Source organism: Miniopterus natalensis, chromosome 9 (assembly GCF_054644295.1).
Source record: "Miniopterus natalensis isolate mMinNat1 chromosome 9, mMinNat1.hap1, whole genome shotgun sequence".
Classification (NCBI taxonomy): Eukaryota; Metazoa; Chordata; class Mammalia; order Chiroptera; family Miniopteridae; genus Miniopterus; species Miniopterus natalensis.
This window is the reverse complement of record NC_142089.1, coordinates 47767321-48034583: the sequence shown is the minus strand read 5'-3', so window position 1 is coordinate 48034583 and position 267263 is coordinate 47767321. Positions and strand designations below refer to the sequence as shown.

The window sequence follows — 267263 nt, the reverse complement described above, 5'->3', positions numbered from 1 at the left end:
CAGTGCCCCTACTCACCAAGATATATTTATTATCTTCTAGGGAATTCTTTTGAAACAGGTTATAGTATTAGTCATATTCACTAACAGTATTTGTCTTTTGGATATATAATATGATAAAGACTACTGGTCTCTAAGAGCTTATATAATTTTATTTTACATTATCAAAATACATAACTATATAGTAAGTAAAGTGGTGGCAGTCCCAGACTCTCAGCTAAAGGTTGGCGAGTATGTTGACAGGTGTGGAATAAAAGAAAGGGTTTCTCTGAGGAGGATTTTCTTGGAAATACTTAACTGAGAAATAGGAACACTGCTGTCAAGGGACAGTAAGAGCCTACATGTGTTAAGAGTATGTGCACTGATTTATAAAACGAAGGTGATTAGCTTTTGGATTCTGAAGTCAATTTGCTTATATAGTTGACCCATGAGCAACATGGGTTTGAACTGTGTGGTTCTACTTATATATGGATCTTTTTCAGTAGATACTGTGAATGTATTTTCCTTATGATTTTTAAATAACATCTTCTTTTCTCTGGCTTATTTTATTAAAGGAATACAGTATATATTACATATAACATACAAGATATGTCAGTTCCTTGGGACAGCTTCCTGCCGCCAGCTCGTCCACACCTTGCCCTTCACCTGGCTGCCGTAGACAACCTTACCCCTCTTTTGCTGAGACTGAGGTGGTATAAGCTCCTTTGTCTTCCTTTTGTTGCCACTTCTTAATATTTGGTATCTTTTGTTTTTCTAGATTAGAGAAAGAAGCCCTTCTCTTTGCCCCTGACTTCCTCTCTCCCCATCCATGCATTCATTGAGTGTACTTTTCATGCCCTCTCACTTCCCTCTGTACATTTTGTTTTTTACAAGCAAAAGTTTATTTAGAAATTACAGAGGTAGAGGAAGGGAGCCAGCTGGGCTATGTGGGCTTAGGGGACAAGTTACAGAGGCAAAAGAAGGGCCCTTAGAACTTAAGAAAAAGAAAGGCAGAGAGAACGCACTGGGGGAAAGGAGTGGAGGGAAGGCATGGGTGTGGTCCAGAGAGAAAGAGAGCTCTCCCTGGGGAAAGAAGGGGGGAAGGCACAGGTGTGCAGTGTGCTCAAGACAGACAGACAGCATGCCGCTCTGCACATTTTGAAATCAAGTGTCCACACCATAAATCTCAAACTTTCCCTCTTCCCTAGCACATTCCCATGCCTTCAAATGTGCTAAATACTCCCTTACTGGGAAGGAGATGAGGGAAATGAATATTACCTAGACTAATCTGCCACACCTGTTTTTACTGACTTCTTTTTATGGACAAACTTCTTACTTGATTGGCCTACACTCCTTGTTTCCACCTCAATATTCACCTTCTTTTCTCTTCAAATCCGCTATCTGGCTTCTACTATTGCCACCCTGTTCAAACTTTTTTCCTCTTATATGGCTTATTAGCAAACATTACTATTTTCATAACAAACTTTGGAATATTATGTATACTTAATTATATCAGAAAGGCAATTTCCTTGGGTTTCGAAACTAATCCCCTAACTCTTAAAGGAAAGTAATTAGTTTGAATATACTTGTTACCATTTTGAAGGATTGTGGGTGAAGGGATTAGAAACTATTTCTCTAGGGGGGGAAAATGGGCTGTTGTCCAAAACTGTTGTAATAGCACAACCGCTACTAGTCACTACTAATGTTGAGGTTTTTTGGTGCATGGGAGGACACTCAGTTGAGCCACACCAGCCAGGCTTGATTCTACTTTTAATGAGAAGACTGCAAGTCACATAGCAAAAAGTACATATACAAAGATGTGAACAATGAAGGCCATTAATGCAATCAATTTACTATAGTCAAATTGCTTATATTTGAATACTGGCTCTGCCACTCACTAGCTCTGTGACCTCAGAAAGTTCTCTGACCTCAGTTTCCTCGTATGCAAAATGAGTACCTCCTTGAGTTGTCCTGATACCAAATGCTTTAAAGATACATAGTACATAGTAAATGCACAGTATCACTACTCCCCAATTTTTGGTGCAGATAACATGCCCTGCCAGCTGCATGGTCCTAAAGTGCTTTTCATTTCACCAATGGATACCAGACCATCCCTCTATATGGCTCAAAGTGCTAAGTAGATAATGACTTCAATAATTCATGTCTGAAGTGTATATGTTTGGCAAAATTATGGAGGCATAATTATTTATGAGAGCAACTATTCAGGTACAGATTTACCAGACAAGCCCTTTGGGTTTAAGTCCCTTCAGTTCTGTCTCTCACCGAGGTGAACTCCTGCTGCAGGACCTGTGGACACTGAAGTGTGACTGTTCATACAGGAGCAGGTGTAGTTCTCTAATTGTAAAGTCATGGTGCTATTGGAGATGATCTTTTGTAGCATAACAAAGCACCTAAAAACTTACTGGTTTAGCCCTGGCCAGTGTGGCTTGGCTGAACATTGTTCCATGCAGCAAAAGGTTGCTGGTTTCTCTTCCTCTCCCTTTCTCTCAAATCAATAAACACATTTTTAAAACTTACTGGTTTAAAACAATTTATTTGCACACTTTTGTGGGTTGTCTGGGTGGTAGTTCTGCTTCATGTTGTGTTGTCTGGAGTCATTCATGAGGTTGCATTGAACTGGCCAGTAGGTTGTGCTGGAAAGTCCAAGGTTTATAGCATAACTGGGCTTGGTGCTGGCTATTGGCTGCGGCACTACATTTATTCCCATCAAGGTCTCTCTCTCCAAGGTCCCATCCTTCAGAGACTCTCCATGTGGCTTCTCTCTCTAGGGTAGCCTGATATTCCTCACTGCATGCCGCTGGGTTCCAAAAGGTTGAAAGAAAATGCTACAGGTTTTTAAAGGGTTAGGGCTGGAACTGGTACAGTGTCACTTCTGCGATCTTTCATTGGGAGGGAACTGTGAGGGCTGGAAAGCAGGAGGAATAGTTCATTGGGAGACACCTATATAACCTACTACCACATTTGACCAGCCTGGTAAAGCAAGGGGAAGGAAGCAGGAGTGTGTCACACAGTATCTGGTTGCCCCACTTAATGACACAAGGATTGATCAATGGGTTCAGATGGTGAGAGCCTAATCCTTCCATTATAAAGTTACTGATCTTTTCAACTGATAGTTTTATCTACTAATGATTACTGCCTAAATCAATTATTTCATTACAGGTTGCAAAATGGCTATTTCCTAATTCTAGCATTCATTTTGAGGGACTTTTTCAGAATAATTTTTACTCTGTAAATGAACTGAAGAAAAGAGAAGAAAGTGGTTCTGGACTTGTGAGGTGGTTAAGTGTTGAAACTGGTACTAATGTGATGCTCCTGGAGTCAGCTAAGATCAGTGAGAGGCTAATATCTATGGACTGTATCAACTAAATGAATGGAGGATCATGACAGAATGGAGGATCATCTGAAAAATGTATAATTCATCATTTTAATGTTTATTATTTTTAAAAATGTCTTTATTGATTTTAGAGAGAGGAAGGGAGAGAGAGAGAAACATCAATGATGAGAGTCATTGATCAGCTGCCTCCTGCACACCCCTAACTGGGGATCGAGCCCAAACCCCAGGCATATGCCCTGACCTGGAATCAAACCTTGATCTCCTGGATCCTAGGTCAATGCTCAACCACTGAGCCGCGCCAACCGGGTTCATTCATCATGCTTCTGAATCTTCCCGTGTACTAAATCAGACATATAAGAGAGTTTCTTACCTGGGCTATGCTTTTCACCTCTTCCAAGCCTAGGGAACTGTCTTCAGTCTAGATTGAGAGTTGTAATAAATAAGAGAGTCCCACAAAATAGTCAAACCTACTATAAGGATGCTGTTGAGGACACTTCATTATATTACATGATCTTATTTTGAGAAACCATGAGAGAAATGTATCTTTTAGCACTAGGAGTAGTAATGCCTCCTCTGAGCAACTGGTTTGTTATCCCAAGTAGACTCCCACTGTCATAACTGATCTTGTTTTTCTTTGTTACAACATCTGCCAGAAAGCTTTAAGTAAGTGTACAGGACCTTAGAACATGCATTGTGCATTATTTTTCTTGCTTCTATTTTCCTTTTGCCTGAATTTTCCGATTTTATTATTTTAAATTCCATTTTACCTATTATACTATTTTTTCTAAGCCCCATAAGTGTTTTAGAAATAAGCAAGGTATTATTTTTAAAAATATGCCAAATATATTGATCTTTTTAGTGGTGTACAATGTCTTTCCTATCAGACAGTAAGCTCTAAAAGGATCTGTCTTGATCACCCCCAGGACTTAACACACTGTGTGGCACAAAATAGGTGTCCAGTAAATTTGTCTAATAAAGTAATATTGATGACTCCCTCTTTCAAAATTTCTCATTCCTGGTTTTTGTGGGTACAGTTCTATCCCAGTTTTCCTTTTACTGTTCTGGACCCTTGTTTCTCCTCTCTAGTTGTCACTTTTTCCCTTGCCTCCACATTTCAGAGTTTCTCAGGGTTTTGTTCTTCATTTTCAGCTCTTCTCACTCTTTGTGCAACCCTGGATAACCTAAACCCAAGGTTCCAGTTATTACTTGTGTTGTTGAAGACTCACAAATCTTTACCTCCAGCTTAGACCTAGAGCTTGCATCCCAGACATGTATATTCAACTGAGTCCTGGGCAGCTTCATTTGGATGTATGAGTTAATAGCATAGCCTAAACAAACACATTTCCCCCCCTAAACCTGCTCCCACTTTAGTTTTTCCTATGGTCACCTATGACACTTCCATCTCCCAGTCCCTCAGGCCAGGAACCCTAGACTCTTTTAATTTACCTACAAATTCTATCAGCTACTCAAATCTTGGAGATTCAATCCCCCAAATATCTGGACATATATTTAGACACAAGGACATTCAGCAAACCAAGCATTCCTAATAGATGAGAGTGGAATAGCCCAAATGCCCCAAATAGAAAAATGGTTAAGTAAATTATATAAGCATCTCTTGGGGTTCTTAACAACTATTTAATGACATGGAAAATATGAGAGAAATAGGATACCTTATTTCATCAGATTTTTACATACGTAGAAAAAGTGGTGGCTTCTTTCTGGTAGTTGTGTTAATAGTATGTAAGTTCCATCCTTGTAGGAGGCTTTGCATCAACTCCTCTGCCTGTGGAATGTTTATTTTAATTTTTATTGATTGACTTTGGAGAGAGTGGAAGGGAGGGAGAGACAGAGAGAGAAACATTGATTTGTTTTTCCACTTATTTACGCATTCCTTAGTTGCTTCTTATATGTGCTCTGACTAGGAATCAAACCCATAACCTCGGCGTATCGGGGAGATGCTCTAACCAACTGAGCTACCCGGCCAGGGCCTGTCTGTGAAGTGTTTTTCCCACCCTTTGCCTAACTCCTCAATGCATACTTGGGGTCTCATTTAGCCTGAATATTATTTAGTCAGGAAGGCCTCCCTTTTCTATCTAAAAACCTTAGACATGTACTTTTGGGCATAATGGACATGTTCCCATAGTAACTTACGCTTTTCTTTCATGGTACATATCAGTGTGAATCTATGCATCTGTGTTATTTCTTGAATGTCAGCCTCCCTCCCTGCACTACAGGCTCTGTAAGACTAGGGCCTATGCTTGCTTTGTTTACTGCTGTATCTCTAGCACCTAGTGCAGCTTCTGGCATATTTACTGAAAAAATAAATGAATGAACGACATCAGTGGTTTTCTGAGAATGTTTTGAGGCAGTGCCTTATGTGCCATGGTGAGGGACTGAGGGAAATGTCAGCTGTTGCCTATTCCCAGGTCCATTTTTTATTTGGGTTAAGTATTGGATTCTAGTATAAGATTGGGTCTGTAAAAGGAATACCAGTGCTTCAGAAAATATTGTACAAAACCCAGGATTAGATGATCTTAAGTCTCTTCCATCTTGAACAGTCTGTGAACCTAGATGAAAATAAGGAAGGCCAGATAGGGATATATTATACCTCAAGAGGGGCCTTCACTAAGGTTGGCAGTGGTTTTTTGCCAAGAGCAAGGAAGCTCCTTTGCCTCTCTTAGATAACTGAAGATCTTAGGGTCTCTTATCCCTTCCTATTCATCTAGGACCTACCCCCTTCTTTACCAGCTGGTCTTTTCCCCCCATCACTTTACGGCTTGCTGCAAATACCCTAGGTCCAGTCACTTGGGGCTACTTGTAATTACCCTCTCATATTCCTACATTCTCTCATTTCCTCAGCTGAGAATGGTCTTTTTTCTCTGATTTGCAAAGTCATGCTATAACTCAAATGTCAACCCTTATAAAAAGCCTTCCTGTTCCCACAATAGTTTATTTATACCTCTATATAGAACTTTCTGCAGTTCAATTTTGGGCAAGTTTATTAACCTCTCTAAGCCTATTTTCTCATCAGAAAAATGTGAATAGTGTCATAGGTTGGGTTCCCCAGGAAGCAGACTCTTCCTTGATTAGTGTGCAGATTAGGAAATGCTCTTGGGGTCATCACTGGTGAGAAGGAAGGGAAGAATCGGGCAGAGGGAGAAGCTGAGCTTCGATGCGGTCTTCATGGTATACCTCAGCTGCTGCAGGTTGTTCTGCAACTGAGCTACCCGGCCAGGGCCTGTCTGTGAAGTGTTTTTCCCACCCTTTGCCTAACTCCTCAATGCATATTCATATTTCCAGTGTCATTTAGCCTGAATATTATTTCATCAGGAAGGCCTCCCTTTTCTTTTTGTCTAAAAACCTTAGACATGTACTTTGAGCCATCAGAACTGTCCCAAGTTGGGATGCGAAGGCTGGACCTTGCAACAATCCTGAGACAGATACTATTTGTAGCCCTGAGTTGATTAATCATTGGATGTGGCCCTCTTGGAAGGGGGTGATGTTATGCAGTGCCAAAAGGGGGCTGACAGCTGGTGGCTGTGGGCAACACTCTTGGCTGCTGGGCTAAGTGCTTCATTCCTGAAGGGGATCTGAGAAGTACATTTCAGTGCCCACCACTAATGGTATCTATCTCAGAACTGTTGCAAGTCTAAACTAGGATAAGGTATAAAAAGTACAAAGCATATTGCCTGACACAGGACTCAAGAAGTTGCTATGGTTATTATAAATAGAACTTGGCTCTATAATCATATAGAGAAGGCAGGGAAGCTTTGTTTTGCTTATTTTTGTTTTTCTAGTGCACTAGGGCCTGGAACCAATTAGGTTGAATAAAGGCCTCTTGATGTATTAATATAAAAATATACCTGTCACCCTTTGTCTTGAAGCAGATGTCTTGAACTCTCAACCAAAACAAATACAAAAACCCATTGCAACCATTTAATACATTTTTGAGCAAAATAAAAAGAGGCACATATATCTACTTGCCTGAAAAAAAGTTCCAAAGCCATAAAAGACAAAAGCAATGCAGCAGTACTTGACAACTGCAGAAGAGCTTCAGTTAAAACGGCTTCTACCACCGGATTCTACATCTTTGGGATATAATCTTCAAACTACAGCCAGGGAAGGAGATTTAACTCAGCTTTTTCACAGCTCATAAATGGTAAGGTGGTCAATGGAACTAGCAACCCAAAGCACTTACCTCCAACAGTGTGTGTGTGTGTTGGGCTTTATTTTCCTGCATGCTCAATATAGTTTGTTCTGTTTTAATAGACTATTGAACACTGCTTTGTGCCAGACAGAGGTCTGGGGATATTGCAATGAGCAAAAGTGAGAAGTCCCTGCCTCTAGGGCTCTCTCGCTTGCTTGGTAGCAGGTGACCCACACATAAATTATAAACTCACGAAGAAATACAAGCTGATAAAGAGCGTGCAACAAGTGTGCTCTTGCGGTCGGCTAAGTCTCAGATGTTGACCTTTGAGAAGGGACCTGAAATATGCATTGAACATCCACGAGTTAAATCTGGGGGACGTGTTCTTGAGAGGGCACAGCAAGCGCCAAGTCCTGAAGCGGATTGAGCCTGCGTGTTGCAGGAACAGGCGGAAAGCCAGAGGCGAGCGCGAGGGCCGGGCAGTCGGAAACGGGGTCGGCAGAGCATGTATATCGCACCCAGGTATCTCCCCTGCCTGAGACCACACTGCTAAGGGAGCTGGGGTGTCCACGCCTCTGAGAGGCCACAGGGCAGGATGAACCGGATTTCCCACCGCGGAGCCACCGGGACGCCCTCCCTACGAGGGCAGGGTTAGCTCAGGCTCCGCCGGGGATGGACTGGGTCCTGCCCCCCGGCCAGCCCGCGCCCGGGGGCAGGGGCGGACCGCGGGGGCGGGTCTCCGCGGCCCCGGGCCCGCCGGCGCTGCACGGGCTGCAGTTACCAGCAGGCGGTGCCGTGAGCGCGCCTGCAGCCACCGCCGCCCGCCCGTCCCAGCGCCTCGGAGAAAGGAGGGGACCGGAAGGAGCCGCTGGTACTGCGGGAAGTGGCAAGCGCGGGAGGCGGGGACCCACCTGGAAGCGCCGCAGCCCCGCTGTCGAGCTTCCTGTGGCGGCGGCGGCCACCCAAGCTAGTGCTGTGGCGGGGGCGGAGAGCGGCCACGGCGGCGGCACCTCCCCGAGTGGCCCGCGGAGACCGGCCCCGCCAGAAAGGTGAGCAGGCGCTCAGGGCACGTGGCGAGGGCCAGGCGCGGGGGAGGGAGAATGGGAGAGGAGGAGGGAACCCGGGATACGTTCGGCTCCGGGACCCGGATTTGGAGTAGCGTGCTGGGAGGGGGTGGGCTGGAGGTGGAGGCGGCGGCGACGGCGGCGAAGCCCCCACGTGGGGCCGGGGTGCGCGCGCACGTGTGCGCGGACGAAAGGGGGGCGGGGAGGGCGACGGACGCGCGCTCGCTCGCTCGCGGCCCGCGTGACGGGCACGCCGAGAATCTGCTTGCACGTGACAGGCTGGCCGAAGTGGAGGGATGCTGTGTCTGTAGAATTGGTCATCAGAGGTTTTAGGGTTGTTTGCCACTTTTGCTTTATACTAAGAGAAATAGGATGGGAAATGTAACCCGGATAAGACTTTCTGCTCTTTTTTTGTTTTACACGTTCTTCAGGCCGTTAATGAAGCACTTTTTAACTTCCGAACTACTGATTTTCCTGTACCGCCATGTTGTTCTAGGGGAAACTCGCGAGATGCGAGTGGGTTTGTATCGCGAGATCTCTCGATTCTCGCGGGACCTTGTTGGCAGAGCAGTTGTCCTGGATGGCGGAGCCTTGGGTTCCGGGGGCCTGGGACCCGCAACTCTTTCTACAAGGCAAGTTGTTAGGGAGGGGCCGGGAGCGAGTGCCTCTTAGTTCTGGGAGACGTGCTGTGTCAGCTTCCTCTAGTCTTGAAGGGAATACATTGACCCCATTGAGGCGAGACGGTCTTCCTCCCCACCCCCCTGCGGGCGCTCCGCCACCTGCAGTGTGCATCCCTCAGCCGGGGCACCCTCTGCCCCGCGCAGTGCTAGTCCCACCCCCGTCCCAACTCACTGCAAGTCTGGAGCCGTGCTCGCGCGGACGTTACGATTCCATTGGATACTGTTACTCTTACTTTCAAAGGTTCTTGTTAGTTTTTCTCCTTGTTGCCATTTTCTGAAGAATTCCAGACCTGTTAATCATTCTGTCGCTTGTTTCTGCTGCGGTACCTTTCTCCACTGGCCATTCTCAGACGCTAAAAACAGAGCGCCTTTCATTTCTTCTCTCTGGGCATCGTTGACTCTTCATCACTTTATCTTACTTTGTATTTACAATAACTTTTGGCAGTATTTGGAGGGAACCTTTATGTCTCTGACAGTGCTCGATGTCAGAGTAAAATTGTTTTTAATCTTCTTTGTACGTACGTACCTTTTTACTCATAATTACTGATAAGCTTTTGATTACTGTTACGAGGTTGCCATCTTTGATATTCAGGGATGGCTGTTTTAGGTTACATATTTAAAGTTAATAGTGGGATGTTTTAAGTCAAAATTTTAATTGAAAGCAAACTTCTCTTCGTAAACTTGGTATCAGAGTTTGAGTTCAGTTTTTCTTAAATGAGTTAGACATCAAATTAATTTTTCTCCTCTAATGTCTCATCAAAGATGAATTACGGTAGACTTTTTTCATATTCTTAAGCATCCTTTGGATTTATTTAGTATTTTTAGTGGGGAGTTAATTACAAAACTAATCAGATAACTAGGTAATCTGTTCATATGTTTTTTTAAATTACAAAAGTGTTATTTGCCTCTACACTTAATACAGAGAAGTGTAGAGAGTAAAGGCTCCCAGTTGCACAACTCCCTGTTGCCTTCCCCAGTCTTAAATCTCTAACCACTCTTAGCGGTAGCTGTGTATTATTTCAGATATTTTTCATGTATTAATTTGCTTTCTTAGAGAAGAGACGGAAGTGGAGGGGTGTTTTAAGATACACCATCAAAACATTAGCAATCAGTACAATTTTTCCGACTCAGTTAAATTTTTTATTTAGTGATATATGCCTGTTGCCTTGACTCATGCATTCTTGCTTTAAAAAAAAGTAAATTGTTTTGTTTGTACAGATTTTTGGGTGGGGTAGTTTTGTGAAAATACCTGGAAAGCATTATTTTTGTGCTAGAGATTTAGTATGCGGGGAGCTTTGTAAAAATAAAGTTCACATAAAATAGGATTTAAAGAAATAAATATTTTATGACTTGGGGTTTATATACTTACATTTAATATTTGTCTTAAACATTTACCCTTATATTCATATGTTTATATTTTATAATGCTTATGTATTCTAAACTATAACCCAAGGATGTGTGTAGGAGTTTTCCAGAAGTTTTAAATATTATTAGCTCAATTAAAGTAATAGTTCTGACCATGAAATGTAGTGAGCTTAACAGGAGTGTGGTTGATATACCAGTAGTTAATATAAATACATGTATTCTCAAAAGTTGCTAAGCAGCATTTTGCAATTGTTGGTTTTTGTATTTTTCCTCTCAAACTTACCAGCATTATTATTTATTAGGCCTGTCACATAAAAAAAAAAAGGCTGCTCTTTTTGGGCAGTGTGGTTTTTCTGTTGTAGTAATTCAGGTAGGAATATTGGTTATCAGTAATAAAAGTTATATTTGAGAGGTGTGATTTGAGGCAAAAGGAAAAGGAGACATGAAAGTATATAGGTTGATACTGAAATGGAATTGGAGAAGTTGCAGAGCAAAGAGAGAATGGTAGGTTGACAGAGCCATGGTCCAAGAATAGGCAGGCTCACCATGGTTGTTGCAGGGTAGGTTGGGTTGACCAGAATTTGGAATCAGTATTTGAGGTAATTTTTTCCTCTTAAATAATTTTTTAAGACAATTTCCAGTCCTCCCTGAAAATTCCTTAATACCTATCACCTGTCATAAAAAGTCAGCAACTGAGATTGATAATTTAATTGAAATTATATTTAGGTATATAGCCCTCTTATTAAATAACATTTATTGAACACATTTTATTATTTTTTAAAGTAGAAAATTGTTGCCCTGGCCCAGTAGCTCAGTTGATTACAATGTCTTCCCAGTATGCCAATATTTCTGGTTCTGGTTCCATCAGTCAGGGCACATACAAGAATCAACCAGTGAATGCATAAATAAGTGGAACAACAAATCGATGTTTCTCTCTTTCCCTCTCCCCCTTCCTCTTTCTCTAAAAATTAATCAGTGAATAAAAAATAAAACTAGGAAATTGTGAAAATTACTATGGATTCAAAGGTCACAAATATAATGACCTTTGCAAAGGTATCTACAAAGTTTTGCTTGGTAATTGGGCCTTTGGTAGTTCTGTGCATCTGATCATCACAATAACATATGTTCCTTATGCTAACAACTTTGTTTTATTAACTGCTTTTGGTAGTGGATCTTGGGAATTGCCAGTCTTTTTTTTAAAAAAATATATCGGTTTCAGAGAGAGGAAGGGAGAGGGGGAGAGAGATAGAAACATCAATGACCAGGGAGTCATTGATTGGCTGCCTCCTGCAGGCCCTCAACTGGGGATCCAGCCTGAAACCTGGGCATATTCCCCGACCGGGAATTGAACCATGATCTCCTGGATGCTAGATTGATGCTCAACCTCTGAGCCACGCCCGGTCGGGCAAGGGAATTGCCAGTCTTTTACAGACTGGTACAAACTAAATTAAGGTATTGGGAAGAAATATACTGAGAAAAGCCAAGGAAGAAATGTGTCTTACATGATTTGAGTGTGCTTGAGTAAAACTTAACGAAGAAATTTTATTTTCCTTTTTGTTATTACTGTCATAGAAGTGATCTTTGACAGCTAATGAACTTCAGTTATCAGAAAATTAATAACTCATAATGTAATACTGATTTGTCCTCACTTGGGTTTTTTTAAGATCTGACACAATGCTAATTTCCACAGACCTTTAACTTTGTAAATATGTTACCTATTATATGAAGAATATAAATTGTATTTCTTACCTCTGCTTGAATTAGTGTCCAGGAGAGATTATAGTAAATTACTTGACCAGAAACTTCAATAAAAGTACCTTGCAGCCCTGTCCAGTGTGGCTCAGTTGGATGAGCATCATCCTTTGCACCAAAAGATTGCTGGTTTGATTCTCTGTCAGGGCACATGCCCAGGTTGTAGGTTTGGTCCCAGCTGGGGTGTTTATGGAGGCAACGGGTTGATCTTTCTCTCTCTTTATCTTTCTCTCTCTTTATCCCTTTCTCTCTCTACAATCAATCAAAAAATTTTTATTTTAAAAAGACGTTGCAGGTGCTTTTAAAAAAATCTCTGATTTCATATGAAAATTTAGTCTGGATTTAACTGCAAACAATATTTGTTGATTTTTATAGTAGTATTTAATATAGATGTGGTACACACTGTGGTGTAAATTTCTGTATACTCTGATAAACACTGTAATTATACTTTAAAAAACAGTATTAGTAAATATGTCCCAAAGTCTTAAGCCTTGACTTCTAAAACCATGGAATATGGACTTTGCTATTTTATTTGAACTTGTCCTCACCTTTCTGGGTTTTTTTTTCTTTTAGCTGTTCTTTCTCATTTATGTAGGTAATTTTTGTCTGGTCAGAGACAAGTGAGTTGAGTAACTTTCCCTGAGGAGACTTAAACTATGTATTCAGTTACTTTATTATTTTAATCATTTTTTGGAATTCCAGTATACTGGTTAGTTAGTAATTCAAGGACATTTTTGGAGCTAGTGATGCCAGCTAATTGAAACATCAGGGATCTTGAGACTTCAAAATAACTGTAACCAAGTATAATAATCCTATGGTCTTTATTCAGTAATTAAATTTTGCAGCCCTAACAGGGTTGGTTATCTGATTTTTTTAGCTCACAGATTATCCACAGAATTGGCCATTGGAGTTAGGCACACTGACAAGATGAAATGTCTGTCATCTTATTTCAAGGGAGAAGGAAGAAGAGCTATTAAAAAGAAGATGGAACTGTAGAAGTTAATAGTGTTGTAAGGCCATTACCTGGAGACATACAGTCTTATAATCATTAACTTCTGAATGGATTCCTATATTGTAGAGATGTGTATAGTATGTGGTGTGTCACAGTGCTGACCTCAATCATAAACTTTTATTCCATGTACTGTGTTTAAGGAAATAAGAAATTGGTGTCTTTTAAAAAGATTGTTATAAGAGTAAACATTTTCAAAGCTTTGTTAATGTGTTTCAGTTTTCTAGAAAATTCACTTACAGAACTCATCTGATGATACCAAATAAAAATGGTGCTATTGTGTATGGAATTTCCTTTGTTTAATTTTATTGCCTTTAGCTACTTATTTATTTCCTTATTTAATATTTCAAAGGATTACTTTCCAAATAAGGGTCTATTACATTTAATATTGGATATAAGTAGTAATCAGTTGTCTAAATACTATAGGACATTTGTTGATGAAGGAATTTTCAAAGCAGATAATTAGAATTAGTAACTGTCCTGTCTGCATTATTCAGTTATATAGTTTTGAACCCTGATATTGAGTCTGTATCCTCAGCACACTGAGTGTCCTGAGATGAGAAATGTTTCATATTGTAGTGGATTTTCTTTGTTTTTTTGCTTGCCTTTTTAGTCTCTTAATATGTGTTAATTTAGACCTTATAATTCCTTCAGTAGTAGAATGATGGTAGATAGTATTTGATTTAGGTATAAGGGGTGTGTGTGTTTTAATAATTTTAATGGGTGATTTGAGAATTTTAAATCTTGGGAATTAATATAACTATATTAACATTTTGATAGGTTTCTTCCATTATTTTAAATATATATGTTTTACATACTTATAGATCAAACATATTTAATTTCATGTCCAGCTTTTTAACCTAATGTTAGGAAACATTTTCCCTTTGAGTCTTCATAATTATCATATGAAGGGCTGTATGATGTTCCATATGTAGATGTATCATTTCCCCTAACTTTTTGCAATAACATGCATGTTTCCTATATATTGTATTACTGTCTAGCATGTTGCCAGAAATGATTTTTAGGTGCATTTTAAAGGCTCTTACAACGGATTGTGGTAATATTTATAAAAAGTATCCATTTATGTTTATATTGAAGTGGCTGTTGCTCTATACCTCAACATTGAATATTTTTTATAAGCACTTAGTAGGGTGTAACTCATACCACTCTTTTTCTGAGATTACTACTAAGGTGAAACATTACTTTATGCTTAATAGATGTATTTATTTTGTGAATTTTTAAGATAAACAATTTTAAAATTAATGTAAACAAGTCTTTTGACCTAATTTTGTACTACTAATCTTATGAAATTTCTCCTCCTCCAGAAATGTAATAAATAAACAATACTGATTTAATATTGTTTCTTTAGTTTTTCTAAATTAGATTTAAATAAATTTAAGTTTTTAACTTCATCTGGTATTGGTGTGAAGTGAGAATGTAAATGTTTTCCTCCAAATTGGTAATTGTCTTAACTCTATTAAATAATCCTTTATGTTCTTATTGCTTTATGTTTCATTTTTACATTTTAAATGTTTATATTTGATACTGTTTATTTTTATCTTAAACTTTAAAAAATATTAATACTGTTTTTTAGATGATTCTTTGACATGTTTAATATAACTTGCCCTGATCTCTTTTTATTGTTTGCTTTCTGATTGATTTTTAAGAGCACTTTATAAATTGAGGATAATAAAGCTCATTCTGTACAAAACAATGCTTTAGAATTTCTTTTCTTGTCAGCCACAATTTGAAATATTCTTCCCCATGCCCCAGAATTTAGTAGGGTTCGGTGAAGCAGGTTCTCCTTGAACAGGCAAAACGCTGTGAAGTTACTTATGAGTGCAGTTCTAGAGGCTATAAAGGGAAAAACTACTTTGGAAGACTTTGTAGAATTAGAGAAATAAACTTCTAAGATCAGCAATTTGGGATGTGTGTTTCCTGTATTAAATACAGTAATATACAAGTAGACATCTAATATATTTAATACAAAGTGCTAATTGGTAGCTCTAGGACTCAAGTTATGCAGTGACAATATCTTTCTTCAGCTGTTAAGAACAACATGGGAATGTGGTGCATTTACTGAAATTTAATAATGAATAAGAATTCCAGGGCATCCATGCCAAGAAGGGCATTTTTAATATTGAAAGTTCTTATTGTTTATGAAGGTATGGTGTGTTTTTTCTTTATGAAATAATTATTTAAGATCTTAATCATTCTGAAAAGTGACATATTTGTATTTATTTACATTTTAAAACTGTGGTGGCTCCAAAGTTATTTTAACATTTTCTGCTGTTTATAGATTAGTGTGATTGCATTAATGCTAGGAAGAAAAACCAGATTAACTTGGAGTGTGAAACCATAGTAAATATTTGAAAAGATGTGTGTCTTGTGCTAGGGGATCGCATAAAGAGAATTGCAGATGATGAACTTGATGTGGCGAAATTTCCGTCTACCTTGGCTTGGGATGAGATTTAAAGGGATTGGAACATAATTTATACCTTTTATTTCTACTGGAATTCAGATACCCCATAAAGGGATGAGTGAATTTGTGAAATGGCACTGAAATGGTCCAGGAAATAGCAGTTGCTAATTGTATTCTGGCACTAATTTACCCTCTTTACTAGTTTTTTATTTTTTGTTTTAATTGGTTAGAAGTTTAAGGAAACAGATTTGCAGTTTGTGTGCACTTTTCGTTAGAACATAGATTAATGTGCTTCAGAAATAAAGTGAAATAGTGCTTTATTTGGCTTGACTGTATTATAGAGGGAGATACCAAGATTTTTTCCTCCTGAAAAAGGTGTGTCTGTGAGATTTATCTACGGATAGCTTTTGAGGAACTCTGTAGTACTTCTCTACATTAACACTCTACTTCCCATCCAAACCTGTAATTCTTAATCTTAAACTGTCTCCAGTGAATATAATTTTTTAATGTTTTCGCGGTAATATCTTTTATTTCCTGAGGGAGAAATTTCCTTTTTCCCCTAACCCTACTTTTTAAAAAATGTAAATATGACTAAAGTATAATACACACAGAAAGTTCCCATAAGTGTACAGTTCAGTGAAATTTTCACAATGTGAACACACTTGTAGGAACAGAACATTATACAAACCCCAGAAACTGTCTTGTGCCCTATTCTGGTGATTAAAACTTTCCTTTCCCCCATGGGAAACCACTATATTGATGTCTGGTACCATAGGATAATTTTGTGTGCTTTTGAACTTTAATTTCCTTTGTAAACTTTATTGCACCTTTATCCTGTTTTGATATGAGTAACCTGAGAAATCCTAGAACACAATCTAATTTATACCTGGAGATTTTAGCACTTTGATTTTAGCACTTTTTGTCATGGCATTCAGTTTTTAAGTACCCCCAGAAGGGGTTGGTCATCAAAGAAAAGCCTTTGCTTTCAGATTGTGTGGTAGACCTGTTTGTGTTTTAATGTTATTTGGGCAAACTGTGTACTTTTATTTGCTGTCATTGATGGCCGGTCTACAACAGCACCTCAGCGTTTATTTTATTTTTCCACTTAAATTTTTTGTTTTGAATACTTTAGTACAGCATTCCTGACCAGCTAATGGCTTTTTGGACTTTTATCCTATGACTTGGCAGCTTTCTTTTCATTCTTTGAATTCCTTTCAAGCAGTGATTCATTCCCATTCTAATTTTTATGACAGACACCCTTTGGTATCCTGTATTGTTTCTTAGAGTGTTGTGAGTGCCCCATTCCCTAAGAAAAAAAATCCCAGTTTAAGCTTAAGCCATTTATTGTATATTTATGAGCAGTACAGAATTGTGGTATGCAGATTATAAAATCAAATTGTAGACTACTAAAAAGTTGAGAATCAGCTAAGAGCCTTACTTAGTATTTCCTTTCTGGCTGGCTTCAAGTTGTAAGTGCAACTTTCTTATCAGAAATCCTCCTTTAGTATTTTCTTTTCTATGCCTCCCATTTTACCTTCTTAATTTTAAAGAAGGGCACAGTGGAAGATTTATTACTATGTTCATGCATGTAATTTTTCTTTCAGATAATCCCATGGTTAGCCTGGAGGATAACTTAATTTTCTTTATAAATAAATTTTAGTTACTCTCAGTTGTTAATTTAGGGCCAGAATATTATAAATGGCCTGTAGCTGTTGAAATTAGCTATTTTGTTAATAATTTAAGATTAACACATACCTACATTTCAGACTAGTGATCTTGTATTTTCTGAGCTTTTGTGGAAATTAAATGTTAGGCAAAGTTTTTTACTTATTTCTTTAAAGAGATTTATTTTGGGGCCTAGAGATTATTTATTTACTTAAAATATATCTTTTTTCTTTTTTTCTTCTACTAATTTCAGAGAGAGGAAGGGGGAGAGAGAGACAGAAACATCAAGATGAGAGTCATTGACTTCTGCCTCCTGCACACCCCCTACTGGGGATCGAGGCCGAAACCCGGGCATGTGCCGGAATGGGGAATAATGGTCCATGCTCAACCGCTGAGCCTTGCCTGCTGGGCTTGCCTGGAGATTTTAAATGTCTGACTTTGGGGGAACATCGTGTTATAGGAGAACATTATCTCATGAAGAATGAAGTACAGAGTAATTGGCTTAGGTAATGGTTATAGAGTTACCACTAAATTTGAACAAATGCTGTTCTTACTTGGCTAATGAGTCAGGACATTTTCCAGTTGGATCTGAGCCACATATATAGGTAGGTACTTTTTTTTGAAAATTTCACCATGGAAATTCTGATTCATTTATAACTATAAGGCAGTGGTTCTCAAACTTTAGCATGCATCATAATCACTTGGAAGGTTTGTTGTTTTTTTAAAAATAATGGATGGCTGGGCTCCACCCCTAGAGTTTCAGATACTGTAGTTATGAGACCATACTTTGAGAACCAATACTAGGGTATAGTCAGGGCTCCTACACTTAAAGAAACACAAACACTTCACAAGTGGTTCTGATATACATCCTAGCTGAGAACCTTTGAGCAGTACTCAAAATATGGGCCATGGCCTGTGTTGCTTGGTTGGTTGGGCATTGTCCCATGAACCAAAAGGTTGCTGGTTGGATTCCTGGTCGAGGTGGGTCCTGAGGTTGTGGACTTGATTCCCAGTAGGAGGTGTGCAGGAGGCAGCCAATGGATGTCTCGAGCTCACATCAATGTTTCACTCTCTCCCTCTTCCTCTCTCAAAATCACTTTTTAAAATCTTAAAAAAAGGGGGTGTGTGCTGGGAATAGTGGCATAACATTACTTGGGAACTTGTTACAAATACAAATTCTCTCCAACTCTGGGATGGAACCCAGAGATCTATGTTTTATACTAGCCCTTCAGCCCTAGCCGGTTTTGCTCAGTGGTTAGAACGTTGGCCTGCCGGTTGAAGGGTCCTGGGCTCTATCTATTTTGGTCAAGGGCGCGTACCTTGGTTCCAGGCTCGTTCCTACATCACGAGTGCGGGAGGCAACCAATCCATGTGTCTTCCTCACATCGATATTTCTCCCCCCCCTCTGAAAAGCAGTGGAAAAAATATCCTCGGGTAAGGATAAAAAAATAAAATAAACTAACCCTCCAAGTAATTTGGATGTGTGCCGAAGTCTGAGAACCGTCCTTGTACCTTAAAAGTGCCCTTCCTTGGTACCTCTGTGGGCACTTATAGAAATGCAAATTTAAGGCCCCATCCAGATCTTCCCAAATAACAGAATCTTATTTTAACTAGTTTCCCAGGCAGTTTGTATATTGAAGATTGTGAAGGACTGCTCTAGATAATTTTAAAATTACTAAAAAAGTAATACTAATAAATCAAAATTTACTGAAAATTTTCTGTGTGAGACATACATAGAAATACTGTATTCATTATCATTTAGTTTTCACAACAACCTTGTAAAGATGGTTATTGTTACCCTCATTTGGCAAATGAGCAAGTTGAAGCAGAGAGGTTAAGTATCTTGCTCAGTGTTATACAGGTGCTAAATTCTGGGTTTGGGATATGAACCTAAGCATTCGGACTGTTTTTGGAGTTTGAGGTGTTATCATGGCCATTTTTGTATATTATTTGTGTCTTGTCTTGCTCAGCACCATGTTAAATATTCAATTTTAATGAAAAAAAAAATTTTTTTAAGCCTCACCCCAGGATATTTTTTCGATTGTTTTTCAGAGAAAGGGGAGGGAGAGGGGAGAAAGAGAAACAAACATCAATGTGAGAGACACATCGATTGGTTGTCTCCTGATAAGCCCCGACCTGGCTGGGGATCAAGCCTGCAACCGAGGTACTTGCCCTTGACCAGAGTCAAACCCACGACCCTTCAGCCCTCGGGCTGACGTTCTAACCACCGAGCCAAACCAGCTAGGGCTTTAAAAAATTTTTTGTATCACATTTTACAATTTTCTTCCAGATCCTATATTCAAGGACTGTTTTAGACATAAAAACAGAACTGGAAGTAGCTATGATTTGAATACTTTGAGCTTTAAAAACAGAAGTCTTTTAGATTTATTCATCGTGCTATTTATCCAAACCCTTATGTTCCCCTCATATATCTTGTTTTTATTTTATTTTACTTTATTTTTAAATTTATCTTTATTGTTGAAAGTATTGCAGATGTCTCCTTTTTTTCTCCATTGACCCCCCCCCATACATCGTTTGTTTTTTGTTTGTTTTTTTGCGTGTAATTTTAGTAAGGCATTTGTTGTTTTTTATTTATTGATTTTAGAGAGAGGAAGGGAGACAGAGAGACACATTGATCGGTTGCTTTCCTCACGTGCCTGGGCGGGATTGAACCTGAAACCTGGGTGTGTGCCCTGACTAAAATCTAACCCTACACCTTTTGGAGTGCGGGATGACCTCCAGCCAACTGAACTACACTGGCCAGGGCAAGACATTTCTTATAGTGTGTTAGATAAGGTTTTGCACAGTGGTATCAAATAAACAAACTGCATTTGTTTATTAAAGAGGACTACAATATAATTCAGTACCTGGATGCCCCAAAATGCTAAAATTACTTGAATTGGAGTTCAGTTCAAGTAAGATGTGCAGATTTGCAGAACAATAGATCTAAATGCTGGTGTTAATTTCAAGGTAGTAGTGTAAGGGAGGAGCATTCTTGTCACCGTATTAATTACAGAATTTTGAGGGTGGATTTCTGAGCCATATTCTTTTTGAGTGTATAATTCAGTGATTTTTAGTAAATTTACAGTGTTGTGTAACTGTCCCCACAGTCCAGTTTTAGAACATTTTCATCATTCCAAAAAGATTTCTTTTGCCTATTTTAAGTTATTCTCACTTCAGCCTATTGTAGGTTTTAAAAAAAAATCAGCCGGTGCATTTAGAAGTTCTTCAGTATACTACCATGCTATAGCTTAGTAGTAGAAACCTATTTATAAATCTAATTCATAAACCTTTTTTATTTTACCTATAAGAAACTGAAAATATATATTGTTCTAGCTCTTTATTTCTGTCCATTTAGATCAACTTACCTGATTTGTAGGCTTTAAAGTGATATGAATGGTGGTGTTTAGGCCTAGGAGACATTCTTTCATTCACTTAATTGGCTACTCACAATCTAATGTATGAAGAGAAAATGAGAAAATAATTGAGAGAAACTTGCTAATTATAGTTCCTTGTGATACTGACCACTGTAGAGTTCTTGTCTGTTTGGTGGTTGCTTGGTTTCTGGAAAACTACTGTAAGTATTTCTGTTGTCTTGATCTGAATAACTCACAGAATGACTTTTTAAAAAAAATTTGTTGACAGTATTACAGATGTCCCTCACCCCACCCCCCCGCCCCCGTTGCCCCTCTCCACCCAGCCCGAATGACTTTTTTTAAAAAGCCTTTTCTTCACATGGTGTGTTTTAAGAATTTTGAGGATGAATAGCACGGTTATGCTGAATTAGAAAGTGGGGCTTCCTGACTCTATGTTTCTCTAACCATGGGTTTTTATTGTATATAAGACTCTTTTAACAAAATAATACCTTTTTAAAAAAAAAAAATCTTTATAGATTTCAGAGAGAGGAAGGAAGAGGGAAAGAGAGAGAGAGAAACATCGATGATGAGAGAGTTGTTGATCGACTGCCTCCAGCACACCCCCGAGTGGGGATCCAGCCTGGGCATGTGCCCTGACCTAGAATGGAACCATGATCTCCTGGATCCTAGGTCAGTGCTCAACTGCTGAGCCACACCTGCCCGGGCACAAAATAATATCTTAAGAATATGTTTGGCATAATGTGATACCGTTTTGGTTTTAATTAGTGGATTAGTTAATACAAAAAGTCATGTGTCAGTAAGAATGGGGGGAGGCTAGAACTCTGAATGAGTTCGAGTTTGCAAAAAATGCTTAAGGACAGCAGAAAGGTCTAGTTTTAGCCAAATTCAAATCAAGATCAGTAAGAAAGAAAGAGACCCATTCATTGGGAAGGTAATATTAAAATAGGACTGCTCACATCCTATTTTACTTCTCTATGAGTTTCATAGTGGATGGAGGACAACCCTGTTTAAAGAGGAGATTTTCTTCCATGATAAGTTAACGTGATAAAGAATGTCTAGTTTCATGAAATAAATTTAGATCTGTAGTTCTTATGAGTTACTTAGAGCAATGACCCTTCATTGTTTTGGGTATAGTGGAGACCATTTATAATTTTTGGCAAAATAATATTGAGTAATTAAAGTAAAAAACTTGTCTTTAAGTTAAACTTACACATTTCATTCTTTTAATAATCTAGCGAGTTTAATATAAACTAAGAGTTTTATTTTCCTGGTTAGGGGTGGGAGGTGACACTTTGATATATTTTAGTTAATTCTAGTTGAACAGATTAAATCTTCCTTAAACTACCCTTCCCAGGTAAAATGCTTCTGTACTTATTTTCTTTTTCTGTAATAATCTTCTGATATACTTGAATGGCTTGCTCTCTCAATTTTCAGGTTCAGTTGTTACCTGTTCTAAAGAGGTTTTCCCTAGTGAAGGTGTTTTCAAGGGGCATCATTTACATAGACTTGTGTGTGAATGTGCTCACTTGTGTGACCCGCATTATGCCATCTAAAATAGTACCTCCTCCTTTCACTCTCCCCAGTGTATTTTTCTTTATAGTAATTATCATACCTGATACTTGTTTTTTGTCTCTTATTCAAATATTAAAGTTGAAAGTCTGTTTTGTTAATTGATTTGGTTCTCAGAGCTTGGAATGATGCCTTGTTCATGCTGGATCTCTCATTATTTGTTCAGTGAATGAGTTTACACTGTCAAGTACTTGAAACAAGGTTGGGCAGTAGGACAGTGCACTTTGAATGTTAGCTATTAGTATATCTACTATTACTGCTGCTTAACTTAATTGCAACCCTTATATTTATACATTCAATATACCAGACCTTATTTTATTGTTTAGCACTTCATATGCCTTATAGAGTAAATGTGGAATTTTAGCAAGCAGGACTTTCCTAAATACTTAAAACTCCTTTAAAGCTAATAAATGAAACTCGTAAATATAGTGAGTCACAATTTCTCTTTAAACATTCCAAATTTTGCTTATTAACCAATCCAAATACTCTCATAGCTTTACACTTAAAGTCACAAATCTAAAAGTCAGTTACTATCTTATATTTTAAAAATATTTTTATTGATTTCAGAGAGAGTAAGGGGGAGAGAGAAAGAGAAACATCAATGAGAGAAACATTGATCGGCTGCCTCCTGCACTGGATATTGAGCCTGCAACCTGGGCATGTGCCCTGACCGGGAATTGAACCTTCGACCTCCTGGTGCATGGATGAACTGAGCCACCACCTGGGCTCAGTTACTATCTTAAATTTAGAATCATGAGGCTGTCAGATTCTGTAATGTTAAAATTCTCTTAAATATTACAAGAACTTCAAAAAAATATGTATAGTTTTAAACTTAACATAGAAATATTAATATCATGGACTTGATATACTTAATTTCAGTAAGTTTTTTTTTAATCCTCACCCAAGGATATTTTTTCCATTGACTTTCAGAGAGCGTGGAAGGGAGGGAAGAAGGGGAGGAAGAAAGAGAGAAACAGAGAGAAACGTCAGTTGGTTGCCTCCCACACTGGGACCAGGAGAGAATTGAACCTGCAACCCAGGTACGTGCTCTTGACTGACCAGAATCAAACCTGAGCCCCTTCAGTGTGCAGGCTGACTGAGCAGCACTGGCCAACACTGACCTGGGCTTATAAGATTTTGATGGTGCTATCGGAGGGGTATCTTGGAAAGAGATATAAAAAGATAAAGGACTTGACTGATAAGTGTTTGAAATTAAAACCAGAAGTTAGACTTTGATAAGGCTGTCAGCTTAAAACTTTCTTTTAGTAGGGAAGCTTGATGACACATTGTTTTTTTCCTGAAGTCCTGTGTTCCTCAGTAAATAATTTTTTTATACTGTGAGAAATTGTGCCACACCGTTAAAACAATGGAATGAAGAGGCTTTTGGCAATAATTCCTGAGGGATATGTTTAGTCTGAAGTTCTTATAATCAAGTATTTGGTATTTGGCACCTGTGTGTTTTTCTGATAGATGTTGCTACCTCAATGTCACATTACTCTGGTTTTTCAAATAAAAATTTCCTTAGGTAAATTAAAGTACCTTAGTCAGAATCAGTATTTTTAACCATTTTGCAACCTTGAGCAGAATCTCAAAATGCCTTATTAGAGTTTCTAGCAAGTGTCTCTTAACCCTTTATTGATTTCTGTTATATAGGGTGGGGCAAAAGTAGGTTTATAGTTGTTCTTATGGAAAATAATACAATAATAAATAATACAAGAATAAACTGTATTTTGTGTACTCACAATTGTAAACCTACTTTTGCCTCACCCTGTATTTATGCCATCTTCAGGTTTGATTTTTTTTTTTAATGTGCAGGAATTAATAAAAGATATGAGACCCTCCCCATGCACATACCTCTAGTCATACTTTCTTCGAAAGGAAGTTTTTTTTAATCAAAATATTAGATTAAACTTTTTCATTTAAAAAGTTGATTAGGTTTATTAGAAAAAAACAATGCAATAAGTAGGTTAGCACAAGGCACATGTTCACAACTGAGCTTGAATAAGGCTACGCCCTGCCTTCTTTCAGCAATCATGTGGTCAACAGTGTTCTTTTCGTGGTTTATTTAGTGCCACTTTGGCATTTTGTGTTTTTTGGGGGGTGAGGTTTTGCTGTTTAAAATGACCCTAAAGTGTAGTGCTCCAGTGCTGTGTAGTGTTTCTAAGTGCAATAAGGTTGTGATGTATCTTATGGAGAACATATGTATTAGGTAAGTTTTATTCAAGTATGAGTCATAGTCCTGTTGGCAATGAGTTCAGTGTTAATAAATCAATATATATTAACAAAGATGTCTTTAAACAGAAACACATAAAACAAAATTATGTATTGATTGGCTGATGAAAGTGACTAGAGGCTTGCAGGAACTTAACCCTGCATTTCCCTTAGGAGAAATGGTTCTGTATGGGCTAATTCAGAGTTTGTGGCAACTTAATAGAACATAAGTACTGCAAATAACAAGATTCAACTATATGAGGTTTTTATGGTAGTTACAAGTTTTTGAAATACTGAAACTACCTTGGGAACTCCTTAACCTTCACTATCGATTCTTAGAGGTGGTGGAACATCCACTTAGAGGTGGATTATTAGTGTGCTAGTGAAAGTTTTTTGTCCTCCTAGAGGAAATGAAAGTAAAAATACAAGAACTTAAAGGGATTGCTATAGATTTGATAAGATTCAAGGTCTTTGCATTTTGATATTCAGCCCTTGACACTGATGTAAAAAAGTATTTCTAATGGGAGGACTCTGTCCTGAGAGGGGAATGCTAAAATGTCCTAACTCATGATGAATCTTTACCTTGGTTTGCCCCCTCTTGATTATATTATTTGTTCTTGAGACTTTTTTCCTAGTCTTAATTGTCATTCTTGATTGTTGTGTTGACCAAAACCATTGAGAATTTTTAGGACATATGGAACATGGCTTTTAGAAAGTGTGGAATAATCCTTTATAACCTGTGACTGGCTTTTAACGAAACTGACATTAAACAACACCCTTAAAGATAAAAATCACTGAACAAAATTGATGGAAATTTAGCCTTTTCTCTAAATTTTACTAATTGACAAATTCATAACTATTCTAAATACAGCATTGTGGAATTTGAATTTAAAATTATAATTGTAAGAATCGTAATTATTTGTAAGCATTTAAAAAATGCTATATGCAGTTCGGCAGCTATGAAAAATAGCTTTAGTGAGGAAAACTGCACATTGATCAAAGGAAAACATTTATAAATATTGAAGATAATAGAGGGATCTTTACATCAGACATTTCACATAGGCCTTGCTGAATTATAAATATTTAAGTTGCAAATGTCCATAAAGATAAATGGTTGTGCAGAGCTGAGATCATGTCTTAAGGATAGTAAGTGCATAGTACAAAACGTGCTTAATTAATATATCTTGAAATGAATCAGCCTTGCTAGTCCAGGAATTGTTTTTGAGCTAGTGAGGAATAACCAAGCTAGTTTGGACTTATGAATGATGTATAGATGCTTTCTCATCTCATTTCCTGTAAGTCATCAGTCAACTAGGGGAATTTTTTTGACTTATGAAATTGAAAAGTTCAGGTTGTTTATCTGACTTCAGATGAAACTAACTCAGAGTGTTTAAATGATGTTCTTTTAGGGCTGTTTCCTTCTGTTACTTGGCCACTGAGAGTTTCAGCCTTATTTTTTGCTACACTAGAGAGAATTCTAATTGTCTGTTAGGCTGCTTCATTAGCCATATAACAAATCTCACGGAGGCACTACGATTGGTGTTACTTGCAACATATGCGTGTTTGTTTGAACACTGTTCATTTTACAGCAATGGAGTGAAATGTCAAAAGCTGTCGTGTAGGAGGTACTTTGACTAAGAATACTTTAAAGGTATCCATTAGCTTTCCAAGTTCAAAAACTATACTGCATTAGAAGAGGGGGGAAAGCCTCAGTATAATTCTCCAAATTTTCTTTTAATACAATGGCTGTTTCTGTTTCCTCAAACTTGGCAGTAAAAAAACTTGACCCAGAAATTTGCAAGGTACTTGCCCCCTTCTGGGTCTTTTGACCTTTCCCCTAACTATGAAGTCATTACAGTTTTGTATTTTAACTGCAAGTAGGCTCCTTACAAAGAGAGGGTAAAATCAGAGTATTTTTCCCTTTCCAGAGGTGAAAGCTAAAGGTGCTCTGTAATGTAGCTGACTCAGCCAGACTCAAGGAGTCCAGTGGTTTGTAAACAAACAGTTAACTGTTCTTAACTGTATATTAAAAAAGCGTGTTTATTTCTGTAGTAGAAGCTCTGGCCTATTGAAAAAAATGAAAGAAACCTAGGAATGTAGGGATAGACGATATTTGAAAACCATGGAAATACATAAAGTTCAGTCTTTGAAAAATTCTGTAAACATAGCAATCAAAGGTGATTTGTCTATATGGTATAAACACTGCCACAGCATAAATTTGAAAGGCATCTGAGTATAATAGGGAAAAAAGTTTTAAGTTCCAACCCAAACTAAACCACTTACTAGTTATGTGACTTCGATCAATTGACTTCTGACGCTAATTCCTCATCTGTGAAATGGGGAAAAAGCCTTCGTACCACATAGAATTTTCCTGTGAATTAAATGAAAGAATTTAAGTACCCCCAATACATAATGTATAATCAATAGATGTGTATAATATTGATTGTTAACATTTACTGAATATGTCCAACACGCAGGGCACTATACTTTATGCATGTCATCTCATTTAAAACTCTCAGAAAAACTATAGAGGTGGGTATTATTTCCATTTTACAAAGGAGAAAACTGAGGCTTAAAAATTACTTTATCCAATACACAGCAAAATAAGTGGCAGAATAAAGAGTCTTAACCACTCTTCTGATATTATGTGCTTTACAGCAACAAAGAACTTTATCATACCTTCATAGTAATCTCAAAAAGTAGACAGGGTAGGCCTCATCTCCTTAGATTCACTTCTTTTATGTTTTTACTTTATTCAGTACTCCTTTCATCCACTAATGTGAAATGGAATTGTTAAATAATATTTAGAAATGACAGCCTGATAAGTCTTTGTCTTTTTAATATTTAGTCTTGTATATATCATAATATCAGTATTACTGCAACCTCAGTGGTTCCAAGTTATTGTATTTAATTAAAAATTAAAAAAAATTTATACACCAGTTCAGTATAATTTTCAAAAAAAATTTGTGATTAGTGTAGGGTTGGCAACTTTTAATTTTGTTAAAAAATGAGTAGAAAATTTACAGAAACTTCATTTCACATTAAAGAGAGGAGTGACATAAATTCAGAATAAAGGGATTCTTTAAATTTAGTAAATCTACCTTTACGGAAAATGAAGTATATTTTTTGTATTTTACTCACCTCACTGATTTTTGGGACCCAATAGGCTAAACACAGAGTTTGATTATGTTATTCTTTTAAGGTTTTTGTCCCATCTCTCTGATGGTTTTTGTCAGTTTCTTGAATTTTGTCTTTTTTCTTACCCTGGGACATGGATATTGGCTTCGTCAGAGTTTCTGTCCAAAAATATCTTCTATTCACTCTTGCGTTGGTTGAATTAATTTGCTTTCACAACTGAAGCTGTGATTCATATATTAGGCATCTGTGGACCATTCATGTTTTGAGAATTAGCCTGAAATGGGCCAATACAATCTTTTGCTAAAGGTTTTATTCTCTTAGATTTTTCTTTGAACTGATATTTGGGCATTCGTTTATATACTACTCACCTATGTAACCTAAGTCAGAGAAAGCAAGTTAAATGATGTTCCTCACCCTTGTGCTGTGACATTATTAAAGTGCACATTATGTACCAAAAAAAATATGAATGATTTGGCATGTGTATGGGTGGGTGATTTGAATGATCACGGAAAAGAAAATTTAAAAGTTTATTCTTAGGGTTTTGAACAATAGGGTATTTTATAGTGTTATTTATTTAGATAAGTAATTCAGATGGAGGAACCAGGTTTTGGTATTGGGGCTGAAGAGAAGAGGGTGTATTCAGTTTTGAACAAGTAGAATATGAGGTTTTTGTAGCATCCAACAGGCAGTTGGATCTATGGAACTGAAGCTCTGAGGGGAAATGTAGAAGCTGACGTAGATTTAGGAGCCCTCAGCATTTGAAGTCATTGTGCAAGGATAAAAGGAGGCAGTAACAGAATAGGGAGTATGGCAACCCTGAGGAGTACTTCCTGAGCAAAGGGGAGAGTAGTTTAAGAAATTTTGAACCTTCCTTTCTGCAGGAACCGCCATCTGCCAGTAATTAGCCAAAGTGACCAACACAAAGGGAAAGAGGAGAGGCACCCGCTATATGTTCTCTAGACCTTTTAGAAAACATGGAGTTGTTCCTTTGGCCACATACATGCGCATCTATAAGAAAGGCGATATTGTAGACATCAAGGGAATGGGCACTGTTCAAAAAGGAATGCCCCACAAATGTTACCATGGCAGAACTGGAAGAGTCTACAGTGTCACCCAGCATGCAGTGGGCATTGTTGTGAACAAACAAGTTAAGAGCAAGATTCTTGCCAAGAGAATTAATGTATGTATTGAGCATATTAAGCACTCTAAGAGCCGAGATAGCTTCCTGAAACATGTGAAGGAAAATGATCAGAAAAAGAAGGAAGCCAAAGAGAAAGGTACCTGGGTTCAACTGAAGCATCAGCCTGCTCCACCCAAGGAAGCACACTTTGTGAGAACCAATGGAAAGGAGCCTGAGCTGCTGGAACCCATTCCCTATGAATTCATGGCATGATAAGTATTAAAAAAGAAAAATCACAAAAAAACTCTGTACTGATGAAAATGTTTCTCTTAATTGGGTAGAAGTGTGCTATCCCTTCCCCCCTGCAAAATAATTAAAGAACACTGTGTGTCCTAAAAAAAGAAAAATTTTGATTTTATTTATTTTTCTCTTAAAGCCCCACATACAGCGTATTAGCGAATTCTGTTGGGCCTGCCTTCAATTTCTGTGTTGAAGTAGATAATTTCTTACCACTTCCACTGATACTGCACTATTATTTCTCTTATAGCAATAACAGCCTCTGAAACCACCCTCCATGTTTCTACTCTTGCTATCTACAGTCTGTACTGTACATAGCTGTCTGGATGGATGATCCTTTTAAATAAATGTTAGATCATGTTACTACCTTGATCAGAATTTGCCAATGGCTTTTATCTCAGAAAAATCCAAAGTCCTTACTGTGGCTTACCAGGCCCTACATAAGGTCATTAGAGACTTTCTTGCTGACCACGCCATCATTTTTCATTATCTTATCCTGCTTTATTTTTTGTAGCACTTCATCTGTTGAATTATTTACTCAAAATATAAGCTCTGTAGAAGCAGGAACTTTTCTTTACATTCTCAGTGCCAGGACCACAGTTGGTCCTAGTTAATATTTGTTGAATGACTGAAAACGAGTGACAATATTGGATGTTGTCACTTTTTTGCTTCAACTTTTATTTATTCTTGTATTCCCTTTGATCATATTTATTATTGTACTCTTGTTTTCTTCCCATTATACTCTTGAGTTCACATTTTACACAGTACCCAGAATGATCTTTTAAAAATATATATCATTTTTAAGGCCTGTGCTTAATGAGAATGTTTTGTTTTGCTGTTAAAATCTAATTACATACTCTTTAGAATTTTCTAAGATAGTCGTTTGGATCCTGTAAATGTGACTTTTGATATAATAGTTAATAAAGTTATATTGAAACAAAAAATGTATATCAGATTGTGTCATTCCTCTCTTTAAAATTCTTTAATAAACAATCCAAATTTAAATTTAAAAAGCAAATAAAAACAAAACAAAGATCAAATTCCTGCTATAATTTACAAAGCCCTTCATAGCCTGGCAGCTGTCTGCTTTCAGGCTTATTTCATGATGTTTTCTCCCTTGCCTACTAGGGTCCAGCCTCATTGACTTCATTCAGTTTCTTCTGATAGGCCAAGTCTTTTTCTATTTCAGTGCCTCCATAGATACTGTTGTTCTTTTCTCAAACCTTTTTTCCCTTACTGATTTATCCTCCATATTTACTGTAAATCTGAATAATGTCCCAATAATAATGTTTACTGAATGTTTTCTAGGTACCAGGGAAATGAATAAGAGAGGCCTTGCTGCCCTGGCTGGGTAGTTTAGTGCAGGTTTGGTCCCCAGTCAGGACACAAACAGGAAGCAACCAGTGAATGCATAAATAAGTGAAACGACAAATCAGTTTTTCTTTCTTTCCTCCCCGACCCCTCTCTCTCACTGAAATTAATTTTAAAAAAGAGATCTTGCTATAAAATAGTTTTGGTGAATGAAACAGACAAGTGAACCAATAGATGAGTATGGGAAACAGTCATTTTCAAACTGCCGGGTGCTAGTTGGAGAGTCAGTGGGCCAACTTACTGTTGTGTAGTCACTGTACCTTTGCCTTTAACTAACTAGATAGCTTCACTTCTGTTTCTCCAGCATATAATTTAAGAGTTCTTTCCTTAAAAAAAGTTTGAAAAACACCACATGTGCTCAGTAGTATGATAAGATCTATGTACAGAGTTCCCTGAGAACACATAGTTTCTTGGAGGAGGTAGTTGCATCTGATCTGTGATTTGAAGGGCAATATAAATGTTAGCTGAGCAAAGGAAGGAAGGAATAGATGCACGAGGCAGAGGTAATAGTTTTCATTCTTGGCTGTTTATCAGAATCATTCTTAGAACTCATAAAAAAATATATACCTCTATACTTTGTGATAATTCATCGATCTGTACACTAGTAGTTTGAACTTTTCTGTATATATACTTTAATAGAAAGTTAAAAATAGTATTTAAAAATGTAAAAAGGTTACCAAAAGAAAATATAGATGGACTGAATTCCAGACCTATTGAATCAGAAACTCCTGCTTTCTTTTTTTTTTCTTTTTTTAAAGTCATAGGTGATACTTAGCCATGGTTGAAAACCCTTGTGATAGGAGATTGCCGTTTAGATCAGGTTGGCTGCTGAGGAGAATATAGAGTAGAATTGGATAGAGATGGAATGACCAGATAAAAGGTGTACATCCCCATTAAGAAGCTTAGTTTAACCTGTATCACTGGAAGGGTGTTTTGTATTTGGGTTTATTTTGGAATATTATTGCTGAATGATTCACTGCACAATGATTTAAAGTATATAATTTGATGTTTTCATATAGGTATACACCGTGCAACCATCACTACTATCAAAATAATGAACATACTCATCACTCCTGAAAGTTTCTTCATGCCTTTTTGTAATCTCTTCTTACCATTGCCCCCTTTTTCCCCAAACCCTGGCAACCACTGATCTCCTTTTTGTCACTAAAGGGGATGTGGATTGCCATCAAGTGCCTTTTCTACATTTGTATAGAGGAGCTTAAGGTTTTGTTTTTTTAGTCTGTTAATATAGGTTGAATTGCATTGAACCAACCATGTGTACATGTAAAGCAGTTTTATATTTTGGGGATAAACATTATTTGATCATGATATGTTATCCATTTACATATTGTAATAGATTTGTTTAGAATCTTGTACCTATGTTCATAAAGAATATGGGTTTGTTTTGTTTTCTTGTAATGTCTCTGTCTGGTATTGGTATCAGAGTAATGCTTGCCTCAGAACGAGTTGAGAAGTATTCTTCACTATTCTGGAAGAGATTTAGTAGATTGGTATTTCTTCCTTAAATGTATAATACTTAGTGTAATCAGAATTCACTGGTGAAGCCTCCTGGATCTGGAGTTTTATTTGTTAGTAAGTTTTTAACTATAATTTTAATTTCTTTAGAGATATTTTATGTATCCGTTTCTCCTTGGGTGAGCTTTGGTAGTTAGTAATCTTCCAAGGAATATTCATTTTATTCATTTAAGTTATTTGATTTATTGACACAAAGCAATTTATATTCTCTTACCTTTTAAAATTGAGATGTAATATAAAAGATTGAGATATAATAAAACAACCCTTGATGACAACAGGTGCACCCGCCGCCTCCCACACCACATCAAAATTACAACTAAAATAAAGACCCACCATCACTCAGAGCCTCCTGAAATCTGGCTGAACAGAAGCCCTACAACCAAGGAACTGAAGAAGCACTGAGACCGGTAGGAGGGGCAGAGACGCGGGCGCGGGCCCACACCTGGTTCCACAGTTTAAACCCTGGAGGGACATCTCTGCGGGGGAGGTTTCCCAGAGGAGTGAGGGGTCCCAGCTGTACATCAGGCCCCCCAGCCCAGGGTTCCAGGGCCAGGAAGAGACGTCTCCACAACTCAGGCTGTGAAAACCAGCGGGGACTGTTGCTGAGGGACAGGGAAGCTGCGGGAGCCCCAGGCTTTCCTCTTAAAGGGCCCGCACACGGACTCACTCAGACGTGCTCCCTCTGAGCCCAGTGCTGGGCAGCAGCTGGAAAGGAACCTGGGACACTTGAGGAGAAACTAACCTGCCTGAAATCTGGACGAGAGGTGGAGTGGCAGCTTTCTCCCAGGCAGAAGAGCTGGCAGAGGCCATTGCTCCTTAGGCAAGTCCTCCCCGACAGAGCCTGCAGGCACGTGCCATATTTGAATCGCCAGTACCTGACTCACACCTTTGGCCCCACCCTGGTGATTCCTGGAGGCCCCTCCCCTCCCTACTTGCAAGCTCATCCAAGCCATTTCCAGTGGCTTTACTGTGCAAGTGGCCTTTTGAGCCTCATGCTTAGTACTATCCTAAAATCTCTCAAACAAGCAGCAGCGTGCCCCATACAGCTTGATAAGTGGCCCAGGCCTGGCACTAGTGGCAGCCTGCATTGGTTCATAGCTTGGCTTCTCCTGGACACCTTCAAGCCCAGCACAAGTAGCAGCCAACTGTGGTTTGCTGTGTAGCTCATGCTGGGTGGCCCTGGGCAAGGCACTGGCACAGGCTGACTTTGCACCTCCAGGGAGGCCCCAGAGACAGTGTACCTGGTGGTCAGACTCGAACATGCTGGATTACAACACTACCGCATCCACGAGTGACACACACAAGAGGCGCACTTGGTGAACACCAAAACTCCACTGAAGTAAATCCTGCTCCATAGGGGTGTCTCCAGCAGAGCAGCTCATTGGCTGTAGTTGCAGCTGGTCCTCACAGCTGATTGGTCTGGGGGGCAATTCCTCCCAGTGACGGCAACAGCAACCAAGTCTCAACTACAACAGGACAGTGCACACAGCCCACACAGGGGAGCACCTAGAAGGCCCAGCTCAGGTGACTGGGGAGGCTGAGCCACCAATTCCAGGAGACATAGCAGCTCTACCTAATACATAGAAACAAACACCTGGAAGCAGCCAAAATATGGAGACAAAGAAACATGTCACAAAGGAAAGAACAGAAGAAATCTTCTAGAAGAGGAACTAAATGAAATAGATCCAAGCAAGCTAACAGATACAGAGTTCAGAATTTTGTTTACAAGGATGTTTAAGCATACTATTAGGGAAATAACTGAGAAAATCGATAACATAATAAAGTACCAATTTGAAATGAGGGCTATAGGAACGGAAATGAAGAATATTTTTCAGGGAGTCAACAGTAGAGGACGCTGAGAATCAAATCAGCAATTTGGAACATGAGGAAACAAAAAAACACCTAACCAGAAAAGCAAAAAAAAAAAAAGAATACAGAAATATGAAGATAGTGTAAGGAGTCTCTGGGACAACTTCAAGCAGCCCAACATTCGTATTATTGGGGTGCCAGAAGGGGAAGAAAGAGACCAAGAAATTGAAAACCTATTTGGTAAAATGACAGGAAACTTCTGCTACCTGGGGAAAGAAATAGACTTACAAGTCCAGGAAGCACAGAGGGTCCCAAACAAGAGGAACCCAAAGAGGCCCACAGCAAGACACATCGTAATTAAAATGCCAAAGGTTAAAGACAAAGAGAGAATCTTAAAAGCAGCAAGAGAAAAGTAGTTACCTACAAGGAAGCCCCCATACGACTGCTCAACAGAAACTTTGCAGGCCAGAAGGGAGTGGCAAGACACATTGAAAGTGATGAAAAACATGGAACTACAACCAAGATTGCTCCACCCAGCAAAGCCATCATTTAGAATAGAAGGTCAGATAAAGAGCTTCACAGATAAGAAAAATCTAAAGGAGTTCATCACCACCAGACCAACACTACAGGAAAAGTTGAAGGGTCGTCTTTAAGAAGAAGCTAATGAACAAAAGAATCTGACGAATTAAATAAATTCAGAGACACTGACGCATGCAACAGATGATCATATTTCAGAGGGAAGGGGGGTGGAGGGTGGGAAGAGATTAACCAAAGAAGTTATATACATGTAAGCATAACCCATGGACACAGTTAATAATGGGGTGAAGGCGGGGGAGGGGGTGGGAGCAAGGTGGAGGGTGTCAACTGGGGGGGAAAATGGGACACCTGTAATACTTTCAACAATAAAGATAAATTTAAAAATTTTTTTTAAAAAACCATCCTTTTAGGTATACAATTCAGTGATTTTCAGTGTATTCACAAAATTGTGTAACCATCACCAGTATTTAATCGCAGAATACTTTTATCACTCTGAAAAGAAACCCCATACCTATTAGCAGTCACTTTCTACCATCTCCCCCCTCTTCTAATCTCTGCAATCGCTAATCTACTTTTTGCCTCTGAATTTGCCTGTTCTAGACATTCATATGTATGGAATCAAGTGACCTTTTGTGACTGGCTTCTTTCAGTTAGCATAATGTTTTTAAGGTTCATCCATGTTGTACCACGTATTAACACCTCACTCTTTTATGGCTGAATAACATTCCACTGTAAACCACATTTTGTTTATCCATTAGGCAGTTTATGGACATTTGGGTTGTTTCCACTTTTTGCCTATTGTGAATAGTGTTGCTATGAATATTTGTGAACTAATTTTTGTGTGAACATGTTTCCTTTTTCTTGGGCACAGGCATACCTGGGAGATATTGCGGGTTTGGTTCCAGACCACCGCAATAAAGTAAGTATCGCAATGAAGCAAGTTGTAATCTTTTTGCTGGTGGAGGGTCTTGCCTTTAATTTGAAAAAAAATGCAACATCTGTGAAGCATAATAAAGAGAAGCCCAATAAAACGAGGTGTACCTGTATATATCTAGGTGTGGAATTCCTGGGTCATATGGTAATTCTATGTTTAACTTACTGAGAAACTCCCACACTTTTCCAAAGCAGCTGCACTGTTTTATATTCCCACTAGCAATGTATGAGGGTACCAGTTTCTCCATATCCTTGCCAGCACTTATTTATCCTTTTGTGTATTCATCCTTCTGGATACAAAGTGGGTGTCTCATTGTGGTTTTGATTTGCAATTCCTTGTTAGCTGATGCTGTTGAGCATATTGTCATGTGTTTTTTGGCAATTTGTACATCACCTTTGTAGAACTATCTGTTCAAGTCCATTGCCTGGTTTTAAACTAGATTTTTTTTTAAGTTGTAAAGATTCATTCTTTTTTTTTTCTTCTACTTATTGAATGTATTGGGCTGACATTGGTTAATAAATTATATGTGTTTCAGGTGTACAATTCTATATAATACATCATCTTGTATTTTGTATAGTTTGTTCACCACCCCAAGTCAAGTCTCCTTCCATCACCATTTACCCCCATACCCTCTTCTACCTCCTCCACCCCCTTTTACTCTGGTAATCACCATTCTGTTGTCTGTGTCTATGAGTTTTTTTGTTCATTTGCTTTTGATTTTTGCTTAAGGTTCTTTATAGACAGATGACGTACAAATATTTTCTATGATTCAGTGTTACCATTTCATTATCTTTAAAAAAATATATATGTTTTTACTGATTTTAGAGCGAGAAGAAGGGAGAGATAAATAGATGGAGGGGAGAGAGGAGGAGGGAGAGAGAGGTTGAGAGAAACAGAGAAACGTTAATTGGTTGCCTCCTGTATGTGCCCCAATTGGGGATGGAACCAGCAACATTTTGGTATATGGGACAACAACCAACGGAGCCATCTGGCCAGGGCTGCCTTAGTTTTTTATACCTTTTTTGATTTCAGAGAGGGAGAGGGAGGGAAAGAGAGAGAGAGATAGAAACATCAGTGATGAGAGAGTCATTGATTGGCTGCTTCCCCCCACCCCACTAGGGATCGAGCCCGCAATCTGGGCATGTGCCCTGACCAGGAATCAAACTGTGATCTCCTGAATCCTAGGTCGATGCTCAACCACTGAGCCATGCCACTTTGTTTTTTAAAGATTTTTCTCTGGCTCTTAAAATCTTAGTTGATAGGTTTTTTTTTCAGTATCTTAAAGATAAACTTCAGAAGGGGAGGGGAATTGGTGGGCATCTGTAACACTCCAACAATGAAAATACGTATATTTTTAAAAATGATAAACTTCACTGATTTGTTTCCAGTGAGTAGTCTGCTGTCAATCTTATTTTTCTTCCTGTGTATACAATGTGTTATTTTTCTCTTATCTGCTTTTAAAATATTCTTTTTATTTTAATACCAGTTTAAAGCATTTTGTTTTCGATGTGACTTAGCCTTCATGTTTCATGTGTTTGACTTTATTTAGTCTCTTTGATTTGTGGGTTTATAATTTACATCAAATTTGAAGAATTTTGGGCCATTACTTTTTCAGACATTTTTTTTCTGCTTCTTTTGGGCACACCAGTTACCCATATACTAGGGTTTTGGGTGTTGTCCCATAGCTCATTCATGCTTTTTTTTTTCTCCCCAGTCTTGTTCTCTCTGTGTTACTTTGTATAGTTTCTGTTGCTATGTCTTTGTGTTGATTGGCATTTTCTTTGCAGTGTCTAATCTGCTGTTAATCCAACCAGCATTTTTCATTACTAGAAGAATCAGTTTTTTAAATATATATTTTTATTGATTTCAGAGAGAGGAAGAGAGAGGGAGAAAGAGAGAGAAACATCAGTAATGACAGAGTCATTGATTGGCTGCCTCCTGCATGCCCCTTGTTGGGGATCAAACCACAACCTGGGCATGTGCCCTCACCTGGAATCTAACCTCGATCCCCTGGATCATAGGTCGATGCTCAATTGCTGAGCCACGCTGGCCGGGCTGTTTGTTTTTTTAAAAAATATCTTTCATATTTCTACCTAACAGTTATAATAACTGATTGAATGTTCTTGTCTGGTCTGTCATGTATGGACCCTTTTCTCTTGCATGATTTTTCTCATGTGGGTGGTATTTTCCTGTCAGACATTGCCAATTTTACCTTTTTTGGTGCTGAGCATTTTTGTATTACTATAAATATTCTTGAGCTTTGTTCTGGGACACAGTTAAGTTCCTTGGAAATGGCTTTATTCTTTTGATACTTGCTTTTAATTTTGTTAGATGGAACTAAAACTATATTTAGTTTAGAGCTTATTTTGCCCCACTACTGAGGCAGTGACCTTCTGAGCACTGTACTTGATGTCCTATGAATTATGAGGTTTTTCTATTCTGTTTGGTAGGTGTTCCTGGCCCTGTGTGAGCCATGGGCAGTGATATGATAGACCTTGTGTGTGCCAGTTGTTAAAATATCAGGAAGTTTGTGAGCTGGTTTAATTCTTAAGATAATTAAGTCATACAAACTTATAATTAAATCAATTATATTAAGAGCAAAGGTAATAAATACTCAAAACTCATTACTTCCTACTTCTGTTATTCCACATTACTATTTTTGTGCTCTGGTGGTAATTTATGTTTACTGTATATCTATGCTAGAAATACTATACAATGTTTAATGTGGTATAATGTATCTCTTCCCAACTCTGCTTGCTCTCAGTGATATCACTTGATGGGTGGGAATATTGACAGCACAGACACTGGTGATCCTATAAACCAGGAACTATAGACCACTCAATGCCCCCAGTTGTTGCACATTTTCCGGCATACCCCTGGATATGGGTACCTTTCTCTGTCCTCCCTATGAGTGGTTTTCCAGTGGTTTAGTACCCAGCTCTAGACTTGAAGGGGATCTCTGCAGATATTTTGAGGTCTTCCCTCTCTCTACAGCTCCCACCTCTTTGGTACAGTGTTTTGGGGACCATAGCTACTTTGGTCTTCCCAGACTCCTCATTTCATCACCTTAACTCAGGGATACTGCTGTGCTTTGTCTGGGATAACCCTCCCTGCTCTGCAGCCTGGAAACTAAGCAGTAATCTGGGGCAATTAAAGGCTTTATTTATGTTTCTTATTCATTGATCACTGTCCTACTCTATCTGATGATAAAACACCTTTCCAATGTCTGATGAAAAGCAACTTTAATATATATGTCCAGATTTTAAGTTATTTCAGGTGGGAGCATAAATCTCATTTCTGTTAGTCTGCCTTAGCCAGAAGCAAAAGCCGCTTGGAAGGGTTTTAGATAGGAAAGTGACATAGTGTGCATTTTAGGCCAGTCTGTAGACCATGCACTCGCAAGGGACAAGACTTAAAGTAGAGTGACCAATTGCAAGGCACGTATATTAATTCAGGTGATGATGAGGCCTAAGGTTGGTCATGGTTGATGATGATACTAGGAAGGTGGGGAAGGATTTGAGAAATATGTAGGGGGAAGAATCTAGTTCAGAGTTTCTAAAAGGATGGATCATGAACCATTTACATCTGAATCACCAGTAGTATTTGATAAAATTACAATGCTGTTTCCTGCCCCAAGTTTATTGAATCTGAATTTCTAAGGATGAGGTTTAGAAATTTGTGTTTTAAACAAGCCTTAGGGTAATGCTTACAGCTAAAGTCTCAGAAGAAACTCATATAGTTTTTTCAAAATATGATCCTCATCTGGGCAGTCCCCAGTGGAACTGGGGATGATCTGAAGTGGTTAATTAAAAATAAAGGTTTACCCATGCATGTCCAGACCACTGAATCTGAATTTCTGGGGTAGTTGGTTTCAAGAATTTCTTAGGCACACTAAAGTTTGAAAACCAATAAACTAAAGTACTTCACAGACATCATCTCTTTTGAACCTCACTATAACCCTGAGAGGTAGTAGGTGGGTATTATATCTCTTGCTTTATAGATGAAGAAATGAAGTACAGAAGCACAAAGTGGTTTGCCTGTGGTAAAACAGTTATTATTGGGGACAGAAATCATACATCTTCCACCAAATCTGATTCTCTTTGTGCTATCTTTCTGTTGCCATTAAAATAGGTTATTTCTAAAATCTGTAGAAGGTATCCAAGACACTGGACCTGTGGTTCCAAACAATTTAGGAAGCCAGGAAAATGTGCTCTTTTTTGGTCATACTTTGTACCAAATAAAAATCTGGTGTGTCACTGGCCTGGGTCCCAGTCAGCTGAGTGATCCAGTTGTGCCTCCAGCCAAGACCTCACTAAAATGCCCTCTCAAATGGAACACCATGGAAACCATGATGTTCACCTTTCACAGATTTGCTGGGGATAAAGGCTACTTAACAAAGGAGGACCTGAGAGTACTCAGGGAAAAGGAGTTCCTTGGATTTTTGGAAAATCTGGCCATGGACAAAATAATGAAGGCCCTGGACCAGTGCCGAGTCGGCAGAGGGCTTCCCGAGCTTTTCCCCACTGATCGTTGGGTTCACCATCGTGTGCAATGACTGCTTTGTAGTACACATGAAGCAGAAGGTAAAGAAGTAGGCAGCACTGAGCAGTTACTTCCACCCTGATAAGAGTTCTCTCAGTGGCTTACTTAAGGAATCTCTGCACCACAGCGTTCCCCCCCTTCTAAGGATTTCATGATAAAATTGGGAACCTTAGAAAATGTGCAAATAAAATCCCACCCCCATTTGACAAGAGAAAGAAAAGGCAATTGAAGACAGATATATTTTTAATTTTTATATTGCTTGCATTCTCTTGCCCTCAGTAAACAAATTTCTGTTTTAGTTCCTAAAAAAAAAAATTGTTGGTTCAGCTCTCTATAGCAAGTACCTGTGATGAGCTTAATTGTCCGGGACAGATGTTTCTGTCTTTGATCATTGTCCCAAATGCTTTCTACAACTGACTTTGAATATCCTTTTTCTTTTAAACTTAGGACATAATGTAGTGCACATATTTGATATTTTCACTTAAAACAACTGAATTGGATACTAAATATTAGACTATAGTATAATCTTTTGAGTTTTTTTTCATGGTCTTATAAAAACAATTTCAGTGTCTTATAATTTAGGTTGCATTTAGCTTAGACTTCATAGTTTTATTTGTATAGTATGTTTTGTAGCTTGTAACTTCGCTCTATCACTACAACTGATAATATTTTCTAGTGAGAGTTTCTGTAGGCTTGAAGTGATTTCTTATGTGCCATGAATTTGAGGTCCTGTAATCTGTTTGACACAGTAGTACCAGTGTTAGCTTGCAAACAGTAGGAAAAGTAATTCTTTTCAGTCAAGATTGGTTTTTGGATTTGCTTTTGGAATTCTTGAATAGTCAATGAATTTTATTAGTATGTGAAAACAAGCAAAGCTCTGTGGCAAGGAATAAATAAGAGGCTTTAGGAATAGGATATAAATGGTTTGTTTCCCATTTTGTATGCTTTTTAAAACACAAAATAGTTATTTTTTTTAAACTTCTGGAAGTAAGTTACCATAGTTAAATAATTCAAATTTTAAAAATTGTTGTAGGTTTTCACAATGCAGAGTAGTTTATCTGCTCCAGAAAGCATATGGCGTTTGTGCAAAATGCGTAAGTTTGAAATGTATAGTGAATGAAATGAAGAATATAATGTAGGGAATATAAGAGGGTTTTTTTTTTTTTTTTAGCTTTCACACATTTTTTATTGTGACCCACAATAAGTAATTCATTTTACATAGTAACTCAGTACACGCATCTACGTAAAAAACAAAAATATCAAAATAACTTAAAAATTTCACAAACTGTTCTTACTATTATGTCCTAGGAATATAAGTGTTTTACTAGTTTAACTTCCTTATTACAAGAAAATTTATAGCAACTTTAAAATTTAGGAATACTAACTGCTAATCTTTTATGGTATTACTTAAAGTCTTTTTTAACATTTGAAAAAAATGAATAGAGAATTGTTTTAAATGTTTGAGGATAGATGCCAGTGTTTCTTAATCACTACTCTATTTTCTTCCTCCAATTTTAAAAAAAATTGAGATATATTTGATGTATTATATTAGTTTCTACTCTGTTGTTGATGAAAACTTTGGCAGATTGAAAAAAACTTCAGTAACACATTTTATCCACAAAATAGCATAAGGCTATCTGCATTTTCTTGATCTTCACTCTTCTTATTACATAGGAATTTGGAATGGTATATCGTAGTGAATCATTTTAGAATGCCATTCATAGGTTTCTTTCTTTGATATATATGAATAAGTGTATAATGCTTTTCTTCATTGTAAACACATCAGTGCGTTTTTCATACTTGTAATCTACAACCGTGTTTTCAAGAAGCTTACTTTTAAGGAATGTTTTTTTGTACAGTTACATCTTGGTTTATTTCTTTATTTTGTCACATTTATTTTCTATTTATTTCCAAAATAATGTTGACAAATTGGTCACAGAGGGATAATCTAACGAAAACCAAAATATTACTTTAAAAGACATTGCATATGTTAAAGCCACATTTAAGGGATCTTTTTTACTGCATTCGTAAGCATTATAGTTTATTCCCTAATATTGTAAAACACAAAATAGTACTTTTCTATTAATGTCTGAGAAATTACAGACTTTTGGAAAATTATATCTATGTTGGTAGTCAAAAGGAATCTAAGCAGCTCTCACATTTGTAAGAATTTAAATTTTGAAATATTTTATATGGGTACTCTGAGAAGTAGTTGTAAGAGTGTTATTTAGCAAATCATCAGTCATTGAAGAGAACACGTTTAGTAGCTAAATGTAAGGATTTTCTTAAAAATTTATTCGAAAATGCAATGTGCTGTGTGTTTAGAAATATCAGTTTTATCCACAAATCTGTAAGCAGTAACACATCCATAGTGACTATATTGTGGTTTCCCTTCACAGATATCAAGTTGTGCTAGTACAACCATATAAATAATTAATACCTGAAGTCTCAATGTAACATGGACATTAACAGTGCTGACAGATAAATGCAGACGCTTGGGAATCAAATACTAGGCGATTTAAAAAAGGTAAGAAAAATGTAATCTTAATTAAGGCCAAGCAGGCTGTAGTGTTAGAAGTAATTAACTAGTTTGTTTTTCATCGTATCAGGCTGTTTAAAAACACATCTGCATGATCCCATCTGTCTTAATGCTGGTAGAACTCAGCTGTAAATATCAGTTCTGTGAAAATAACAGTTGCAGATATCCTTGCCTGGTGAATGTCATAATGGATGATGTTCCTATAGCAAACACAATACAAAAAGGTAGTAATGTGGCTGACTAGAACTTGATAGAGTGCTAGATTGGGCGTATCAGTGTATACTCAAGACACATCTTTTATTGTGGATCCTCTTTGTCTCTGATGATTGCTATCACCACCATGTACTATAGAATGTAATGTTTTGCCATGTTTCTGAAAGGTTTCAGGGTTGGGTACAAAGCAGTTGACCAGTTGGAATCTTTGTTATAAGAAGAATGAGTTTTCAAGTTAAGGTTTACTTTTTATAGGACCATGGTTTCACTGTGTACCCTCATGTTAATTTCAAACTTTTTTTTTTTAAGGGCAGTATTAAGTTATGTTACTTAGACAGTTTTCCTGCCTTGTGCTTTTGAAGAATTTACAAGGCATATTTAGGAGAGGTTGCATTTATAGGTATTAGATATCAGTCGTTCACTTTCTAGCTGAATAAAATCATTGTCTGTTTTTACTAGGCAGTGACTCTAGTTTAAAAAGCTTAATAAATTACATCAATTTTAAAATTGTAATCCTTAATCGAAAGTAGTGCCATTTTTAGAATATCTAGTTTTAAGTTTATAATAAAGTGATAATTTACACCATAAACATTGCTAGTCTTTTCCCTGGTGTTTCTCCTTGTTTCCAAATGGGTATTCATAATAACTCATTTAGCCAGGATCTCTGAAAAGGATATCATAATACATTATTATAAAATAAACTGTAATTAACCAGACTGTCCAAGAAATGGAATTTAATTAAGGTAATTAAAGTATCTGGCCAACTGGGTACTAAAACCCATAAAATGCTTATTGTTTTTGTCCTTGTTGAAAATCCATATGCCAAAATAATAGAAATTTCCTTTTAGAAGAGACTTGTAGCACTTTAATAATCATCAAGGTTATCATGTAGATATAGAAAACTTGGTTGATTATTTGGTATACATAACCTAAATTATTTTTGTTGTTCAGTCCCCAGTTTTGCTTATGAAGGCGAAAATTTTGGAAGGCTTCTAGAATAAGAGTTTATAAATTCTGTGTAAGGACTTTTATCAAGGGCAGTCTTTGGTCACCTCCAAACAATATTGCCTGAGACTCTAGAAAAAGAACTGAGTCACATTTTGACTCAAACTAATATTGAGTTGTTGTAAGGATTTAGTATATGTCAAGCTTTTTTTGTTTTTTCTTGGTTTCTAAAAATCCTTTTCCAGTTTCTTAGTATCTCTGAAGCTACAAAGTTACCAAGAAGTACCAGTGATGTTACTGTGAACAGATGTTCTGTTACCTGCTATTTCCTCTTATTATAGGAGTGAATCTATTAGCATAAGTTAATTTACTTCTTTAATTCTTTTTTTTTATTATTTTAAAGAAAGGAATTTAGGAGGTTCTAGTATTCTCCATGGCTGAAGCTGAGAGTCTGAAACCCTGATGCTTAAGCTCTATTGTAGATCATAGCTCCGACTCCTTCAGGATATAAGGAAAAGGGATATTTCCACAATGATAGATCTTTGGTTGTACAGGTAAGTTATTTAGTTTTGCAGTAGTGAAGACATCTACAGTTTGATTTTTTTTTTTTAGGGGGTGGGAGCTTTGTATTTTTTTATACTTCTCTGCATGGACAATTGTACAGTTCATGGGAATGTGGAGCTATAGGGAATGGGATGGGGTGAAATATTTTCCCACTCTTTTCCCAACAGGGAAATAAATGAAGTGACTAACTACATTGGAATCTCTAGAGCATATTTGATACCCTAGGTATTTTTGATTCAAGGGCATTATGAAATTCCTTGACTTCTCTTTCTCTCTAATTGTCTCTTTAAATGTGTATTCATTTAGCTCTATCTATCTATCCTTCTATCTAATCAATCATATATCTGTCTCTCTTAATGGGGAGGAAACAGGAGATCTTTTTATACAAGACAATACATAATAGAATTACCAGGCTTCAGGAGAGGTGAATATTAAGAATCTTAAGTTGAATTGCATATGTGGTTCCCAGGTTTCGCTCTCCTACATTTAACCTTATAGATACTTTTAACCTGATAGAAATAGTGGTAATTGCTTGGCCTAAGAAATTTGTCTTAAAAGAATTGTGTGACAAGGATATTCTAAACCATTATTAAACAGTTCAAATTTATGTTCTAGATCAGTAATTTTCAACCTTTCTCATCTCGGCACACATAAACTAATTTCTAAAATTCTGTGGCACAACAAAAAGGATATTTTTTGCTGATCTGACAAAAAAATGGGTGTAATTTTGATTCATTGTTACTGGACAGCTATTGTTGTGCTGGCTGTTGTCATTTTTTTATTTGGCAGTCCGAGGGAAAAGAGGTCAGTGCCCCTGACTTTTAAAAATTCTCCCCTCCCCTCCCCTCCCCTCCCCTCCCCTCCCCTCCCCTCCCCTCCCCTCCCCTCCCCTCCCCTCCCCTCCCCTCCCCTCCCCTCCCCTCCCCATTACCATTTATCACCCCTACACCCTCTTCCACCTCTTCCCAGCGCCTCCCTGCAATCACCACACTGTTGTCTGTGTCCATGAGTTCTTTTTTTTTTTTTTTTTGCTCTACACCACCCCCCTCTAAAATCGCTGTTCTAGACAGATAGAAAAAGAATCCTATTTATGACACTTTCCAATTGCTCTTCCTCTTTTTGCTTTTTCACTTTGGCTTGTCTTCCTGGGATCAGGACCAGTTTGCTAAAAGTTGTTCATTTAATAAAACTAAATATTAGGATAATAAATATCAGCTAGAACATTGATCTTAATGGAGGATTGATTACCATTCCCTCAATCCCCAAAAATAAACTGCACTACTTTGGTAATTATAGCAGGCAGTGTCTTTGAAATATCATTTGGAGATTTCTTTTTCTTAAGTAAAGGTGATAGCTGGAGTGGTGTTGCATGAGGTGGACCATTTTGTTTAATGTTTGCTATTCCTTTCAGTTATTGGAAGGAATAACTGATGTGATCAGAGGGGCTCGAAATGTATTATCTGAAACATAGCTAATACTGTTTCAGAGAGTGTTTCAGATCCTATTAAATGTGAGGTAACGTAAGTGGGGGAGGCATGTGGAATTTGGGGTAGAATTTGGGGATTCATAGGAAAGGAAAGGCTGAAATTTGGTTGACTGCTGTTATCAAATAAGCCTTCCATATTCACTTGCCTCTATTCTAGAAAGTGCCACCGAATTGGTTGGTGGATAACATATAGAGAAAACTTCATTCTAGTTGCTAGATTGGATTTTGCTCATATGAATATGTTAACTAACAATTTTCTTTAATTCTAACACTACAGTGATTGAATTTCCAGTTCTAGTTGGGTGCTAGCTAAGGATTTCACCATGTGCCTCCTATTTAGTTAATTAGCAGGGGTCTTTTCTGAGATACTAGTTTGTAACTGAGTTTCTTTCTGTTCCCTTAGCAAGTTAAATTTTGTCAGGATATAATTTTGTGCTCCAGAGAAATTCTCTGAATTGCTTCAGTACTGTATTATGCAGCTAAAATAGGGAAAACAATTGCTTTAGTCTGTAATACTTTGCTAAGCATGGCAAAACAATGTTAGACTTGGTTGAGATAATCAGGACTTTTTTTTTGTTCCTTTTTGGTCATTGAATTTTGCACTCAGTTTATCAGATACCACATAAAGCCTGTGCAAAATAGAAAAGATAAGGAAAAGGTTAGAACAGAAGAAAATTCATCATAAGGAAGAGTGTTAAAATTTAATTTAACTTGCCCTGGCCGGTGTGGCTTGGTGGGTCGGGTGTCATCCCATGGACCAAAAGGTTGCCAGTTCAATTCCGATTCCTGTTCAGGGCACATGGCCAGGTTTTGGACTTGATCTCCCAGTGGCGGGGGATGCAGGAGGCAGTTGATGATGTTTTGCTCTTATATAAATGTTTCTCTCTCCCTCTCCCTCTCTGTCTAAAAATCAATTTTAAAAGTCTTAAAAAAAATAAGTAAATATTAAAATTTTTATTTAACTCTAATCTTCAGAATTTTAAGGAATTTATTACCTTAGGTACATGCAGTATGTTAATTTCAGGCAAGAGATTTTTATAGTCCTCTATTTGGTGCTTCTATTGCCAAAGAGATCTTGGCTTTATTTGTAAAATTTCTTATTATTGGGATCAAAGAAGGAATCAAAGGATATATTATAAATAGGTCTGATTTAGTTTGAAACTTGATGACACTGTTATTTCAATGTAATACTGCCTGGATGCAATAGTCTAAGGCACTGCTTCTCAAACCATCATGGGCATATAAATTACCTGGGAATCTAATTAATTGGTAGGTATGGGGCAGCGCCTGATGTTATGCATTTCTAACAAGCTTGCAGGAGATGCCCAGGATGTTGGTCCTCAGGTCACACATTGAGTTACAAGAGCTTGAGATAACAAAAAGATCTTTGTTATAAAACAGTGTCACTTTAAATATGGCTAAATAGCATGGTTTTGAGAACTGTAAAACTTGGGCCTTCATTGTAATTGTTGCATGGAATAAAGACATTTTTAGCAAAAGAAACAAAAAGGTTTAATCTTTCATATTAATCAGTGTTTTGATCACTGGAATGGTAAAGAAATAAAATAGTCCCTCACCGGTGGTGTTTTATCATGTTATGTATGTTTATAGTACTTCTGGGTACTAATAATAATAAGCTTATTTCATTAATAATGATAAGGCAGGGATTTTGCTCTCATTCAGATTGGTGTGGAAAGAAAAGAAGGTCTAGGAATGTTTGTTACTGGAATCATTTGAGTTTTATATGCCTTTAATTGTTATCACATTTTAAAAAGGAAAGGTTACCAGATTGTTTTTGTGTGTTGGTAAAATATTACTATTTCCAATATATTTGAGCTATAAATCATGAGTATAATCAAATTTGCATCAGCAGTATTTGCATTTGATTTTATAAGTCCAGTTAGTTTTCTTTTTATATTTACATAGGTATTTAATATTTAAAAATCAGTCACCTTCAAGTTTGAGAGCTTCAGATTTGGGTACATGAGACAAATAAATTTATATTAATATTTTTTAGTTTGTGCTCTTTTGAAACATCAAAAGTTTAACTTAATTTTTTTGTAATTAAAAGTGGGTATTTATGGATCATACAGTGTTTATTATATGTGAATAAAAATAATAGACTGTAATCTTAATATGATTTTAGCAAAAGAGAATTACATGTCAGCTTCCTCTAATGAATCCCAAAACAGTAAAAGTTTACTGTGAGGAATGTATTTCTAACTTCTGATTGGCGTCCCACACTTAACTGTTCATGTGATTGCTGTGGAATTCTCTAGAACAAGTTTTTATGCTTTAATCCCAGAGCTGGTTTTGTGATTGTTGTAAGATTTTTAAAAATTTGTTAATTAAAAATGTAAAAGTATGCCATACTCTGAAAGAAAACTAAATTCAACCAACTTACATATGTTACAGGGCAGGGTACTTTCTCACTCAGTTCATTTGCCAGCAGGCAGGAACAGCAAAGACAATTTCTTTTTATGTTTCTTTTCCTGTATGTGATAACATGTTTCTGTGTCTTCTGTGGTTCTTCATAACCTTTCCAACTGCTGGATAGTTCTAGTTGAGACAAAGGGCAAATTGTATTAGATTTGCGGGGGTAGGGGTAGAATGGCACTGGGGTTTATAGGAGAGGGAGGCTTTGGGAAGGGTGGCAGAGAGGAAGGGGAGTATTGGGAAACTTTGCACTACAGCTGTTGTTGGCTTCTTTCTTTGTCTACCCTACGCCACATTGGAAGTTAGACAGTGAAGTAGCAAAGTCTCCTGTGAAAGCTAAACAGAAGAGCAGAAGAATGGAGACTTGACATTTTAACAGCTCCTTTATTCTGCATGCCGAGAGAGCCTTTGGAAAATAACCACTAAACCCCTCAGAGTTTACTCAAATGGATCAGTGGGGGCATTTTTCAGTTTTCCTCACATATTTATTTTAGAAATAGAAACACCAAGCATTCATACCAGAAAATGTTCATCTCCCCAGTACACCTTAAAACTGGGGCATACACACATATATAGGAGTTCTAAGAAGGAAGGGATGGGGTTATAATGTGTACTCCTGATGTAAATATAGTATTTGCTTCAGGGGCTTCTTTCCCTTTTTCTTCTATCCTCTAGAATACTTTATTTCACTTGCTAATTTATGGTTCTACTTCTAGGAACTCAGGAGGCTTGGCTTGGCTCTGTTTTGCTCTTAGCCACTGCAAACTAAGATTGTGATTTCTATCAGTCTGCTTAATTACAAAAAATTCTACTGCAACCAAAATTTTTTGGATGCCACATAGTTTGTTATCAAAGGATTTGACCTGAAACTCCTTGTAGTAACAGTGAATTAAAAAGAGCAGCTCCTGCCTTTTTACCTCCCAGGAATATTTTGAGAAAACATGAGAAATGATTGGGATAGGTTTTTTGTGATAGCTATGGTATGAATTCAAGATTATTATTTTAGTAACCAAGATCGAATCCTGTCTTTGAGAGAGGTCTTTTCTGGGCCCTTTGTGCCTATGTATCTGAGAGGCAGATACATGGTGAGGCAGGTTAAGAGCTTGGTCTCTTGAGCCCTGCCCTGCCACTTAGCTGTGTGGCTTTGGACAGATAACTAAAAATGTGTGTGCTCAATCTCCTCATTTGTAGAGTAGAGATTTTTAATAGCACCTGTTCTAGTTGTTGTGAGGCTTAAGTGAGTTAATTTATATAAAGCATATAGAATGATTCCTGGAACATATTAACTGCCATATAATGAATGCTTAGCTGTTATTAATAGCATTTTTTGAAATGTTAATAAAATAAATTATATCAAGTAATTTATTAATATTGACTATACTTGGATTAAAAAGTTGTAGCTTTTTACTTTTGTTTTAGGTATATTAACTATTACCTTTTTCTCATTATTTTGTTTACATTTTTGAAGGTTTCCCAATGAGTGGATCATGATGACCGTATTGTAGGGACTTGCCATAGTATGGCTGCTTCCCGATCTACTCGTGTTACAAGATCAACAGTGGGGTTAAACGGCTTGGATGAATCTTTTTGTGGTAGAACTTTAAGGAATCGTAGCATTGCTCACCCTGAAGAAATCTCTTCTCATTCTCAAGTACGATCAAGATCACCAAAGAAGAGACCAGAGCCTGTGCAAATTCAGAAGGGAAATAATAGTGGGAGAACTACTGATTTAAAACAACAAAGTACTCGAGAATCATGGGTAAGCCCTAGGAAAAGAAGACTTTCTTCTTCAGAGAAAGATAATGTAGAAAGACAGGCTGTAGAAAATTGTGAGAAAAGGCAAACAGAACCTGTTTCACCAGTTTTAAAAAGAATTAAGCGTTGTCTTAGATCTGAAGCAGCAAACAGCTCAGAAGACGACTCACCTATAAAATCAGACAAGGAGTCAGTAGAACAGAGAAGTACAGTAGTGGACAATGATGCAGATTTTCAAGGGACTAAACGAGCTTGTCGATGTCTTATACTGGATGATTGTGAGAAAAGGGAAATTAAAAAGGTAAATGTCAGTGAGGAAGGGCCACTTAATTCTGCAGTAGTTGAAGAAATCACGGGCTATTTGGCTGTCAATGGTGTTGATGACAGTGATTCAGCTGGTATAAACTCTGATGACTGTCAGCCTGATGGGAACACTAAACAAAACAGCACTGGTTCCTACGAGTTGCAGGAAAAATCAGTAGCTGAAAATGGGGATTCGGACACCCACGCTTCAGTGTTCCTTGATAGTAGGAAGGAGGACAGTTATATAGACCATAGCGTGCCTTGCACGAACTCAGAAGTGCGGGTCAAGTTGGAGGACCACAAAACAGTAACTGCCTGCCTGCCTGTGGAACATGTTAGTCAGCTGACTACTGAGCCAGCTACAGGCCCATTTCCTGAAACTCAGTCATCTTTAAGGGATTCTGAGGAGGAAGTAGATGTGGTGGGAGATAGCAGTGCCTCAAGAGAGCAGTGTCATGAAAACACCAGTAACGCCCCGGACTCAAGACTTGAGAGTATGCCGGTCTCCGGAGAACTGGAACCATCCTCTGATGTAGACTGTGTTTCAGCTCAAACAATGTCTTTATCAGAACCTCAAGAACATCGGTATACTCTGAGAACTTCACCACGAAGGGCACCCCCTACCAGAAGCAGTCCCACTAAAAACGGTTCTCCTTGCAGAGAAAATGGACAGTTTGAGGAGAATAATCTGAGTCCCAGTGAAACACATGCAACTGCGAGTGATAATATACGTGAGTCTCCCACAAATCCTGGTGAAATTTCTCGGAATGGAAAAGGGCTCTGCTGTGACTCTGAAACTTACGGGACTGAAGGACAAAGTAAGCCACCCTCAGAGGCGGGACTCGGTGTTGGGAACTTGCCGTCTGCCAAAGAGAGTGCCAATCCGCACATTACAGACGAGGAAGATGATGATCCCGATGTTTATTACTTTGAATCAGATCATGTGGCACTGAAACACAACAAAGAGTATGTGTAAATATGGTAACCATGAATTCTGCTTTGTTTATTATTCCCCAAGTTCTCAGTATTCATAAATGTCTATTCATAACATTTTTACTACAGCTAAAAATTAATGCTTTAGCTGAGGTTTTAAGTTTAACATAATTTTCTCAACTCATTAAAAAACACACAAACCTCCAAAAAAGGAAAGACTTTAAAATTCAATTTTTATTTTCTCAACGGCAATATGATTTTTTAGTTTTGGTATTTCAATATGTCTCAATAAGACGAGATGTGGAAACTTGGTGTTTTTTGTTTTTTAGTAAGTTACATCATTTGATTTAATTTATAAAATGCCTTAGGTTATCGCAGTACACTTTGGTTTATAGTTATAGTGCACTATGAAGTGTCTATCCTAGGTAGTGTAGAACAATTAAGGAGTGCTTAGATGTCATCCAGATGAGGGAAATCTGGTGGACTACAAATCTGCTTTGATCTTAATTATTTATAGCTAATTTCCAGTTACAACTTTTGATTTAAAAATGTGCTTTATGCATTGTTTCTTATTTTTGTGACTTAGAGAAGTATATATTACTGTTAATACTATGACAGCTAGTTGTATGTTGTAATTAGCATATTAGCAAGAGTTAGTTTTCTCTTTGGTTGATATAAAGCATTTGAGACAGCTTTTTCCGGATCCTAAGTTATAAGGGGAGACTATATCTTAAAATAATATCAGTTCTTAACCTTTGTGATGAAGGTACTTTTTAAAATAAAGAATTCAGGGTCCAAATTTATCACAGTTTTGCTTAGAATAAAAGACAAATATATATGTTAATCATCTTTACTTTTACAGAGTAGGCTTTTGAATTAATATCACAATCAGATTATATAGGCTATGTAAAAATACTGATTTGGGGAACCTTTGTAATGTTTTTGCTGTGACAGTTGCCAGATCTTGGTATGTATCAGAACAAAGTATCAAATCCTGGTTGTGGACCATGATAATCTTTTGCCATGTGTTACAGATAATTCGTATATGTATATGATAATTTGGTGGCCTTTTAGCATAGGCCTTCTGAAAATTTTCTTCCTTTTTCTTTATAAGTAATATTTTAATACTGGGTTTAATAGAGACATCATTTTATCTGAGCATTTTATTATTTTGTGGAACTGTGTAGCATTTTCATATATTTGAAATATTTGAAGTACAATTTGAGATAGAAAAACAACTCAAAATTTGAGTTTTTACCTTTAGTATTATGTATCAGTTTTTAAAATTTTATTATTGATATCAGAGAGAGGAAAGGAGAGGGAGAGAGAAACATCAATGATGAGAGAGAACCATTGATTGGCTGTCTCCTGCATGCCCCCTACTGGGGATGGAGCCTGAAATCTGGGCATGTGCCCTCACTGGGAATCGAACAGTGACTTCCTGGTTCATGGGTTGACGCTGAACCACTGAGCCACACTGGCCAAGGAGTTTTTAAAAGTAGAGTTGTTTATCTACAAGTGCAAAAAAGCAGAGCATATGTCTTGGGGAAATTCCAAAAGCTCAAGAAATGTGCATTTTTACAAAATGGTAGTCTGTTAATTTTCTTTTCTTTTTATTAGTTCTTTGGCAAAAGAGGTGTTCTTTTAAGGTGTAGCTGGTTATTGATGATGAAAAATATTTTCCCATGAATTCATTAATATTACCTATGTTCTCCCTGCATGATTCTGACAGATGATGTTCCTATCTAACAGTTGTTAAAGAATCATGTTCCATATTCCTAACCCTTGAGAATAAGAGCAATACAGTTTCAGGGTTTTTTAGGTTATACAAAGTCCTTTGAATTTCCATAGCAGTTGCTTTATTAGGGCAGTGTTCTCACATTAATGCCTCATTGGGTGACTTTGGGCAAAAGGAAATCACTCCTTGCTTTTTTGCCTGTTCCAAATCTTTTGAAATAGCACCTTTTAACACTTCACCTTCAACTTTTTTCCCCCCAAAAGGAAACAAATTATGAGAAGTGAGGTGGAGAGGGAGCATCTTAATTAACATTTTGGTTAGAGATAGTTTAAGTTACCTTGGGAGAGGGTGTTTGATCATGTCAGATGTAATCTGTTCCAGTAAAGTCCCTATTTCTTTGCTTTTTGTCTAGAGCCAAGAGATGGTTGGATATAATGCTGTCTCTTTTTAACCCAAATTGTCATTGTTAAAAATAGCATCATGATACCTGTCTAAGTGCTTTCAAGTCTCAAATTTCTGGCAGTTTAAAAATGTTAAAAGGCACTTGAGGTAAAGGAAAAAAACAAAAAAGACACTTGGGGTAGATGGATTACTATTCTCCTGTGCACACAGATGTACATACACCCAATCAAATATTTTTCTTCTTCTTTCTCCTCATACTGGAAAATTTCTCCAGATAATTGCCTTTTGAAACTAGGAAATGAGCATTGCTTAGCCTACACATGAGTTTCTCTACAACTAGGGAATGAGTATTTCCTAGTAGCCCGTTTAAAAAATACATGTATGCTATTAATAGAAAACAATGAGCATGGCATAGTTCTTTGTCTGGAGCCAGGAGGACATAGCTCTTCTTTATTCCAGTTGCAACACTCCTCTAAATTAACATTGATTATTTAATCAGCAACCTTCTATCCTAGCATTCAGCCTGAAATTTATTCATCTTGTGTGTAAGGACATCATGTATAGGGTCATCTAGTCACTTGTAAATGTTTGTAAAGATACTGTGTGTAGAGTCTTATCCTTAGACTCGATTTATAGTAATTAGGCCCATACACCAGTGAAATGAATCTGCAGATGTTCTGGGCCCTTATACCCTGTTTCCTCTCTTCTACAGGACATAAATCTACAGTGTACTTTTATATATTTATTTTTCCAAATGGAAAACTCCACTGTGAGCAGGGGACTAATGAGTATCTTTTTCTTTGGCACGATTCCAGCTGTGGATTGTTTTACCAGATGTGTTTTCTCAAAGATTAGGGGATAGGGAATCAAAATAAATATACTTTATCTCAAATGCTTTGATCTCAAGGTTGATGAAATCTGTCATAGTGGATAATACCTAGTGACTCCCTTCTGGACCTCAATAGCCAGACTGACTGAGATCATGTACTTAACTGTGGGTTGCCCTTTCTGTTTGGGAATTGACCTTCTGCTGATTTTTGAATCAGAGGAACTAAAACTGATCTCTAACTTTTGAAGTTCTGACTCTAGGGAGAGCGGATGTGGAAGAGTTTATAGGTCCTGGGTTTTAACATCCAGAGCTTTTCTTCCAATTCAGAAGGCGATCACTGGAAAATAAATTTTCAGATGAAAATGCGATTTGGTCTGTTGCTTCTGAATTCTCATTGTACAAGAATATTTAAAAAAATATATATTTAAAGGGCCTTGGAAAGCTGCATTTAATGATGATGTAACCTTTCATGAACCAGGTAGAGGGCGAAAAGTCAGCTTTAGGGTTTCTAGATTCTTGAGGTCTTACAAAAGATTAACTCATTGATAACATTGCTAATGTTTATACTGATTTTTAAATTTCTAGATAAGGAAAGTGTAAGAGTAAGATAGATAGTGGTCATCTGAGAATATTGCTCATGTAGTCTTTAGGTAAGAATCTTATTTTCAAGCCACATTAAAGAATATTTACAAGAAATGCAGTTTCAGATTTGATGCTGAAAATGTTAATGCACTAGATAATTATGTCCTTCTGGTGAACTGTGCTTAAGATGAATCATTTGATACCTTCATCAGTTTCAGAAGTCTACAGAGAAAGTCCTCATCAGTTTTTTAGGTTTACTTCCTGTAAGACTACTTTTAATGTTTGCCAAAGTAGATTCAAGGAAAAGTAGATTCAAGAAAAGCCCAGGACTGTGGATGGATTTTGCTTAGAAAGCACTAAAGGAGTCATCCTGAATAGAATAATTTTACATTTGTACAGGTGCTTTGTAATTTACAAAGCAGTTTCATCTAGTTTCATATTTGATACAACAGTTTTGAAGTAGAGAACATAGGTGCATTATATAGTTTCCATTTCCTAACTCATGATTAAGGTTTTTAGGTGGTTTGTTTAAAGAATCGTGGTAAATTGTTAGTAGAAGTGGGACTAGAGCTTCTGCCTTCTAATTCATAGTCTGAATTACACGTGGTTAACTCATCCAACAAGGACCTATTCCATGAACTTTTGGGTTTCTAGGTTGAGATCTCTCATGGAGCAGATCTTGGGTACTCAGTTTTCAAAATGCTTTAGCCCTACTTTAAACTCTGTAATTGTCATCATAATTATCTGATTTTGTCTGTCAGAGAAGCAGCATTATAGGTAAGTAACCCTGTCTATTTATTGAGTGAAATACTTTCATGTTCACTGTAAAGAACATTTTGTTATTATGTCTGTGAAGAATAATTAGTATGTACAAACTGGGGAATAAAAACTACAGCTATAGCTTGACTTTAAATAGAGGATTTGGCTAATTTCCAAAAAATACTTATGGGAGGAGTTTAGAATGCAGTTAGGTATATTAAAGTCAGAGGTTACTAGGGAAAACTCATGGCTTGGTGTACTTTTTCAACTCATTGGAAAAGGCTGTGGAATATAATAGCCAGATTGGCCCCAGTAGTTTGGCACAATTAGTGGCAGGAGGGCGATAACTGTCCTAAGTATACAATTTTTGGTTGTAAGTGGAATAAGCCATTGACTAATCAAGATATTCACTGAATTCTTTGTTTTTTCCTTTGAATACCAACATTTTAAATTTCAACTATCAGTGTTTTCTAAAAGTGATTCTCTGTTGTAATCCACGTATATTTGTACTGAAGTATAATTTAACTTTTTCTTTTTGATTTAGGGTTATCTTTGCTGACAGGTTATATAGTGAGAATTTTCTTGCATCACTGCTAAAATAGGCCTGTTTTCACCTATGTTAAATGACTTGGGCGTCTCTGCTTTTTTAGTCTTATAATTGGGCTCTTTTTTATGTTATTTTGTAAGTTCCATGGCTTCCTATAATTCTCTTTTTTTTTTAGAAAAAATATGTCCTTATTGATTTCAGAGAGAGGAAGGGAGAAGGAAGGGGAGAGATAGAAAAGAAACATCAGTAATGAGGGAGTCATTGATTGGCTGCCTCCTGCAAGCCCCCTACTGGGGATCAAGCCCTCAACAAGACATGTGCCCTGACCCGGAATTGAACCCGGATCTCCTGGATCCTAGGTCAACGCTCAACCATTGAGCCACGCTGGCCAGGCTCTCTTTCTTCATTTTTGTTGGCTTTCATTAGTCACTTGTATTATCATGGTACTTTCCTCTAATACCTCATCCTTACCTTTTAAATGACTGCTTTTAGTTCTCTTTAAACTTGGAAATAAGAATAACCAAGCTTGTCAGAATTATGTCTCATGATTCTTGGGTGATGCACTGAGGAATTTCTCTTTGAATGCATAGATAAACATTAATGCATGGGATCTTTGTTTTAATTGAGTGGTTTTTTTATTTGCTTGCTTTCTGGTTTGGAGTCTGTGTCTTATGTAAATTACCAGATAATCTAAATTCTGAGTGGAGAAAGAATAGTTTTTTCATTATGTATGGTAATAAATACTCTTTATGTATGGTAATAAATTAGCAATAAACCCATCTAAAATTAACTTATTTGAGGCGTAATGGAAACTTTAGCTTCAGGAAATTTATTTCATAAATTTTATAATAGGCTCAAAATGTATTTTTACATATTTCTTAAGCAGACTAGTATACCACATCTACTATTTCTGTGATGATTCATGTCATCAGATATTATAATATATAGTAATTAATGGCAAGATCTGTTTTGTGACCTTTATACCTCTCTGTCCCCCCTTTCCTCCTATAGGGTCTGTTAACTCCTGTTTTATTTACATTTATTATGGAAAGCTGCTTCTACTTGTCTCTTTAATCTTGGATTTGTAAAGTGGTGAGAGGGGACTGAGCAATTTGTTCAGGGCTCTCTCAGTAGGCAGAATTCTCTATAGTGTTATGTTTTAGTTTCCACATGTCTAGTGATATTTATATGATTCTTGTTCCTTGTATAGCTCCTTGGTAGTTGTTCTTTGCTTGGTTTCTGACATGCAGCTTTCTACTCAGCTAAAGGCCCAAGGGGACCTCTATGCAGATTTCTGTGTTTTCTGTCTCTTCCTGTTTTGCTGCTTTCTCTGGTGCTCTGCCCCTCAAATTCCACCTACCTCAGCTTTCCCAAACTGTTTTCTTGTCTCTGCTCATCAAGGCCTGTTCCATAATATTGACAGTACCTCCATGCAGAAACTAAGTGTGATCGTAGGGCTCATCTCATTTGTTTGCCCTCTCTCACAGATTACAGTCTAGCACTGCCTGTTGTCCAATGTCTAATAACAGTTGTTTCTGTATTTTTTCCACTATTCTGGTTGTGTATGACAGGAGGGTATTTGGTATTAGTTATTCTGTCATGATTGGAAGCAAAAATCTCTGATTAGATTTTAATATGCATTAAGTGTGTTTTCTTTATGATACTCATCTCCAGTCTTCTGGTTAACAATATGAAAATTATATTTTTTTCTTTTTAAATTTTGAAAAATAATTTTTATTTTTCAATTACAGTTGGTACACAATATTGTATTAGTTTCAGGTGTACAACCCAGAGATTAGATATTTATATAACTTACAGAGTGATCACTGTGATAAATCTAGTATCTATTTAACACTTTACATAGCTACTACAATATTATTGACTATATTCCGAATGCTGTACTTTACATCCCCATGACTGTTCTGTAACTACCAATTTGTACTTCTTAATCTTTTCACTTGCCCTAGCTGGTTTGGCTTAGTGGTTAGAGTGTCGGCCCATTGACTGAAGGGTTGCAGGTTGTATTCCAGCCAAAGGCATGTGTAGGAGGCAACCAGGCAATGTGTCTCTCTCACATCAATGTTTCTCTCTTTTGGTTTCTCCCCCTCCCCCCCCCCAAAAAAAAAAGAAAAAGGAAAAAAAAGAAATCAATGGAAAAATATCCTCGGGTGAGGATTAACAAAAATACATACATACATACATAAATCTGTTCACCTTTTTTCTCCTCCAACTCCCTTCTCATCTGGCAACCATCAAAATGTTTTCTGTATTTGTGAGTCTGTTTCTGTTTTGCTTATTCATTCATTTTGTTTTTTAGATTCCACATATAAGTGAAATAATATGGCATTTGTCTTTGACTGACTTATTTCACTCAGCACAATGCCCTCTACGTCCATCCATGTTGTTCCAGATGACAAGATACTCTTTTTTTATGGCTGAGTCATATTGCATTTTATATATATACCTCCTCTTCTTTATCCATTCATTTATTGATAGACATTTAGGTTGTTTCCATGTCTTGGTTTTTGTAAATAGTGCTGCAGTGAATATATGGGTGTGTATGTCTTTTTGATGTAGAGTTTTTGGATATCTTTTGGTAAATATCCAGAAGTAGAATAACTTTATCCTTCATTGTCTCTTTTGATAACCTTTGTTTTCAAGTCTATTTTGTCTGGTATAAGCATTACTACCCCAGCTTTTTTTGTTTGTTTGTTTCCAGTTTCATGAAATACTGTTTTCCATTCCTTTACTTTCAGTCTGTGTGTCTTTCTATCTGAAGTGAGTCTCTTGTGTACATCATATGTAACGGTCTTGTTTTGTTATTCCTTCAGTCACCCGATGTCATTTGATTGGAGCATTTAATCCATCTGCATGTAAAGTAATTGTTGATAGATATGTATTTATTGTCATTTTATTATTCATATTTTTGATCATTTTTTAACTTCTTCTTAAAGAAGACCCTTTAACTTTCTTGTGATACTGGTTTGGTGGTAATGAACTCCTGTAACTTTTTCTTTCTGGGAAGCTCTTTATCTGTCCTTCTATTCTAAATGGTAGCTTTGTTGGGTAGAGTAATCTTGGTTCTAGGTCCCTGCTTTTCATCACTTTGAATATTTTGTGCCATTCCCTTCTGTTTTGCAAAGTTCCTGTTGAGAAATCAGTTGACAGTCTTATTGGAGCTCCCTTGGAGTTAACTTACTGCTTTTCTTTTGCTGTTTTTAAAATTCTCTCTTTGTCTTTATCCTTTTGCATTTTAATTATGATATATCTTGGTGTGGGCCTCTTTGGGTTCATCTTGTTTGGGACTCTCTGTGGTTCCTGGACTTGTATGTCTGTTTCCTTCACCAGGTTAGGGAAGCTTTCTGTTATTATTTTTTCAAACAGGTTTTCAATTTCATGCTCTCTTCTCCTTCCATTATCCCCATGATGTGAATGTTGGTATGTTTGAAGTTGTCCCAGAGGCTCTTTATCCTCTTTTTCTTTTTTTCTTTTTGCTCTTCTGATTTGGTGTTTTTTGCTTCCTCATATTCCAATCACTGTTTTGATTCTTGGCTTCATCAACTCTACTGTTGATTCCCTATAAATTATTCTTCATTTCAGTTAATGTTCCTTCATTTCTGACTAGTTCTTTTTTATGGTTTCCATGTCCTTTTTTATACGGTTGAAGTTCTCACTAAGTTCATTGAGCATCCTTATAACCAGTGTTTTGAAATCTGCATCTAGTAGATTGCTTGGCTTCATTTTGTTTAGTTCTTTTTTGAGAGTTTTGTTCTTTCATTTGGGACATGTTTCTTTGTCTCCCATTGTGAGAGCCTCCCTATGTTTGTTTCTGTGTAGTATTTAGAGCTGCTACATCTTCCTGGTTTGTTAGAGTGGCCTAATGCAGTAGGTGTCCTGTGGAGTCCAGTGACAGAGCCTCCTCGTTGTTGTGTACACCCTCTTGTAGTTGAGTTTTGGTTGCTGTTGGCACATCAATGGGAAGGATTTACCTCAGAGTAATCTGCTGCAAGGACTGGCCATGACCACCGTGAAGGATGCGACATGGGCTGACTCCATGGAGCAGGACTTATTCCATTCAACTGAGCCACACTGGCCAGGGTGTGAATATGCTTTTAAAATGATTATAAGTTTAATCCAGTTTCTTGTAAATGGTTTTTTTTTTCCATTAAAATTTAATGTAGAATTTTTTGCAGAAATTTATTTTCCCTGATACTGTAACTTTTTACCATTTGTATTAAGTTGGAGAACTTTGATTCAACTTTTTTTTGCTACTTTTCACATGTCCTACATTTTTCTTCCCCTTCATTTTTAAATGCATTTTTGACATATTTTAGCTAACAGTTCTCAGAGTATAAGAGCATAAGATTATTTTGTTATGTTTAAACTTTTAGTTGGAGGGAAAGGGTCATAGTAATGGTTTATTGGCAATGAGGCTAAGAATTGAGATTGAAAAAGATTACATCAAAACCTAAAGTATGTTCTTAATAAACATTTCAAAACATGGATGTGAAGAGTCAAGTTAAATGAAATGTGTAGTATTTTATGTCATAATTCAATTTTTAAGTCACTAATTAACATGTTTTTGTTTTTAAAATGCTATGTATTTAAATCTAGAATCTGAATATTTAAAGAAAATTTTATTCGTGAATTTTTTTACAAAGGTTGGACCAGATTTGAGGAATGCTCCAATCCCCTTCCATTACCATTTTTAGCTGGCAGCATGATTCTGAGGAAATATCTAACTTTTTTCATGGTTGTCACTTTTCTCATCTATAAAGAAAAGCTGATATGATTTGATTTCTGTAATTCTAATTTGAATTCTCTTCCTCTGCCCTTCCCTTACTTTTGGTACTGCTCAGGCTTCAGTTATTGACTTTCTATTTATTTTGCTGTTCTACTTGAGTGTTCTCACTGCTGTAGCTTTAATTACCATCCAAATACTGATAGATTTCCGTATGTGTATTTCCAACCAGATTGTTCTTGAGCTTCAGACCAGTTACCAAGATATTTCCATTTTCATGTCCCATGGTAAACTCAGTGGAACATGTCTAAAATTGAACTTACTTCACATGCACCCAATATTTGACACTATCTTTTTACTTAATTGATAGTGTCTTTCACTTGCCCTGTCTAGAAGAGTATGAATATTCTTTAGTTACTTTTTCACTACTCTATTCTCCTACCAGTGTTACTGATTTAACTTTATTTATTCTCAGTGTAACTTTTTAAAATTTAGGTCACTAACATCTCTTTTCTGGATTAGGGAGATGCTACCTTAATTGCTTTCTGTGGTGCTCATGTACCATTTCCCCATTGGACTCCTATACTGTAGATGGAGTAGATGTCCTTAGAATAAAATCTCTTTAAAAAGAAATATTGCATGATGTTTAAACATTCTCTTTTACTGTTTACCTTTCACTATGTATTCTAAACAGATTAAACCTTTAGTTCCTTGATTATTATGTTGTTCTACTCTAGACTTCCTTATATGTATAACTGTCTGCTCTAGTCCACCCTTGCACCCATTTCCCTGGTTATTGTCCTTCCTCTTTCTGCAAAAGGAGACGGCTGTCTCAATTTACACATCGTAATCTCTGAGAAGTCTTTCCTGTCCTTCCAAGACTGATTAATCGGTCCATATGTGCTCTGTCATAGCAAATTATACTTGTTTGTAACCATCTACAATAAATAGACTTAAAGCTCTTTGAGGGAACCATGTATTTCTAGTTGGTTGATGTGTCATTGGAGAAATGTCAAGCCATATTCTGCTTTAAAAATGTCAGAAAAATTTAGCATGCTTTTCATAGTAGAATTTTTTTAAACCATTGGTTTGACTTTTAAGATTCTGAATTAATGAGTTAGTATTAGTGATGATTTCCTGTTTCTACTTCTATAAAATTCTAGAGTTTTAGATTTTCAAGAGAAAAAAATGAATAAACTACATACTCATTCACATAGTTCACTAAACTCAGGAACTGGAGAGAGGTGGTGGTGGGGGGGTGTTGGGCATAGAAGGGTGTATTTCATGATCAGGGATGGTTGTCTTGAATACCTTACCTGGTAGTAAAATAATGTTTTTACATGGCTGTATAAAATGTGAGCTCCATTGTTAATACCAGACCCCAAAGAGAGAAGTTACTGTATTATAAAATAAATGTACAAGTGTGGTATGATCAGTATGTTTTATATGGTTTTAAATATATTTTCAAAATCTAGAGTAGAGTTCTGACATTAGGCTTTACAAAGCGTACAGAATGGTAAGAATTTGGTTGGGGATTGTCTTTATTGAATTTTGAAAGGCTTGAAAGAAGATATGTGTCGTTTATTTGTGTGTCTGTCCTATTTAAAGATTTTCAATAGAGGATATTACTCAGCTTTTTCTGTATGAACTTATATATTTGAGTAGATGCTAGAAATAATTTAAAAATGACATGTCCTATGTCTTTGAAATTATTGTGAAATGATTTTATACAGATAGCTTAACAGATACGTAGTTTGCCTATATTTGAAGTGTGTTGCCTATTAGAGTATTAGTTTATAACTAGAAATTACTAGCTTGTTTCTATTATATGAAACTTTAATGTATTTGTAATTCCAGAACAGATGAACTTTTTAGATGTTACAGTGATTGTTTCTTAGAATGGGTAATCCAAATCTCCGGAGTAGGGAAAACATGTGACTCTCGATCTGACTAGTGGTCAGGATTTTTTCTAGATGATTGTGCAACTTTTATTACATTGACCACAATGCAGTTACATTCATCTTTCTATTTTACGAGGGAAAACTCAAGAATTCTGTGTATAGATTTAGAAAAACAGTTACTGGGAAGAAGTCGAAAGGTCATCTTTAAGGTTTATTACCACAAGAAATCTGGAAGAAAAACAATCCCATTGTTTGAAGGAAATGTGAATTAAAAAATTTACTGGCACATTCTTTAAAAAATTCCCTATAAAAGCCTTTGTATGGTACTTCAAAAGGCATTCAGCTATTAAAATCCAGCTATTAAAATCTAGTAAGGGTCTTCTTTAGGCTATTTTAAGAACCTACAAGGGAAATAAAGTTGAGATAGAGCTTGTTTTGGTAAGAGCTTGTTGGTTGCAGAAATCAGAAACCCATTCAAAGTATGTCAAATAAAAAATAAAGGTTTATTTTAAGTAAATAGACAATCTTAGGCATATCCAAGGTCAGGAAATAAAGTCTAGCCAGTCTTCAAAAAATTGTAACCAGTCCCTATTTAATTACTTCTGCTTCTCTGTGTAGTGTAGACTGGTTTTTCTCTTTTTACTAATGTTTTGCACACTTTTCATTTTCCCTGATCAGTTCAGTTTGCAAAGGGCAGTGACTTCCCACTATGCTTATCCTGGTCCCAAATCTACATGACCTTTCTTCTCCAGAGTGTCTTCACACTCTGTAAAGACAACCTGGTTATTGGCTGTTCAGTGGATGGACTTGCCCTGGGTCAGGTTTCCATCCCTTTCAAAGTTATAAGTGGTTAAGGGTGGAGTTATTAGGGGGAGGGAGGGTAAGTAAAGTCTGTCTTTGCCTACATATTCTTTCCACAAGGATGTTTTCCAGAAAAGATGTGTTTGGGCTGTCAAAATATGCCTGTTACAGACCATTTCATGTTTTGGGTCAAATTGCATTCTTAACCAGTTAGTTGTCTGTAAAATGGGTAATGGCAACCCTTATACATTGCTAGTGGAAATGTAAAATAAAATGGTGCACCCATTGTGGAAACCCATTTGTCCGTTCCTTGATGTTAAACATAAAATTAACATATGATCCAGTAATTCTACTCAGAATTAAAAACAGGTACTCAAATAAAAACTTGTACACACAAGTTAATAGCAGCCCTCTTTGCAGTAGTTAAAAGGGTGGGAACAGTTGAAATCTCCATAAACTGATTGATTAATGGATGGATAAAACAAGGCATTAACATTACAGTGGAATACTATTCAGTCATAAAAAGGAATGAAGTACTTCTACAGGTTACAACATAGATGAATCATGAAAACATAATGCTAAATGAAAGACACCAGGCACAACATGTCAAATATGTGATTTTATGTATATGAAATATCCAGAGTAAGCAAATTTATAGAGACAGAAAGCAGATTGAAGGTTTCTAGGGGCTGCTTATACTGCATTGTGAGTGTACTAAATGCCGCTTAATTTTATTTTAAAATGGATAAATTGTGAATTTTAATACAATAAGAAGAATGCCAAAAAAGTGTGGGTGAGGTATATGCATACCAGAGATGCCTGAGATAATCCATTGGGAGATAGGAAGAAATGCCATTACGTGTGTTATTCTTCATTCTTAAGAATTTCTGGGGTTCTTTGTATATGTTTATGATGTATGTAACAAGTATAGTAAAACAATTTCTAAGTAAGTATACATATATAAGAAACACATGCCACAATTGTTAGGTTTTTTTTTTTTAACAGTAGAGGTGCTTGGTGTAAAAAATATGGAAATCTGTGTTTTAACAAGGAAAAGCCAATTACTGAGCAATCATTACTTTTTTGCTTTAGTATTTAGGGGGAGTTTCTAAAGATATTAGCAAATATCTTGAAGTAGGCAGGTTACAGAATCCTAATAATATATTTGGAGACTGGCATTCACATAGCAGTCTTGAAACTACCTTGGGTTAGTGATGTTATCATTGGACATTTTAAATATGACTTATTCCTAAGAACACCAAAGAGTTCTTGGGAATTAGAGATTTGTTAATATTCATATTGGGAAGCTGTGAAGCCAGTAGTACTAATGATAAGAAATATGAATACTGGGTATTTAAAGAAAAATCAGATATTAGTGCCTCACTTTGCTGGACCATCATTGCTCAAGGTGTGTTTTGAACATTTTGCAAAACATCCTCAGTAGCAATTCTTTTTAAAGGATATTTAATTTTTACTAAGATTCTTCGTCAGCCCTGCCTGGTGTGGCTCACTTGGTTGGAGCATTGTCCTGTGCATCGAAGAGTTGGGGGTTTGATTCCCAGGGCACATACCCAGGTTGCAGGTTCTATCCCTGGTCAGGGTGTATACAAAAGGCAACCGATCAATGTATCTCTCTCACATCGATTTCTCTCTCTCTGTCTCTCTACAATCTGGCAAAAAAAAAAAAAAATTCTTAAATTTGATATAGAAATATAACGTAGAGAAATATATATTCTTTGTGTCAAAAATAAAATTATAAATGAATAAACTGATGTTCTTTCATCTCTCACTAACCTGAACTAAATGGGACTCATAATCTTGGCTCTGGAAAAATTCAGAACAACTCTAGCCATTTTGCATCTATCATTTAACACAGTACGGAATGGAACAATTGTTAATTTAACTATCTTCTTGAATTTCTTGTGAATTTCTTGAAACTAGGGACTAAATTTGTTGTATGTAATGTAGTTTCTCCACATTGATATAATTGTTGCCATCCATGGTAAAGATTCAGAATATTTTATGGATTTTCCCCCCCCTTCTGTCTCATTTTTCTAATCATCATAGTAAGAAATTCTGTGAAATCGTACTGTTTATAGACCACCGTCATTGATTATATTTTGTAATTCTGCATCTGTGTAATTTTGACTGACCCCTGACTACCCCAACCAAGTTCATTTACTGTGGTGGTGGTATTGCCATTTTTTTGTTAAGTACACATAAGGCTTCCTTGAATTATTTGGCCTGATCATCAGTTGTAAAAGCAGAGAGAAAAAGAAGAGGGAGCAACTGGGGATGCACCTGTGGAGTCTGTGATGGCTCTGGATGCCTCTACCTTTGCTGCCATGCTGTGTAGTCTTCATTCCTGTGACCCTGCTCATTAATGCTGCTCTGAAGAATTAATGCTCTTTTTATGTTTGATTGGCGAATATTAGAAGTGGATTATAACTTTGGCCATGGTTAGAATCTGAAGTTATGTTTTGATTTGAAAATGATAAACATAAATATTGTGTTTGGAATTTTAAGCCAGTTTGGAACTTTAAGCCAGACACATGCTACGCGCTTCTCCTCCTCTTTCCTGTCATAATACTTCCTGTACCCACTTCTGATTTTTACAGCCAGTTATCCTTGTTCCCTTTACTTCTTTGCTACTTTAGGAAGAAGATACAGTAGTTAATAAGTCATTTAATTTAATGGATGACCAGGGTAGATCTAGGGTTCAATGGTGGAAGTCAACACCTAGGAGTGGAAGTGACAGCTATTATGCTAATTGTCCATGTAATTTAACCTGGCTTTTATTTTTCTCGTAGAAATTAGACGTACAGCAAAATTCTTTGTTTACTGTTATGATTTACTAAAGTGACTTATTCTAATACTGTACAGTTGGTATGATAATAGTTTCAGAGGCCGTTTTTAACCTTTTCAATTTATAGGTGTAAAAACGTAGATCAAAAAAGATGAGTATATTCAAGATTTCAAAGTTAGTGGCAGAGTTGCCACTTTTTCTGTGTGTCCTGACTCATGTCAGGTATTTTCTACTCTTGATTCCTTATAAAAATTTTAAATTATTATTACTGTTTTTGCATATCAGTCTTGAAGCTGTGCTAGTAAAATTTTACTACCCTAGTGAAGAAGCTATAAAACTCTTGTTTTTTTTTAAATGGATTTATTTTTTTAGTACAGTTTTGGGCTTACATAAAAATTAAGAAGTCCAGAGAATTTCCATATACCCTGTACCCATTTTTCTCTATTAACACCTTACAGTAATATATTTGTTAGAATTAATAAACATATAGTTATTAACTATATATATGTCCTAATTACCTAATATATGTAATATAATTAAGTCCACACTTACTTCACAGTTCCTTTGCTTTAACTCAATATCCTTTTTCTGTTCTGGAATCCCATCTAAGATACCACATTACATTTAGTTTTTACATCTCCTTAGGCTTCTTTTGGCTTTGGCAGTTTCTCAGACTTTCCTTGTTGATGGCCTGTGCAGTTTTGAGGGGCACTGCTCAGGTATTATATATAGATTTCTCTCTATTGGAATTTGATGCTTTCCTCATGATTAGAATGGAGTTGTAAGTTTTTGGGAGGAAGACCACAGAGGTACAGTGTCATTTTTATTGCATGATAACAAGGGTATATCTATTAATATGACTTATTGCTGTTGATATTGACCTTGATTGCCTGGCTGAGGTAGTAGTATCAGGTTTCTCCACTGTGAAGTGACTTTTTCCTTCCTTCTGTCCATAGTGTATTCTTGGGAAAGAAGTCACTGTGCACAGCCCACACTCAGGAACAGGGAATTATGTTCTCCCTCCTTGAGGGTGGAGTACCTACATAAATTATTTGGAGTTCTGTGTGGGAGATTTCTTTTTCTTTTTGTTCTTTCTTCAAATTCAGTTATCTATAGCGGTATGGACTCAAATACTTATTTTTATACCTTGGGTTATAATTTAGTATTGCTTTAGTTTTTGTTCAAATTGTTCTAGCTTTAGCCATTGGGAACCTTTCACTTGGCTCCTGTGTCAAGGTGGTGCATTTTTGTTGCGTTTGTTTGTTTTTTGAGCAATTTCTTTCAGGCTCATCTTGTATATTTCCTGCCCCTGTTCTAGAATCAACTGTCTCCCTAAGAAACTCTCACAAGAACAGTGAGAGAAACTAGTGTTTGGGTACTTTGCTCATTGCTGGGGATGGTATTGTTGCTTTTATTTAGCTGTCTCAGCTGACACAGCAAGAAAATACATCTGTGTATACTAACTTGTGTGTATATATACATATCTATAAATATTTCCATAAGTAATAATCTGAATCTTTACTAAGCTAAACATGAATTCATATTTTGACTCTACTGCTAACCCATTATATTACCGCATGGATCACTTAAGCATCCTTTCTTTGCTTATCTTGAAATTCCCACTCCAGCACTGGCAAACCTGGACATCCACCACCCATTTATTTAGTTGTTTAATTCCATTATATATGGATAGCAGTATTAGAATTGTTAACTCTTAGCCTTCTGGAAAATTACTATGTCAACTAGAAATAGTGCTTTATGTGTAGTTCCTGTTGCCTTTAGTCTTAGAGATGCTACTCATTTCCAAAGTTACCTAGGTCAGAACCTTTTCCTTCTACCCCTCTCAGTGAGGTGGTTTCATACATTTATAATACAGTTAAATCCTGTGTCACATTCCTTCCTAGGATGGGGGGAATGAAAAGCCTTCTAAATGATTTTTTAAAAATTTGCATACATTGAAGTTCATTCTTTATGCTTTAAAGTTTTATGGGTTTGACAAATGCATAATGTCATGCATCCAACATTATAGTATCATAGAATAATTTTGCTTGTATAAAAAAAATCCCCTTTGCATCATATATTCTACCCTCCTCCCTTTCCCCAAGTTCTGGGAACTACTGATCTTTTTACTATCTCTGTAATTTTACATTTACAAAATATCCTACAATTGGAATCATAACATATCTAGCCTTTTCAGACTGAATAAATACATTTTTTGAATGCTCTTTCCCAGTATTAGAAACTGTCTTGGAATGACCTTGATGGAAGTTTAGTCCAAACTTCTACCTAATATAACACCTCTGCACTATTCTTTGATGGTTGTTATTCAGTATGTATTTGAACTTACCTAGTGACAAAGAACTCACTACATTATGAAATCTTTCCTTGTATTGGGTCTGAGATTCCTTCCTAGAACTTATACTCAATGATGTGAATTTGACTTTGGGACAACTTGGAATGTATGCTGTTCCCTTTTCTATATGGCAGGCTCTCATGTCTTGAAGACAGTTCTAATATGCCCTCTTCTGCTAGCTACGTTCCTTTAACTTTTCTGTTTTTCAGAACTCTAGCTGGTTAACTTCTGGGTCCACTTCAGTGTTAAAGATGGCATCAGAATGTAATCTTAAACATCAGCTACCTAGCTTTCTATGGCATTTCCATTGCCATTTCAATCTCTTAAGTTTATCTTAACCAGTTGCAGCCATATTAGCCTTCAGATGCAAATGTTTCCTTATGTCACCATTCAGAACTTGCAGTAGCTCCCTATTGCATTAGAGTGGCACTTCTTTAGGCAGGATGTTTTAGAATAATCTGGAATTTATTTATTTTTTAATATAGATGTATAAGCTGTACTTCCTGGGGATACTGGAAGAGGAAAGTGATTTTACATTACATTTTTAAAAACTATTTTGATGTCAATGAGTATTCTACAAAAGAGAATGGTTTCATAAATTAACTGATTTAAGAGTTGGTGCTGATGTTATATATTTTTTATAAAAATTATTAACTTTACGTAGTGAGTCTAAAAAAAAGTGATTTTAGAGATGCTTATTTTATAGAAGAGGAAACTGAAGGGCTAATAGGCTAATCGATTTGATCTTGACTGCAGCTTGTCAGAATGGGACTAGAACCTCTATCTCTTGGTCTCATCAGATTTACAGGCCTTTTTAGTATCATTTAAAGACTTGCCTTCACATAGTATTTTCTCCATACTGTCACAACTTTTTCAACTTACATTGCACTTAAGCTGCCTCTGCTTTTCCATGCACTGTTTATTCTATTCTACCTGGTGTATCTAACCTCCTTTCACTGGTTGAAATACCACATATTTTTCAGGATTTAACTTGTTTTTTACTTTTATGTGAAATATGGTTTGGGTTTCCCTGGAATGATCACTTTGTCATAACATGCTATGTACTCATCATGATTAGATAAATTTTACATGTGTTTTTCTCTTACAGAATCTTAATCATTATCATTCTTGTAAATTTTAAGAATTGACTAGGAATTTTATAAGCTTTCTTCTCAGTATTTATGCAGCTACCAATATACACATGCATACCCTCTTACCTAAATTTCAATGATATTGAGGGTAGGGCTGCATATTGATTATACTTGTATTCTTTAGAATGGCTGAGAAAGTGGTATGTACAGGGAGTATGCTTGGTAAATGTTTGAATGTGTTCATACAAGTTCAAGCTAATGTTATGTATTTTTGAGCAGCCACTTTACATTTTAACCTCATAATTAAACTTCGGATCAGCAGGGAGGCTTACAATTCTTTGTGCCTGTTAAGGCAAATTCATGCCATCCTGTACTTGTCTGGTTGTTTTGTAGTTCAATCCAGATTTTTTGTTTATGGTGTTAAATTTCATCTTGTCTAGTATTCTAGCTTGCTTGTTATTTTTAATCCTGATTTTTTTCATCTACAGTATTTGCTATCCTCAGTTTCATGTCATCCATGAATTTGGTAAGTATGCCTTTCCCTCTTATGTGTCCATCTAAGTCTTAAGTTTTAAAAAAGATCGAGGCTGTATGTACCTTTAGCATACCTAAGGAACTCACAAGAACACACATACCATTAAAACAGTTCTGTATACAGTTTAACCACTGAAAAGTCATCCGTACAAGTAACTATTCAGCTCATATTTTCTTTTGTGGTTTTGGTTTGTTTTTATCTTTATGTCTCTTGAACCTTAATATGCTATGGGACAGTATTAAAATGGCTTTCCTCTCAAGGATTGCACAATGTAATAAATGAGACAAGATTTGCATTTTAAAAACTAGAGGGATAGGTGTACCTAAAAATTTCATTCAAGAAGTACACTGTTCAGTGAACTAGGGAACGACCAGTCCCTTTATAAAACCACAGCCATTCTATTCCAGGTAATTTCTTTTTGGAAGTAACCTCTGTGAGAAAAGCCATTAATGTGTCATGAGTAGACATGTGAAGTAGGAGAAACTTAATCCCTTAGATCTTTTTAAATACCTTCCCCTCTGAGAGTAATTACTTGGCATACTTCTCACTATGGGCAGAGCTCATAAACTCAGTTCTTAGATATAATTCTATATGAAGAAAACAGTGATTTAATGCTGTATTTATGTATACAATATAAAGTGAGTCCATTTTTAACTTGGGAAGAATGTATAATGAGTGACTAAAGTTGAACAAGTGCCTTACAGTTCTGAAATGTTTCACTTTGAAAAAAGCTTTTGGCATTCACTTATCTAGTCCATTCTCATTTTATGGCTGAGGAAGCTAAGACCCAAGGTTTAATGACTTGAATAAGGTCCCATTGTTAGTTGCTGATAGAGCTGGGATTTGAGCCAGGACTCCTGTGTGAATCTGAAATAATGTTCTAAAAGACGAGAAGTGATCTCTCTGTAACATTTACTTCCTCAAAAATTTTCCCTTAAAAAAAAAAAAAAGCGCTGTTTCATGCATGTGACATTAATGAAATATTTACATACAGGTATAGAGTAACTATGAAATCAAACAGCTTATAGGTTATGAAATACAATCCAGGTTATGAAATACAACGTTGACAGTACTCCAGTAGTGCTGGTAGATAGTTCCTCAGTTACACCCTCTTTGTCTTCTCACAGATAACCATGTCTCACTTGTTCAGCATTATTCTTGCTATTTTAAAAGGTTAAACCACCTATGTGTGTGTCCCTAAGTAAAGTTCAGTTCAGTTTTTGAGCAATACTGCTTGTTCTCTTTGTGGCACATTGTTTTCCTTACTCATTCATGTTGCTATAAATAGATGGATTTGTTCATTTTCCTTGCTGCCCAGTACTCCCTCGTGTGCCTGTGCCGCAGTTTATCCATTCTGCTTAGATGGACGTTTAGGTGGTTTCTGGGTTTTTGCTATGAATAAGGCTGTGAAAATACATGTTGCTGTGTATATTCAAGAGTTTCTTGTGGTTGCGTACCTACTATGGGATGTCTACATAGGTGTACCTTTCGGTCTTACTAGTTAATTGCCAACTGAGGTGTTCTAGCCTTCTCGGAGAGGGCCCTTTACTGCCCATTCCCTTATTCCCAGGGTGTGGCGCTTCAGGATCCCAGGCCAGAGCGTAGGCGGGCTTCCCAGGGCCTCTACCCTTGCTCAGTCAGTCCTAGGCTCCAGCTTTGACCTTCTGCCATGTCAAGCTATCAGAAGCATTGCTCTGCCTCTCAGCCACCTCTTCTAGATCAGTAAATTCCTTCAGGGCAAAAGTGCCCCCAAAAGTGTTTTAACTTTCTGGTTTCCACCTTCTCTTGGATCCTGACTTGGTAATAACTTATGATTCTCTTAGCTCTTTGATGCTTTTAAGAGCTTTTAAATATTTTTTTTCAGCCTGTCTTCAACGAAGGATTTGTTGTGAATTTGCCTCCTCTACTTTTTAGGAAGTTGAAATTTGTTCCTGTCGAGCTTTTCATTTTAATTATTTTTAAAATTTGAATTTGTTTCCTTTTCAAAGCTACATATGCAGTTTTTGTAATTTCCTGCATACTCAGTTTTTGTAGCTTCCTATTCCTTGTAGCTATTTTTAAGCATGTCTTTTATTCTTATTTATTCTTTATGTCTTGTTTTCTTGTGTGCATGGTAATTTTAAAATGTGAGCTGTTCATTTTCTTTGGAAAATTATTTATTGGTTATCTTTGAGGCCTACAATGGAGGACCAGAGAAAATTGCATTCGCCTCTGTAAGTGTCTTGGCAGGGGATGGAGGTGTTTGAACCAGTGCAGAAGCACTGCTTTAAACTACAGTCATGGCTTTAGTTCTTTCAGGCCACCCAGGGAGTAAGATTTGGGGCAGCAGATACATATGATGACTGTCTTATGGTAACAGCTTTTTATGGTTGAAATTTTTATCTTTTCCCTCAGTTCCAAAGCAGCTTTCCTGTGGGATGAAAATGAGAGGTAGGGTTGCAGCTTGATGGAATAGGGTCTCCTACTAGACTACCTACCTTGGTGGCTTTGTCTTCTGTACCATGGCCAAGTGAAATACACACAGTTGAGCTTAAGCCTGCGTGGTTCAGTACCTCCCCTCAAACCCAAAGCAGTTTTGTGCTCCATTTGACTATCCCAATTTATGCCTTCATTTAGATTTTTTCCTGTTAATAAAAAATCTCAGTGTATTACTGGTTCTTTCATACTTTTAAAATGGTCAAGTACATGTTTTTTTTTCTTGTTTTTAATTCAGTGTTTTTAGTTATTTTTAATACAGAGCTGAGCTTTATACCTGGAAAGACATATTATCAGAAGCTGAAATACTGGTGGTTCTCTTAACACAGAATATCATAAAAGGCTTTTTGATCACCCTCTAATGACTTCTTCATTTTCATAGAGACTGAGAGATCATGTGTGAATTATTGAATTTATAGATCTTATAGCTTCAGTGTTTGAAACCCTTCATGAAGAAAGAGGAAGTATCTATTATACAGTTCCTTTTTTGCCAAACATAATTTTTAAAAAATGTGTGTGCTACTCACATAAAAATAATTTCTGTTCAATCATGTACATACCTAAAGAACTCAGTATTTTGTAGAAAAGAGAAATATCACACTTGATTAAAATGATAGCATAGTTAGATTGAAGCATTTTCCCCATAAATTATTTTACACTGGTAAATTGCTAGGATGGAATTTGTTATAACAAACAAATCACTCGCCTGATTGTTATTTTTGAGAACCATTTCACTACATTGTTTTGTCCTGTTGAAAATGAAATCTAATGTATGTCTTGCTTTTCTTTCTCTTATTTCCTTCTGCTCACCAATGTGTACATGTGTGCATTTGTGCACATACGCACATAGGTGAAAACATACTGTTTAACTCATCTGGTTGTAAGTTTTTCTATATCTACTTCCCTTTTCTTACAGTGGAGTTAAACTAATGCATTTATTCTCATGTTACCTTATGTCCTCTAGTTTTTTTCAGTGTGTTTAATCAAGGTCAGTATTCATAGGATAATCAAGCTGCTCATTTCCAATAGCAAAACAGAATGAGTAGCTTCTTCATTATTCTGTTTTTATTTAGGAAAATTATAAAACTTGGAAAAGGTAAGAAGTACTGTGATGAGCATCTGTATGCCCTTCAGCTATATTCAGCAGTTGTTAACAGCTTAACATTTTGTAACATGTGTTCTCTTCTTTTTCCCTCATCCTCATCACCCCATATACTTTGAACCTTCTTTTTGTTGTCATTTAAAAGTATATTGTAGACTCATCACCCTTATACTTCAGTATATGTATCTCCTAAAAGCAAGGACATTCTCCTGCATAACCTTATTACACGTGAACAGTTTGGCATTGATACAATAAAATGATATAATTCACAATCTGAGTTTTTTCATCTCTCCCCCAAAATGTTTCCCCTCCCCTGGGAGAGGGGGAACTAGTTCAGGATTATGCATTACATTTGGTTGCCATGTCTCAGTATCCTTTAATCTGCAGGGCCTAGCAGATTTTTCTTAAAGGACCAGAGAGGAATACCTTAGGCTTTGGGGATCAATTCCATTTTGCAAATACTTTACGCTCTCATTGTAGCTTTATAAGACAGTATGTAAAGAAATGAGTATGGCTGTATTCTAGTAAAATTTTATTTGTAAAAATAGGCAAGCCATAGGTTGTAGATTCCTGATCTAGAATAACCTTTTTTTCCCCCCGTTAATGACCCTGTTTAATGACTGAAGAATCAGGCCAGTTTTTTTGCAAAATGTCCCTCAGCCTGGATTTAAAAAAATGTTTCCTTCATTTTTTTTTTAAAGGGTACAAATGCCATGTAACCATAGGAATTGTTTTTATAATAGAAATGGAAAACTGATTCCTTGAAAAAGCTTCTGGTTCAATTGAAAATAAAATCTTTCCCTCTCTCCCAGTGTGTGTAATAATACTGCCTAGAAATTGGACAATAAAATTAAACTTTGAGATTGCTAATTCCTTGGTATTCTCTTCCAGATACCAGGATTTTTACGTATAAACTTTTTCATGTAAATATTTTTAATATTCACAGAAGTGAATAAAAAATTCAGGAGGACTTGGATAATGAAAGGTAGTGAAAACAGACATAGACTTGATTATTTATATTTTAGCAAAATATAATTGTATAATATAAAAGCTAAAGTCTGTTGAAGGTTTTCATTTTTTGGTTAAATATTCTCAGAGTCTTTAACCATTCCACAAATCACATCTGCACAATAAAAGGCTAGTCTGATTTTTTGACGTTACTTAATTTGTGCCTTGGTTTCCTTATCTGTAAAATAAGGATGATGGTACCTTATAAATCTGTGAGGATTGAGTTATTACGCTTAAAATACAACGTCTGGAATACAGGGTGGGGCAAAAGTAGGTATACGGTTATGAGTACGAGAAACAGAACTTAATCTTGTATTATTATTTATTATAATTTTCTATATGAACAATTATAAACCTACTTTTGCCGTATCCTGTATGGTACACATTCAGTAAATGTGTTAAACACTGTTGTTTTTTCTTACTATATTGTTTCTCATCTGTCCTTATGTGTTCTTGAGCCTGTTTCTATTAAAGCAGAGCTGAATATAGTAGCAGGTATGATCTGATCAGCCCAGGAAGAGTATGGTGGCCACATTAATATAGACTGAAGTTGGAGTTTTCTTTTTAATTCATGGTGGATAATTTCAAATATACAAAAAGTAGACAGACTAGTATGATGGACTTTCCGTAATCACCCTCGAACTCCCAACAACATGACCAGTCCTGTCCCATTCATTCCCCCCCCCATTCATTTTTATCTAATTCCTTTTCTCCCTCTTTGGTGTAACTGTAACTCCCCTATTATACCTAAGCTCTGTGCCTCATTTACCTTGGTAATTACTAAAGCTTTTAGGATAGTGTCTTCTCTTAGTAAATAATTTCTGAATCAGTGAATAGGTGAATCTTGTCTTGACTGATGCCTGGATTAGCTTCCAGTAGTTTGCTTAGGAGTTAAAGTAGGTGAGCGGGTGGGATTCAAGATAGATTTTAATGTGTCACACTGTTATTTTTAGGTGTCACCCCAGTTTTTAATGATTCCTTCCATTTCTGTGTAGGGATGTGTATGGTAATCTTACTGGTAAAGTCTCTTGAGTACTCCAGGAAATAATTCAAATTAGCTGGGTCAGGAGACTTGACTTCACTGTTTTATTAGTATTCTCACTTATTCTGGACTTTTCAGTCTTTACCAGTGTTTATCTTAGGCCTTTCAACCTGATAATCATTTTATCTTGATTAAAGAGACGCAAAATAGGAATTGAAAAGTTACACTTTCTTTGTCATCTTTGTTGGAGTTATTTCTTTAAAGTCAGAATTATTGTGGAATAAGTTACGTATAGTAAAAATTGTTAAAATTTATTGGCTTCAGATAGAGGCCTTTCTTTCCAGTGGCAATAACTCACTGTAGCCCTTTTTTCAAGACTCCTCTTATTTTTTCCATAACTATTCTTATTCCTTATTGATGATCATTATGCTTTCAGCAGTTGCTGAAATTTAATACACTCCAATCAATTTTATATTGACAATACAGAAGTATGCAACTTTTATTTAAAATGGGCCAGTCATATATATATGTGATATAATATATAGAGACACTATAACAAGTCTGGTTATTCAACTAGCAGGGTAGCAGTTAGGTGAAATGTGACAATTAAGGATATGATAGTATAGGCTCTAATAGTGAAGTCGGCTCAGTGTTATCACCCTAAGATGGAGCCTGAGTGATCCTGCTTGGTAGAAACAAAACAACCAGCACAGGCAGGATTCGTATACTTCATACACCTCAAAGCAAACAGAAACTTAGTGAAAGTGAGTTTAGACTTAACCTCTGGAACTTACCCAGGAGTGACTTAGTACAGCCCTTGCTTTTTAACTCAGTTCTAATTTTTGAAGTTCTAAATGAAGTATCTCTAGCTTGAGAGGAGTCTCACTATTCAGTGCTAGCAGTTTTTAATCTTAATTATTAAACATTTCACCAAGGATTAGTTAACAGGGGACCTGAGAACAAGATTAAGATATATTTTAGTCAGGGAGCTGATAAAATGTTCTAATGTCATGTTGCAATTAGGCTATGTTTGTGAACCTCAAAATTGCATTTTCTTACCTCTGAAATTTCTGCTAGTTGGTTGACATCTGAACTTAAAAGATTCAGTATATTTTTGACTACACAATATCTGTCCATTCATTTGTTCATTCAAAAAGTATGTATTGCTGGGAAATGTGCTGCACACTGGGTAAACAAAACAGTAGACTTTTTAAGATGTGTTTGCCATGGTGGAGTTTACAGTCTGGTGGGAAACAGAATGACATTTATTTGAGGCCATAAAGAAAAATTGCTTCATTAATACTTTAAGGACTTAACCACTTATTTTGACATGAACTTGGAGTGACTTGTTGATTTTTTTTGCAAAATGTGTTTGAGCCTTCAGAGTTTTGGGTCAACGTGTTTACATTTGTGTATCTGTATGTGAAATTAGACCTTAGAGAGGCAAGACAATTTGAACTAGAAGGAGAGAAGGGGGAAGGGAGAAAATTAATTAGTATACATGTACCATAATGCAATTTCAGGATAATGACATGTAGTAAGTAGATCTGTGTGGGAAAAATTATTTGTTAGCTGTGCTAAATGGACTTTTGTAGGCAGGGAAGCCAAAGGAAATCTTCATGGCCTATCTTTAAAAATATTCAATACTTAAGAATCTACAGGAAAGTAAACTTCCTCTAGAATGGTATAATAAAGCAATTGAGAAGCTGGCACATAAGATCATGTTGAATTATGTGACAGTTTCCAGTAATCCTGGGCAAGAAAATGCACTTCACATTCCATATTCCAATAGAGTACAACAGAGGGCCTGAATTTGGTGATTCCTCCTAGTGCTAAAATCTTAATGGTTTTAATTTTTTATTTATTTAGCAGTTTCTTGATGACTGGATGTTGGAAAGTCAAGATACTTTCTTATTTTCTATACTTGTTCAGCTTCAAGAATTAAAAAATGGGGGAGGCCCTGGCCCAGTAGCTCAGTTGGTTAGAGCATTGTCCCCATACACTGAAGTTGCTGGTTCTGTCCTTGGTCAGGGTACATACAAGAATCAGCCAATGAATGCATAAATAAGTGGAGCAACAAGTCGATGTTCCTCTCTCTGTGTCTCTCCATCCTTCCTCTCTCTAAAAATCAATCAATAAAAAACAACAACACTTTAATGGGGGAATAAGGCTTTGCTTTTTCTAACTGATATTTTCTGACTAGGTACTTCGTAACTCAGGAAGACCTCATTTATTCCCAGTAATATGTTTTACTAAACTCTTTCAGGTAACTTTAAAAAGACTGTGTGACTTAATAGTAGATTATCGCTTGAACTCAGTTTTTCCTTATTATTGTTACTAGAGAGTTTTAGTGAGGTGTTTTTTTTTGTCTCTATAGTTATCAGAGACTATTACAGACGATTGCTGTACTCGAGGCTCAGCGTTCTCAAGCAGTCCAGGACCTTGAAAGTTTAAGCAGACACCAGAGAGAAGCACTAAAAAATCCTATTGGATTTGTGGAGAAACTCCAGAAGAAGGTATATATTGAGCACTCTATAAGATTTACTGAGATATATTTGATAATAACTAGGTTTTTTTATATGGTACATACTTTTAAAAATGTTTAATTCCCCCCCCCTTCTTTAATTAACCATACTACTGAAAGGGGGATACCGTCTTCCTTTACCCCCACCAAACGCATAAAATATATCCCAATGAAAATAGCCAGGAACTTTATTTGGATGTTCATATAGGAACTTGATGTCCTACCCCCTGGTCAATTTTATGATCCTTTCCTGTTACCTTCCCCACCTCAGAGTGCTTTCCCTCTCTGCTTTCCTGACTTCAGGATTAGTGAAGCTAAAAAAACAAACTTCAGGATTTATTAACTTTAGTTTTGAGTCACTTTTGTAACTGTCACCATAGTGAGATAGAATACAATGGTGATAAAAACACAAACTTTATATTAAATGTCTTTAAGCCCTAATCAGTTTGGCTCAGTGGTTAGAGCATCGGCCCTCAGACTGAGGACCTGGGTTCGATTCCCCCCAAGGGAATGTGCCTTAGTTGCAGACTCGATCCCCAGCCCCGGTTGGGGGGTGTGCAGGAGGCAACCAATTGATATGTCTCTCTCACATCAGTGTTTCTCTCCCCTCCTTCCACTCACGTTTTATAATAACTTTTTTAGTATATAAATATGGAGATAATCTAGATGTGCATTTATGCCATAGTATGTGTTTTGAATTAGGGACCTACTAATTGTTCAATAAGTTTTTAAGATATTAATCAGCATTATGTGAAAAGACTGAAACTGAAAAACTATGAAAAAGAATCCTCTTCTTCACCTTAGAAAAACAAAAACCTAGCCTGTATAGTATTACAACTTTAGTTTAGTTACTACTTGCCTGTTTCTAATGAATCACAAAAGTGATCTACCAGGTATAAAGGGAACAGCCCTGGGGACTTTTTTTCATTTAGATGTATTAATTTATTATTTGGATTTTTCTAGCTAAAATATTTACTTGGCAAACATTTCTTTCTCTCAGTGCTTTAAGTACACTGAATATCTTGATGGATGTAGAATCTATATATTGACTTGTTAAAACTTTAGAAGTTTCTAGAACTCCTCCCTGGTATAGTGGGCTCACTTAGGTGTTTATTGATTCAGCATTGTTATTAAACAATTTGCTGTTACAAGAAGATATAGTACTTACAATGATTCCTTAAAATGGATTTAACTAAAACAGATGGTGTTAGAAAGTAAATATTAATAAAACATTTATTAACCTTAATTTTATTTTATTCATGTTTATGGGTGGGCAGAACATAGAGTTAGACACATTTACTAGAATTCTGTGCATTTGGGGATTTGCTGGTTCTCCATTTTCAGGTTTAGTTTAGAACCGAATTTCTTTTCATTTTATCTCAGAAACGTGATATAGACCATCTTAAGAATTTTTTACAAAAAATGTACAGGTGTATATTAAATCCATGTACTTTAGTAATCATGAAAGACTTATGTTCCTTAGAAAGACATTTTTCTACTGGATTACTTTAGATGTTTGACTCTTGTTTTTCCATGTTTACTCATGTGTACTTAATTTGCCTGTTTTCTTTAGGTTTACCGTATTAAGTTGTTGACATGTGATCTGTTTGTTTTAGTGGACATCTAGAAACTCCTCATTAAAACTGAGGAAACTTGTAGTATATATTAGTGTATAGAATACAGGGAACATTTATGGCTTGCGGTAAGAGTATATATTATGAAAATAATTCATTGTTTTATGGATAAGTCATGAACATGGGGTACATTTAAAATAAACTCTGTGTTGCAAACACATTTCATATGCTGCTCTTTGACATAACCTTTCTTTGCTACTTATGTCTAAAGTCTGTTAGTGATAGTATACAATATGTCTATATAGTTCAGCTTCAGAGCTCTAAAAGTAGTGCTTAAGTCGATTCTTCCTTTCCTTGCTATCATCTTTATCATTTAATGTTTAGACTACATTATCTTAACTTCATTGGCTGTTGAATTTCAACAGTGACTAGAATGCCCAGTTGGTGATTATTTGGATTTGGAGTCGTCTGACGTTGTGCTATAGTTGATAATTTCTTGAATTAAATTTAGACTATTTTATTTTTTCCAGGCTGATATAGGGCTTCCATATCCACAGAGAGTTGTTCAGTTGCCCGAGATTGTATGGGACCAATATACCAATAGCCTTGGGAACTTTGAAAGAGAATTTAAAAATCGTAAAAGACATACTAGGAGAGTTAAGCTAGTTTTTGATAAAGGTAAGAAATGATATGATAAGAATTTGAGTAGAGAAATATCTGGTAAAGTCTTGCTTTAATAATCCTATACATGACCTTTTATTTAGTAGGTTTACCTGCTAGACCAAAAAGTCCTTCAGATCCTAAGAGGGATGGAGAGTCCCTTTCATACTCTATGTTGCCTTTGAGTGATGGTCCAGAAGGTTCAAACAGTCGTCCTCAAGTAAGCAGTATAAAGTATTGGAGTAGTAAATTTGAATTGTAGACAAAACATTTTAACATTTTGCTGATTTGTATTCTTAAAATCCAAGCAGTCTTTCACTGAAGATAGCAGGGACATGAACTTTGAAGTTAAGAGAAACCTGGATTACATTCCCAACTCTAACACTCCCTAGCTGTGGAACTTCAGATGTCATTTATATTAAGGTCTCCAAGCTGCAGTTTCCTCTTATTTATATAAAATACGATTGATATTACCTGTGTTGTAGAGTTGTTGTGAGGATTAAATGAGTATATGTGTAATATACCTAGTGCCATGGTTTTATTTCATAAAACCAAATGAAGTAAAGGATTGGGAAAACATTTTGCAAACAATAAAGAATTATGTACACATTTTAAAAATAAATTTGCTAAAATATTTTGAAATTAATAAAAAAAAGTCCCACAGTTTGTTATTTGGTTATATGAGAGGGTAGTCTTGTTACTATCTCTTTGACAAAAGCCCTGTTTTATATGCAGATGATAAGAGGACGTCTGTGTGATGATACCAAACCTGAAACCTTTAACCAGTTGTGGACTGTTGAAGAACAGGTAATAGATATTTCTAAATTGTGTAGATTTAAAAAAAGAGTCAAGATTAGAGTATTATGAATAAAGTGTATATTCTTGTATATAATCCCTCTTCACCATGAATTTAAAATATTTAACTTTATTTCTGTATACTTTTTGCACACTTGAATTTTGGATTTTGAGAATACATGAAATCCTGTTTGGGGGTGATTTTTAAAGAAGGAACCTGAGTTTTGGGAGGGAGATTGGAAAAGGTAGTGAAATGGATGGAATGAAGTTTTTATAGTGCAAGTTTGGGAGAGAAAAACTTGGGGCCAAATCAAGCTATGCCTCAGTGACTTCTTGTTTTTGTTGTGGAGGGGAGCTGACAAAGTCAGGTTGGATATTCTGTTGCATTTGGCTTGCTGCTAGGACTGTCTGTGGGTAAGGTTTGAGATACATTTCTGTCTCATAGGAGGAATAACCCTACAGCTGTAATGAGTTTAAGAATTTTTACATCAATCACCCAGATTATTCTGCATATTTAGGACTATGGGAGAATTTAGGAATAGGCCAGAATATTAAAGTCAAATATTTGAATGGAGGACCACACAAAGGAGGGAAAGTCTTTTTTTTTGTCTAAATCCAAATAAATTTACATGTTTTTGTCAAATTTAGTATGAGAGTGAGCCTAAACATAGTCTAGCAAGATCACCCAGATGTGTAAAATATTAATTGATTAATTTTTTGAGCTGTCTTTTTACTGAAATGAATATAAAATCTTTATAATGTCTTCTGTAGGTTTATTCTCTAATCCTATTTTCTCTGTGAAGTTCTTAAGTTGCGTATGGGAAAATTTTTCTGCATGAGGATTTCTAACCCCCAAAGTTAGGGAGGGAATATTATAATTTAAAATGTAATGTGAATGCATTTATTTAGAAACTCAGTATTAAACTTTCTTAAATGTGGTCTTGGATTTGACTTAGAAAAAGCTTGAACAGCTACTCCTGAAATACCCGCCTGAAGAAGTAGAATCTCGGCGCTGGCAGAAGATAGCAGATGAACTGGGCAATAGGACAGCAAAACAGGTAATTGAGGAGATGGCCCCATATTGTTGGTATGTTTTTGATATTTTTTTTTATTTACTAAGGATAATGCAGATGACACTGGATCTGCAGCATCATTTTTGTCTACAGAGTGCTTGCTACAGTATATAGGGTTTTAAAATTAGCATCGTGTATTTTTGTGTTAATATTTAGAAACACTTGAGATAATCCTACTTTGGATCACTACTAAATACTAAAAAATAAAAATGTAATGGACTTAGTGTCTGTTGAATGCTTACTGATGCACCAGTTATGTGCTTTTTGGTTAGACTGTGGTAATAGATTTGTGGCATGGCCTCAGTATTCCCTGCTCTCTCTCTAAAAAACTAGCAGTTTTCTCCTTCACATTCCCATCGATGTTAATAGATGTGTTTTTATGTTATAAGCATGAGTATTCACAGGTTGAAAATATTTATTTTGCTTTGGAATAAAACATTTTTTGATTGTAAGTGTCTTTGGTGGCAGTTTCAGATTATTTCTAGATTTATGTTAAATTTTAAATTGTTAGCATTCATTTAGATACACATATACATTTTTAATTTTTGAAAACTATTCAGGAATTACACACTTGTATGCTGATGGGAATGATCAGTAGAAAAGGAATAGTGATGACGTTAGGAAGAATAAATAACTGTAGAACATTTAACAGTGAATCTTAATTTGACAGTCCTTCAGGACCTCCTGTACCTGCTTTCGAGACTTAAATTTTAATAGAAAACATATACACTTAGATGAATAAATTTCAAACTGGTACAAAAACCCAAAAACATTCAGGTATTGCATGTCTTGGCATTATATTAAAAGGCTTGTCATGTTTCTTTAGGTTGCCAGCCGAGTGCAGAAGTATTTCATAAAACTAACTAAAGCTGGCATTCCAGTCCCAGGCAGAACACCAAACTTATATATATACTCCAAAAAGGTAAGAAGGCCCGGCCGGGCGTGGCTCAGCAGTTGAGCGTCAACCTAGGATCCAGGCGACTGGGGCTCGATTCCTGGTCAGGGCACATGCCCGGGTTGCAGGCTGCAGCCGATCAGTGACTCTCTCATCATTGATGTTTCTATCTCTCTCTCTCTCTCCCTCTCCTTTCCTCTCTCTGAAATCAATAAAGATATATTTAAAAACAACAACCAAAAAACCCCAAAAAAGGTAAGAAGAAAATAGATAAAAAATAAACTATAGATCTTAGATTAAACTCATCAGAATCAGAATTGCTATGTAAAAGTTTATATGTTTATTAGAACAGAGTTGTTTTATTTTTAAAGTTCGACTTACTCTAAGTGTTTTGTTCTATTGGACATAAACACAGGGCAGGATTCCATTATAGCTACTTAGTTTAATTGAGTGAGCTTTAATGATAATTGCTCATTATTTTCTTAGGAGTAGATTAGTTTATGTGAATGAGTGTTGCTCGAAAGATTTTAGATTGAATGTATATCAGAAAAACCTTTGTGATGTTACAGGTTTTAGTATGTTTGACTTTTTAATAAACACAGTCAGTTTCCATTCTTTAGATATGCTACTTAAATCCAAGAATAGAAATGTTTAAGATATTTCATTTAATCCTCACTGTTATTCTAGGTGTTTAAGTAATATTATCACCTTCACTTTACTGATAATAACACTAGTAGCTAGCTGTTATTCTCATGATTGAATGCTCTGGGCCAGGGCCACGTAATGTTGTACAACCTATTTATTTTTTATTTAAAAACAAATTTTTTTTTTTTTAAGTGGCTAGTTCAAATTGAGATGTGCTTTAAGTGTAACATACTCACCAAAGCCTTAGTACCAAAAACAATGAAAAATATTTGCTTATAATTGTTCTATTAATTACATGTTGAAATATATTTTGAACATATTGGGTTAAATAAAATACAACCTTTTTATAGACAAGAAAGCTAGGGCTTAAGATATGTTGAGTAAATTGTCTACTCACATAGCTATTAAGTCCGGGAACCATTGATCCTCTGATTCTGATCTCAAGCCATTTCCATTATTCTCTGCTTGTCCATAGTGAAAAAGCTTTCCTACATAGAACACTGCATCAGGTTGTAGCCATTTTGTGTGTGTGTGGTGTTGTGTTTTTTTTTTTGCTTTAATTGCAAAATATAAAGCACATAATAGCCTAATTTCATTTCTTTAGTAAATCATCCTGATACTTCCCCTCCTCCACCACTGCCTTCCTTCACATAAAGAGAAGCTAAGTGTATTATCTAATGCTGTCATCCTTTATTATTGAAGCTCTAAGTTTTGTTTTTATTTTTGCCAAGCTTTGGAATCTTGTTTTAATTTGTCAGTTTTAAATATCCTGGATTTTGTTTCTCCCTAAATATTAGCATTATCTGTATTAGATATGTAGAACTCATTCCTATAACTTTGGAGTGTTGGAACCTTGATAACCAACGTTCAGCTTAAAAGCTCTAATTTTTATGATTAACTTCTAAGTGTTGTGTCCCTTTTTTTTTTCACAGCTAAGACTACAGATGGTGATAACAAAAAGAGTACTAAGGAAATCTAAATGTGTTCCCTCCTTTGAGTGCAAAGAATTTTAAGTGAACAGACATTTTTACTGTAGAGATCTAGTCCAGCCATAGACACAGTGATTCTTTGCTGTGGTTAGACTTTGGATTTTGAAAAATGAAATAATGGTTCTTCATGTAGCTGAGGTTATTCTTTGTGGCTGGTGAAGAGAGGCATTCTGCACAGTGGTTTAGAGTGAGGGCTCTGGCATCACACCGGCCTATTTGTAATATTGGTTCTTCACCATCTAGCTGCAACACCTTGTGCAGCAGCTTAACCTCCCTGTGCCTCCATTTCTTCATCTTAAATAAGAGGCAGTAATAACTGCTTTATAGAAATGATGTCAGGATTCAATGAGATTGACATAGAGTAAGCAGTCAGTCAGTGTTAGGTATTATTTTCAGACATTCACCACGTCGTGGAAAATTTTCCTTTTACTTGATAGTTTTATATCTGGCTTAGGGTACTTCCTCTTCCCTGAATTTCTGTAAGAGGACTGTATGAGTTCAGTTAAGCATTTGAATGCCAAGAGTGTGATAAGAGCTGCGGATACAAATATAAACTAGATAATGAGCATGTGGTCCTGTTGTTTGGGTACTCCCGCTCCATGTCTGTTTTTTGTTTTTAAAGGCTAATTATGCTTTAAAAATCCAGATAACGTAGAAAAAGCAGTCATGTAAGAGTGTGATGAAAAATAGAGATGCAGTCCTTCTAATAGACTTGTAGGAAGTAACATTAATATTTTTATCTTCTTGATTCTTTTATTGATTTTTCACTGTTCCAATTAAAAATTTGTTTTCTCATTTAGTCTTCAACAAGTAGACGACAGCACCCCCTTAATAAGCATCTCTTTAAACCTTCCACTTTTATGACTTCCCACGAACCACCAGTGTATATGGATGAAGATGATGACCGATCTTGTTTTCATAGTCACATGAGCACTGCTATCGAGGAGGCATCAGTAAGTTACCTGTTTACACTATATGTGTATATTGTGTCTGTGCCTTGTACAGGTAGGATACAGAGTGAGAGCACCAGGATTTTCTCATTATTCCTACTCTTCGGAGAATGCCTGTTTCTTTTTTTTTAAATTAACAAATCTAATTTATGGGTCTTTTATTACAATGTGTTTAATTTTTTAATATATATAAATAAAACAGAAGAGCATAATAAACCCATATGTACCCACATACAACTTCAACGATTTCAATTTATGGCAATCTTGTTTTCATCTGTACTTCCTTACCATCCCAATTTTGCCACAAATTATTTTGGAGAAAGCCCTAGACATTACATAGTATCATTGTTTATGAAGATAATTCTTTATATAGTCAAATATACAGTCCACATTTCTCCAGTCATAAATTGCAATAGATTTACTCCTTCCCTCCCTCCTTCCCTCTCTCCTTTTACCCCTCTCACAATTTTTTGTTGTTGAAAAACTGGGTAATTTGTCTTATTGAATTTACCTCTGTATAGGTTTTATTGTTTGCATCTCCTCGTGTCATTTAACCTGTTCCTCTGTTCCCTGAATTCCCTGTAAATGGATAGGTCTATATAATTGATCAGACTCAGATTTGTTCATTTGTTAGGGTGGGCAGGACTACTTGAGTGTACTTTGATCAGTCTGGTCATCGCTCTCTTTGTTTTTTGTTTTTTTTGACATAGCCATTGTTGCCTAGATCTATTAATTCATTAGATATTATGAAATAGTAATATTCTTCATTTCTTTGATAGAATGTAAAGTAAACCCTCCTCATCAACTATTTAATTATTATTCATATAGAAAAAGGCAGCATAACTGCTGGGGGAGAGCAGGGAAGTGGAAAGATACACAATAAAACTGTTCACACTGCTTATCTGAGGGAGAAGGGCGTAGGGTAAGGTTAGAAGGAGCATTGCTAATTGTGTTTTAAAAAAATATGTATGGGTACCTTTACTCTTTGCTTATTATAGTGATCATTTATTACTTCAGTAATTTGGGGAAAATATGCTTTGAAATAAATCTAGTCCCAGCCACCAACATGAACACTTTACAGTTTTAGAACACTTAGACTGCTACTTGGTTCTTCCCTTTATTTTGTTTTTAAAATAATGAGTTTATTCTCTAATATCCTCCAAAAATGACTAATGAGTTTTTAAAATTTTATATTCTTAAGAACTGTTGACTTAAATGTATTTAATGTGTTTTAGTACATTGGTAGTTATAATCTATTCAAGTTGGATTTTGAATTCTTTTTGACAAGACTCCAGTAGTCTGTGATAGCTTCCTTATTGTCTGGTATGGGAAGAAAATTCCGGGCTGATTTTGTATATTTCCTGCCTCAGACCTAGTGTCAGTCTTGCTGTTACTTGCTGCTTGGTTGATCACTGTTTCTAGGGTGGCCAGAACTGGGAAATGTGTTCTGCTGTTGTTCAAAGAGAAAACACATCATAAGTTCATATTTTTATTTCAAATTCAACTTACGGACTATGGGAATTTTACTTTCCCTTATTGATCTTAAATATGTATCTCCTTTCTCTCATTTTGAAAGTGCCATTTATCAGTAATATCAACATAATAATAATCACTTTTTTCGTCTTGTCTTATACTGCTCGCAACAGTTTCTGAATATAATACTCATACTACCATTAATAATATGATTACTGAAAACAGATTTTTTTCCCCAAGTTCTTTTTTGCCTAAGGATATATATCACACTACAGAAGTAAACTCAAATTACACTTTTTAAAATCCTCTAAGAATAATTCCTTTCTGTTTCATCATCTGAGTGCTAATTTGGTTAATTCATTTCATTTCACTTTCTATTTATAGCTCTTTTTTTTATTGCTGTTAATAGTTTTCATTTTTTTATTCTGAAATTAATTTCCTCCATATTTAACATGATTCTCATCCCTTGCTTAAAGGACATAGAGATTAACACATATCTTTCTTAATACTCTGATTGTATATAATAATTGGAAAAGAAGATTTTAATGAAAAGTCAACAAATAAAACTAAGTCTCCTTTGTTCTGTTTCTAGATTAATCAAATACTGATAGTATACTTTGGTATCAAACTATTATAAAATGCCTGTTCTTTAAAAATACTTTTAACTTGTCTTTTGAAAACAGCTAATATCTGCCGTGTCTTAAGATATGCCATTTGTATGTAATTTTGTACTTTGTGAATATTAGAATTAATTATTTGAGAAATATTTATTTACACTTAACATGTGTCAGACTCTCCTAGAGTTCAACTAAATAGCTATAAACAAAATACCTATGACCTTTGCTCATAAATTTTAGTCTTGTGAGAAGACATAAATGTATAATCACATCAATAAATATAAATTTTAAAAAGTGCTTCAAAAATAGGTACTGGCATAATTATTTAAAAGGTACTTAATTTAGATTGGGAGTTTAAGTGGGAGACCTGAGGAAGTGACAGTCAAACTGACAATTGAAGGATGAATAAAATTTAACCAGGTGAGCAGTGGCAGGATTTTAAAAGAATTACATTTTGAGAACAATGGCAAAATATAATATAGTAGGTTTAACTTTTGTTTAGTTGATTTTATTTACTTTTACGTGGGCACCAGTTCAAATCATCCCGATTACTTTAAAATAGCTGTTCAAATGTGTAACAGCAGTCCTGTCTTATCCACAGGGGATATATTGCAAGACACCCCCTTTTCCCACAATGGGCTTCTGAAACCAGAGATAGTACCAAACCCTATAAATACTGTATTTTCTTGTATGTACATACAAGTGGTAAAGTTTAACTTACAAATTAGGCAATTTCACAGGTAGAAGATTTGTTCTTAGCATAAATCTTAGCAACCTTATCATATGGTTTTTGTCTTTCCTCATTAAGTTGAGAATTTTCACCTTTTTACTTCAAGAAAGTACTGTACAGCTTCTTTTTGGCATATCCAAATTGCCAGCATCACTACCCTCGAGACTTGGGGCCATTATTTAAGTAAAATAAGCATTACTTGAACACAAGCACTGCAATACTATGAGTCTGATACCTGAAACAGTTACTAAGTGGCTAACAGGCTGGTAGCACATACAGCTTGGATACGCTGGACAAAGGAGTAATTTATGTCCCAGGCAGGATGTATTGGGATGGTGTGAGATTTCATCATGATACTCAGAATGGTGCACAATTTAAAACTTAAAATTGCTGATTTCTAGACTTTTTCACTTAATATTTTCAGACTGCAGTTGATCATGGACAACTGAAAATGTATATACTTCTAGTTTTAAATGTACACCATTTTAGCCCCGTTGGAAATTAGTCATAATATTTTCCTTTTAAGTAAATTTAAAATAATTATAACTAGGAAATCTGTTTATAGGTGAGTAAATTTTTTAAAAAATTTTTAATTTTAATTGTGATAAATACACATAGCATAAAATTTACTATTTTACTAATTTTAAGTGTACAGTTCAGTAGTGTAAAGTACATTCATATTACCATGCAAGCTTCAAAACTCAGTTTGCAAAACTGAAACTCAACTTCCATTCTACTTCTATCTGTGAATTTGATTATTCTTGGTATTTCATATAAATGGAATCATACAGTTTTTGCCCTTCTGTGTCTGGCTTATATCACTTAGCATAATGTCTTCAAGGTTCATTTATCTTGTAACGTCATAATTTCCTTCCCTTTTAAGGCTGAATAATATTCCATTTTATACACACACACACTTACATGTGTATATGTATATGTACACCACATTTTGTTTATCCATTCAGCTCTCAGTGGACACTTAGATTGTTTCCACCTTTGGGCTCTTGTGAATACTGCTGTGAACATGGGTGTATAACTATCTATTCAAGTCCCTGTTTTTACTTCTTCTGGGTATATATCCAGAAGTAGAATTGCTGGATCATATGGTACATTCATGTTTAATTTTGGAGGAACCACCATACTGTTTTCCATAGTGGTTGTAATATTTTCACCAGTAGCGCCCAAGGGTTTTAATTTCTCTACATCCTTGCCAGTACTTGTTACTTTCTGGAATTTTTTTTTTTTTTTTTTTTGGTCTTTTGAGTAGCCACCTTAATGAGTGTGAGGCAATTTAACTTTATTTTATTTTTGTCTTTTGATAGTAGCCACAGTAATGAGTGTGAGGCAATTTAACTTTTATTAATCTTAGTATTGCCCGGCTGGACGTAGCTCAGCAGTTGAGCATCGACCTAGGATCCAGGCGATCGAGGTTCGATTCCTGGTCGGGGCACATGCCTAGGTTGCGGGCTAGGCGGCCGATCAGTGACTCTCTCATCATTGATGTTTCTCTCTCTCTCTCCCTCTCCTTTCCTCTCTCTGAAATCAATAAAGATATATTTAAAAAAAAAAATCTTAGTATTGACCAAATTTAACCCTTTGCGGTCGTTTGTCTGCTCTCAGCCACCATAGCAAGGAACCGTACGAATCTTAACTCTATTCATTCATGTATCAGTTCATAATTTCTCTGAAAGCTCTTAATTCCGATCAGTATGACACCCATGTCCAAATTTAATACGACCGCAAAGGGTTAATAATATCCTTAGACTTAAAATGCAAACTTAAAAATTTAGCAGAGTTTGTATTTGCTTAAAATATATTAATTAAATAAATTTTGTTACAAAATTTCTTACATTATTTATTTAGGTCACATATTTATTAGTGTTACAAATTTTTTAGATTACTTATGTTGTCTTACTAGATTTACTAGGTGACATAGGAGGGCAGTAGCTGTTAATATCTTTAATTGACGAGAATTTGAAGTGGATGAAAGATAGTGGGAGATAGGGTAGATGAAGTGCAAGATTGTAAAGAATCTTTTATCGAGCTAAGTACTTTGGATCTGATACTGTAGACAATGAGGAAGCCATTTGGGAGATTTTAAGTAATGGTAGGGGTAGAGAAGGGAGTGAGTACTATAGAAGACCATTTTGAGAGAGATACTATAAAGTGTTAAGTAGTGACAGAATTTGTTGGATTCGATATGAGACGTGAACAATTAAGGATCTTTTATGTAGGCTTTGGCTGCTGAGTATGTAAGGATTTAAAGAGTCAGACAAGTCCGTTTCAAATCATCAGACTCTGCAAATCTATTTGACCTTTATAATTTCTATAAAGGCCAGTTTCCTTGATGTAAAGCAAATATTGTAGTTTAATAATACCTAACATGGAAAGCAGGAAGGATGAAAGGGGTAAGAGTTGTCTGGTCCAAGATTGGGAATTGATAAAACATTGGTGGGGGGTGTCAGTGAACTGGATATACTTTTAGAAACACTGGAAATTAGTAACCATTGGATCAGTCATGAGGTAGCAAAGGAAAGAAATGGGTTCTGGATGACAGAACAAATAAATTGGGAGAATAGGAAGCATTGACTCACCTCTCAACCTCTTTGTAACTTATTTCATCCCCTTAAATAAGAGACAAAGGTACCACCTTGATCATTGAGAGTGCAGAGAAGAAGGCAGAGCAAAGCAGAGATTGGTTTGCTTGTTAAGAAAATGTCATATTTACCTAAGGAAGTATAAAATCTGTTCGATTGAAGAAGAGGAGCTTCCTGCTGGGAGAAGTAGATTATCAGGGGGCTTTCAAGTAGCCACGGACGTGTTGGGCTGGAGTGCGTTTGCATTGGTGGTTGACAGAGGTGGAGGTCATGCCGTGCGCCCCTGGTACTTGCATTATGAGGTAGCGTACTACAGTTCAGTATTACTGTTGCATTAAGCAGCCCTCCGAAAGTATTAGTCTGAAATACTGCTAATAGCAACACTAATGTTCTGTGAGGTATCTTAAAAGTGAAAAATCTTGATAGAAAATATTCTGTATAACTATTTCTTATACTTTGCTCATTTTAGTGATCAGACTAACATTTTTGTTCTGTGTATTGTTATGTCACTAGGATGAAGAAAGTATTCCTATTATGTATAGGAATTTACCTGAATATAAGGAACTTTTAGAGTTTAAAAAGTTAAAGAAGCAGAAACTTCAGCAAATGCAAGCTGAAAGTGGATTTGTACAACATGTGGGCTTCAAGGTAAATTCTACTTAATCTTATTATTCATTTAATTTTTGAAAGTATGATAAGAGATATTTAAGGTGCTTTTGGAGCTTTAAACACCGTAACTTCCAAGCATACAGGTAAAAGTTAGTAAATTTAGCTCTTGTCCATTTGTACAAAGCAGTGTGCCACAGTTATTAGCGAGAAGGCAAACATACAGGTTTCTAGACTTTGAGGTAAAATGTGAGATGAGAAGTTTTTATTTAGCCCTTTCTCTTTTTTACCTTCCAGCTTTGCTGAGATATAATTGACAAACAAAAGTTGTATAGAAGGTATAAAAAAATCACCTCATGTAATTGCCATTTTGGGGTAGTAGTGAGAACACACAAGATACACTCTCTTAGCAAATTTTTTTTTTTTTTAAATATATCTTTATTGATTTCAGAGAGAGGAAGGGAGAGAGATAGAAACATCAATGATGAGAGAGTCATTGATCGAGCCCGCAACCCGGGCATGTGCCCTGACCAGGAATCGAACCCCGATCGCCTGGATCCTAGGTCGACGCTCAACCTCTGAGCCATGCCCGGCTGGGCTGTCTTAGCAAATTTTAAGTACTACAATACTTGCAAATTATTACAAACTATAACCACCACACTGTACATTAGCTCTCCAGAACTTATTTATCTTATAATTGAAAGTTTGTACCCTTTGACCAACATCTCCCCACTTTTCCTGTTTCTATCCCCCAGCCCTGTTTTACTCTCTTCTCTGAGTCTGACTTTTTTTTGATTCACCTATCAGTGAGATCATACAGCATTTGTCTTTCACTGTCTGGTTTAATTCAATTTACATAATGTCCTCTAGGGCAGGATTTTCTTCTCTTTTATGGCTGAACAGTACTCCATTGTGTGTGTGTGTGTGTGTGTGTGTGTGTGTGTGTGAGAGAGAGAGAGAGAGAGAGAGAGAGAGAGAAGAGAGAGAGAGAGAGGCAGGCAGGCAGGCAGGCAGACATATTCTTCATCCATGCAACCCATGGAACTATTTCTCTTTTTGTTGCTGTTCATGAATCAGAAATTTCTTTTCCCTTTCAGATTCAGTAATCTTTGCTATTTTTCCAGAGGCTAGTAGAAATAAATTTGTTCATTCCACAAAAATTTGAAATACCCATTATGTTTCAGGCACTTGGCTAAGTGCTAGAGATTCAACAGTAGACAAGACAGACTCGGTTTCTGCCCTTACTCTGTTTTCATCTCAAGGAATTTAGAGAAGTTAAATAAGTAAAATAGTTGAGTACAACTTTGGTAATTTAGACAAAAGATGAGAACTTCCTGAATTTGCCTGGTGGCTGTGGAAATACAGACTGACAGATTGAGAACACTTTAGGCATTAGAATTGATGGTACTTGATGGGATTGCAGGAGGTAATAATGAGATCATGGACTATAGACTGGCTGGTAGAGGTACACATAAGAATACTGATGTATGTTGTGACTGATATATTGAAACTTAAAACAAACTTTTCATATCTCTGGTTTTCTGGCTTGGGCATTAGCAAGACTATATTAAATTATTTCTCATCTTGACCTTTCAGTGATACTGCTTTGCTTTCAGAGATTCTCCTAATTGACAGCTCTGGTTTTTCAAGAGGAAACTTTTCACTTCTCCTAACTTTGCTGCAAGACCCAGCTATGGCTGGTTGGCCAGTCTGTCAGCCATTCTAGTTGGCCTGATGATCAAAGAAACTAGAAATGAGAATTACTTTGATTTTTAAAATAGCACAGAACATACTGAGGGCTTCCACATGCCACCACACTGAGGATGACCCAGGTTTTCCTTTTCTTCATGATGGTCATTGGTCATGAGGAGGCTTCAGGATTGGAGAGGAACTCAGTAAAATAAAAGTTCAGAGAGGATTTTGTGTTCACTTGGTAACAATAGTCTTTTAAATAGTTTGTAACATATTTAGATAGTTTCAGCTATGGTGTTAAGGGGGTGGTTCTCAATTACAGTCAGTGTACACTGGTGTGAGGTTCCTTTCAAGTGAGTAATTACTCATCACACGGCCAAGTTTGTAGGTGATTTACTTAAAAATTTAAAAAATAAAACATATTAAAGTTAATTTCTTATAATGTCCCTCTTACCCACCTGTAGCTTGATCTTAAATGGATGGGATTTTAGCTAGGGCTGGAAATTATATCTCACTTTTATGTTAGACCACTGTCTAGCATGTGGGGAGAGAGGACAGGATGTCTGTGCACGTTTTCCAGCAGAAAAAAGGGTTTGAACAATATAGCTTAATGCCGCTTCTCTCTGAATGTTTGACAGTGTGATAACTGTGGCATAGAACCTATCCAGGGTGTTCGGTGGCATTGCCAGGACTGCCCCCCAGAAATGTCTTTGGATTTCTGTGACTCTTGTTCAGACTGGTAAGTGTTTTCTACATTGTAGATCCTCAATTTTGGCAAGTAAAGAGCTTCTCAGCAACTAGTGACTTTGATTTCCAGGCTACTTAGAAAATCACCACATCTATTGGATTGAACTCTCTTGTTCTAAGGTGATAAATAAATTTTCCTTAATCATTATATTCCTCAAGTAATTTTCCATTAGAGATTTTGATAGATTAATGGATTTAAACTGGTTGAGCTCTGAGGTAGTTTTGTAATATCTAGACCAAAATGCACCCATTGCCATGTAATAATGTGTTTGTGTGTGTGTGTTTGTGTTTTCTTTGCAGCCTACATGAAACAGAAATTCACAAAGAAGATCACCAGTTAGAACCTGTTTATAGGTCAGAGACATTTTTAGACAGAGACTACTGTGTGTCCCAGGGCACCAGTTATAATTACCTTGACCCAAACTACTTTCCAGCCAACAGATGACATGGGAGAAGAAAATCGTATACTAGCCTCTTCAACACACAGCAATGGTATCATTGTGAGTTATGTGCAGTTTGGAAAGGTTCTCGGCTTTCCCTGAATGACACTCACAGCATGACAGCTTCCTGAGTGTTCTCGTCCAGTCAGCTCTGCACCGTTGTGGCTCTAGATCACTGTCAGCAGCTGAACATTCCTGGTGAGCAAAGGGTTCCTCGGTCAGTCTCTCACCACCACCTTAAAGTCTCTTAGGTGGCGCTTAAATAGGTGAGATGGAAATGAGCACACATTGAAAAGTGAGTAAATTCCAAAGGTTTCAAAGAACTTGGTCATAAATACGATAACAAGAAGACAAAGTATTTATATTAAAACAGTTCAGTAGCTTTCAGTTTTGTGAAAATAGTCTTCAGCACAGAAACTGACTTCTTTAGACAAAGTTTTAACCAATGAAGGTGTTTGCTTCTAGAATATACACTTTAAAAGAACTCACTGTCCCAGTGGTGGCCCCTGACGGCCTTTAGTAAATTGGAGCTGCTTAACCATATTGATGTCTAATTTCTTTTAACCACAATGAACTGTCCTTATTACCAACACAAAGCACTACAGGAGGCAGCGGCCACATTGCTTCCTTAACCAGCTCATGGTGTGTGAATGTTATAAAATGGTCACTCAGATATATTTTTTAAATGTAATGTTATATAAGATGATCATGTGATGTGTACAAACTATGGTGAAAAGTGCCAGTGGTAGTAACTGTGTAAAGTCTCTAATTCACAACATTAATTCCTTTAAAATACACAGCCTCTGCCTCTGTATTTGGAGTTGTTGGTGCAACTCATCAAAGAAAACTGCCTAATATAAAGATCATATATATGGTAATAATTTCCCTCTTTTGTAGTCTGCACAAGATCCATAAAAGATTGTATTTTTATTACTATTTAAACAAGTGATTAAATTTAGTCTGCGCAGTGAGCAAGGGTTCACATGCATTCTTTTATACTGCTGGATTTTGTTGTGCATCATTTAAAACATTTTGTATGTTCTTATCTGTGTATACAGTATGTTCTTGAATAATGTTCATTTGTCAGGAGAACTGTGAGAAATAAACTATGTGGATACTGTCTGTTTATATTATAGAATGCTTGTTGTGACTTCCTTTGGTTAGATTTTTGATTTTTTTTTTTACCAGTGTTAAAACCAAAAAAAAATTTTTTTAAGAGCTTGCTTTACCTATCTGTCCTTTCCAAAGAGTAAGGACTGTATTATGGAAAAGAAGGTGAATGTGAGAAGCTCTGTAAGAGATGGTGCTATTTTCACTCTGTGTGCTGAAGCACTAAACTAGGTACAAGAGAACACATACTGTGGGTAAAGAGCAAGGCAGTTGTGTTCAGGTACGAAAACTAAACTGGTGGAAAATTTTACTCATCTTTTTATTGCAAATAAGCCCCCCTCCCCATGTATTTAATTTAAATAGGTGGTGTTTGAAAATCACTGTTCCCTGGATATTTTTATTGACTATTGGAAAAGACTATAAATATTCCAAGATTAAGTATTATAGTGACCCACTTTTGAGAGTCTCCTGTTTTTTCTAATTTTAAATCAGTGGAACATTATTTACCAGTCCTCTTTTAACACATTGTAGGGTACTAAAAACATACCCTGGATATTTTTAATTCAGAAAAGTAATATAATTTTAAATATAGAAATATGAGAATTTTAACATAATATATTAATTAAAGATTAGTGATGATGTTGATAAAATATATTGTATCTGAAAAGAAAGGAAATGGACTTGAGTTTAACTTCTCACCCTGGAATTATTAGTTGGGAGAAGAAGGGAGTCATTAGAATCCTGAGCATTTTGACATTGTGTTAAATGAAGATGCCAGAAGATCTATCTTCAACTTGTAGCAAGACAGTACCACTGGATGGTAACTTCTGTGTTTGTATAGAAATCCTACCAGTTAATTTTGGATAACCGTTCAGATCCATTAAAAAAATCTCATCAAGTATGAGGTATGCTTTAGAAGAGGGCTATGAACGATACAGTTGTTATGTAAACAGAACGGACAAAATAAATCTACTTAAATGTATTTTTCAAGGGCAAAGATTTTTGAGAATTTTGAGTAGCAAAGAGGATTATTTTCTGCTTGAGCAAATAGTCCTCATAGCTTTCAAAGGCCCTAAAGAGCAGCAGTAGTAGTGGTAATGTGGTGGTGGTGTTTTAACTTAAGGACTGCAGGAATAGGCATAGCTGTCGTTTGCAAATAGGCCTTCCATCTCCTACAAAGAAGTATTGACTATAAGAGACAACAGAGACCTACTAGTTAAAGCATTGCTTATTAAGTAGTATTCAGTAGGTCAGATGTAGTGTTTTCTGAAATAATGTACTCAAGTTATTTGATAAGAACTGAAGGAACTTTCAATGACACCTAAAACCACTGCTTCACGGTTTAGGCAGAGGAGTTGTTTTTGATTGGTGTGATGTGCACTAATCATAATAACAAACACTAATGTCATGCTTACTATGTGCCATGCAAGCATATAGTAATGGACTTCATTCTCACAATCCTATGAGGCAGGTTCATTTATTCTGTGTTCATACGAGGAAATCTAGCCACAGAGGTTAAATGACTTCCCCAAGGTCATGTAGTTAGTGAAGTGGCAGTGCTTGGACTTCAGCCTAGACAGATTGCTCCAGAGGCAGCGTCTGCCTCACTGCCCTGTTTACCGTGGTGTCAGGCCTCACTGAGGTGCTGCAGGTAGAGGTGTGCAGGGGCTGATTTTCAGTCCATTTTCTTGCTGTGGCCTGGTTCCTAGACTACACACCTGAGCACCTGTCCAGATTTATAGCACAGATTGGAGAAGCATTATCTGCAGGTGAGGGAAAAGCACTGAGATGGTTTGACACGGTGAATTAGAAAGACACACACACACATGTAATTTACATGTTCCAACTTGGCAGCAAACCTGTTGCGCTGAGGCTTTAGACAAAGTTGGGACTAAGACTTACGTCTCCTGCCTCAGGTAGAGTTTGTTTCCCTGCGTGTTTGCCGCCTCTCACTGAACCTAACAGTATGCCTTGTCCATTTTTGAACACAGCAACTTGCTCAAGTATGAGGAACATTTAAAAAAAATAGAGAAAATAGTACATCATGTGTAGTAACAATAAACATTTTGTGAAATGTCTGTTAGTTGTAAATATAACATGGCATGCTATATAAACTACTCTTTACTGTGGATAGCAGAATTGGAAGGCCATGGTTCTAGGTGCACTGTTTGGGACTGGGAGTCTCCAGATAACAAGCAGCTTTTTCACAAGTTTATGGAGGCATTGTCTTTTTTAGGCTGTAAAGTATTTTTTATTTCTTTAAAAAATATATATTTTTTTATTGATTTGAGAGAGCAAGGGAGGGGGAGAGAGAGAGAGAGAGAGAAACATCAATGTGAGAGAGGAGCATCAATCGGCTGCCTCCTGCACACCCCCTCCCGGGGATGGAGCCTGCAACCTGGGCATGTGCCCTATTGGGAATTGAACCAGTGACCTTTCGGTGCACGGGATGACACCCAGCTGAACCACACCGGCCAGGGCTGTTTTTATTTCTTACCTGGATGAAAAATATGCTTCTGTTTAATGATCCCAGAAAAGTCTGTCCGTCTCCCCCCCCCCCAATTCATGCAGCTCATTAAGTGGGGTTTTTAGTGGTGTCACATTTAGCTCCATGAAGACAGAGCCCATCCATGTCTATTTCTAGGGCCTGGTTCTTAGATTCTCAGTATTTTTTGGTAGTGTGACCAATGTTTTAGTGAGTTACATTTTTCCTCTGGGAAGGTCGGAGACACTCCCTGTGCCTGAGCGTGCCTGTGGGACCAGTGGAGGGCCTGCCTCAGGTCTCCTTGCAGGGCTCTGAGGGGACTGAAGAGTCGTGTCCTGTCTTATCTGGAGGATGTGATCACCCTGGTGGCTGAGAAGACTGGTTCTCTCTGGGAGCTCGGTCAGGCGTGTACCTTCATTCTCAGTCGTGGCTTCAGACTGACACAACAGAAGGAAGGGGCACTAGAGCGGGCCTAGTCCCAGTTGTGGAAGTGAGGCAACTAAGTAACTGTTGACAAAGAACCACCTTTCATTGAGCACTGGGAACTAGTGAATGATCTGCATGTATTCTTAAGCTGTTTAGGCCTCCCAGCACCTCTGTGAGGTTGCTCACTCTCGCTCTCCGCTGTGCAGATGAGAGAACTAAAGTTTAGAGGGTAAATGTTAGCTTTCAGTAACTGCCGTCTGCGGCACTGAGGACAAAGCCTTGCCGTTATGGACCTTATTAGTCTAATGCAGACAAGCAATAAAAAATATGTAGCTTTAGGCAGCGATAAATGCTGTGAAGGAAAATAATGCTTGAAGAAAAGTGGTAGAAGAATGGGGACCATTCTGTCCTTTTAGATGGAGTCACGGAAAAGCACCTCAGTGACGAGTAGACTTGAACCAGAGACCTGAGTGGAGTGAGGGACTCAGCCCTGCAGACACTGGAGGAACAGGCAGGAGGACCAGTGAAGAGCTGGCCTGTTCAGGCAGTATTAAGTGGGCTGTTGTAGAGTTAGCCAGGCGAGCAGGAGAGTGGCAACTGACAGGGTGAGGGAACAGGGCCAGATTAGGTGAGGCCTGGCGTGTAGACCGTTGTAAAGGCGTGTGGATCATGCCCTGATGTCTTCTACGAACACACAAGCTCTTCTACTAGGCAGAGACCTCGAAGGCCCCTTCCTGCTTTAAAAATCCTATGACTGTTGTGATGTCATTTCAAGCCATTCAGATAAGGAATGTGTTTTAGCAGCTCCAGAGAAGACTTGATTTGTACCTCTGGATACTCTTCAGGGGCAAAGTCACTTACCCCTGGTGACTTTTTTAAAGTAGTTGGCTTAGTTGGCTGCCGTGCTATCTCACTTCACTCACCCAGGCTGCCAAAGCTGTGGTGGGCATGGACTGTGTTTGCCAACATGTGGTATGTGTTTAAAGAATGTTAATCCTTACAAAGAGTCATTCTGTTTTCTGGCACAACTGATAATTTTCGTCCTGTAACTGTCTTTTTCTAATTTGCTCCAATACTCCTTGTGCTCCCCTATCGAGTGTGTGACAACTGGGGTAGTAATAAAGTACTTGACAACTGTGTGAGTGGTAGGAACATGCCCCGTTTTGTTAATAGAGGTGTAATTGTAACCAAAGAAATTTAATTTCTTCTTTAGCAAACACTGACATTTCTGTTTGAGAATGACTGCTAGAGAAAAAGGAAATAACGAAAATTACCATGTGTCATGAGTATCCTGAGAGTTCTCTCTGTAATAGCTCAGAACTGATCGATGGCCAAAATTGAAACCATATGAACATATCATAAATCTCAACTATTACCGTGTTTCTTCAAATTCTGTTTGGAATACAGCTTCAAAATGCTTTCCAGGATGATGTGAGTTACAAATAAATAGAAAACGAGTTATCCTGTGTTCCATTTACTTTATTTGTACATTATACATTTCAAGGAAAAGAACAAAGACTTTAAAAATACAGTTTTGTCCCAGAAATGATTCCTTGTGTGCATAACCATTGAAGAAGAAAAAAAATCATGCAAACTGAAACTGTGGTCTTTTTGTAGAGACCGACTAGAGGAAGATGCAGTTATTCCAGTAGAATACATAAGCAGCTCTGATTCTGGCAGCTGATAGCACAAAAGAGAACCCAAATGTCACTGGCTTGATGTGAGGAAACAGTTTTACATTTGGGTGTGATAAGGTTTGCAAACCCCCAGAGAAGGCCCCTTATGAAACAAGTGTAGCACTGGGATCTGTTGAACATTGTGTATTGACATGCTTCTCCCACTCACATGGTTTTATTACTATTACTGTAATTCTTACTTGTTTGGCAACAGTATTAAGGAAACAGGTAATCATTTAAAATCAAAACTGTAAGCTGACATTAGTCCAGTGAATGAAATAATAAACCTCATGCTTTTAAATTACGTTTGGTCGTTGGTATTAATGCACAATTGCCAAAACGCACCATCAGGTACATAAGATGTCAGGCCATTCCCTCCAGTTCGTTTTCGTAGCCATTATGACAGTATTCCAAGTAGCCAGTTTCATAAAAACAAATAGAAACGTGTTCTTGGTGACTAGTCTGGGTTTTGCTGTATAGGAAAAGCTATACAGTTTCACACTTTTTCTTAGCCATGTTTTTCAAATTGAACCAGATTTCTAATCAGTACTGGGCATTGTCAGCCTAGTCTCTCTGGCTCTGAGCTACTAGGAGATAAGACTTGAAACAGAGAGGCTGTTACCAGAGGAGATGCCCTGCCCCCCCCCCCCCCCCCATTAAGGGCCTTCATCAGGCAACAGCGTAAGAATCTTGGGGAGAGGAAGGAAGATGTGATGGGGAAGTTAGGGACGCTAACGAACTCCCCGTTCGACGGGAGGGGAACTGAACGGTCAGACTCGCGCCAGCCCCGAGGGCTGACAGACGCGCTGCGCTGCCGTCCGGGCCCGACAGCGCTGGGGGCTGCCTGCGACAGGAAGGCGCGCGCTGCGGGCAGGCAGCTGCCCGAATGAGGAAGGGGCTGGGCGACACCAAGCACACCATGCACGGTTTCCACACGCCGCACAGGTCAGGCTGGGAAGCAAACAGCAACGTCAGGATTTGAAAGGGACACAAAAAGTTTAACCTGAAACACACTGTTATGGTATAAACCTTTTAATATTTCTGTCTCCACTCTCCTTAACATACATGCATTTTGTCTTCAGAAAATAGAGTCAATAGCTGTGCAAAGTCGAAGAAAAACTTCCTCTGGTGTCCCCTCTGCATTTATCTATAAAAGGAAAAAAAAAAAAATTAGTCTTAAGAAATGTTTGTAAATAAGACCGTTTTTAATAATAAAAATGTATCTGCTTACATAACTTGCTGTACAAAATTTTATAAGACACCAAAAACGGAGTGAGCAGATCGAACACTAGGTGCCTAAATTAAAACGAGGTCCTACTGCACACCTATCAGAATGGCCAAAATCCGAAACACTGATGCCACCAAACGCTGGGGAGGATGTGGAGCAGCAGGAACGCGCATGCTTTCCTGACGGGACGCTGCCAAGGGATATACAGCCACTTGGGCAGTTTCTTACACAATTAAACATGCTTACCATACGATCCAGCAACTGTACCCCCTGGTATTTACCCAAAGGAGCTGAGTACATGTCCACAAAAAAGCTTGCACATGAATGTTTATAAGAGCTGTGTTCATAACCGCCAACGCTTGGAAGCAGCCAAGATGTCCTGCATTAGTTGGACAAACATCCAGACAGAATATTTAGTGCTCAAAAGAAACGAGCTATCAAGCCATGGGAAGGTATTACTAAAGGAAAGAATCCGAAAAGGCTACATACTATACGACATTCTGGAAAAGGGAAGGCTACGGAGACAGTTAAAAGAGCAGCGGCTGTGGGGAGAGAAACGGCTTTTTGTGATTGTGGTATGTTGATGTGGGCTCATTGATTGCAACAAATGTACTGCTCTTGTGGGGGAGGTTGTGGGGGAGGTTGTGCATGTTTGGGGACAGGGATATATGAAAGCTCTGCTCATTTTTGCTGTGAACCTAAAACTGCTCTGAAAAATAAAGTCTTGAAAAACAACAGCGACAAAAACTAGGTGCCCTGTTGAGGCCAAGCATTGTGAAGGGTCATGGAAAGACTTTGCAGTTAGTTAAAGAGGAATAAAGCAGAGGTGGTGGGCTGTGGACCAAAATGAGGGGGAGGCTGCAAAGGAAAAACTGGGACCCCAACCTGCTGGTGTGTGAGGGGCACAGTCCACTTGGAGACCAACAGACCAGGGAGTGCAAGGAGCCAAGCACAGGAGTAGGGAGGGAGCTGATTTCCTGGGCGTGAAGGCGGCACTGCCCCTTCCGCTCTCCAGATCTCATCCCATGGCAACCACTGAGGCTTGTCTCATCACACATGTAACATCCACAGAAAGTAGGGGCTTAGGGATCCACCGAAGACTCATGGGCAAAGAGGAGGGGGTAGCGAGCTTGCTTAGTGCAGCTTTAGGCTTCATCTCCAGAGGTTCTCATTGGGTAGGTTTGGGCTGGGCCTTCTAAACGGCATCTTTAACAAATTCCCCAGACGCCATTGGTGTGGGTCATCCTTGACCACACTCGGAGAAACAAGGAATAGTTTCCTTCCATTTCACAACACTAGGGATTTCCCCGATTCCAGTGGTAGCAAGAATTCTCAAACAAAACAAAAAAACACATTTGGATATCCCAGGAAATAGATACAACAATGTCTACAGAAGCACCGTGCTATTCGCCCCAAACTGGGAAAACTGCAGGAGTCCATTGGCAGCGGAAGGGAAGGGTAAGTGGTGGCATAAACTCCTGCCTTAAGGGGGGGGCAGGGGGGAGAGGAGGCCGCCTGAGCAACGGAAGGAGGCGGTCACAGAACTGGGGCCTGACACCTGTGGGCACTGAAGGAGAAAGAATCCAGAGGGACCCCTGGTTTCGGGCTTGAGCGCCAGGTGGGTCCTCCAAAGGGGGGAGGGGATACAGGAGAAGCAGCAAGTTTCGGGGGGAGCAGGTGAGCAGTGAAGTTTTAGACAGGTTAAGGCGCCTGAGGAAACCAGGTAGAGAGGTCCTAAACACATCTGATTTAAAGTCTTAGCTCTATTTATAAAATAAAATGTATCTTTAAGTAAAAACAAAACTGTGGCATCGTCCTAGAATACTACAGTAATGAAAAAAAACACCTAGAGCTACATTCAACAAACATGGGTTAATCAGACAAAGGCGAGGGAAAGAAACAAGTCTCCAAAGCTTATGTATACTGTATGGTTCAATTTATACAAAGTTAGACAAGCAGAGCTCAGCTGTACTGCTAAGGGACCCATACACAGGTGGTACAATCATAGAGAGCAAGGAAATGGTTATCAGAAAAGTGGGATTGGGGTTACTTTTTGGGAAGAGGAAGGAAGATGTGATCAGGACACGTGGGGCAGCTTCTGTAATTCTCTATTTGACCTTTGTGGTGACTACGCGGTGTCCATTTACTCTTCAAACTGTACATATCACTTGTACGCATTCCTGTAAGTGGTATTTCTCACAATAAGGAAAAAAATTAAAATTGCAACTTAAAAATATTTGCCCGCCTACCCCCATAAAAGTCATCTTGATCCTTATAGGAGAACCCAGCCTCCGTCTCCCTGGCTAGAGGGCGCGTCTGGGGGACCGGCCCAGCCCCTCGCGGCCTTGCCCCTCGCTCTGCCTCGCCTGCCCGTTCCTCCCCACCAGCAAACATCTCCTGGGCGTAAACAACGTATTAGGCGCTGGGCATCACCTGGTTGCAGAGGACACAAGGGGCCCGCTCTGGAGGAGCTCGCAGCTCACGGGCACAGACCAGCAGGGAACAGGAATTGACAGATTATGACGCAAGCCCAGGGCCCGGGGACAGAGGCCCCTTAGGCAGCTGCCAGGGGAGCTTCCTGAAGAAAGTAACCACAGTCATCCTTTAAAGGCATGAACTTTACCTCCACTAAAGCATAAGTGCTTTTTATTTACTTAAAAAAAAAAAAAAATCACTCCTGCCCTCACTTCACTGCTGCCCTTGTTTGCTAGCTCCTCCCGCCCCCCGTGGAGCCCATTTCCTGACCCACAGTCTGGACTTGATTTAAGGATGTGGGATTCTTATAAAAGCCCCGCACCTTGCCCGGCCGGCGTGGCTCGGCGGTTGAGTGTTGACCTATGAACCAGGGGGTCACGGTTTGATTCCCCGTCAGGGCACATGCCTGGGTTGCGGGCTCGATCCCCAGTAGGGGGCGTGCAGGAGGCAGCCGATCAGTGACTCTCTCATCATTGATATTTCTCTCTCTCTCTCTCTGAAATCAATAGAAATATATTTTAAAAAACAAAATGAAAAACCCGGCACCTTGGTTTCAGAAGCAAGGGCTAATAAGCGCAAGCGCCTGAAGGGCGAAACTATTTGCTGAGGGCCAGGAGGCGGAAGGCTCTTAGCTGGACCATTTCCCGCTTCTATTTCCATCCAAAACCAAACTACTCATTTTGCTTTGTGGCTTACATACGGGAGTTATTTATTTAATGAAAGAAAAGAAGCTTCTCATTGCCACTCGGCCAGAGTCACGTGCTGTGGTGGGGGCCTCGTGGAGCCCAAGGACCTGAGGAGATTTAAAGACAAAATCGAACAGGCTTTCTAGGTGGAAGAAGCAGCCTTTGACTCGAGCGAGTGGGGAATCTGTGAAGCTATCTGGGATCCTCAGTCCCAAGAGGTACAGTTCAGAGAATAAAATTCTAGAGGCAACTTAAAAAAAAGTTACAGAAAGGGCATGTGTGTGTGTGGGGAAGGTATGGAATGGATTTTTATGATTCAAAAGAGCCCAGCTGAACTGGGTGGGACCAAAGCCTTGTGTCTACGCTCCAGACTTCTTCCTCGGTTCTCCGCAGGTTACCTGGACATTTCCTGAATCTCAATGTGAATTCTCCCTGCTTATCTAATTCCCACAGGCAGAATATTTTAGGAGAACAGTAAGTGGCTTTTCTACTTTCATATATAACTGTAACTCTAAGGAAATGGAAAAAAAACCCCAACTTACTTAAAGTGCTTTCTAAGTTATAGGAACTATGCACACTGCTTACGTCAGCTAATTTAAACCAGCTACCCAGGTGCTAGTGTCAACATCTTAGTGCACAGATAAGAATGCTGTGCAATTAGCATATTGTTTTGTGTGAAGGGGGCTTAAAACTTGAAAACTTACAGTAAGTTTTTGCTCCATGGTCAATGCTTATAGTATTAATCTATAGCAACACTTTTTTGCCATGAACAGGAAAAGTCAGTCTCACAATGTGCTTTTCCTCAAAAATCTCCAGTCCTGAATCAGCAAAGTCAGAATGTATGAGGTTTCAGTGTATTTAGCTGAAAACTAGGTGAGTGGATTTGCTTCTAAGAACTGGCCCTTCCTGGTCTGAGACTTGATAGAAAATCCTGCAGCAAGGGATGTCCTGGTTGGTATACAGAAAGGATTTTTCTTCAAATAGCTAAAAGCAAATGATCAGGAAATAGGATTAAGTTTGAGTGTCCACATGACTTCCGAGGACGAGCTGTGAGTGGTGGAGCCCGCTGCCAGGTCAGGAGAGTGGTCCCACCCCCCGCGGTGGGAATTGCACGTTTTGGCTCCCTTCTCTCTCCCTTCCTCTCTCCCCCTTCCTCTCTCGTTCTATGAATTTGAGACTGTAAAACAGTTGGCTGGTTTGCACGCTGCCCAGATCTAGTTGTGTTTTTCCTGGATTTTCCCACACTGCTCAAAACACTGCTTGAGTTTTAGTCTTGCTTTTCTGTACTGGCGCCTTAGGGCTTGTGGATCAAGCCTGAGCTGTCCCAGAGTGGTTGGCGACGACTGCGTGTGCCACCTTCTTCCTCTCATCTCCCACTGGCAAAGCGCAGCCTCACCCCACGGGGATCCCTCACTGCCAGGGGAAAGCAGCGCTGGCCCAGCCCAGGCCAATGCCCTTAAAATGCAGCTCCTGGGCACCAGCAGGGCACAGTCGTTAGCTGCATTTTTCAAAAGTCTGGGTTATGTGAAGACTGCTCTTGGGCCATTTTATATGTTTAGTCAGGCCACATAGTTTTCCTTAGTCTCAGGCCATTCGTGCCTTTGCTTTAGAGAGACTGAAGGTCAGTCAAGCTTTAGCAACAACAGGAGGGGGGTTATAACCTGCACATTCGCGGCCTCCCTGTGCACAGGACGTCCCCAAGTAGCAGCCGTTTAGTTAGTGTCGCATGGCACTCTCTTCCTTTCTCTTCCTCCCGATCTGTCTGCAGTTTAAATCTCACGACCTGATCTTTTCACAGACATGAAAAATCCATCCTTTCTCGAAGTGACCTTCCTAAAACATACCTGATCAGTCATGCCCCTATGTAAATGGTCCCCTCTGTTATCTGCACACTTAGTGCAAACCTCTAGGATGGGCACCCAAAAGATGAACTGTCAGAGAGATTCTGACTATTTGGATTGTTACCTATTGCCAATGGAAGTCGATTCCATTATGTGTTCCTGACTTAGAAAATGACCAGAAGGCAGGACTCTGCCTTTCTGCTACATGGCCATGACTTTCAAAGGCAAGAGCCATTCTCCTTATGCCACACCAGGACAATTTTTTTGATAGCTAATTTAAGGCTGTATTACCAAAAGAACTGAGGAGAGAGGGAGCTGCAGCCCAAGCAACCCACTGTGGTGCAGGAGGGGCAGGCAGGACGTGTCCTGGGAGGAAGCACATCGAGGGCAATAGGGATCCCTGCTCAGCACCCCTCAGCCCTGAAGTCTCACATTAGGTGCAAGCTTCCCAGGCACTGGGAGCAGAGCGGGAGCTGTACACACCAGGGTGCCGTCCAGTGAAGATCTGGGTGTGAGCAGTCCTGGGCCCCCTCAGTACTCACTCTGGATAACTCATCAGTAATGAGATTAAAGATAATCAGCACATCCCGTGGGTCGGGAGGACTCCCCTTCATCTCCACCAGAGCTGGATGATGTGGTGGATTATAGTTTCCAAAGGTGGCCGCAACAGCACCTCCCGCCCCACATGCTCTTCTGAATGTGGCCCTGCCATTCACCCATCAAGAGATGGAGGGTAATCCCCTTACCCTTGAACCTGGCGTTAGTGCCGTTCTTGTACCCAGAAGAATGCAGTAGAAGCCATGCTGTGTGATTCCGGGGCCGGGTCAGGAGACTTGCAGCTCCTGCCTTGCTCTCTTGGGACATTCACTCACTGGCGGCTCTCCCCTGGGCGACACCTCAGGACCCAGGAGCAGTGCTTGACAAGCACAAGCCTTTCTAGAGAGGCCACGTGTATGGCTCTGGCTGGCAGTTCCAGCTAAACAGTTGGGAGCCCGGGACCAGACACTCGAATGAGGACAGACTGGGGTGTGGAGACGGCGGCTTTCCCTGTTGTGGCCCCTGGTTGTTTGAGGCAAATCAGCTGAGGCCCAGACACCAGGGAGCAGGGAGAAGCCATCCCCACTGCACTTTCCCCAAATTCCTGGTGCACAGGAGCCACAAGTATCAAATAATGGTTGTTTTAAGCCACTAAATTTTGGGTGGTTTGTTACACAGCAGAAGATAGCCAGAACAGAAGATAAGGAGGCTTAAGATGAACTGATGCTTTTGAGGGGGAAAAAAAAACCTTACAGAAAAGGCAAAGGCACACTATTCCAGCGACTCAGGAGGTAAGAAGACCTCAGAAAACCATAAAAATCTTTAAATAAAAATTTTTGAATACTTAACAAAAGATACAGGGGTGGGCAAAAGTAGGTTTATAATTGTATGTGTGTTTATTCTTGTATTATTATTTATTTATTATTTATTTATTATGTATTATTTTCCATACAAACTGCTGTAAAACCTACTTTTGCCCACCCCTGTATTTATTGAGTACCCCCCTCCTTATGCCAGGCACTGTGCAACACAGTTCATAGAGCTGTGAACAAGACAGACATAAAAAATTTTTTCTGCCCAGCCAGTGTGACTCAGCAGTTGAGCATCGACCTAGGATCCAGGAGATCTCGGTTCGATTCCCAGTGAGGGCACAGGCCCGGGCTGTGGGCTCGATCCCCAGTCGGGGGCGTGCAGGAGGCAGCCGATCAATGACTCTCTCATCACTGATGTTTCTATCTCTCTCTCCCTGTCTCTGAAATTAATAAAAATATATACTTAAAAAAATTATTTTCCATTGGTAGCTAAAGAAAAGTAAAGAAATAACCATAACAAAGCATGATAAATTCAAAGATGGAGAAAGGAACAATGCTATGAGACCACACAGAAGGGACCATTACACAGCTGCTGGTTAAACAGTGCACAGACATGGTAAGCTTAGACAGGAAGAAGGCACAGTAGCCACGACCTAAGAGCAGAAAGTCAGGACCACTGTGCTGCTGTATTGAGAGCGTTTCAACAGCAAAGCCGAGGCAGCATCCAGGCGGGCAGAGAAGTGCCGCAGCTGATTAGCGATGTCTGCCCTGAGTGCAGGGGGGGGGGGGGTGGACTGGGGAGAAGTCTGTTCTGACTCAGGCAGAGGCAGAGCAAAGCTGGCTCTGGGAGAGGGGGGGAAACAGCTGCAAACTCAGGGGATCCGCTGGCATCACACGTGCCTCTATCCCTTGGTTTATGTTGAAAGAAGTTCTAACATTATTGTATGACATCAGCATAATAAGGGCATAAAGAATACGGCAGTGGCTGTATACATTCTGCTTTGCTCTTTAAATTATCTTTGTTTGAAATTTCATTGCACTTTTTTTTGTGTGGCTTCCTCGTGGCCAAAAGGGCTGTCATTAGGCCGGGTGTTAGCTGATGGATTCACCATGAGCATAACTGCACCACACTGAGGCCCGAGGGAGGTGCTTGTGGAAGGCAGTCTTTTTCTGGGCTGGCCCAGAGTGTGGCTCTAATCCCTACATAATCTCACTGAGCTACTGATTTGTCCCATTTGTATCTTGAATTTCATTCACCAGCCCCACCTAGTTTGTTAAACAAAACTCCTTTAATAATCCAAGAGCCCACAGAGATGGTAAACAGCATGGTTTTGGGCTCAGTAAATCAATGGGACAGGAAGTGCTAACAATCCAGAGTATCACAGGAACAAGACACAAATTGTCACTTGGAATCCAGGGGGAGATTAAGCTGTTGCAAGAAGACTGGACTGGAGCCCAGAAGCCAGAAAGCACGAAGGGACAGAGGCGTTCCCCTTCTCTACCCAAACACAAGCCATGCTTCTCCAGCCCCCCTCTGTAGCCCAAGCTGCTGGCAAAGCCCACGGGCCACCTGCAAACAATTCTCACCTCCCTGGGCCCCACACTCTGCCCTCCCTGTCTCTATACTGGGTGGGGAGGAAGGTTTTTGTTTGTTTTTTTAATCTCTGCAGCTGCATTGGTAGAGGACTGGCCTGGGCAGAGGCAATGGGGACAGAGCAGCCTCCTCAAGAGCTCCTCTGGGGGTCCTGAGGGCTGTAGCCCACGCTGCTCTGGAGTCAGGGATGGTGCAGTTTTAAATATTTGTGAAGTGGATCATAATTGTTACCTCATCACGGACCCAGCTGCCAGCAACTCCAAAATGCAGCGGGAGCTGAAGAAATGAGCCAAATGGAACTGGAAACTTCCTTTCCCACTAACTTAGATATTTCTAAGGATTCCAGAACTCAGATGTATCTGAGAACTCAACCCTGTATCCATGTGCCCATCATTTGTGAGTGTGTAGACTTAGGTTGGACTAATGCAAGAGAAAGAGCACACGGATTTTCTGACTCTGAAAGCGGTTAAACTCTGAATTCTTTAGAGGTTTTCTCACCTCTATAAATCTTCAAAGTGGGAAAAATTCCCTTCTATCTGAATAATTTCTGTATGTGTTCCAGGCTGCACGAAGTGTGGCAATCACTAATCTTGGACAGGCCTTTGCAACTCTGAAATCTTTTTTTAAAAAATGTCTTTACTGATTTCAGAGAGAGGAAGGGAGGGGGGGAGAGGGAGAGAAACATCAATCATGAGAGTCATTGATTGGCTGCCTCCTGCACACCCCCAACTGGGGGTCAAGCCCCTAACCCAGGCATGTGCCCTGACTGGGAATCAAACCAACATCTCCTAGATCCTAGGTTGATGCTCAACCACTGAACCAAGCCGGCTGGGCAACCCTGAATTCTTAAGCCCCTGCTCTTATAAAATTCACTTTTTGTTTGCTTGTTTTTAAAGACCCAAGTCTTTGTTTCATATGGCAACAAGAGGTTACACAAAGCACAGCAAAGCGTTTCAGTGTGCACACAAAATCCTATTGGCAGTAGCGGCCTGGAGAGCTGCTCCAACAAACGTTCTGAGGCCACATTTGGGTACTGCAGAGAAGAGTGCGATGATGGATTAGCAATGTCTGCCACAGGCACGGAAGCTGGGGATTATGGCTCTCACACCACGTATTTGACATCACTGCAATAAATCAAGGAACACCTTTCAGATTTCTATGCCCAGGGCTAAGTTTCTTAGATGCTGGAAAATGGACCACTAACAGGTTTAGAAAGTGGGAATTCATTATCAAACATTTTCCCCCAAGGTATCAGTAGTGTAGCTGCCTCAGAGACAAGTTCGCTCCATATGAGTTGATGTCTCCCATGACCTCACTGCGAATAGCAGAAAGTGAATGTTCACTCTCCCTGTTCTGCTTTGGGGCCTCAGGATTTTGTTCCTGGAACGTTATTCTAGCCTTCCAGTGGTCTCCTAGCCTTACCTTCTTGGGATCTGTTCTTTACAAGGCTGATAGAATGAGCTTTCTAAATGAAAACTCTGATTATGTCTGTCCCCTTCAGTAGTTCCCATCATCCACAGGACAATTATTTACTCCTCATAAGGTTCATCTTGATCCGGTCCTTGTTTGCCTGCCCAGCCCTTCTCTTGTCCCTCTTTTCCTTGGCACTCTGTATCACAGCCAACCTGAGTTTCTGTCCCTTTTTCACTGGGGGACCCTTCCATGTGGAGTGCCCTGCTCCCCTCTTTTCACTGGGGGGTCCTTCCATGTGGAGTGCCCTGCTCCCCTCACATCTTCCCCCACCTCAGGGATCAACTTCGTTGACCTTCCTCAATGCCTTTCCTTTCCCCTTACACTGGGCTCAAGGGCCCTTGGAAATAATTCAGTGCTAGTTTTGACCCCAAAACAGTTTGGGGTTTGTCTCATAACATGGGTTTGTCTATAGCCCCTATTAAAACTCTAAGCTCTAGCAGGCAAGAACCACTTCTTACTATCTGTATCCAAACCACTAGGCCGATGGACGCCCACAGGAGGAGCTTGATACATGTTTATTAAACTAGTGAATGAATGGGGGTTGGGTAGTTCCCCCCATTAATGGTGACTTAGCATGGATTATCGCTCATTAAGTGCACACGACCCATTTCCCCACAGCACCTTCACTGTTTTACCCAAGTACCTGCTCTCTTGGCCCCATATACTGCTTCTTTCAATGATAGTTACTGAAAGAAACTGAGGCAACAGAGACAAGTGCCAGTTATGAACTGTGCACAGATCTAGAAATTCAAAGTTGTTGAATCTTAGACCTAGAAGAAACCTTTTAGATAACCCTGTTCAGCTGAGGTCAAGAAGGCAGCACTTACGTCTCATTCATGCCTTCCCCCCCCTTCGTTCCTCCTTCTTTCTGTTTTGGAAAAGGGAGCTGATTTCAACAATTGTAATGGCATCTGTGAAAATTAAGTATGACCAGATTTCATGGTCCATATGATGACAACTATTTAATTTTGATTGATACAAAAGTGAAGAGAGTAAGGGACCTATATTTTGGCCTAAATTGTGCAGCTTTATGCAGCTCTAATTCCCAGATCCCTTAACCAAAAACGTCCTGTTGTGTTTGTTTTCCTCTTTTCTTAAAGAAAGCTGGGGGGAACTGGCTCATTTGGAGGGGGGAAAGGGAACGATTCACCTTATGTAGCTGTGTTTTTGTCTCATAGTAGGCGATCACGGGGATGGATGCGCGGTAGTAGGCCTCAAGGCGCTTGGCGATGGTGGCGGTGTTGTCTGCGCACCGGCCGCTCTGGCTCCTCTGGAGAAGGCGGTTGGTCATGGTGTCTGCCGAGCAGTCCATGCAGATCACCAAGTGTGGGTCTCCAATCTGGGGCGGGGAGCGGGGAGAGCACAACACGGTCAGAAACTCCACTCTGTGATGTTCTGGAAAGGCCTGGGGCCCCTAGTTCTTCCCTTTCCTAGCCTTCTGGTTCCTTCCACTGTCCTACAGCTACACTGTGGCAGAGCTGGGACTGGACTTCATGGCTCCTCACTTCCAGGTCAGTGGTTTTCAGAGCTATCTCTTGCCCTCAGCCTTTGTCATCTCCTGCAATGCAGGGATGATACAGAATAAGATCCAATGCAGTCGCAATCTGTTCTCCACACTAAAGGAAGGTGTGTGTGTATGTGTGTGGAGTTTCCTCATGGAAGCCTTCTCTGACCTACTGAGGCAGAGCTAATCCCTTCCTCCGTGGCCCCATTATCGCACACCAGTAGCAGAGTGTGGCTGTGTCCATATTGTGGGGGGGTTAGTGCAGCATAATGGCTGAGCACGCCAAGGTTGGAGTCAGGCTGCCGAGGGTCAAATCCTGGTGTGGTGACCTGTCTCCAAGATGGTCCTCACCAATTCCTTGCCTCCATGTACTTTAAGTTCTTTCCCCATTGAGACACAGAGCCTGACCTCCTTGAATCTCAGCTGACCTGTAACTGTTCTGACCAACAAACATAGTGGAAATGATGCAGCATGTTTTTAGAAGCAAGATCATAAGCAATTTTGCAGTTTCTGCCTGGTCAACTGCCATCCAAGATGTCCAACCATTCTGACCACGAAGCTGTGAGGCAGCCCAAGCTAGCCACACAGACAGAGGCCACGCGGTCAGAGATACCTGTTCAGCCCTTGGCTGTTTAGACAACCCACCCCTGGCTCCAGGCATCTGTACTCAGCATTAGCCACTATCTGATGGTATAAATTCAACTGAATACAGGACCCCCAAGTGACAACCAGCCAGCCAAAACCATCAAACCCCAGAACCCTATTAGAGAAATTAACAAATTATTTTAAGCTACCGGACTTCATCAGTAACTGAAAGTGTCACTCAACTTCCCTGCACCCCGATTTTCTCATTGGTACAATGAGAATGACCACAGAATTGCTGTGTGGGTAAATGAAGTTGAATAATGCTTAGCATATAGCACTCAATCAGTATTAGCTATTACGCTTATTTCCCCTACTAGGCTACAATATCTCTTTGTGTGCCGGGGTAAGGAGGACTCAGCTCCTGGTCCCAGTTTTGCATATAGTAGATAGGTGATTGAAAATGTTTTAATAAATGAATGATGATATGATCAGCGGCATGAATCTCCCCATCTCCCCATGCTTCTCCTAAGTGTTCTTTTGCTTCTGACATCTCTGTCTGTGTTGCCTCTACTACCAACCCCAAACCTGGATCAAAAGAAACTGTTGCTCCCTCCTGATCTTGCAATGATCAGGTGTGAGTAATACATGAAGGCTTGCCACCCCACTGTAGAAAGTGTCTGGGAGAGATGGGAACAAAGTCAGCGTGGGGAAAACTTTTAGGTAACTACACACAAGGTAAGTTGCTAGTGTTAATCAAACATTTACCGCCTCCCCATCTGAGGGATTTACTTTAAGGAACAGAGTGGAAAATTTCCCCCGAATAGAGAAGAGTGAAATAAACCTCTGGAATATGTCATGCAACTCTTCTGCTATATTAATTGGGAAACAAAAATGAGTATTAGAGCAGCAAAAAAGGCTGGGTGAAGGTTTAGAAGAAAACGAGCCTTGTCCACCAGCAGAGGGCGAGCTTGGGAGGCAGCCTAGGGTTCAGTCACAGAGTTCGGCTCCTTGGAGCAATTTCTGGTTGGGGTTGCATGAGAAGACCAGGCGATTTTTCCAGTTCTGGTGGTTTTCAGGACACTTGTGGGGACGGAAAAGGTAATTCAGGGACTCATTCAGGTACAGAGGTAATGTGTATCTGAGCAGGAGCTGGCAGTAAATAACCCTCTGGACCAAAATAAGCACTGGAGGCGGAGGTATATTTGTTTTCTTTTCTTTTTAAAAGTTTTACTTATTTTATTTATTTGTTCCCCATCACCATTTACCCCCCATACCCTCTTCCACCTCCACCCACCCCCTGAGGTAGATTTGTTTTCCACACTGATTCTCAAATTGTGGCCCTCAGACCAGCAGCACAGGCATCCTCTAGGAGCCTGTTAGAAAGGCAGTTTCAGGCCCAATCCCGGACCTACTGAATCAGTCTGCATTTTAAGAAGATCTCCAGGTGAGTCTTCACACAATAACTGCTTGAGAAGCTGCTCTACCCAGCCATTTGCTCGTGTGGAGACTAAGGGGTTTGTACTAACCTATCTCTCCTGGGATCAGCACTCCCTTCCTACATAGAAAGCTAATGAGCAGCCATTCCACTTGGAAGTGGCCTGTCCCACTGAAGTTTTTAATACCTACAGATTTTTGAAATGTTTAAGTGAAATACCATTTAATTATTTTTCAAAGCACTTTGATATATCAAAAGTCTTTTGGAGTAGCTCTCTGGTTCCCAGCTCTGCCTCTTTTTCACTGGACTGTGCTTAGCCTCCAGCCTCACCTAAGTGGGAGAACAGAGAACTCGGCCCTTGGCTGAATGAATCACAGAGACTTGGGGACAACTCCATGCCCCTGATATCACTGGTGTCCCTGGAATTCTGCCACAGTAGTACTGGGTTCTCCATCACCTTTAGGTATTCAGGGGCCCTCTACTACTGCACAGGTGCCCTTGGAAGGGTGGCTGAGACACCGTAAGCACCACTTCAGCAGCTAAGGGCTTTATATACAGCCATCCCTTTAACCTTTTCAGCACCCGGCTAGGAGATATTTTCTCTACTCTAAGGGTGAGGAAATAAATGGAGGTTCACAGAGGTTAACTTGCCCGAGGTCACAGAGGATTAACTAGTTAGTGATGGTCCTGAGTCAGCTGTGCACAACTCCAAAGCTTGGTGACTTGACCCTAGTGGAGGGCACCAGAGCCTTTAGAGTGGGGCTCAAGCCAGATGACTGGTAAGCCAAATGGAGCCAGGAGGGGAGGGCAGGATGCAGGGAAGGATGTGGGTGGTGTCAAGGCCATTTTATCTTATTTTGTGGAAGCTGGCTCTTGGGCCTAGTTGGGATCAGCATTTATGTCGGCTGAGAGCAGCCACGGGGATGCGGATGTCAGCTTCGGTGATTCGTGCTAATGGCTTTGCCTTGGTCATTCCAGCAGGTTGTGCAGGAGGGGGAATTTACCCTGCTCTCCTCTAACCGCCCCTTCAGTTTTCTTCTGATTAAGTGAGGACACCAGCTAAACCATATTTACCAGTGGGCAGGGCCATGCCATCCAGGGACTCTCTTTTGTTGAGAACAACAGCTGTCTTGTTCTCTGGGCGCCTCTGTTTCCTCATTTTAAAATGAGAATAATAATAGTTTCTACCTCAATAGGATGACTGCGAGGATTAAAGGAGTTAATACAAGTCAAGTGTCTGGCCCATTTCAAGCACAGCATAAATGGGAGCTAATATTATTTGATGTGGGCCTAGCAATATATTCATCCCTTTGAACTATAAAAGCCCCTGATGGTCAATTGGCTTTAGAAAGAACCAGAGGCCCCACCCACACTTTAAGCCTGGATCACATGCTCCAGCACACCCACCAGTCTCTGCACTGGGGGGCAAGGCTCCCGGCCAACAATAAAGCCGCAGGCCAATTTCCCATTTGCTCTCACCCTGAGGTATATACCCCTGGGGAGCCTCACTAGAGGAGGGGTATCTGGGTCATCCCCGCATTCCTGAACACACAACCCTAATAATAATAATAGCACCCCGCTGCCCCTATAACATCTGCCCTCCCCCCCACCGCAATTACCCCATTACCCAGCTCAAAGCTCTACGGAGAACCAGAAGTCAGAAGAATAAAGCAGAAAATCTCAAGTGGAAAAATCCCACGGGGTCTCCAAGGCTCCCCAAGTTCCAAACAACTACCACACACCTAGAATGTCCCTTAGCCAGACTCAATCTTTTTCTTTTTTTCTCTTTTTTCTTTTGCTAAGAACTCATTCGAGAGGTTAGAATACATTTATAAAAGGATTCACTGACTCTTGTAGGTGAAAAATGTTATGAGATAGTTAAGAGTAGTCAGGCTGTGAGACAGTAATGTTGTCCTTCACACATCCAGAAAAATTCCCTGCATATTCAGGCTAAGGGCAGAATTCAGGTAAGAGGCTCCTGGGAGGGAAATGCCAAGAGTGCGTGCATGCATTTTGCTTGTGTTAATATGTGATTAGTTTGGCTGTTGTTGAGTCAATGTTGGCTTAATACAGGAAAGCTTTTCAATTTCACACTAGGGAGCCAGACTAAGCACGCTCCTCTCCTTAATGTGATACGAATCTATGAAGTGGGGATAATAATACCTACTAAGTAGGATTGTAAAGATTCATAAAATGACATGTAAAGCATCTAGTTCAGCTCCCCGTGCATTTTAAGTGCTCACAAAATAACAGCTATTATGCTGTTATGTATTCTATATAATTTTAACTATATAAAAACAGAGCCAATACTGGAAGAACATATATCAAATAATAGGTGTTATCTCTGGGTAATTAGTTGCTCTTTGTTTTATACTTTTCTGTTTTGCCTCAGATCTATATAATTTTTATGTTCATAGTCACAAATATACAAATAATTTTGAAAATAAAACAGTAACCACTTACTGAACACCCTCTGCAGCCTTACAAATGTGTAAGGCACTTTTCAGGGATTCCATTCAATCTTCCCAACAAGCACTGAGGTATCTCTTTTCAATCCACATTTTATAGAAGAAGGAAATTGCTCTATGTACCAATGGCTTGTCAGTGAGGTAGAAAGCCAGGCTCTGAATATAGGCCCATGAACCCTGAAATCACTGTAACCAGGGGTTCTCAACTGGGGTGGGAGATGGGGATGGTGGTTAGAAACCCCAGCTCTTCCTTCATATTCCATCTTTCTCCTCTCTCTCTCTCTCTCTCTCTCTCTCTCTCTCTCACACACACACACACACACACACACACAACTTGCTGATGCCCTCCCCTCCCCTAATATACCATATTGGATATGGAAGGCACAAATCAATTCAATGGAGGGAAAAACAGCCTTGGGGATAGAAGATAGGAAGGTACTAGAGAAATCACATACAGACTTAGCGCTAAACTGTGGGCATAGCTGTAGTTTGCGTTTGGCCTTTAGTGATGTCATGCGCAGTAGCCAAGCAAATCCTCAAGGGATCTTGCATCTCAGACACTCAGCTATAGGTCTGCAAAAGTGTTAGCCTAGCTAACTGACTGAACTGGATTTCTTTTCGGCAACAGATGGTCCCGTGCATCATGCACATCCGCCTCTGTGCTATGGAAAGGCTGGTGAGATGTCCGGAGACTGGTTAAAACCGAGCACAGGCCTGAATGGGCTTCCCCACAGTTGCAAGCTTGATGAGTGTACAAGAAACATGCACTGTGCTCTCAACCAGGCTCATCGCTCTGAATCTCTGGAGGAAATCAGATGTCTTTACTTGTCTTTGCCAAGTTTCAAATTAATTACTTGCCTGTAATTTGGAGGGAGCTTTACAAATGCTGGGGTCCCTGTAGGGCATAAATAAATCAATAACAGCTCATTCTGTGTTTGTAGCATCTTTACTGTTCTGGTCAAGTTTAAGGCAAGAGCTTGTTTTAGAGGGTTGCATGTGTCCTCTTGCACACAAGCCTAACTGATGTTAGAATCTTCTAAATTTACTGTACCCAGGGACAAATAAATACCACGCGTGATCTTTGCAGACTCCTCCCAGCAGTCTGTAAAAGACGGTTCTGGTAGATACCTCACTTGAAGGTCATGGGTTCAGGAATGAAATGTTGCACTTGTGTAGTTTTTGAAATGGCATCATGAATTTTTGCATTGGTTGAAACTGTCCAGTCATCATGTGGACAACTGTTTACTCCTAAGCCCTAGTTAGGTTTCTTCTCTGACCCATCCTAACACCTGTCTGAATGGGGCCCACAGTGGGAGAGGGAGTTTTGCTTTACTTTAGGGAAGATCATATGGGTGATTTGAATTCCTACACACCCAAAGGCCAGGGCCAGACCAATGGGTGGTCAAAGCCTTAACTCACGCTAACTGGGTTATGAGCAAAGAAGGTAGGTGTGATGGAACAAGGATTTACAGGTGTGTAGGAGGTGTGAATGAAAAATAAGTGACCCTAAACTGGGTAACAATTTATAGTCTTCTACAGCTTAGAAAACTCATTGATGTATGTCATACCATTTGATGCTCACAAAACCCTCTAAATAGGGTTTGGCAGGTATATTATTTTCTCGCGTTTACAGAGGAGGAATCTGAAGTTGAATGACTTGCCCAGGGTCACACTAGTATATGGCAGAGGTGAAAATCCATCTTTTCTGACCCCAGACCACACGAGTGACATGCTCGGTGATGGGCCCATGACTTAATAATCCAGGATAACAAAACACAACCCTGGGTCTTGTTAGACCCTTTGGCAAACAGAAACTTTTCTGCATGGTCACTTATCGATGGTGGAAGATAAGCCTGGAACAGAAAGAAAATGAGGCCAACACAAAGGAAAGACAACCCACACCTGGGAAAAGTCAGATGACGGATGAACAAATGTGAATAAATAGATCCAGTCAAGTGTGAACCACTCCCGGTCGGTTCAGTTACTTGAGCCACAGCTCACCATCATCACTCCTTCCTTCCCTTTCTTCTTTTGCTATTTTGCGTTGAGTTTCTGCCATTTGCAACTGAAAGTTTCAATTCATGTCATTGGAAGGCAAGAGACTTTGAATTGATCTTCCAACCTCAATGAAATCCCGTGTTCCTTCTGGGATAATCCGCATAGCACTCACCCTGCGCCCGAACTCCTTGCCTTGCTTCACTTCCTGAGGGTAGCCGCCGATCAGGAAGCCCGGGGTGTGGCCGAGGCTGGCCACCACCGCCTCCCTCAGCAGCTCCAGGATGATGCCCTGCGACAGGGGGACAGTGGTCAGGACCTGCGCTCTTCCCCGGAGCAACACCAGCAGGACCTCCGGTCTCCCAAGTCAGCCCCCGAGGCGGGGGAGGCTCAGGTAAGATGAGCAGCAGGCAGCAATAAGCCCCGTTTCATCAATTCTGTGTCACTGTCTCACTGACACGCATACTAATGTCTATGAAACTGGTAGGTATCTTACAATCAGTGCTGGGGCATAATTTGTTAGTGTCTTTTTCTTGCTGGTATACTTTCACTAGTAATATTTTACTGGGTGTCTTAAAATAATGGCATCTTTGATTAGATAAAATATAGTGCCCATATTTCACATGGCAGTGCCCCATAAATTAGGCATAATGACAGTTTAAAATTAGGCAAAACATACTGCTGAATTTTTCCAGGAGATATTTATTTTAAATTTTATTTTATTATTATTTTTGTTAATCCTCACCTGAGGATACTTTTTCCATTGATTTTTAGAGAGAATGGAAAGAAGGGAAGGAAGGAGGGAGGGAGGGAGAGAGAGAGAAATATTGATGTAAAAGAGAGACATCTATTGGTTGCCTCCTACATGCACTCTGAACAGGGCCAGGGATCGAACCTGCAACCCAGGTATGTGCCCTTGACCAGGAATTGAACCTGAGACCCTTCTGTGTGCAGGCCAACACTCTAACCACTGCACCACACGGGCCAGGGCTCCAGTAGAGTATTTTATAAAATTTGACATCCACTAACTTGAGAAAACTTTCAGTAGATATGACGTAGCATATTCGAGCAACATCACTTTCTCTGTTAAAAACCGATTTGACCTGTGCTTATGGCAAATAAAGGAGGAGAGACATATGGAAGCTTGAGAATGAATGCAGGCAATGCAACCAGCTACTCAAATGGGGGGATTCCCTGTTCTCTGGCTCCCTGGCATCCCTTGGCTTTGGGCAGGGTCTTGGAGAATGCAGCCAACTCAGGGGTGGTCAGAAACTATCGCTAGAGAATGGTGAATTAACTCCTCGTGAGGCTTACATTCTAGTGAGGAAGGCAGATAATAGATGAACAAATATATACATAATAAAAAGTGAGCTAGAGAGAACCACTGGGAACAAAACTAAAGCAGGGTGAAGAGATACAGGGTGATTAGGAAGGCCTCTTTGATAAATTGTGACATTAAAGTGGGGATCTGGATGAAGTAAAGGAGTAAACTGTATGAACATATGAAGACAGAGCAGTCCGGCTGAGGAAATAGCAACTGCAAAGGCCCTGAGGCAGGAAAAGCCTGGCCTGTGGAGAAACGATGAAACAAATGGACTGTGGCTGGGTGAACATGAGCAAGGTGAGTGGTGGGAAATAGTGTTGGAGAGGGAGCTGGAGGCCAGAGCCACGGGAGGGTTCTGGGGAAGGGATACACAATTTGGTAAGCACTTTCAAGAAATCATTCTGTCTGCTGTGAAAAGAGTAAACTGTAGGGAGAAGACAGTGGCCACAAGGAAGCCAGCTAAGAGGCAACTGCAATGGTTTGTTTGCTTTCATGAGGCCATTCTGCCTTCCAGGTGGGAAACAGACTGCAGCTGGTTAAGGGGGGCGTAAAGCTCTGTTAGCTAATAGGGACTGCATTGTTTAAGCCCCGTTACAGACCCTGGGGCTTAGCACGGCAGGAATGCCTATTTTTTGACAGCCATGGCATCCAGCTTCTCAGAGATGGGTGGTGACTTGAAAAGAAAAAAGATATATAAAAAAAGATGTTTAAAAATATACATATTCTTTACTTAAACTACACAGGGAAGATGCCAAATTTCAAGATAGTGCTATCATACCTCCCACAATAACAGACCTTTATTTTCTACTTTACAGACGGTTGTAATTCTAGGCTCCGTTGTACCATGCTCATCTCTGCTTTACAGATTTTAATTCTAAAGTGGGAACCAGTTTGGGGGGAAAATATGAAATAGGCTAATATTTAAGGAGCTGGCAGGAGCAACAAGACAGAGTCACCTGGGCCTGGACAACGTGGACCTCCTGCCTGCTCCGTAAGAGAGAAGTAAGATACAGCTATTGTTCCTTGGGGTTTCTTTGTTCCGGCAGCTTAGACTAAAGGCAGCACACCCAATTATGTCCCCAGCCAGGGAAGGCAGCTGTTGCTTACTGAGGGCACCAGGTCTCCACGTTCCATTGTGTCTCTGATCAATTTGCTTCTTTCAGAGTCTGATGACAGCTCATTACGCAGGAGCTCACCAGTCGAGAGATATGTAAATCCGTATTTTTCCACCAGCTTTTCACACTGTGTGCCTTTGCCAGAGCCCGGGCCACCTGAAAAGAAGTCACTCATCAGACATATATCCCAAGTCTGGTGCCTCATTTACTGTTTCTTTAAAGATTTTTTACTGATTTTTTGTTTAGAGGGAGAGAAACATCAATGTGAGAGAGGAATATCAATTGGCTGCCTCCTGCACTCCCCCTACCAGGGTTGGAGCCCAAAACCTGGGAATTGAACCAGCAACCTTTCAGTGCACTGGGGACAACACCCAACCAACTGAACCACACTGGCCAGGGCTCATTTTTTACTACATTCACCACGGTGGGCCAGCCTCAGTGCTTCATTCACTGTTCATCTACTGAGCACTTATGATTTACCTGGAGCTGTGTTGGGACATGTGGGTACATGGAGAATGGGCTACACTCTTTGCCCTCAAAGAGCTTCCTGTCCGTGGAGGGAGGCAGGTGTTACAGACAAACAACAAGCAGTTACTACAGGTTGTCCAGTGAGGAGGAGTTCAGGCTGTTACAGGGTCCCAGGGGAGGGGCTGGGCCTCCCTTTTGCTAGAGATGCAAGTAAGAGACGTTTCCTGGGGAACTGATTCTGCTCATGCGCAAAGTATTGACCATAGTGCCTAATAAAGAGAAAATGCTCAACAAATGCTAGCTCTTCATTTTAAATAAATTGCTTTCCTTTCCAAACAATTACAAACTTACAGAGGACTTATAAGTAGAGCACAGAAGGCTTTCTGAAACATTTGCGGATAAGCTGCCAACCTGATGCCTCATCACTACAGAACAGTTCAGTGTCATTTCCTTCAATAAAGGGACCAAGCACGTGCTTCTACGTACCTACATCTACAGACACCATTCAAATTTCAGTGGAATTATCTCAACTGTCCTGATAATGTCCTTTGAAGCCAATGGATCAAGTTCTAAATCGGGCGTTGCCTTTAGTTACCATGTCCTGCTGTCCATCAGTATGGAACATTTCCTTGACACTTTTGAAGATTATAAAGTTACTTTGTTATGTTCTTCAATATGATTCCCTGCTGTTTTCTGGTTATTATTATTAGTTCTGAGTCTCTGCCATATTCCTTTGATGAGCATTACACCTCTGACTCTCCCTTGCCTCCCCAACATCAACTAGTTGCTAAGTTGTAAGTTTTTACATCTTAAAATAATAATAGCTAACCTGTGCCGAGAGCTTACTGTACCAGTCACTGCTCTAAGCATTTTATGTGTCCTGTTAATTTAAAACAGTCTTAAGAATCTGTCATTATCCCCATTTTACAGATGGGGAAGCAGAGACACAGATAACTCAACTCCACTGCCTTAGGCTGGTGAGTAGCGCGTCTAGGATTTGAAGCCCGGACTCTGGCTCTCAGGGGCCTTCCCCTCTCCCTTCCCTGCTGCTGCACGGCTCGGGTCCTCACGCTCTTGGCACAGGGCAGCGGGTCTGCCTCTGCACGGGGGGGCGGGGGTGGGAGCGGCTCTGGAGTCCGGCAGACCCTCCAGCAGGATGATTAGCCTGAGAAGCAGGCCACGTCCCAGCTCCACAGCATTGAACTGTTTCCCATTCCTCACAGAATAGAACCCGAACTCCTTAGGGGGTGTTCGACCTGCCGGAATCCAGTTGCATTTAACGTCTCCAACCCTGGGGTTGTTTTTTGTTTCCTGTCCTTGCCCAACACTGTCATGTCCAACCATATACCGTCCTTCCAACAAGATACACTTTTCCAGGCCACTGTGCTTTTCCTCCTCGAGGTCCTTGGCCTGGAAGGTCGTCCCTTCTGCCATAAATCAGACCTCTCGCCCTCGCCTCTGTTGGGAGTGAGTGGTTTATACAGCGCTTGGGTGCCCTTGGCCTGTCTTACACTTGGTCTCTGGGTCCCACACTAGCACAGCACCTTGCCCACAGTAGGTGCTCCATAAACGCCTGATGAATCGACCTTTTTCCTGTTAAAGGGAATACTGAACATTAAAATGCAAAAACATGATTGAGATTTTCCTATGGTAGTGAGGCTTTATGGCTTACTCTCTAATTTTCCTGGCTTGCCTCTCTTCATTTTCAAAGCTCCTTTCTTGGGACATTTTGGCAACTGCCCTCGTAAGAGACAACATTAGTTGTTGTTTCTCATTAGTAGAAGGGCCTCTCCTTCCCTCTCCTTTGACTTGGCAGAAAATAAAGGAAAGGCCATGTTTTCTATCTGCTGCTCATCCACACAGATGCTCTAAGCTAAGTGGGAAGGGTTCAGACCCCTCCCCACGTGGTCATGGATGGGCGAGATGTCACGGGGAGACACTGACGACGGAGGCTCCCCGAAACAGTGCTGGCCACTTACGAGGAGCAGGCGGTTGCCAGCTAATGCTACCTTTGCTCCAAGCACTATGGCTCCCGTCTGCTGAGATAATAGAAACAGAGAGGGTGGGGACAAGAGAAGGCCACTGAGTAAGGGGAACAAGGGGCTGAGCTCCTGCAAAGGCCACGAGGGCTCTGTGCCCGGATTTACCTAGAAACTCTTTTCCTGGAATGGCCAGAAGCCAGTCACGTGGAAAAGATATTTTCAGTCTCGGTTTACAAGGCCGAAATGCTGTGTTCCAATTATTTTTCTTCCTTCAGCCTCCTACTAATACAACTATTATAGTTTTCAGTCCTCTAAAGTGTTATTTAACAAATCTCGACACAAAGACAATTACAAATCTTCAGCTCAAATTAACAACAGCTGTGTGTTAAACGGCGGCTGCCCGTTAGGAGCCTCTGGTGGGAGCAGCAGCTGCAGATTCTTAGCATTCTTTGGCCAAATGGTGCCGGCGCTGAGGAATTTTAAGTAATCTACACAATGCCTCCATTCTTCCCATGGCTCCTAACTGGAGGGCAAAGAGATTTTTATCACTGAAGGCCCAACAACTGCTCGTAGAAATATGAATTTTCATATGCTGTCACTTGCATGTCTTCGATGCCTGAACTTACGATTTTTAAATAAAAACCAATGGGGCCTTGATATCCCTCCAGGGTAATTTGTTGCATGGAAAAAAATCTTTTGAGGAGCCACAGAGCAGAATGAGTGGGCTGTGTCCTCTGGTGGCAAGATGACTGATAGCAGATGAGAAGCTGTCACACTAATGCCATCTCACTGATTTTTAGTGTATCATTACTCAAGGCTTAAACTCCCCCACCCCCCACCCCCCGGCAAACCTATACTCAATACCGCTCAGTGTGATTCACAAAGACAGTCTGGAATATGAGATTCCATTTTAAAGGGGCCTGGCAACACTTCCAAAAAAATCCCAAACTTTATTCTCAACCTCCAATGTAATTTAAATTTTTGTCATGTGAGGCAAAAGGTGCTATACTGTGAGAGCGAAAATACAGTGAACTCCCACTTCACAGCTCAGTGTGTTATTTCCCCCTAAGGTTCCCACAGCACTGCACAGAGTGATGAAGGAAGGAACAGCTGCAGGAGGTTCACCAGCCCAGAGACCATGTCTGTATTCTCACTCAAGCAATTCCGTGGAGGTGGAACTGAAACAAGCTGCATCATCTCAGCACACACACCTGAGCCACTGTTTCCAGGGTGCTTTTTATTTACTGGAGCAATTCTCTCTTAGGAGACAGCTCCTGGACTCATTAGCTGGGCTCTGCAAGAGAAGACCTCCACCTCCTAAACAACTGTGGCAGGGTGCTTGGCCTCAGGGTAAAGGGGAAGAAATGGCAAGGCTGGGGTGGTACAGAGCATTCTGTGCTCAAAAAGTGAACCCAAACAAATGACATTGTCAAGTAGATAATTAGCTCACCCCCAATCCAAACAAATGCATGTATGTAGGTTTCTGTTATACTTTTATTTTTAAAAATTTTACATAGTAATGGTATATAGCAGATTATAATGCCCTTTGTTTACATTTTATTGCATCTTATTAACTGTAGCATGCAACCTAGAATTAAGCATGAGGCCTATTAATACAGATCTTCATTTGACAAATATCTGTTGGGCAGCTAGTATAGGTCAGACACTGGCTGAGCACTGGGAATAAAAAGACTCAGAGGCCCTGTCTTTTCCATCAGAGAATTCATGGTCTAATGGGAGGATGATAGGTGAACCCAGTGTCACAGGCTGTGAGCCTGCCAAAAATACCACTGCAGGAGCCCTGGGAGAGACTCTTCAAGCAGGCAGGGAAAGGGTGGTTGATGAGCACCAGTGAGTCTCTTTGCTAACACAGGGGAAATGTGGAAAAGAAGGGGAGGAGGCTGAGCCTGGAATATTCAGTAATGTGATGTGAAGTGTGACAGAATCCTGCAGAGAATGGCTGGAGGGAAAGCGTGTGATGTAGTGGTATCACTGGAAAGAGACCAGGACCAAGGTGGGTCTGACCCAGCACAGTCTGGAATGTGTGGGTTCTTGACTTCATGCAGGAAAGATTTCATAATATGAGTCCAGGTGATTTTGAGAGTACATTTGTTAAAGCTGGGGACAGTAAAACAAAGTAAGGTTTTAAGATAGAAGAGGCAAGATCACAGCAACAGGAGTGAGTTTAGGTTGGACTGCCTAGACTCAGAAAAGGGAATCACAGTAACAGAAGTGAGCCACACTGGGCTGCATGGACTCAGGAAAAGAAATCACAGAGGAAGAAGTGAGCTACGCTGGGCTTCGTGGACTCAGGAAACAAGTAACGGGCAAAAGGAGGGGCCCTGGAGACAGGTTCAGGAGGTTAGCCCAGGATGAGCTGCTGCTACTCGTTGGTCCCATGGTTGCAAGTCTTGTGGGAACCCTTATAGCTTAGGAGAAAGCAAGCAAAGATATACTCCTGAGGAAAGAGGGGGTGGGGCACAAGCATGCTCAAGGGACAGGCACTGGCATCCTTTCTCTTAAGAGTTTTTACCTATTTTCTAAAGGTAAGAATTTTAGGGGAGGTCTCAGGGAAAGGTGTCAGCAAAACATTCAAAGGCTTTCCAGGAGTGACCTTTGATATGCTGATGCACCAGAATGAGCATCTAGGGCAGTTTGGGATCATTCTCTGGTCAGCATCACTGCTTTATTTTTATCTTGGATTTGTCTGGCTCTAATTGGGTTTTTGTTATTTATTCCCTTGACTTCATCCATTCTGGGGTTTGGTTGGCACTAATGGCGCCAACTGGGTATCTGTTATCTATCTCCCTGACTAGGGAGTTTAAGCTACTCACTCTCTGGTTGAGGAGGAAAGGTGTTAAGTGTCCTTGGTTAGGGTAGATAAGATCTTATGATTTATTAGCTGGCTGTTAACTGCTCAGCCTCTGTTTCCCTATCTGTCTCAGTTTCCCTCATTCCACCTGTTGAGGAATTTCCTAGCTTCTTACTAACCTGCCTCAGTGGGAAGCACACAGGACAGGTGGATCTAGCAATAAACCCTGAGTCTGACAGCTGAGTCTTTTAATTTCTTGGAGCCTTAGCTTTCTCATCTGTAAAATGGGTGGAGGGAGACAAGAACCAACTCTCTGCCTCCTTCTCCATTTGACTCTCCATCATCCTCATCTCCCATACCTGATCAGTTGCTAAGCAACTTTGAAAAATTGAGTCTATATTTGAAAAGTCTCTGAAATCAGTCCCTTTGTCACAAATCTCAATGAAAATTTCCCTTGTTCTATCTCTTTTCCAAAAACTTGGTGCTTGGTAAATGAGGGGAAGTTACTCAGTCCGCTAGCTCTTCCTGAGTTACATCTGTGGGCTGTCATCCAGCATACCAAGGTCTGAAAGAAACATAATCCAACAAGTCTGGAGACTAGCCATCACTTCAAGATATCCAGACCACGTGCCAGTGAGATATATTTCAATGTGTGTACATGCATGTGCACACACACACACACACACACACTTGACAATATATGTACAAATATATGTATCTGGTTATGAAAACTCAAGGTCTTTTCTAAGGCACAGCATTCACTGGGTTCTAACTGCTGTCAGCTAAGCTCTCCAGGCCTTAATTCCCATCTCACTCCAACCTCAGCATTTTTAAACCTCTTTAGAACCAATGACCTTCATCACTGATGCAATTTTAGCTCACTATTGATTAGGCTCAACCTGAGAGTTCATCATTATACCAGTCTATCCTCCCACTCTCATCACGTTGTCTTCTCCCTTTCACTTTTTCCTTAACCTCACTTCTTCTCAACTGTTCTCTGTTCTCTTGGTCCTCACTGTGACCTCACTGAATTGGTCCACACCCTTTGGGTTCCACTTACCTCCCTGCTCAGCCGGACACCAGGCCCTTTCTAGTAACTTTGAATCCTTTGCTCCCTTTGAATTCTGTTGTGCCTGCCCTGAGAACCACCAGCCTACTCTCTCTGCCCAACCCATCATTTACTTTATATGCATCTATTCTGGGTTGCTGAGAATTCCTTGAGAAAGTCAGAAAACCAAGCCAACTGGGTCATAGTAGCTAATTTCATAATAGCTTTTAATGCTTCTTGGCAAATACATTTCTCTGTTGCTGATACCAAATTGGATGCCCATGGATGGATTCTAACATATTTTCCCATTGTCCTCAAATCTGCAAACAGTCTAACTCCTCTCACTCTTACACATTTTCAGTCTTCCTATTCACTAAAAAGGTGAAGAGTCTCTCTTTCCTCAACATTTTGAACACATATGTTTCTTCTATCCCTTCTTTCTCCTATTTGGAAGACTTTATATAACTCTTCAGCCTAAGGCTAACTTCTCTGCTTTGGCTCTTGTAGCATTTTCCTTCACAGCACTTTTCACAGTATATAATAACTATATATTATATTTATATTATATATATATATTTACTTAAAGTCTGTCTTCCATATTAGACTCTATGGCCCACAAGTATAGGGTATGGGTATGCTTTTCTCACCATGGTGCTCGAACACAGTGACTAAAACACAGTGGACACTTTATAATAGTGGCTGAAAAAATAATTTACTGATGAATGGACCCTCTCCTCCTGCCTACTCCAAACTCTTCACCCTCTCTTTCTTGTGCACATTAAATTTCTCTCAGTTGGCACCATCTTTTCTCTTCTGTATAATAACATGCTTGGTTCTCCCCAATGCAAATAAAAATATTTCCACCATTGTTTACATCCTCTAGTTGTCCTTATAGTCTTTCCCTTTTCCCCCTAGTAGCCTGAAACTGCCTTTTCCCATTTCCTCCTTTTCATTGACTCCTTTTACTCTTACAAGCTACCTCTTATACTCATCACTCTCCGAAATTGACTTTTTGAAGTTCAACAGTGATTGCATAATTGTCATGTTATTTAATGACCTTCTTCTAGTCTTTACCACCTTTGACTCTTCAGTAGCATTTAACAGCACTGACAGACACCCTGGAATTCTCTCTTTCCCTGGCTTCCAGGACACACAGTTTAATTACATTTCTCTTCCTTCCTTTGCCAAGGTGAAGCACACAGAGCAGAAATGGCTTTAGGTGGGGTCCTCCCAGAACCTTGCATAGTGTCACAGGCAATGTCTAGGAGCTGTGTGGCCCCACAAAAGTGACAACTCTATTCCCTTTTACATAAAAAAAAAAAACCACTGGACCAAAGGCTTGGAGTTTCAGGTTCACATCTCAGACCTTTATAAGATTAGATGGCTTTAATCAAATTACTTATCCTCTCTGAGCTTCAACCTCCTCAATTATAAAATAGGGAAGATTATAATGCCTATTAGTTGTGACGACAAAATTAGGTAATACATATAAATTGCTTGGAACCGTAGCTGGCATAGTGTAACACTCATGTGAGCATCACGATTATTATCTGTTAAGTAAGGCAGCTAGTGTTAGTGAAGCTTACCCCCTGCCCAGCTCTAGTACCCCGTGCTTCTACAAAGATCAGACACAGCATTTTTATATCGTGGTACTATTTTAACATCTTTAAGGATGGATGGGCTTCACAGTGATAGCTTGTTGAGGTATCAAGTATCTTTTGCAAATCAAACAATCCTATTTTTAGGTAATCCTCAGAGTTGTTTAAAAATCTACCAGATTGCTAACCCTTGAAATATTTCCTTCTCTCTAAATGAAAATGGGATCCAACGGTGGGTTCAGGTTTTTATGATTAAATGATTCCTTTCAGAGGAAAGCTATTATGCTATCAGATCATGCATGAGCTGACTGTGCCCTAGGAATGATCCTCAATCAACCACTGTGGGACCATGAGTCAGTCTCTTTAAACTTTCTGTGTCTGGGATGAGCTGTATTACCATGCCAAGTTTTAGCAGGCTGTTGGTAGGAACTGACTCTCTCTGACTGGAAAAAATGAAGAAAAACAGGTCTTTATCCTCAGACAACATCTCTATTAGTCTGAAATGCACTGCTGCTTCAGGTTATTTGGTGATAAGATGAAATATGACAGTGATAGGGTTAATAAAGGTTATATGAAAGAACTTTATATGGGACTGGAAACTTCTTGATGGCAGAGCCTGTGCCCTATTTATCAATGCCTGGTGTATAGTGGCACTCAATAGCTGTTAGATGAATGAATGAGTGGTGAACAATCTGGGAGCTACAGGGAGGTAGCCCTATACATGACATTGGGAATTAGGATATGTTGTTTCTGCATCATTCGTGCATTGGACTAGCTGAGTGATCTTGAGAGAGTCACTTTGTCTCTTTGGATGCTAGATTCCTTGCCTATTTTGCATTACTCATTCTAAATAATCCAGCTTCCCTTCCATAGTGCTTCTTCCTGAGGAAAGATTATTCAGCCCCACTCAAGTTCCCAAGTGACTTGCTTAGGCTAATGAAATGTGGACAGAGGTAGATATATATCAAATTTAGGCACAGGTTTTTTTTCTGTTTTCCAATAAAAGGTTTTCCATGTCTCTTTTCTCTTTGCCATGACACTGGCAATGTTTTAGATAGCAAGGACTCAATCAGCATAGTCACCAGAGTGAAGGCCAGTGAACTGTCGATAAACACGTAGCATTAGTCCAGAACAAGACTGCTAAGAGAGGGAGGAGGAAGAGGAGGAAACGGGAGAAGAAACATCTTTGCTGTTCTGCACCGCAGAGATTTTCAGGAAGGCTTATTTGTTACTACAGTATAATGTAGCTTCTTCTGACTGCTACTATCCCCAAACTGACTGTGCATCAGAATCACGTGGGATATTAAAAACTTTCTTGAATCAATCAATCTGTGAACCTCTGGGGCTGAGGCCTGGGAATTTACAGTTTTAGAAAGTTCCCCAGGGAAAATGTACAGACATCTGAATTTACTTTGAAATACGTAAGGAAAAAGAAGCTGTACTGATGGGTGGATAGGAGGACAGATATGTGATAAAACAAGTTAAAGTAAAACGTTAATGGTAGAATCTAGGTGGTGGATATACAAGTGCTCACTATAAAATTCTCTCAGCTTTGCTGAATGTTTGAAATATTTTCATAATAAAAGGATGATCTTTAAGAAAATTCCCCTGGTGAATTCTGATGATGAGCTCGATTTGAAACTTCTAGACTAGATAATCTAAGGAAAGCAATTTGTTGTGAACTCCCAGTGGTCACTGCAGGGAGTCTTTGTTGATATTTTATATTTACAATGTAATAATGCTGTGATGATGGTTCTATCATGGATGAATACTTGTCATGATGGTGAATAAAAATCTCATTGCCTTACCAATAGCAGGGCCATCCTCTCTCTTGCAGATGAAGGGAACTTTTTGTTTTCTCAGCATCAAGCTGGAGAGAAGAGGTGGGGGAGTGTGGCCTATTTTGTACCAATGGGGTAGTTCAGAGACAATCATGTTTGAGGTGTCACTGCAGACTGTTCAGATAAAGGTATCTGGCTCACAATGCTTTTGACTTGATATCTGATCTAATAAGTATCTTCTCAATGTGTGTCATTTGTAATAGTTCATTTAATCCTGACAACTATTTGAAGTCGGTGAGATTTGAAACCTATTATGCAGATGAAAAACTGTGCCCAGGGGCCCACTGTGCCTTGGTAACTGCTAAACTCCAGAGCTTCTCCTGTAAGGAAATCAGATTTGTTCAGAAATTCACTACAGTCTTCAGTCAACCAGGAGCGGGGCTTCCATCACGGCCCCATAGGGTTGCCCGATGAAATACAGGACATCAACAAGTTCAATACTGCGTGAGACATATTTACACTAACACTGTTACTGTTTATCTAAAATTCAAATTAAACTAGTTGTCCTGTATTTTTATTTGTTAAATCTAGCAACCCTATCAGGCTCTACCGCTAATTAGCCTGGAGACTTTAGGGACATGATTTCCTCTCTCTTTTGACAACCTGAACACTATGATTTTGTGAATCATTCAGCTAAAACCCACCACAGGCACAGTGAGACATGTGAAATGTCTAATTAAGATAAAACTCTGAAACTGGATTGCATGACTCTAACTCTTCCATCAACAGAAGACAAGGAAGGTTCAGGTGTTGGGTGAGAGGAAAGGGCAGGCACCGTAGTGGTGGCTCCTAAACATTTCTGCCCCATGCTGCTGGATGAGCTCCTAAAGTTCAGAGCAACCTAACCCCATCTCCATCCTAAACCCATCTCCAAACAGGAAAGAGACCAGATTTCTCAACAACTCACGAGGAAACACCGCTGCAGGTCCTGTCCTTTGTTTCGTTACCCAGCGGCTTCCAAGGCCTGTTCCAGACACTATCCACCCAACTTACAGGCTGCAGCCTTCCAAAAATTGCTTCCTATGGCTCTGCTTGTTTTGGTCTTTGAATTCTTGGATTTCATTGCTCTTTCTAAATGCTTCTCAAACTTATGAAGCCACCTTATTTACTATTTTGTAGCCCCTTCACCTATGATCTTAGGCACACATTAAAGGAATATAATTGGGAATTTATAAACAGTCTCTCCCTTCTATTTTTGCTTCTTTTATAGAAAATAGTTTTCCTCCACTGTGAAAGAAATATATATTCCTTATTGATGACATAGGTAATTCAGAAAAGTAAAAAGAAAAACATTCTCCTGACCCTAAAGGTAAATGCCAAAAAATACATTTTGTTTTGTTTCTTTGCAGCTTCTTCTCTACACATCGTTTTCTGGTTTTGTTTTCATTGGGAACCTGTCTGCTCTGATATTTCTCCTCTTTGGGCTTCTGTATTCTCATCTGAAAATAAGCTTGTTGGACCTGATAAATTCCAAGGTGATTTCCAGCTCTACCAGTCTACGTTTTTGTTTGTTTTTGTCAGAGAACTTGGAGCATACTTGTGCTTGCAATCTGTTTTTGTACTGTAGAAAGAAGTGAGGATATTTAAGACAGGTAGGGGCATATTTGGTGGATGTTCATTGGACTACATCTGGAGTTTTGTGTTCAATTTTGGGTCACACCACAGAAACTAAAAGTCTCCTATACTTGTGATGAGAATATAAAATTGGTGCCACCTTTCTGAAGGGCAATTTGGTAATACTAGTCAAAAGTCTTAAATGTTTCTACATTTATGGATTTTTCCTCAGGGGGAAGAAATAACTGTTTTGTTACATAGATATTCATTACAGTATTTTTAATGAAAGTAAAAAAAAAGGGGGGGAAATACACTACAATGGGAAAAAACTGAATACATTATAATACAGCAATGTAAAGGAATAGTATGCAGTGATTAAAATGATGTATTCAAAGAAGATGCATATAAATGAATCCATCCAGTATGATTCCATTTATATAGAGTTCAAAAATATCTATGGCATTCTTTGCAGGGGGCAGTGAATAGAATGGGGCTGAGGGGATGCTGGTTGTGTTCATACTTGATCTGCTTGTTAGGAAGGTAGGTCTGTCCACTTAGTGAAAATTTAGCAAGCTAAATACTTATAATTTGAGTGTTTCAGTTTAATTGCAAAAAATCTGTTAAAAATGACAAAAATATTCAGTTTTACAATTTTGGAAAGCTGCCCATGGTATTTTGTTAAGTGCAAAGAGTACGTTTCCAAGGTGCATGATCTCATTTTGATGAAAAATGCATATTTTTGACTGAGTCTTAGGAAGACCTTCCAAAGGACAGTAGCTGTCCAATGGAAAGAGACCCTCTCATCTGCAGGGAAGACCAAGAGACGCAGCCAGTGTCCTCCACTAGGGCTCAAGGCCAGGAGAGTCCCTTCCAAGTTCACTGACACCACAGTGGAGTATGAGAGAGGAGGGGTGGCATTACTGGGGCTTTGGTGGGTAGCCCAAGAGGCACTGCTGGGCTGCTGCCCGAAGAAGCACTTCAGAAGTAGGGTTGCAGCCCTGCCCGCTTACCAGGCTACTGTTCCTGGCTTTGAGGGTGGATTGCAGACCTCTGGGAGGTCCAGATTAATTCTACTTTCTACTGCTGCCATGGGCATTTGGTAAACTCAGTCCTACCAGGGATGACTAAAAGCTAAAACTTAAAAAAATAAAGTCAAACCCACTTTCCCTGCTGCCAGGAGAAGGATGCCTGCATTAGAATCTGCAGCAGAAACATAATTTCTATGTACTCTTTTATTCCAAAAATTAAACCTCATGACTTTTAAATGGGCACATGGCTATTTGGTATACATTTACCAGCCTCCCTTGCAGATAAAAGTGTCCTTGTGACGAAAGGGATAGAAGCAGAAATGGTGAAAACAATGTCCAGAAAGTGACCCAAAAGGGAAGAAGGATGTTCCCCTTCCCTATTTCCTCTTCCCTGTTTAATGGAGTTAGGACATAATGGCTGGAGCACCAGCAGCTATTGTAGGACATGAGGTGAGTCTGGAGAAGCCACATAGAAGAGTAATAAAACATTTCCTTATTTCTGACAATGGCTATTTATTTACCACAACTGAGCTTGGGGAACTTGGGGGACAGTAACTTCTTCTGAGCTCTCATCATGCTGCATTCCAATCCACCCATCCACCCACCCACCCACTCACTCATTCATTCTAATTATATGGAATGTCTATTACGTGCTAAGTTTCTCACTGCTTAACATTTTTCAACAATGCATGTTGCAGCGAGGGGCAGTTTCAGGGTTTGCAACAGCTCCACCAAGACCACGCTGAGGGAGAGAAACAAGACTGTATTCTACATGCTGCTCTGCCCATGCCAGCTTCCCATGCATTTACTACAAGAGTTAGTCCAAACAGGAAAATACGACATTGGACTAAAAAGGTTCCTTCCATTGTAGCCTGAGGTCATTCTGCTGGTGTGGATGGGCGAGTGTGTGGCACTAACTCAGTGATCAACTTCCTGGTAGAAGGCATTTCTCAAAGCATGGGAGAACCATGAGGAACATCTCCAGTCAGTGCTCCTGACAATATGAGAAAAAAATATCAGCTGGGTCACAGGCACCTGTCATGTTAAAGCAAAATAACCACCCAGTTACAAGAGGAAAGAGTCTTTCATTGCCTTGATCACTGATGGTTGGTTTAAACATATTTCATTTATAGGTAAAATATGCCCTGAGACTTGTTTCTGGAGCTTGGAATAAAATGAAAAGGAAACACTTTGGGAATGTTACTTTAAAAAAAAAAAAAAAAAAATATTTTAAATAGGTTTTTAGAGAGAGAGAGAAAGAGAAACATTGATGTGAGAGCAAAACATCTATCCCTACCTGGGACTGAGCCCCCAACCCTGCCAGGGGATCAAACATGCAATCTCTCAGTGCTCGGGATGACGCCCACCAACTGAGCAACACCAGCCAGGGTGGGAATACCTGCATTTTGGAAACTAAAACTGTCATTGTCTGCTGAACTACTGGCTTGTTAATTCTGCTTCATTCCTCAAGGCTAGATAAGCTCTTCTACAGTAAAACCCTTGTTCTGTTGTAAACAACTGCGGGAATGTTCACAGGAGAAAGTGCAGCCTACAGGCACGGTTCAGTCCAAGGCCCAGGAGATACTTTCTCACTTCTGCTGGCCCTGATCCCAGCCAACCACAGCTGCTCTAGGCGAAACCCCACTTAACAGGCCAGTCCCTTAGGGAGTGTTTACTTTTAACGAATGACAGCAGAAACAGATACAGGAGCTTACCCAACCTCTTCACCTCTGTTTTTGGCTCCCCTAGCTGTGGGTATCCTTTCCTCTTCCAAACGCTTCTAATCCCCTTTCTCAGGATCCTCTCTTTCTTACTGGTCATCTCCGCTCACTTAGCATGTAACAGATACGAGGATAGCTAATGCTTGTTGAATACTTACCAAGAGCACTGCCGTGCTAACTCATGTCATCCTCACATCACCCCTTAGGTACGACCATTTCTTCCACATTACAGGTGAGAAACTGAGGAACACTGGGTATAAGGATGTGGCCCAAGGTCACACAGCAAGGACACGGGGGAGCTGGGATTTGAACTCGAGTAATTCATGCTCTTAGCTAGACTCTCTTTTTAACAAGTGGGCTTGACTCTCATATTTTAAAAGTACTTCACTTCTGACCTTCTTTTTCCTTTAGAAGCTGCCCTAAGTCTTTCCTGTCCCAGTCGTTTCTTGAAAGTGTAGACTGTACAAATCCTCATGTTCCTACCCAATCACCACGGAACCCACTGACGTGACTCCTTTCTGTTCCACTGGAGCTGCTCTCTCTAAAGCCACCAATAACTCCTCAGCTGCCAACCCCAAAGGACAATTTTTGTTACATTTTATTTAACTTTTCCAGATGGAAACTCTCTCCTCCCTTGCCTTCCAGGACACCATTTGCTCTTGACATTCCACTTTCCTCTCTGTTCTCTCCTTTGCTCTGGCCCCGGGGGGCTTCTTAGACTCCGGGTCTCAGTTTTCCTCTAGCTTCACACTGAGCTCACTGGTGGCCTCTTGCACACACGTGGCTTCACCAACCAATGACCCCTGGCGAATGCCACGTCTGTGTCTACACCCAGAACTAGTATTTTGGGTACCACCAGATTTCAAAAACCTCTTGTTTAATGGACATTACCTCCTGGATGGCCCACAAGCATCTCAATCTTAAGATGTTTAAAGCTGAATTCTTTATCACTTTCTCAAAACCCGTTTCTTCTCCACATCCCTTATCTCCTTGATGGCACCTCTGCTCACCTGGCTGTCTAAACTAGCCACTGGTGAGCAATGCTAATTCCTCTCACTCCCCTGGATCTTTCTGTCTTATGCGTCCTGCTTCCAAAAATCTCTTATGCATTCTGCTTCCAGAACCCGTCCACGTGGCCTCCTGACTGGCCTCCCTCTCCCTGCGCCGGTGTCTTTCTGAAACCCAGGTCTGCTGACAAGTGATGGGGTAAAAGCCTCGAAGGTCCCCGGCGCCACAGGATGAAGCGCACGCTCCTCAGCCCGGCCCTCTGGGCCTTGCCTGTCTGCAGCCCTGCCTCTCGCTGCCTCCACCCCAAGCCTCCGCGGCTCTCTCCTGAACCCTTGTTCCCTCTCCTTGCCCTGGGCCCCCCAGCTTTCTTCCCACTAGCGCTCGGCCAAATCCTGCTCTTCCTCAGGATCAGCTGAGGGCCCCCCCACCCGCCAGGCCCGCCCAGCCTTTCTCTCCGTCACCTGGCCTCTGCCGTGCGGGCCGGGCCCGCTGACTGCTCCCGCCCCCAGGAGCGCCTTGGCGCCTTTCACCTTTGCATGCTTAGGCCTATCCCTGTGCAGTATGTAGTAGGGACTCAATAAATATGTCAAGTGACTTAATGAAAGTCACCCACAGGCCTACATATCTAAAGGAAGAATTTAGTATAGCAGTGAGAGAATAAAGCTAGGGGAGTTTAAGCAGCGTCCTTAAAGTGTATGTATTCCCTGGCTTAGGCTAGTTTCCCCTCCACCTCCATTGTTTGGGGTCAATATGCAGTCAATGAACCCCATCCAACACAGAGAGTGTCTCAGAAGCACCAAGCTTCCATCACATTCTCCAACACTTGCTCATTGTGGTCATGGCCCTCTGACGGAGTTTTCTTTTGTGTGTGTGTGTTTTTAAATATGTTTGTATTGATTTCAGAGAGAGGAAAGGAGAGGGGGAGAGAGAGAAACATCAATGATGAGGGAGAGTCATTGATCGGCTGCCTCCTGCACGCCCCCGACTGGGGATGGAGCCCACACCCAGGCATGTGCCCTGACAGGGGAATTGAACCCTGATCTACTAGTTCATGGGTTGATGCTCAACCACTGAGCCACACCAGCTGGCCCTCTGACAGAGTTTTGGTAATATTCATTTAAAAAGACACCCATGATATGTCTTCTTATAAAAGATGCAGTGTACATATTCTGAAATAATGTGTTTGATTGGGACAGAGCTCAGAAATGGTTCAGGTATTTTTACAGATTCAAATCATTTCCTGTTTTGAGGTTTACACAGAATTTCATATAATTGGGAGAAACGTGGCTGGGGCACTCAGAGGTCTGTTTTATTGATGTTCATTTGATGTCTTATTATTTTGTTTTTATTTTTAGACTTTAATAACGAGATATATAGGAACAAAGTAAGACAGAAAATCGAGGCACATATTCAAGTTATTACGGCAAACTCTTCCCTCCCCCGTCAACTCCCACAGCCTCACCTACGTTTCGGCCTCTTCACTACATATCTCCATACACTTCTGGAGCATGGGCGTTGAAGTCTGAGCAACTTGGTCTGAGTCTTAGCTCTGTCACTTACTCACTGTGTAACTCTGGGGAAGTTGCTTAACCTTTCTGAGCCTCCATTTCCTCATCTATAAAATGGGGTAGAACATGAGTACTGATGGTTGGTACAAGGATTAAATAAGATGACGACAACACAGTATCTGGAACATACTAAGTCACCAGCATATGTTAGTTTAAATGTTTTTTTGTTAGTTTAATATTGTTATGAAGCAGTTTATATAAATGTTTTTGGGTACAGGATGGAGATTTTGGCTTCATCTTCACAGTCCACTTCCTTAGGGCTATGTCTCTGTTGTCACAGTTCACTTCCTTAGGGCTATGTTTCCGATCAAGAGAACAGTTAGCAACAAGTCAGCTCATTGGCTGCTCAAACTTGGGGTGGACAGAGAACAAATATTATTTTGCCATTTTAAAAGAAACTCAGAGAGCCTAAGGGATTGAAACCACAGAGGTTGGATACAAATACAAGATTCTGGGTGTTCCCTCATCTCCAGTGCTGTGTTCTCCTAGTGTCTATAGCCAGTGTCCACTGATCACTTTTCGAGGGTCTCAAAACAAGCAAAAGAGGCTGTCAGTGAGTTAGGCCTGGAGATGTGGCCTTGACTGAGTCCACAGGCTGAGCACCTGCAACTTCACTAGGTGAGTCAGGTGGTGAGTTAATGGCGCTTCCCAAAAGATCTCTCAGCAAATGGGTAGGGAGACCATGAGTGCGAAGGTGTGAGGTTTCCATTCACCTCACCTGGTAAAACTCACTCACTCGTGTTCTGTTCTTTTTAGCAGTAATTTGCCCTCCTGGATGACTCTTAATTAGCTCAGGAACATTCCTTTCTTAGAGGAAATAATTTTAAAAAACATAAAGAAACCCCACTTCTGCCATTCCATGCACTGTTCCAAGGACTGTTTAATGCCTTGTGATTCTCACAGTTGTTTATGCATAGTAAGCCCTTGACAAAGGTTTATTAATTTGGTCTAATAAAATGAAGAGAGTTTTGTTCTAGTTCAACATGACTTAGAGACTTTTTGCAATGAGAAGGTTTATGTAATTAAGTAGGTTCATAGTCAGCACTCAATGCCTACATTTCTCCAACATCAGAAAGACATGCATGGTTTGTTAATGCATTTGAGGCCCTCTTGGGAAGTAGCCTGATATCTCTCCTCCTTTACTCTCCCATCCTGAATGGCCTGGACTTTGAAAATACAAGTGTAGGCCCAGGAGGGTGCCAGAGGGAGCTTCGGGGAACAAGAGCGGTGGCAATTATGCGTCTGTGTCTAGGGCAGGGATGGTTCCACAGACCACAGGCTTTGGAGTCAGATGGAAACTTATTTCTCTATGTAAACCCAGCCTAGCTCATGAGCTGCCTGTTTGCACTTCATAGTGGAAATTCAATCAAGTCTAGCCTGGGTTTTCTTAGTCCAGGCCAATGATATCTGATCACCTTGAAAGTCCAGTTACACCACAGACTGAATGTCCCCCTCCCCCACAATACATAAGTAAATCCTAAAACCTAAAGTGATGTGGGGCCTAAAGTGATGTAGGAGGTGGGGCTTTGACAGGTGATTGGGTCATGAGGGTGGAGCCCTCATGAATGGAATTAGTGCCCTTATAAGAGAGGACCTGGAGAGCTCCCTTGCTCTTTCTACATGTGAGGACACAGCAAACACAGCTGTCTATTAACCAGGAGGTGGGCCCTCACTTGTCATGGAATCTGTCAGTGTTCTGAACTTAGACTTTTCAGCCTGCATATTTGTGAGGAACAAATTTCTGTTCTTTATAAGGCACTCAATCTATGGTATTTTCTTATAACAGCCTGAGCAGACTTAGATAAGTTCAAAGTTCAGTGTTCATGTCAGGGCTATTCTCACACCTTAAGGGTTTTTTAATCCTTCCTCCAGTCCTGGGTTTCCCTTGTTGATTCCCAGAGGTGTACCCCTTCTATTTTCCTTTCAGTCCTGCTTGGTGTCTCCTGCTGGTCCTCCTGATGTACTCCTCTTTGCTCAGCTCTGACAAGCACCCAAATTTTCATTCAGGAATCCCTTCCACCACTGGGCGCAGAGAAACACTCAGGACTTTTCCATGCCCACAGTAACCCAGAGAAACAGGGGCTTTCGTAGATGCACCCCCTTTTTCCTGATGCCTCCTTCACATTTCTGAGGTTATTTGCTTTTGAATAAACAAGTGAAAACAAGGCACAGGGGATTCTCCTCCAAGATCTCTTAAATGCTAAATCTGGGGTTTCACATACCTGTTCAACTCCCCACACCCCAATTAATGCTAGAGTGGTGGTTCTCAAAGTGCTGTCCACTTTGAGACTGTGGGAGTTCCTTATTTCCATTATGACACTACAAGGTTATTTGCTTTTCACTGATGGTGCAGAAGCAACGTTGTAGAACTAGTGCAAATCAAGGTAGCAGCATCCAAGTCTACTAGTCATGTATTCACCACTATGAACTCACAGTAAAAAAAAAAAAGGAAAGGAGAGGAAAATGCTGCTATTTTAAGAACGCCCTGGATGAAGCAGTAAAAAGGTTAATTTAATTTTGACCCTTATGCACACCTCATCCTAATCTTTTGTGTTACAAAATGCGAAGCTCAAAAGGCCCTGCAGCACACCCAGGTATGATGGTTTTCTCGAGAAAAGGAGCTGCGTCATTGTTTGAGTGGCTTAACTAGTTGGTTTTTTAGCTGAACGTCATTTTCACCTTCTGAAAGACCGATTAACAAATAAACTACGGTTTTTCAAACTTTTCTTGAAAAGCAAGCAAGCAAGACGTCCCTTCGACGAAAACAACTGGCAGCACTTGTTGCTAATGAGAAAAATCCCAGTCTTCAAGCCCCATCCATCACTTATTTAACTCTCTAACGTCTTACTTGGAAAGTCAGGATGGTGATAAGACTCCATGGAGTGGATACAAGCATTAAGTAAGATATAAAGCACTGTATATAGTGCCTAGTGTGGTTAAGTGTTCAATACACATTGGCTTCTATTACACCTGCATCAAATTAACATAATTAAGATTTGTTTTTCATTTTTTCCCCCAAGTTGTTTTCCATTTTTAATTTAACCAAACATGTGAGTCAATTTCACCAAAAATGTTTAACCTGAGCCCCAAGAAAATACTCTCTAAAAAGTAGGTTTATTCACTGACATACTAAGTTTTGAGCAAATATTCTCACTGCCCTAGTTTTCTCCGAGGAAATAAATAGGACTAGTTGTGCACAGGATAACACATACATACTGCACGAGCACCTCTCAAAGCTTACTACTTAAAGGCAGCTTATCAGCACCAATGCCAAGGCACACAAGGCCATCTGTGTCCCCGACACATGGAAAGTTCAAGCCATTGAATGATGTCTCGATTATTATGCCATTAGTATCACACCTCATCTGTGAAGTCAGGTGATTTTCCAAACTGAAGCACTTCTACCAAGGCTTTGGAGAGGAATTAATGGGAATTCAGGTCATGTTACATTTTGGGCATACGCAGGCTATGAAAAGCAGACAAGGGAAAAAGAGGGCATAAGAGATGATCTAGAGATTAAAAAAAGAGAGAGAGAAATGTACCAGAAAAATTTGTGAAAAACTCTGGGAGTCTGTTAGTGGGATCTAATGAGGTCATTTTTACATTTGCCAAATAATTTTTCATTTTCAGTAATGACTGAGTCCCAGTCCTATACATGAACACAGTTCTGTATCTTGTGTGAATAACCAAAGGCCATAGGACCCTTTTCAATCCTTTTGATCACCAGGTCCTATCCTGTGAAATCCACTATCTGTCCTTTGGAAGGTATTTCTCTATAAACAGCCACTGAGCTGCTTTCTTCATGAGCAAAGAGGTAATAGTCACAAAACATTCGAAGGGCCAGCGAGGTCCATCCCTGCCACCTTTGGTCCACTTTCCCAGAACATTTCCCCCCACTCAGATGACAGTCAGTGTAATTACCTACCTCCACCTACAACTATTTTGCAAATGAGCAAGAAATAGCACCAGCTTAGGGCAAGGGGTGGGGGAGGCAGGGGATTAAGGAGAGAGTTGATGTTGCTTGTCCTCAGTGACAAGGTGGCAGCTACACTGAGTAAGAAGCACCTGATAAGGCTCATAATTAACCTGAAAACCATCCTGCCACAAACCACTACAGCGGCAAGCTCCCTGTCAGTTCCATTCCAAGAATTCCAATTGCTATTTCGGTTGTTATGGAAAATGACCACACTGCTTCTGAAACAATTCATTATTCCAACAAATATCTGTTGTTCTAGTCATTACGGGGTATCTAAATGAGTGATGCAGACACAGGGATGGAGGAGCTCAGAGGTGGAAGGCTGATGATTAGAGAAGACTTCACAGGGAGTCAGAACTTAACTGACCTTGAGGCATGACTAGCTAGGGGAGAAGACATTTCAAGTGAAAAGATTGGCAAAATTGAGAAATGTTCAAGAGATAATAATGATGCAGGTGGAGTTGGCGCGGAAGACGGGGTGCAGAGGGAAATAGGAAAGACACACCGAGGCCAGTAGGGAGAGAACTCTGAAGGCCCATTTAAGGAGTTTAGACCTTTCTGTGGACAAAAAGGAATGAATGGATACTTTGAAACAGGGGGAGAGTGCACCAGGAATATTAATTTTATGTTAGGACTAACAGAGGGGATGTCAATGTAGCCTCTGCTAATACTAAAGCTCCACTGTGGTTCTGGTTGAGGCCAAGACAATAATTTAAAAAATAAAAAACCCAACCATCTTCTGATATAGATAAAACCACACTTGTTTCACTGAAATCAACTGACTCTTGTTTATTAAGAATCATCAAAGCTGCTGTGGGTGTATCTGTGACATCCCAAGTATTTTTCACAAGCTCAAGTTGACCTGCAGTAATAATGCAGCCCCAAAATATCATTCTGCCATCTGCCGAGGAAGTGCTTGGAACTAAAACCTTAATTTTCAAGCAGTAAACACCCTGAAAGAACAACAATTATTTTTCCTCGTATCACAGCGGTTTTGTACCTTCTACTGCCCACACAATAAGCTGAAATAGTTGTTTACTAGAATAGTGACTGACCAATAAGTTGACATACAGGAGAGTTTGGTTGGATATAAGAAAAGCCTGTTGCTCAGAGCAGCAGTTCTGAGTGTGATCTGTGGACCTTGGGGGTCTCAAGCTTTGTCTGATGCCAAAGATTTTAAATTGTGCTCTTTGATCTTCTGAAGGGCACAGGACTTAGGAACACGTGAGGGGAAATCTTTTGTTATCCTAGACCCATAGAAGTGATGTTTGAAAATATGTTTCAAAATTCAACTGTGAGTGCTAAACAATGGGTAAATCTGAAATAATATTAATGTTAGAGACAGTAACCACAACCACAAAATATCCTGTATTATTTTTAGAAGCTTTTTGGGGAACATATTGTTAAAAATGCAGATTTCTATGTGATAATAAAGGCTCATTCTTTGGATTCCTGAACAAGTTTAAAGAGCCTCTCCTCTTCTTAATTTGACCTCTGAGATAAAAGCTAAACAAAATGTGGAAAGGAAAATTTTCTTTGAAATGATGATGATGAATTTCTCTTTACTAAGGATGATGAGTTTCTCTTTAGTAAGAAATAGAAATAATGTACTTTTACTTCCTGAAAAGAATGCAAAATAAGTGTGGCAAGAGTCCATCCAGATCCCAAGCTTAAAGTCAACCAGAGGCAAGTAAATCAGAAATAGAACTCAGGTTGGGCTCTAGAATTGTCACTACTTAACACATGTTCTTTTGGCTGGAATTCTTACTCCCCGCCCCCCCCCCCCCCCAATTAATCCCTTCAGTCACTCGGTCTCTTCCTTCAGTTCTCTGCTCAAATGCCACTTCCACAGTGAAGCCTTCCCTGATCACTCTGTATAAAGTAAAAACCCAATTCTACCCCAAACACTCCAGGCAGGTTGTTCTGCTCCCTGTATCCTTCCTAAGTTTGTGATAATAATTCGATTAGTTCTTCTTTTTCATCTAAGATGGAAGCTCTGAGATCCCTGTTCATTGCCCAGCATGGGTCTAACACTCAGTAAGTAATTGGTGGATGACTGAATGTGGGAGACAGTCGAGGGTAGCAGCCCCCCAACTGAGTGGTGAAGTGGGGAGGGCCCCTGGAGAACCCTATGTCGTCTGTGCTGAAAAGATACCCATCCAAAGGCAATATAACACTGTGCAGACCAAAGCAGCAATCCGAAAGCCTCTGGGTGTTACTTAACCGAAAAAGGGGCAAGACTTCAAAACAGGGTGAGAAATGAATGGCCTTTCCCCTACCAAGTTGTTACTATTAGCAACTACATTAGAAAATTTGAGGGCTGTTACTCACCAATCATGAAAATAATTTTACACTTCTTCAAATCTTCCATGATACCTTTAAAGTAAGAATAATTTAAGTTATCAGGGAGAAGTACTGTATTGAAACCCTAGTTTTACTCAGGTTATGTAAAACACAAAACCTTGCAGTTTTATTTGGAAAGAAGCTTGATGTTGAGTAAATGTGTTAATAAGCCATAATTAAAGGACACCGGTGACCCCTGCAGCCTTATTCCAAGATCCAGGTAACATATTTTCATTTAAACCCAAATTATCGCCTTTAGGTAGTAAAACTGATAAGCCATTAAATAGCATTATTCACAAAGATAATTAAAAAAAAATTATTTAAAAAATATCTTAAGTATCTCTCAGTTGTGAGTTATTTCACATTTTTAAACACTTGCTAATCTCTCTTTGATAAAGGGGTTAAGATACAAGTAGAGAGTCTGGAACACAATAATTTACAAATAGTTCCTATTTACAGGAAATAATGCTATTTTCCAGTGATATAAAATTTCCTTTTAAAATAAATGTATGTAAATAATAACAGAGTCAATTTAGTAAAAAATATTAAGTAACTAATATATAGTATAATAAGTAGTATAGAGATAAAGCAAAAATCAGAAAGGGGGCAAGTGAGGACTGAATTTGGGGAACCACTGCTTTGAGGCAAAGATATGATTAAAAATGTTGGCAAAGTGTGAAGCCCTCTAAAGTTTGTGGAGCCCTAAATGATGCTCAGTTGTCATCTGCCATAGTAGGTAGCCATGAGGGATGGGTAGACAAGAGCTACATTTTTTATCTACACAAATGACTTCTTCTCCTTGCACCTCAGTTTCTCCATCTGTAAAAGAAATGTTGGACCCAGTGATCTCTAATTTGGTTCAAATACCTATGATTCTGTGGTTCCTGTAAATAAATTGGCCATATGAGGAAATGGCCCCCTTTGTCCGTTGGCCATAGTTATGATGCTACTATTGCTGTATGTTTAAGATATCTTCCTAAAGTAAACTAAAATTCTAAGAAGCCTTGGGTGAGAGTGAAGTCACTTGAAGAGATGATCACAACCGAAAACTTGAATTGGTAATGGCTCTGTGAACTCCGGGTCTCTGGGCTCAGAAAATGCCAATGGTTACTGCTTGAGTCTGGAAGCAGGGGTGCCTCAAACTAAAAATATGTTTAGAGTGAGGATCTGAGGACAGAGGAGACAGTAGTCCTACCCAAGACTGTTTCAGAGAGGGGAGGAGACAAATAATTCACTCTTGCTTTAAGGCTCTAGAGCTTTATTTATGAAGATTAGGCTTTACATGTGACCAAGAGTTCAACTTGCTATCATAGCAGGAGAGTTAGCAGGCCCTTACTCAACCGTGCCAGGGCAGAGTCAGCCTTCTGCCCTGGAGGTAGAGTTTTTGGGCAGATCAAGAGCACAGGTGTAGGCTAGTTCAGGATGCTGTGAAGTTCAGACTGGGATTCAGTAGAAGCCACTTTACTGTTCCAACCTAAAGGCCATCCTGGGCAAATGAGGATAGTGAAAGCTTAAAACACAGGCCTTAGGAGAGTGAAAGTCACCATATTCAAGTCCTTCTTTGACTGGCTAATTTCTGAGCAGCTTTAGTCTGACACCCATGGGGATGGTGGTGAGGGTGGCAGGCTGGTTCCACAAACAAGAACTTTCAGAAAGGTTTCTTTGATGTGCTTAGGCAAAGGACAGGCAAAAGTTCTAAACCAGTGGGGTGGATGGGTGTGGAGTGTTGTGGACTATGGCACCAAGAGTTAACATTCAAAGTCATGTTTTCAGAGCACCATGCTGGACAAACAAAACACTGAAACTGAATGCTTTTCTCAGCTAGACAGATGTGACTACAGACAGAGTAGTTGAAGCTAATTTTGAGTATTTTATTATTTTTGTTAACCCTTAATCTAAGGGAGATACTTTGCAAACTGCAAGAAATTGAACAGACCATAATATGTTGCAATGTAGGATATTGTGATTTGTTTCACTTTTTCACTTCACGAAAAGTTTGCATGCAATTTCAAAGTAAAGGCACTAAAATTCAAAGGTATTTGGTATTTTTTGTTGGAATTCCGGGCCCCTGGGGTGTGGAGGTTCTTGGAGCAGCCCTCTCAGTGTGGAGAGCCCTGGAGAGTGGGACAGGATGGAGTCAGCCTTGAGCTCCTAGTCTAGGTGGAGGTCTGGGCTCTTTTCCTGGTTCAGGAAGTAATTGCTTTTGCTCATCCTATGGACGTGAGTTGACTAAAATGACAGGTAGAATATGATTACCTGGAGAGGGAGTAGAAAGTTTTTATTTCCCATCTGGTGACAAAATTACAATTTTTACACTTTAACCTATATGACTGATTTATATGTCGTATCTTATGTAGATGATTGGTACTTTTGAAAGTTAGGTCATTATTCTCAGTCATAAAATTTACTTTTAGTGAAATTTGGGTGGTTTATTTATATACACAATTCTACCTTTTTGCAGGAATCCACTATGCGCTGAGTGAAAGGCCTAATGAGAGAGCGGGGAGGAATGGACATAAAGAATTGGGTTGGGGATAGAAGGAGAACAAGACAGGGGAGGAAGAGCTGGAAGCAGAGGGAAAAAGTAAATTTGGGGTCCTTCGAATCATTTGTTTTTTACACTGAAGGATGATTTATTGTTCTTTTTAATCAGAGACATGCTCCAGTCTCTTCACAGAGTAGCCCATGGAGACTGGAAAAGTCCTATGTTATCTGGAGCTTTCTATTCAAGGCAAACACACATTAGTGCCCTTCACATGTAGGGCTGGATGGTCAACTTACCTTCTCTGGACTTCCAGTTTACTTTGACGAAGATGAGCAACTTTTAATCTATTTGCTATCTAGGAAAGTGGCTGTGATTATTATAATTATTATTTATGGTATAGCTGTATCCTATTCCAGTTTTAAAAAATAGTTATTTCTAAAAAATTAATGATGGTACATTCATTAATGCAGTCATTACGAATTAAGGTTATAGAGTTTTTAATGACATGGGAATATGCTTATGTTATGATATACACAAAAATTGGAGATAATATCTGTATATACGTATGTATTCTCAACTATCTGAAAACAGGTATATAGACAACACCTTGGAATAAAATGTACTAGAAATGTTAACCATGATATTTAGAGTTCATAAGGGTTTAAGTGATTTTGATTTTCTACTTTAAGAAGTTTTCCACAATGAACATGTGTTAATTTTGTAACCAGGAAAAAGGGAAACTTTATTCAGCAATCAATCAATCCCTAGCCAGTCAGGACTGAGTTCATTATTTGCACTTGGCTCATGTTTATGTGCCTTTCCCCATGAATCCCCACAATGTCATTTGGTGACTGAGATTTTCACATACTGCTATTGACATTATCATCAAATGACACTTTATACACCACCTCATGCGCATGGATCAGTGAAGGATTAGAGCTGGGTTATTTAGAAAGCCAATCGCTTACTCATATGTATTCATAGTCAATATAAATGTATTTCCATGGACTATAATGATAACATTTATTACAGAGTGATAATGTAAGAAGGCATTTTACTTAGGTCAAGCATGAACCTTATCTTTCTTGGACAATCTCAAGTTCAGAAAATGTGATCTATTTTCAGTTCGTGTAGCTAATTATGGTTGGATTCTTAAAAAAAGATTTTGCAAGACTTTTAACATTACAAAAATGATAAAGCAGTATAATCTGGGTTTTTTTAGGTTGCATCCCAATGGTACACTGCAGAATAGTAACCACTATGCAGAAAAAAGACTTGTGTTCCAAAAAAATTTGAAGATTGCTTTATTAAAGTTAGCTAGCTCTCTGCTGCAGGGCTTGTGGGAGCCTTGCTGTGCTGTTATATAGGTGACTCTTCCAAGGGCAACTGAGTGTTCAGCATTTCCCCAACCATGTTTTACCAGAGCATTCTCTTTGCACTGAGTGTCTCAAGGGTCATGTTCACTGTGCAGTGAGGAGGTGCATCTCCAAGGCACCCCTTTGTTCTTTACATGGACCAAGAGTGGAGAGATGCAGAGTTCCCATCGTAATTGTGTTCTCTGGCTGAAGGAAACGTACATGTTGTTGGTAGTTTATTATCTCTTTGTTGGTGTTTAATAAGAAAGACATATTCAAGGCCACTAAAGTGACAAGTATGCTTAGAAAAGAAAACTCACCTCCTGCGGTGTCCTCACCAAATACATTTACCTGGTCATCACCCTGTTTAATAAAAAAATCAAAATATTAGATGATAAGACTAACAGGTATTGTGTTAAACTTCCTGCCAACGTAAACATACTTAATCTTCTAAACAACTCTCTGAAGGAGGTATTATGATCTGCCTTTTACAGATGAAGAGACAAGATCACACAGTAGTCAGGAACAAGCCCACATTTAAACCTGGGCTGGCTGTCCTCTGAGTTTATGCTCTTCTTAACAGGTGCAATATCCTGCCATTTTCTTGGTGCATAACCTATCAGTGGTCAGAAAAGCTGATTGCAAGAAGGCAAAACCCTCCAGGACCCGAAACTCAGATCTGTGTAGTCACAGCTCTTTCACAAACAACCCTCTAACTAAAGTTGGACTTGGCAAACCTTCCGTAAAGGGCCAGGCAGTAAATATTTTCAGCACTGTGAGCCTGTGGTCTCTGTGCAGCTATTAACCACAGGCCAAGGTTTGCCAATCCCTGAAAGTGAAAGCATGGGATAACGCAAGCTGGGATGACCAGCTTTGAATGATGTCTGCCTTTTAAATTTTCATATTATTTTTTAATCAAACAGCTGCTCCATTTTCCTTATAGAAGAACCTACGGTGATTGAAAGAAAAAAATCCAGAAAAAAATTATAAAAAGGCATTTGGTGAGAATTATCAATCCCACCTATGTCTCCATCCATCCCATTTTCCAATGTCTTCACCCCTTATGTGTGATCACTCATAGAAGTTTATTTTTTGTATCTTTCAATATTACACAAAAAACCGACTTTCAGATACCCATAGATACACTTCAATATAAACATATAATCATTTACCTCCATTTTATACACAGAAAGAAGCATACTTACATTGTATGTGTGTGTGTTTATAATGACACACTAACCTGTACTGTTCCTCCCCTGGCTTTTTCACTTATCAATATTTCCTGGAGAACTTTCCGTATCAGCACAGAATGTTCTCGGTGGGACAGTATTCTAGTGTATGGAAGGTCCCATAGCGGTTGCTATTGTTTTTTATTAGCTCTTTATCGATGTACCATTGAATTGTTTCCAATCTTGGACTATTTTTGAAAAAGTAGCATAATGAATAAATTTATATAAAAGCCATTTCATACACACATACCTGGAGCATAAATTCCCAGAGAAGGGGCTGTGCAACCGAATAGTAAATGCATTTATAATTTTGATGGGCTTTGCTAAATTGCTCTTGCTACAGAGGTTGTGCCACTTTGCAGGGGCAGCCTCTGGCCTCTAATTTGCTTTGATGCAGGCTCAGTTAAATGAGGTTGCCTGGCTGCATTACAGCTCCCTTGGAAACACTTTGAAAACAGAGCCTTGCCATCCTTTTTGTAACACCTGCCTTCAGGGCAGCTCACAGCTTGTCTTCTTAGATTTGCCTGTGTATCCAGAGCTGTTCCAGGTGAGACAAGAGTGCATAATGGAGTGGCCATTCAGGGACACACCTACATTAATTAACTCCCTCCTATAAGTAGAAAGACTTCAATTATTCCTCAGGGAGCCTCCCCCCACTTCCTTTGCTGAAATCATTGCACATTGGCTCTGGGAGTTTAGAAATCATCTAAAATCCAACCTTACCATCCACCTCTCCCATTTTACAGATGAGGAAAAGATGGTTAGAGAGGTCATTCAAGGGGCCCATGGTCATGTTATTGTGTCTTTAGTCATGCCATGGTTGGGATGAGAACCATGCCTCTTACCATGTAGCAAGGCTCCTAGAAATTTAGTCCCATCAGCTTAGCTACCGCAATGGATCTGCCACTCACCTGGCTGGTGCAACCACCTCCCAGCTACTACTACGGGCTCACAGGAACCTGGCCCCTTCCTTGAGCTGGGGTGGCTCTAGTATAAGTTGTGCCTCAGTGTTCCCCTCAAGATCAGGCTGACTCCATCTGCTGACCGGCTGGGACCACATCTTTGCCCAGCAACTACCCCTGCCCTATCCCGTGTCTTTCTCCATCTCCTAAGAGTGCTCCCTAATAACACACTTGCAAAGAATCCCCAGCTCAGGCTCTGCTTCTAGGGACCTATTTGAAGCAATTAGTATATTTGCCTAAAATGCAGGTACATAGAAAGAAGATCAATAGTCTTTGCTGGAAAAAGACTGTTCAATCAGGCTTAGTTTATTGCTTGTCAAATAGCTACTGAATATATCCAGGTAATGTTAAGAGGAAACCACTGAGTCCTATCCCTCAGTTTTTAATATCATTGTTGAATTATCAGATTTACACCCACCTTACAGGCTAAACTGTAACCGGTCTTTCCTGTACCTGGTCATCACGTTTTGGGAATTTGATCAGAGTTCATCTCAATCCATAAAACAATGTGCCTGCCATGTTTAAAATGGCCTATCAGACCTCTATTGGGCTGCTTGAGTCTGACCTGCTTTTATCCATAGCTCTTATTCACAACCTTCTATTCTGTTGACCACAGGTTTTAAATGAGCCCTATTTCTATGAATGTGTTGATAGAAGACAGGTTTCACCAGAAATGTGACATACTGCACTGACTGACAGGAAAGCCCAGGTGGATGAGATGTTTGATTGGAGGCTGTCACTTTCTAGGGATGCTCAAAATAAACCTCATGATTCCAATGTGACTCTTTTGTAAATAAAATTATTCTGGCATCTTACACACACACACACGAGTGCTAGCACGCAAAACAGCTAATGAAAGGCAAAGACTTCGGGTTTTGTTGTAAAAGATGCTCTTCAGCCCCTGGAGGCTCTTTCTTTTCAAATGCTAGGTATACTCTACATGGATGGCATTAATTTCAGAATGTCAATTATATAAGGAGCAAATTGTTATATAGGCTTATTCATAAAATATATGACAAGGTGTTTATATCCAGTTGCATTGTAGTTACAACTTCAGTGAGGTGTATTTTGAGAAAACACAACCCACCGATGCCACCCCTTCCTTGTGCCTGTGGGTGCTTCTTTGTGTTACAGCCTTTTACTATATTGCTGCTCCATCCAGTAAGCACTTTGTCACCTGTCAGTCTGAATTGTGAGGTCAGACGCTGTGAGTACAATGAAACATAGATGACTTTCCACAGTATTAAACTCGGTTTTTGGAGGCATGAAGCAGGATATCATATCTGAACAAACTGACAAAGAGAGATAGTACAAATATAGGCACAGATTTTATGTAAGTGACACTTATGACTCACAAGCATGGAGCCAAGACAGCCTGCAGTGATGTGATTAATACTGGTGAAGGTGGGACAGCTACAGCAAAACCACTGACACACACCCACACACAAACAAATTCAGGTGGTCACATCTTCTGTGCTATATCTATGATAATATGTTGGTAATTGATGGGGGAAAATCTAGAATCCTGCTGTAATGACACACTTAGAGCCTCAAGATGAGATTCACGGCTCTATGGGGAAACTAGATTTGGGCTACTGATTGGTTTTGGTCTCTATCCCTTATTCTCCAGTCAAGCCAGAGCCATGAGGAGAGCAAAAGCTATTTGCATTCAGCTTTATTTCCCCATGTGGATGTTGAGGCAAGAAACTGCTTTTTTGAGGCTGGATTCTGGTGTATTTTATAGGAAGAGCATTATTTGGTGTTTGTATGTGTTTTCCTTTAGGATCAGAACTCCAGGGTCACCATGAAGTGCAGAAGGACTGGGTGCGGTGAGCGACTACATGGCACAAGGACAATGAACGCTCATGGTACCATATTGAGACAGCGTATTTCATGAAACAGCTGCAAGGAACTGTCAAGGAGACAGTAAGACCACCCTCCACACAGGATTTATGACTTAAAACGGGCAGAGACCAGCTAGATCCAACATGGCAACTAATTTCACCTAACGGTAACCCCTAGCATCATTACACCCTCACCGCAATACATCAGCATGCTGAATGACACATCCCAACCTGCCATAGCCGGAAACAGAAAGTCCACGTAAGGACAGAAAATGACAGACCAAGATCCTCTGAGAAATATCCACCCCTTTTCCGGGAAGATCCTGAATATTCCTCCCTCTCACTGAATGCCCAACCCCCCAATTAAGTGAACCTCAATAAAGGAAGCAAATTCCACTAAAGGGGGGCTCCTCTGTGAAGTAGCACATTCTCTGTCTCAATGCTTCATAATAAACCCACTTTTACTTTAAACTCTATGCTGGCTCGCATCTGAATTCTTTCCTGCACAAAGCCAAGAACCCACAGTGGGTCGTGAACCCTCTGGTTCCTGCACTCCTGGAACACCAGCATCAATATGAATAGAAGCAAAGTGGATTCAGTGGCTAAAAGAGGCACTGAAGTTGGATCATGGTGAATTGAAAATGAAATTCTCAAGTTTTACTGGTAAGCTGTGAATGAAGTTTTGAAATTTCTTGGATCTTCAGCAGAAGACTACTGGAAAATGGAAACATAACTACATTTTATCAGCAGGAAGAAGGGAGACTTGTCCTTGAAGAATGTTTTGAGTGTTTACAGATCTTTGCTAAAGCATGTTTTCATTTAAAGCAATGGGCAATTTGAAAAAAAATGTATGGGAAGTGGTATGTAATTTAGTTACAACCAAGAATTTATTTTACAGCAAGTACCATTTCTCTTTCACTAAAGCATACACAATTAGAGGTCTGCTTGCTGTGGAAGTACTTGAATAATTGAGTAAACAGGGAGAAAAAATATAGGGGATGTTAGGTTAACCTTTTCTCAGTCTTATTAAATTGCAGGTTCTCTACATGAACTACTTTAAATAGTGGTTTACAGATCTAGTTTTCTAGGAGAAATGGTATTTTTCTTCTTTTATGTATAAATTAAATATATATATAAAAAGTATGAGAATTGAAATGTTGATGTCTCTAATGAGGAATTAAAAAAATAATTTGTATTTTCATGATTTTTTAAAGTATGTTTTTATTGATTTTAGAGAGAGAGGAAGGGAGAGGGAGAGAGATAGAAAAAAACACCCATGTGAGAGAGAAACATTGACCATACACATGTTAACTTGGGATCAAACCCAAAACCTGGGCATGTGCCCTGACTGGGAATCGAACTGGTGACCTTTGGGTGCATGGGATGACACTCAACCAACTGAGCCACACCAGCCAGGGCTCTAATAAGGAATTTTAAAGAAAAAAATCTTTCCTCAATGTTTTCCCGTAAATTCCTGTTTTCACCTCGCTGCTAGAAGAACCTGTGAGAAACACTTGGGTCTCCTCTGCATATGCCAATGTGGCACCGTCGTTAAGCAGGGCTTTTTCAGGCTGGTGGTGCAAAGCAAGGGACGAGGTTCCCATTCTGATTTCCTCTCATTTGAAGTTAGTATTAGCCATAAAGTCATATCTGACTAGTCCTACCAAGGAGAGTTATTTGGTTTTTATCTCTTTGTTTTCTGATTCCTTGTAAAATAGAGATAAAACAGCAAAGCTCAGCTTCAACCATTGGGAACTACAGAGCAGACTGGACTGTTCCTAGCAGTTTTATTGGGCTCTACGAGAATATAGACTCCTTGTGAAATACTATCAGCAAAATGGAAAATCAGGTTAATTAATAAGAGTAAAACACACTATATGTGTTCTTCAGGCAGAAAAAAATCATCCAGAGGAGACAGCCCTTATCCTAACAACTCTCTTTAAGAAGGAAGTGAGCTTGGGGGAAGGGTAGGTCTGGATGAAGTGAGCAGGTGGAGGGCTCACAGACTCTCTGACAACTCCTCCTTTATTCTTCCTTCCAAGTTCTTTGCTCATCATGGGTGTACCTCAATGCTTTCTCTGCAGTCTGAAGCACTTTTTCTCCCCATCAATAAGAAACTTACTTGTTTAAAAAAAAAATCCAAATGCTGGCATTGTCCAGAAAAATTTAATGGGTTCATTTATAATTGTTATAAAGTTGAACTGCTGAAACTTGTTCACTGAAACATTTTGACTTGTGTTAGTGCTTTATATCCCTGCATCTATATTAAAAAGTTCACATACAAATGAAAATGAAAAAACTGCCAATACTGATTTCTGTCCCCTGTTTTCTACTTGCAATCATATGCTTAGTTACCTTGTGATCCCATGGGGGGGGGGGGGAGGGAAGAGGGCGGGAATCTAATATTCAGCACTACCAGTAACAGGAAAAAGAGAATTTTTTAAAAGAATGAAATGTTTTCCTTCAGAGTGGATTCTTAAGCAAGTTCTCCACTTATGTGGTGTGCTACCTGGAAGCCTTTTGGCATAATTGTTACACGTATGGCATGGACAGCACACAGGCTGGTGTATTCAAAGAGGCCAACCAGATGGGCCTCACCTTCCTCCTGCAAAGTGCCAAGAGCTGTGCTCTGGAAGTGCAGGTCTGGTTTGAAGTCCTGAGCAACTTCTCACACCAGATGATGGAAGGGAAGTTTGCATATCAATTCAGTGGACTTGTGATAACGTCTAGCTTCACAGTGCTGCCTTACCAGGCCTGTAACCTGGGGTGTTTTCTTCACCCCTCCAGTAGAGGGCGCACTCATGCACGTGGCTTTCATAGCCAGTTGCTTCCTCAGTGCTTTACCACTGCTCAATTTGCGGGCAGTCTGCTGTGCACAAGCCATGGTATAAAGACCTCCTTACTTACCCTCCTTCTTAGCTTAGAGTTTGGTGAGTTAGATAGAGGCGGTGCTGGCATTAGAGAGAGACAATTCCTGAAGTATTTTTTAATTACCACTATCACAGATGCAATGCACAGTGTTCCACGGACCACTCCTAGATTTATAGCCTAGCCCTGATCTCTCTCTACTGCTCGCTCTTTCACTAATCTCCAATTTGAACGTCTGCATTCAATTCCCTGAGGTTCCAGAGGGTAATGCTGACTGAGGAGTGGGACAGGGTTAGTTAGTGACCATGGGTCACAGAGCAAAGGAGGAACTAAAGGTGACATCCAGGTTGGAATTGCAAATCAAAGAGGCAGGTCAAAAGAAGTGGTGTTCTTCTCACGAGAAATAATCTGTACACATGAGAAGACGGGGCTTTTAAGTTAGAGTCTGAAGTCTCAGGGAGAGAGATCGATGAGCAGTTACTATCTACAGTTGCTGGCTATAACTTTTATACAGATCATACTGCTTTAAACTCCCTGAGATAAATGAATGGATTAATTTTCTCAAAACTTGACCTGTTTTATCTGGCCTCTGGATTCCTGCCTAGCATGTCTGCCCAGCCTGGGATGCCTTCTCCTTTGCCCTGTTTGTTTATATTCTGCCTCTCCTTTTGGCCGCTGTTCAAGTCTGGGCAATGCTCGGTGTTCCCACAGAGTGTGGGCAATTTGACAGTTTTCAGGAAGGATGCTTTGTTGCTGCTGTTCTTACTTTTTCATTATAAATTATGATTGTTTTATCTTCATTATTATAAATTTAACTTTTTGTGAGTTTACTTAATGTTACCTACCCTGTGTGGTGATACTTCTATACATTGGCAATCACTGGGGACAGACTTTAAGATCTGCGGGTGTGATGGCTCACAGACGAACCTCCAGACTACTCCAGTGACAGAATTCACATCTCCAAACAGCCCAGTGTGCTGGTGCAATAAGTGTCAGTACTGGGGCAGAGTTATAATTTCCCTAAGACGCTGCAGAGGACAGCCAGCAGGTTGGTTTCTAGAGTGGCCTACCTGTGTGCCTCCTGGAATATGTTGTACTTGAAGGACAGCCTTTACATCTCCTCTGTTTTAAAATCTTAGTACAGAGTTACAGATAAAAGAGAAACATTTTACTGTCTTTTGAGAAACCTTTGGTGTCCTGGCCTGGTGGCTCTGTTGGTTGGAGTGTCGTCCAGTACACCAAAAGGTGTGGGTTTAATACCGGTCAGGGCGTGTATGGGAGGCAACTGGCCGATGTTTCTCTCTCACACTGATCTTTCTCTCTCTCTCCCTTCTTCTCTCTCTACAATCAATAATATATATATATATATCTCCATCCTTTGGTGAAGATTTAAAAAGCAAACAAACAAAAAACCATTTGGCAAAGAACATTTGGGGAAGTTTTAAAGGACACGATGAGATCATACTGGAAAAGCAGACAGTCCTCTACCCAAAAACAAACAGATGCAGGAGCCAGGGAAACCTGCCTGCTCTTTCCTACTTCTCCAAGTCTCTCATGCAGAAGGCTGCACAGAGAAAACAACTGCCAAAAGCAGAAATAAAAGCAGTTCAGAAAAGACAAGCCTATAAGAGTTAACCCTTAAAAGCTGGGACTTTCGAAATGCAGGGCTGGACTCCTGCTGCTGAGAGAAGCTGGAGGGGGCCTGCCTCCGAGGCGCTGCCTGACATGGACAGTTCTGTGGTCGTGCACTGCACCAGTAGTCTTGGCTAGGGGGCTGAGTGGGACTAAACCCACTCATCAACCTGTGGTCACCAAGGATGTGTGTGCTTAGAGGTATTTTTCCCTAATTTGCACAAAAACTCTACGTGAGCTAGAGGTGGCCTGCCTCGAGGTAAGTCTTGGGGATCAACAGCATGGTGACTCTAGTTAACCACACAGTATGCAGTATATTTGAAAGTTGCTAAGAGAGTACATCTTAAAAGCTCTCATCGCAAGAAAAGAAAGAGTAACTGTGATAGTGATGTTAACTAGACTTATCATGATCATTTCACAATATATACAAATATCAAATCATGTTGAACATCTGAAACATAACGTTATGTCAATGATATCTCAATTAGAAAAAGAAATTACCATGAGAACTAGGTGGTCCATAAATGATTATTTTATGCTGAAAACACCACTTACCACTGAACATTAGCTTCGCAAAAGCACGCATACATGGTCAGCCTTGGCCTTCCCAAAGCCTTTTCCCTGCTCTGATTCTACTCACTACCCAGCGCAGACCCTGCACACACAGATCTGCAGGGTGGGCAGAGGGATACTCAATGTGAATGTGGTCCAGAAAGCCTGTGAAGGAGGAAAAGAAGCCTTCACCTTACAAGAAAGGAAACTGACGCCCAGGGCTGTGACACAGCTGTCCAATGTCATACCTCTGGCATGTGAGAGAGCTGACACCTGAAATCGGGGGTCTGACTACAAAGACTCTGAGCTTCTCCCTATCCCTGAATGAACAAATGAGGCAGCTTGATATTATTTTCAATGCAGGAGTATGTTAGCACATATTCCAGGACAGTTGCTATTAGTTACATGTCCAAGCAAGTCCCCCTTTAAGTTAACGGGTCCCACAGCACCCACTGTATGGTCTTCAGACTTCAACGTTTTTAATTTGTGCAGTGTTTTGCACAATGGAGAATATTGCCATTTCTAACACCTGCAGGTGCTGTGGGATGCTAGGAAAGGTGCTGGACCCCTAGGAACTTGGGTTTGCTATGTGTTCTTGGTGATGTAAATGAGGCCTTCATGCAACACTCAGGGTCTGCTCTGCCAGGCACTGCTCGGGGGGGCGGGGGGGCAAACAGACATGGTCTGTGCTCACAAACTTCATGTCTAGTTGGGGGGGCTGATATTAATTACATAATCATGTAAGTGTATATTAAATGTGAATGTACAGAAAATAAAAGGTTCTAGGAAAATTAAAATAAGAGCTCTGATATGCACAGGGTTGGGGAGTGGATCTAAATGGCCAAGTGGGGAATGGGAGGGTGGGTGAAGAAAGACAAGCCTGTCCCAGGAAGAGCCCTCAGCTGATGCAAAAGCCCAAAGGAGGAGCCGTCCACAACCTAGAGAAGCTGAAGGCAGGTCTGCGAGGCTGGGCACAGAGACCAAGAGGACCTGGGAGCCCTGGTGAGGGCTCTGGTTTTATCCCAGGAGCAGTGGGAAGAAAGGCATTGAGGGCTGTAAGTTGCCAAGTGACATGATCAGTTCTGTGCTTTTGTAAATATCGCTCTAGATTCTGTGGAACCAAGATCGGAGGTGTCCTTCTGTCTAAAGTGGGGAGATGCTGGTGGCTAAAAGGAAATGAGGTGATGGAAAGTATTTAGTAAACAGTAAATTGTTCTACAAATATGTATTCTTATTAGACCTGTTTATTAGTATATCAAAACAGGAGTTATTCCCCATGTCTTCAGAAAAGTCACAGTTATTAAAGTTGTAGAAGTCTGGGGTCAAATGCAGTGCTAGAACCCATCCACAATTCTCACCTATTCTAATACAGAACATGCTCTGTTACCTTAAATAAAGACATCTATTCATGTGGGTTCTGGTGGAACTGGCTGTAAGCAAACTTGACCACAGGACATTCTGAGGTGAAATCTGAGGCTATGTGCTCCTGACCACGGAGGACAAGTCTAACATTTAGCTCAACAAGGAGTGGGGTGGAGGGGACATGCTGGTTGAAATGCAAAGCGGAGACATGCGAAGTCTTAGAAGAGCCTTGGGGAAAATAACTCCTCAAACATGACTTTCTTTTTTTTAAAGAATGTTAAGCTCAAGAGCAACTACAGTACATTTGTTTCTTCAATTTTTGTCACTTAAATGAGCAGTTGCCAGGGCAACTCAAGAACAGCATACTCATGCCTTCAATGAACTGCAGATACACATTTTTCATCTACTGCAAGTTGCAGTGAGCTTTTTAAACAACAGCAGTGAGCTGTTGTTTCCTCCTAGCCTGACATCAGTGTTCTCCACGGGACCGTGAAGTGGCAGCACTTCGTTTTCATGAATGAGAAAAATATGTCCTGAGGACCAAGGGTCTGGAAATCTCACCAGGACTCAGACCGTCAGCCAGTCAACAACACTGAAATACCACGGTGTGCAGAGTAGGAGAGCAGAGAAGCCAAGGGAAGAGGGGACTCCCCTTTTCTAGGAGCCCACCACAATGCTAGCACCCCCTTCTTGGTAAAGAGCTCCCAAAGTCCATCTTCAGAGCTTAATCCTGGAATCAGGATGAAGGTCCTGCGGATCCACTGTCTCTCCTCTCATTGATCCCTCTGCTTCTGCTCTGGCCCCAGCCCCTATCATCTGTTCTTGCCTGAAATATTAAAAATATCCTCCCTGAAACCAGTCTCTGCGCTTAGTCCATTTGCCACATGGGTGGTATCAGTATATTTCTAAAATACAGATCTGATGCTATCTTCCTGCTCCGAGGCTGACAAGGAATGTCACCAGTGCATAGCTAACAGCCTTCCGTACCCGGAGCCAGCCCATGCCTCCAGGTGCCTGCGTCATCTGCTCCCACTCGCCCTGCTGGCTGGTCCTCTATGAGCACTGCGTTTCCAGCCATCATATTCAGCTTATATTTCCCTGGAATGACCTGTCTAGCTACCTACAACTTCTCTTATTAAAAGGCCCACTTTAAGACTAAACTCAAGAGTCGCTCTCTTTCCTCCCATTGGAATTAATCTCCCTCTCCAGCGTGCTCACAGAGCATGTTCTATCTCTGTGATAGCGCATCCCACATCATACTCTGTCCTCTATTACAGTTAGTTGTGCATTTTACTCATCTTTTCATTTTCCAAGTACCGTGAACATGGAAGATGGAGGAAGGCTCCCTCCTCATTAACCCACAGCACTCATATGATTTCTCAACACAGTGGAATTGAACTCTTTGCCCAGCATTCACCCTACCCCTAAAATGTAACACTGGCCACAGGTGACTGGATCAGGAGGGCACCTAAGCCATCCTTGGACAATTAACATCCTTCTCCAGGAATTTACACTGAGAAAGATTGGGTTCTCTGTTGGCCAGGCAGTTGGTAGATACTTCTACCTCCATGTAAATGAGACTAGCAGAAGAAATAGGTCTGCAAAGAGAGCCAAAGAAGGTAATGCACAGAGGGGTGCAGACACGCAACAGAGGGAAATTCTCAATGGCCGTTTAGCACCTAGTTCTGCATTGTTCCTAATGCTCAGGTACATTCTTCCTTGGATTTGTGAGAGATCACCCCAATTTATAATAAATATATCTTTTTGTGGAAGTTAGCTTAAGCAGGTTTTGTGACTTGCAACCCAAGGAATCTTAACTAAGACACTCACCTAATAAGGGTATGTTTTTGCAGCATGCTTGTCTTTTCTGGGAGACTGAGATCTTTAAGGCAAAGAGTAAGTTTTATAACCCCAGAATCTGGCATAGTGCTTGACATTTAGTTGATGTTCACTACGTAGTTTTTAAATCGATGCACTGACATTTTCCTGACTCGAATGAGACAATGTACAAAACCATAAAGTACTAAATCAATGTGAGCCTCACTCACTATTATCAGACTAACTCTGCTGCACTCTGCCCCTCATTCACGCCTCCCAAGAAGAAGGGGGAATGTTTGGGAGACTTGTCAATTGTTCAGAAGTCAGCTACGTAGGGAGGAGGGGTGCTAGTTATTGGCTCCCCCTCAAAATTAGGAGGAAAGAAAAAGGTCCTCCCTTCAAATTTTCTTATAACTTCTTTGAAATGCTTCATGCATTCACACCCAACTAATCCAGGTTTATAATAATCCCATCAGGATCTGGATTCTTTGCCTGCCACTATAAAAAGGATCTGGTGCTAAATTGCTAATACGGCAGCAGGGACACAATTAAACTAGTCAAGAGAAGAAACTTTAAGATAACTTTAAGCACTTATTGCAGAGGTTGTACTTCGCACAGAATTGATACAAATTACTTTTCTCCATTAAAGCAGGATTCAGGTTATCAATAATCTTAGCCTATCTCCAGAATATCTTCAGCAAAGGCAGTTTTATTATTTTAAGGCACGGGGAATAATGCCAAAAATGGAACATAAGGAGATTAATGGGGATGTTCTGGGAAGTGGCTATAAGTATTTAAGAAAGCCTGTGTGTTTGGAAATGATAATTCTTGGATGTTTTTGTTTTTCTTAAATATGTCTTTATTGATTTCAGAGAGAGGAAGGGAGAGGGAGAGAGAGAGATAGAAACATCAATGATGAGTCATTGATTGCCTGCCTCCTGCACGCCCCCGACTGGGGATCGAGCATGTGCATGTTCCCTGACCGGGAATCAAACTGCAATCTCCTGGATCACAAGTCTATGTTCAACAGCTGAGCCATGCCGGATGCACACTTGGATGTTTTGAGTATTATTGTTTCTAGAGAAAGGCAGATGGTGTGGAAGCACCAGCACACACCCTGACCCAAAGAAACTTGATAACTGTTTGTGAAATAAAGGACTGATTGTGGACTTAACTTGTTTCCAAGAAGAGCATGGGAGGGATTCTGCTGCATGTGCTCAGGGCTTAACCTGCCTGGCCACATGGATGACTGACACTTTGGAGGACTACCTTATTGATCCATGGACTGCAGATACTGTAGCAATTAAGATACGCTCTGCATCCAGTATCATGTGGCACTAAATTGATCTCAGTTTGACAGTTCTTATTTCAAATAATTTAGAACAGCTTTATCTAAAAACTTTCCTCTTTAGAACCCTTTTGTCTCATCTCAATAATCTTTGCTTTATTATTGAAATATATCTGATTAGAAAGAAGTGGAAATATTACAATATTACCCTTTATATCCTCTGGCTCAGTAATCCCAGTATTAGGAATCTCTCTTAGGGTAATAACAAGAGATTTGAGCAAAGCTCATATGCAGTGATATACCAAAGCAGTATTTCAGTTGACACTTGATCAGCGTGGGGGTTAGGGTGCATAGTTATCCATGCACAACTCTGACTCCCCAAAACTAACTACAAATAGCCTACTATTGACCAGAGCCTCACCGACAACAAAGGTGATTAATACATTTTGTATGTTATATGTATTATATACTGTATTCTTACAACAAAGTAAGCTAGAGAAAGGAAAATGTTATTTTAAAAAATCATAAGAGCCCTGGCTGGTGTGGCTCAGCTGGTTGAGCATCGGCCCGTAGACCAGGAGGTTGCCAGTTGGGTTCCCGGTCAAGGGCACATGCCCAGGTTGAGGGCTCAATCCCTGGTAGGGGCTTGCAGGAGGCAGCCTCTCACATTCAATGTTTCTCTTTTTTCTCCTTCTCCCTTCCTCTCTCTCTAAAAATCAATAAAACTATTAAAAAATAATAAGGAAGAGATAATATACAGTATTTATTGAAAAAATCCATGTGTAAGTGTACATGTGCAGTTCAAGCCTGTGCTGTTCAAGGGTCAACCGTATTTATATCAGTGAAAGAGAAAAAGAAGAAGTGCCCCGGCGCGGGGGAATGGTGGAAACAAACACAGCGTGCCTGCCGTTAAAACGTGTCCACAAAGTTATTCAATGGCACGGGAAACTCTATATTATTAACTGAAAAACTTTGATTATAACTTTATTAAATATCAATCAAGGAAATACTCCAAAATGTTAACTTTAATTTTCTTCTTTATACCTATTACAATTTTCCAAATTTCCCATAGCATGTAGTTTTGCTTTATACAAAGAAGGAAATAACAAGAAAATGAAGACATATTATGTATGGAAGAGACGAAATCACGGGCTTTCTGACAACCTTAGACAACGGCGTATATGGCTTGCTCATTTTATAAGCCTGTGAAGAGATTAACTCCTATGATTGAAAATACCAGGGCAAAAATACGAGCCGTTTTTTCTTTATTAGGGAGGGGGTGGGTGAGGCGAGGTTTTCTGGGGGTCATTATTATAGATTTGGGCAGCAGCATGGCTTACTGGAAAGAGGAATTTAGGCCATTATTAGTTGTGTGACCTTGGGGATAATGATACTTTCCTCCCACAGTTGTGAGGATTAAACCACATCCTGACCGCTCTTGGCACAGGGTGGGGGCTTAATAAAAGCTGTCGACTCTGCATTTTCTTCAAGGTTATGAATATACAGTAAAAAACAGCAAGTTTTAGGTTGTGTTCTCTGCTGTTTTCCCCCCAGACAAGATTAATTAGAAAGCAAAGTGGCCTGAAAAGGAATGCTGTTCCACTTACTGCTCAGAACCCAGTGTGTTCTCCATGAGTCATCCTGCTTCTAAATTCAAGACAAGGGGACAAAGGGCCCCAGACCTACTGCGAGCGGCTTGCCTCGAAAGCCCATCCCTGCTCCTGACCTCACGGGAAGTTCTAGCAAAATGACCAAAGACGTAAACGGGCTCCGACTGCCTTTGATCGGTCTTCACGCCAATGCCCTGTCTTCCTTTGGGTCCTGGCACCGACTGTGGTTTCCTGGTTTTCCAAACCCCCCGCCCCCCAGAGGGCCGTCCTGGTGTGGAGCCGTGGTGTGGGTGTGAAACTTCGTCTCAGTGACCTCAGACTGCCTTGTGTCGAAGCTTTGGCACGTTATTTAAATTCTCTGGGCTCAGTTCTACATCTGTGAAACGCAAAACCTCATAAGCTGTGGCGATGCTTGATGCATGTAACGTGTTTTGAATAGTGCCGGGAACATAGAAAGCGCTTGAGAAATTTTAGTTATTATCATCGCTCTTCCTCCAGGTTCTTGCTCTAAAACTATCTCAGAAATGCAAGGCCAGGAGGCAGCTTCCCCAGAAGGATGCAGACATCAGAAGGATGCAGGCATCAGAAGCGCAGGTTCTGGTGCTGGCCACAGCGTAGCGGGGTCGTATCATGCTGGCTGGGTGACCTGGAGCAAGTTGCTTAGTATCTCTAAGTCTCAACTGCAACCTGGGGCTATGGGGAGGGTTGTTAAGATGACTGAATAATGCTTGGCACTGTGCCTCATTTCCGGTGGGAACTTAATACGTTTCAGCTATTATTATTGTTCTAAGGGTATCGTGTATATTATCTTATTTATTCCTCACAAAACCCCCATTTTTGTGAGTGAGGAAACTTTGGCAAAGAAAAATTCAAGGCCACACAATCAGTAATTGGCAGAACCAGAGTTCGAATCCAGGCAGTCTGACCCCCAGCCCATGGTTTTAACCACCGTAGTCCCCTGCGCACCAGCACCTCTGCTTGCTGATAACGAATTCATTCTTACTGCAGGGTCAACGGCCGACACTGAACACGTTTCTACTCCTCTTAAAAAGCTACCCTTAATGAAAACACACACACGCACTCCTATGAATTTTGATATTTGATAGTACACTGGTCTGAATTTAAGCCTGAAAAGAATTATACAATTTAATTACTGGTCTGAATTTAAGCCTGAAAAGGACTGTACAATTAGCAATGTCTAAGACGATGAAAATGCTGTTCAGCTGCAGTTAGTTCAGTTTGGTTCAATGATATAAGTTAATGATAAAAAAATTGAGAGAGAACTTCTAGTGACACAATATCATGCCTGCCTAGGTTCCCCAGAGATGAGATGTCAGGAACTAAAGCAGGTTAGTGGGGGTGATATTTAGATATTTCTGGGATAATGGTGGTGGGAGTTGATGTTACATATACACACACACACCCCTTGGCTCTTCTTAAACAAATAGACTAAGAGATGGAAAGACCCCTTCGGAGGCATACAATTTTCCTACCCACAGAAATCACTGTTTTTTTAAAAAACCTCCCTAGAATTTGCATATCTTCAATGAAGTAGTCAACTGGGTAACACTATTTAGGAAACTCCTTATACATTGTTCTGAATTCCATCCCTTTGTAATTTCCATCTCTAGAGCCCAATTCTCTCTTACACTGTAATGCAGATGTCTAATTCCCTCTTCTACAATATAGTCCCTTACAGGATGCAATTGCTTCACTGAACAGTTAATTACTGAGCATGAGTCAGGTGCTGTGCAAAAGGCAGTGGGAACAGAGCTGTGCATAAGACCACAAACCCTACCAGCCCTGGTGTGGACAGGCTAGAAGAGCCTGGCCAGGAAAACATACTTCCTCACTTAGGTATCTCCAGATCCTTCAACCACTTCTGGTATGATAATTTTTGGATCCCTTCACATCCTAGCTACCTTCCTTTGAAAACACATAAATTAAATTTTTTTTTTCATCACTGCCATGTAAATTCGTTTTATTCCTTACTCTCCATTTATAGTTTACACAACGTCAGACTTCTTCCTATATTTCCCTTTGAGATTCTTCTTCATTTGGTTTATGGAGAAAATATTTCTGAATTGCCAGCTTACACTTTGTTAAGCACTGTGCAAGGAAGTGAGAATTACAGTGAAGTGCACATTGGCCTGGGTGTAATCTACTGGCGGGGCGAGGGGGGGGAACACATGGGTACAAACAGCCATAATCCCTCTCTCAAGTGCTATCACGGAAACAGGGACAAATGCTGGGAAAAGTAAGGAAAGTCAGCTGACAGCTTTCAGGATGGTACTGGAATCCCAAGAAAATTCTTTATTTTCACTATTTTATTATTTTCTTCAGCTCTGTGCTATTATTTAAAGTATTTTGAAGAGGGGTCCTTTAAGAGCTCTGAGTGGTAAACCTGTTGTTCTGTATTTTTTAAAATCAACATTGAAAAGAGGATATGAGAAACTTACAGTAAATAATCATCGTGTTAAGCTTTGTATACCCGTATGTATAGTGTTTTACATCTGATAAAATGCCTTGATAAGAATCACCTCTTTAATCTTCACATTTTCTTCATTTTATAGATTTGAAAACCGAGGCTCTGAGATTGTAAGAAGCGTGAGGAAGTGGCAGAACCAGCACTCAAAACCATCCAGGACTCTCTCTAAGCCTGGGGTTTTTTTACATGCTATAGCCACAACACCATTCCTAATAAAAATATGGATTCAACATGAAAATGGAAATAAGGACATACATTGTGTCTTGAAACCCCATAAAGAGAGAAAGCTAATCCATCAGTAGGGGGACCATGGTAGCTCTGCTCCTTGGCAACAGACTCTAAGGAGCAAAGGGCAACCTCATTACATTCCCCTTCCGCCAACTCACATTCAAGTTGGGGGAGCCTGGGTTTGCTTTTCAGGTCTTTGTGCACTCTCCCCACCCTTACTTCTGTAAATACGTGATAATCCCAGAAGGTTATTTGGTTTTCCATTAACAACAGTTTCCTGTCTTAAGGCTCCAGGCACATCAGATGACAGGTCACACACGAGTTCTATTGCCGCCTCTTTATAAGGCAGTGACACTACTGTGTTATCACAAATATTTTCATTTTGCCTTCAAAATGACAGGGCATTAAAGTTATTCTAGTTAATAAAATGTCATAGAAGCTTATGAAATTAATTATAAGGATAACTGGGGTTTAAAAAAGAGAAAAGCAAATAGTCTCTACTCATCAGTCCTTCATATGTTTTTACCCCTGGAGTATATCTTATTGCTTTGAAATCAAGAATTCTATCAGTTCTAATTTCCTTCTGCAAAGATCTCCCTGACAGTCCTGTGATGGGGTGTGGCAGACGTGCTTAATGATGAGGCGTTCACTTCTGTGTCTTGGGAGAGTGGAAATATATCAAACTCTTGGCTCAACATGGTTAACTTAAGTGATAGAATGTTGCTGGTTTTCATTAAATTAAAATTATTGGGGTGACGTTGGTTAATACATTATACAAGTTTCAAGTGTACAATTCTATGACACATCATCTGTATCTGTGTGCTCACCACCCAGATCTCGTCTCCTTCTGTCATATATGTGGCCCCTATATTTCTTCATCAACCTCCCACCTCCCTGCCCTCTGGTAACCACCACACTGTTGTCTGTGTCTATGATTTTGTTGCTTTCAGTGTTACATCCCACATATAAATGAATTCATATGGTTCCTCCTGTCCTTTTCTGTCTGTAATGTCACTATTTAATATTTAATACCTACACTGAAAATATAAAGGACATCCCTGACTTTGCAGTCAAGAATGGTGAAAATATATTCTTATTAATTTATGAGGTTTAAAAATGGGAATTGTCTTTCTTTTTACAAAAATCGATTAGCTCCAGGCTGCCCAAGGCCACTGGAGACAGTCAGGAAGGGCTGGCTTTCTGCACCTGCACCAGCATTTTTATTTGGTGTTTGGGAAAAGCTAGATATACATCTTTCTGACCCCAGATCCCTCTCCAACATCCCTGCTTTCATTTTTCCAACAGGCCACCAATAGTTTTCACCACCAACTACAAGTGCTGAGAGGTGAACCTGGCTACTCCTTCAGCTTCCCAGCTTCAGCCAGTCCTTATAGGACTTGCCACAAAAACCTGACTTACCCATCACATCTGGACTCAGTGTGTCAGCTACAACTCGGCAGGTCCCCAAATTCTGATCAGTGCTGTGTTACTTAAATATACTGCTTTGGGAATGACACAATTTTAAATCAGCTTTATCAATAACACATGTTTTGGCTAAATGTAACACTTCTTGCTTTAGAAGCTGAATAACACTACGGAAGTGCAGTTAAAATAAATATTTACCAAATGAATGGAAAGAGTCAAAAGGAGCGCTTGGTCAAAAATAAATTTTCAGGCGCTGATGTCAAACAGGCAGTGCTTGCCTGTCCTGCCGGTTCCGTAGTTCGCTCTCCGCTGGGCCCCACAGCTCAGTCCTCCACTGTGCTTCAAACCTCGGAGTCTTAATGGGCAGCTGGGCTGTAGAAACCATCGGAGAGGAATTCGCAACCTCCCCGCGTTCACGCACAAACCCATGCTATCCATCGTCCTTGTTCTGAGCCGCATGTGGCCTTCGCCTGCCTCAGAAGCCAGCCCTCCTGCCCTCCGAGGAACCCCCTCTCTCGCATATTCTCCACCTCCCCAAGGACTGGCTCCTTCCTATAATTTTTAAACATGGCTAAGTATCTTCCATCACAAACAAACAAAAACAAGCATCACCTCCCCCAACAGCCCTTTGTATGGTGGGCGATTTCCTCCATGTTTCCACAGACAGGGCCCATTTTCCATTCTCTCCCCCCTCCTCCCCTCACCAATATTTGACACCCTCTGCTTTTTGAAACACTGTTTTCTTTGGCTTTCGGAACCCCACTGATTTTACCCATTTCCCTCCTCTCTATCAGCTTCTTCTTCATCTGCTTTTGCTGCCTCACGGTCCTCCACCCGGCCTGTCAGTTTCCTCGGTGCTCAGCTTTAGACCCTCTTTTCCCTTCTCAAGTCTGTTCTCTTTCTCCAAGGGTTGTGCATCCCCACTGACAGCTTCCAGCTTCTACCTTATTCAGCAGCTCACAAGTGAACGGACCTTCCCCTGAGCACCGGACCTGTATATTTGACTGTTCACTCGAATTCTCTACCTGAATGCATTAAGGCACTTTGAACTCAGCATGTCTAAAATGACACTTACGCTCTTTCCTTACGGAACTGGTGTTTTCTTGGTGTTCTTTCTCTGTGAATTCCACTGCCATCCGCCCAGCTGTGCAAGTGAGAAACCCAGGCATCATCTTCAACAGCTCACTCCCCTTGGCTCTCACACCATCCCGACATGAGGTCCTGTTGATTTTGCCTCACAAGTGCCTCTCAAATACATCCCTTCCTGTCCATCTCTCCCACCGTTGCTCTAGTCAGTGCAGCACCCCCTTCTGTCTGGACCACTGCAGCCTCCCACTGGACTCCCTAGATGCATTCTTGCCTTCCTCCAAAGTGCTGTGCACATTGCAGCCAGCACATTTATTTTTAAAACACAAATATAATGTTGACACACCATCCCACTCCTTTCCTCCAAACAAAACAAAATTGCTCTTCAAGGCTTCCCACTGCTCTCAGGATAAAATCACAACACCTAACCTGCTTTACAGAGAGCCCTCATCTCCAGGCTCGTCTCAAACAGCCCTTCCCCTCCCAGAGCACTCCAGCCGCACTTGCCTTCTTTCAGATTGCTTTTCTGCTTCTGCATGCTGCTTCCTCCGCCTGACCATCCCTTTGACTCCCTATACTTTCTTATCTCACCTTGTCACATATACTTTGTTACCTCTTAACTCATCTTGCTGATTTCAACTCAAGTGCAATTTGCCTCACTGACCCCATCTCCACATTGCACTATGTACTTCTCCCAAGCCCTGAACACAGTCTTAATTACAGATCTATGTGACTGTTTTATTATAATCTATTTCTTCTATAAGCTCCAGGACAGTAGGTACTGTGTCTCCTTTTGCTCCCATTGTATCCCTAGTACCTCATGTAGAGCCTGGCACATCAAATATTCTCAATATTAGATGAATGGATAAGTGCACTAATAACGTTGAAGGCATAGACGAAGCGTTTGTGTAGTGAGAGAAGAGGTCCTATGATGGAACTTGGTGAACACAGTGTTTCAAGAGGAAGGCAGAAAAACCATGTTTAGGGAAGGAGAAAAAGAAAGGAATGACCATAGAGGTGGCATCAGCCAAGGGAGCCAACAGTTGTGAGAAAGCAGTAGTCCTGGGCCCCAGACCTTGTAAGAACTGAGAGCTAATCCTCCTGACCTGGCAGTAATGAGATGATTTTTAATGGTCCCTTAGGATAACAGAGCAGGCAGAAGCTGGTTTATAGGGCAGAATGGGAGGTGACGACACAGAATCATCAGAGGGGCCTTCTCTTTCACCAAATCTGTGGTTGAAGGAAAGGGTAGAGGAAAGATAGTCTTCCACTTGACATTTCTGTGATACTTGGCACCTGTTCATGGCTCCTTCTTCCTTTAAAGTGGGGCTGGAGGGGTGGTAGACAGAGAAAAAGGTACTTCAAGGATGAGAGCCTTGAGAAAGATAAAGCAATGCCCATGAATAAATCAAGGTCCCCGGGGGAGATGAAAGAGATGAGCTCAAGGACGTGGGTGGACAGTGAGCCAGAAGATTCTCTGTTGTTGGACGCATTTACATTAGGGATTGATATGCCTTCCTGGGGTAGTGACCCCTTTATCATTACGTAGTGTCTCTCTTTATCCCTGATAACTTTCCTTGCTCTGAAGTCTGCTTTAAAATTTAGTTACTCCCGCTTTCTTTCGATGAGTGTTAGCATGGTATACCTTTCTCTCGCCCTTTATGTCAACAACAAAACATTCCTAATTCCTCCCTCCTGTCCCTTGCATCACTGCTGCCATTCATTTCACTTATACTTAAGCATGTACAATCAAATACATTGTTGCTGTGATTGTTTTGAAAAAACTGCTATCTGTTAGAGCAATTAAGAATAAGAAAAATAAAAGTTTTTATCTTACTTTCGCTTATACATTCTCTTCTTTACGTAGATCTGAATTTCAGACCTATATTCTCTCCCTTCTCTCTAAAGAGCTTCTTTTAACATTTCTTGCAAGGCAGATCTGCTGGCAACAAATCTCCTCAATTTTGGTTTGTCTGAGAAAGTCTTTATTTCTCCATCACTATAGAAAAGCAATTTTTTCCTCGGGCTTCTTTCAAGATCTTTCCCCTTTATCTTTTACTGCAGTTTGAATAGGATATGGCTAGGTGTAATTTTTAAAAATATATTTATCCTGCTTAGTGTTCTCTGAGCTTCCTCTATCTGTGGCTTGGTATCTGACGCTAATTTGGGAGAAATTCTCAGTTATTATTGCTTCAAATATTTCTTCCATTCCTTTCTTCTCCTTCCAGTAATCCCATTACAGGCATATTACACCTTTTGTCACTGTCCCACAGTTTTGAATATCCTGTTCTTTTTTTATTCAGCCTTTTTTTCTCTTTGCCTTTCAGTTTTGGAAGTTTCTATTGTCATGTCCTCACCCTCAGAGGTTCTTTCCTCAGCCATGTCCAGTCTATTCAAGAGCCCATCAAAGGCACTCATTTCTGTTACAGTGTTTTTGATCTTTAGCATTTCTTTTTGATACTTTTTAGAATTTCCATCTCTCTGCTTACATTACCCATACATTCTTGTATGTTGTCTACTTTTTCCATCTAAGCCTTTAGCATATTAATCAAATTTAAGAAAAAAACAACTCCTTTTCAGATAAAAGTTGAACATTCCTGCCATATCTGACTCTTGCTCTGATGCTTGTTCTATCTCTTCAAACTGTGTTTTTACTTTTTAATATGTCTTGTAATTTTTTGGTTGAAAGCTGGGCACAATGTACTCTGTAAAAGGAACTGCATGCAGTAAGCAAACTTCGTAATGCAGTGGCAAGGTGTGAGGGGGGGACGGGAGGTGTTCTCTGAAATGCATGTAGTCCTATGATTAGGTCTTGGTCTTCTGGTGAGCCTGTGCCCTTGAGCTGTAAACTTCACCAGCACTTCTTAGGTGTTTTCCCCCTTTGGTGGGGGCAGAACAGCGGGAGGTGGTGGGAGGTGGCATTTCCCTTCCCCTAGTCGTTAGGCTCTGCTAAAGCCCCAGCAGGTACGGTTCCGGTAAAACAGTTTCTCCGGAGAGCAGACCTTGTTAAGAAGAACACAGTGCTCTGGGTATTTCAAAATGGTTCCTTTCTCCCTCCCCCGGCCAGAAGCACAAGGAGATTTTTCTCTGATACCCACTGTGGGAACCTGGTCAAGTTCCAGGAAGCAAAACTCACAGAAGTGTGGGGACCTTTCTAACCGGGTCCCCCTGGAGTTTTGAACTCTCAGGCCTGCCCACACTGAGCCTCCAGCAATTTGTCGATTACAGTTTGGGCCGGTGGGTTTCTGTCCCGCTAAGTTGTGATTCTCTGACTCTACCTGCCTGTCTTGCCGATTTTGGGTATAGGGGTTTGCCTTGTGATCTCAGTTCTCTAACAAACCTAAGAATTGTCGATTTTTCAGTTTATTTAGCCTTTTACTTGTTGTTAGGGCAGAGGGGCAACTTCTGACTGCCTATATGCCAGGTCGAAACCAGAAGTGTTCAGACAATTATTATTCATCTAGCTGAAGCTATGGTGGCCTCTGTCACCCACAGAAAGACACCCATTCCTGCAAAATTCAGTCTAAGTCAAGTTTGGGGCAAGAAGAAAGGGATGTTCACATTTTTGGAGCATTGGTTTGTACGAGGTAATTTGCACTCCTTACTTACCACAACAGTTCTTAGTGGAATTATCATCATCTCAAAAGAGTTATTAGCAAGTTACCAAAAATCACACATTAAGTAGAAGAACTAGAAATCCTTTTATTGGCTTGCCTTTGGAAGCTAAGAAGGGAGGCAGGGAATGTGCTCCCCACTGGGAAACCTGTTGTATAACCCAGCAAATTACTCTTTGCTTAATTTCTTACCTATGAAAGAGAGATAATAATTCCTATTTCCTAAAGATGTTGTGAGGAATTAGTGAGATAATCAAATTAAGAAACTGAGCACCATGTTTAGTATGTATTAAGTGCCCAATCAGTGCTAAAAAATATTATATGTACCATTATATCACTCTCATCAATAACTTCTTGCTTTGTGACATAAGGAAAGAGAACTTAACGCTTGTGAAAATAGCTTCTGAATATGTACATGAGATGTGTAGCCAGCCATTAAATTGGAGAGTGGTCAGGTCTATCTGCTTTATTTGTGACATGTATTAATTGAAGACAGGGAAAAAAAATCCCAGCCCACGTTCACCTGGCTTTCAGCCATTGCAGAGGAGCTCTGATGAGAGGTGGGAGCAAGTTTCAGACATTACTCTTCTAAAAAAATAAAGCCTGATTAGAGAATTGGATCATTTGCCAACTCTTTTGGAACATTAAAATATAGCAGTAGAGACAGTTCTTCTGCTGAGAGGAAAATGACACAGATACATTTCTTTGCTGTTGTTCAAACAGGAAATATATTTAACTTCCTGGCTGTGGTGTCCTTGGCCATCAGTCCCTTTGGTTTCCTATGGGTTAAGGGATAGAGACACAGGCAAATTCTTGGGCAAGATAACTCATGTAACTTCATTTCTATTGTATGTAACTTTTGACCACAAACCTTTCTTTAATTAATTGCTATTTTGGATCCGTGGGTAAGGAAGAGCTAAAGGACCAAATTTAATGTATGAAAGCTGTAGGCTACTACGATTTATCACGGGATATATGTTACTGTAAACATTTCTCAAAATGATTTATAATTCTAATTTTCAGGACACATTAACAAAGGCTACAATTAAAAATACCTGAACAGAGAAATGTTTTTAGATTTTAATTACCTGGTCTTCATAATCAGACCCTGTGTCAATCATCTCTCCAGAGTCCAACATCATCGAAGGATCAAGGTCACCGGAACCTAGGATTAGGAAAGAAAAGACTACCTGATGGAGGCTGTCTGTGTATGTCTGTAAAGCAAACAATCTCCCACTAGGTTTCCATATTGTCCTTATGATTACATTAAATTTGCAAACATTTCCAGGCTCTTCCCATCTGCCAGGAACTGTCTGGCCTGCAGACAGAAAATGCAAATGCTGTGGACACTGTCTCCACCCTTAAGAAAAAGACAATCTCGTGAAGGAGATGGATTCATCAAAAGCAAGGTTCAGAAACCAAAAAGAAAGGGCTACTAATTCTGACTAGTAGTGGAGGTGACGGTGGAAGTGGGATTCTTCATGAGGAACTGATCCATGAGCCTGAACTGTGAGGGTGGACAGGGTTGTCCAGGAGGGGAGCAGGTTAGGTTGTGCACTAGAAACTGAGGTGGAGAGAACATCATGAGAAAACTCCAGAGTGGGGGAAGAGCAAGAGCTACCTAGAAATAAGAAATGCTGAGTTGGCTCAGTCCATGAAAGCCTGAGCTTTTCCTCCAGCCTTTGTATCACCTTAGTCCCGGAAGGTGAGAAAAACCAGGTCAACTTAAGGTATTAATAGGTTTTTCCCTCCCTCAGTACTACTGATTACATTGAATTGCTTACCCGGTAATCCCCAAAGGCTCAAACTTAAACTGGTAATTTTCATAATGGGGCTCCCGGAGCACAACTGATTCACTGTCCTCATCTAAGCACCCCTTCCTGCTGGGAAATGCAGGGGTGGGCAGAAGTAGGTCTACAGTTGTCATACAAATAAATAATACTGTAATAAATAATAATACAAGAATAAACTCACAACTGTAAACCTACTTTTGCCCACCCCTGTAGTTATCACCTAACTAGCCAGAAAGACAGAATTCAGTGCTGCCTGTAAAACGCTATGCACCCTATAAAAAAATAAACAAACTACCCCACGTTTCATTTTAAACTTGGCCTTGCCAAATACTTCTTGGCCATGGTATGCAATGAGTAATGTTGAATGAAGATGGATTTTTAATAAAAACGTCAAGCACCGTACACTCTTCTCAGGTATGGACCCCTCCAGGAGGCTGCTTTCCTACTTTCTCCCAAAAAGAGAATGAAGGTCAGTCCTCACATAGTCTTTTCTGAACCTTCTCTTTTTCTTTTCTTCTCATTGTTATGCTATTGTTTATTGTTTGTATCTTTAAAATTTTTTCAAAGGACGATAAAATTTTCCAAAATGGAGACACTTGACCTGTGAAACCATTTTGGAAAAGTAACTAACTGTAGAGTTGCCACATACGGTTGCATGGGTGTGTGCACAATTCTAGGCCCTTGACAATTTCATGGTTAATAAGGTGATCGCTAGAATGGAGTGTGGGAGACTATGTACCACACGCTATAAACAGAGCGAAACTAGAAGGGTGATAAAAAATTTAATTATATATACAATTCTTAAAAGTGGGATTATTATATATAATGACATTATCTTTGTGCTTCTGGTATTTTTCAAATAAAAAAATGTAAAAGATGTGTCTTAGGGCCAGGATCCTTGACTGTCTCAAAGCCCAGTTTAAAGACCAGTTGGCACATATGCGTTGTGAGGCAGTGAAGATGTTAGAAGTAAAATGCATTATTTTTCCATTATAAGAGCCCGGGCATCTTAGAACCAGTATTTCACAGAATCCCACCCCCTCATTTTAGAAAAGAGAAAAATGAGCTGCAGAAAAGTTAAATTACTTGGCCAAGGTCATGCAGAAAGTGAGTAAGCTAACGACAGAAGGCATAGGCCCCATTTCTCCTAACACAGCCTGTTGACTCCAAATTCTAACCAGGAGCCATCCCAAATGGCTTCATAAATATGATCTTTCATTCTAGTCCTCGACAGGAGAGGACCTGGAGGATCTGCCATCTCTTCTCCATTCTGAGAAAATGAGGAGCAGTGAATGGCTGAAGATGAGGCGTGTCCCTGGGTGGCTGCAGAACTGAAGGAATTGGAAGTAGAATCAAAGACTGTCGCTCTAGCCTGTGGCAATCGAGGGGCTGCTAGTGACAGCCTCATTCAAGGGATGGCAATTTTGTTTAGTTTTCACTACTTTCACAGTATGGATAGTATTTACCACTGCCTCGTGGAAGTGGTGATAGGTACTCAAACAATTCCCTCATCTCGCATATATATTTACAGTGATTCATATGAAGTGAGAGGCATGATATGAGCACAAAGGCTTGTTAAACATATAGGTGTTTCAGTTCCTGTGTCCTACTTACTTTATTTAATTAGAAACTGTTCTTTTGGTTGCTTAAAAAAAGTAAAAAGTGAAGGGCCTCATAAACAACCCAGTTAAGAGATATTATACATTATTATTTGAAACTGGAACAAGATTATTAGAAAATGATTTTCACTGAGAGAATGAAGAGATCTTCGTTTTTTTAAAAAACCAACCTGTGCTTATAAGGAAGAAAAGATTGGCTTTCCCAATAAAATGCTTATAACAGGAATTTTATTGTATGATAAAGGGATGGGATTTCTTGACACACTGTTGCTCTTGGCAACAGTACGAATATACCATAGAAAGCAATAGACAAAGGATATCATTATCAGCTCAGATAATGACTGAATAGCTTTCATTTTCTTTTGTATTGGTTGCTTGGTTTGCTGAAAATGGGATCTTGAATAACAGTCTAAGGTCTGACATACAAAATAGGAAGGTAAATATAGCCATATGCACACATTTTGCCTTCTTTCGTTGGACAATTTAACATATGAAACAACTTCAACGAATGATCTTGTTACCCAAAGAAGAGAGCAAAATTAGGACATCTGACAAAAGTGATAGTATGGCTTTTATTTCCCCCAATTTTGAATTTCTTGATTTCGTTTCATCTTTAAAAATATCCTTTCTATAGATAACAGAGAAAAATATGAGCTGAAATAAAACCCCATAGGGAGCACTCAGTGTCACCAGACTTAGATGCGGAATGGTCTTTGGAAGTAGTATTTTCAGGTTGTCTCCTTAAGCGGGGAGATGACACAAACTGGCTTTAGAGGTACCAGAAGGCTAACACACTGCTTTCTGGGATAATGTCACAGACGTTTTCCCTCCTAGAGGATCTTCAATCGGAAGTTTTAGAAAAGTCCTCTTCCCACTTTGAGTACCAAATAAAAAACCACTCCCTCTAGGCAGGGCTCACTGGCAGTGAAGGGCAGGTAGACCAAACTCCTCCAGCACTTCACCTGCCCTGTGAGGAAAGCAGTCTCTCCTGTCCTGTCTCTTCCACTAAACTATGGGCAGCTTTGGGTAGAGCGTATTTCATCTCTGATTCTAAGAAGGATACTTCGAAATTCTATGCATTCCATATGTAGGTGCCCAAGGACTGAAAAATGAGTAAAGGGACATTTACATTTTACTTTTGCAGATCTGGGACCGTCTTCATTTGCTCCACAAACATTAAAGGCTCAATGAGTGCCTTAGGCATTACCACCGCCTCCAGCATCCAGCTCTAATTCCATCTAATTCCAACAAGTGTGGAAAGTGTTAGTAACAGGAGGGAGGAAGAGAGAGAGGGAGAGCAGGAACAGACCCAGGGGAATGGGGAAGAGCTGTATTGTGTAAGACGTGGTCTGCCTTGTGACCTCTCAAATCCTCAGCAAAGATGCTAACATATGTGTAGTCTTTTCAACGTGACGGCCACATGCTTTATACACATAAACCTTTTACTCTTTTTTTTTTTAACCTGAAACTAATGCATTTTATTTTATGTTTTTTATTTATATTTTTAATTGTTCAAAATATTACAGATGTCCCTTTTTCTCCCCATCAACCCCTTCCACCCCGCCACCCTACCCTCCTTCCCAGTCCCTCACCACACCATTGTTTGTGTCCTTGGGTCATGCAAAACGGTTTACTCTTAACAACAACTCTCTGAGGCCCAGAGAGACTGAGTGCTGGAGCCAGGTGCCTTTGCTAGAAGGATTAATGGAGGGCTGCAGGGAAGGGGAGACACTGCAGATGGGCTGGAAGGGTGCAGAGGTTCAGGGAATGGCATGGAGGCAGCAAATGTACACTCTGCTCTGGAGCCAAAGAAAATTTTGGTGTGGCTTTGAGTCAGCATACTCCAATGAGTGGCCCAGATGAGGTGACCAGAAGGGAAAGGTCTTATATGCCGTCTCCTATGAGATTCACACTGGATATCAAACCACACACACACACACACACACACACACACACACACACACACACACACACAGTCCTTGTGAAATCTTGCACTCTGAAAAGGGAAACAGATTCTTAACAATCATATTTCTAATTATATAATCACAATTGTGATAAATACCCTGAAGGAAAAGTTTGGGGTACCACTCAAGGGCCTAATCTTCTCTGCGATGGGGCCTGAGAAAGCTTCCTGAAGAAATCACATTTAATCTAAGATACAAAGTAGGATCTGACCAGGTGGTGGACGGGACTAGGAGTTGAGAGAGTACAGTGACGCAAAGAGGGCCAGGCACTTCCAAGTAACTTGTGCAAATGGCCAGAGGCAGGAAGACACCTGAGGTATCCAAGACCTTGGTGGAAGCTGGTGTGGGTGTTGGGGGAGGTGTTGCCTTAGAGGGAACAGGACCACTGTAGGAAAGCTAAGGATATTTTCGCCAGGTGAAGGGCACTGGTACTTAGCCTGCCGGGAAGTCACTGAAAGTTTTACTTTGTTTCATTTTTTTTTGTCAGGGAGGCAGGGTGATCAGAGCTGCATTCTCTGAGGATCCCCATGGCAACAGCAAGATTTACAACAGACAGGAGAAGCCAGGGATGGGCAAGGAATGACACAGCCTTCGATGAGTGCAGTGGGGATTCAGAACAAGGACTGGACTCCCAAGGTGTCCCTGAGAACTGATGATCAGTGTGGGCTGTGAGGGTAGGGGCATTTTTGCCTGACTCTCTTAAGAGAGAAAGACTACATGATCTCATCCATGTGTGGAATCTAAAAAAGTCAAGCACCTAGAAGCAGAGAATGGTGGTTACCATGGGCACGCAATGGGGGAAGCAGGGAGATGTTTGCTAAAGTTGTACAAAGTTACAGTTAGGTAGGCTGAGTAAGTCTATAGGTCTAATGCAGCATGATGACTGTAGTTAACAATGCTCTTTGAATACTGGAACTTTGCTAAGGGAATATATTTCGGGTGCCATTGACCACACACAGAAAAATGGTAATATGTATGTCAACTAGTTTGGCTGTAGCAATCATTTCCCTATGTAGTTCCCTAGGTACATTATAAGTTGTCAAATCATCAGGCTGCACATCTTAAATATATACAATTTTTATTTTAAAAATCTAAAAGAATTGAAAGGCATTCACATGGAGGTGATATGAGAGCCGCAGGGAAGCTGAGATGGTTCAGAGAGAAGAAAAGAGTAAAGGGACAAGACCTGGGGGCCGACAATTCAGAGCAGAGGAGACTTGTTTAATTGGGTGAGTCACCTCCGACGTTTCCATGCCTGGAGATTTCACCTACAAATGCAGGTTTCTGTTTTCTCTTGAAAGACAGAAGGATCTAGCAACACTGGCCCATTCCTTAATGACAACAATAGCTTGGAGCAGCGAAGCGGCTGCCTCCTGTAGAGGAGGCATCGTTTATTTCTAGTTTACCACAGTCCCTCCCAGGCTCACTTCACTCACCAAGGGCTGTCAGAGACAGAACAGGCTCATATGAAGACAGGAGCAGAACGCAGCTCTGAGGACTATGGAGTGGAAGGAGCTACTGGGAGTTGCAGCCATGAGCACCAACACCCTCCGTGAAAAGCAGGGAGGTGCAGAAAGGAAAGAGTAGGCCCCTTGAAACCTCTGCTAAAGGCAGGCACTGTCCTCAGGCAGTTTACCAACCAGCACAGAAGCCTGCACAGCTTCTGTTATTGCGGGACGAGGGCACCTTGGAAAAATGTCACTTGAAAGCCACAAAATGCTGCATTTCTAAACAAACGGCAGCCTGAATCAGTTCCTCCACCCCATCAGCAAACCGAAGAGATCCAGCAACTAAATATTTATTGTTAGAGGCCTAATAAGTGTTCTAAATAAATATTAACTTAAAAATCACAGGTGTCATAGCATTTTTCAGAGCAGCAGCAGTCCTGTTTACCTGATCTTACGTGTTTCTCAATATCTCATCTCTCCCTGCAATAGGCCTTTTTGTAAATATCACTGCAAAATTAGGCAGATGAGTTTTCCTCAGTTATCTGTGCTCTGTGGGTCTGCCCAGGAAGACTACTGCCTTGCCTTTTTATCCTGCCTCTCTTTGGAGCTACTCTTAGTGAACTTTAAATATGGTTTAAATTTTTAAGGATTTAGCCTTTTTCTTTACAGCCCAGAACGTTTTGGTCTTTACCCACTGAGGCCATAACTGAGACAGAAGATCAGGACCAAAGATTTGAGAGTCATTCAGTTAGCACTGATACTCAAAGCCAAGAGAGACACTGAGTTGACCCAGACAGTAAAGAAGGGTGAATGAGGGTCAAGGACAGAACTGTGAGAATTGCCTTCTAGGGGGGTATGATTGCTCTGCATGACCCTCCAATGTCAAACATCTAGGTGAGGGTACTGGGAAGAGAAGGGGCAGGGCCACAGCAGGGGCTGTGGGTCAGGTGGGAGTGGCTCTCAGATCCAAGAGGAGACAACTGAGAGATCTGTATGGGTTAGGGAGTCCTGGAAGAATTATAACTTTGAATTATTGAACAAAGTATATGCTGATTAGATTTTTTTCAATTATAGTAACATAGGTCTTATGTTACATTGTGACTACCTGCTAATTTACACATGTAATGACTGGAAGAAAGGCAGTAACTATCAGGGCCTTCTTTTCTATTTTGTTTTGTACCTTTATTTTTAGACCAGAAAGTATAAAGCTCTGAGGACAGTGTTATCCTTAACACCTTACAGCAATCTGTTGAGCCCCAACCTTACTACAAAGCCCCAGGCATCTGGCAGGTGGTCAGGACACACTGTTGCTCGAAGGACACGGTGACTTACTTGCTGCAGCCTCTTTGTTTGGAAACAACTTGCTGTCCACCGCCATGCTGATGTCATAGAAGACCTCATCCTGATCTCGGTCAGCATCGAACTGGGGGAAAACCAGGACACACAAGCCGGGAACAAGAGAACACACAAATTAGTTCATTCCAAAAAATAATGAGCATGCTTCACACAGCTGTATTGCTAATGAAGCAGAATTATAGCCCGGGAATTATAGCCCTTGAGTCTTTAATCAGACTCTTAGAGAGTTTTTTAGGCCAGGCCTTGTATCAAATAGAAAAGAGTGTTAGGAAGTAAATCATCACTGCAAAATTAGGCAACAGTATGGTCAATTATGGTTAAAAAAAAGTGTAGAATTTTCTTAATTTATCAAGTAAGCTTGGAAAAAAGGAAAACTGAAATCTGCCTTGTGTCTTTCTGGCTCTTAGCTTTGTTTGCTTTTTTTTTTAATTAAAAAAACTCATGAAAATATGTAGTTTTAAACAACAGGGGGAAAGATTTTTTTTCATGCATTGTCCAAAAAAAAGAAAGAAAGAAAGAAACTCCAAACCAAATTTTAGTTACCATTCTAGATACTGTAGATACTATACAATAGATGTAGTCTATAGACACTAGAGATTTAGATGTAATATAAATTACAGATTTAAATATTTAACCATTCTCTAAAATTTACAACATTTTAAAGAAAACATGTGGTTATATTTATAAGTCCCCTGTTTTCCAAGCTGTGCAGTGTTTTTCTAAACACACTTTTCTCTCTTTAGTTTTTAAAAATAGCTTTACTGAGTTATAATCAACATACAATAAACTGCACATATTTAAAGTGTAGAGTTTTGACACCTGTATACATCTGGAAAGCCACAATAAAATCAAAATAGGGGACATATCCATCACTCCAAAAGTTTCCTTGTACCTTTTAGAAATCTCTTCCTCCTGCTCCCTATCAGGTAGTCATTAGTTTGCTTTCTGTAACTATAAATCATTTGCCCCTTCTAGAATTTCATATAAAAGAATTTTTACAGCAGGCAATCTTTTTGTCTGATTACTTCACTCAGCACAAGTACTTTGAGATTTGTCAATGTCGTATCCATAGTTCATTCCTTTTCATTGCTGAGTAGTGCTTCATTGTATGGCTATACTGTTAACCCCATCCTGGGTATCTTTCAGCTCAGACATTGTAGTTTTCATCTTTAGATGTTTGAGTCTTTTTTTTTTTTTTTTTTTTAAATCTATTGATTTCAGAGAGAGGAAAGGAAAGGACGAGATAGAAACATCAATGAGGCAGTCATTGATGGGTTGCTTCCTGCGCGGCCCCCACTAGGGATCGAGCCTGAAACCTGGGCATGTGCCCTGACTGGGAATCGAACCTCGATCTCCTGGATCCTAGGTGGATGCTCAACTGCTGAGCCACGCCTGGCTGGGCTGATTTGAGTCTTTTAAAAAATATCTTTGTTCCTATTTAAGATTTGAGTATCTCAAATACAGTTATAGTAACTTTCAGTGTCCTTCTCTGCTAATTCTAACATCTAGGCTAAAATGCCAGTGGTGCCAAAGTTGAGAAACCCTCACCTCCATTGAGGCTCTCAGCTTTTAGGTCTAAACAGTGTTCTGAAACTCAAGGAGCGATACTTTCTTTCCTTTTTTTTTTTAAGGTTTTGAGCTGTAAAAATGCATGCTGTTAACTTCAAAATGCAAACGACAGCAGGGGGTAGCAGAGGTAAAAAGGGCGATGAAGGTTCTAGGAACAAAAGTTTATTTTCATTTCATGAGGCAGACACAAGCTGCAGTGGGCAGATATAACGGTGTGTCACTAGACCAGATGGTGTCTGAGGTGGCTCCCCGCTCTCAGATTCTGCGATTGGACAGGCATGTTATCTTTTCAGTGACTGTTATGTAATCTCTAGCAATCTTAACAAAGTTCTCTTTATTCTGAGAAAAAGAACTCACTAAGGACAAGGTCTGCATAATCTGTTTTATGTCACTTAATGTAAGAGGTCTGGGGAGGTCAACTGAAGATTTCAAAGTGCGATGCTTATCAAATTCCCTAGTTAGCTCACAGGTATAATTTGAGTAACAAATGTAACAATTTTCAAAATCATACAAAATATGTCGATTAGGAAAGGAAATTATAGTATAGGGAGTAGGACCCATCTGAGGCGCAGGAGACCAGGACAGTGTGCATTTTTATCCACAGAGATGAGTGTTTTTGGTTTTCTGTTGGCTTTCAGGCTGCAATAGTTGCCCAAATCTCCACAGAGAGAGGGCTTCCTGCGTTCTCACCTGTTAGGAGGTTAGGTCTATAAAATGCCCTAAATACATCTGAAAGGAAGACTATCAGTTCAACCTCTCTTTCCAGATTCTACTTTTTATTAAACTTAAGACTGTCTCCCATTTTTTCTCTGTCTCATCATTTCAGAAGGAAATAAATTAGCACTGTTATTAGCCTTGCCTCAGTTTTACATATCCCATAAGTATCATTTCTCTGAGCATCAAAACAGTTTCCTGAATTTTTTACTTCTCCCTGATTTCCAGTAAGGGATTTCATCATTTGCTACCAGAGATCCCTCAACATGCAAATAACTTACCCTCCAAATTTCCTTTTTTATAGGTTTAGAGACTTCCCGTTAAATGATTGTTTGTATTCTCTTTACAGTGACTTTCTTTTCCTCCAACAAAAATTGGAGATTGCACTAAAATAGTAATAATTTAAAAATGGAGTGAAATCTGTAGTTATCAGCAGTGGAATAATGATAGTTAACATTACTCTGCAGAACCAAGTTCCTAAAGCTTCATAATTAATCACAAAATATGAAAGAGAAACACCTAAGTGGGTTTGGTGGGGGTGGGTAGGGACAATCTTCTGTCTTGGAAAAAGGCAAGTCAATCCCATGTTTGGATGAGCAGATTTCTTGTGGAATGGCCCTGCGGAACTGAGATGCATAGAACATATTTCCCAACAGAATGAAAGAAGGGCAAACTGTGAAGGAAGATCAATCTGAAAAGAGAGATGACTGGTATGCAAAGCGATGAGAACAGAACACTAGGAAGCTCTGGATATCTGAGTAAAAGTTATTTTTCTCAGCTCCTCGTACAGAATCTTTCCTTCACTGGCTATTCGGGTTCTACACAACATCTAGAGATTTTGTTGGGAAAAAGTCAACACAATGAAGAGATTCCAGAGAAAATGGTCACAACAGTTATGACATGTTTAAGGAAAAATTTCTTCCTTAACTTGAAACCTTAACAATGTAATAATGACTGACTTATCTTGCTAGAGAGACCTAGAAAAAAAGGCTAAATCCAGGTAATTTTGGTTCCTCTTACTACACCAGCTCCGAAGATGTTTTTCAGGCTCATCTGTGCTCAGTAACAAAAGGGCGCTGAATGAAGCACAAGGAATTGTTACTATTTTAAAAGCATCTCTTATGTGTCATGCTTTGTTAGAGCTTTTCTTTATACACTTTTATCACTCAGTCCCTACAATATTATTAAGAAGGGCTGTCATTATCCCCAGATTCAAGCACTGAGCCTCAGAGATTAAATAACTTGTCCAAGGTCATGGAGGTGGTTGAGCCCAGGACCGAATCCACATCTGTGTACATCAAACTGTGAGCCCCACCCCCCACCCTGGCTGTCAGCGCCAGCTGCCAGCTCCACTGGGCAGTCTAGCATCTTAGTGGGCACTTGCAGAACAAATTGCTGGCTTTTAGGAGCACTCTTAGGACAAACCTCTAAGAATCCTCAGAAGCCAAGCCAAGCCAGGTCCAGATGCAATATACTCACATATGCTTGACTGTCTTGGGGCCCCCGTAGGTGATTTTATTTCTCTGTTTGATGTGTGTACCATGCTGGGTGGCTGCGGCTGTGGCTGTGGCTGTGGCTGTTGGCAGAGGAACCACCCTGCAGGCTGGAGCATCAGAAGGAGCAAGAGCAGGCAACGAGGCAGGAGACATCCCAACTCCAAACAGAGATCTCCCTGGGGAGTCTTTAGATTAAAGCTATCCATTTCACAAGGACGCTGGCCACTGCCCCCCAGCCCTCTTTATCTACTATTGATTCTGGCTGTCCCTCGCAGCAGCCTTCTAAAACTCCTCTCTGCAGACAGCGCTGCCTTTTCGTTTGTTGAGAGGGCTGAAGTCATCTAGAGTGGATTCTGGTTTTCTCCTTGTATCACCATTCAATTCTCCCTCGGCAATCCAAGAATGAGTCGGCCTGCCCTCCAGCGAAGGGCCTGTCTGGCGTTAGGAGAACAGACTTCTGACCTGGGTCCATCTCTGGTTGGCAGTTCCCGCAGCACCAGCTGTGGTCCTGCCCCCGGGCTCCGTCCACAACGCCTGAGGCCTGGCCTGGCCCCGCTGCGTCTCCCACATCCCAGCCAGGGCGTGGGCTCTGCCTCTGTCTGAGAGGCAGCATCCCAGACTCCTTTCCCTGGGCTCCTTGCTCTGGTTGTCTCATTAAGGGACAGTGGATCCAAAGCCAGCCCACCCATAACAAGAAAGACGCTAGACCGCAGGTCATGGCATAAGGTTGCTGATGAGGGAAAATATTATCTATTCCTAAATAATCCAAGTTGGTGGTGAGAACTGGGATCTGGGACAGTTCTTGAGTTGAAAGGTAGGCAGTTGCAGTAGCTGATTATTTAAAATTTTCCGTCTCAGGTAGAGACCTAGACAGATATTCTCATTCTGACCATGTCTTGGTCATATACGGTTATCAAGTGCCCAATGTTTTGCTCACTGAATAGTGGGCACTATGATAGAACACATTCAAAATTAAGTGGCTGCATATGGAATGTAAAAAACAAACAAACCCAAATTCACAGAAACAGAGAGTAGAACGGTGGTTTCCAGGGACTGGGGGGTGGGGGAGGATGATGGGGAGGATGATGGGGAGATGTTGGTCAGAGGACACAAACTTCCAGTTATAAGAAAAATAACATTTGGGGACCTAACGTATAGCACGTTGACTCCCGTTAACAAGACTATATTATGTATTTGAAAGTTGCTGAGACAGATCTTAAATGTTAACACCACACACACACAAAGTAATTACGTGAGGGGATGAAGGTCTAACTAACTTCATTAAGGTAATCCTCTCACAACAAATACATGCATCAAATCATGTTGTACACCTGGAACTTATACAATGTTATATGTCAATCATATCTCAATAAAGCTGGGAAAAGAGTGAAATATAATTAAATTGCTGAATAAGTTAGTAGATGCCAAAATGGATTTAATATTTCATTAAGATGATATTACTACGTGCTGCATTGCTTCTCACGCAAAAGTGAACTAAAAAACAGACCTTTAGCTCGGCAAATAGACTGATGTAACGGGTTTTGTCAAATAAGTAAAGTTTTAGAATGAGTCTTAGAATCAGTATAGATTCTATCCAGTCTCTTACATCTCCTCCATGATGCAATTCAATTCAATAAAGATTTACTGCGCAACTACATTGTGCCAGGTATATGCTGAGCACTGAAAACACACAGAGGGAAGGTTGAATCATTAGCTTTTCCAAAGTTATTAAGGCACCAGTAAGGACTAAAATATTTTTAAAAGACTTGATAAAGAAAGGTCAAAAGAAGAAAATGAAGAAGAATATACAAGATATGCTCATTGTTGACAAGAATCACATTGTGCAGTTCTTATTTTTTCTCCTCTGCACCTAGCAGGGTTCTGAGCCCAGCAGTTAGACAACAAATACTCATCAAATGGAATTAAACAGAAAATTCAATTAATTAAAATACCCATTTTCCTTCTTATTTTCTCTTCTTATTTCCTCCCAGCATCCCAGCAGTTTGAGGTTGTATAAAACTACAAGGTGCTGGGATAAAGATTTAAAACTTTGCCAAGAAAACTTCCAAACTTAAGCTAGTTAACAGTCTCAGAAATCAAGTTTCAGCCTTGTGTGGCATTTGGTACCTTTCCTAATGACTGGCTCCATTCTCTCCAGTGCTCAAGTGTCTCCTGCTACAGAGCTGTTAAGTGGTGCCCTGGAAGCCTGAAAAAACCGCTGCGCTGCCTAAGAGCCAGATGTGTGACTCGGGGCTAATTTAGGCCCTAGGAAGATCAGGCTCATTCTCTCTCTCTCTCTTTTTTAATTTATTTTTTCCCAATGGAGACCAAAGTCCACAAAAGTCTGTTAGAAGCCTCCAGGCAAAAAGCTGAGCCAGAGAAAAACAAAATGAATGTCAACTTCAAATGCAGCCTTCAGGCTCATAGAATGAAGCGGCTTTGAACCCACAAACGCAAAGGCAACGTGTCAGTTTTTACAAAATGGCAGAGTGGCTTCCTAGGACATCCAGAAATTTCACCACATCCCACAGGACCCCTTTCCTTCCAAACAAAGCTCTTCCCTTTTCTTAAAGTAGAGAATTCACCTTTTTCCCCACAGCCTAGGGGGCCAGCACCACGCTGGGACTCTCCTAGGATGTCTCTGGTCTTCTGTTCTTCCTTCAACTGCAATCCCTCACTGCAGGAGCAGTTAGGCCCTCATATGTACCACCCTCCCCCCAATGGGGATGAAGGGAAAATTACTGAGGGAACTCCAAATTTAAGGATCACTTGTGGGTATTCTTAGGTCCTGTGTCTTTTAAAAGCTGTGAGTTACAATCAGTTTCTCTATTCCCTAGTAAATTCTTGAGTTTGTAAGCTCAACAGAGGGTTCTCATGGTTGGTTTTTATTTACTCAACAAACATTTACTGAGTACTTAACATCTGCTGTGGGTGTAGTGTGCAAAGGATTTTGCTGTCACATCTCCCTGTCCAAGTAGGAACTTTATTATAGGTAAGTGAGAAAGTGACACTATGAGTGTTGGGAAGCTTTTATTAATTCATTCATTAAAAATTACTTATTGTGCACCTATTATATGCCATGCACTGTAGGTTCAGTGCTCAGTAAAACAGGACTCTTGCCCTTAAAGAGTTCACAGTCCAGTGAGGGGAACATTGGCTTGAACCCTGGCATCAATATAGACAAAGGGCTGGAAGAGCGCTATATGGAAAAGCACAGTGGACAGCAGAGGAGAAAGGATTAGTTGGTCTCTTCTGAGAGAGGGAAGGGGGGTTAAGAAGGAGTGTAGGGCAGGTAGGATCGAGGGTTAAAGAAAATGTTATAAGAGAAAGGGCCTTTGAGCCCAAAATATCAAGGCTAATAGATGTCCTTGTCCGGGTTATTGGCTGCCCCACCAGATCTAGTCAAGATATTCTTCTTTATCTGGTAACAAATTATGAATCAGAAAACACTCAGCCAGGTCTACACTATTTTTTATCTGGTTGGAGAATTAGGTTTCTCAACGTCAGCAACAATGCACGGTTTGCTTTGACCACATGATGCTCAAGGGAAGTGAAAAGGTGTAGAGTGAGATTCCGGAGCTAGACCACCTGGATTCAAGTCTGAGCCCTACCATTACCTGTTGTGTAATTCTGGAGGCGTTATTGATTCTCTAAGTCTCTTCCCTCATCCATAAAAAGGTGATAACCATCGTGCCAGTGTCATGTGGTTGTGGATGGCTAAAGGGATTAAGAGAATCCATGATTACTGTAGAACTGGCGCATAGTAAATCTCAAAAAAGTGTCTAGTATCACTCTATTGGGGGAGCAGCCAATAGTTGTCTATATAGAATCACATTCTCTAGGAGCTTTTAAAAATGAGATAAATTCTCTTAAGTCCAAAATGATTTACATCTCTTTCTGACAACTTCCTAGGTCTCATTATTGCTTTTGCTTTTTGAAAATCCCCGTGGTTTATATTTATTTTATAAACATCATTATAGCATTGATAAGGGAAATAAAAACCACAATAGCAACAAATGTCCCCAATCTGTGCCTCATTTTCACTTTTCCACAATCCCTTCTAAACCAAGCAGTCACCAACCTAGAGGAGGTGCTGTGCAAGTGAATATGTGAATAAATGCATTTTTATCTCAATAGTTCTGCCTCAAAAAGAAGTATAAGGTATTACAAAAATCATGCCCTAAAAACTAGGCTAGATTTGTGTTTACCCTGAAAGCTGGTAATAACTGTTATCATAAATGCTTTCTTGAATTTTAAAACATTTTAAAAGAAACCCCACCACTATTTCCTGGTTGGGAAGGCAAAATGGGAGATTGTGGGTAAAGTAATGCATTTGGAATGAGAAACTATAGCAGTGACATTAGCACTAGATCACCATAACAGGTTTCCACAGAACATAAAAAAGTCTTTTGGCCACTAAAAGTCCATTTCCTTTTGGCATAAAATCATGACCTACTTAGCTGTCTTGTCAGAAGAGTCAAAACCATTCTTACGAATGTGCAGACTCTGGTTCTGTGTTTGCCTGGTCACGATTGACACAGCTGGAAGGCCGTTTGTCAGAAGAGTCAGAACCATTCTTATGAACGTGCAGACTCTGGTTCTGTGTTTGCCTGATCACGATGAACACAGCTGGAAGGCACTTTGTCAGAACCATTCTTGTGCCTGTGCAGATTCTGGTTCTGCGTCTGCCTGGTCATGAATGACACAGCTGGGAAACAGCCGAGCACCCATGGACCATAACCCTCTGAGCACATATTGAAAAGAAATCAATATAGGTTCTCTTTTTAAAATTCAGATATGTAATTTGTAAAGATTTGTAAGCAGCCAGCTACTTATCACACTTGGAGATAATATCAGCATTCATTTAAAATGTGTTATTTTAGGTTTTTCTTTATTATATCAAGCAAATTACAGAGGGATTTGGCTTAAACTTTAAGTCGGTCACCTCATATATGGCACAGAGCAAAAGAGCAATTACGCTGAAAGCCCCAAATGTGTTACAGGTCATTAGGAAGGCCCCAAATGTATTAGAGGCTTTCCCCCATAAGATTCACGGGATTTTGAGCCTTGGAGGAACATCCATTTTAATCTCATAACTCCCAATAATATTCATAGCCTATTTTTTAACTATAGCCAGGCCTGATCATTAACAGCCAATTTAGAATGTGTAAGTATATATCTGTATATCCTATGGTTAACCTATCATGTAACAGACAAAAAGAATGGAAATCTTCTGGATGTTTCAACCACTTTGCATGATCCAAGGATTCTAGAATTTCTAGTTTTTATTCAGGAACCATCTTGGAGTCTACATACCTGGCCTTTTAGAAGGCGGGAGATGTAACTGTTGATTCCATCTCCTTAAAGGAAAACAAAGCCTTTATGAAGGGATATATGACTGAAGACCAGTGATTTTCAGTATTTGTTTCTCCCCACTTATTTTACCTTCCTTATTTCTGAGCATTTTGGTATGCAGAGGTGGGCTCTTATTTCCTATCAGCTATGTGGCTCTGGAAAACACACCCACCTCAGTTTTTGCAGGTGTATATGAGGCTCAACAGTTCCTACCTTACAAAATAATCCATGCATGGCGTCTGCACATGGCAGATGTTTTATAAATGCTAGTTGTTATTATCTATTTCTTATTATCTCGTTCTTTGGCGTCTTTTCTGTAGCATCTATCCATGTGTTTGTTCACCCATTAGCTATTTAATTGAAGACCTGCTGAGGACAGGCATTGTGCCACTTTGACAGTGTGAGGATGTTTACATGGAGAAGGTACTGAGAGAGACAAATATACATACAAGGTTGGAACATCCACTCCGTGTTAACTAGTGTTGGCTGCTAACAGCTCACCCCAGGCTCTTGGCTGAAGGCTGCCACCTGGCAGCAGCCCCCAATCCCTGGGCTACCTCTGTGCAATTCCTCAATGGAGCTGCTGGTGAGATCAGGCTGAGGCTGGATGCTCCTGAAGCTAGTTATTTGTCTGCCTTCTTTCCCTGCCCTCCCATTTCCCTGTCTCCATGGCAGGTGTCTTCTGAGAGCACTCCCTCAGCAGCCCCCCTCAGAGTCTCTGCTGCCACGGAATACAATCCAAGACAAAACATGCCCATGTATTATTTCCATAAATTTTTTGATAATACAGCTTTCAAGTAAATACATCAATAATGACTAATCAAAAATTTCTAGAGCTCCTTTAAAATGTACAGATAAAAAATCTCTTGTCCTTCTAAAGTGAGAATACATACATTTCATGTTAATTATTTTTTTGAATACATACATTTTAAGTGTTCTTATTAAGTCTTCACTCTGCCTTTCCTTATTATCTGAGCTTCTTTAGAACTTCCTTAACCTTTAAACCTAAGAAATCATGCTTATAGAATGGATATAAAGTAAGTAGAACAAAATCTTATTTATGAACTTTTTAAAAAACTTTTTTTGGGCTTATTTTTATCTCTTATGTTCTTTCAAAACTGGAATAACAGCCTTTCTTGTTTAGGATGGACTGGTGACTTTTCTCATTTCCCTGGGTCAGTGTTGATTCCCAGTGATTGTTTTCTTTTACTCATCACAAGTGGTCTGAGCTTGTGATTCTGTGTAGGAGTAAGTTGTCAGCTTGTAAATTCTGGGCTGAAATGGGTTTTCCACTCTCATCTAAGTGTACAGTGTAACGGTTTTATCAACTGTTTACTGATATTGCTAACAAGGCCATCCGAGATAGATGTAGTCTGGAAAACTATGTCTCACATAGTAAACCATCCACTCTGGTCAAAATTTTCACATCTTTTTTATAAACCATGCCAAATAATGCAATATGAATATTCTAGATGAGCGTGTGGTATAGGTATTTCCTCCTGTTAGAGATCATGCTACGGCAAAGCAGGGTGTTTTTAAATGACACTAACCTAACTGATTATAACGTGGTGTGATAGATAAGAACAGAATGAGCTTCTTAATATTCTGCAGCAGTTCTATCGAATGGCTAATTCTTCTTCAGAGCTGGTGATCCTTCCTCAAATCACAGAACCACAGAGTTAAGTGAGACCTCAAGTGTCCAGCTGAGGCCCTCTTCTCACTGCTGCATTCAGACGGGCCCAGGCTGGAACCCCCCTGCCCGGTGAACCACACTCCACTTTAAAAGAATTTATGGTTTCAGAATAATAACAGTATGTTAAAATAGAAATATTCGTAATTATTTTACCTCTCCAAATCCTCCAGATTCCCTATTAACCACACTAGCGATTTCTTTAAAAAGCCACAGCTGTATTCATTTCCTCTTTTCTGCTGCTCTGCCTTTCCCACCCCACCTTCCCGCCCCTTTCTGTACTGTACTTGTGGGGTTCAGCATTCCTGCTGCGCCAGGCCACCTGTGCCCAGGTCATGCTACTTTTCCTCCTCTTTTCTTCTTTCCTGTTACGAAGCCCAGAAACTGTTCTTGTGGTAGCCAGAGATCCATCTACTTTCCTTCCCAGCATTTAGAATAAGAATTTGCAAGTATCTTCCCTTCGTGTTTTAAAACTGAATCCTAAGATTCCTTCCCCACCTCCACCATTTCCTCCTCGCAGGCGGGTGGTTTTGACTTTCACCCACAATGTATCACCTCAAAGAGACTCCAGAGCCTCCCTCTGCAAACATCAGAAAAGCACCCTCAGGCTATCGAGCTTCAGTGCAGCACAGGGATTCCAGACACAGTCCCTCACAGTGCAGGCTTTGGCTTAGTCAAAGGACCATTATTCTGATCAGTGCCATAAGCTTTAAAGATCCCTAATTATGTTCCTTGGCTTTCACCAAGTCCTCTTTTCCAGACAGAACAGCTCTCATTCCAAGAGCTAGCTCCTCTTTGTCCAGTCCTCCCTTCGTCTCTTACGCTTTCCGTCACATCCCTGGATATTCTGAATTTCCCTCCTTAATTTGTGGTCTGTGACTCAGCCTGTCCATCGAAACAGCGACTCTTCCCATCACCCTGCTAAAAAGCCCTTGACACTTTCCACCCTCCTTTTGGCCAAGTGGAGGAAGTTCAAGGCTATAATCAATCTCCTTTTCTTTCTTCTTTTTATAAAAAAGATCTCATCCTTCCCACACTCTGTTTTCAGTAGTGCACAACTGCTCAGGCTTCACGTAGCTGACAAGATTTTAAAGGAACTTCTCTCCCACTTCACTCTAAATTGTCATAGTTTCCTATACAAGAGGAATGCTTAATGTGGAAAAAAAAAAAGATAGGTTCCAGAATATTTTGCATGGACTTTGGGTAACTCTGAGACATTAAAGATGTGGCAGCAAAGGCTCTACCTGAATGCTGAGAACAGTTTACTGAGAGAGATAGAGATACAGAGAGAGAAATAATATGAATGATCGAGGTGGTGATAATTCAGAAGAGAAGACACATATTAATTGACTCCCTAAATGCAGCATTTAGCAGGGAAAGAGAAGCTGGACTGCTGATTCGCTTTTCCTCCCCCTGAAATGACAACCATTTGCTAATATAGCAGCTTGGCTTATACTGTAAGATATGGACGTCACTTTAGAGACCTTTGAAACTGGTCTGAATAAGCAATTAATGCCCCAAACTTGTGATATTGTTTGAAGAGTGATGGGCGAATGAAAGGTCTTAGAGCAGAGTAATCCGGATTCAAACCTTGAGTCTGCTTGGCCCTGTTATTTACATAAGGACAATGGACCTTTAAACCTTATGGTTGTTAATGTGCCATTATGTCCGAATGGATTAGAAAACAGTAATGCTTGCTCTTGTTTAAAATGGCAGAAGAAGAAGAGAATAAGCAGCTGAGAAATCAATGTTAGAAAAAGTTTCCAGGTTGCAATTTCAGCAGCCAATTTTAACCAGAAATAATGGTTTACCTTGCTTTAAGCAAACCTTTAATAATGGAAAACCCAGTCTAGAGCAAAAGATAAATGAGGGAATCATTATTTCCTTTTAAGCGACTTCATTTTCCCCCAGAAGTGCTACTAGTCAGAAACACAGGCCCTGTAAATTCTCAGCAGAACGTAACTAATTTTAAACAAGACACAGGAGGTTTGTCCCGGCTCCATTCTGTGAATACCCTGAAGTGTGATTTGGAATTTGTCTGGATATGTATCTTCAGCTTTCAATGAAGACATTCTGGCTCCAGTCAGTGGTTTCCAACTTGGGAGTCTCCCTGGGGTTTCAAAAAGCAGTGATAAGCATCCCTGAGTTACTTTTCTAGGTCTTTTGAAATTCAGAATGTCTAACGGAAGTTGTACTTTTATCCACAGAAATGCTCTAAAAGCCAACTAAGACTTTGAGTTTCTTTGCTTGCCCTTGTCAACTTGGTAAATCAGATGTGGTTGGCTCATGCTAATCAAAGGCTCTTATGGGCTGTAATGACATTCTAGAAATCTCCAGTGTCAACTAGGATAAAAAAATAAAGAACTTTAAAGTTCTTTGGCAGTGAAAATATTGTGAATCGTTAAGTTTTCCGTCTGTCACATTTTTAATATCCTTCCTTTCTACTGCTATAGTTAAAATCACTCTCATCTCCTCGCTGGGATATTGCAATAGCTGCTTAATTCTTTGTCAACCTCCGGTCTGGTCTTCGGGTCACAGCATCCCACGTACCAGTTCCAGGCTGATCTTGCCTACATCTTGTTCAAAAATGTTCAGAGGCTTATTTCCTGTAGAATAAAGTCCACACTTGGCATGGCCTCTCCAGACTGGTCTTTCATAATTATTCCCACAAGCACGGTCTGGTAGCTTAGGAAAACCAAAATTTGAATCTCTCTGACCTGGATGATTTATTTAACCTTTTTGGGTCTCAGTTTCCCCATCTTTAAAACACAGTCAGTAATATTCCCCTGTTGTATTTTATTAAGGATGTGATATCTGTTTTAGACTCCCTTGGCTTTCAAGGCCTGTGTGAAATGCATACTGTAAGTACTGACCCACATCAGTTATTTATGGTTTTTAGATTCAAGCAATATACAAGTTATCATCTGAGAAATGCCATTCAGTGAATGCATAGATATCAAATAGTACTAACAAAGTCCACACTCTCTCTTCCTTCTGCCCCCTACATTTATTTTGTTTTCAAATTTCAACACAGATACCTTCCCTATACTTTAAAGACAGATAGGCTCTGCTTTAAGCCCAGGTCATAAATTCACAACATAGAATATGCTCCTCCATCCTGAAATTTACTACATTTGTAGGGTCTCTCACTGCCACCATGAACATTATTTGGATCACTAGGAACAAAGGATCTAAATGTGACACTCAGTGATCCTTTAAGTCTATGCAGAGTATAAGCCTTTGAGACTCTCTGATGCTAATCGTTGGGGTGGGCTCTAATGCAATATTACTGATGCCCTTAAAATAAACTGATGTCTTTATAATTGAACTGATGTCTCTAAATACAAAAGATAAATAATCTTGCTGTCACTTGCTGTCAATAGAGAAAGGAAACAAGAAACCTCCTTTTCAAGGGTCTGTGATGATGATTAACAAGCTCTGAAAACCACAGTGGGCAAATCTCCAGAGGGGTGCTGAAGATGCCAACTGCATCCAGTGAAAGGGGGCCCTTATCTATGAGAGAGACAGCCATCTGGAGCTTTCCGCCAAGGCTCACCCACAGCTAGGGATCTCTGCCATACACTGCTCCTTCCTAATTCATCACTTACTGGTTCTTCTCATACTGGATCATCCCAGACCCACCAAGGTCAAAGAACACGTGAGATATTCAGATCACAAGACTGTGGGATAATGCTGCATGGGTGGTTGAGACTGAGGAGCAAAATTAAGAGACATGGTTTTTACATGTCTCTAGAAGAACACAGTCTCTCTGGTACCTGCTGTGGTGTGTTTCTGCTCAGACCTCCCACAACTGTGCAAGCATGTCCATCTCATACAAAGCAGCTGGAATAATAGCCCACCTCAAACACTGTTTACTGCACCTCTTCTCTGTTCAAATCTATGGCAGTTTGTTGTCTTAAGAAATCTAAAACTTGCCTTAGCCTAGAGATTTTAAGTACTTCTGACACTTCAATTGCATCAACCCTAGTCCTTGTTGTTGCCTTAACAGCTTCATTATTTTTCCCTGGAGAGCTTCCTCAGTTTTTCAGACTTCTTCACATATCCTTTCTTCAGTTCATATGATTATTTCTGCCCAGATTCTTCATCAATCCAAACTTGTTTTAATATACATCTTTAATTAATCAGACTCCACCTCCAAACACAATGATACTGCTTCACATGGAGAGTAAGAACCTTATGGTAGTATATTCCAAAACCCTATCTCTCATTGTTATTGCTCATGCATTTTTCATTGTTTAAAAGTAATTTACACTGTCATATACTTTATTATTATTTATTTATTTATTTTTAAATATATCTTTATTGATTTCAGAGAGAGGAAAGGAGAGGGAAAGACAGAGATAGAAACATCAATGATGAGAGAGTCATTGATCAGCCACCTCCTGCACACCCCCGACCAGGGATCAAGCCCGCAACCCGGGCATGTACCCTGACCAGGAATTGAACCCTGATCGCCTGGATCTCAGGTCAATGCTCAATCACTGAGCCATGCCCGACCAGGCCATATACTTTATTTTTACATATGCAATCAACAAACACAAATTACATGTCTATTGACTTTTTTAGACAATTTTCTTTTTGAGTAAAAATGAGAAAAAAATGAGTTTTCCTTGAACATTTCTTAAATTGTAGGTCTGCTGGTAGCAAATCCCCTCAGCGTCTATTTGTCTGAGAAACTCGTGATTTCTTCATTTTTGAAAGTATTTTCACTGGGTACAAAATTCTTTGTTGACTCTTTTTTTCATTTCAGCACTTTAAAGACGTTACTTTGTTGTCTTTTGGCTTGCCAGTTTTCTGACAAGAAGCCTGCTGTAATTCTTATCTTTGTGTCTCTGTATATAACACGTTTATTTTTTCTCTGGCTGCTTCAACATTTTCTCTTTGTCTCTTGTTTGCAGCAATCTGATTATTATATGTTCAGCTGTTTTTGTATTTAGCCTGCTTTTTTTCCACTTTTTTTTCCTTCTGTGTTTTAGTTTGGGTAGCTTCTACTGACCTATCTTGAAGTTCCTAGATTTTTTCCTTGGTTGTGTAGAATAAAATTACTTCATGATTTTTAGAAAAATAACATCATAGAACAACATGATAAGTGCTATCAAGGAGGTATACACAAGTTGCTATAGCAACACAAAAGAGGAAGGTTTCATGGAGATTGTGACATTCAAGCCAAGTGTTAAAGAATGAATAGAAATTCTCCAAGGGTAAAAAGTATGCAAAGTAACATCTTTTACAAAAGCACAGAGGTATGAAATGACATCCCCCTTATGGAACCATTAGTATTTCAATAGAGTCAGAAAGAAACATGGTAGAATAGACTTACGTTCGTGCCAAGGTATCTTCACATTATTCAAGCGGTAGGGAAGCAATGAAGGATTTTGAGCATTAGAGTGACATGATAGTATAAATCTGGGTTGGAAAAATGGAAAGCAGTGAGTTATTGTAGCAATGCCAGCAAGAAGATATGGGAGGGGGGTGGACACTAAATGAAAGATGTAATAGCAGGAATAAAGAGGGGAGGCCAACATGAAGATATACCTAGAAGTTAGGATGGCGAAAACTTGGGCACTGGTTAGACTTGGGAGTATGTGAGAAAGGGTGGTCAAGAGTGACTGAGGTTTTTGACATGGGCTCCTCAGGAGATGGTGTTGACATTTAGTGAGGTAAGGAACATAGGAAAAAAGCAGGCGTGGAGAAGGGCAGAAATGATAAATTCAGTCTTGAACAGGTTGTGTTAAACTGTCCATGGGACTTACAAGTAGGGAAGACCCCACTCTCAGGGAGTCTGATATACTGTTTTTGAGCTCCCACAGAAAGTGAAAGGAGAAGAGAGATGGGTCAAGAGAGAAACCGAGAATGACAACACAAAGTCTTAGAGGAGAAACAGAGCCCACAAAAGATGAGGAGAGGACATGCATTTGGGGCAAGTGATTGTCACATTACTTTGAACACTCAAGGAGAGTGATGTAATTGCTTATTTCAGCTTTACTACAGAGAATGCTCTTTAATGGTGTCACTTAATCAAAGTGGAACTCCCACTTATTTCTCAATTTATCCGTATCCCTTTTACTCCGGCTGACATTGTACAACCTTTCTAGTAAATACAACACCAAAATGCCAATGGTTCTTTCTGAAAATAAAAGAGAGAAAAAATCAAAGAGAAGACCCATAGGAATGGCTACATGCACCACTGATCAAGTCAGTAATAAAAATAAAGCCCAGCTTTTTCTGGTATTGAGTGCACTGAAATCTTCACTTCTTAGCTTGGTTTTGCATCAGCTGCAGACATGGTAGGCTCCTTCCCCCAGTCCATCAGCACCTGCCTCAAATCACCTGCCCTCCCTCTTGATTTGCATTAAGTGATTAAGTGGGTATGGTAAGAGAAGAATGGAGCCTGAACCGTGTGGCAGTAGACTCTAAATCAAATTATTTTCATGGTGCCTAATTACTGTTCAGTGTCTGGAGTCTCAAGTGACATAAACCAGTGGTGCCCTCTGCAGTTTTCATGCAGTGCCAGGAGTCTGAGCCTGTGGTGAATGTGTTAAACACTGAAGCATGACTTTTATTGCTGTTCCCCCCCCGGAGGAAGCTGTGAAATCATTAGCTATTACATAAAGCTCTAGTAACTAAAACACACAGCTCTTAGTAGTTGGCAATACATTTATATCTATGTACTCTCACTTGAGCATCACAGCAACCTAGTGAAATAGATATTAACATGATTTATTCATTTCCAAAGATGAGAAAACAGATTCAGAAGTGATTAGGTCACACACGTAGCAAGTGGCAGGACTGAGAGTTATTCCCGGTGTGCCAAATTCCAAACCATGATCTTTTTCTTACATGACACTATCTCCTGTATAAAACAAATACTTTGGATCTGTTTGATTATTGCAGCCTCTATTGCATGGTCATAGAAAAGATGCCCACTAGCCAGTCCAGTATTAAAGTGATCCAGTTTCCCAGACATAGAGATGATCTACTGCACAATATCCCCAGACAGGGACCTAGGAAGCGGTCCTAAAGAACAGCTGAAAATCCAGTCCACCAAAATATTTGGGACCTACAGCAATTCTAAAAGTAAAAACAAACACAATGAACAAACAAAAATGTCTTCTCACATTGAGCAAAACATGAAGAGACTGTAAATGGGGCACAGAGCATTAACACTCTAGAGACACTCTGGTATTCTTTCTTTTGGGCCTGGGATGGCAAATCCCCAGCACGCAGGCCTTCACCTTCTTTTTCCTGCATTTAAAGCATACTACTGGGCGACCAAGACACTCTGATAGAGCTCAAATTGCTCACCTGCTTCAGCACAGCATCTGAGCGGGCTACTAATTAAGCTTTGCACGTCAGATGAAATATTTTGGCATTCCTGCTTTAGGTCAATGACCTGAAAACTGCTTTGCATTATTACTTCGCAGTGCCAAGAGCACAGGTTTTGACTGGCTTGAATCACAGAACTCCATCTCTCTAGCTGCGTAATCTTGGCCAAGTGCTTTCAAGTCTCTTTACAGCCTCAGTTTTCTCATCTATAAAATGACACTAATAATACCTTAAAGCACAGTGTTATTGAGAAGAAAAAAAGGGGATAATAAATAGGGGTCACTTAGCTCCTTGTCTGGCACGTAAGAAGCAAAGACCAAGTAGTGACCTTATTGCTGATGTTACACAAGACCCATGTGAAAAGGAAGATTAATTTTATGAGTTTGACAGGAATGCACTGTTATTAAAATTGAGGAATCAGATAAACTTAATGAACATAAAAATAATGTATTAATGGCTTTTGCAATGATAATTTTTAGGTCTATTATATATTAACTCCATAAAACAAAATTGTACTTATGAAAAATGAATCTCAAGAATAAAGCATAATTGGAAGGGATATTGGTAAACCCGAACTTTTGGATTCATTTTTCTTGGTTCTTAAAAAAGAGCATTACTTCAAGTGTCATAAAAGAACTGTAATAGGGAACTTTAACCCAAAAGGAAATTTTTATTTGGGAGGATTTCATGATACCTTGAAGAATTAACTGGTCACTTTACTAGCAAGCAAGATAGAAGGAATAAAAGTAAGACCAAAGGCATTTTGCTTGGCTAAGAAAACTACTGTAATCTGGGAACTTCACAGCTTTTCTGGAGTGACTGAGTTGTAAAAGCGATTTACTTATCCATTTTAAATTATTATGAGACTGTACTGAGAATGCAAGCAAACAAGACTAAATTCCATATTTTTGGCACATGCTTGGTCAAGAAACTGAGATACCAATCTAATTTCAGGTGAGTGTTTACAGATTCCATGCTAGAATTCATTCAGTTGAAAAATTATCGTGTCCTAAATGAAAATTGCAGAAATGACACATTTATCTAATATATGTATTTCTATGGGCCAGGAGACATACATGCATTTTCTTGGTCAATTTTGATGTTATTTAGAATAATGCTTAAAAATATACTGTTCTGATATACTGATTGCAGTGTAATGTTTAAGATTTAGGAGTTAATTTTAAAATAGAGAATATATTCACTTCATCAAAAACATTTTCAATTTTCTTCAGAGAGTACACAACTAAATTCTGAATGATGATTTGGCAATTGGATGACGATTAAGGGGCCTATTCAATCATATGTTTATTATTTTATTTACTCTTTAACTCAACAAATATTACTCTATCACTATATGTGAGTTTACTATTATAATGATGGATAGGAGAGTCCTCCTCCTCAAGGAACTTACAGTTATAGGGTCAAGAGGACAAACTCTCTACCGAATGAAAGGTTACACTAAATAGCATCTCAGATCTCTTTCATTTTTAAGTCTATGTCTCAACTATAAAATATTTTTTAAAAGTTTGCCCAGCTGGGAGTGGCTCATCAGTTGAGCGTCGACCTGGGATCCAGGCGATCGGGGTTCGATTCCCGGTCAGGGCACATGCCCGGGTTGCGGGCTCGATCAATGACTCTCTCATCATTGATGTTCCTGTCTCTCTCTCTCTCCCTCTCCTTTCCTCTCTCTGAAATCAATAAAGATATATTTAAAAAAAAAAAGTGATAGCGCTCAACGCTGGCAAGAGCACAGTAGGGTGGGAACTCTTTGCATACAATTGGTGGGTGTATAAACTGTTAAAAGCTTATCTTGGAAAGTAATTTTGCAATATGTACCAAGTCTAGAAAGAACCAGAAATTTCACTTCTTGGAAATAATTCTGAAAAAGAAGTAATTAAAAGTGTGGTCACGGATAAACAAAGGTGCTTGTATTATCTTCATAATGGTAAAAACTTGGAAATCTAAACATCAAGGAATAAAAAAATTGTTAAGCAGATTAGGTAATCCCTACAACAGATTAAAAAGCAGCCATAAATGGTATTTATGTGGGATCTTTAATTGGTAAATACTCAGGCAAAAAGCCTAAGAACAAAAACTAGGCACTCAATTATGTGCCTGATGCTTTCATATTGTATGTACACATATACTTTATTTAGTTATTTATATTTTACTTAGAATGTCAAAATGTTTGGAACTTGTGGCTATAGATTTTTTTTCTAGGGGCATTCAGGTGGCTAGAAGACTTCCCAGAGGTTTTTTGTTTGTTAATCTCATCCAAGGATATTTTTTCCACTGAATTCCAGAGAGAGTGGAAAGGTGGGAGGAAGGGAAAGAGGGGGGGGGGGGCAATAGAGGGAGGGAGAGAAACATTGATGTGAGAGAGACACATGGATCGGTTGCCTCCCACAAGTGCCCTGACCAGGGCTGGGTATCAAACCTGCAAACCAGGTATGTGCCCTTGACGGGGAATCAAACCCACAACCCTCTGCTTTGAGGGGCGATGTTCTAACCACTAAACCACATCGGCCCGGGGCCCCAGAGTTCCTTTTACCCAATGCTACTTTTTGCATGAATAAATCTGAGTCCCTATATATCCAAAGTGATTTGGTAGATACTTTTTCTTGATCAAAGAGAGAAAAGTTTCAGAAATTCACTCTTAAATGTTAGTATTTTGACATTACTAAGTTAACTGTATTAAAAATGACTATTTTAGAATATTACGTATAAAGATTTAATTACAAGCCCAGTTTTGTTAGGAATTCTTTCTTTTCATTCCTCAGAAAGCTGAAGTTTAGTAATTTTTTTCCATGAAAAAGGTATGAGAAATGTGTGAGAAGTCCTTGAATGTTGAATATTAGAGTTTAAGTGCTCAGCAGAGAAGCGTTAGCATGATTGGGCTCAATTCTTGCATTTTCATGACTGTTACTGTGAAAGAGGAAATGACATGCATTTCTCTTTGTTGTGCAATTTTTGTTCCTAGAATTTTTTAAAGCACTTTTCTAAAATTCACTGTAAGATTTCAAAGGAAACATTTTTAAAAAATCTAGTGGTAGCATTCAAGGTCTGGTGTCAGTGATTAAACATGTATGAAGGGGGTGGTTTATTTGTGATTTATCAGAGATAAGCTCATGCTAACAGTGCAGGCTGCATTAATAGGCACTAGGGCTGAACATAAACAAAATCAAGAGCAGATGGGAGAGATCTAAAGGCTTAGCTCAGCACCTGGAATGCAGGTCTCTTGTTCCCAGCTCATTTCTGAGCAGGTCAAGCAGCCCGGATACGACAAATTAAATCAACAATCCTGTTGCTTCAATTCCTCTTCTTTCTCCCAGGATGGATCCTCTCAAGGAAGGTTAATAAGTATCAGAACTTAAAAACTAAAAAATTCCCTCCCTTATCTTCTCTAATTTGCACACCGAAAATGTAGTAAATACAGGAGACTTTCACGTGTGGAACAGTTATTAAATATTAGGCTCCTTAGAAAAGGTATCGTGTTAAATCTTCCTTATAATACTGTGGAGTAGGAGTCATTATTTCTATTTCATAGAGAAATAAACTGACCCCTGTGGAAGGGAAGCTGCTCCAACATTACGTGGGTGGTGACAGAGCCACCATCAGAACACAGGCCTGGCTGACTGGGAAGCCCATACTCTACAACCAAGCTTTCAGGTAGATTTTCAGATGCCTAAGGGGTAAGCAACAGTGAGAATGGAAATGAACCAGATCAGGGACCTGGACAGAAAGGGACTTCCTAGCAGGCCTTGGAAGTGCCATTGAATCGACTTCCAAACTTGCTGCTTTTGCCACCTTCTTTCCAAACAGTACCCCTAGGGCTGTAAAATATTTTTTCCACCTGGAGATCTTTCAGCTTCAAGGAAAACTATAAGGTTGGGCTCCTGCTCCCTTTTGCCAACTCCTAGACAAGCTCCTTTAGAGTAATCCACATGAATATATTCTTGGGAGGCTCTAAGTAATGCCAAGAAGGGCTCCTAGTGCTGTGAGAACGAGTTAGGGATAAAAGCACATTATGAATCAGAGCCGAAGCAGCATTCTGACTGCAAGAGAGAAGCCACTTAACCGGGAGAAGACACGTGAATGGAAAGAGAGTTTGGATATTTATAGTCTCCCCATGCCCACATCCGCTCTTGTTTCACATGGGATGGAGCTAGCAGGTAATAAAAAGTAACATTTAGCCACACATAGATGATTAAAATAAATAAAAAAGCAGAACCAGCAAAGGAAGGCTTTAGGAAGGAGTTGTAGAACAAAGCCTGGCAGTCACTGTTACCTTCTGGATGTGACGGACAGCAGGATAACCCCAGGAGAACTTGAACGGCTAAGGAGACGCTGAGCTGTTCTCAGCTGTTCTGGAGCGATGCCCAGCGGGCAGGAAGGGCTTGGAGCCCGGAGCCCGGGCTGCTGGCCGTGCACTGCCTGGCAGGCTTGCTAAGCTGCACTGGGCCGGGGTTGGAGGCTGGTATCTCACTCCTTGCACAAGGGAGGTAAATACTCCTTTCCTTCCACTCTGTGGCTTTGCAATACAAAAAACTGTACCGAATGGAAGAATACCCAAGTGGAGGAATGTCATTCAGTATTTCTGCCCCATCTACTGTTCTTTCTGACAATCCTGATCCATCTCTAAAGTTTTTAAACCCCATTCAACTAAGATATAGTGGATCATTCACTCATCACACGTGAAGTTGGAAAATAAATTGTAATCCAAATTCCCCCATCTGTTAGAAATTTCTTCTGCTCGGTGTGACAGGTTACTCTGAGAGAGCCTGTAAGGCCTTGAGGCTGCTTGAGATTCCGTGAGAGAGACAATGTAGGGGATGATGTTAGAGGCCGAAAGGAAGAATTTGCTTCCGTTCAGCTTTGAGATTTGGGGCTTAATCAGGTTTCAGTGACTTGTGGGAAAAAGTGTCAGGCAGCTAAGCTCACTGCTGGAATTCTCCGCAGGGCTGGAGGTGAAGTGTGAAAACAAAAACTGTACTCGATGCTTGGAACAGGCATGAGCAGGGAGAACCAGCGGGGCGGGATCAGAACCCCGACGACGGCATCTGCTTCTTCTCTAGTCCCAGCCGCTCGCCAGCTGCTCCTGTCACATCAGCCTCAGTCTGCGCGGGCAGACACGTGCTGCTGAGGAAAGTTTCCCCCAGCACCACGGGATGCTGTTTCGGGAAGGAAAGCAATGTGGGGAAATTACGTGGCTTTCTGAAAGCAGATATAATTGCTATGGTACAACAATAGTAAATGCCGCAATGGATATGGCGTGTACTGGCAGTGGCTTTAAAGGGTGTTTTTTGGGAAGGGGATGGCTGTACTCTAAACTCCAGAAGTTGTCTATTTTCCTTTAATTACTTTTGATGAATTTATCCCCAATGCTTTCGTCAAAATGCTTCCTGATTACTTAAATGCTTAACTACCTTTTAAAAGTAATAACTACTTCTGAAGCAAAATACTATTTCCTTATAATTCAAATAATTCCAATATAATGGGTTCTTATTTTAAATAATTTGTATTTAACATTTTCATATTATACCAAAGGTAGTACAGTCCCATTTTGTCTTCAGGCAGACAGACGGGAGAGGCCAAAGTTACTTATCTCTCTCAGGCTTAACTGATATAAAGGAGATACAAAGATTATACATGTGATAACTAAGATGACAACAGAAGATTGCATTAACTTGAATAATTTAGGCGAGCCTACGGCATTACAAGAAAGATATAAATATGACTTATTTGAAGATGAAAATTAGGGAGAGAATGAAAGTAGTGTCTATTTTCATTGAAAAGGCAATCTGCTAATATAACACATCCTTGAAAATTTAGATTGATATCTATGTTTTAAAAGTAGATCTTGCTGCCCGGCCAGCGTGGCTCAGCTATTGAGCACTGACCTATGATTCCGGGTCAGGGCACATACCTAGGTTGTGGGCTTGATCCCCAGTAGGGGGCATGCAGGAGGCAGCTGATCAATGAGTCATCATTGACGTTTCTATCTCTCTCTCTTCCCCTCTCTGAAATAAATAAAGACATATTTAAGAAATAAATAAATAAAGATCTTGCTAACGTGTATTCTTCTGAATACATTTGAGGGTGTACATTGGAGAGAGAACGAGCCTGGGAATTAGATGAGTCTTGGTTCGAAATCTGACTCTACCTTGCAGTATCTGATTTTGGAAAAGTCACTTAACCTCTCTGAGCCTCAGCTTCAGCATTTACAAAATGGATAACAAAACCTCCTTCAAATAAGGATGAAAACGAGCCTTATTTCGATGAATCAAACATTTGACAGCCTGGTATTAACTGCAAATAGTATAGGTTGATTAAGGAGTAATGAATGACTACTTTGATTATTAAGTGGCGCTGGATCCTTAAACTAAGATTACATCTATTAATCTTTAGAGATGCATGTATAACTATTAAAGTATTACCACATTCAATCAGATGGAAGAAGAACCCTCTATAATACACTTCACGAGTTCTCTTGAGAATAATTACTTTTGGAACAATAGGCCAATGGAAAGTAACGGCAGAGTCTCAGCATTTCTGAAGCGTGGTGATACTACTCACGGACCACTGACACTTAACAATGATGGGTTGAGGGCTAATATGCATCAAGGTCATTATTTAAGTAACAGAAAAAAACACTAAGTCCTCTGCTGCTTGGAAAACATATAACCCAAGAGCCAATTTAAAACCACTCAGAAATTTATCAATATTTTAGCCCAGCCCTCACTAATGGGGAGAGGTAGACAGTGAAAAAAAATTAATGTATACTAGAATGTCATAACCGTTCTGGAGAAAAATTAAGCAGGTAAAGGGGACAGGCACTGTGGATGAAAGGCTACTGCAGTTGTGAATAGTGGGTTAAGTAAGATTTCAATGAGAAATCTTTTTTCCAGTCCTTCTTACTTGAGTTCTCAAGAAGCAACTTTTCTCCCACATCTCCAACCAGTTTCTCTTCCTCCCCTTGCCTCACCTTTCTATACCAGCCTTAAGATGCTGCTTTTCATCAAACTCTCTCTAGTTCTTTAGGCAATATTATTCGATTACAATGTACTTATCACCAACAATACGTATTTATTGAACTAATAAATGGACAAACAACCTAACGTCTTCCTTGAGCTGAGCCCTAAGAAAATCCACTTCCTTCTCCTTTGTGCCAATTGCTGCATTTGGGCTTTTTCCTATGCTATTCTTGCATTTTCCTCTAAATTCTACTAAACTCTGTACTAGGCCCCATTACCAATTTCTCCCTGAGCCTCAGCTAACCCAAGAGCCATCTCTTGGTTAATTCAGTTCTTGGTTTTGACCAAGTTGTTTAGCTTTGGACAACTTTTGATAGCTTTCATTCCCAGTACACTTCACAGAGCGAGAAAAAACACTGCCACTGAACTTGACAGTTTGCAAACCATAAAACTAAATAAATAATGTGAAGTAAAGCTAGTGACTATCTGGGGAGAAGTCTTACAAAGAGTTCAAGCAAGCTTAGTGTGTACTTTTCCCTTATGAGAAACATTTCATTGGTTTCCTGTAGATATCACATTGCTGTGCTTTGTTGATTGGAGCTGAATTCTCCCACTTCTTATTTATTTGAACTGGCTGACTTACTGTTATTTTTGATCTTCAAGTGATGCAGTTTTTAGTAATTTTATTCATTTTTTATTATCAATAGAATATTTATTATAGCAAAAAAACTTGTAAGAAAGAAGAAAAAAGGTAAAAATCATTCGTAGGTCCACTCTCCAGACATAACAAAACAAAAACACATAAATTTTCCATAGGAACATGATAATTATACAAAAATACTCTTTATATGCTGTGGTGAAAGAGTTTTAATTTTCTGCTATAGCATAAATTAACAGAATATTAAGGAGTGTTCTCATTTTAGAATTCTTTTTTTCTTCTTTTACTTTATTTTGACTCCAGGGGATTTTTTTTTTTCCTCCCTAAAAATACTAGTTTTAATTTAAACCAATTATTATAAATGATCTGAGTTTACAAAAATAGGCTCTTTCTTTCCTTTTTTTCTTTTGATGAGGGCTGGAAATCTATTATTCAACTGGCAAATGATATTATTGTGGGTAAAATTATAATTATGTTTGACGTAAGAAAATATAATTCTCTGAAGCATGACTCATTTTAAAATTGAAAGAGCCAAGGATAGAAGGAATTCAAGATCTGAGAACTTTTTTTAAATAATTAAGGCAAAGTCCTACTTGCAGTCCAAAGGAGAGCTTAACCCTTTGCTTCTCTTGCATGTTTTTATGTTTCAGCTTCATCTCTGGACCACACTGTACAATCTCTGGTATGAGGCTCTGTCTCTTCCAGATCTCTAGTGACCTGCAGAGTAGATGTGTAATAAAGAGGGGCCTTTTGACTCCTCAAGTCATGTGGATCAGAATAAATAATAATTTCATTTGTGTGCTCTATAAGTGACTTACAAAGGACTCTCACATTTTTTTCTAATTTGAGCTTCATGTCAATTCTGTGAAGTAGAAGCACGAGGCCATTATTACTGAAGCTTCAAGAGGCTAAATAAATTGCCCAACTAATGTCTTACAAACATGCTCATGATGTAATTTTAAGTTTAAAAAAAATTAAAGCAGAGTACAGTATGATTTCAGCAACCATACTGTCAAAATATCATAGAAAAACACTGCATGGAAAAGACTCAAAATGTTAACAGCGGTATTTCTGGGTTGCAGAATAATGGATGATTTTTATTTTCTCCTTATAATCATCTGCATTCTTCACCCTCAACACCCACCCACGCATGGGCGCACAGGCACACACACACACACACACACATACACACACACAACCTCTCCATAAATACTTGTTTTAAATGGAAGCATAAGATTTTCACATAAAAAGAATTAAGAACAGAAGTAAATAGGGCTCCATTTTTTCTCCTCTTGATAGAAACTTGAAAGCTGCTCATCTTTCAGGCTGCTCTGCCTGCCAATGTGGAAGAGTAAAACGATAGGAAATAACAGAGCATGCATCTGCCAAGGCAGATTTGTGGTTGACATTTCTTCTGAAAAATGTCTCCATTAAAATAAGTAGCTGTTGGTGTTGTCTCCTGATTTAGTCATTTTGAAAAGTAAATGAGTAGGTTTCAGAACTAGATTTCAGCTTTCCCACGAAGCCCATCAATTTGAGTGGGTATACCTTAGATGTGACTGAGCGTGTGACAGAGAATCAACCACTGGGCACATGTCATCTTCCTAAAACATACCTGCCTGATGCTGTCTAGCATCATGAAGTGCTCAACATGTGTAAGCTATTATACATTATTATTATTTAGCACATATTTTGATTAGATTTCTTTCTTAGTGTTTTGGGGCAGGGACTATAGACTATACTAATAATTACTGACATCATTTACTTAACCACCCAGGTGATCTGAGTAATTTATTCAAATTATTTCTAATCCTTAATTAATCTTGCAAGTCAGTTAACTCCATCCCCATTTTATAGATGAGGATACTCTAGCTTAGAGGTTGGGAGACTTGCCAGGATTCAATCATTGTTCTCTGCAACTTCAAAGCCAGGCTTTGGCCCACCATACCACACTATGTTTTGCTAAATGCCATATTTATCACTGAGTCCCTTGCAGCATTTCCCCAGCGCGGGGTTCCTTTGAATATTTTAGAAATTGAGCTGAACACAGACATGAACAAATGTATGGAACTGAGAGTCTGACCCAACGTTCCTGGTATCTACCGAGAACATCCTTAGGGAGAGAGAAATCCTTAGGGAAATCAATGAAGAAAAGTAGAGCAAAATGGCAAGAAGAAAAGAGAAGAGAGAGAAATCAACAATCAAGAGTTTTTAAAATAGCATCGGAAGGGCTTTTATAGGTGGTGACAGGTTTGACAACACTTCTTTGAGACTGTTAAGCTGCCTTCAGTTTTCTCAGTTCATTATTTCATAGGAGCTGCAGCAGCCACCTTCCTGAGACTAAAGAAATGCCACTGGAATACAAAAATTTCTCTCTTGTCAGAAATCCAATATAATAAAAGAATCAGGAAGAGAAAGCAACACGGCACATGTGGTTGCTATAGCACTACTACTCTGGCTAGTACAGGGGCAATACCATCAAAATAAATAATAGTAACAACAGCCGGGTCTGACTAGTGCTTCCTTTGTTCCGGGCACTGTGTTGAATACTTTGGTTACCTTTGTAAGAGTTATGAGATTCTGTTTTCAGATGTTATAACGGAGGGCCTGAGAGTTTCAGTAGTAACTTGTTCAAGGTTGAGAGCTGGCTATGGCCTAGAACCATGATCAGTTTGCCTCTGACCTCTGAGTTTTTAAATCACTGACCCTGTTTTTCTCCTGTGATAAATGGTTCATTTGTCTGGCATGTTAATTTTTTCCCATAGATTCTTCTGTTTATGACTCCAAATACAGGATGTGATTAGGGTGTTGGTTGAAATCTATGTTTTAGTCAATAAATATTTATTGAGTACCTACTATGTGCCAGATAGTGTTCTAAGAGTTTGGGATATAGTGGTAAAGAAACCAGTCAATATAATTTCCCTCATTGCGCTTCTACTTCAGCGAGATAGTACATTCTTTTTGAAATCTGTATTTGAAAAATTCTGATTTACCTTATAAGACTGTGAGACAAAGAAAATCAAATCTTATGTGCAATTCAAGGCTTAAATTTTGAACCAAGAGACCTAACACTTAAAAGGAAAGGAAAGTATGTTTATGACAATGTAAAGACTAGAATTCTTAAAAGGTGTTACCTTGGATTAGTTGCAGAGAAGATGTGACAAAAGGTTTTCAAGCTGAAAAGTCTTTTCTGGCTTTGTTTTTGCTCCCTTCTCTCCCAGAAATATTAAGTCAAGCATCTATATTTAATGAGGGCCATCACATAATTAATAACCCATTAATATGTGTATTCATTTAATAAATTTTATTAGTGAACTTATGGGCTGTGCTGGAAATTTATGGCAGATACTAGAAATGAAATACTGAGGACAACAGTAAAATGACAAAGAAGAAAGTAGACAGTGGAATTATAAACAAAGTAAAATTATGATAGAAACATACTGGAATCATAAAGAAACAGAATTATAAAATAGTGTAATAACTGCCATGACAGGGATCAAAATGGGGTGTTAGGGGAGCATCTGTCCCCACCAGGGTGGTTTCCCAGAGGAAGCAGTCTCAAGTATGACAGCCCAGTCAGGTCAGGCAGAGCAGCAGAGTTGATCAGGACTGAGGAAGAGGGAAGAGCTTCAGCAACAGCCCCTAACTAAAGAGAATGCAGTAACAGAAGACAATCTGAGCCAACCAAAGTTTCCTATGCTTCTCTTCTCTTCCGATTTTAAAGCAGAACTATCATTTCAAAGAGTATGGAGGTTCCTAAAAAAATTGAAAATGGAGCTGCCTTTTGACTCAGTGATCACACTTCTAGGAATATATCCTAAGAATCCTGAAACACTAATCAGAAAGAATATATGCACCTCCGTGTTCTTAGCAGCACAGTTTACAATAGCTAAGATCTGGAAACAGCCCAAGTGCCCATCAGCAGATGAGTGGATAAAAAACTGTGGGACATTTACACCATGGAATACTACGCAGCTGTAAAGAAGAAGGTTCTTGTACCCTTTGGGACAGTATGGATGGACCTGGAGAAAATTATGCTAAGTGAAATAAGCCAGGCAGAGAAAGACAAACATCACATGATCTCACTTATATGTGGAATCTAAAGAACTTAATAAACTGATGAACAGAATAGATTCAATGACATGGAAGCATAGATCAGACTCACAAATGTCAGAGGGAGGGAGGAGGGCGGGTGGGTGGAGGGGGAGAGAGTTACCAAAGAATTTATATGCATATATGCACAACCCAAGGACTGGGGGGGGATGGAATGGGGTGGAACAGGTCATTGGGAAGATAAAGGGACATTTGTAATATTTTAAATAAAAACAACAACAAAAAACAAACTAACACAAAGAGTATGGAGAAGAGCAGTGCCATTACGGAGCCGCCTACTCATGCAATTTTAGGAAATTAATGAATTGATGTTGTTCATGCCACATTTCAGTGTTTTAGGAATTCAGATTGAATTCAAATGAACAGGCAATCGGAAGTAAGCTGCGGTTATCCAACACTGTTGACAAAACCAGGAGAATTTTAGTTGGAAATTATTGCTGAATTCAAATTGTAAGGAATGGCATGTATCTCTTCGGACTTCTGTCAGAACTAAGCTGTCATGAACATATGAACGCTAAAGTCTTGGTAAAAAAACTAAAAATAAACATTATCAAGTATATATCAAGTGATGGTGATGCCTGTATTCAGATTTTTAAACAGAAGTTTCCAGATAGAAAAAAAATCTTATCTCACATAACACAACAATCTTGATATTTTCCGATTATATTTTCAAGTAAAAACAAGATTCTTTACACCCAAACATATATCTATTGTTTCTCTTTCCTTGATCCTGAATTTGACAGCAATTGTAGAAATTGTTTGAAGCAACACTCTGGTATTTTCTGAGAAATCTCTCACGGTTGCTAACACCTTCAAATAACTTGTGAATTGGAGTGGCTAGAGGGCAGACCACAGGAAAAAGCCTGAATTTTTGAAAGACTGAGTTTAAAACACTGTTGAAAAGCTACCTACCAAACCCAAATAAATGAAGTCTAAACAAGGTCTTGTTGACCTCCAACTTACTAGAACTAATTCATTCAGTCCAACTCATTAATTTGTGCACTAATTGAACAATTATTTTTAAGCACTCCCTATGTAGCCGGTACTGTTCTGGCGGCACAATCCCTGCTCGGTTAGTTATTGAAGACAACAGCCAAGGTCATGCTGCAACTCGCACACACCAGGTTTCTTTTCTATAAAGATCCTTTTAAATTCAAGGTTGTTTTGTTACTTCATCTAGGAGACCTGAAAGCCAGAAATCAATGTCTTCATTAATATTTGAGTACCCCATGTTAACTAGAAATCTCAAAACAACTGCCTATAAAGAAAGTAATGAATGACTATGTATTTTTTAAAGTTAAGACTATGTATTTTTTAAAGTTATTTTATACTGTGCTGAGTGAATTCCTAAATTAGGGAGGGGGGAACTCAACAAGAAACTAGAATGGTTACAACAAAATTTCTTCTCTTTCCCCACTCCTTTCCTGGCTGTTCAGTGCCTGATTCAGTCTTTTCCGTCCGCCTATTCCCATTTCCAGTCCTGAACTTGGTCATGACTATGACTCCTCACTCAATAATTTCAGATGCCTGATTACTTCTCTGAAGGCATGGAATGACTTGCACAGGTTGCTCCAGAGTGTTCTGAGTTCACCCAGTCCCGTGAGAATTACCAGGGAGCAGGCTAATCCTGTAACCATGTGTCCATCCTGTCATCACACGGTAGATGCGCTGAGGCCACTTATTTACTCTCGTCTCCGCCCCTCTCTACACGGGCTCCTTCAGAGCAGGAGCCCGCCTGCGCATCCACCTAGGCCCCACCTGCTAAGTCAGGGAAAACTAAGTGGAGGCACCATCCTTGGCCGGGGCTGTGCCCGGGTGAGAGCCTTCCGGAGGCTGGCGGGGTGAGGGGCAGGGCGATAAACGAGGGCAGCGAGTCCGAGCGGACGAGACCACAGCCAGCGCCCGGTCTGAAGGGCAGAGGAGGGCGGACCAGGGAAGACAGGGTAGCGCCCCCGTGACACATGGAGCGCGCGGCACAAGAGACAGGTTGTGGGCTTTAGGATTTATGTGAGAGAGGAGAGCAAGCTCTTGTCCTTACCTGAAGTGAGATAATTTAGGTGAAATACCTGGCACAGAAAAGGCACTAAATAATTTCAATACTACCTACCTTACAAGGTTGGGTGATGAAAAGAGGTCAAGTTTGTAAAGCAGCTGGCACAGCACTTGATGCAGTGTGTGAGATCCTAATTTCTCCTCGAACTAGATTTCTCAGTCAACATCAGGCAATTCACAATGTGGCATTATCAGTACCTTTTCTGACTGTTTCTGAGGGGTCTAGGGGAGGGGTTAACTCTGCTTGGATATAAATCTGGCTCAATCCCTTAGTATTAACGGAGTGGACTCCGTGAGACAGAACCTATTTCAAACCTCAGCTCCCTCATTTTCTGGCTCTGGCATTTATGGTATGTTCTTGAACCTCTCTAAGCCTCTGTCTTTCATTAAACTTCAAGGACAACTGTGAGAATTAGATATAAAGTGAATAAAGACCCTGGAATACTCAACTGAAAGTGCTTACTGAAAAGTAGCGATTATTATTATTATTTTTCTCCTTATCTGAGGACACATTCATTGCTTTTTAGAGAGAGGTGGGGAGCCAGAGAGAGAAACACTGATATAACAGAAAAACACCGAACGGCTGCCTCCCACACGTGCCCTGACTGGAACGGGGGATCAAACCCATCGCCCTTCAGTATACAGGACAACGTTCCAACCAACTGAGCCACACCAGTCAGGGCAAAAGTAGCTATTATTACTAAGCAGAGATACTTTCTACTCTAACCGTTTTTTATAGAATTACTAGCAAACGAATATTCCCATACATCATTTTAGACAGAGAACACTGAATGTTCTTCTTTTTAACCTTGTAGTTGTTATTGCAGTTTGGATTGCTTCATATTTATTCTAACTCCCCTTTTCCTTTGCTTTCCTCTACACTAGAAGCTGGAGAGCTAAATGATTCATTTCCCAGTCTCCCTTGAAGGCAGAGGAAAACCTGTGACCCAGTTTTGACCGATGAGGCCTGGGTGAGTCAACGAGGGTGGGAGAGGCGGTTTATGGAAAAGCTCTTGCTTTCCTAATGAAGGCAATAGATGTGGCTGCCCAGCCCTTAACCCCTTTGTCCTATTTAGAATGTAGATGTGAGCAGCAATAACCATTTCATTACTATGAGGAAACACATTAAAAAGGCTGGAGCTGGAACAGAAAGACAGAAGTGTATGAGTTCCTGATGCCACCATTAAATCACAGTGTCAAGTCTGGGTCATTCATCTTGGCACTTATCTTACACAAGTCAAGTGTGTTTAAGCCACAGCTATTCAGTTATTCTGACTTTAGTCAAACACATCCCTAATAGATATAAATCTTTTACTTTTGATAACTGATTCTTGTGTAGTGATCTAAAGGAGCTATGTACCCCCACCATACCTATAAGACGTATAGGTTTGTCTGCCGCAAAAATAAATGGTTCCAGGTATGTCTATAATTTTTCACTTACTTCAATAATTTACTCACTTGATAGTTATTTTGAAGCAGTTATTTGTGGAAAGAATGATTGGTGATTCCTCAGTTATCTCTTTGCTTAGATTTCAATGTCACTTGACAGTACTTTAGCTAATCACAGTCCTTAATATAATTACTTTTTCTTTCCTACCCCTTCTCCTTTCAACTCTGCCATGAATGCTGTCCAAATGGAAATTTATGTTACATGTCACATCCAGTGATTGATGAGTGCTTTTTTTCCTCAGAGCACTTTTTCAGTGACCCCATGTTTGCAGTTGATTCTGACAGTGGTAGAGCCCCATGGAGAAGCAAAGCCTGGTGTCACACACAGTCACCATGCCAGCTCAGGCCCTTACTTTTTAAAAACCTCTCAATGTAATGCACTGACGGAATTAATATTCTATTATTTCCTGACAAACAGAAATGAAGAGGCTATAGCTGAATAGAGGTGCTTATCAAACAATAAATGCCTGGAGAAAACGGTAATGAGCTTTCTTTTCAAGACCCAGAATGCATGAGTGTCATGCTTTAATGAGGGGACAACACAGCAATCACAAGCGCTGCCTCTAGGGTAGGAGTCCCGGGTCTGGGCCGAGGCTCCAAAGTGCTGTGGGATCCTGGGCGAGGTCCTCTCTCATGTGCTTCAGTTTTCTCATTTACAAAACGGACGCAATGATAATACCTGCCGTGTGGAGATTTGGTGACGATTACAGGCCCTCCACGTGTGAAGCATTTTGTAGTACCAAGCACATAGTAACACTCAGAAATTGTTAGCTATTGTCTTTTAAGACACCACCTATTCATAGTATTTTCCTGACTGGCAAGTCTCACTGCCTATCCTTTTGTCTTCCTCTTTTTCTATCTCTTCATTTAACTACAGTGCCATCTCTTTTTGAAGATATGGATCAATTACAATTAGTTTGGTCTTAAGCATGAAAAAAATTTAATCCAAGAACTTTACCAAAAATATTTTCTTACTCATGTTCCCAAAAAGTCTCAGTATAACATATCAAAGTTAACTAAGATATAATTCTGGAAGTGTGAAATATCTGTTGACACCACTGTCAAAATTATTGTTCTGATCACAAAGTGTCTCCTGGAGAAGTGGCCAGCTGACAGTGTGTGTGCCTGCGCACGTGTGTGTGTGCGTGTGTGTGTGTGCGTGCACATGCGCATGTGAGTGCGCATGTGTGTGTACATTTTCCTGTTAGAAACTGTTGTGCTGAAAAAGAGTTTATAAGGAAGCTGTTAGTATGACATGACATTCAGCTACCAACTATCTACTTATCTGTTTTATTTCTTTTAAAAAATTACAAATAAAGACAAGCTGTTGTGAAAGCCAGTCCCACGGAAGTAGTACAGGCCTTAATTAAAGTATTCTTAGGTAGGCTTGTGAAAATAGCTCTTGGAATCAGAATTTTCTTAATGTGAATCTTCCAAATGTGTTCACTTGAATATTATCTGGTTTTCATCCACATCATTTAATTCACAGTTATTATGTGAGGGTGCTACTTTATACTTAAGATGATTAGAAAGTTGTTCATCATGCTTTTTGGACTCTATTTCAGGGATTTGTGTAGTAATACAACCAACAGAAACATAATTTACATCTCTTTGGGGAAGAAATCACCTTCATTCTCTATGTTCCTCCTCGTTTTTCCTGTAAACACCTGTATGAAGCATCACAATGAGCGTAATGCAATTGCGGGAGAGCTGTTATCATCAGGCCCCGACAATAGGGCTGCCACATCATCAGTATCAATTTCCCACTTCGGAGGGAGATGCATTGTTTAAGTCAGTTGGTTTGCGCTCTGCCTGAGGAGTGTGAACAGGACTGACACTGAGCGAGTTATATGGGAAAGTTGTGAGTCAGGGTGCTTGCTTGTTACCGAGACGGAGACACAACGCCAGAATTAGCTATAAATATGGTATCTGCTTATTCTCCCTGCTGCTTTGCTGCTGTTCAGGATCCAGCATAATTTGCCCCAGAACTGTGATCTTACTTGGCTGTAGGTGGGTTGCCACTTTGTGAATAAATGGCTTTATTTTTCAGTGCTTTTCTTTTTCTTTTTATACAAAAGATCAGGGAAAGAAACTGGTATCATAGTATTTTAGTTTTTAGAGCCGCCCATAATGATAGTTTATGAAAGTTACCAGATTCACTTTTCAATTTCATCCTGGATATATTTAAGCCAGGATTACAAAAATCTAAGTTAAAGGGTAAGCTAAATGAGCACCACCGACTAACTCATGGAGATATTGCCCTCCGAAAGTAAGGAACAGTACTTTTTCTAGGGCAGGGCCGCCCTGCCAGCTTTGCACGTAGTAGGATTTGGTAAATACTTGCTGCCCAGACAATGTGATTCCTTATAAGCTGCTCTTATTCAAGTAAAAAATGGATGTTTCTCATGTTATTTCTGGGCTCTTCACAGTGAGGGTCTATCAGTCTCCGGTTTCATGTCAAAAGGTATTGTCTACTTAGTATAAAAATACTTTGGGCAACTAAAAGATAATTCAGAGAGCCATACATCCAGGCTCACATATACACCATCGTCACCCGAGTAAAGTACCCTCCAGAGTGCATCTCAGCCTCTATTTGTTAACCTCTGAAAACTCCTCCTGGACTACTCTCTGTCTTAGTTACTAAATCTGCCAAGTAGGAATTAGTGGGGGCTTTTGGTTACATGACATTGGATGTCTAAACAGGATATAAGTAGTGATGCTACTTAGAGGAAGTATAACTTCATTGTTACATAGTACAAATTTGCCAACCTGCTAATTACTGAGAAGCAGTAACAGAACTTCCCTCCTAGTAATTTTAGGAGAATGAGTTTGTTTGGGTAAACTGTTATCAAGTGTTTTCACTGCCTCTTTTATGTTGAGGTGTTTTCAAATCTGCTGAGGGTTTGTGCTGTTTAGATTTCTTTTTCGCCACCCTGTGCAGTGGTGCTGGTAAAGAAGGGGACAATTAACCAATGGTTGTGCATTGGACATTCAGGGATAAGTGTTCTTGTGTTTTACATGTTAGTGTTGATTCCTATAAAACAAAGTTAACAGCTATTCAGTAGTTTCGTCTAAAATTAATTTTGACTATTCTTGTTTATGTTCCCTTTGGCTAAGAGTGTCTGGCAGAATGGGAATTACATAGTTTTGGTGGCAAGTTTGAAATACATAATGCGGGTATTACCAAATTTGAAAAATGTGATATGGGGCAAAGTAAGCAAATGTGGTGTAAATGGGTTATCTGGAGCTCAGGGACCATGTTTGGTGAATGAATAACCGTGTGGTTTTGAGAAGGATGGTTCTCTGTGCCAGGGGCTCCCCAGCACTGATGGGTTTGTGATGATGTGTTCCCTAATCCATAGCAAAATGAGAAAAATAAGACAAATGTTGGGAGTTTTTCTTTAAGCCAAACTGGTTCGTTTAGAGACTATTTGGAGTTGTGTCATTCCTAATTTTTTTTGTGCTAAAAATATCCCTTTAAACAATGGCAATAACAGATTTTTTTCTAATGCCTTCACTTACTAAAATAAGAAAACAGCCAACTTGGGAATTGTGAATTAAAACAATAATGAGATACCGCTACATGCCTATTAGAGTGGCCAAAATGCAGAATGCTGACAATACCAAATGCTGCTGAGGATGTGGAGCAACATCCACATCCCACTCACTCATTGCTGGTGGGAATGCAAAATGGTACAGCCACTTTGGAAGACAGTTTGGTGATTTCTTACAAAACTAAACATACACTTATCATACCATCCAGCAACTGTGCTCCTTGCTATTTATCCAAATGAAGTGAAAAACTTATGTCCACACAAAAACTTGCACATGAATATTAATAGTAGCTGTATTCATAATTGCTAAAACCTGTAGGCAACCAAGATGTCCTTCAGAAGCTGGATGAATAAATAAACCATGAGACATCCAAACAACAGAATATTATTCAGCATGAAAAAGAAATGAGCTATCGAGCAACGAAATGACATGGAGGACATTTAGGTGCATATTGCTAAGTGAAAGCAGCCAATCTGAAAAGACAACATACTCTAAGAGTCCAACTGTATGACATTCTGGAAAAGGTAAAATTATGGAGAGAGAGAAAAGATCAGTGATTGCCCGGGGTCAGGGTGGGAGTTGTGGGGGAGACAGGGAGACAAGAATAGGCGGAGCACAGAGGACTTTTAGGGCAGTGAAAATATTCTATATGATATTATAATGATGGATACACATTACTATAATTTCCTCCAAACCCATAGAAAGTGCAACACCAAGAGTGATCCTGAACTCTAAGGTAAACTACAGATTTGGGGTGATTATGATGTGTTACTGTAGGTTTATCAGTTGTAACAAATGCACCACTGTGGTTGGGGATGTTTTTATTGGGGGGAGGCTATGCATATGTGGGGGCAGGGAGTGCATGGCAATTTCTGTACCTTCCTCTCAATTTTGCTGTGAACCTAAAACTGCTCTAAAAACTAAAGTCTTTAAGAAAAAAACACAAACTTCATCTTAGCCCCATTAAAACGTTTTGGATTTTCTTCTGTTCTATTAAGCATTAGGGAATCACCAGTCTATGTGGCCTTGCTATATGCCAAGATGGTTTATAATTGGTCCCTCGTCCACTTTCCCTGAAAAACTGGTGTTGGTGAACAGAAATAATCCTGATTTTAACATTTTTCAGCCTGAGCTTTCCTGGCTGCAGAGATCCAGCCAGTTAATCTGGGTATTAATTAATACCCATCATTCTCTGACTACAGCGCACTTCCCATTTCAAGGTATGCTTCTCTTGCCTCCTCCTATGAAAAGTGCAGAAGAAAAAGGACCATTTGCTTGCTTCATGGCCTAAAGCTAAATGTGGACTTTCACTGATTATCACCCATATGAAGTGGTATTTGTTCACTGCACACAACTGTGCAACCATTTCCCTGGCAAGTTGCACGTTTTTCTGACTGAACAGAATACTGAAGAGCACAATGCATTTTGGAAAATGGTAACATAAACATTACACCTCACCCTATTATTTTTCAGGCATTTTTAAAAACCCTATTCTTTTTTAAAACAATATGTTTTTATTGATTTTTAGAGAGAGGAAGGGAGAGGGATAGATAGAAACATCGATGAGAGAGAAACATCATCAATCAATCACCTGGGTCCTGCACGCCCCCTACTGGGGACAGAGCCCGCAACCTGGGCATGTGCCCTGACCTGGAATTCAGCCTTTACGGCTTGGTTCCCAGGTGGATACTTAACCACTGAGCCACACAGGCCAGGCTAAAAATCCTATTCTTAAAAAAAAAAAAAATCACATGTATTTTTGAAAGAGTTCATCAAACTTACAAAGACTTGACCTATCTTAACTATCACTATTTCTTAAAGAAGGGGTTCCAACTTAGTGAAGAAGACTAAAACAAAGATAAGGTTTTTTACAGCTTTAAAAATAAAGACAGAAAATATCACTAAATATACGTATTACTGAGGCTTCAAAAGTCTATAAAAGGGAATTACTGTTCAAGAGTTATACCGTTTCATCAAGTCCAAGTGCTCTGAAATATCATAAGACACAACTTATTCAGTAAGACTACTTTTCTGGTCCTGGGAATATTCAAACTTCGACGAAAAACTTCTGACAAATTTTGGGATCCACTGTATCCTAATATTAAGTTAGAAGCATAATGCTGTAAAAAACATGATAAGCAATGACATCCAGCCTTATGGCGAGTTAAAAAAACAATGCATCAGCTTGTCTGAAAAGATTCCACGAAGTCCTTAATACACTAGCCTTGTGATTTCACATTGTTTAATTCATACCTGCACAGATGGCTGTGCACAGAAAGGTATAATAAAAGGATAAAAATAAAGAGACCCACATGATGGGAACCATGTGAATAAGATACAATATTCGGGCAACAGCCTGTTTTCCCTGGCTACTTTGATTAGGTTTTCTTTTCAGTCCCACAGGGTTTGTTCTTTAGTCAAATCTGCCAACAGATACAGTCAATGGTGAAGTAAAAAAGAAAAAAAAAAAGGGTTGCCATCTGTTACAATTCAACTGCATTATTCAGACACAGCCACTGTATCGCTTGATTGCAGGGACAATATAGAAGTTAAAGGAAACACTGACACAATTTTATAACTGATTAACAGGCAGTTTTAAAGGAAAAACAAGAATTCGGCAGCAAGTTTTTAAAACCTAAATTCTTCATTTTGGATACCTTCAATAATAATCTATCTCTTGAAGAAAAGGCAACACAGTATCCTCGAAGAGCACAGACTTGTTAGTGGTAATTACAGGTTCCAAATGATAGGCATTAGAGTGGGAGGAGAGAGTGAAGAAATAAAAAAAGTAATAAAATAATAGCTATCATTTGAATTGCCCTTGCAATGTTCCAGGCACTGATCTGAGTATTTGATATCCATTTACTCCTCACAAATTATACTGAGGTAGGATTGATGAGTACATTCATTATACAGGTCAGCCATCTGAGTCACAGCAAAGATAAGTAACCTGCAGAAGGTCACACAGGTGGCAGGTGGTGCAGCTGGACCTCGAACAGGCCAATGTGGCTGCATGGCGCACCCAGACGGGGCCTCTGCATTGCCGTCGTCTGTCATATTACACACGTTCTCTCATTTCACCTGTGCAACATTACATGGCAGGTAACATCATCTCCAATTTATAGATGAAGACCAAGTCCTAAAGCATCAGGAATTTATTAAGTGGTGGTGGAGCTGAAATTCCAAGTGGGATATTTCAGACTTCAAAGCCCCAGGGAAGAGAAGCACCAAGATGAACTTTCTCAACTGGACTGAAGGGGGAGGTGCTCTCTGTGGTCCTTAAGATCCCCCAGCCAAGATAAATAATTAAGGGTACCTGCAGGCAGGGAGAGGGTCTGTTCTATTCACCCAATCCCTGACATAGCGCATGACACGTGAGGCTCTCTCTGTTCCTTTGCCACAGTCACCACACTCAATGACTCACGTTTAACATCACTGTCCCTGTAGGCTGTGAGCTCCGCTTGTTTAGTGTGAGCATACTATATACCAGGCAGGGGCCTTTCTAGGTGCTTGGAATATGCCAGTGAATAAAATAAAGATCCTTACCTTTTGCTTATTTAACTTGGCACCCCTAGCACCTAGCAGAATGTCTGACACCCACCGGTTCTCAATAAATATTTACTGAATGAATAAATGAATAAATTAGAAAGGGCAAGGAGAAGCAAAAGAAACTACAGAGAAAAGGAAATATCTGTGTTTGATCTATTAACCCAAGATTTTTATTAACATCTTAATATGCTTGTGATTAAGATAACCATTTTTATTTTTTAACTCTTTAAATGTAGAAATGCTACCAAACATATTGAATTCCAAAAGTGAATTATGATCCAGATTCTGAAAGAGGACATGTGGTTCAGGAGGCAGCCCTTGCTCTTTTGTCAGACTAAATATTCAAATTATATTCTCCTGTGTTGGTATTTACCATGTTCCAAAAGGTAGACTTCCCAAGGCAAGTATTCTCCCAGTAAACAGAAGCGTTTATCTTAAAGCTCATTTGGTTTTAGCACTGAGGTTACAGACCGTCATCCACACTGTTATCGACTCCCTTAATTAGAGGCAATGGCATTTCACCTCCATGCAAAATATTAGTAAATTAACAATCCCCACTCTGCATTCATTGGGGAAATCTGCTCTGCTTGTGATGACAAACAGGGAGTAATCAGAGGCGCTCCCGTAATACCTTCAAACCTTGCAAACATCAGTTAAAACCCTGAATCTGCACCTTGCCTTTGGGGTTTGGTTTGTAGGGCCAATTTCTTTATTTCATGCAGAAGTCAGCATTGGTAATTTGCAAGAGAAACAAGCAGTAACCCCAACAAAAAATAGCTACAGAAACATCCACCCTGATTTGTCTGAAATCTTTCCTATTACCCAATGTCTCTTTGAGACCATAACATGAACTTTGGCATTGCAAACTATTTTCAGATCAGATTTACAATTCTCTGACGTGACAATTTTGACTTAAAGAGCAAATCCTAATAAATATTTCTTTATAGTGCTAAGAAGACTGTAAAGAGGTAATTATTCAAATGTTGTGACTGTCTCTTTCAGATTTAAGGGCACTTTAGTCTAATGAAGAGATTTTTAACCCAGTAATTGTCAGGTCACAGGAGTTCTGTGGATTTGCCTAAAACTTGTGAAAAACATTGTACATGTATTTGATTGGGATGGGCCTGATCACTTTAATCAGATTCTCTATGGGGGTTGTAACCCCATCAGACAAGGAAGGACCCTCGGGCTGAGGGCAGGGTTCTGCTGAGGCCGTCCCCAGCCAGCTGCCATGGAATTGCCTAGATTTTAGTGTCTTCTTTTGTAAAATGTCTTCTCAGATGATCTATGAGCCTCGTCTCCTTTATGTTTTAATACTTGAATCCATGATGTTATGGGGATCATAAATTTAGCTAAATCTTCACCTTCAATATCCTATATTCCAGTAATTACATTAACTAATGATTCAGCCTCATCCTTCACTGGCACTTTGAGTACCAATGATACTCAAAGATGAACTAAACATTTATGAAAATATTAATATTTGCATTGTATCATTGGAGCGGAAATATCAACACCTTCCATTTTGAGACAGTATCACTTCTTCATGACTAATCAATCCTTAGGAAATGTTTTTATGCCATCAGAATCTCATTTCTTTATCATATTTCATTATGATAAAGCCTACTACTATGTCCACTATGGGCTTTTAAGTCTATCAATTTTATTAGGTTTCCAAAGACATAAGAGTTGAGAAGTTGGGCAAGTATTGCTTAAAATAATTCACATAATTATTTCAAAATCCTTTTTCATTTGGGGGCTATAGAATCCTAGCCAAGGATAAAAGTTATCATCTTTTGTAAAATCAATTAAACTAAAGTGAAAGTATTTTTATCATTATGGCTTAATAAAGGCAAATCAGGTCAAAATTATCCATTTTTTTCATTGAATCTGAACCTCCCCAAAAGCCTTTTCAACTGTAAAATAGATTTATAAACGAGAACAAGGGCTAATGAGGAATCTGAAAGATCGTTCTTACTGAACATGTAAAACTAGAGCTAACTTACTGTCATGATGAGCCCCTTCTCCTGGAAGTATTTAACCAGCGGAGCAGCATTCTGCTTGAAGTTCATTAGTCTCCTCTGGGTAGCTTTCAGGTTGTCATCAGGCCGTCCCTGTTGCTCTGCACGCTTCAGTAATCTTTCTTTGAGCCTCTGGTTGGCGCAAGCCAGGAATACCACCAAGTCAGGAGTGCAGATCTGTGGAAAGCATTAAACAAGTTGAGACAGGCATTCAACACACCAACCAATGCAAGTGTGGGCAGTGGCATTTATCGCTTCAGTTCTGTTGCGGGTGCCATCTTTTTGGCCCTCTATGTTTTTTGCCAGCCCATTTCCAGGGCTATCACTACACATTACTATCTGCTGCTCTTTTAACAGTATCTTCTGTATGCCAGGACCAATGCTAAGTTATTTCTTATGATATTGCTAAATTTCACAATAATCTGCAAGGTAACTATCACCTCCATTTTACAGATGAGTAAACTGAGGCTCTGAGAAATTAAGCACTTATCTGAGGTCACATGGTCAGTAAGGTCAAAGCTGGTATTTGAATCTAAATCTCTCTGGCCTAAGGCCTGTGTTCCTTCCATTATTATAAAGCACCAAATGACCCAAAGACCTTTGTGAATTTCTGAAAACACCAAGGAATGACATGGAAAGATCCTATGAAATAAACAGTTTTTATTTAGTACTGTTGCACTTAAAAGGTAACATGGTCATATAAAGTGAATGCAGTTTTTTGATGAAGATGGGACAAGAAAAAAAGGCAGTTGTGGCGTAGGGGTAGGGTGGATGGGGGGTGGAGGGGATCATTGGGGGAAAAAAGGGGACGTCTGTAATACTTTCAACAATAAAGATAAATAAAACAAAAAAATAAAAATAAAATAGCAGGATTAAAAAAAAGAAAAGAAATAAAAAGGCACCTGTGTAATGATCTCCAAAACTTTTCATTGCATCCTTACATTAGTAAATTGAGTATACATCCCAATAAGTGTATACTTAATAATTTATAAAGTATGCATGTATGTATGATATGCATGTACTACCATACTAATATAGGATGTATGTTGTAAAATATAGTCATCACTCAGTGACCATGGGGGATTGATTTCAGGACCCCCCTTGGATGCCAAAATCAGAGGATGCGCACATCCCTATACAAAATGGCATATTATTTGCACATAACCTATGCACATCCTCCTGTATACCCTAAATCACCTCTGGATTACTTAGAATATCTAATACAATGTAAATGCTATGTAAAATAGTTGTTATACTGTATTGTTTAGGGAATAATGACAAGGAAAAAAGCCTACTACCATGGCAACAACAGTAGGCCTAACTACATAGTAAATGTCAGCAACAGTCTAACACTTTTTTCAAATTTATTTTTTCCATCACCATTTATCCCCTCTATGCCATCTTGCACCTCTACCCACCCCTCACCCCCTGCAATCACCACACTGTTGTCCATGTCCATGAGTTCTCGCTTTTTTTTTCTTTTTTGCTCAACCCCTCCACCCACCCCTAACATGCCCCCCCCCCCCCCCCCCCGGCCCACACACTGGAGCTGTCTGCCTGCTCTCTATCTATGAGTCTGTCTCTATTTTGCTTGGTAGTTCAGTTTGTTCATTAAATTCCATTCAAATATTTTTATCTGTGGTCAGTTGAATCTGCAGATGCAGAACCTGTGGATACAGAGGACTGTATACAAAAAAATACAATTTAAAAAGGATGAATTATAACAATAATAATTTTTATATTTTCTTCCCACGGTGGTTTGCTTTGTGCCCTCTGGATACCACTGGTTAGAAAACAGACTCTGGAGGCCGGAAACATGGATTCTACTTTTTGCCCAGCTGAGCGATGAGCATATGACTTAACTTTGCTAAAACTCCGTATCTTCATCTGTCAAGAGAGATCACAAACCTACCTCCCAGAGGATTAAACAGTATTATTGTATGTAAAATACAGAGCATATACTTGATCCATGTGCTCAATAAATTTTAGCCACGTTTATTATCAGTTTTCATGATTCTATGTTGTCCTGGTTCGCCTTTAACTCTTTGGCTTTTATTTTTTTCTTAGCTTACATTTTTCCTTCTCAAACCCATAAATGGCTCCCAGAGGCTGAGATGATTTTTCTCCCCCTTCTTCATATTCAAATTTTCTTCTTTTTTTTTAATCCCCACCTGAGGAGATTTTTTCCCACTGACTTTTAGAGAAAGTGGGAGAGAGGGAGGGAGGGAGAAAGAGAAACAGTGATGTGAGAGAGACACATCAATTGGTTGTCTCCAGCACACTCTCCCACTGGGGGCCAGGGATCAAACCTGCAACCCAGGTACGTACCCTTGACTGGGAATCAAACCTGAGACCCTTTGGTGCTCAGGCCGACGCTGTAACCACTGACCCACGTAGACCAGGGCCTAGTTTTCTTATTTTCTCAGTGCCCTTCCATTCTTCTGGTTTCAACCACTACCTTTTGTTAATGGATTTTAAGTCTACATTTTGGCAATGACTTTCAACAGTACTTGAGTACTATAATGTCAAATAGGCTATACGACAGTTCCATCTTAATGTTACCTGTGACTCAGCAAGGCCAAATCGATCTCAGCATATTTTGCCCTAAATGAAATTCCCATCTTGTTTGTTTGTATATTTATTTATTTTTATGGCTGCAACACTGCTTTCCTAAATCTCTCAGCTAGAAGCCTTAGTATCATTTCTAACTCTTACGTATCAAAACTTCAATCTCTCTGAGCTATCACCATTGCCTACAGATTCTGCCTTTAAGGCACCATTCAGACTCCTCTTCCCCCAACTCCTACGCCACTGTGTAAGCATAGGCACACGCCAGCATAAGTGATTAAGAGCATGGATTTGAGAGTCAGACAGTCACGAATTTGAATCTAGGATCTGCCATCTATTAGTTGTTTGTCCTTGGGCAAATGATTCAATTTCTCTGAACCTCAGTTTTTTCAACTGTAAAATAAGGGGAAGCCCCCACCCCATCTCAGCAGCTTAGTTCTTCCCAGTTTTTTTTAAAGAGCTTTTGAGAAATCTTAACAATTTAGGAAATCACTTTGTAATTTTTGTGTGATATATGATAGAGATATTATCTGAAGTTAAAACTTTTATCAAATATTATAAAATTAATATTTAATAAAATCTTTGGTAACATTCAGCCTTACCCAATATAAAAAATGACATCCTTTTAAGTTTTCTTTAAATATATGTACAAAGAAGACCATTTTAGACAAATAAATTAAAATGCCATTATATTGTGCTTGGTATGGTCATAATGTATATAAAAATATGGGTAAAACCTGAACTGCTAGCTTAGTACTAAATGCAGATAAAAACTTCTTGCATTTTGAAATTCTTGCACTTAGGATTTAAATAAATCAAACAGTTCACTTTAATATATTTACTGTTTTGTTTCAGCTGCAATGTAAATGCTTCTCACCGCATAACACAGCGAGGTCAAGGATAGTCTTACATATGTAATCCTCACTATATTCTGCCTTTTACTATGGGCTTTTGAAATACTGAAGACAGCTTGAAACTTAAGATTTTTTTACACTCTGAATAAAACTGCATTTTGTTTATTTACTTTCAAATTAATAGACCTTTTCTAAAAGCAGTTTTAGGTTTACAGAAAACTTGAGTGGAATATTTAAGATTTTTTATAATAAATGCAACTTCAGGTCTGATAAAGATGACTTTGAAGTGAATCTGCAAAGTTGTGTAATTTTATAATTGTGGTCAACTTGCTCTTTCCCTGGCATAAATTAAACAATATATAGCTAAGAATAAAAAGAAGTGGAATAGACGAGACCACCCTGACTGCTAGGGATAGATAATCAGCTGACTGCTCAGCAGAGTGCCTGTAGCCACAAGCACACTCACCTGTTTCCTAGTAACCACCATATACGTCCACTCACTGAGGCCTCACGTTTTTTGACAGTACGTTATTTTAAAGGAAAGACTATTTAAATTGTTTGCTTTTCCCCCCAAGATGTAATATCGCAGCAGGTGCCATTCTGTTCGGAAAGATTTTTTTGTGAAGCCTCTATGAAATTCACTTGTGAAATGTTGAGAAGTTTCAGCAGAATGGCTCCTTCTTATTAGCCTATGTTCTCAAAATGTATTTGTTGATTAAATGACTGAAAGAGTAAATAAATGAATATGAAAAAACACCTCCAAGATACTGCTTTTGTCTCCATGAAAGTAAACTTCCCAATTACTGATATTGTTCCTCCCATTGAATCAACTAAATCAATGTTTTTTGGGTTTTTTTGTGTCATTATATAGTCAAGTCAATCTTTCTCTATCCATTTTGTTACAGTCCCTACCTGAGTGATTACTCTGATAAAAAGAACCTGTGATTGCCTTTGATATGCAAAGACGTATTCACCGTGTCAGACTACAAATTGAACTTATTTTAATACTGCCATTCTTTACTGTCAGTACTTTTGACTGCCCTATTCTTGATAAAGATGCGTCAGAAGGCTTAGACTCCATAATTTGGATCACACTGTCAGAAACCAGGAGGCAAAGTACTAAGAGAGAGAGACAGAGGGGTGGGGGAGGGAGAGAGATCATAGTTGGAACAAAAACTGGATCAAGGAACCAAGAGATAGAAAAAACCTGGAGGTTATCTAATCCAAATGAATGCCAAACCTGCAATCTTCTCCACAATCTCGACAAGTGATTTTTAAGTTTGAACATTTAAACTTGAATGTTCTTGTGAGCATTTCTTATCATGGGTACATGCTTCTTATGAGGCAGCCCCTTTCATTGCTGGAGGATTCTAATAATTGGGAATTTCTTTCTAGTACTGGGCTAAAATTGGCTTGCTTATTCTGCCTAAAGGGAAACTGTAAAATAAATTTTTTTTTACCCATCAAACATTTATCGAACATACACCATTATCACAAAGGCCAGACTAGATCACAGAAAGAAAAAAGGATAGCTAGCTGAACTGCATTATCATTTAACATGGAGTTTTTCAGCAGACTATGGGGTTAGGAGACAAAAACTGGAAAATACGAGGCTCACCAAGGAGGAAGAGCTCTAAAAACTACTGCTGCACTTACCCCAGGAGGTTTTTGGTTGGAATCCTAAAGGGCTACACCATCCAATACATGTGAACCAGCCCTCACAAGATGAAATCTCACTTAGAATCATCCCAAATCCTCCATATACTGTGGCAATTAAATGTGTTTAACAGACAATTAGGCATAGCTGAAAAGAGAATTAGTGAACTAAAAGGTCAGAAGAAAATATCCAGAATAAAACAAGAGGGAGGAAGGGACAGGAAAAGTACAGAAAAGAGACATATGAGACAATGGTTTAAACGTTCTAGAAGCAGCAGCAAGAAAATGAAAAGTCAGTATTTGAAAATATAATACCTAAGAATTTTCCAAACTCACAAATGATATCAAGTCCCAGATTCAAGAAGTAACATAACAACCAAGAAGAACAAACAGAAAACTCAGGTCTAAGCACATCATTGTAAAACTGCTGAAAAGTCTAGACAGACAAAAATAAAAAAAATCTTTAAAGCAGCCAGGAAAACAAATAAATAAAAGATTATCTTCAGAGGAGCAACAATAAGACATATAGCTAAATTTTCAAGAGAAACAATGACAGCCAGAAAACAATGAAGGGATATCTTTAAAGTGTCAATACAAAATTACTGCAACCCAGGTTTCTACATCCAGTAAAAATATCTTTAGAAATTAAATACAGACATTTTGACACACAAAAACTGAGAGAATTTGTGATCAGGAATTCTACTCTAAGGGAAATATTAAAGAATATTCTTTAGGCAGAAGAAAAATGACCCAAGATAGAAAGTTGACTCAGAGGAACAAATGAGGGGCAACAAAATGGTAAATATGTGGGTAAACCTAAGTGAATATCGACCATAAAAAAGAATACTATAAGTATTTTGTGGCATTTAAAAATAGAGATTAGTCATGAGGCAGGTAAATGAAGTTCAGCTGTTCTAAGGTCTTGTTCAGGATGTGGTAAAAGTATTGATTTACATGAGACATTAATAAGTTAGTGATCCATGCCATAATCCCTACAACAGGAGTCAGCAAACTTTTTGTGTAAATGGCCAGATAGCAAAGATTTCAGGCTTTGCAGGCATATATTCTAGTAGCATAAAAACAACCATAGACAAGAAAGCAGGAGTAGGAGATTAGGGAGAATGCAGAGGAGGAGGGAAAGCCAATGCAAAGATGCAGTGTTGACTTGGTCACTGTGAGAGGAGACTGGGAATCCATGCTGTTGTGTCTTTGGAGGGGACATGAGTGAGCAACCTTTATCTATTAGATTCTGACCCCTACTGGTCAGTAGTTGCCCCTTGGCATGTTACCTGTCATACTTTCTCATTGTATATGTGAGTCCCAGGGCAGAATGACAAACATACACAGTGAGTTGCTGCACATACCACTGGCACAGTGATTTTTCTACTGCTGTGCTGCAAGAATTTTTAAAACATGCAATACCTGATTATTTAGTCAGGGGCACTGACCTATTTTCCCTTAGATTGTCAAATTAAAAAATGACAACAGCCAATACAATAATAGCCGTCTGGCATGAATGAATCAAAATTGTATCAATTTTTTTTTCCAGATTGGCAAAATATATATTTTTGGTGTCCTGCAGAATTATAGTAACTGGTTTATGTGTACCATGAAATGAAAATGGTTGAAAATCACCGTGCTGGCACAAAGCTGGTCCAACAGCAATGTTGAGTAAAAGGGAGGCTGAGAGAATATGAAGTGGGGTATCAGGTGTTTGAATATACTTTAAATATATAGATATTTTAAACATATAGTACACTTTAAAAATACAGAAATGCTAAAAGTAAAAGGATGGAAAACCATGCCATGGAAACATTAACCAAAAGAAAACTAGTAAAACTATACAAATATCAAACCTGGTTTAAAAAAGACTTAAACCAACATTTCTCAAAAGCAGACATACAAATGACTAACAGGTATATGAAAAGATGTTCAATGTTATTAATCACCAGGGAAAAGGCAGATCAAAACCACAATGAGATATCAGCCCCCAACAACACAAAATGTATAGGACACAGCAAAAGCAGTCCGAAGGGGAAAATTCATAGCATTACAGGCCTACCTCAAGAAACAAAAAAATCTGAAATAAACAATCTAACCTTATACCTAAAAGAACTAGAAAAAGAACAAGAAAGCCAAAAGTGAGCAAAAGGAAGTAATAAAGATCAGAGCAGAAATAAACAAAATAGAGTCTAGAAAACAGTACAAAAAATCAATAAAAGCAGAAGCTGGTTCTTTGAAAAAAAAAAGACTGATAAACCTTTAACCAGACACATCAAGAAAAAAAGAGAGGGGAGCTAAATAAATAAAATCAGAAATGAAAGAGGAGAGTTAACAACTGACACCACAGAAACACAAAGAATTACCAAAAATTATCACAAAAATATGCCCAGAAATTGGGCAATCTGGAAGAACTGAATAAATTCCTTAAAACATACAATCTTCCAAAACCGAATCAAGAAGAAATAAAATCTGAACAAACTGATTACAAGTAGTGAAATCAAAGCAGTAATAAAAAACAAACAACTCCCACCAAACAAAAGTCCTGGACTGCATGGCTTCACAGGTGAATTTTGCCTAACATGTAAAGAACGTTCCAAAATTTTCAAGAGAAGGGAAGACTCCCAAGCTAATTTTCCAAGGCCAGCATTATTCTGATTCCAAAACCAGATAAAGAAGCTACAAAGGAAGAAAGTTATAGGCCAATATCTCTGATAAATATGGATGCAAAAATACTCACCAAAATACTAGCAAAACAAATTTAGCCATACATCAAAAAGATGATACGATCAAGTGGAATTTATTCCAGGAATGTGATGTTGATACAATATCTGGAAATCAATTAACGTGTTACATAACCAAAATGAAAGATAAAAATCTTATCAATAGATGCAGAAAAAGCATTTGATAAAACCCAGCACCCATTTATGATAAAAAACAACAACATACCTCTCAGCAAAGTGAGAAGAGAAGGAACATACCTCCACAAAATACAGGTCATATATGACAAACCCACAGCAAACATCATAGTCAATGGGGAAAAACTAAAAGTGTTTCCTTTAAGATCAGGAACAAGACAGAGATGTCTGCTTTCACCATTCTCATGCAACATAGTATTAGAAGTCCTAGCCATAGCAATCATACAAGAAGAAGAAATAAAAGGCATCCAATTTGGAAAGGAGGAAGTAAAACTGTTATACAGTATATAGAGAACTCTAAAAATGCCACCAAAAACTATCAGAACTGATAAATAAATTCAGCAAAGTAGCAGGATACAAAACACATACTCAGGCATCGGTTGCATTTTAATACACCAATAATGAACCATCAGAAAGGGAAGCTAGGAAAACAATCCCATTTACAACTGCATCAAAAACAAATAAACTACCTAGGAATAAACTAAACCAAGAAGGAAAAAGATCTGTACTCAGAAAAGTACCAGACATTGAAGAAATAAATTAAAGAAGATGCAAATCAATGGAACCTGTAACAGGGAGGAACTGACAACAGAGTTGCGATCGGAGCCTGAAGGAGTAACTAGAGAAAGACAGGGAGACGAGAGCGGTCCTTCTAAGAGAACAGAGCTTCTCAGAGAAGAGAAAGCAGCACCCAAATTTTGCATTAAGTGTGCAGCTCACAGAATGAGAATCTTTTAGACCTCACCCTCTTAGAGAGGAGATGACTAAACAGGTAGGCAATTTTTTCCCAGGATAAGGGAAGCAATTAAATGTCTTGAGGGGGGATTTCTCTAAATTAAGTTTGATGTTTACAAGTAGCAGATTCTAGACACAGGAACACAGGAACTGAGACCGTGGCAAATACGAAGTTCTGTCACCTGTTTTCTTTGTCTCCTCTCTTTTCCCAATTAACAAACATGGCTCTGCAAACACACAACTTGGTTATAAACTTCATGACCTGAACTATTAAGACCCTTGGGTCTATGAAAAAGGAGAAAGCAGGACAATGTAAATCTTTAAGGAAGGCAAGTTCTACATTTCTCTTTCATTGTTCAGTGTTCTCCATCTCTTCACTTTTGAGGAGAAAAAGTGTGGTCTAAGTTCATCAGAGCAAGATTTTTCACAGAGCTATAGTTCTAGGTAGGGTTGTGGTTTCTCGCACCTAGGAGCCTCTCTTTTGTTTCCAAGAGGCTGGAGATGTAATATCCATCTCTCTTTCTCTCTGATGTTCATCTTTCTTTTTGAACTTGCTTCTTTCTCTGCAGCTAGTGAGATCTGCTGGAAGTAAGAGTCAGGAGGCCTGTACTGGGCAACTCTAAGAATCAGCACAATTTTGATTTTCTGGCTCTACTTCCTGTATTCTTCTCCTCCATTGTCATTATCTGGATCGATGCTTCTGTGACAAGTGAGACGATCTGAAACTTGGGGGTGAGATTAGGGTTGGGCTTTGGTCAGAGGTTCTAGGCTGCTGGTAGCCTGGGTAGAAGAAATTTTCCATGTGGTTTAGAGAGTAGTCTTGAGCTCCAGTGGGTTTAAAGGCAAAGTCTCACAGTAAAAGAATGTGTGTGTGTTTATATATATATTGCTGTCAACTGTTGTCTCTGAATGTACTGATTTAAGGATCATGATGGAGGACTGACAAACTGATGACAGGATTTGTTGTTCCTGAAATATTATGATCTCTCAAGTTTCCAATGATCAGTACTGGGTATTAAGCCCTGCTTAGAAAGTGCAATAAGACATTTCCCCACACATTAAGGAGATCACAGTCTGATAGTTGAGTGAAGAGATAATTATAAGATGATCAGCACAATGTTTAAAAAAATGGGGGAAAAAGAGGGCCACTCCCATAGGGCAATTCTTACAATACCTGGTATCAGTGAATGTATTCTCCCAAAGTGTTCTTTTCTCCAATACAAATACCATCCCCCTTCCGATTGTTACTCCAATTACACGAATTGCATAAAATAAATGAAATCTGTTTTGCTGAGGCAAACTCTGATAACAATGTGAAGGAGACTCAACAGTCAAGTTGCTGAAAGAGTAGTCCTTGTACTAGCTGCCCTTGCACAGGCATTCCCTGGAAGCTTGTTACGAATGTAAATTCATGAGCTCCGCTCTGTTCTACTGAATCAGAATCCTGGAGATGGGAATCAGGGAGCTGCGTCTAACCTCTGCTTTATATTAACCCTATATATAATAAATGAGTGCTCAACACAAGAGCATACTGAAGCTTTGGAGTCTTTAAAAGCAAAATAACAACAACCGTAACAACAGCAAGCCACCAAGTGAATCAATATGATATGTACAAAAATGAAAGAAGCTAACAAGGAGATAACCAATATGTGAAATCTTATTTTTTATAGTTTGAGCATTTCTTGTTCAAAAGACATATTTCCATGACCCTGTGGTAATCTCCTACAGCCCATAGCTTCTATTACTTTAGTTAAGTAATATCTAGGTTATTCTGTTCTTTCATAATTTATAACAAGCCAAATTAATCATATCTGCTGAAGACAGTGTATCCTTAATGGTTTCAAAAAGATAGCATTAGATTATGAAAAGTACACTTCTGTGGTTTGATTGTTATGGTGCAAATCTTCATTTCAATAAAAGCAGTTGAGGTACATTATTAAGCTGTCAAGATGTAGAAATTTAATGAAGAGGAAAAGATTAAGGTTTTATTTAATATATACCAGGTCCACACTATGGAAATGATTATAAACTTAAAACTCTATTTGTTTCCAAGGCATCTTTTCCCACCACTAATTTGATTACACAGGCAATTACTTCATTCACTTGTTTATTCTTCCATTTACTATTTACTAAGATCCAATTATGAGCCAGAAGTGGAAGGTCTGGAAAGGTAGGCTGAGACTATATGAGCTGCCACTGCCTTCCACACTAAGCAGTTGGGGTTTTGCCTTATAAACACTGGAGTATTATATTTCATTTTGTGCTTTAGAATGAATGCCAATGGTAGTGCAGAGGGGAGAATGGATGGGGAGAGACTGGAGCCAATAAGATAATCTGGATCAGCGAATAAGCCTGAACTCTCTACAATGATGTGCCCCTTTATGAGCAGGCGGGGGGGGGGGGAGAGAGAGAGAAACATCAATGTGAGAGAGACATTATCAATGGACTGGTTGCCTCCCACACACGCCCCTACTGGGGGAAGGGAGCGAACTGGAAACCCAGGTACGTGCCCTTGACCGGGAATCAAACCCGAGATCCTTCCGGTGCAAGGGCTGATGCTCTAACCACTGAGCCAAACCAGCCAGGACATCATTATTATTCTTAATATGGTCTTTAGAGATGTGCTTGATTTTAATGATCATTTAGGATACTGGGGGAACCATTAGTGCTAATATTAGGCAAAACAGCTCTGAAATAAAGCAAAAGGACTTTGAGATTGGAGGGGAGAGAGGAATGAAGGCAAATGGGCAGAATCCCCAAATACATAAGCTGTTTCGACACTTGTGTGATAAGCCTTGCCTGCCTGATTCACACTGGCCAGTTTATGGATTCTTCATTACTAATGCCTATGATGAATGACTAATAAGACCACAGAAAACAGTATCTATTAAAAAGCAGTCAAGCCCCGCCGGAGTGGCTCAGTGGTTGAGCATTGACCTATGAACCAGGAGGTCACTGTTGGCTTCCCCGTCAGGGCACATTCCAGGGTTTCGGGCTCGATCCCCAGTAGGGGGTGTGCGGGAGGTAGCCGATCAATGATTCTCCCTCATTGTTGATGTTTCTATCTCTCCCTCTCCCTTCCCCTTTCTGAAATCAATAAAAACATATTAAAAAATTTTTTTAAAAAAATAAGCAGTCAAACCATTGGGTGATAATGTTGGGTGATGTTTTCAGACCCAGCCAAGAAAATCACCATTGGGACAGACCTTGAAGAAACATAAGACTCAACATATTGCTAATGCTCACCATTTAGACAACTTCTCAACCAGTTCATCTCTGTACCTTGCCTCTTTACAAACATTTAACTTTTAAATCCATAATACTGACAATGAGAATAATTATCCATAAGATCCTGTTGTTGGTATGAGGACACAAACCTGACTTATATTGTCTACTATGTTCTAAATTCTTGGAAGCAAAGAAAAGAGGGAAGAATTCTTAAAGACCATGTGGTCCAAATCCCTATTTATTCTGCATAGCAATGTTTAAAAAAATGATTAAAGCTAAATATCTAATACAGTTTTTTAAAAAATATATCTTTATTGACTTCAGAGAGAGGAAGGGAGAGGGGGAGAGAGAGAGAGAGAAACATCAATGATGAGAGAGTCACTGATCGGCTGCCCCCTGCACATCCCCAACCAAGGATTGAGCCCGAACCTCGATCTCCTGGGTCCTAGGTTGATGCTCAACCACTGAGCCACACCTGGCTGGGGCCTAATATAGTTTTAATTGTATCAAACAAGATAAAATATATTCATTAAAAAAAAACAAGAACAGTGCAGTTCCCCCTGACCTACCTATTTCATTTATTTTTTTTATCAAATTTTTACTGAATTTATTGGGGTGACTTAAGTTAATAAAATTACATAGATTTCAGGTGTACAGTTCTATAACACATCATCTCTATACTGTATTGTGTGTTCGCCACCCAGTCAGGTTTCCTTCCATCACCACTTATAGTCCCTTTACCCTCCTCTACCTCCCCTCTCCATTTCCTCTGGTAATTAGCGTACGGTTGTCTGTGTCTATGAGTTTTTTTCTCTGTGTAATCCCTTGACCATTTTCACCCAGTCCCCCAACTCCCCACATTTCTCACAGCTGTCAATCTGTTCTCTGTATCAACGAGTCTGACATACCTATTTTAGACAAATGGATCTTATGCTTTGAGACATATTACATCCATTCAAAGGAAGTATTAGAAAAGTGACTTAGAAATTCTTAAAGCAAGAAGCAAATTTTCAAACCTTTTAAAAGCATTTCTTGGAAAAAAATGAAATTCAAGTGTATATTTTAAACGGTAAGTGATATGGGAATATAAAATAGATAAGAAATTATGCAATAGTTCCATTAGTACTCCATGCATAGACTTACTAAATGGAAAATAGGCTGAAAATTCACCACAAAATGCCATTAATATTTTCATTTGAAGTTTAAATGGAAATACTTCAAAAAACACAAAACTTTGATGTCATTCCAAAGAAAAACTGTTATCTTTTTATTAGGTGTAAGTTATCTTTATTTGTATGGCTGAGAGAGGCTAACACTTCAAAAGAAGATGAAGACCTAATCCAGTTCTGTTTCACCCTTATCTAGGTTGATTGCTTAGCATTCACTCAAATACAAAGACTGTCTTCAGGGAAATTCAGAAAAGACTTAAATTTATCAATGGCTAGAGTAGGAGTAATAGTATTCCACTCCATTCCTTAGACATTACTATATATCTTTGCTTCTCTTATCTTCTCATTCATACTGATAATGAAAAATACTTGAAACTCATAACATTTGAGATGTTAAGACTTAAACAAATTCCAGCCAGAATTTGAGAACATATTTTTAGAACATTCTGTTTTCAAAATATTTTTGAACATCCTAAGTATGAGAACTACTAAGGAAAATTCCTTCATTCTTCCATTCATTCAATCTACTAGTGTTTATTAACTATTTTAATATGTGCCTACAAGTAGTTAAACTAGGTCACTATTGTTTTATTCACTTCTTTTTAAAAATCTGATTATAGGGGTGATCATTTCATTAGTCATATAAATGTCTAATCACTATGTTGTATGCCTGAAACTAATAAAATATTGAATGTCAACTGTAATTGAAAATTTTTAAAAAAAGAAAAAAATCTTCTGATAAGTACAGTTCTAGCACTACTTGGAAATGCATTTATAGACGTCCGCTTCAGTCCAACAAACATTTATCGAGCATCTACTATGACCTAACTACCATACTAGATGAAAGCTATGCCAAATGGGCAAGACACAGTCCCTGCCCACAAGAATCTCCCAATCCAATGTGGAAGTAGACATATAAAATGTTATTTCGATACAGTGAAATTATATGGAAATTCCATTCTATTGGAATATAGTTCCAAAATAGAAGCCAGGGGCAGGATACAGTAGAGTAGAAAATAACCTGTATCCATGGAAACTGTGGCCCACGTTGAATACCACATGACTACATGGAATGGCTTCTTTCCCCAGTAACTTTCCAAATCTCTGCTTTTCTTGGAGAAAATGTGTAGGAAGAGGGAAGATGAAAGACATTTTATCCAAGTCTATGTCTGATAGGCAAAAATGGGTCTATGAGAAACCCTGCTGATATCTAATTATTCAATGACTAATTCATTCACTCATTCACCTCGTGAGATTTTGTTGAGTACTACCAAGCACCAGAAGTATGATAGTTGCATTTTGTATTAAAATAGTAGCTCATAATCTGGTCTCCAGCTCTAAATTACTTTGGTGTAACAGAAGGTGATGAAGTCAAGGTTCTTTTTAGAGGTTCATCGTCTGGTAGCCATCATCACATCCAGAGTAGGAAACTAAACTGAAAGCTTTCTGACAATCAGATGTAGTTTCTATGGGTACCCCTACCCCACCCAATGCTCCTTCAAATACAACCCCACTTCTAGGAGGAGGGTAAAGATTTTATTTTACTTTTTCTATAAAGATCTAACAATTGGCTTGGTAGAATCACGGTTCTAGAACATTTGAGATGGGAATTCAAAGTTTTATGACCTCTAGTCTATACACCACAGGTATGGTCCATCCCAGAGGCTTTCTACCTGGGATGGGCAAAGAATCATTATTACTAATGATCACAGCACTATGGATTCAACTTCAAAATCCTTCTCAACACAGCAGGCCAGGGAGCCATTACCATCTCAATGTAGAACCCAAGGTGAAATCTTTTTGCCACTGCTGGTTTATGCACACTAGTTAGGTGGCTCCATAAGCCAGGCATGAAAATTAGTTTTAATTTCATTCTATAGCCATAATGAGTCTCCCTCTCTCTTGCGTGAGCACGTGCATGCGTGCGCGCGCGCGCACACACACACACACACACACACACTCTCTCAATTAACTGGATTTCAATGTTAAGTAGTGGTGGACAAAAGAAGTATTTTTTATTAAAACTAATGGAGTATTTCCCAAAATTGTTGATGTCCACTTTTAATGTTCTATTCAACATTTTCAGTGGGCGAATCTTTAGCTTACTTTCCCATTAGTAGATGGGCAATTTTCCAAACTCTAGAAGATAATGGCTATTGTAAGAATGGGTCTTTTCAAATGGTTCCGGTGCCATTGATTTGAAACCAAACTTTCAAGTCTCTTTAGGCCACAGCAGTAGCTGCCTTCACCTTGGCCTTTCTGCTCTAACAGGGAGCCAGAGCACTAAGTATAATCACTCTACTCAGGTATTTTTAGATTATTAACTTGGTGCTTTGAGTCATTTGGGCAGAAACAAATCTGAGCTGGAAACCCTTTCCAAATCTCTCTCTCTGTGTCATGTATTTCTATGTGTCTATCTGTCTATCTACATGTATGCACATACATACATATACATTCCCAAAGAATAATATTTATTCAACTCCTTGGCAGTTCAAATAAAATATACTTGGGTGAATTTTCAGAAGGCTCATTATTAAATTTTAATAGAAAGAAAACAACCATAGATATGGAAAGGCCCACCAGAGAGTTTAAACCATTTACCATTTTATTATTCATTCATTCACTTACTCATTCAGTAAACACTGAGTGTTTTAATATGTGCAAAAATAATATTGAAGAATTCTTTAAAATTTCTAGATGAGAATCAGTGACTGGCTCTAATAATTTGCTCCAATGCTTAACAATAGGCACTTTACGGAGATTTTTCATCATATATAATTCAAAACTATTTTCTTATGTACAAAGATATTTAATCAGCAAAGAAGAAACAGACAATGTACTATTTATAAAACTCAGACATGCCTGGCACACAGTTATGAAGAGATGACTATGAAGACAAACAGTGATTTGTATCAGAACATAACAGACTTGTAAAACTGAATGTGCTTTCTCCTTCAAACAGACCCTTTGGGAAATTAAAAATTCATTTTAATATGTTGTCCACTGTTCAAAATGTTTTTGGGAATGCCTTTTGGATATAACTCCAGAGAGATTCTTTTGAATGGTAAATATGAGTCCTTTGAGACTAGGCTCGACCTTTTTTATTCTCAGGGAGACAATATCGTTGGGTAGAAAGAGCCTTGGACACAGGAGTATGGATTGTTTCTTCTGGCTCAGGAGTTTGAGTTGCTTACTGTAGCTCTACATTAACTAGATTTGTGAAATCCAGCCAGTCACTTAAATTCTCTGGGCCTCAATTTTCTCATTTACAAAATGAGATCAATAGCTAACATGCTTTTTTAATTTAAAATATCTTTTTAATTTTTTTTTTTTTTAATTCTGAGAATTTCCACGTATTAAAAGCTGTACTTTTACTGTCAGTTGATTGAGAAAATGCTTATTTTGCCTAGTTTTGTTTGTCTCTGCAATGACTCAGCAACCCTCATATGCAGGGACCACCAGTTACAAGATGCAGGATAAAGAGCCTCTAAAATAAATTTGCGCTTCAATTTGTGCCTCTATGTATTCATGGAGGGCATTATTTAAAGATGAATGAGAAGATATTTTTTGGCCATGACTCAAGGGGGAAAAAAGAACTGAGGACTGGAAGAGATTAAGCGTAATAATCAAGTGCTACTCACCACATTAGAAAATTAGTCACTACCACTTTTCTGATGCAAACATAAGTATATTATCCCCTATTCCATCCACACATATAGACAAGTACCAATAACTAGTATTCAAATAATTCTATTTTAAAAGACGTTATCTAAGACAATATTTTAATAAGGAATCATCATGAGAAGTTAAATTAAGCAGTAAGCCAGAAGTGGCTCGCCCTATGATTTTGGAACACATGGAAATTTGCTGTCAAATGTAGAACTGCAATTGATTTGTACATTGACCTTGCATTCTGTGACTTTGCTGAAATAATTAGTTATGATAGTCATTTTGTAGATTCCTTAGGATTTTCTTTGTAAACAATCATGTCATCCACAAGAACAGATAGTCTTACTTCTTGCTTTCCTATATTAATGCCATTTATTTATTTTCCTTGTCTTAGTATATTATTTAGAACCTCCAGTAAAATGTTCAATAGAAGTAGTAAGAGTGGACATCTCTCTAGTTCTCAATATTAGTGGAAAGTCACTCATTTTATCAAGTATGATATTAGCTATTGGGTTTTTTCATATATGTCCCTTATCTGATTAAAAGAATTCCCTTCTATTCCCAACTTCTTTTTCATACCCCGATGTTGATTTTTCCCCCCATTGTGGTCAAAGAACATGTTCTACCAGATTTCAAGCTTTTAAAATTTATTAATACTTGTGTTATAGCCTAGTGTATGATTTGTCTTAATGAAGATCCCATATGTACTTGAAAACAATGCATATTGTGCAGTAGTTGGACATTGTGTTCTAGACATGTTTATTGTTCCTCAGATCTTCTAGGTCCTTACTGATATTTTGTCTAGTTTTTATATCAAATACTGAGAAAGGATTGCTAAGATATGCAGCTATCAGTGTGGGTTTTCTATTTGTGGATTTCTGTTCCTTTATTTCTGTCAATGGCTTGATTCATGTATTTTGAAACTTTTTTACTAGGTATATACACATTTGTTATTCTTATGTCCTTCTGATGAGTTGACCCTTTTGTCACTATGAAATGTTCCTCTTTATCTCTGGTAATACTCTTTGTCTTAAAGTCTACTTTATTTAATGTCAAAGAAGTCACTCCAGCTTTTTAAAGTTAGTCTTTGCATGGTAAATATTTTTCACTGTCCTTTATTTTCAACCTGTGTCTTTATTTTTTAAAAGCATGTTTTATAAAAATAAAGTATATTCACTTCTACTCAAATAATGAAAATCCCAGTTGAGTCTTTCTGTAAAGGTAAGAGTCCTGCAGTATAAAAGACTGAGTTTGTTCATTTTAGAAATTCAGCATCTCTGACATTAGTTTTTCATAACATGCAACACAGTTGCATACATATTTACTCTTCACAGAACGTAATGTGTTTATAGTCAGTAAGGCTAAATTGGTAGGATCTGAGAATAGTACCTTAGCTTCCAAAATATATGATAGCCAGTTTAATTTTAATTTATATACTTAGTAATTACTTAGGAGGTTCAAATTATAACTGTATCTGCATTTTCTCAAGGAACTGGCCTTTTCTATTAAAGACATTAAGGGAATTGGGCCAGGAAATTAAGGAGATACAGTAGTTTATGTTTGAGTGAATCATTGTACAAAAAATACAAAATGGTAACACTGGGAAAGCCTTTTGTCACTCATCCTTGTCAAGCATTGTGGGGATATAAAACCAATGTATGCCGGCAAAAAAAAAAAGATATAGTTACTTAACTACTATTTGCAGTGTATTATAGGGCTGTGAGAAAGACAAAAAGATGCAAGACTGTGCTTTAATGAATTTGTAATTGTGCTACATCTTTTCCTTTTGCCTCTATGGCCTCACTCTCTACCATTCTCTTCCCAACTCTGTGCTTTGGGTGATTTGCTCTTCTGGAATGAATCAGTGGGTTTTCTTGCCTGCTGGCTTCCAGATGTTTTAGGCCCTGGTAAACACCAGCCAGAGATCAGAGAAAGGGAGGTGAGGAACATCTGAATATTTGTTCCCTTGGCTCTCATCCTGCTGCATCATCATGGGCTGGCTACCTCTCTCTATTGAAGGTTGAGACACCTGTAAAGAAGCCTTCTTCATATATCTGTCTTTTTTTCTAGCTTCAAGTAACTGTTGCCTCATCTTGAATCTGTAGGCCTATGGATGGTGGCAGATCCCATTTTTACCAGCCTCGTGATATTGTGCTATCCTTTGCAGTTTCCTCATGTTTTGCATACACCTTTCTTCAATAGTTCCTTTATTAAAGACCCTTCTGCTTAGCCATCTGAGTGCATCACATCTTTCCTGTTGGAACCTGACCGACACAGCAATCTGATGAACTAATAGTTAACAATTTAAGGCGCTACATGAAAAGTGACATTTAAATGTTACAGACAGTAACATATTTTGCTGAAGGATCTAAGAGTAGAGAGAAATCTCCAAGGCTTGGGATCCTAAGGGAATGTGTCCAGGAGAAGGTGAGAAATTATAAGCAGGAAAAAATGACTATCAAGGAGATACAAATAGCAAGGGATCAAGGACAAAACGTGTTCAAGAGGTGGTAGTAAGACAAGCCAAGTCTGACTCACATCAGACCTGGGGTTCCACAGAGAAACAACAACCTTGTGACATTAATACTGAGAACACATCCTATGTGAAATTCTTTACATTCTTAGTAATTTCTTTCTCAGTTGAGAAAGTAAGTGTGAAGATTAGTGAAAACGACATTATTGGGATAACTGTGGATTCGATTTAAACTCAGTACTTGGGTATTATTAGCAACAGCCTACTTGCTCCATAACTATGGCAACATGTTATGGCTGAGAACCTTTGCTGTGTACTATTAAACAATGAATTAAAATGTGCACTTTAGCATGCTTAAGGATTAGCTTTGCTAAAGGTTGTTAACCTGGCAACATATAGATGCTTGGGTTCCACCCACCAGAAATTCTAATACGGTAATTCAGAGAAGGGGCTTGTTAAACAATCTGCATTGTTTAACAAGGCATGTACCTCATTCTGAGACAAACCACACAGGGAGAAACATGTTTGTAGACAATAACCAGCATGAAAAGCTTTCAACCAGAGGGATGAATTAATGACAGTGGCCTTTTAGAAAGATTATTCAAGGACTAAGAAAGACAGGATGTGGAGAGACTAAGGACAAGAAGGATAGACTTTAGAAGTCCAAATATATTGGAGTGAGCACCTGGCAAAAAAGGAAAAGAAGGTGTGGTGGTTTAAAACACACTGACAAGTTTTTTTTTTTACACTCCCCTTATAAAAATATCGGGGTTCTAATTCTTCTCTCCTTGATTATGGGCCAGCCCTAGTGATTCTAAGGACCAGAAAGTGGTAGAAGTGACACAATGGCTTTTGAAGCTAGGTTAGAAAAGGTGACAAGGCTTCCTCCTGGCTATCTTGGGCTACATTCATTTGAAGCCCTGAGCTGCTTTGGAGTCCAGCCACCCTGAGACCTTGACTAGCAAAATAAGAAGAGATACCCGAGGAACGTCAGCTGTTCCAGCCCCCAGCTCTTTTGAACCTTCCAAATCAAGCATCAGACATGTGAGTAACAAAGCCTAACTCCAACCACCATTTAAATGCAACATCACTAGAGATCTGGAATCAAAACCAACCACTTGAGCAGTTCTTAATTTCCTGATCCACAGAAGGCATGTGAAATTATACATATTGTTCTTTTAAGCCACTAAGTTTTGGGTGATTTGTTACGCAGCAACAGTACCTAATTTAAATGGCAAAATCAATGATAACTCTGATTTTTTTCTTTGTATTGAAATTTGGAAGTTGTCTTTTCACTTTGTATAGGGCAATTATAAAAATCTCATCAACCTTTGAACTTTAACCTTCAAAAAAAATCTCATCAACCTTTGGTCTTTTGTAGTTACAATACATAAAAATAAATGAATAATCACAATCACCTAGTGATATATTCTCAATTTCAAAACCTAATTATTAAATAATTATAAGCAAACTTCTAAGTCAAAAGTTTCAAGAGAATGCATCCACATTTTCTTTAATATTTTGTATGAAAGTGCTAATGCTTAGGGAAAAAATTGTGTAATTAAAATTAAATCACTACCCATTAGGAGCAAATCAAATTTGTCTCCCATAGGAACAGCAAATCTAATTATGAGTCTGTCAAATCAATTCACTATGCAAGCAGGATGACAGCCCTCTAATGATTGACTTTCTTTGATCTCTATGCTTTTTTTTTTTTAAACTGTATTTAGTTGAGAATTTTTCATATATTCTATCTCACTCAAACTCAACTCTATTTTTAGACTCCTACTAAATCGTAAAGTTGAGGTTAAGTGACATATCCTAGAGGAAATCACTACTAGAAAAAGAAAAAGCTTTAAAATAGTCATATATACCTTCTCCAGCAGGTCTCACCCTCTTTTGTCCCGCAATGCATTGATAAATGTAATTCACAAGAACTGTGCATGCTCATGGCCACCCCCCCTTGGAAGCACAATTCCTGGAGGCCTTTATCTCTCACTCACGAAGCCTAAAGGAATGCAAATGAGTAAGAGTGGCATTATTATAAGGATAATCTTGGGTCCATTACTTTATTTGAAATAAATGCTTCCCAAGAACTGATGAAAGCTAAGGTGTCATGGAGGGGGAGGGTGTTTAAAATCTTTTTACTTCTCTCCCTTGACTACTCCACTGCAGCCCAAGTACAATGCTTAGTGCCAGCTGTTCCTAGGCATCAGTACTTCTAACTAACAACATGACACCTCAAAACTATGAATAGCGTACCTCAGAAAATAAACCATGGTGAACTGCTGATTTTAACAAGAATTTGGGTCTGTGTTAAAGAAGTCATCACTTCAGTTATTCCCCAAATGATCTCTAAGTGTTATGAACCAGACATATTTAATTCCCTAGTCTGTGATTCCTTAAGAAGGATACATGCACCCCAGGAGGAAGGCTCAAGATAAATTGTAAGGCAGAAGAAATATTAGATCTCCTGTTTAAATTTATTTTTAAAAATCTGACAAGTAGGAGAAATTAAGCTTCACAAATATCTAATATATAGCCTGACAGAGTGACCCCCCACTACGTCAGAGAGCTGTCACCTACGTAGGGTCTCCATATCTTTGTAAGATATTTCTTTCCCTCTCTTTTGTGAGGGACAAACAACAATTACAATCAGACACAGCTGTGACAAGAGCAGGACAAGAGGCACCGCAGGGTGTGGACTCCAATGCCTTGTAAAGGCCAGGCTGGGGTAGGAGTGGGGGACTGTAGTGAACTAGAGAGCATCTACACCATCTAACGACAGCAGCACTGCTCAGATGTAAGACTGTGGACTGGGAGCAGCCAAATCTCCAAAATTTTCAAGACAAGCCAGAATTCTGCTATTTAATATGCAGCCTTTGAATTCTAGAATATGGTGTGCATTTAAAAAAATAGTCTGAAGCCCACATTTAGCCTGAGTGCTTCTAGTCTATGACCTCAAGATTAGAGAAGGCCAGAGGTCTAGAAATCTGTATCCCCTCCCTTGGAATCTTAGCTCTGTCTTCACTTGCTGGTGGCTTTAGGCAAGTTTCTTAACTTGTCTGAGCTTTAATTTCCTTACCCATAAAGTGTAATAACAGCTAACATTGGAGAGTAAAGTGATAACACAATAAAAATCAATTATAAAACATGTCTATTCAAATATAAATTTCTAGAAACAATATACTTTGCTTGCACCAAAGACAGAGTCAAAAGTATAGGAACACTGGAAAAGTCAGGTCAGTTGAACACCAATTAGTATCCATATATACAATAGAAAGTAAAAGGCTGGATCTTTGGGACATTTATAGTAACATGAAATATATATTTTTTATTATACTTGGAAGAAAACCAACCAACATTATCATCAAGGGAGTTCTGCACAGGTCTCACACAAGACAGCCAGGGGCACCAAACCACTCCCCACATGGAAATCATGTGGAAGTGGATACACAGGTCTAGCTAGGAAAGGGAGGGAGGCAGCTCTAGGGACCACTCTTGAGGAGGGAGAAATGAGGAGGAAAACTGGGGGGATCAAAAGAGGGTACACAGAATGGATGGATTTTTTTAAGTATATAAAACCAAGATGGGTATTGAGAACACCACCAGTAATCAGTGGGCTTCCAACTGCTTCCTGCCCCACAGTGTGAATGTCCCAGGACTCCAGCTGACAGGTCACTGGCGTGGTTTCCACCCATTTCTAGCAGGAGAAAAATCTCTTCCAACAGAGTCTTACTTGGAACTTCCAAACATAAAATAAAAGCAGAGCTGTTCTGGGCTATCTTAACACCTCAAGGTGGCCTCTAAAGGCTCCATCAGTAAATTGAAAGAACAGCCCCTAGAAGGAATCTGAAGGCTCTTTTCCCTTCAAAGCCTCTAACAGAAAGGAGGGAAGAGTTGGTAAGGGCCCTTCCACTGTAAAAATCTATGAAGTGTTTATCCTCAACATATCGAATAGTAATAACCACTTCTCTGTGAGCCATGAGCTGTGCCAAGAGCTACAGGTACTGATCTTATTTAACAACAATCCTGTGAGGTCTTATTATTCTCACTCTTCAAAGGAAAACACTGAGGTTTCAAGAGGGTCAGTAAATTAGCCTCAAGCATACAGCAAATGAGAGCCATTTGTGGTGGAAACTGCTAGTTGTCTCTCAAAACCTGTCTTCCTTTCTTCCTCAGTAACAGCTCTGTAGCCAGGGCCATGCCTGACCACAGGACTCTATTTCCCGGCCTCCCTTGCAGTTAGGATGCGGTCTTGTGACCTAAGTTCTCATCGGTGGACAGTGAGAAGTGAGGTGTGCTGCCTGGGGGTCTGGGGTTTAGGAAATTGAGCCTGTACCCGTCACCATGGCTGTAGGCTGTTGAAACCTTTTGTACTTATCTTTCTGTTTCAGTTACAGGAAAAACACAAAAGAGGGAAGAGCGCTAGAATAATAAAAACTGATCAGAGCCAGCCTGAATCTAACCTCCAGGAGCCCCTGAACTTCATTATAGCCTGATTATAATACATCAGCATGCTAACCGACACCCGCTGGCACCAGGACAGGTCCCACTCAGATTATACAAGGGAAGAAAAGGGGTGGTGGCCCAATTCCGGGAACAGACAGGCACATTCCCTAAAAACTAATGCATATGCCTCTCCCTCATATGTTGGCCTCTTAGTAATATCTCCCCCACACTATTCTAGAGTCAGAAATTGATCTGTGAGTTTGACAACCCCTTCTCCATTCTGTGGCCGTTGAATTAAAGCTTGTGCTGCTTACACCAAATGGAGAAAAAACCCTTAGAAGGACAGAGGGTCCTTGTGAGGACCGGGTCCCCACAGTGGGGGCCTGGATGATCCTAGTTTGGTAACATACCTTTTGCATCTTTTCACCCTTCCAATCAACTGGAACCTGGCCATGGCAGTGACCTAGGTTTCATCCACAGATGTTAACCATGTCCCATGGCAGTGGCTCTCAAAGTGTGCTCTTCGGACCCCTGGGGATTGCTGAGACCCTTTCAGGGAGGCTATGGGTCAGAACTATTTTCATATTAACACTAAGAAATGACGTGTCTTTTTCACTGTGACTCTCTGTGAGGTATGATTATTCTCACTCTTCAAAGAAAAACACAGGTTTCAAGAGGGTCAGTAAATTAGCCACAAGCATGTACAAAAACGTACAATGGAGTTTTCCATGGTTACATGAAATGTGATATCACAGGAGCTGGAATGCAAAAGCAGATGTAAGAATCCAACTCTCTTCTATTAATCCAGAAATTGAAGAGATTTGCAAAAATTAAAGCAGTGCCTCTCTTATCACTATTTTTTTGTTGTTTTCGTTGCTTTTCACAAAAATATGTTATTTATGTTAACCTGTATGGATTTATTGATATTTTAAGATAACATGAAATATTTTTCAATTTGTTTTAATTTCTTATATGGTAAATATCAATAGATAGAGCCCATGCAAATAAAAGTTTTTTGAAATCTTTAATAATTTTTAAAAGTGTGAAGGGGTCCATGACCAAAAAATTTGAGAACCACTGCCCTACGGGTTAGAGGACCAATGACCTGGAAAAAGCCTGCAGCACCTCTGAATGAATGTGAGGACTGAAGCTGCCCTGCTCTCACTCACAAGGAGGCTGTTACATAGAAGAGAAATTAGTTTATGTGTTATGCCACTACATCATTTTATCTTTTTATTATAGCATCTTGCATTTACTCTAAATAAGAGACAACAGTCACATAAGTGGGACACTACTGTATCTAAAACTGAAATATGTGGCATTGGCTTGCTTGAGCAGTAAGTGCAGAGATATTTTAGGCTAGAAAGTTGATGGCCCTTGTTATGTCATTGCAAAATATTTGGTACAACTATTACTTGTGATAACCTGGAAGGCAATTGATGTTCCTATGGAGCCCATAGCTACAGAAGAAATGGCTAGAAAGAGTTGGAATGTTGGCTATATGGTGACTGCACTCTGTTGCATTTAGCAACATATTACAATAGGTAAACCCAAGAAAAAATTGACCAATTTGCAAGCAGATATAGAAAAAAGAAAGGTTGAAAAGTAAACTGCTTGTATACCTCCAAACAGAAGAAGACGGCTATTATTAACCACCCTCTATCACTTCCAGAAAAAGAGAACCAGCCCTGAGCCAAAATCCAAACTGTGGATGCTGTTGTTTTATATGGCTTCCAGGTAACTGCCATCAAAATGAGAAAACAAAGAAATAAAGTAGTTTACTACTATATCCAGGAAAGAACTTGGGAGTGTAGTTACGGGCAATGGAACTAACTGGAAACAAAAAGAGAAGCCGCCTACCATATTTTTGAGGAAATGGTTTTACCAAAGTGACCAAAAGCTTGTATTTTTTTTCAAACTTAAAATAGCTCCCAAGGAGTGTAGTCACCAACACGCCACTTTGATGTGGCTGTGCAGGACAATAAAAAATAGGAAAAATTTCCTGAAGGGCAAGGAGTCTCAGAGAGAATGAACAGACAGTTACTCCATGAGAGCAGAAGTTGTAGATGCCACTGGCTAGCCCAGGAAATCACTCCACTGCCAGGGCAAGAACCCTATGCAATCCCTGCCTCTGAGAATTTGCTATGGTTCAGTGACTACTATATACATATATTGCCAAGCTTCCCTTTTCGAAAAGGAGACTTTATTTCACTTCTCTTGGTCTGTTCTTCTGCTGTTTATTGATGGCAGAGAGGGAAGACAAGCTGATGTTTAGTTTATAGGTGGCTGAGTATGAGGAGTTAAACCCAGACTCAATATAGAAAACTGTACATCAAGCAGAGGTTCTTGACTTTTGCACTAGAGAATGGGACTCTGCATCGTTTCTTTGGGGAGTAAGTGAAAACACTCTCTGTGTGGGGAGAAGGAAGCAGGCAGACATTTGATGGCCGGAGGGGCGAACTGTGGTAGAAGCTGCTAGCTAGTTTTCCCCTCCTTCAAGAGCAATGGGACTGTAGCCAGACATCTGGCTTCCCAGTTGGACTGTATTTCCCAGCCTGCCTTCCAATTACAACATGACTAAATTCTCAAAACCACCATGTGAGCAGCAGGGAAGGATGCCACTTCCATTCTGGGACTTTAGACCTTCACACTCTAGTCCCCTTACATGCCAGCTGGAACCCACATATGACAGCAACCCTGCTTCGACTCTATGGATGATGACGATGTCCTAGAGGCTGGCAGAACCACCTGGAAAGAACCGTGATTTTCAAGGAGAAAAGCTGCCCAGCCAATCTGGACTCTTCACATTGATGCTATTAACCAAGAGAAAAGTATACCTCCTTGTTTTATAACCCACTTACGGGTTAGGTCTTACCATCACTGGTATATTGCTGGCATCAGAAATCCCTCTTTTTTTTATACCCTGGACCTGTGAGGAAGTCTTGGGGAAAATTTTTGCATGTGGGTGTATTTGTCCGAATGTGCACTAAAAAAAGCTGGTTAAAAACAAACAACAAAAAACCTTGAGGAGTTGCGTAAAATAAAAACAATATTTAGTCTCTGTCCCTGATTCCTGGCACACAGCTTCTAAAGCCCTTGAAATTTCCTGATAGAAGTGTCGTCTGTTGTTCATAATGAACACCTTCTCACCACGACTGCATCTAAGCTAAGGTGACTCAGGGTGGGGCCCCTACATAACATCAGAATGGGGCTGACTGCAGGGAAGACCAAACATGAAATTAGAAGGCGGGACTTTCAGCCCACTCCCTGACCTCCAGGGAGGGGGAACAGGGTTGGAGATGGAGTTACAAAAACTCTTCAGTAATGAAATTTGGGAGTTTTGGGTTTCATGAACACATTAAAGGGCTGGCCCAGAAAGGGCATGGTAGTGCCACATTCCCAGTCGTATAACCTTGCCCAATCGCATAACTCCTCCATTTGACTGTTCCTGACTTGCACCCTTTATAATAAACTGGCAAATGTAAGTGTTCTCCTGAGTTCTGTGAGTTCTAGTAAATGACTGAACCTGAGGAAGGGATTATGGAAACCCCTAAATTTATAGCTGATTGGGCAGAAGTATAGGTGGCCCCTGGGACTTGCAAATGAAGTGGGGGACTGAGTCCTTAACCTGTGGAGTCCGTACTAACTCCAAACAGTGTCAGAGCTGAATTCAATTTCTGGACACCTAGTTGGTGCTGGAGGATCGGAGAACTGGTGTGGGACATCTCCACACATTTGGTGTCAGAAATGGTACCAGAAAAAAGATACCCCAGGAGTTTAACAGTAGATAAGCTGTGGAGCAGCCAGGGCTGATCTTAACACCTTGCTTTACATAAACTTCAGCTTTGCCTCTGCACTCTCTGAACTCATTCAGTACACAGGGTGGGGACCAGGTTTGGGGGGGAATGCCTGCAGGCCTTGCTATCATGCTGCACCAATAGCCAAGAATCACATGGAATGGCTCCCATAGCATTTTCGATAGTCATTCCGTATGGCAGCGATCCAACCAAAAAAAATTAATTGTTCTAGTTTTTCTCTCTTCAAGGCCAGAGCAATTACAACCAAGCCTTTAAACTGAGTAAGTGGGGAGGTTCTGGACTCTGTGTGAGGAAAAACCTGAGGAGAGGGAAAAGATGCTGCAGCACAGTGCAGTGTGTCCCAACACAGTTAAATCGCAGATTTAAAGAAAGGCTTTATGAAGCTATCTTCTGGCCTTAAACTGCCTAACTCCAGACTTTCTTCATATGAGACATAAAATTTTATCTTATTTGACTTAACCCTTTCTGATATAATACCTGTAACATATCAAGCACTTCTTTAAATAAGTAAAAAATAGATAAAAAAAAGTCTGTGGAAATATGGGCAAAGGAAAGAAGGTAATTCACATAAGAAAAAAATATAAATGGTCACCAAGTATCTGAATATACTTAATCTAAGTAGTAACTCAAGAAATGTAAAACTGAAAAATGAAATACCATTTCTAACATATTATGTTGGCAAAAATTTTAAACATGAATTTTATCTGGTTGAAGAGAAAGTGAATTTTATCTGGGAGAAACAGATTCTCTCATTCAATGCTGATGAGACTACACTTGGAAAGACTTTCTGCAGGACAGTCTGGAAATAGCTATGAGGATTGAAAATTCATTTGTATATGAACATGTGCACAGGTGCATGCATGTGTGTAAATGTGTACCATACAGAAAAAGGCCTGAAATATATATAACAAGCTTAATAGTGTTTTTATCAGGAGAGGTGGGTCAATGGAATGGAAGGAGGGTATTAATGAACTTTCACTTTTTAAACCAGGACTTAAAATTTTTATAACCATATATTATTTTTGTAATTAAAAATGTTAAATAAAAAGTCAGTTACACTAGCTTTTCAAAGATTAAATTGATATACTGAATGTTTTCATTGATTTATTTCCCTTTAAAATAGATGTATTGGGTGCAGAGCATGCATTACTCAAATTTGAGTAAATTTTGGCAATCTGAACCCTACTTTGTTAGAGGTAGGTAGTTTAGTATTTCACAACCCAAGGAAGAGGGCTTCCTTAATTGGTAACAGTGCAAATACAGGTGATGTTTTATATCCCTGGGCAGTAGCGAATGAGACTTGTTTTTAGGAAATAAAGATTAAAAATACAATCTTAGGGAAAGATTTTGAAATAAAGGTTACATGGATTAGCATTTTTAATAAAAATAATTAATTCTGCTATTAGTTTTTGTCTTTTCTTTTTGGCAGAGACTGTCTTCAATTTTTAAGCTCGTGTGCCAAGGAAATGACCTTCTGCTACCTCATACTGATGTACTTGTCCATTTTCAGACCAGGACTCATTCCAAATAACAGCAAGTCTTCCAAGAAACGTCTTTTTAAAAAATCTCAAAGTTTTTAATTAAAAAGCAGGTCATTTAAAATATAAGGAGATATTCTTACTTGGTCCTCAAAAGATAGAGCCTGGGCAACATCTCTTGGAAATCCATCAATAACAATGCCCTCTTCATCAGGTATCTGCATCAATCTCTGTTTTATCTCCGTAATTGTTGTTTCCTTTTACAAAGAAAAAAAGGATTAAAAAATCACAGCTAAACTTAGTATAAAAACTACTGAATTATAGAAAAAAAGCAAATTATATAGCAGTACCTGTGGGGCCAATTCTCCAGTTGTAATTATTTTGGCAATAAGACTCCATTTCCTGTTGCTGCTGGTACTGTGGATCTTCTTTCTTAATAATTCTCCCACTGAAATGTATTGGAATCCGTAACGTTCTGCGATTTTCAAACTCTGAGTACCCTTTCCACTTCCTGGACCACCTATGATTTAAAACAGGCAAAATTGTGACTTTCTGCTACAACAAGAAACTCCCTTTTTTACAGTGACTACGTTCATCTTCAGATGCACCTTCTAGACTAACAGTACCAGGGCAGGTGACTGTTGCACTCATGGCATCTCAATCCCATTCCTGAACGCAGAGCAAGTGGAGATTAACCAAGGAAAAGGTAGATTTGAGATCACCCGCATTAAAAGAAAGAGACAGTCTTTCCTTTATGTATTTTAGTAAATAACTAGTTAAAAATTTTTTGAACAATGCCGTTGAAAGAAACCTTTACTGTTTTTTCTATGTAAGCTCTCATAATTTTTCCTCATAAATAAAAATCTATGGCATAGGAAGGATGACGACTGAAATAACAGACTTGTGTTTCATGTCAACAAAGAGTTAATGTGCAATATGGTGAAATATAATAATTATATTTGAACCAATATTGATGTAACTTATTTAAATCTTTTTTGAACTTTTTCTGTTCATGCATATCCTTGTTTTATCTCTTTTAAGTTCAAAAGAAGTTTTATGCAGTAAGTATGCAGAGTGAATGAAATAGATCCTTAAGGTAGAACAATTTTACAGAACTCATGAAAATTTTGATTTTGTGATACATTAGTGCGAAATAATCAACATTTTGCAATATAACACAATACTAATCATTAGTAGTAGCCATTTAGTTTTAAAAGCATAAGTACTAAAATAACTAGAAATAAATGGCTCAGATTTTACTTTCAAGTCATATTAGATTATTTTAGTTAATTTATATTTCTAAACAACCTAAATGAATTGGAATCTAAAGATTGAACAAATTTCAGAATAAAGCACATAGTAACCAGCCCAGTCTGATTTATTTGTTGACAATTATCAAAATGAAATGTTTTCAAATACATAAGCATAAATTATTGACTGTAGACAAAATAACGTTAAAGTCAATGCCTAAAGAGTAATGAAATGCTTTGGTAATACTGAGTAAAATAAATTGTAATTTATCAAGCAATATTGAAAATAAAAATTCAATAGAAAAGTGAGTTGATGTTCTCCTTACTAATTCAATATATTAAGTTTAGGGCGGGAAGAAGTTATTTTATATGTAATTATTTAGTAAACATTTTTTTGTTCTTGTCCCAAATAACATAAATAAAAAAGAAAGACAGGTGTATTTTATTGTTTTGGTTTTTGAAAGAAAAGTTCCAACTGGGTAGACTTAGTTGGCCAGGGCTTAATTCCTAATTAAAAAATTTAATGTGAAGAAGTCTAAGATCAACTAATCTAATGATAACCATTTCTTAACCCCAGCTCCAAGTAATTTACCCAATAATATCTGGCGTTCACCTTTTTATTGCTTTATTAAACTTAGTATAGGAATTTGTTTATAGTTTTGATAATTCTTTTTCTAAGAACCTCTACGTACTATCCTATTAGATTTAACATTATGAACTATTACCAGATTAAATTCATTACTTTGCAAATCAGAAGTTAGTTTTGGTTCTGAATAGCTGCTTTTAGCCTGTTAATCTATGGGCAAATCATGGACTGGCTTAAGGAAAAAGAATTATATGACCACTCCATCAAAGATTAAAACTGATTTGATCCCTGAAGAATGAAAGTTATCTTTCATAAACTATATTTTCACACTTAATCTTACAAACCATCAAACTAATTGATTATAAATTCCACTGAAAAATTAAAATTAAACACACTAACAAAGTTATTGCACCATCACAGAAAAAAAATTTTTTGTCAACTATTGAAGGCAATAGCAGACAAAAAAAATATGATTAGCACAACTGACAGAGAATAGCATTAATTTATTGGATGAGTTTGATTACTGAAACTTCCTAAAAAACTAATTTTACTTGCTTTTCTCTGAAATCAGAGTGAGCTTAATTCTGTTCTATTTATCTCTAATACTTATAAATATAAATATCCATCTAACTTAGATTTTATGACTACGTTAACAAAAGAGAGATCCATATCTTTGCCAAGAAGGGCAATTTAAAATAAAATTCTGTTTCTCCAGAAGGGAAATTTTGTTTATTTGGATGTAATACCATGTGGGTGTCTGTACCTCCCCCACCACTTTTTCATGTTGGAACTAATAAAAACTTATAAGGTTCAGATACAATTATTTTATAATTCCTCAAAAGTGATAAAATTGCCCCAATTTTCTTCAAAAACCAAAGGTTTGGCTTTTCCTCTTTTTTTAATCTCAATCCTCTAAAAGTTATTTATAATCATTGGTTTTGTACCATTCTTGTAGTACAGAAAATGTTACAATACAGCATGCAAATCTAAAACCAAAAGCACACCCTTGGAAAGCAAGTTGATTTTACTGAGTAAAAAAGGAACTGTGAAGGGGAGATTTGAGCATTTATATCTTCTCCAAAGATCCTGGTTTAATGAAATATTTTAATCATTTTTATATAAAATCCACAATCATAAAACATTCACCTATGGCTGTTTTACACAAAAGCAATTTGATATTACACTTTTTCATGGTCAATCAAGCCTCCTTTGCTCATTATATCAATAATCACCAATATTTTACTAACAGCAACAGGAAAAGCAAAATTGAAAGTATATTTAATTATAAAATGGTGAAATAATTTCCAATTATTATTCACCAGTAGCTCTTTTAATAAAGCATTTCTTTGTCTTATAGTTAAGGACTTCAAAATTTTAAGAACACACACAAAAATTCCATCTTCAAGAACAGATAAAAACTTATGACATAAGAGCGACTAACTATACACTATAAGAATATTTTGACTTTTGTAAAATTGGTTTCTATGTTTTCTTCCTTTATATTATTTCAAACAATTCAGGATTAAATATCTTTTCATTTTCATTACACTTAGAGATATATAAACACGACTCCTTCTAGTCCAGTGAACTTAAATCCTTATTATAGTTGGTGTGTTTATTTGCATCCTTCCCCTAGTTCCCATCACCGTTACATTTTTAGGAGTTCTTCTTTGCATGAAGGCTGTATACACTTTGTTCTCTGTTAACCACTACTGGCTAGAATGGCTTTCAGCATTTTCACATTCGATTTCTGCTGTTGGTAATCTCTATGAAAGCTGAGTCAAACTGGAAAGTGAGACGATGACTACATACGTTTCACGTTCACAGGCCTCTTAATAATTTTAATAGATTTTGAGGAAGCTAGAATTTGTAAGAGTGGTCAAAAATGCATTCTGGAAAAAATACTTTAAAAAACATTTTTGATATCTATTCCTCATGAAATGGCATTGGACTGATATTTCCATATTCATAGTAGTGATTTTAAAAGTTATTATCATTATTTGGATTAATTCTCAGATGTTATGTGCTGTGTAAAACACTACTCTTTTAGGTATGCTTGTTTAACAACATCGAAAGTTACGTTTTATTGGAGTTGCTCATTTGTCGTAAGGAAGAGGAAGATTTATTTACATGAGTCTTTACCAACATATTATTATTATTATCATTATTCCTTCTAAAGTTAATAGTGAATAAATATTCAAGTTGTTGAGTTAAAGGGGAAAATACATCATGTTTCGAAACTTCTGATAAATTCAGTTATCTATGTTAACAATTAAACAGACAAAACCACAGGAAAAAAATTTTGAAGGGACCAGTACTTTTTTTCAATTCATTATAGACAATTTCTACGACGCTGTAATGGATTCTATAAAAATACAATAGCATTAGATTATAAAATTATAACAATTTCTGTTTTACTGAAAATTATGCTAAAAATATTTCTATCTACTGTCTCCTGAGCTTTTGTTTCTATTGTTTGTCATTTTGCAAATGGGATAGTACATAATTGATGTAATTTTTTCAAATGTAAACACATACACAAAGTTAGAAGTAATATGAGAGTTTTGCTTTCTATCCTCATACCTATGACAAGAATGATTTTTGGTCGAGGTCTAGTAGGATCAAAAACCTCATATTCCTCAATTAACTCTGCAGTCTCGGAGAGGTCCGTATCGCTTTCTATGGAGAATTGATGGATTGGAGGGAGCCGATCATACCGCCGATATGGAAAGTTTGAATTTTCAGGCATTACTGCAAAAGAGTAAGATAACTTTGAAAAGGAAAAAAGGTAACATAACAAAACATTTTTTGCACTTACTCAATTAGAAATCATTTAAAAACTAAATGAGTTTGATTTTTTTCAACTTGAATAAGAAAAAGTGGTCAGCAAACTTTTTCTTCAAGGGTCAGATAGTAAAAATCTAAGGGACATACAGTCTCAGACTCAACTTGGCCACAGAAGCAGGAATGCAGTCATAGACAACACACAGGGAGGGGCAAATGTAGGTTTATAGTTGTTCATATGGAAAATAATACATAACAATAATATAAGAATAAATTGTATTTTGCATACTCACAACTATAAATCTACTTTTGCCCCAAATAAACAAATAAATGTGCTTGTGTTCCAATAAAACTTTATTTATAAAAACAGGCAGTAAGCCAGAGTTGGCCCATGGGTCACGGTTTGCCAACCCCTACACCCTGAAGGAACCGTCTTAAGTGTTGCCTAGTCTTGTTTGGTCATTTGTATACATCCTGGTCTCTGCAAACGGTACTCCCCAAAACTGTGTAGTGCACAACCATCAAAACTTTCACAACCATACGTAATTGCCCATGGAGTCAGTGCTTATGCATAATGTATTTCATTTATTTAATAAATATAGCTACACATTGACTATGATCAAGGCACTCTAGTGCAGTCCAGTGGAATGGCTTGGTGGCATAAAGCACAAAAACCTAGGGTACTGTTACAAGACAGGGAAAAGGGTTGCAAACAATTTCTATATTTAGAATATCTTTCAACATCATTAAATTTTATTTTCCCAATATTTATTTTCTTTAACCTCCTTGGTTTATAAATGTAACTGTGAAGATTTAAATTTACATCTACAATGGCAGGAGTTCAATGAATAGGTAGATCTATTTGGGTTGGAGAAGTAGGAAAGGACTTGCAAAAGAGGCACAACCTGAACTTTGACAGACCAGTACAGGCGATGAAATGTGGAAAGTCTATTTCAGTTGTTGGAAACAAAACACAATGACTCAAGAGTCAGAAATACAAATGAAATATTCAAAAGAACCTGAGAACAGAGCTGGCAAGTCCAAATCAGGCAGGTGATCTTAACTAGTTGTCAATATATAATGAATTCATGGCTCCTGCCTTCCTCACCCCATGTGTCAGTATTCCAGGGGCACAGAGAAGCCCTAACTAACCAAAAGACACCTGCACAAAGGAGACAGGAGGCCACCTGGCCTTCCATGATGGGACCTCTGAATTTTAGTGCGGCATAATGCTCACACCTCCTTCCAGGGTATTGATCAGATAGAAATTTCTATTCTCTGTTCATATGATAAATGAGGTCACTGACTACTGTCACACTGGACTCACTTTAGTTTCACAAAAGGAAGGGAGTAGTCTGCAGATGACAGTGGACATGCTTTAGAAAATTCTGGGAAGGGCTACATCAGGAAAGGCACTAACCACAGTATCCTGTTCTGCCTTGAAACTGAATTGCTTCACCCAACACAGGGCAAAACTAGGCATTATCTTTGATTACTTTCTTCCCTCGCTCTTCACATCTACATCCATAGACTTTAGCTCTAAGACATTTCCCAAGTCCATCTCCTTCACCACAACTCTTCCCCAAGCCACCATCATTTACCTGACCTACTATAAGAGACTCTTGCAGGTATGCCTGCTTCCAAGCTTGTCCCAACAATTCATTGCCTAAAATGTTATTCCTCTGTGGATGACTGATTCTTGTCTTTCACGTCCCAGCTTAAATGTCACATTCTATAAAGAGCACTTTACTGACTTTTTAATCTAGGGTAGCCACCCAGTTAATTTCAAGGACGTCACTCCAATAATGATCTGCACAGCACCTACCACTTCACATCTGAGAGGTCTCTTACTCATTCATTCTTTGTCTTTTCCTATTAGGATGTTAAGTTCCAGGCCAGCAGGAACCCTGTATCTAGAGTTCTGTATCCCTGGGATCTAGAACTGTGCTTGGCACAGTCAGTGTCCAATAAATATTTGTTGAATTAATAAAGAGAACAACCTTGTTGAAATAGACGGTTTCCCATGGAGAAAAGCCAGAGGATGGGTAGGTAGAGTGCGGCTACAATGTGGAGGGCTTTGAACACCAGAGTAAAGGTGTTTAGCTTTAACCTGCTAGAAAGCCAGTGGAGGTTTTTGTCGGTGGGGAGAGGGGTAGAAAAGTGACATAATGAAATATGAAGTTTTGAGGGAAATTAATCTGGTGGTGGTTAGAATAGATTTGAGTAGGGAGAGACTAGGAGCAGAAATAGTAGTTGCTAAGATGCTGTTGAAGTAATCCACAGGTGAGAAGTAAGGGATTATGTCAAAGGGGTAGTAGGGGAAATGGAAATGAATGCTTGGATGTCAAGGACATAGTTAGAACTGGGACAAGAGAAACGAAAGCAGGTGACAGCTCAAAAACAATTGCCAGGTTTCAAGTCTAAAAGAGTAAGGAACACATTGCGTTTCATATAGTATCTTTCTGCCCTCTCTTCTGTTCCAGAAATACTGAGCTTCTCTCACTCCCGTCTATATCACAGCCTCTTCTCCACATCGGGAACTTCTACCATCTCTGCTCCTTGGTATACCTCAATCTCATCCATCCTTCTCTAGCTAACACCTACTTGGTTTACTGGCTCTGAATCTCAGCATGTCACTTCTTCTAGGAAGTCTATCCTGAAGCTCAGCCTAGACTAGATCCACCCTCCTGTTAATATGGTTAGTTCTATAGCACAGGACATTTCCTATAGCACCCACTGTGCTTCTAATTATATTTTTAACACCTGACTTCACTGCTGGGCTGTAAGCTGCACAGGGGAAGATGCCATGTTTGCCCTTTCTTGGTGACTACATGCTCAGTCCTAAAGGAGTGTCTGACACATAGTACTCAATAAGTGGTTATTTTATTGCTCAAATGACTCATTGGATTCATGGAAATGGGAAAAGGAAAAGGGAGTGTTGGTTTTGAGGGAAATATGGTATGTTTCTATGTTTGGTTTTCGGGTATGTTGAGCACAGAACTACAATGTGACAGTCCAGAAGAGAAGCTCTATGTGCATTGGCAACTACGGGACTAGAACTCTTATTCACAAGCAATTATTTGTTCACCTGTATACATACAGCAGAAGAAAACAGATGCTCACCTCACATTTATAGTAAAATGCTTTAAAGAACTGTCAGCCAATAATTTATCCTTGCTTTAGATCATATTTTTACTTAGGAAAGTAATTTGTTTAAGTGATTAAAATGTTTTATGTCATAGAATATTTTTTCATGATAATTACATATTAGCACAGCTATGTCAATATTTTATCAAGAAGACACGAGTAACTTTGCATTTCTAGAAATAATCATAATGCTTTAATTTACTGTGAAGTCAGCAATTTTGCTGAATTTAAAACCTATTCCATAAATTATAGCCAAAACCTATGAAGCATACCTGTGTAAAGCATTTCATTAAATAAAATTTAACTACTGCAGGACAAATCATTGTCTGTCTTTCAGCATCCATTCCAGAAAAAGGGCAGTGTGATACACAGTCCTGTCACCATAGTACATGGAAAGGTTCTGTTTGATGATTAATTAAAAGGTCTTTGGGTGGGAATTCTCAAAGTATTAACAGGTATGGAGACTAAAATTGACAAGCAATTTAAATTCTAATGTAAGTTAAACCTACATTTTCCATTCCTGTTTTAGCTTCTCCTGCCCAACCAGGAGTTACAAACTGATCATCTGTGGGCCCAACAGAACCCCATTGATGTGTTCTGTTCAGCTTGACATTTTTCCAAAATTTGTTCTTGACTTTAGGTGATAACTATTCTCTCCAGTTCTGCCCTTTAATTTGACCACACTCCCCACCATTCTTTATTACACCCTGGTCTGCGTAGCTTCTGTGTATGATCAAGTCACATAACAGTACAAAATAGAGACAGATTTTGTTGTGTTGCAAAACTGTCACTTTATAAACTCAGTCTGAGAGCAACTTTTCAACTAAGAGAATGTCGTATCTTCTTAGATTTAGATTTAAAAATGTAAACATTTCTTAGACTAAATCCAGTAATACCTGAGGTTTGTTAGTTCTTTAAGGTTTAAAAAGCAGTTACCCGTATTTGTCTCACTTGATTTAACTAGGGCATGGGGCATGTATTTAACATTGAGCCAGATTCTAACAGGATGATGACACCCTGGGAAGTAAGTTAGCCATTTTGGGAATGTGTATGAACTTTTCAGACCCATGAAAATATAATTTTGTTCACCGAAGCAGTAATTTACTATGTGGTGTGCTGCAGCAGTAACTGGCTAAAGGTGCTCTCTTGAGCATCCAATTCCAAATCACCTAGTGATGACTGCTGCATGGACAGGGAAGGATTCTTCTCATCTCTGGAGATGTTTCTGAGCAAATGTTTCTGCTTTCCCTTTCAGTTTGTGTTTTTTAAAAATTAACACATTTGACTTTGTCCCACGCTGCATTCAGATAAAATCCAAGTGGGTCATGACTAAGTAAGATAAATTACCATTTATTTCCCCTTGTATTTATTGCAAATAGAATGATGTCCATTTCAGATTCTGTCAATGTAGCTGAAACTTTTCACTGGTACAATTTTTGAGAATGGTTTAAATTTGGAAAATATAATGATCTTGGCTACCGGGAAATAATTAATTTAGTTTCCCCGGATTGGAACTGATTCCATTTTGCACATACTATTATACATCTCAATTTCATCCAGGCTGATGCTGAACCACTAATTTTGATAAGCACATATTTCAGAAAGATATCAGAATACCACGGATCTCCTCTAGCAAACTCTAGTTCTTAGTTTCATATTATTCCTAAAATTGTTAAACATGTTCATATATTCTACTTCTTTTATAGCACTCAAATGCCTAATCTAATGTATTACATTCAGTAGCTGCTTAATAAATCCTGTTGAATTACCAAGTACAAACTTAACTTTACATGCATTTATGCAGATGTATTAATATGAACTCTGAATTTGGAAACATATTAATAAATCACATCTCTTCCCAGCTAGTAATAACTATCAATGTTGTCTGTCATCTATTCATTTATCTGGAAAAGCCTTATTTGCAATTTTAGGAACATTTCATAGTTTGCTAATGCAATTCATTCCACAAAATAATGAAGTCAGTGATATAAAACTTCCTTTGTAGTCAAGTGCTGGACAATGGTACGTAATTTTGTCTTACCATAGAGGTGATTAGAATTAGTAGCAGAGAGAGAGAGAGAGATTGAATCATGTTCCAGGGCCAAATATCCTTCTAGGAGTTTGGAAACCTAATAAATTAAATCATTGCCTAGAGTCTATATGGTGTGTTTAATGAACACTGCTAGAACGATAGACTGTCTGTTATTCTACATATACATTACCAGTTCTTAGAAAGGATCTCCGTGACTGTCCTCCATTGAGGGGAGGTAAGGTCTTCTTTTCCTGGCTGACAAACGTATCCCATTTCACCTTGTCACAGCCACCTAGTTCCTTTACTTTCTGCAAACAACTTTCCAAGTACTCTACAGGGTCTTCGGGCTTAGAACACATCAGTCCATTCAAAAGGCTCTGAAACACAACAGAATGTTTTAAAACCACCTTTCTTAAAATAGTGTATGTACCACCTCTAAATTCTGGGTTGCTTTCATTCTTTGCATTTGTCTTTTAATAAACAATTAAGACTTGAAGTTATTATCTGATTAGGATAACCTCCTAAATTCTTGAGCAATTAGTTTTCAGCTCAGCATTCTCTGCTTTTTGAACAATTCAGGCAACTGTATAGTTTAAAATAGAACAATTCTATCAAAGTGAGGTAAAGTGCAGTATGTAAATATGCCCCACTCACTATTGATCTCATTCCTACCCACCCTTAAAGTCTCCAAGCCACAGTTTCTTCCTGTGTAAAATGGGAGTAATAATACCTGCCTCAGAGGGTTTTGTTAAGGACGAAAATTTATTTAATATTTTTAAAATGCATATTAAGCACCTGGCACATAATAAGTACTCAATAAATGTTATTGGTAGTTTTAGTTAATATTATGAGGAAGTGTCCCCTGAGCCCTCAGGTTGGATTGTGGAACTCTTCTTGTGTGTTCCCACGGTACCCAGAGAAAAAGCTTACCTATCATTTACACTGAAATCATAAATGATTTGGTTTATGTGTCAGTTTCCTCATTTAAACTAGCAACCTTGCTTGGCTGGGCGTGGCTCAGTGGTTGAGCATCGACCCAGGATCCTGCAAATCATGGTTCGATTCCCACTCAGGGCACTTGCCCAGGTTGTGGGCTTGATCCCCAGTCGGGGGCATGCAGGAGTCAGCTGATCAATGAGGACTCTCTCACCACTGATGTTTCAACTCTCTCCCTCTCCCTTCCTCTCTTTGAAATAAATAAAGATATATTTTTAAAAATTTATTTTAAGCTAGAAACCTTTCAACAACACAGTGTGGGTCTTATGTATTTTTCAATTTCCAGCCCCTGACACTTTTCCCTGGCACACAGTAGGTGCATATTGAACAGTTTTCTAATTAGGAAAAACATTTCACTCAAAACAGGAAGTCTGAAACTCAAAAAAATGTTATTTGATATATAATAAGCCACTATAATATCCACTGAGGGTGAAGAGGGAGGGAAGAAAAGCATAATCCGTATTGCTTTTTCTGTTCTTGGTGTCTATGTCACATGTACTAGTTTCTAAAAATGCTACTAATTTGGAAATGTTGACTCCTGGGAACAGGATTAGTGTGCAAAATATTTTCCTTTAGAGTATTTCATGTGAAAAGCATTGGGGATTATTATCACCAATGTGCATTTTTAATGCATAAAACACACACCCTTTCAAAGGCTGAAATCTTTCCTAAATAGCGTGTTCTATTTTCAAATTATTCCTGTGCAATTTGCTCAAAATGGTAGGCAATTCTTACTAGGTACATTTGTTCTCTGAAATCCTAAATCGTGTGGTTAGAGTGTTCAATCAAAAAAGTCCAATTGCAGATGGAGGGGGAAAAACTAAGTTGGGCATCCACATCAAGTTTGTATGTCAAAATCTGTGCTACACACACACTCAGTTTAACTTCTCATGTTCCTCTCTGCTAACATAGTTAACTGTGGCAGTGCTTACTCTGTGTCTTTGCACACGTTAGCTTACCCAATGCACTCTCAGCTCTGTGCAGCATCATGATCCTCATTTTATAGAAGGAAATCATGGCTCAGAGAGGTTAGTGAGTTGATCAACGTTCCTCATCTAGAAACTCACAGGCCCAGGATTCCAACTCAGTGTTTCTGATTTGAAAACCCATATAGTCCTTTCTCTACATCTTACAAAAATATGATACAGGATGAAAAGAAAATGCCAGGTTATCTGTGCTCCACGCATAATCCAATTACTATATGAATCAGTCAAGGTTTGGTCTTTTATTTTTTTTTATCTTTATTAGGGCCCAAAGTGGGTAAATTTACTCAATGAAGTTTTTGGTTTTTTTCTTTTACTGAAAAATATACATTTCTAGCTTCTTTAATAAAAACTGATTCCCTGAAGTATGTTGATTTTAGAAGGTGGGGGGATGAGTTCCACTCATGCATGGATTATTTAAATCCTTTCTTTTAGTAGCCAGTCATCACCACAGATCTCAGATAAACAGCAAACTTTATCACTAGTCTCTGAGTGAATAGTTTGATAGATATCGAATTGTTAAACTTTCTTATCTAGAAACTCTGTATACCTATATTGTGGTTTTGAGACAGAAAATCCATTTTGGAAACTTAAAAATATTTGGTTTTGCTGTCTACATTCATCCCATAAAGAAATGCCAGGTTTTGCTTCTCTCCCTGCTGTGCACAGCACAGATTCCTTTTACTGGAAGGCCTTTGGAGGTCACCAGCAGGCTTCTTCCATCTTCCACTGTCCAGGGTTGCATTTAAGTATACTGTATTACTGCATTTTTCCTAGGTGAGTTTACTTTCTTTGGGTGTGTAATATTTTAAAATGTCCCATTCAGATGCAGGAAAGACAAAAAAAGAAAAAGCATAGCTCCTGGCCAACAACAACAACAAAACCTGCCATTACTTCTTTGAAACACACAGTGCAGGTTTTCATGAACAAACTATCAAAATTCTCTGTGGTTACCTCCCACCAAGGAGGAAAAACAGTACCCACATTTATTTATAAGTAAAAGATGAGCTATTAAGCAGCACTTTACAGTCAGGTGACTCTCTGGCAGATGCTGCGAGTTATTCTTTTACACGTGTAGAAATGAAACTGATGTTCATCCGCTTATTTACTTTTTGAAAATTAAAAAAGAAAAATTCTTAACAAGAAGCCTACATAACCTCAAGACCTGTCCTTACACAACACCTCCTGATTATTTTCAAGCACAAGTAATACACTTGTTGGATTTTGGGCTTCCCATACCAGGCTTGTGCTTAGTAGGTGGTTTACCTGAAACTCTTGGCTTCAGGCAGACCTCAAAACGGTGGCTTACAGAGGTGAACAAGAAAAGATCTGTAATCGTGGGGGCCCATTTTAAAGATAATTTGGAAAACCAGGGCAAAAGTCTTCTCTCGAGGGGTGTTTTAAAATTCCTTTTGACCGAAGAAACCCCTCAAAACAGGTAAAAGGGCAACTCACGACCTTTAGTTGACTATCCGTCTACAGCCATCCTAAGGAAATGGGGGGCAAGCAAGGTCTGCACTGAATGGGTTTCCCCTTTCGGGGCTCGCTCCGTGAAGCTGGGCAACGATCCGTTCTTTTTTGTTTTTTCTTTTTTCCCTTAACCTAAGCATTTTAAAATTCAAATATGAAGAGAAGTAAAAGGAAGCAAAATGGTCCGTGACGGAGACTGTGGTTTAGAACTAACCGAGGTTCCTTTAGTTCCCCAAGCCGCCTCTTCCACCTTCTCCAAGGGTCCCCCACGCCCCGGGCCCCAGGCGCGGGCGCCGCTGCGACGGTCTGAAGACGGAGCAACAGGAGACACGCCCGCCCGGCCGCTCCGGCCCCGCCGCTCCGGCCCCGCCCCGCCCCGCGTCCGCCCGGTGCGCCGGGGCCCGCGGGCGCCAGCTGCGGCGGGAGGCGACGAGAACCCTCCCCTCCCCGGCGGCGGAAAAACGTGCTCGCGAGTTCATTCACCGAAAGCGCAGAGCGGCGCCGGCTGCCCGCCACCCTGGAGGTAGCGCCGCGCCCGATGGGCTTGGATTCGGTTTTGCACCTTCATCCCTCTCCTCCGAGCTGTCCCCCGCGAGGGCTGCTTCCGTCCGCACCTCCCCTTCACCGCGGGGACCCCGGCCCTCGGCGCGCGCACGGGTTAGGACTCTAGACCCCCCTCCGCTCCGAGACCTAGCTCGCTGCAGGGCGCCACCTGGCCTGGCCCTGGCGTCGGGAGAGCGCGCCGGCCGCTGCCTCCAGGCCACCCCGGGCGCCCACTTCCGAGGGTTGCAGCCTGCTTCTAGAACCCGCTGGAAGACTGATCTGGGAAATGCGGGCTCCTGAGCCCAGCCAAAGGACCAGGACCCCGGCGACCCCCAGGAAAGGCGGCTCCCCCCGGGGCGAGCGGGCTGCCAGCTTCTGTTAGTCCCCTCACTTCCATGCCCCGCGTCCGCAAGGTGGGACGGGGCGCGTCTTCCTCACCCCGCACCCGCGAGATGCGCTCCCCGCGTCCTCCCCACCCTTCGCCCCTCCGCCAGCCTTGGCCCCCTACCTCGAAAAGCAGAGGGATTTCCCTCCGAGCCAGATACTCCTTGGCATCGCTGGTGTTCATGGCTGCGCCGCGCGTGCCTTGGGCGCAGGCGGGGAGGCTCTCGGGCTGCGGCGACCTGGGCTGGGGCTGACGGGGTCCGCGCTGAAGGCGGTGTGGCCCCCTCTCGCGCGCGAACACGCGCTCAGCTCTGCCTTCCCAGGCCAGGCCGCCCGCCGCCTTTCCGTGGGGCTGGCGGTCTCGGCGCTCCCGCCACCGCCGCCTCGGTTCTGGCGCCCGCACACGGGCTGCGGGCTGGGAGCAGCGGCTTCCCGGGTTCCCGAGCAGCTCGGCTGCCGGGGGAGGGGCGGAGGGAGTGGAGGAGGGAGGACTGCGCGGCGGCCGCGCGGCAGCAGCCCGCCAGCCTCGCCCGCGCCGCGCGCCGCGCTCTGCGCCTTCCCGGGCGCAGGCAGCCTCTGCGGCCACTCCGGCTGCGCGGGCGGGAGCCGGGTGCGGGGTGGGCGCCCGCGCCGGTGGGGGCCCTGCAGTCACACCCCTCCGTTTAGCCCCGGGGGCGCAGCAACCCGGGAACAGGTGGCCACAGGAACAGAGTCGGGGGGGGGGGGGGGGGGCTCTAGGCACGTGCGACCTTTTCGCTTCTCTGGACCTTGGTCTCCACTCACACCCACACACCCCGCGGTTCCTCACGCGTCCCTAAGGAACTCCAGGAAGAAACCTAATTGTCGCAGAATTTATTATTTACTCCTAAGATTCCTATCTTTCATAATAGAAAGCTGAGGGTAAGGAGGAAAGGGGGATTTGAGTTGTGGACCCAGCTCCTCAAGTTGTAGCTCTTGGGTATTTATATACTTCAGGAAAGTTTTGCTAGCTGGTTTCGAATTTTTCCCGTGTCACAAATCCTTACAGATTAACGTATTAGGCCTTAGAATAGCCTGAAATCTTCATTAACAGAAGGC

General features: G+C 39.4%; 2 protein-coding genes and 2 pseudogenes across 9 annotated transcripts; 3 read left to right on the top strand and 1 right to left on the bottom strand.

Moving 5' to 3' along the window:
- The first annotated feature begins 23356 nt into the window (after window positions 1-23356).
- Window positions 23357-95847, top strand: ZZZ3 (zinc finger ZZ-type containing 3). Of its 8 annotated transcripts, none has more exons than XM_016216775.2 (14): window positions 23357-23421; window positions 42276-42403; window positions 43977-44127; window positions 49528-51083; window positions 78080-78218; window positions 80331-80478; window positions 80568-80680; window positions 81196-81267; window positions 82212-82313; window positions 83155-83250; window positions 85658-85810; window positions 91738-91872; window positions 94161-94261; window positions 94570-95847. In XM_016216775.2, the coding sequence occupies exons 4-14, from the start codon at window positions 49579-49581 to the stop codon at window positions 94712-94714; spliced, it is 2709 nt and encodes a 902-aa protein (XP_016072261.2). In that variant the 5' UTR covers window positions 23357-23421; window positions 42276-42403; window positions 43977-44127; window positions 49528-49578; the 3' UTR covers window positions 94715-95847. The 8 variants fall into 8 exon arrangements, with proteins under 8 accessions (XP_016072261.2, XP_016072257.2, XP_087676656.1 ...); XM_016216771.2 differs by having other exon boundaries at window positions 80565-80680; XM_016216772.2 differs by lacking the exon at window positions 23357-23421 and adding an exon at window positions 35281-35319 and having other exon boundaries at window positions 80565-80680.
- Window positions 24145-32139, top strand: LOC148092457 (large ribosomal subunit protein eL21 pseudogene; annotated as a pseudogene).
- LOC107540105 (protein S100-A10 pseudogene) lies at window positions 39652-40158 on the top strand (annotated as a pseudogene).
- Window positions 95848-101422: 5575 nt separating the features above from the next.
- On the bottom strand, window positions 101423-266468 carry AK5 (adenylate kinase 5). The gene is made up of 14 exons (XM_016216814.2): window positions 266311-266468; window positions 262001-262187; window positions 256431-256598; window positions 252362-252531; window positions 252155-252268; window positions 222979-223170; window positions 180428-180518; window positions 173360-173436; window positions 148586-148628; window positions 144414-144458; window positions 121471-121634; window positions 119215-119331; window positions 112203-112391; window positions 101423-101553 (listed from the first exon to the last, which is right to left on the bottom strand). The coding sequence occupies exons 1-14, from the start codon at window positions 266368-266370 to the stop codon at window positions 101485-101487; spliced, it is 1686 nt and encodes a 561-aa protein (XP_016072300.2). The 5' UTR covers window positions 266371-266468; the 3' UTR covers window positions 101423-101484.
- Between the last annotated feature and the right edge of the window lie 795 nt (window positions 266469-267263).

What these genes read in the sequence shown, in the direction of transcription:
- ZZZ3 (XM_087820530.1), top strand. Translation starts at nt 49,579, where the DNA reads ATGGCTGCTTCCCGATCTACTCGTGTTACAAGATCAACAGTGGGGTTA. An exon ending in GTTCAAACAGTCGTCCTCAA is followed by an intron (nt 80,681 to 81,195) that starts GTAAGCAGTATA and finishes TTTTATATGCAG; the next exon opens with ATGATAAGAGGACGTCTGTG. An exon ending in TGTGACTCTTGTTCAGACTG is followed by an intron (nt 94,262 to 94,569) that starts GTAAGTGTTTTC and finishes TTTTCTTTGCAG; the next exon opens with CCTACATGAAACAGAAATTC.
- AK5 (XM_016216814.2), bottom strand. Translation starts at nt 266,370, where the DNA reads ATGAACACCAGCGATGCCAAGGAGTATCTGGCTCGGAGGGAAATCCCT. An exon ending in CTGGAGAATTGGCCCCACAG is followed by an intron (nt 252,269 to 252,361) that starts GTACTGCTATAT and finishes TCTTTGTAAAAG; the next exon opens with GAAACAACAATTACGGAGAT. An exon ending in CTCTATCTTTTGAGGACCAA is followed by an intron (nt 223,171 to 252,154) that starts GTAAGAATATCT and finishes TGCTTTCCACAG; the next exon opens with ATCTGCACTCCTGACTTGGT.